The following is a 288358-nucleotide window of genomic DNA, read 5'->3' on the forward strand; positions in this document are numbered from 1 at the left end:
TATACAGTTGGAGGAGCCATTCTTGATTAACAGAGGGGCCTATGGCAAGGTACGCAGTCTTTCGTTACATAAAGTGCTCATATTCGCTCACGTGGATGTACACGGTACTCGGAGCTTGACAGAAGCTTTCCCCCACGGCACACACGGCACCCCGACGTTTGTGCAGCGGTCGCTGTAGTCCTTGCCGCATAGAAGTCGAAATAGTGAAGACGAACGGCTGTCGAAAAGCCGATCAAACCTTACCTGGACACATTTGCAATTCTCGTGTGCCGGTGGTTCGAAAGCGTGAGGAGGCTGCCAACGCGGTTTCGGTTAGGCCTGACAGGGAAGCTGCACGTCGTCCTTTCAGGTCCAGGAATGGTTGCACAGAGTCCCGTGTCGAAGAAGCCTCAACAGTGCAGCCGTATGCGCTCAGCCGCACGCACACAGAACCAGCAGGAAAGCAGCAGTCGCAGTCACCGTGCCGATCACACGGCGGCACTCGCGCGGCATTCGCTCTCCCCACGGCACGTTCCGGGCGCGGCGCGGTGTTTTGATCGAGGCATCGGGACTCCCCTGGTGCCTTTATAGGAGGCCCCTCCTCCGGGAACCTCCCCACGGCGCGCGCTCTTTCCCGCCGCTACGGCCGTGCTCTGTGCGCTTCCTCCTTCTCACCCCCATCCGCTCCGCAGCATCCCTTCGCTTCGCCCGGTGCTCCCTCTGCAGCGTTGAGTGTAGAGAGCAGCTTGTGTTTTTTTTTTTTTCTTTTTACGTAACTTTCAATTTTCTGCTGATTCTTGAGAGAAACGTGGTAAATACCGGTGTTCTACAGAGGCCATTAGAGCCCTGCCTTGCATTGGCAGATCAAGAAATTACTCATTGAGACAGCAGATGAGAGTCATTGCATTTTTACCGGAGAGTTCATGCTGAAGTCTATTTGCATTGAGGTTTTCGTTAATGCGATTAACCCACGCATCTGCATTTTTTTTTCTTCAAGAAACTCTTGGTTGACAAGCAGAGCTTGTCTTGCCTTAACTTGGAACTCATCTGCTATTTCTTTGAGCTGTTTTCTCTCCAAGATGAATTATAACCACCTCTTCCACACTAGTCTGAGAGAAACGAGCCGTAAGAATTTGATAACTCGATAACCATGATCTTATCTCCGTTGTTTTCTCGAGTCATATTTATAAAAGTCTATCAAGACGGAAGTGCAGCATATGCAACTCCGCAAGATATTACATGAGACGCGAAAGGTTCGGTTGGAGATGCCCTTACTAGAGAGCAGTTGCGGTGCCCGAAGTCGGGTGTGAGTGGGACGTTCAGACGAAAGTTGTTCAGATAGACTGTTTCCTGCAGTAATGAAAAACTAATAGCAGTTTCCTGCAGTAGTGAAAAACTAATAGCAGAAAAAGTTTCACCAGTTGGTGCCAATTCAGGATAGAAAACAGCGCACTGAAACACGTACAAAAGGGAAGAATTGAGACAGGACAAAAGCTGGCCCCGGATTGATGCTGAGTCGGCGGAGTGTATTCATATGAATGAAAATATGTGTATCGGTATGCATATGCTTAAGCGTGAGCGCTATGCAACGGTGTTGCATAGCGGTGTTGTCCTAAATGGACAGGGTCAACTCTACATTACGGGATGTAATGAGACGCGCAGTTAAAGAAAGGAAAGAAAATAATAAAGTCATCCATGAAACAAGAAATAGTGATACACTGAAAATAACTTCTTAATTTCGCCATGTACACTACAAGGGGTAAAGATACTGGTACTTAGCTATCTAGTCAGCTCAACTACAAGGTTTAAGACGGAGCATAACTAATGTTCGTATAGAGCCACTTAAGCGCCTCGGGCCGTCTCACAAATTAGAAAATCTTCCTATAATTTTGTCAGTTTAGAACATCATATATTTTGTAATATTGCTAAATATATTTCTGAAAAATTTCAAATATGATGTCTGATATACGCCAACTACTACGCATGGCTATCTTTTCAAATATTCCATGCATGCTTAGCCCTTTTCTAGTGCGCCCCTTCTCCCTAAACCGTGTATTGTCCACAGACTGTTACTGCATAGCCTTTTTCTTTTCGTACTTATAAGCACAATGTGCTGCACCGCCGTGCCCGTTTTAGCCGTGTCTACGCATGAAAAAATTAACGATCCACCCTTAAATTTACGGTATGCCGCATCCCGCTGGATCCTGATCTGACAAATAGGTGTTTTAATGCGGGAAGGCACTGAACGTGTCACCTTCGTCTAAAACCACCTTCTGATAGGATCGACTAGCTGAAGGTTGTGAAGTCTACAGAGGGTATAAAAAAAAAAGAAAAAAAAAAGCGGTCGGTGTCGTGTAGGCGGCTCATAAAAATACGCATGAACAAGACGTGTCAGTTGAGAAGATGATTTCACCCTCGATGTGACGAATCTGTTCGCCCGCAAAAAGGCTTTTTCAGCGTTCCTTCAGAGCGCGAGTTCGAGTTCCGATAAAAAAATATATATAGCATATATACGGGCGCAGTAAAAGCAACCACGAACCGCGCAAAACTGGGAAGTCGAGGATGAAACTGCTCCTGCGGCCTCCGTAGACGCGGGGAAAAGTGTGATAAACGGTGCTGCGTCGGAGGTGGCACGAGAGCTCCCAGCCTCAGAGGGAGCTGCGAGGTGGTGCAGCACGGGCGGGGTGTCTGGAGAGCGTTCAGGTGTTGGCGCTCTGCGCGTTTCGCGCGCGTGGAACCCATTTTCGGAGGACCGGGTTTTAATTTCGAGAACCCTGAAAGAGGTTTGAAAAAGACGCTTAGAACTGCCGTCAGCGGTTTTCATCCGCACGTTGGCGAGTGGTCACATCTCTCAGCAAAAGTTTAAACGAATCCACAAGCCTCGATCCTCGTCACATTCGTGGTGTTACCAGTGGCGATACTTTTCTAAGCTCTTTCTTGCTCTATTAGAGAGCTTTAGTCTATCGCGATGTGCTAAAGTGTGCTTTCATAAGTGTGCCGCTCGGGTCCAAATTCGCATGCGCGTGTTCTGCCGTGCTTTCGTATTTGTGTAATTGGCAGAAATGCGCCTTCGTAGACGGCGCCTCCCGCAAGAAGATCGTGGATCGTATTGGGTTTAAACTTTCTTTTATCGAGTTGAATTGTTCTCAGCTAGAAATACGTGCAGGCTGTTCGTGTCTGCGTTTTGTTTACACTGCAATGCAAGTGTGCAGTGACGAGAAAATGCGATACCGCGCGCTTACTTAGTTGGCCAATGAGTAAACGACATCTCTTCTGACTTGCAGCAACAGAAGATTTCATAATACTTTTTTTTTTCGAACATTATTTTGCGCTGAGTTCTTAACCTTTAGATCATATGACGATATGACTGTTCGTATTATTTTCTACAGATTCGGGCTATTGTTTTTCGAAATAGTTTTTTTTTTTATATCAGTACATATTCTTTTTCTGCTCCACATATCTTTGCTAGGCTTCACGCTAAACTGATTTGTAGCTTCGCGATGTGTTCAGTCACACAAACTCAGTCCGCGCCAATTCTCATTCAAATTATTTGCACGATAACGGAACAGTCAGGACCGCCGACTCACGTGGCGGCAGCGTGGCGACGTGACGGCAGCGATCACGTGAGACCACCTGCTTGATCGGCCCGCTGTTGGCGGGGGTCAGCTGACCTTGTAATCGTCTCTTAACCTTGTTTCGAGCGGCGCCTTTGACTCACTTGTCCGCACGCACTCTGCGTTTGCGCTTCCACGCTAATCAGACTGATTCAATTTCCGTCCCCTCGACCTCCCGCCGCTACCTCGATGCTTTCCCCCCTCTTCCTCGGCAGCGAGCTTGTCTCTTTCTCCCCCACCCTCGCTCACCCGAACGAGTGTTTTCTTCTTGGTGCCCCCAGGAGCACATGGTTGTCGCTCCTTTCTCCGCCAACATCACCTTGAGATCATCGGCAACCGTCGATGGGTTACGGATAAGGTGCTGCCCGGAAAAGCAAAAACATAAACAATAGAAACAAAAGGATGCGCGAGCGCAATTTGCGCCCATTAGGAAGGAGAAGCGAGCGATAGCGCGCCAAAAAGAGAAGGAGCCGTGGCAGCTACGAGGAGGGCAATGCTACACACCTGACTAGAGACGTTCTCGCCTCAACGCCAAGAAGGCATAGAAAGCTTCGCGCAGCACGTCGGAGGCGATAACGTTTTTATACGACCGCTGAATACGATCGCTCGCACACGCATGGCACAGATGCCGAAGAAGCGCAGCCTCTGGGCGAACAAAATTCGAAAGTGAAAAAGAATAGAAAAGGAGGCGTGCGCACAGCCGACAAAAGTTTACTATCCGAAATGGCGTGATAAACGCTCAGATTTAATTTGCATCGAAAGAAAACATTTCTCGTTTCGCGTTTCGCTATACGACCAGCATCGTCGACTGCAACCTAGAGGCAGACACTGCAGGAGCCGAACGCAAAAAGAAAGAAAGAAAGAAAAGGTAACGAAGGCAAAAGAAAGGAAGTGGACCAAGGAGAGAGGAGGCAGACGGAAGATGAGGAGGCCAGCAGGAAGGAGTTTGTCGTCATGGCAACCGATGGTCGCGCATGGGGAGAGGGTACGCCGAGCGGGGAGGGGCGGGAACGGTCGCCTGTCCAATGGCAGACTCGAATCGACCCGTGCGTATGTTAATGGCGGGGCCCCCGTAATTTGCCCAATCACGATGCGAAGGCCACTACTTACGCAGCGCTTGCCTCCTCTTCTCGTGGCCCTCTTCTCCTTTGTTTCCCCTCTCTCTGACTTCCCTTTATTCGTTTCGCCTGTTTTTTCCTCTCTTAGGTCGGTATCGCCATTATTTCCCTTTTCTTCCTGGTATATCTTCTTTTTGTTTTTCTTCTCCTTGCTTCTTCATCTAAAGCTGCCCGAGCGTCGTCCCTGTGGGATGAGGAAGAGGCTGAGAGATCAACTCCACGGGAGAAAGATGAAATTGCTTCTGGCTGTGAACAAGTAGCAGTCTTCATAACGCGAGATAAACCTTCCGCCAGATCTGGTGTTTTGTGCGGCCCGCGCAGTTTTCGACGTCCGCGCAATCCTCGTTTTTCTTTTCTTTCTCCTTCTGTCTTTCTCTCTCTCTCTCTCTTTTTTTTTATTGCCTCTTTCTGCTGCTGTCGCTCTCGCCGCTGCCAGCCTGCTGGTAATTTATATATACTTTTTTTCGTTCGGCTTTGGGCGTGAAAAGAACAGAAGGGGTGGAAAGGACATGAAGTAGCGTTGTATGCACGTATGTGCGCGCGTGTGCGTGTGAAAGGATATTGATCTTTGTTTTTCAATTCGCTGCCTACCACATTAAGTTCGCGCTGCGTTCTCCTTGTTCTTTAACCTCGGCTTCGAGCTGGTTTCTTTTTTTAACAAGATGGAGCCACTTTTGTCTCTTCTTATCTTCCTTTTATCTACCGAGACATCCGGTTATATTTTTAGGACGTATATACATAATTTTTTTCTGGTAGAACGAACATCAAACAAAAGAATGTGAAGCGTAATATAAAGTTAAGTTGCTCTGAAGCAGCAACGGTCCTCCTGACTGTGTAGTTAGGAAAACGACGCGTTTCACCTTCAAACCACTGAATGAGGCTGGAGATGCATTGGCTGCATACACAACTAAGCATCCATGCAAATGTATATAATACATTATTTTCTCGTTATTGTCCGAACTGTAAAACGATATTAATTTACTTAGACTCCGGTGCCGTTTAGTGCATACCTGGTGGTTTAATTTAAGCGACAGCCCTCTACTACAGTTAGCCTTGTTGTTCACAGTATTTGTGAGGCGTGTAAACATTCTTTATTCAATAGATCGCTTCGCTTAAAAACAAATTTTCTTTTATTTTTATTCGGAAAGCTGTGTGTACGCGAAACCCGTAGTTTGGAATTAATCCCCCTAGGCCGCTGGCCCTTTCTAAAGCTTCACATATTCGAAGGTAATTCGTCCAACTCTCACATTCGACATGTTAAAGATGCTGTCCTAATTAAAACTTTTTATGTTACATACGAATTGGCTCTGGTAGAAGCGAAATAATTCGCTTCTATTTGATTTATTTACAGACTGTCTTGGTGACTTGACTGCCCCGAGAAAATGAAAATTTTCATCGGGACAGATGCACGAAAATAATTTCTAAGTTTAACAAGAAAATGAAAATACGGTTGCACTAAAAAAAAAAATGGAAAAAGCAATTACCTCGAATTTAGCAGCCAGCGAAGCGTAGTGATTTTAAAGAAAGGAGACTCAAGATAAATGGCTCCTCAATTTGAAACTCAATTTGTGAAGTTAAGAAAAACAGAAAGGAAACCTTTACCCATGACAGTGGTCACGCATTTCCTACGATATTGAATGGCGCAAAGTCTCATGGCCGTAACTGCATGAAATTGTCGTCTGAGCCACTTGAAAAAATCTCGAAGCGTGTAGAATTCCAACTGCAGTAGCACGCTCGAAATGAGCCGGGCAAAGTGCACTGTCACTTCGGCTTTAAAAACTGCTTTCATAGAGCGAAAGATAGAAGAGAATAAAGCTCAGGCGCATGCACGCTTCGCTCTGTCTATCCTCTCCATGTATTGACTTGCTTCTTTCTTACTTTCTCGATTTTAGGTGCGCGTAATTTTTGCACTCATATGATTTCTTCAGTCTTTCAAGAGTACAAAATTTATTATGCAGACCCACGAGGCAGTGTGCATCAGATATGCGGCCCTTGGTCGAATCTGCGCTTCTGAGTCGTTAAAGTAAAGACAGACTTGGCAGTAATAAAGTGGGCAGCGTATCAAGTCGACGTCGCGCGAAACAGCGTTTCTTCCTTTTGACAGTTTTTGGATGGAAATTGCTCTAACTGCTTGAAGAATTACTCCTCTATTACTGTTGATGTAGATAACACTCCTGGTCGTCTCTTTGCGTACGCTGTTAGTGCCGTGGTAAAGAGGTAACGTTGGCACATGCAAAGCACTAAAGTAGGATTCGTGTTTGTATTAGTGGAAATGTAAACACTACTGAAGAATTCAAACTGGAGCAGGAAGAGACCACTAATTCTCAGTCATGGTTCCCTACGTCTTTAAAACATTTGGTATTAACTCTCACTGTCCTTACTTTTCTTTTTCGTGCTCCGTTAACGCAAACTCTCCGTAAGCTTAACATATACTCACAAAATTCAGTTTTCGTACAAAGACATATCGCCTTATTAGTCAATATCAGAAAGTGTAGAAGAGGGCGTCAATAACGTGCAGTGTTAAAGGCCCCGCGGCGTTGGTTTTGTGAGTGAATCACTCATGCCTCTAACAGATGCTAGTCAGGTGAGATGGCCGTGCGCTCTTTGGTCGTAGATTTCTTTGAGGTCACGAGAGCACGTGACATAGTCGAGTTGACGATGTAACGCCACGCCGAGTTGGCCATCTCAATGGCTTCGCCCAATGATCCTTCCACTCCTCCCATCTTAATGGGTGAAGCCATTGAGATGGGAAGGCAGCCTTCCGGGACCCTTGTACTCCGAGTTTTATATCAAAGCTACCTATACTACTTTGGTTCGATACGCTGCCCCTAGTCCATGCTGGTACGTTTGCACGGCTTGGTTGAAATGGGGCTTTATGCCTATGCTGGGTAGTCTGTCATACAGTATAGTAGCTTACGACCGTATACTAATTAGAATGTGTCGATTAATAGAAGCACAAACTGAATTATTACTAATTAAACTAATAGCAAAGTGCATGTACGCGAATGAGTATTCGCGATGGGAGTAGGGAACCAGGAGCCGGCATTGCGTCATACCCTTAAAGGAGTAGCTTAATTGCCCCCTCTGTTCTTTTTGTTTCGAGTAAGCTCGCAGTTATTATAAGGTATATATGTTAAACCTTGAACCATAACTTTTAGAAGGACTGGTTTGCTTGATTCGCACGACTAAGGCCAGCTATTCTAGCGTTGGTCGAGCCAGTCCAGTCTGACACCGCTAAAAGGAGTGGTGGCAGCTGTAAGCATGGGGGAAGAGAGGAAGTGATGTAGCACGTGATGCAGAGGTGTGTTTTTTTTTCCTTTTTGTGATCCAGTGCTGCAAGCAGACAGTTTCTCTCGATCCGATATATCTGTAGTCACCGAAAATTTGCTTCAGAAAATAAAATGAGTGACAACAAGTGTAGTTTACATTCTCAAGACTGTCGAAAGAAAGAAATTAAAAGGTCACACGTCACACTGTTCTCGTATCCTGTGGCTCTTAGTGTAAAAAAAAAAAAAAAGAAAAAAAGGAATAGTGCTTAGTTATTATCTTGTCTTCGGCGTCCTGTAAATTGAATGCGTTTACGTAAAGACAATGAGAAAAACAAACAAGAAAGAAAACATCCCTGCGAAACCAATAATAGTGACCATGCATGTCATGAGCAAGTCTACAAGGCATTATTAGGCTCAGCTCATGTTTCAGCATATATAGTATCTCCAAAAACTCTGAATCGGACTTTAGATTTTACTGCGCCACGCAAATGCCTCTTTTGTTCAAATATATGCGTATACTTCGTTAGATCGATGACGCTGTACTACGCTAATGAACTCGTTGAGATCCTGTGAACTGGAACCTCAGTTTGAAACCGGCCATTTTTTAAACTTGCCCCAAAGCGAATATAGCTTTTGGGCAGATTTCGCTGACATCGCGTTTTCTGCTTTGCCACGAGGGCATCCTGCACTATTTTCGCCCCCATGTGAACCAGTATAGGTAAATCTGTTTGTGTCTGAGTCAATTAAATCATCCGCTATTAGCGCTTGTCCCGACCACTTTCACATGCTCTCCCCGCCGAGATACTTCTATTTCTAAAGGATTAAATTGGGCATTGTAACTTACCGAGAGAAGCTTACTACCCATGATTGTAGCAGTGCTCTAACCTAAAAAAAAAAAAATGAAAAAAGAAGGCATACATGACAGCAATCGATAACCGGAAGCCTAGAAAAGCATTTTAATTAATTAACTCGTTTAGATAATAAAGGTATGAACATGAGGAAAAGGCAAAATTTCATTTTTGTGACGAGGCTTCTCTTTCTTCACAGCTTGCTATGGGGAGTTCCAATAAGCAAATATAAAAGATATATTTCTCACAAACACGGGTGAAAGAAAAAGTCCAGTAGGGCGCACCTGTTATAAACGCTCAGATGAACAACAGTTATCTTATATTCCCTAAAAATTACGTGTTCAAGACTCGTAAGGTCAAAAATTAATCTTCTGAACATAACTGTTTTATAAAGGCACAAAAATAATAGGAACATTATGCGAAAACTTTTCTCCAACCAAAAGAGAACGCCACTTCAAAAGAACGCACTCCCAAGAAACAAAAAAGAAAAATATGGATTGCGTAGAGCACTGTAAAGGGAATTTCTTTTGTAAAAAGTGAAAGCGAAAGGCAGTGAGAGACAAACTCAAGCAACAAACATGAAATATCATGAATCATGGAGAATAAGCTAGATGTAAACCGCGGCTCACAAATACATCCGTAACCAGTGAATGACATATTCTTCCTTATTTACACACTAAGTCTGCTTAAATTTTAAGAAATTTATAATTTGATTATTTGTTTGCCATAAACAATAATATTTTATTATCTTAGTAGCTTCAGTACAAGATTAGTAATAACACTTGTTGACTTAGCCTATAAACAATTCTTTTTTTCGGTTTTGTTTATTTAGTACACGTCGTATTTATAAAGAAACTAAAGGAAAATAGTAAAATAAGCACTACAGATGAAACATTCCTTGGCAAAACTACCGCCTTTTTGTGTGTGTGTGTGTGTGTGCCAAGAAAGATAACAGCGCTGCTGAGAAAATCGCAAAATAAAGTTTCTACGTCCTTGTCCATTCCAACCACTCGCGAATCGAGCCTCCGAATTGGAGTCCTTTGACTAATCAGAGTTGCCACTTCCAAAGAACGGAAACGCGACCTGAAACCGAAACTTGCACGCCGGTTGAGTCAGCCGTCAGAAAAGAAATGTGAAGGTGAAAGCGCCTGATGTGGTGCTGACCTATTAGTCTAGCTTGACACAGTATCTTTCTTTGATGTCCCTTTAAGTTCGGGCTGAATAAACAACGTAGTGGTCCTTAGGTATTTTATGTTTTGGGGCATGATCATTCAACCAAAATTAACTGTATGATATGAAGCCCTGATAGCTTTATCACGCCCCTCTGTCCTCATTACTATACTATTTACGACAACTGGTTTGATGTTCATGCAAGTTGAAATTATTGAAAAGACAAATGAACGCATCGTTTTAAAACAAAGAAAGGTACTTCAGAGACGTGAAATCGTCAACTTGAGCTTCAGGCACAGACTGTGAATTTCGTCCGATCTATCTTTTATTCTCTAAAAATGCTTATTTTGATTTTATTTTCGTGCACGCAATATCCTCGATATCTGCTTGTGCGCTAGGCTTACTGCTCTTTGCTTCCGAGTGCAGCAGCACCACCGCGCTGTTGCACGCGCAGAGGCTGCGAATATAGGCTGGAAGGACAACGCTCAGCTCGACCATCATGTGCCATCATTGCAGCGGGCTTTTTTTCTTTCTGTTGTATCCCGTGCGGGCACTCCAAACCAGCGCTGAGTGCAGCCAGCACTTGCGTGAGCGAGGACGGCTAGAGAGGAGGAGGGAAGAGACCGCTGGTCCTTCGGCAGCGTCGGCGTCTGCGGCCCGAACGGCGCAGCTTGCCCGGCCGATCATTTGTTACCAGCAGGGTCGCCAGAAGGCGGGACGCTGGCGGAGCCGCCCCGCTTTCTTCGCTTCCAAATGGAGTGCCACTTCGTGTAAACGGCGGTGCGCGACGCAGTAATTACGGATCCATCTCTCTCCCTCTCCCTCTGACAAACAACAAGGACTTTTCCGCCGACGCCGCTGCCTCCTTGTGCGGGGACACGCGCTTACTGGAACAAAAATAAAGCAGAAGATGGGAGAAAAACTGGGAAGACGACGGAGGTAGAGCAGCGAAGAGAGGAAAAGAAAGAGAGAGAAAGGAGGGACAAGAAAAATGAGGGAAAGGGAAGGGATATATATCAGGGATGAAAAATGCTCGTGCCTAACTTTGGAGGAACGCCGATCTCTCGGAGCCAGAGTGGGGAGCGCGAGAGCGCGTACGGCTCGGGAGAAGAGAGCGTTAGCGGCGTCGACGGGGGCATTGCAGTGAGTTGACTATGCGGAAGGAGGGCAGCGTGGAGAAGAGCGGTTGGGACAGCCGGCTACTCGCATTAGAGCGATTGGTCGCCACGGCTGGGGTGAACTGTGGGGAAGGCCATAACGCAGTACCGAGACCGTGCAAATGCAAAAATATATTTCTATATATGTAAGTGACTTCATCGTAAGAGACCAAAATAACTTCACGCTTAAACCTTTTTTTTTCTGCTTATTTTTCAACCCTGCGAGCTTCAGTTATGTTGTTGAGAGACCTTTCAAAGATTATTTTCTTTTCATGAACGCGCGGGAACAACTTCCACTGAGAAAAGACAGACTGCATGCCGCGAACAAGTCGGCGTAGTGTGACACAACTGTAGGGAGAAACCGCGTGCTAGAACGAGAAAAGGAACGGGAGAGAGAGAGAGAGAGAGATTAAAAAGAAGGAAAAAAAGTTTTTCTCTGGCCAACTCGAGAGAGAGAGAAAGAGAGATTTAAGGAAGAACAGATTTTCTCTGGCTCCCTGTCTTCTGCTGGCTGTCTTCGCGGTGTAGGCTCCGCATACCCTCTTGGTGACGTTGGCACTGACTGAGGACCGTTCTCTGATTGGTGTGGTTTGAGTCTGTTCTCTCTCCATTACGTGTTGGAACTCCCTGGTCATTGTCAGCGCCAGGGCTATGCGCGTTCTGTTGATGAATCACCTGGAGTTTATTCGCACTTTTTGGATGTATTTGGTCGTTTTACATTTGGTTTTACCTGTCAGCAGAAAATAAAAATAAAGCAGCACTGGCCCGGCATTTTGAGTAAAGTGAAAAACGTATTCGTGCTGCTAGTGGGCCATGTAACGCATTACCACACTTGGCACGCGCGAAAGGGGAACATTTTTTTTTTCTGCTGCTTCTCACTTGTTTTATATAGCGTTGTCGAGAGTGGAATGCGTGTATATTACCTAAAGACTGCGCCTTTATACAAGGACATGGATATGGGGACGCAGACAGTCAAAAATACAGAAATCACATTTGTCTCTATGGTGCAGTAGCCACGGTGTCCAGAAACTGAGCATAGATAATTCGCACGCCCGATCCAGTCTGTGGTACTAAGTTCGGCGAAGGGGAAGGGCCAGTTATACATGGTAGTATCTGGGATTCGATGCACATTCTGGAGCCCCAAGAAGTCGAAATAATTTCCGTTTCCTCTATTACGACACGCCTAACATTGCAAAGCGTCGTTTTTGAATGGTAAAAATTACGAATCAAATCAATAGCGTGCTAACGCAACTTGTTGGTAGATGCCGAAAAGCGAGTTCTTTCAGAAAATGAGGAATAAAAACAGTAAAAACTCCTAAGCACCTCGACCCAATACTAGGCATTCTACCTACCGTACTCACACGGTGACGCATACTTCAAAAATAGCACCAAGGCTCCAGTTTTATGGTCAGAACAGAGAACAGTGATTAGCGAAAAAGGTTACAAGCAGCAGAATGCACTTTCTACCTTAAGTTAATAACTGACGCAATTTATGCTTACGTAGGCGAAATAGCAAGGAAAAAAAAATTTCTCTCGCAGGAGTGGAGACAAGGTTGAACTCCAGCGGCTGTCGTGTTAAAGTACACTTTGGACTCTTTCGAGCATTGCCGAGTTGATTAATAGTCCAACTAATGCCTCCGCGTTCTCGAAGAGCGCTCTTCCCCGAACCAGCACAGTGGAGGAGTTTTCGTTCCTTAGCGGGGCGATCGATTTCGCAGGCATTATAACTGCATTTTGTCCGGACGCAAATGAACAAAACTGGGGTCACGTGTGCGAAAAACGCTCCTGCTTTACACGAGAAAGGTCCATTTCTCACCCCAGTCTGGCCTTAGCAAACAAGTAGCTGCTCTGCTGTTTAGGTGTCTTCGCGTTTGAACATTTTTTCAGCCGAATACGCGTCCTTCTTATTGAAAGTGGAAAACTGCTTTTATCAAGTTATATTTATTAAAATTACCATCACACCGCTTTCATCAGGATCGTATATTAGCAAGCAAGTGTTGTATGCCCTCAAAAAAAAAGAAAGGTTAGCATTTAGAATTTGAGATTTTATGTTGAGAATAATTCTGAAGGTACATTAGTTCTGACCTCTAGATTAAAAACCGTAAAGCGACACGTGATATATCATCAAGAGCGATGTTTTGTTCAAATTGCTCGGTAGAAAAAAAAAACGGTAGTTGGTAATACTTTTCGGTCACCCTGCCTATCATGATACTGCCGATGATACTTCAGTGTTCATATCTGGAAAATCAGAAGATGATATTGAAGAAAAAGCAAGTAGAACAATTGATGAAATAAATAGATGGGCAAAAGCAAATTGTCTGAAGAATAATCCTGAAAAGACTAAAATAGTGTTGTACATGCCGAAAGGGAAGGTAAAGTTTAGACCACTCATTGTGTGTTTAAACCATGATATTGTGGAGATAGTTGATTCTATCAAAATCCTTGGTGTCATATTTTCAAAGGACTTGACTTGGAACAATCATGTTGATTATCTCGGATCTAAAATATCATCAGCTGTTGGAGTTATATTGCCCCTGTGCGCCATTCTTCCTGTTAAAATTAGGTTGATAGATAGATAGATGGATTTATTGAAAGGCAAAGCAGAGAGGTTGACCGAAATCATTCAAATCTGGCCTGGTTGTTGGTTGTTGTTGTTGGTGTATAACTCTTTAGTTCTATCTCTCTTACAATGCTGTATTACCGTTTGTAGTATCACTGGTATCACGAACTTGACCAACTTGCATCTTCAAAAAAAAAAAAAAAAAAAAAAAAAGCTGTGAGATGCATTGCTGGTGTCTCTTATTGTTTTTCAACGCGTGACCTGTTTTTAAGACATGAAATCCTACCAGTCTTCGTTTATGTTGATAATTTGGCAGCACTTGCGAAAAACACCTGTATTCTCAAACCAGAAAAAAAAATTGTTATTCCCGACACCTAGAGCATGTTACTCAAAACAATCTATCTCTTATACGCTGCCAGTGCTATTAAATAAATTAAACAAAGAAACGTTTGCCCCTTTCCAGCATTCAAATACTGTTATTAAGAAAACATTTTTGAACAAAGTTGTGTGATCACGCCGCATGTATTTTTGCATGGGTACTTTTTGATTCTTTTTCCACCGTTTAACATCTTGTTTTGTGCTATAATGTATAGTGCAGTATTTATTGCCTCAAATGTTTGTGATGAAAAATGCCGCTTGTTCGATGCAATGCCAATGGGAAAAAAAAGGGGGCAGGACCTGTCAAGCTTGCGAACTTACTCCTGTGTCCTTCTCTAATTTATAGAAAATAAAAAGCTGATTGATTGATTAAATTATTGATTAATCATTACACAATCATCTGAAGCATTGGGCGGCAGCTATGTAAAATGACGCTTAAGTGGGACCAGACAATGTTTTTTTTTTTTTTTTTAAGAAACTGCTTTTCATATATTTTATTAGGCTTCATCCTACAGAAAATGTCGGTGTCGGCTTTGTGAGAGAGAAATCACAGGCATGATTTTAACAGGTGTAAAGGGGCTGAGTGGTGGGTGCCCTGTGTGAAGCGAGCAGATCACTGCTCTGAACTGTTCTCCCAAAATTAGATAAAGCCGAAACTGTACAGGAATACTCACCTCAAAGGAAACCTGACTGTTGACGTCGAGTGCGCCAACTGGAGTTAGTCATCGAATTGACTACTAGGCGAGCGCTTGTACGGCCATCGTCAGGGAAGTGAAGCGCGTGAAGTTGCGCTAATGGTTCTTAAAGCGCGAGTGTTGAAGAAAACCAACATTCATGGAAACAATAAATCAAGGAGTGAGTGAGTGAGTGAGTGAGTGAGTGAGTGAGTGAGTGAGTGAGTGAGTGAGTGAGTGAGTGTGTGTGTGTGTGCGTGCGTGCGTGCGTGCGTGCGTGCGTGCGTGCGTGCGTGTGTGTGTGTGTGTGTGTGTGTGTGTGTGTGTGTGTGTGTGTGTGTGTGTGTGTGTGTGTGTGTGTGTGTGTGTGTGTGTGTGTGTGTGTGTGTGTGTGTGTGTGTGTGTGTGTGTGTGTGTGTGTGTGTGTGTGTGTGTGTGTGTGTGTGTGTGTGTGTGTGTGTGTGTGTGTGTGTGTGTGTGTGTGTGTGTGTGTGTGTGTGTGTGTGTGTGTGTGTGTGTGTGTGTGTGTGTGTGTGAGAGAGAGCGAGCGTCGATGAACGGTGAAATAATAATATAAAAATTCTTGAAAACAAAACTACAACGGAGCATGTTGAAACAGAATATCACGATTGCAAAAAAAATTCTCTTTTTATTTTATTTTGCTAGTATGCCAGCTACAGATTTCACTGCAAATAATTGCGCATGAGTGCGAACAGCCGTAAGCAATAAGTTTTGAAGAATTGGTGATTTCATTTAGCGTTTTTGATGATCGATACGTGGTTTAGTCTTACACAAAGCACAGTTTTGGGATTTGTAAACTTGGATAGTCAGTAATATGTTCTATATTATTTCACTGTATTGAAAGAAATGCATTGTGTTCAAGTTTATGCGAGTACGGAGGTATATTACGCCCGAAAAAAAAAAAAACACGGCCGGGAAGTGGAATAGTTCAGAGCGTGCAATGTTTAGTACGATATTATATCCCGCTTGTCGAAACAATCGGTTTGGGCTAGAAGAGTTGCACATAGCCGAATAATGTTGCAAGGCTGACAATGGCATAGATTTATTTCATTTCAGCATTTAATATTCGCAGTAATATTTAACCACTGGGTAAATATGAATTAGACATTTCCGCCTCGCCGCGGTGATGCAGTGGTTAAGATGCCCATCTGCTGTGCCGGAGTAACCAGCTTCGATCCTGACCACCGGCGGCTGCGTTTCTATGGAGGCGAAATGGAGAGCCGTCCGTGTGCTATGCGATGTTAGCGCACGTTAAATATCCCCAGGTGGTTGAAATTACTCCGTAGCCCTGCACTACGGCTCCTCTTTTTTTCTTCCCACTTTCACTCCCACCTTTCTTCTTTTCTTTACGGCGCGGTTCAGGTGTTCACAGAAACAAGGATGGCAGATACTACGCCTTTCCTTTCCTGTGAACCCATTATTATTAATATATTTATATTTATATATCGCAAAACTTGCTATGAATAACTGGATCTTTGTTCTCAGTACAAGTAACCGCTGCGTAACCACCAAACACGCCTTGATGAAAAGCGTGTAACTTTGCTGCAGGTCATTTGTGTCTTACAGGCAAAGCACGCTTTACAGGCACATATTGGAAGCGCACGCAACCATAACACTGGATATGGTCGTTTAAGCATGGCTTGAGCCTAATGACACAAGTGACAGCTCATTTAGCACAATTTTTGCACAGTTTAGCCGGGTTGAACACATTTTAACGGTCTGAATTAGGGGTAACCTCAAGTTTAGCCTTAATAGTAGACGCTATAGCGCCTTTCACCCCGCGTTTACTTTGACACGATATGCGCTGCTGTCTCATTCTCGAAGAGGCCGCTGCTGATAGTAGACAGCAGTTATACTTTGCATGATAAGATGTTTACAGCGCTACGAAGAACAGGAGAACCATTGCCCATTTATGGTCACGCGCACTATATTAGATAAGCGTACACCTGCGGTCGCCACCACGAATTAGAGAGCTGAAATGCGCATAGGAGCACAATTATCTATTGTAGTGCGCATGATCCTTGATTGGCTTATGTTTCTTCTGCCTTTCGCAGTGCTGCAAACATCTTTTGACACGAGTATAGACAGATGCTAACCAAACCTGTGCTAAAACCTTCGCCCTGTCAGGGTAGCATTCTGTGCGTGCGCACTCGCCCCCTGCCATTCTCATAAACTCTCTCTATTCGCGCATCGCCTGGTTAACCTCACTGCCTTTCTCTCTCTCTCTCTCTCTCTCTCTCTCTCTCTCTCTCTCTCTCTCTCTCTCTCTCTCTCTCTCTCTCTCTCTCTCTCTCTCTCTCTCTCTCTCTCTCTCTCTTCGCGTGGCTCCTCAGCTAAGGTATGGCAGGAAAGCGAAGGTGACGGGCTTTTATTCCCAACCCGCGGAGAATGAGCTAACTCAATCACCTCTCCTCTTCACCCCACTGTACCCCTACTCCGAAGAATACACGCCACGGCACGGTGACAAAATCGAGTCCCCTTCCATGCGTGGTCCTCTAGGGTTGACCTCCTACTGATATGTTTCCGGGCAAATTTCGTATAGTCTTATTTTGCGCACGCGTAAGAACTAATACTCCTCTACACAGGTGGGATTTACACACCTGAAGTGGAATAGCATTTACCTCCTTCTAGGGGTGCGTACGTGCTGCCATCTGTGGACACAAAAAATTTCAAATCTGAGTTGCCTTGGAACTAGTTAGCCCTCTTCCGGTTTCTGGGGAAAGGACGACGAGTATTTGTCTGAGGTTTTAGCGGACACCTACAACTAATTATGTCAAGGTAACAGAGAACCATCGAGGAGAGATCAAGGTCATTCGGGATTAGCCAAGCGAAATCTCGAGTTGCGCCCCGAGCAGTAGAGCCTATGCTCTAAAATCGGAGTTCAAATCATTATAAAGTAATATTTTTACAGATGAAGACATCCGTATTGATAATAAAGCATCTCAATAGTACCAGTCAATGGCTAAAGAGAAGCTGACTCAGTGAAAACACAATGACATAAACTTTGATGATGCGTGTAGCAGTGTTGACGCCTCGTTCACTCTTGTGACCCTAAAACGGTTTTCTTGTGTTGACTGTGACTGCCGCTTTTTTCATCAAACGTACAGTGTCTTAACATATCCAATCATGACGGATCCCTTCATGGTGCATATGTCTAGCACTGCGAGTGACAGACGGCGCAAGACTGTTATTACATTCAGTGTACTCTGTCGCGCTTCGCAAAGGATGAAACCACGAAGGTTGTTTGGCGCCTCTGACGTGCCTTCCATTCAAAAGAGCTCGAACTTAACAAACGCGTCACGTTGGAATCCTCGACAGGCACACTTTCGCATTCGACTGAGAAGTGAAGCCGCGGAGAAAAACGCTGTTGTCTTTGTGCTCACAACTTTCTGGCCGCTCAGGCAACGCCCGAAGAGGAGATTCAACGGTGTGATGTTCCCAGTAAAAAACATCCACCCACAAGTAACAGCACCAAGAAACAAATCACGTTCCTAGCGACGCGTTCAGAATATCGCTCCAGAAGACACGGGCCGTATTTGTGAAGGCAGAAATTTGCGTTCCCTCATCAACTCTCGCACCGTGATGTGTTTCCTTACATTGCCGGTGTGCTCTGGAAGAAATGACGACTGTGATCCTTCTTTGTCTGTACAAGCACTTTTATTTTGAGAATTTTTCCTATGCTGGACAAGTAGCGAACGCCTTTTCTCTTACGGTGGACGATATGACGGGCTTTTTTGTACGCTGCTGAAGCTCGTACACTGTCTATCCTGCGGAAAATGTAGTAAGATTTGTTTGTAATAACTAAGATAATTTATTGCGCAGAGCATCTAAATTTTGTTCTAGAGGTACTGTATGCAAGACATTGAAAAGCAAAGTATGATGTAAGCATAATTTTTAAGGTCCTGTTTTTGAATAAACTAAAGGCATTATCAGGCGCATAAGCCCCTTTTTACTTCACATGCTATAATAAACTCCTGCCAGCGAGCTAGTAGCCATCTATACAGTCAAGGTCATTGAGAGCCACGACTATTATGTCTTTCTCACTTTCTTTTGTATGTCCCATGCGTTTTGTCGCTGTTACGCAACGACCAACCAGTTCAGTGAATGCCGCCAATGTAGAAATTTGCGTTTTTTTGTTTTGTTTTTCTTCAGTGCTTATGACGCGTGACAGATGGCTCAAGCGCCACCACTGGAATAAGGACATCACGATGCCCCCTATCCCCCTTTTTTTTATTCTCTCTGAATTTCAAGCACACTCCATCGTATTAACCCGGCACTACGAAGGTTAACCCTCCCGCCGTTCCACTTCATGGCCTGCGCCAGGAGCCACTCGAGCATAAAAAGCAAAGGGTTTTATATTCATCGCACAGGACACCATCAGCGCTTGAATGCCGTGTATATGTGGCACTCAGTGCCACCTATATACGAGGGATTTCATTTCAGCACATTTTGCCTAACTTGTTTTGTATTAGACTATTCAATGTTTCCACTCAACATGCCACGCTTGAAATCACACGCGTTAACGTCCGTTTGTCGACCTTAACTATTAAGCTCGAGAAAACTTCACAGTATCAAATAAAACCCATAAGGCTGATTATACCGTCTATTTTTATTGCAGGAAACGTGAGCCAGTCGGTCTGTGGACCATGTTTGTAGCCTGCCAATGCAAATGCACGAAAATAACGCGAAATGACGGAAGCGGAGATAGGCACACGATGACGACTATGTGCCCGACGTTTAGAATATTTATTTAGTAATTTATTTAGTAATACTGCGGAGTCGTTTGACTCCAAGCAATATGCTAGCTAAGAAATGCTGTGGTTGGAGAACCCACATTCATGGGCTACAACAGGCTTAGCTCAATATTAAGGTGCAGCCTGCGGTCTTTAAAGAAAAAGAAACAGCAGGTCATTTGAATGTGGTGAGATGAGCTGGCTGCATAATACCAAAACGGACGAACAGCGTTCGTTCGATTGAACGGAAAAACATTGTTGCTTATCTGACTGCTCATCGGGAAGAAGGGTGCATTTTACATGTATTTGATATGACTGTGTGAGCAAGTAAACGTAACTTAACTTGTATACGTATTGGGGACCATTGATCAATCAGTACATCGTTTGCTTGTTATAGTGTAAACATAAACATTTCATATATCAAGTTGGATGCTTGCCATATTTTTGACAGTAGATCTTGGCTGGCGCACATTATTACGTTCGAGACTGCTTAATTAGAAAGACAGCGAAGCTCAGGCAAAAATGGCACAAAGTCGGCCGCTCAACATTCATCTTCGACAATTCGACAGCATAATCTATTTTGCCTAATAATTGCACGTGCACATCAGTGATAATTAAAAAAGGGTAGTTCAAATATCTCGCTGTTTTGTGTCATTTTATGTGTCCTTACGAGGTGACGTCCCCAAGCAAATGTTTTTATCAGTAAAACGGTCAGACATTCAAATTTCAGCTTGCACGTGCAAGCACCTACGTCTCCTTGCTTTTGGACTGACAAGCGCACGGGTGGCGGTTGATGAGGACATTGATGGCCAAGGCAGAGCGCGATAAACTCGCTGTTTAAGACGCGGCTTGGTAGGCTTCCGCGATGGTCTTGTGGTCGAATGCAGGGACCAGCAAAGAGAATATGTTGGCATTTTCATGGGTTCAGATTCTCCTCACATCAACAAAGTATTTAATTTATTACATTTCCGTGCCGTACTTTGTGGCATATAACTCGCGCTAGCTCGAGGTCGAAAGGCACCCGTTTTCCGTTGCAGCGAGCTTTCTATGTTGACGCGTAGTAAAGCTAGCGCATAGAAGGCTTGGCAAGCGTTCAGCGCAAGGTACTTTCTAGCGCATCACCGATATCTCGTGACATCCTACACCTCTACTCTAATAATGAAAATATAACGCTTTTAATGTGCGTTTTTTCATCCTTCGTTAGTGGTCACACATAAAAAAAAAATATGTAAGAACGCATTTTAGCTAGCAGTATCTATTAAGACCAGGCTTTCCTCCGATTTAAAGCATTAATGCTAGGGAAAAAAACATCGTGACTTCGCAGCATGTAAATTCAAACGGTAAAATCCAAAGACCATACTAACTACAGTGCACTTAAGGACACATATTCGGCATCTCACTCGGGTCCCCTGTCCCCATTCTAGTAACTCTTCCTGCAATTTTGCCAAGTACCACTTTTTCCAGTGTGCTTGAATCTCGCCGCGCCTTTTTGGGATGGCAATTTATCCCTGCCCTCCTCACCTTTACTGAGTCTGCGGCCACCTTGTGTGCAACTTTACACGACCGTAATTACGATAAAAGGAGGCGGTATCATCGGCTGCTTTCAAAGCGGCCACGTTAGAACGTATCCGTTATCAAATGCAAATTCATTGATACTAAGAGAGTAATTACTCTTTGACATCCACCCAAGCGCAGCCATACGGCTACAAAGGAAAGCTATACAGCTTTCTTAGAAGCGTTGTAGCTACAGGAAAACTCGTCCTGGTCCGGAGACCAGGCTTCGCTTGGGTAGATGTCAATGAGTAATTACTCTCTTATTCCAAATATACTCCACCTTGGGGGTATCCTCTAAATATTCAATCAAAGTCAAAATAATTGATTTCTGCTTTGTAAAGTTACAGACAGGAGAGGCGCAGAAAAAAAGCTGTCAGAGACAGCTTGAGCAAGCCGTAGCCCCCTTTCGCGTGGCAGCGACTTGCAGCAAGGCTTATAAAACAACGCACGGCGTAATAGTCAGCAATAAAAGTGTGAACAAGTGCAAAAGAAAACAAAACAGCATTATGCAAAACTAAGACAATATCACAATGGACAAATTGAGATGCAGCAAAAATAAAAAGGTTGAAAAAATTCTACATATTAACGTACAATAGCTCTCAAAGACTTGTCTGTTGAACTGAACAGGTCAAGATTATTATATTCATACTCATTTAAAAGGGAAGGAAGAGTGAATTTCAGGCGTTCTCTACCAGAATTTGTTCGGATTTATATCCACAGCCACCGCATACACGCCTGCGCAGGCGGTTCAGTTAACTCTACATGCCAGCTCTGCGGGTTCTCCGGTCGTCCCGGCAAAGTCTGTCTTGACGAAGGTGAAGACGTCCTACTGTACTTCTTTGACTGGTCTGGACCTGGCTGCCCTTTAAACTGCCATTGAGATCATCAGGCGGAGGACTCACGGAAATGGTCTTCTTTGTTTATAGCACAGTTCTTAAATGCCCGTTCAAGTATTGCATGGGGTAGTCGTCAGCGTCGGCGAAGTTGGCGTTTTCTAAGCAATACACCACCTGCCAGCCCTTGCAATATGTAGGAGAAAAAAATGCCACCTGTTATGGCTTGCAGGTGACAGACTGGAGAGATAGAAAACTTTTTTTCCACAATTAAGGGTCGACGCTAGAGGCAGATGGGGTGAGGGGGTAAGATATAACGAGTGGCTTAGAGGCTGTGTGCTGAGAGTGAAGGAACGGGCAGGCAAAAGAGGGATGGAAAGAACACGCAAGGTAGCTAATATGAACGAAGTTCTGACAAGGAGTGAAGAATGCCCATCATGAGGGTGGGGCTACAAGGAGGCAAATGCTAACTACCGCGAAAACAAGGTTATGGCAAGAGAGCAGGAATGCACCCCGAAGAAAGGCGATAATGAAAGGCGTAGGAGGGAATAATTCCTCTGGAATATTTTGTGTGTAGAGTACGCCACAACTGAGCGTCACACGGAGCCAAGAGACTCCTGGCAGTGAGGCTAGTATGACTTCATGATTCTGCCGTCGTTTTGCTGGTGGCGCTTCGCACGTTTGACTGTTCACACTCATATGATTAGCAAATGTTAAAGGTTAGATTTACGCTACCCGGGACAACGACCTCTCATGTGCTTTGAGAGCACATGGCAACTGAAAATGCCTCTGGTCCGGCCGATGCGGTGCGTCCCTAGACAGTCATTTTGGGAGTTGTCTGGATCAGCCACGAGCCCAGACGTCAGTTCCATTCGAGTGACGTTTATATGTTAAATGCGGTTGGCGCTGTCTTGTAACGCCGCTGATTTTCGTCCATTCCAAATGACGGTCAACTACACTGCCATTGAATACACTCGTGGAACGAAGGTATAGTCAGTTCAGTCGTTCAGCCGTGTCCGACTCTTCGTGACCCTATGGACCATGTCACGCCACGCTTTCCGGTCTCTCACTATCTTCCTAACATCACATAACTTCATCTGCAGCGCCTCGAGGATGCCATCTAACCATCGCGTTCGCTGCCTACCCCTTCTCCGGCGACCCTCAACCTTTCCCCACATCAAATCTTTCTCCAGCGACTCCTCTCTTCTCATCAGATGGCCAAAGTAGCTGAGCTTTAACTTTAGAATTTGACCCTCCAATGAGCAGTCAGGGTTTATGGTCGACAATATCGACTGATTTGATCTTCTGGCAGTCCAAGGAACTCTCAAGAGTCTTCGCCAGCACCACAATTCAAACGCGTCAATTCTTCGGCGGTCAGCCTTCTTCACAGTCCAACTCTTGCATCCATACATCACAACTGGAAAGACCATAGCACGAGTTATACGGATCTTGGTTGGCAGACTAACGAAGGTATAAGCGTCCCCCACATTTCAAAACTTCGCCTGTTACATGGCACCCTGAGCTGCGCTTTCGTTTTCCGCCCAACGTACCGCTGCCTGAGGTAACATTGATGCGCCGTATATGGCTCGGAACTGTTATTACAAAACAATACTCATTACTATGTGACACATCTGGTTTTGAGGAGACAGTCCGACACCAACTGCGTGAATGCACTGTTTTTCACAAGCTCGACCACCTCAATCCTGGCCCTCTGACGGAGGGCAAAGTGTTCGGATTGAGCAGCCGACGGCCCTCATGACTTACATATAACTATTTCATTACCTGCAGGCGTATTGCTTGCGTGGCAGATTGTGATAGCGCTCCACATCCTATCCTTCTTATGCCATATCTATCCCAGCATCCCTCTTTCACAGCGCAGGTTCGCTAACCGGAACACTCTTCTGGGTAACCCCCGTCCCTCTCCCATCCTCATGTTCGAGAACTGGAAAATGTGTACACGGGCTTCAGCGACCGTAGAATATACTGCTAAACTGGTTTCAGTGACGTGCGAGACACTCTAGCAGATTTGCGTGCAGAAAGTCTTAATATGATACTTGGCGTGCCTTCAATTTAGTTACTGCAAAAAACAATATGTAAGACACCAATAAAAGTCTTGGTCGGCTTGTCTTCATTTTAACTAACGTTACTTCCTGGTGAATAACACCAGAAATAATGTAAAATGCAAAGCGCATTTTTGGCCAGATGCTGTGCACAATCCATGCAGTGGCAGACAGCAGGTTAAAGAAAAGGGGTATTCTTGAAGGTAGTTTCTAGGACTTTCGAAGGCCTCTTTATGCGCAGAAGAAAAAAAAAAAGACGCTATTAGATTTTATTTTCGCCCAGATCGTATCGCCAGAACACAGTTTAGGGCAACGAAGTACAAAGCAGGAGGCGGTGTGACCAAGGAGGGTGCACAGTATTCCCAGCAGGCCATCGACATAGTCGTATATCCCGTCAGAAGGAAGGAAAAGCTGGCTCGGGATACTTTCCCAACGAAAGACAGGGACAGGCCAGGCTGCTTTCTTTCCTTGTTGCCATCATTTGCTGCTCCTTTTCCCTCTGCCTGCTTGACGTAAATTCTTATTTTTTTCATACACAAATAAAAAAAAAAGAAAGAGAGGTAAAGGCAGAGACAATACAGAGAGCGCTGCTTGGAGCAAGACCAGCGGGAAAATAAGAACAGGAGAACAAAATGAAAAAAGAGAGACGAGCATGAGAGCGAGGGTGCCAGCTAAAGGGGGTCGCTGAGAGACCCCGCGCTGGGTCACAAGATAATCGAATTAAAGAGTGTGTGTACACAAAAGGCCGCATTCTTTTCGAAGGAGAATGGGATGAAAATTCTCGGCGGGCTAGGACGTACAGAAATGAACGCCAAAAAGATAGGGGGAAAAAAGTGTCCGACATCAGTCGTGAAAAGAGTAACGGGCGTTCGGCAGAAAAGGTTAGAAGGTGGTGGAGGAGGTAAGAGAGGAGTCGGTCGAATGACGAAGAGGTTGTCGAAGGTAGATAGGCAAATAAGCTCACAAAAACGCTGCTGTTGAGAAAGGGCTGAGGCAAGAGCGACCTCCGCTTGGTCTGGCTGCTCCATGTGCGTTAGAGCGCATACTTTACGCTTGAGGCAGACACGACGCGTCGGTTATATGATGGAGGAGAAAGACGCGTTGCCTGTTTTGAATCTTTTTCTTTCTACCTCTCAGAAAAAAGAAGGTCTCTATTCGTGAACTGTTGCAGTGCAATAAAATCCTCTGTATGTGCGTTAAGTGTAAAAGACTGTCGCCATGCAGTCTGGAGCCGTGCTTGCCGTATTGTAAAGTCACTGCTTCGACCTTCGGATAGTTTGGCTAAATGTGGATGAATTAAATCGACACGAATTCTAGCGAGCAGCAGAACATTCTCAAGTTATTTAACGTGAACACCTGAGCTGTACATCTTCTTTAGAAGGGGGGGTTATCATTTTGCTTGCGAAATGAAAAAAGAAACCCAAATAACAATTGGTGATTATTGAGAATAGTTCCATAAGATGCAAATTTAATTTCAAGTGAAAAATAAAACTGCCATCTCCTATTTATTTTACTTCTAGTCTTGTATGTGATAGTGATGTCTGTTTTTTTTTTTTTTTTTTTTAATCTCAGTTTCGACCGACTGTGGACGGTATTCGTAATAAGTGTCAAGAATTACGTCCAGCGCTTCCGGTCAATTCTTATTAAAGGTACGGCAAATATCGCTATAATATCATGGCTAATGTTACATCCAACATACCTGCCGGTCGTGCTACTCACTGCTCACATTTCTCCCGCACAGTGAGAGCAAGCTACGGTAACGACTTTTCAAGCATTTGCAAAGAGATGTTTAGCCATTCGTATGTCTCCTAACTAACACAAATGGCATAGATCGATGTCTTCAACATTAGTTGCTCTCGATCAGTGCCACTTCGTCCCTTGCATTAGGGTGCATACAAGCGACTGTGGCGGGCAACGCACGCCTTCGGAGATACGTATTAGCTCGGTGCCTTAGCTTGTAACTTGCCCAAAAGTCTTGTAATCTGTCACCTCGACCCTCTCATTGTACAGGCAAGCTATCACAAGCATTTGCGCTGTCTGCAATTCTGCGCCGCCCTATGAAGCGCATTTGAACGTATACTAAGGTGACCGAGCCATCGCTGCCTTGCACGACACGCATTGCACAACACCTCACAGAACATCAGTTCCTATTGCATAAAGATCCATGAGAAACGTTATATGCTAGCTCTTATTTAACAGCAAATAGGATGTTCATTGTTTAAATTTTTTGTTATACCTCGTAGCCATGGCAAAACGAATCGCTTGTCTGCGCGTTGTCTACGCGGTCGCAGTGGCGATGACCAGGCCGGCGAGCCTCCCGAGAAGGCGTGAACGGTTAGAAGTACTCGGAACAAAATCTTCCATGTCTGTCCAACGAACCTTTAGCGACAACCTTTGTAATAACTGTTTGTGAAACTGAAACAAGCGCTAAGGCACTTAGAAACCGCAGTGCTTCGGAGAGCAGCTGGAAAGCCGGAAGTGTGAACGATCCGTGCTTCCAGGAATACAGCTCCGTTGTTTCGGAAAGTCTAGAGAAGCAGCTAGCTAGTGGGTTTCAACTTCGCGTACAAGGAGTTTAAGCATTCGCGGATTCGAAGTTAGTACGAGCCGAACGGCTCACCACACGTACGGAGATGGGCGCGCTTTCTAGTTCGACTGCAGAACACGGCTTACCGCATGTAAATCCTTATCGTTTATGAAGTGGTCTTCGGCACAGGGCAGGAAATCACATGCGCCTCTGGTTTGTATAGAAACAGCCAGGAGAAGTTTTGCAGTCCGCATGCTGCAACTCAGCGACGTGCGCCAAACCACCGAAACACATACTGTTTGTCATCCGTGTGCAGCATAAACAGTTCGTTCTGGCTCATTCGAAGTAAGCGCCCCGAACGACAATCGCTTCATTAATTGATTTTTACCCGTTATTACCAATGGTGGAGGGAAACAGGCACGCGTACAAGCTTGATGCCAAATCTACCAGAAACTTTCGTGAGACATGGCACCAGTTTAAAAGTTGGATCACTCCGACGTTCACGGAGGAAAAATATACCAGATTCACCTGATCTTGTTTAGTCAGAGCCTCAAGAGAAAGTTATCGGAGCTGTCCGTAGTACCAGAAACAAAAGTATACCGATTCCATTCATCATACCTTAAACCACAGCCTTCGTAAACCCGCTCCCCCTCCCCTCTCTCTTTGAAATAATCGAGTGCTTACAGCGCTAAGGTGCCGAGAAGACCCATTATAAAATCGGATGTACTGATCGCCAACTTTCGTCAACAAACCCAACGCTTGTAAAAAGCGTTTTATTTTTGTAAGAAGTACATTAAACTTTGAAGTGTTTTGCTGTCATGGTGACAGAATGAAACAATTGTAAGAATTTGTAAGAATTACATAAAACTTTTAAGTGTTTTGCTGTCATGATGCCAGAATGAAACAATTTCGTGCCTCTTCTGGCATCGGAAGAGTCCAGCAAGCCTAAAACTGAAGCTCTCAGAGACGCAGCAAAAATTGTCACAGATGTCGCCGTTCTTGCCGTTACGTGGGAACCGTCGCCGAGAACGTTTCTCTCGACATTTGCAGCGGACCTGTCCCGCGCTACGCCCCAAAACGCGAAGGCGTACGCAATCGTCTCAGGGGACATCGCGGTGGCCGCGCCCGCATCCCGATCCCACCACCGACAGGAGCGCGCGCCCCCTACCGCGCCATTTGTCAACGTCACCGGGCCACGTGACCAGCGATTCCAGCGCCGCGCAGCGGCCACACACTCGAGCACCTTCTAGTACCGGGGATGGTGGCTAGATATGCTCCTATGGCGCTGGGGATGCTGCAGCCCGGCCTGGGTGTGAACCTAGTGAGTGGAGCGGAGCTACCCGTATAACATACACTACTTCGACAGAGGAGTTCACAGGAAACGGGGGGCCAGAAATACAACACCTTCCTGAATTCTAAATGAACTTTTTAGAAAATAAGTTATTAAATTTTTATTCAATTAAGTCATTCATGCCTCTGGCAAAGGGAGATACAAGCACATGTATGGTTCCTGCTCCGAGACCAAAAACGTTCGTTACATTGAACACGACGTCTGAAATACAATCATTATTTATTAACTTAAACCATGGCAAATGAGCAAAATGCACGGAAAGTCAAACGTCCGTTTCGCATATGCACTTCCGTTCACCACGTGGCACAGATGACTATTGCGATAAATAAATAAACACACACACACACACACACACACACACACACACACACACACACACACACACACACACACACACACACACACACACACACACACACACACACACACACACACACACACACACACACGCACACGCACACACACACACACACACACACACACACGCGCGCACGCACGCACGCACGCACGCACGCACACACACACACACACACACACACAGATATATATAGTTTATTAGTTCACACTAATTAGCTATTTTTTACATCATTGCCTTGGGAGAAAAGGTGTCAATGCAAACGTTGTAGATCTCGAAAAATGGCTCGCATTACTGATAGATGTATATTAATCAGAAGCTATATATTCAAAATAAATATTCGCCTAATATGCGGCCTATTTTGCTGACCGGTGGTCATTCGGTATTAGTGAGTGGTGCTCCGTCATGGAAACAAGAGCGGCGCCTCTAAAACGACAAATTATCAAAATTATTCTGAAAAACTTTTTGAATATATTTAACCCCAGCCCGAAGTCTCCACTGAACCGAAATTTTACCTCCTCTCTTTCCTTCCGCATTATCATGAGCCACCATCCACTTGTTCGCGTACATCCACTCCAGGAGTCATGTGATCGGTGGTGACCACCGAACAAGAACGGACTGGTTCGGCAGCGCCGCAACCCCTCTCGGGGCCGAAACCAGGCGACAGCGAAATTATTCGTCTCCAGGGAACGCGTGACGAAATGTTTTGGAATGCCCCGTATGGCGTGAGAACGCCGCGGAGACGAGCCGCTTTTCGCCTGTCCCAGCGTCTGCCAGCCGGGTTGTAGCCGCAGCCACCGTCGCTTGCTGCTCGCTCCGCGCAATCCTGCGACACGTGTTGTCCGCTCGCCTGCGTCACTCCACCACCACTCGAGCAGGCAGGCACTCTTTTATGGAGCTTTGCAAAAGCCATTTGCCTTGTGTAGGAAAAGGTCGTTCATTATTAACGAGGGAAGAAGAGGTAGGGAGGATTGGCGGGTAGTGGGGAAAGGAGAAAGAAGCTAGGGAAACGGCAGGAGAGAAAAAGAGGGATGGGGAAGAACACTGCATACACAGACACGTGCTCAAGGTTACACTCGAGCGCGGGTGTAATGAGCCAGTCGCGGAGATCGCTTTGGAACAAGAAGGACGTGCCATGAGTGCTGTAGAGCGACCTCTAGGACCACCCCGGCCTGCACTTTGTGCGGGACGGCTACTGCGGCGCGGCCAAACAATTTGCGACGGAGTTCCTTGTCGTCCCAAGGGGATTCCGCGGAACTAGGCTGCGCGATTCACAGCAGCAGGTTGCTTGAGTTGTGTGGGAGAGCTGGCTGGCCAGAGGAGTATCGGGGGCTGCGTAGTTCTACAGCGCGGGGAAACAAGGGTCAGTGTGGGGAAACAAGCAGCGCTCGCCGTCGATAACTTGCGTGAGAACCCGGCTACGGTCGCGACCGGCGCAACGCACATAAGTGAGAGTCACGCCTCGCGATGTTTGGCCGATGCCATCTGCGTTGCCAGAAGTGTTGGGCCGATTATTGTCTACCCACTCGTGTTACCGCGCTCTTAACTTATTTGCGGCTTTCATGATGCTGCCCGAGCATTACGAGAGACTTGAGCATTGCTTGAATGCAGTACATGATTATTTAAGATGAAAAAAAAAAAAAAAACTCTTTATTCCTGCAGCTGCTTTCAACCTTTAGCTCATGTTATTCTTGAAAAGCCAAGAAGTTGAATTTTAGCATGATTCACCACGTCGCAGTGTTCGCGCTGCAAACTAATCTAGTAATACTTTATAATGGGGACTTAAAAACGCGCAATCTAATTAAATGAGTCGTTTCTCTGATTATTCTTCATGTTATATGATGTGAAATGTTAAACGACGACTTGCAAACAGGCACGAGTTAGAAAGTTGTACAGCCGGTCACAAACACTCACGCTCATTATCTCTATCTCAGACTTTGTTAAAAATTCATTAGAATGTGCAGACCTCGAAAGCAATTGCTAAACCTAGTTATCGCTGTTCTATGGCGTAATCAAGGTAGGTCGCACTTTTTGCACTGAGCGAGCGGCTGAGGAACCACTCTAAAAAGCATATTTTGATCACTTAGCTTCTGGTTCATGTCGGCGGCTCCTTCTGCGCTCAGAAATACTGAGACAGAATATTACAGCGGGCTTGTTCAAGTGACAGCTGTAGTTAAAAAACAAAAGCAGCACTTCTTTTGAGCGTTTCGATAAAGAAAAGTCAGATAATAGAAAAAACGAGGAGTTCCTTCTAAAAAAAAAAAAAAGAAGTGTTTTGCTTAAAAAATATTTTCTGCCGCTCTCTGCGCCGGTATACAGCATGTCTGCAATCGGTCCTCGACGCCTGTCATAGTCGTAGACCGTTCGTAAGTCATAGTCGTAGACCGTTCGTAAGGTCTCACCTTGTTACTCGGCCTTGCCTGCAAGCATTTGGCTTCCCCGACTCTTTCTGTTCGGTGCTCATTTCTTGCTTCGTACTTGTCACGACGGTCATGTGATCGTGAAAACGCTGCTGCATACATGGATGCGGACACCGCGAAACCGTAGGAGTTTACCATTAAACGTTAGCGCTGTATTATTTCTGTTTTTTCGCAGAATCGAGACGTGCAGTTTTGCATAATGGCATTTATGATGGCTGAGTCTCCTTTAGTTTATATCTACTAACGTAACCCGACAGTTGCAACTAAAAGGGCTGCGCTCTGATGGGCTAGTCCTAAGCCGAAAAGTGTTTCTAATAGGCCACGCTGTAAGTCGTAAAAAGAGGTAGACATTTCAGTGGTAGGCAGGGTGGCAGGAGATGTGTAGCTGAGCAAGTTCAACTCGCCTTAGAATTTGTAGTTTTTTATACATTTTATTACTTTCGCTTGCATATTTTTCATAAAACATATGCAGCTGTCTTTGTCACTTTTTGAAGGGCGGATAAAAAGCAACCTAAATGGGTGAGTCTAAGTTGATAGATTGCTGCTCAAGAATATCAAATTAGTATTGATTAGAATCTTAGAAGGACACAGAACCGTACGCCCGGCATACTGCTTATGCGGAAGACAAATACTGAGATTATTTTCTCATTTGAGCGGTTTTTCTAAAGTTAAGTGTGAATACAGAAACCTGGACTGATGTTGGTCGACCGTCACCAGATCTCGGCCTGCTTAACTTATGGGATCCCCGCCGTCAAACTGAGCTGGCTGCTATGCGAGACCCACTTCGGCGCAGGAACGTACACTACTGATATATGAACGCGACCTCTCACCACGCCAGTAGCATGCCTGGTTTGATTAATTTTCAGCTAATCCTCGAATGCTTCACTCTGGAAAACGTTTCGTGCAATGGAGCATGGTCACCATTCCGTTGACGCAAGAGCAAACGCATTCTTTGCATTTACCTTGTCGCCGGATGATTTCGCCAAATGAGTAGCATGGCAGCTTTTCTCCTAGTCCGATGTTTTGTCACTTTTAGCTGCTAGTTTTAATTTGGCAGGTATCCCAACACATGCGCATATACTTTTCCATCTGCTGCCGGCGTCGACGGAGTTCGTTTTCTTTGCCCGAGTCGCTGGCTGAAATAGATGATGTGAAACGGAAAACATCGCCCGACCCGGACAGCATCCAGTATGATATTTACAAGAATATCGCTTCGGCAGATATTGGAAAAGCAAGAGGCTCCCTGCCTCGAGGATTCATTGTTTGATACGTGGATGCCATGTTCTTACGGAACCACCTGCATCATTATGTGCTGAACTCGTTGCAGTTTAAGAGGCACTTTGCTCCGTGGCCGCCACAACTATGCCTCCTGCGGCCCTCTACTGACGCCCTGAAAACAGTTCAGTTCTGACGTGTCAGCCGGTGCCCATAATTATGTCAGGACATCCACCAGCTCACGGAGCGTATTCCAATCTAAACATATCGAGTGGGTTCCACAGCACTTACTGCCTTCCCAAAGCTATGAAGATTTAGCGACCCGCCTCGTGACCGTACGTGGGGTCATCATTGCATAGGGTCCCTAACTTGGACAACACTACTCTCCTTTCATCAAGAAAAAAGGAACGGCCTTGGCGCCTCACACGTGCTCTTATCCCTTCGCGTGCGGTAACCCTCTCCTGCGATCTCACCCGTGCAAAGAAGATCTGGGTCGGCGTTGCCCACACGACTGCCGTCACTTGAACGTGGCCTCATTTCCCCGACATTTATATCTCCGCCCAGAGCACCCAATATATACATATATACAACTTCATCTTCGAATTCAAATACGTCCATTCTCCGATTTTATGAATGCTCCTAACGATAAAAGCCATTAAGTTGGGTATTTTGTTTTCCCTGCTTACTGCTGAACTCAGACTGCCGGCATGCCTAATGGTGTGCGAAGTTTATACGGCGGTAGAAAAGCGTTTATCGGCCATTAAACCCGATAGATGACGTGCAGCATGTTCTGACTCCGTAAAGATAAGCTCTAATTACAACATCCTCATATCAAAACCTGTAACGATACAAAAAAGTAGACTTAAAGAACATTATTTAGACTTTCTGCTACTTTTATGCACCTTGCAAGGCCACACGGCGAAAGTGCCCTGAACAAGCCGTAAATAGAGCTACAAAAAGGCAATGAAAGCTTAAAGATATAAATAAAGATAGCGTGAATCGCAGAAATGGTCTCAAACTAGTAAAAAGAAAAAAGTACGTACACCAGGAGAAATATTGTTGCTCGTCGCAGCTTTCACCCGCAGCTCTTTGCCTCCATATCCGCAGTCTTCATATCCTTCGGCCATTTTTTTTTTTTCGTGATGCGTACTTGCCGTCATGCTTTACAAAAAGCATGCTGCTATAGCGAACGCAGCACCCAGAATGTTACACCGCTACGGTCGCCTAGATGTGCTCCCGAGCTGAAAGTGAACACAAGAGCAGTGATCTGGCCAGCCTGCATGGCCTCGCATACCGATTTGTTAAACTATCTTTATTTTCGCTAAGCGCCCTGCAGAAAAAAAAAAAAAGTGCAAGTAAGCAACGGCACCAGAGCGAGCCAACAGAGCGGTCTAAATTACCGAGGCAAATTAGGGGCGGGTGGTGTAGGCGGCGAGAAGCCACCATCGGCCGTCCCGTAATTAACGAGAAACAGCGAGGCTGGGCGCATGTCGTGTTTTTAAGGTCTTCTTGGCTTCTTTCTCTGAAGATCCACGGCCTGTAATCTGCTGCCCTAGGCTCACTGGAGCATAAAGGAGTGTGTGAGGAAAACCCTGTGGGCAGCCAGAGTTCTGAGTCATGTTCAGGATACCGTTCATTCCTCCGTACGGCGTACGCTATTTCTTCTCTCTTCCTTTGGCTGAAAATGTCATGTCTCTGTGATGCTTTAATCTGAACACCTCTAATTTTAAATGTATATGATAAATAATTTCCTCTTCTGAATGCTATATCTATATGCGCCACCTATAGGCTTCCGGCAGATGAGCTGCACTGAATAACATTGAAGTGAAAAAGAGAAACTTTTTTTTCACTTCAACTTTTAATTCAATTCAGTGCCTTATCTAGTAAGCTAAGATCTACGCAGATAAGCCGTAGGAAGTGCAGAAAGCGAAGCGAATCAGGGCTCTACTAGTGGTAAGTATAATGTGAACACGAAAAAGGAAGTAGTAGTTAGGTGCACCTGAGTATAGCAACGCCTCCTTAGTCAAATAAAAACTTTGAGAGTACTGCAGAAGTCTGCATTGGAGAAATGCGAAAGCATGGGATTTGGCTGTTCTTTAGTAGCTCCTAGAGAGTCATATTGCTCAGCACTTTTGAGTGTCATGACTCAGCACTTCCGAGTATTATGACTTAGCACTTCTGAGAGTCATAGCTCAGCACATTCCAGTGTGATGATTCAGCACTTTTGAGAGTCATGACTTACACAAGTCATGGACTCCATAGTCATGCACATTAGATCTCCTGACTCACGACTAGTGACTATGGCTCAAGACTAAACTAAAGTGACTCACATGGCATGACTGGACATGACATGGCATTTATATACCGCTTGTGATTGCATACACATTTATGACTAGCTCTCTCGTCTTAATGGGACATCACATCACACATTCAAATTTGCTTCGATATTTTGCTTCCATTTTTGGCTTCTACATTTTGCGGACACGTTTTCGCGAACATAGCCAAGTAAGGCTTTTGCCTTTATAACTAAAAATTCACCAAGACTGAACAGCCTAGCAGACGACGCTCCCTCGAGCACAAGAACTATGGGCATGCGCTTGCTGTCTCGTGATTTCTTCTCTCTCTTGTTTTCCGCGCAGCAGCGTCGGGTAGTTGACGCTCGTGCGATACTTTAAAAAAAGTGGCCGACTACACCTAAATCCTGCGTACTTACTGGTCAGAGAATAGCTGACTATTGCACCACTTGTGGTGTTCTGCTCAGAATGCTCTGCACTACGCAGAATGTGCTGTTCATCACAACTACTTCGCTCTCCGAATCGTAGGGGGTGACCCCATATTACCACCTCTGTAACTGGACCGGAGTTTCCGCACGTATTATGCGAACACCGGACACTATAGTCGTTAGCAATTAATTCCCGATAGCGTACACAAAACATAACAATTAAAGCAAATCCACTTTGCTTTGCTCTTTACTTTATACCAAGAAAGAAAATTTACCTCAGCCACTGCATTTCAGTGTTAGCTGCATATGCGCAGGCGAATGAAACGTCGGTCGCTGTTGTACTGTTTTTACGGGCAGGGTTGCATTAGACTTTATGGAATAGTGTAAATTATTACCATTTTAGTCTCGATCAAACTAAGTTAAGATAGATGAGGAAGTACATTTTTGAACTGACTCCTCGTTTTGCTCCCTGATGTTGCTGTCATGTGCCTGCAGTGCTGCAGGTCAGACTAAGACCATCAGGATTCCCGAAATTGTGTGCGCGCGTTAGAAAAAAAAAAGTTTCCTAGAAAAACTAATTCTTGTTATGTGTTTCAGCGTTGAAGCGGCTCTTGTTTTAGGGAGCAATTTCTCACAATGATGAAAACAACACGACGACGCATAAATTTATGCTTTGCAATGAAACACCAATTTTTCTAGTAAATCGAACCAATAATAACCACTCATGGTCGGCTGCAGCGTAGAAAACGAGAGTGCCTGACATCAAAGCTTTCATTTCAGTTTACTGTGAAAGAACTACAGCGCTAAATGTTTAGATTGACCAACTAAGTTTCAATATTTCGGAGACTCTTTTGCAGCTATCATGCATTCTAGTCGGCGTCGACATTTTCGTTTTCGGCTCACTCACTGCTGTGCTTGGATCGGTTGCGTTCAGACCAATGTACGCATGGCTTCATGTACGGCGTACATCAGTGTCGTCGTCAGAAATACACGAATGTCAGCACCCATAGGGCAGAAAAGCTAACCTTACTATTAGACAGCTGTAGCGTCCTGCCACGTGCTACGATTGCCCAACCGAAAACAACGACGACACGTGCCAGCTCACCTGAAGTGCGCGGGCAGAGGAGATACTGCGTTCTGCAATCCTGCGTTCTAACATTTTTCCGGCCTTACAGAAAAGCTAGATGTCCCTGTCATTCTAATTACTGAAGAGCCCCCGATGGCAGCACTCTGATCGCTAGCGTATGTTTTGTTTCCTAAGCCATGTCTGAAATGACATTATGCTCGCAATTTTATGAAAACTTCACAAGCTCATTGCCAACGTCATTTGAGAAACCAGCTAACTAACGGCAGTCTTTCAAACTTTGCTAAATGACGATATTTCGCCTGTGTAAACGTGATCAGTTGCTATCTCACAAAGTCGCCTCTGCCTGCCTACTCTTATCATTCCCCTCGCAAGTAATCGGTGGCAAGTTATTATTACCCCACAAATGGATCAGATATGCACAGGTAAGAAAGTGCTCTTGCCATGTTTTTTAAACGTTTGAAGTGAGCAGGTTGGTCCTGAATTACGAATAACTATTTGAGCAAACATAAATGAAACAATGAAAGCTTAAACGTACGAATACACGCACATACACGAAACACGTGCTATCTCCGCCGTCCTCGTCTCTTTGTACGTTCGCATAGTTAATTGTGAGATTTGTTATACTGCTTTTAAGTTACATGGGTGGTTTCGTTACTTAGGCTTCCAGCTCGCAAATTTATCATGCTACGCACTCCTCTTAAGTAAACTTGTCCCCTCTCCCATCCACTCTTACGCTCTCATTTTCTTCTTTCATTGGAATGGGTTGGGGAGTAAGATGAGGCAGCTGTGAGGAGAAATTGCCTCCTGGTTTCCTAGTCACCCCTAGCGCTCACCTATTCCCGCTGCCATACACGTTTGTATCAAGAGTCGAACTATTTGTCTGATACTTTCTGTGATGATAATGTTTTTATCCACAGAGACGGGAAGCTTGCAAGCTTTCGAACACCATTTTTGTGTTGCTGTTGTTAAGGAAGAACAGAGTTCAGTGTATGTGCCCAGCTTTGTTACCAAGCTGCCCGTGACAAGATCGTGTGCTCATTACCAAGCTACCAACTTGTATATAAATTTGGGCAAATAAATACAACTGGACAAAAGTTTCGACAGAAGTTTGTCTTTGGAGTATTGTCCTCGGATGGCACGTTTCTATGATTAGGATGGCAAGTGCTTCCTCATTTCTTTTTGCAAAAGGAAGCGGTAATTATCGCAACTCATCCTTGGTTCTGGTTACGCGTCAATGTACGATGATGCGACCAATCATCCTGGTTTCGCGTTCATCGTTATCAGATTTACCAGCAATTTTGTGCTGCCCACCATTGTAATGACATGCTCATCCACCTCTCAAACATAAAAAAAAAAAACCTGCAAGTTTTAAATAAAATGACGCACTTATGCCGTTTCACATTGACTCGACACTGCGACAGCCCGTTTCTTGCACCACACCGCGCACTCCTGAAAGTCTACTTTCTGAGCCGATGCGCGGCGGCAGCAATTATGGGGAAATGTTTCGGGCTGCAAACGTATCCTTCAACTTTTTTTTCTCCTCTCTTACATTCCTTTTGAGTGCACCTTTAGGGTGACAGGACTGGATAAAATACACCCTACCGCCAAACTTGCTCATAAGTCGCCATTTTCTGTCCACTCGTACATTTAGGAGGTATGTTCCCAACCTTTCTCTTCGCTGCGCAGTGTAAAAAGCGAGTGGGGGCGACGGCGGTGCAGCAGGGCCAGGATTAATACGCCAGTCGCACGCGGGCCTCTCTCCGGGCGTTACGACAGCGCGCTGCCATGCTCCTTTTCCCTGTAGCCAGCCAGACAGCGCTCCAGCGCCGAAGCTCGCCGCCGCTGTTGTTGCTGCTGCTGCTAGTGCAGCGCCGCTGTCGCGATACCCGGGCGGTCCTGTTGCGGCAGCGAGTGCACCGGAGAGCGAACACCGTGCATTTTAAAGGAGGTCCTTTGTTTTCGTCCTCCGGTCGCGAGAGAGCTTTCTACTCTCGCGGGAGAGACCCGCGAGGCCCGGCTCCGCCGCTGCCGCAGCGGACACTTTTTAAGAAATGAAATTCTTGCCCGCTTGCTTCGGGCTCTGCTGTCGCGAAAGCCTTGCCAGCTTCTTCACTCACTCTCTCTACTCCTTTCTCTCTCCGCCCTTCTCCCTCTCTTCTTCGCCTTCCTTCTTTCTTTTCTCAGGTAAGGCTGGCGGTATGGGTGACAAGACAAAATGACTGCGGTGGGTATATATGTATCTGCGCCTTTCCAGGAGCACTCGCTTTTGCCGGTCTCCCGGCGAACTGTTGATTAAGGACGGAAGGTCTATAGAAACCACCGAGAATGTATGTAGTGTGGCTGTGAACCGTACTTGTTACTCTGTAGAAAAAAGCTCGACTGTAAGGTAGTAATACATTCGAAGAAATATGCATGATATGGAGGGGGGAGGGGGGGGGGGGGGGTCGTTTAGGTGCGGGTGAATCAGGCCTGCAGTTTTGCCCGAGGTGCTTCTAATTATAATTCCAAGGGGGCCGTCTGATCACGTACCAGAAAGGAACGTGACCTAAGTTTCCATGTGTCGCTTCGGTTCGATTAATAACAAATAGTCTTTTTGGTGTGTATTTGTTTCAAACCAAAATTTCGATTAGCAGACCGACAGATAAGCGATGCATCAAAGCTGAGAAATAAGCCTCATCACAGTAATGCAGTCATCATTACTGGGATGTAATACTTTGTTGGAATTGGTTTTTGAATTTTATTTTTTCAAGCCATTTTGGATGTAAAGATCGGATTTAATCAAATATACTTATATGACTATCATTATGCTTGCATACAAAATTTACACGAACTTGTAGCGCCACGCACTGCGCTCTCCTTACACTCTTATTGTCGCATTAAATGCCCTAATTGTAGTAAACAATAATCTTCTTCATGTGCACAACGAATAGTTTTTGTCAGCAGAAAGGGGAACTAAGGCTAAATGTGCACTAAAATGCCTTTTTACGGCAAGCAGTTTTTTTTTCTAAATTATTGGGCCTCAGGATGCTCTGTGACGGAGAGAGCTACATTGCAGAAAAAAATTTTGTTTTTTGGTGTTTTCTTCATAAAAATGCTCAATGGTGAACAAGGCCTATTCCTTGACGCAAGCATTCTGCTTGACCTACGCGAACAAGAAAATTGAATTCTCGTTATTGCACAATATTTTAGGCTCTTACATCGCTCACCGTATATAAATAACAAAATAAATGTTGTGCTCTTTCCATTCGATAGAAATTTGCGAAACCAGTTCTGGTTTGTGGGGTTTAACGTCCCAAAGCAACTCAGGCTATGAGAGACGCACGCGAAACCAGTTCTTTCGTCCACACGAAAGTAGTTAAATTTCGCATAAGCAGAGTCAAGCTCTTGAAATGGCTGGATTTTCATCAGTTATCCCGCGGTGTGCTGCGGATCCGGTGCTTATTGTTCAGATTGCACCGATTACTCAGCTGAATATAAAATCCCTCATCTGTTTATTTTATTCTAATCCTCGCGTTCTTTCTGCCTCATTAATTTGTCTTAATATGCCTCATATCTACAACATATTCTTGCGCTGTCTACGATATTGCACGAATGCCCACGGCACATAATGACTACCACCGCATTATCATACTTTCTTACCATTGGTTGAGTTTCTTTGCACGACACTTCTGCCTAACAGGCAGAGCACGCTTTTCAGGAGGAGAAGGCTGTCTAAGACCTCAAGGCTGATGGAGTAGCCAACACATACAAATCCTCTTAGAGAGAAGCCAGTCCGCCGTTCAAGCTTTTCTCGTTAATTAAAATAAAAGCTAACCTACAGACCGAATTATGAGCTCGAACATTTCGATGTCTCTGACATGTTCGGCAGTATTAAGTGCGGTATCAAAAAATTGTTTTTGTGTACTCTTCAGCGGAGTAATACACACGTCGTGTACTAACGCGGGTTGCGCAATTACATGCGCGCTTTAGGATTATTTCCTCGGCTACATCGCTGAATCCTTACAGCTGAATTTTGGCGAAAAAGTGGCACTTGGTCGTCAGTATTTTTCTTATATCAAATTTGTTCGGGGTACTGCCTGATTCAATCAAACGAAGTCGGATGTTCGCGTCGTATGCAGCGATGAAGGTGAAAAAAAAAAAAAAAAAAAAAAGCCGCTAGCGTCCCAGCGATGACACTGGTAGTGGCATTCCACAGCGCTGTGAGCAGGAAATAATTTTTTTTGGAATACGCAAACAAAAGTCTTCGAACTCAGTGCAGTTTGGCCAAATGTAGTTTCGGACGTTAATATTCATAAACCTCTTAATTCAAACATTCCGCAAAACATCTCCATCCGCCTGCCTTCCTTCGTCGCATCCTCTGGCAGTGTTACAGCTCCACCGATGCCATATCATTAGAACAGCAGTTTGTTTTGCTCTTCCGACTTTTGGTCGAATCAGGCAAGCCGCGGCTGCTGCTTTTCAATGAAGGAGAAAAGCAAGGCGCCCGTTCGCTGTGCGATGTCGCTGCACGTCGCATAGCCCCAGGCGGTCGATATTTCTGGAGCCCTCCACTATACGGCGTCGCTCATAGCCTGAGTCCCTTTGCGACGTTAAATCCCATAAACCAAACCAAACCGAATTAGGCAAGTGTCCACAAGGAATTTGGTAGAGGAAAACACTGACAACCAAATACTATTATCTATACGAAATTCGTACAGCGAGGATTCGGAGGTTTAGCTGAGAGAAGCATTCTACGGCATATATATATATATATATATATATATATATATATATATATATATATATATATATATGCAGACAATTGAAAGGGAAATGAGGGGCTCGTTATTATAGAATTTAAAGGAGCTGACAGTCTACGAGAGTCCAAGGCAAACGTTGGGGATTTTTTTATGTTTTATTGTTGATATTTGACAAGAATTAGTGTTGTTGTGATTATGCGGATAAAAAATATTAAATGCGAAGCGGAAGGAAAAACAACGCGCCGATGGTGGGAGTCGAACCCACGATATTCGGAGGTCGTGGGATCGACTCCCACCATCGGCGCGTGTCTGATGGCACTAGGTGACAAGCCAGCGAGCCTACGGCTCCTTCGATAGGCCGTTGCTCTTCCTTTTTTGTAACGATTCATGGGATGTGAAGACGATTTCTTTCACCCCTTATCCGTACCAACTGTCTCATAACATAAAGAACGTGGTCCATTGTTGTGGGATTAGAGTTGTTTTTCCTGCCCCCTTAAAAATGGCCAGATTGTGTCCCCGTGTCTAGCGGAAAATTGATTTATCACAGAATATTACCTCTTTTGTGTGTAGTATTGATCACAAATTACGGTATGTCCGCTGCGTGTGTGTGGTTGTGTATGAGTTCCCTTTATCTTGAGGTAAGATATATGTTGATGTCACAAACCCCCGCCTTTACGTTCAACAGAGGCGCGGGATACTATTTAAGGTTACCCGCCGTATCTCTATGAGGTTTGAAGATACAGTTAAAAGTTAGGCCGGTCAATCCGTGAAGTACTTGTGTCGGCGTGTGATTGAGGAATAAGTTCAGGAAAGTAACTTTTTTTTACAACAATAGGATATTTATAGCTATTAGTCCAAATTACACTGCATAATAACCGAACACAAAAATAAAACGCCACGACAAGATAGTTTATCACTATCTTGTCGTGGCATTTTATTCGACGACTCGAATAAAACGACTCGGTAAATGACAAGACGAACAACCGATAATGAATAAACACTGCGGCAAAAGAAGATTATAAAGATAACAAAAAAAGTATTACAGATATAGTAAGAAGGGGCAAGAGTTACGCAGAAAACACAGCGTAAAATACTAAGCCAGATCCAGGTTTAAACAAAGGCAAAAACAATATTTAATTAACCGACAGTCTGTGGCAAAAAGGAATTATCACGGCTTTCTTGTTCGATGAGGCTTGATAGGTAGCGGCGGGTGTACAAGATGAGGAGAAACGATGAGTTGATCGCTGGCTCGGAGAAAAAACAAGAAACTTTCCCAAAATGAGCGGTCACGAGAGTGGGCTGAGAGACTACATCCCCAGAGCGCACTGCCGTGGGCGTGCTGCGGTCTGCCTTTATATACTTTCGTCTGGTTGCGCTGCGGCCCATCGTCAAGGACGCGCGCTGGCCGTTCGCTGCCCCGGAGAGTTATGTCGAAGCATGCTCGGAGGAGCGAGGAGATCAAGTAACTTCGCTCTATATGCGAAGCAGCTTGCGGCAGTTGGTCAGACGGGCCATTGTATAAACGTGCGTCTGAGGGAACATTTGGGGGCCTTGTAATCCGAACCTTACTCGCACGTGACTGTTTATTGCAGGAAATGCAAACGAGGAAAAAATAAGAAAGGTAAAAAGGAAGATGAACAAGGCAGCTACCCGCTGTTTTCACAGATATTCTTTTCCGTCATCTAGATCAGCTAACACAGAAATTAAGGAGGCCTACTTTATCAGAAAAACAAAGGGGGGAGGGGGGGGGATATGTGCATCAACCAACCTTCTGTCTCCCTGGCAGACTGTGAATTTCTATATTGCGATAAAACATGAAATGAAATTCTTTTTTTTTTTTTTTTTTTTTTACCTTCTTGAAGTTTTTGCGCCGGTGCGTCGTTTTGTGGCTTACTGGTTATTCTGTACATATTTCTTATGTTTGTTCGAATAAACTTTGTTGTGAGTCCGAGCTTGTCCTGTTCATTACATGTTTAGCTTTCGTCTTTTGCAGCTCATTGCGTTATTTCAATCAAATCCAGCAAATAAGTTGAAGTTTTGACGCCTACGTCGTTAAGGGAGCGTATAAGCACTTCTACAGAATAAAAACATGAGTTTAGTTTTATATTTATTTTTAAATTCTTAGTGTACATAATGTAATACCTTTAGTGCCTGATATTTACAAGTACTTGGGACTTTTTTTAGGAGCTTTCGATAAAAATCGAAGTTGGAGAAGTTTTTAAATTCGAATCAAAGTGGTCCATTTTTTGTATTTTTGAATATTGGCCGATTTAAAAATAATACCATATTATTATTATTATTTGACAGCTAGGAGCTTCAAATTCTACCAGAAATAAAAACCAATGCCTGGATATTTTAGACAAAGAGTTTCAGTGGCAACATCTTATTGAGACCTGCCGTAATGGAGGGCTGAATATTGGTAAATTTCTGGACAAGCGGTCAGTTTCATATTTATTTTTATAATTTTAAACAGCACAATGACTTTATTAGTCTGTAATATCTCTGAGGTACTGAGGATTCTTGGGAGTGATTTTATTAAATATTTAAGATGTCTTTTGTTCTTTTTTTAACTGGAATCAAAGTTGCCCCTTTTTTACTGTTTTCAAATTTTGGGCGATTTTGATGCATTGTGCAGAATACACCTAGCAATCTAGAGCTCCAAATTTGACTTGAAATTAAGAATGTAGCCCGAATAATAAAGACAAAAAGTTTTAGTGCAAACAACGTAAGGCATCATGTAAATATGTAAGGTTGAAAATTGACATTTATGCAGTGTGCCGCTCCTGAAGCAGCAAGTTTTTACTAAATCAACTGCATAAACAAAACAATAATAATTTTTATAAAATTAAAATTTGCATTTATTTAGTGAGCTAGAAATAACACCTTAGTGAGGAAGCAGCAGGTCTCCAAACTTGCAACTTATCGAAACGGCAAAAACGGCGTTTTCCACCTCTAGTGATATAAGACTTTTTTCTGAGAAAACTACACCGTATTTTGAAAAGCTAAGGTTCATTCCTTTGTGTGAAGACGCTTATCTGAAACACCCGGTGTATATATATATATATATATATATATATATATATATATATATATATATATATATATATATATATATATATATATATATATATATATATATATATATATATATATATATATATATATATATACCAAGTGTTTCAGCGAAAGTGAACCAAAATGTTGGGAACAAACTGACTACAGCTAGGATGCTTCTTTTGTCACAGTTGTTCTGTGGATGTTGGCAGTCACCATAATATGGAAAAAAGCCTCAATTTTTAATTCAAATGAGAAAAAATGCTGAAATTGACTTTTAAACCATTTGATTTAAAGATTTAAAGAGGCCTATTGCATACGCAGAATTGAAGAGTGGCCTCCGTATACTCTAATGGCATTGTTCAATACGACTATAAAACATAATAGCGCCGACAGCATGGAGCTGAATTTCGCATGTCTCCGCCCCTCCAAACAAAAACTGAGTGGGCAAAGAGCACCTGTGACGCTTACGACTCCGACTTCGCTTCGTTCAGCGCGCGGCGAGTGCCAGCGTCAAAGCAAAGCGAGCGGCGTCCCTGCCTGTGTGATAAGCCAGCTTGGATCAGATTGATTGAAAAACTTTATTTTCCACCAGAAGAAGCCAATCACCCCCGCCTCCGGCACGTATGCCTGTGAGACAGGGGCCGTCGCGTTAAAGGCTGGCTGGCAAGCTTTGGCACATGGTAGCCTTATCCGCCAGGTGGACGATGTTCCGCTGGAGCTCAGGGGCACCACGTATAGCACGAGACGAGAGACCATGATAGATTATTGATTGTGGGGCGAGAGGGACCCTCGACCTCATGATATGGGAATGCCCGCACTCTCCCGGGAAATGGGACAAAATATAGTCAGTAGAGAGAACTGGGAGACCCTGCTGCAAGACTCGGCGCAGAAGAACCTAGGTATAAGTGCGTCGTCATTTGTACCTGCAGCGTAGCGAAGACCTTTCGCTTGATGCGTTTCTGATTGCTCTCATCAATTTTCAGCAACACATTGCTCGAGTTTCGTTTAAAAGAGGGTAGTAGGTTTCGAACAAAAATACCAGGTGAGGCCAAAAGTGGTATTGCGCAGTGCGCTTCAGCCATATTTTTACAGCCGGTCACGAAAACATCCTGAAGCGTCATATGGCATGCAAATAATCTAACTTAACTGTTTGTGAGTTCCTTAACATATCGCGATAAGAATAAAACATTACGCCATTATAAATTACAAAAAGCCCTGGTTTATCATAAACATCTATAAAATTTAAAGTAAACAATGATAAAGTGCTGCTTTGTGTGCTGGTGTAATGTTGAAAGCAGAAACTTAAATAAACAACAGCATCCTATTTCATGCGCTGTTTCCTCGATGTTTTTCTAGTGCTGGGTGAGTAATCTTGTTCAGCCATTAAATGTGTGTTGCGCGTAAATCTCTTGTGCATGTCATATCTTGCATAACATGGTAAACGTGAGTGAGAAATTATCAACAATTTACTTCTTCCACTTATGTGACTTCTTTCGTAGCTCTTTATGTAGCCCTCTGCCGATGGTATCTGCTTAAAGGTGTGAAACATTACGTTTTATGCTGCATTTCACTGCTTATTTGACGCCTTTGGTGCTACACCATTCGCGGAAAGTACTGACACAGTATGCGGTTTTAGTCAAGCCAATCCAAAATTTTGTAAAAGGCATAGAGTTCCTTACACCAACTAGAGGGAAAGCTGAGGGCGCTGCACTTCAGCCACTATGGGCGCGCTAAGAATCATGGGCCGGTGTGCTACTTGTTGCGGGACAGTCGGTTTTTCTCGGGTACGTGGAGTGGCGTTACTGCGATGTTTCTTTTTTCGTCATCATCATCATTTGAAGGTGCGTACATAGACCGCGAAAGCCATAATAGCGAAGGCGCAAAAGCAGACGTCGCCAATAAATGGTTTCTGTTTCCCGAAATGCCACTACAAACTTCCTTAAGTGATTGCACAACCATAAATATTTTCATAGCGTTTTTTTTTTATTTCAAAGTTTGCCTATTAAGTGCGAAATTTTGGTATTTGTGCTGCTCAAAACTAAGCCAATAAGAGAAAGAGCCATTGCTTATATTGGATAAATCTCACACTCACATGCTGTTTCTCTCTCGTTTTTCAATTTATAGTCACAATACTCAATCTTAGGACATTATTTACGGTAGAACAACGTTTATCTTTGCATTAGTTTTGGCCAAAAGTTGCAGTTCTGCACTCGGTAGCTCTCCGGCCCATGATGCTTTGAGCGCCCATGGTGGCTGAACTGGCCGTCTGAAAACTCCATGTAAACTCCCATAGACGGCAGCACAGCTTTCCCTCTAGGTAAGAGTAAGAAACTCTATGGTAAAAGGGGATTTCAATGTGTACTACCGGGAGAGAGAGAGAGAGAAAACTTTTAATGAGCATATAATCATTAAAAATTCGCAGGAGCTGGGTGGTCGGTGCCCCTAGTCCAGGGCTCCGCTGGCAGCAGCTGACTTGCGGACTAGCTGGATAATCCAGGCTTGCTCGTCCAGGTTGTCGCTGGTCAGGGCCGCCTCCCACTGCTCGTGTGTCGGGCATGGCACTATTAACGTTGGGTCAGGTTTGTCCTGGCATTCCCAAGAGATGTGATAGAGTGTGGGGCTTGCACCGCACCAAGGACAGTAACTCGTGTATTTTGTTGCGCTTATCTTATTTAAAATTTGAAGATTAGGGAATGTGTTTGTTTGTATTTTTCTCCAGTCTATAGCGTCCGAGGAAGGAAGTTGTTTGTGTGGTGGTGAGAAAATTCTTCTTTCTAACCGTAGGTGTTCCAGCCTGTCGCCGTAGGGTCCTAGGAGAGGGGTGAGGTAGGGATGGGGATCCGCCCGGTTTGTGAGAGCTCGGGCTAGATCATTCGCTACCTCATTTCCTTCTAGGCCTTCGTGTCCAGGTGTCCATGTAATTGTGTACGTCTGGGAGATGGAACGTAATATTGCACACGCTCTTTTGTGAGGTTTTCCGGCCAGGTAGTCCCTGCAGGCTGGTTAGGAGTCCGTCACTAAGTGTGATGACTTCTTATGGTTGTCTTGTGTTTTTATGGTGATGGCTATTGCCAGTGATTCCGCTTCCGCAGGATCCTTGGCATAGATCGAAGCCTGAAAAATTGGCCTCTTCTTGTGGTCAACTGCAGCTATTGTGAACTTGCCAGGTTCGCCGTAAGCCCCTATGTCCACGTAGACAACTTCCGCGTCTTTAGACAATTGTTTTTCCAAAGATTTGACTCTGGCTTTCCTTCGACCCTTCTGTAACTCATGGTGCATGTGCTTGGGTATCGGGTTCGCATAGATGTTGTTTCTTGTGGATGTCAGAATTTGTGATTTGATCTCAGAAGTTCTTAGTGCCTGCCATAGCCCTAGTTTTGACAGGATTTCCCTACCCGCCTGCGTTGTTGTTAGGCGTTGTTTCTGACTCTCTAGAACCGCCTCCTTGAGCTCCTCGAAGTTGTTGTGCACTACGAGTGCTCAAAGACGTTCCGTTCATGTTGTTGGCGGGAGGTTTAGGGCCGTTTTATAGGCTCCTCTTATGATAGTGTCAATGGCCCTTTTATCAGTCAATCTAATTTCGTGATATGGGAGCCCGTAGGTAATCCTGCTAACGACTAGGGCTTGTACAAGGCGGAGGGTGTCCTCCTCCCTCATCCCTTTCCGGTGCCAGGTCACCCTTCTAATCATTCTGGAAATTTGGTTGACTGTGGTTTTGAGTGTTTTGATTGTATAATCCACTATCAAATTGCTTTGCAACCACAGCCCCAAAACTCTGATCTTGTCCTTCTCTTGAATTATCTGGTCTCCTAGAGAGAGCTGAATTTCTCCTGGGGACTTGTAATTTCTTCTGTGTAGCCTGATAAGTTCGAATTTTTCTGGGGAGCATTGAAGACTGCTCTCCCCGGCAAATTCCTCGACTAGGTCTATAGCGGCTTGCAGAGCTTCTTCTTTTTGCGCCAAGGATCCCTGAGTAGCCCAGATGGTGATGTCGTCCGCGTATAAAGTGAAGCCAATATCAGTGCGGGTCAACAGTTTTTTTGCTAAATTTATCATTGCTATGTTAAATAGCATTGGAGAGATTATTGAACCCTGCGGTGTACCTTTGTTCGGCATGGGTACTTTTGGTGATCGGATCTCTCCAATTCCTATGGTGGCTGTGCGATCTGAGAGGAAAGCCTTCACGTATGTGAAAATTTTCTCCCCGCAGTTGATATTGTTTAATTCGTGCAATATGGTTTGGTGGCCAATGTTGTCGAATGCTCCTTTGAGATCTAGTGCCAGAATGAAATTTTCGCCTTTTCGGGGTATGGTGTTGATGACTTCTTCCCTAATCCGGAGGAAAGCATCTTGCGTGCAGAGTCCCTTGCGGAAGCCCAGCATGCAGGAAGGAAAGATGTTGTTTTCGTCGATGTAATTTTGGAGCCTTAGGTGGACTACTTTTTCATAGAGTTTTCCCAGGCAAGAAGTGAGGGAGATAGGACGGAGACTCTCCACAGCCGGTGGCTTTCCAGCCTTTGGTATGGTGATGATATCCGCGTGTCTCCAAGCTGATGGGACCTGTCCCTTCTCCCACAGTTCTTCGTTGATGTACTTCGTTAGGTCTTTCAGATGTTCGGTGCTTAAGTTCCTAATCGTAGCGTAGGTGACTTTGTCTCCTCCAGGGGCAGTGTTTCTTGTAAATGTACGGGCGGCTGAGTAGACCTCCGCCAGTGTTATGGGGGAGTCAAGGGAGGGGTTTGGTTGACCCGCATATGAAGTTTGGCAAGCCGGAGTAGGGTCTCCTATGTATTTCTTGTGCATGGCGGTGATCAACTCTGCATCTGTGCCCGGGTATTTATGGGCTATGGTGTGGAGGGTTCTTCTTGTGGCCGTTTTGGTTTTTGAGGTGTCTATCATGCTTCTTAATATTGACCATGCTTTAGCTGTGCTTAGGGTACCTTTCAGCGAATTGCAGAAATCTGCCCAGTTTTGCTTGGCGAGCTTTATAGCATACTCTTGTGCTTCAGCCGTAACCTGTGCTATCTTCATTTTAAGTTTTCTATTTAATTTTTGCACTTTCCACCGTTTTAATAGACTTTTTCGGGCTTCCCATGAATGTAGGAGATGTCTGTCTACTTCTGGGGTTTTTGTCGTTGCGTTGATGGTCTTGGTCGTTTTTGCATGAGCACCCTTCAGGCTTTGAACCCAATCTTCAATTGTTGTGATGCCGTCGTGTGGCGGTCTAATTTGTCTGAACTTATCCCAGTCTTTTATTTTAGTAGAACCAATGTTCCTTTTCATACGGGTTGTCATTAGGGATAAGCTAAGGATTTTGTGATCGCTGCCAAGTGTTTCTTCTAGATTGGTCCAGGTGCAATGTCTTATGTTTTTGGTGAAAGCTAGGTCTGGGCAGGTGTCTCTGCTTACACTGTTTCCTATTCTAGTGGGGGACATGGTGTCCGTCACAAGACAGAGATCCAGCTGCTCAGCCGCTTCCAACAACTTGGTTCCCTTCGGGGTGTCCTTGTGGTAGCCCCATGCCGTATGTACAGCGTTTAGGTCCCCCATAATAATAAGGGGGTTCGTTCCCGCTATGCGTGTGCATTCCAGTAAAAGTGGCTTGAAATCTTCCTGCGTGTTGCTTGGAGGACTGTAAAGGTTTAGGACAAACACACTCTGCTTTCTTCTTTTTTTAGAGATGATCTCGATGAGAACTTGATTAATTTCACTGAAGTGAAGGTCGTGCGGTATGACTGTTAGTGTGGGGGCCACTAGTGTAGCTATTTTAGGTGCCGTGTCATGGGTGTATGTGAGGTATCCTTTGAGGTATGTTGTGCATCCTGTTTCTTGGAGACAGATGACGTCCGGAGGTATTGGTTGATTTTGAATAAACATCTGCAGGGATCTGCGTTTCCTCTTGAAGGAGCGACAGTTCCACTGCCAGAGCTCTAGGTGGTTTGGTTGCCGGTTAGGGGAGGCAGCCATCAGCGTTACTCGCCACTGACTCGCAGTCGCTGAGATCTGTCATGCCAGCGGACCTTCGGTGGGCTTTTAGTCGAGGGTCATCGGGGATTCCCGTGCGTTTTCGCACCCCCTGAGTTATTATTTGGATTTTCGAATTGAATTCTTCTTGAACTGCCGCAAATTGAGTTTGCGTCGCAACCGGGAACAAAAGTAACTCACCCCTCCTCTTAGTTCCGAACTGTGCCGCGCTACGTGCGGGCGCCACATGTGAATGCACCCCTGTTCTCCAGACCGGTTCACTTCTGGGTTACTTTTGTCCTCCATTTTTTCCTTCTAAACGTGGTGTCCATGTTTAATTACATTACAAATTACTTAATCTGTTATCAAAAAGAAATGAGAAAGAATAAAATTTAGTAGTTGACCTAAACAAGGAAATAGCATTACGACGACATCCCACATGCGGCATTGGGCAGATTGTGCGCCTAAATTTTACTTCTGCTTCCAAGTGCCACGTCATTATGCGCGTCACAAAGCAAGAAAGTTGGCTGCAAACGCCACATCGAGGCTGAGCGCCGTCTGTTCTATTACCTTGAGTGCATGCAGCGCGTTATGCGCCATACCGTTACAGACAATTAACAAGCCGAACATCACAAGTATATTATGAGGTGGTCCAACCTTCTCTGTGATTTTACTCCAACCAATTCGGAGTGAAATGAGTCCTTTCTCACACGTAAGGTGTTTAAGAAAGGCACACTCGCACGTTTAATAAAAATATATGTTTTTCTTTTTTGCAGTTGAGACTAACAAAGAGTACAGCACTTTAAATTGTGACATAACATGCAGTTTACTTTTTGTCTGCCTGAAAAAAAGACATCAATTTCGCTCTCACTACAAGAAAGATATGTGGTACATAAAGTGTGCGAAGTGCTGCCCCTCCATACCAATACACATCATTAGGCGGTGCCGCATTGAATCGAGCACCCTGGTTATCATCTGCGGTTGTATTTCAGCGCACCCAGTGATTATCTTCTGCTTGCGGTCTTCAGGGCTCTCCGGTTCATCGCGTATATTTCATTCTTCGCATAACCCCAAAACAAAAAGAAAATCTAGGAGGCTGAGATCTGGAGACCTTAGCGGCTATATAGAACGGGGCCATTCCATCCAATCCACTGCTGCGGAAAATTTTATTTGAAGTATAATATACGGTATGTGACAATGAATGCGTAGGCGCCCTGTCATGTTGAAACCAGACTTCTTTCACCACGATCAGTGGAAGGCCAAGAAAAATATCCTCTACCACTCCTTCTAAAATTTTCTCCGTGTAAAATTTTCCAGTAAGTGGCCCTTCAAAAAAGTACGGTCCCAATATTGCTGCCAATGATGACGCACCACACATTCAGCGACTACCTTACTTGATATTGATGCTGTCGTAGCCAATCAGCGTTGACGTCTGACCAGTATAGTGCACAACGGAGTTCCGGTAGAACTGTGCTTCGTCTGTCCATATTACTTCAAGAAGTCAGGGTCTGTTTCTGTTTGAATTAGCTCTTTACGTCGCTGGAAGTCCGTGCTGGTTAACTCCCGCTGCAAACTTACATGAAAAGGATGCATGCGATGGTTTTTTGCGAAACCCGCGCATTGAGCTATTTCTCTGATGCTCGCCTCCGGCTTCTCTCTTACGAAAGCCAATACGTCGATTTCTTGTCTTTGTCAGCCCGTACTTGGCACCGCTATTGCCGCATTACTGATCCCATGGAGAGAACGTTGCGAAAAACACGCTCGAAGGACGTTTCTCCAGGAATACCGCAGCTGGAGTGCTGGACAGCATAAAGCTGAGCAGCTAAGCGCCAGTTTCTTCCCGCGCTTATATAGGTAATAACTACCATGTCCGTCTTCTCTTGAATTGACAGCTTTAGTTGACTCGACGGTGCCATTTCGAAACGCGCACTAAGTGCCGCCTTGTCAGGCCGAGACCTGCGCGCAACCAATTTAAAAACTGGACACACGGTGGACCCTCTTAGCTAGACCGGTGTTTCCCACGGACAGTTACGCTGCACGTTTGGTTTTTTGCTGGCCAGGAACAACCAACTCGGCGCTCATTGAATGAAGCGCGTGTAGCTGCTCGCGATAACCCGGCCAACTTCAGCTGCGTGCGGGCGCCGCTGCTCCCTCTTCAGACACCACAGCGGATAGATCACGTGATCCTTGCGCGATTGACGTCGCATCGCAGCGCAATGGCTCGCGCGCTTTTCGAAAAGGGTGCGCGACGGCCGGAATTTGTTCAGCCGCAGCGCCGAGGAAAGGCACGTTTCCGGAATTCTAAAAACTGATATAGATACTACACTGGTGGCGATCTACATATCTCCTATTACAATCAATCACCTAACTCTAATAGTTAAAATAAACTATTCAAAATTACACTTTCACCAGCAATGCATACACGTGCAAGGGCACACAGGGCAGCAAGAAATACGAGGGTAGTGTCCGGACCCCGCTGGCCGCAAGAAGAGCGGGAAAAAGAAGAGAATTTATTGCTACGCAATGGCTCGCGCGCTTTTCGAAAAGGGTGCGCGACGGCCGGAATTTGTTCAGCCGCAGCGCCGAGGAAAGGCACGTTTCCGGAATTCTAAAAACTGATATAGATACTACACTGGTGGCGATCTACATATCTCCTATTACAATCAATCACCTAACTCTAATAGTTAAAATAAACTATTCAAAATTAGTTAACCAGCATACTAGCTAACATAATTCACTTGTTTTCTAATGTTTGCCAACGCTATAGCATTACAACGTCGCCGTTGCTATCTTGATAGCTGAAAAAGCCTCTTTTTTTTTTTTTATTCTGGTTCACTTTTGTTGAAACACCCGGTATATACGGTTGTGTTCAGACAAGAATGGTAACCGAGGTCCCATGACCATTTTTTTTTTTTTTTTACAATTTCTTACTGAGAAAAGAGCAAAAACCATTATGCAAAGAATGTGGAGGTGAGCTCACCGTGAACCACATTTTGATCACGTGCACAGAACTTGAACAGTTAAGGAAAAAATATTTTACTCCATTCTATAATGAACGCATCCCATTCCACCCCTGTTTACTATTAGGAGACAACCCGCTTGTTGAAATTTCATCTGTTTTTAGTTTTCTTAAAGAGTTAGGGATCCTAAATCAGCTGTAATTTTCTAAACTTTTCATTTTCACTCATAAAGAAGCTCAGCAACCTAGTGTTTGGCGCATGATGGCCATAGTAGCCTATGTGCCAAAAAACCCAACCCAACCCAACCCATTTTTTTTTTTTTTTTTGTACTGTGATAGTCAGCACTTCAGCCATCGACATGCACCAGTGCGTTGTGCGACGAAGACAAAGAAGAAGTACGCTGGGCTCGCCGTTGCAAGGTCCTCTCCTCACAGCTCTCCCTCTGAGCGTCAATAAACGCCCTATTACATTTGGCGGAGGTGCCGGAAACGATCCCATCCAAACTGGAACTGCGAAGCCGTACACTGCCCTCTACGACCGCCATGCAAGACGAGTCCACTTCGACGCTGCCGGCCGTTCCACCCACGATCATGTGTTCTGGCGTCGTGCGCCAGCGTGACCCTTGCCTCTTCAGTGGCACGGCCGATCAAGATGTCGACGACTGGCTGTCATCGTATGAAAGAGTAAGCAGCTACAACAAGTGGGATGACTCATACAAGCTCAGTAACGTCATATTCTATCTGACGGACGTGGCGAACCTCTGGTTTCGCAACCATGAGGCTGACCTATTATCTTGGTCGGAATTTAAAAAGAATTTCGCGGAAGTGTTCGGCCGCCCGGCAGTGCGTAAGCTTCGTGCCGAACAACGTTTACACGATCGTGTTCAGCGCGCTGATGAGACCTTTACCAGCTACATAGAAGACATCGTTGATCTCTGCAAACGAGTCGACCCGGCCATGCCGGAAGCGAACAAAATCCGCTACATCCTCGAGGGCATTAATGAGGACGCCTTCCAGATGCTGGTAGCGAAAGATCCCACCAGCGTTAGTGAAATCGTGAAGCTTTGCCAGAGCTACGACGAGCTCCGCAAGCGGCGCGCTTCTAGGCGCCGCTCCAGTGTGTGCGACGAAGGCGTATCCGCATTAGCCCTGGGTGGTTCGCCAACTTCTGAAGGGAGCCCGCTGAATCAACAGATCAAAGATTTTATTCGTGAAGAGGTCGCACGTCAACTCTCACTCCTTCCCCATTTTCAAGACTCGGGCCGCCTCGTTCCTGAACTGGCTCCATCTTTGGCCCCTACTATACGCCGTGTCGTGCAAGAACACGTCGCTGATGTTTTGCCGTTCAACCCCGTGCTGCCGCCTGTGACGGCACCTCTCACGTATGCCCAAGTAACGGCTTGGCCACCACCTTCGCCCACGTCTGGCTCCTATGTGCAGGTCCCTGCCTACCGTTCACCGCCGTATGCTGAGCCTTCGTTCCAAGCCCCACCCTCAAGGTTCCGCCCACATCCTATGAAACCTTGGCGTACTACGGACAACCTTCCGATTTGCTATGCCTGCGGGTCGGCCGGGCCATGTTGCACGCCTTTGTCGCCAGCGCCTCCAACCTTCACAGCCTGACATTCGACTTTACCCGCACGATGCCGACTCACGCTCGCAAATGATTCCGCCCGGTTCTCAATTTGTCTCACAAGATCGCCAAACCTATGCCACTCGTCGATCACATTCTCCTCGGCGCCGATCGCTTTCTCCAATGCTGAGACGTTCTACCAGCACCGTTGAGGGAAACTAACAGTCGCAGTTCCGGGGGCAAGAACTGCGCTTGTTTCGAATTCCTCAAGTCCTCCGTGTCGTCCCGCTAATGTTATCAAAGGTTCTGTAGAAGGCGCCACAGTTCTCGCTCTCGTCGATACCGGTGCAGCCGTCTCCGTCATCAGTGAAGCGCTCTGCCGTCGAATTCGCAAAGTGACCACTCCGATTTCCGACTTTTCGCTCCGCACCGCCTCATCACAACACATTCACCCCTCCGCATCTTGCACAGCCCGTGTGCTCATTCAAGACGTCTTGTACCTCATCGAGTTTATTGTTCTGCCGAACTGCTCGCATGATATCATCCTCGGATACGATTTTCTATCGACTCATCAGGCCGTTATTGACTGTGCTTGCGCGCAAATTGGCTTCGCCCCCCTCTGTGATGCCCCCTTCTGTGATACCCCTCCCCGCACTGCAAAACTTCTCGTCGCCCATGACACCGACATTCCTCCGTTTTCTGCTGCCCTCGTACCACTGTCTTGTGAGTGTAACTCCTCTGACTGCGATTTTTACACCTTCCGAAGCCGCCTGCCGTCATCCCTGCCTCCTTTTTCCGTTCGCAGTTCTCGAAATTCAAGACGGCAAGAGTGCACTTTACGCTTCGAACCGATTTTCTTGCCCAGCAGTCCTGCTCCGTGGCGAATGCATTGGACGTCTTGAAGAGCTTGATCCCGGTCATATCACCACTCTTGCTGACTCAACCCCCTCCTTCGACGTTAGTCTGTGCTCTTGCGATGTTGCGACCGCTTCGACGCCCTCCGACGTTTTCCAACATGCTATTGATGCTGATCTTCCACTTGCGCAACGTGATAAACTTGTCGCCCTCTTGCAGAACTTCGCTTCTTCATTCGACCTTCCTCAAACTGACTTGGGCCGCACGTCTGTCGTAGAGCACACCATCGACGCCGGTAAAACCGCACCTTTGCGCCAGCGCCCCTATCGCGTGTCGGCTTCGGAGCGCCAAGTAATTGCTGATCATGTGGACGACATGCTCCGTCGTGGTGTCATTCGGCCATCCCACAGTCCCTGGGCGTCTCCAGTTGTGTTGGTACCTAAGAAAGATGGCTCCTTCCGGTTTTGTGTCGACTACCGCCGGCTCAACAAGATCACGCGCAAGGACATCTATCCTCTGCCACGCATCGATGACGCACTGGACTGCTTGCAGGGCGCCGAGTTTTTCTCCTCGTTGGATTTACGATCTGGCTACTGGCAGGTGCCAATGGATGACGCTGACCGCTCTAAAACTGCCTTCATCACACCAGATGGATTATATGAATTCAACGTCATGCCCTTTGGGCTTTGCAACGCCCCGGCCACATTTGAACGCATGGACACTGTGCTTCGTGGATTCAAGTGGCGAACCTGTCTTTGCTATCTCGGTGATATCGTAGTCTTTTCTACCGATTTTCAATCCCACCTGCTCCGACTGAAGGACGCTCTCACTTGTCTCGCTACCGCCGGCCTCCAACTGAATCTGAAGAAGTGCCGCTTTGCTGCTCGCCGACTAACTATTCTAGGTCATGTCGTTTCTAAGGATGGCATTCTTCCCGATCCCACCAAACTTCGTGCAGTTGCCGAATTCCCACGCCCAAAATCACTGAAGCAGCTACGAAGTTTCATCGGCCTGTGCTCCTACTTTCGCCGCTTCATTTTAATTTCGCCTCTATTATTGCTCCTCTCATCCAGCTCCTCTCCGGCAGCTCCGACCTCTCCGCATGGACACCTGCTTGTGATGACGCCTTCAACACTTTACGCCGTCTTTTGGTTTCGCCTCCCATTCTCCGCCACTTCGACCCGAATTCGCCTACTGAGATTCACACTGACGCTAGCGGTATTGGGATAGGCGCCGTTCTCCCCAAGCGCAAACCTGGTATCAGAGACTATGTGGTGGCGTACGCAAGCCGCACCTTGACCAAGGCAGAGTCCAATTATTCTGTTACGGAAAGAGAATGCTTGGACATTATTTGGGCCACCGGCAAATTCCGTCCGTATGTCTATGGCCGACCATTTTATGTGGTCACTGATCATCACGCTCTGTGCTGGCTGGCGTCCCTCAAGGACCCGTCCGGCCGCCTTGCTCGCTGGGCTCTTCGCCTCCAAGAGTATGACATTCGTGTCATATATCGCTCAGGCCTCAAACATACTGACGCGGACGCTCTTTCGCGCTCACCGCTGCCTCCCTCTTCGTTGTCTGATGAGATCTGCGCCTACGATTTGTCTTCGCTTGCCACTATCGACATGGCCACGGAACAGCGGCGCGACCCGTGGATATCTACACTTCTGGACTTACTTTCAAGTCACTCTCCAGGTCGTTTGTCTAGGGCGCTTGCCCGCCAAGCTCACCATTTTTCAATTCGTGACGGGCTGCTCTATCGCCGCAATTATCTTCACGACGGAAGGAAGTGGCTTTTAGTCATCCCCCGTCATCTCCGCGCCGAAATTTGTGCTGCTTTCCATACTGATCCCCAGTGCGCCCACGGCGGAGTGTTGAAAACCTACACGCGCTTGCGTCTACGCTTCTTCTGGCGTGGAATGTACCGCTTTTTCCGCCATTTTGTCCGCTCTTGCCAGTCTTGCCAACGCCGAAAAACTCCTCTCAAGTCTCCTGCTTCTTTGCAGCCGTTGCCCTGTCCTGCCCGTCCGTTTGATCGTGTCGGCATAGATCTATACGGTCCCCTTCCTACAACTTCAGCTGGCAACCGCTGGATTATCGTGGCAGTGGATCATCTGACTCGCTACACTGAGACATCAGCATTGTCCTCTGCTTCCGCACGCGACGTGGCTGCCTTTATTCTGAAAAACCTGGTTCTTCGCCATGGTGTCCCTCGCGAACTGCTCAGTGACCGCGGACGCGTTTTCTTATCAGACGCTCTTGAGGCTCTCCTGAAAGAATGCCGTATCATACACCGCACCGCTACCTCGTACCACCCTCAGACGAATGGACTGACAGAACGTTTCAACCGCACTCTCGGTGACATGCTGGCTATGTACGTGAACTGCGTGAACACCGACCATTCCAATTGGGACCAAGTTTTACCGTTTGTAACTTACGCATATAACACAGCGACACAGACCACTACTGGATTCTCTCCATTCTTTCTCCTTTACGGGCGCGAGCCACCCTGTACTATGGACACACTTTTTCCCTACCGCCCTGACGTTTCCAAATCTTCCCCGCTATCCGATGCCGTCACGTACGCAGAAGAATGCCGTCAGCTCGCCCGCTCTCCAGCAACCATCTGCAGTCAACTACGTAGTTGAGCCCGTCACGCCCTCTGTGGACTTGCGTCGCCGTGGTCGTGAAACAGTTCACGTGAACCGATTGAAGCCATTCTATGACCCCGCTGTGCTTTCCGAGCCATAAGTCGCCAGGATGGCTCCTTTTTTTTTACCCGGAGGGAAAATGTACTGTGATAGTCAGCACTTCAGCCATCGACGTGCACCAGTGCGTTGTGCGACGAAGACAAAGAAGTACGCTGGGCTCGCCGTTGCAAGGTCCTCTCCGCACAGCTCTCCCTCTGAGCGTCAATAAACGCCCTATTACAGTTTTCAATTAAATTTTTATATTTGGTGGGCAAATGTCTTGACACAAAGGAATGGACCTTCATTTTGCAAGATATGGCGTAGTTTTCTCGGGAAAAAAAAAATCATATATACCACTAGAGATGCAAAACGCTGTTTTTGCATTTAAAAAAGTTGCACGTTTGTAGACCTGCTGCTTCCCCACTAAGATCTTGTCATTTATTATTTTTAAACTCACTAAATCTATACAACTTTTACTTCTATAACGACTATTAAAAGGTTGTTTCGTTGTTCCAGTTGATTTATAAATAATCGCTAACTTTGCTTCAGGAGCGGCGCACTGCAAGAATTTTAATTTTCAACCTTACATACTGGCATGATTCCATAGGTTGTTCGCATCAAAACTTTTTCTCTTTATTATGCAGGTTACGTTTTTAACTGCATACAAAATTTCGTGCTCTAGAATAATAATAATAACAATAATAATAATAATAATAATAATAATAATAATAATAATAATAATAATAATAATAATAATAATAATAATAATAATAATAATAATAATAATAATAATTGGTTCATTGAAAGGGAAAGGCGCGGTAACTATCTCACTCGTTTTCTGTGGACACCTGAACCGCGCCGTCAGGGAAGGGAGGAAGGTGGGAGTTAAAGTGGAAAGCGAGAAATAGGAGCCGTTGGGGAGGGCTACGGAGCAATTTCGACAACCTGGGGATCTTTAACGTGCGCTTACATCGCACAGCACACGGACGCCTCTTCGTTTCGCCTCCATCGAAACGTAGCCGCCGAGGCCGGGTTCGAACCCGGGCACTCCGGACAGAGGTCGGGCTTCTTACCACTGCACCACCCCGGTGGGACCAGCTCTTTAGGCAGGGCCCCAAGTCGCCCAAAATTTGATAACAGGCCCGCCGGGGCGGTGCAATGGTAAGACGCCCGACTACTATGTCGGAGTTCCTGTGTTCGAACCCAACGACGGCGGCTGCGTTTCGATGGAGTTGAAACGAAGTGGCGTCCGTGTGTTGTGCGATGTCAGCGCAAGTTAAAGATCCCTAAGTGGTCGAAATTACTCCATAGCCCTCCACTACGGCTCCCCTTTCTCTTTCCACTTTCAATCCCGCCTTCCTCCATTCTATTACGGCGCGGTTCAGGTGTCCACAGAGCAAGTGTGACAGATACTGCGCCTTTCCCTTCCTGTGAACCAATTGTTATTGTTATTATTATTATTATTAAAAGGCAACCTTGACATCAGTACCTCAGAAGTAGTACTGACTAAAATATATTTTTTTTACAGTTATAAAAATAAATATAAAACCTAGTGCTTTTCTAGAAAATTTCCAATATTCTGCCCCATATTCTACAACAAAATAAAGTGATGCCACTGAAACTTTTTGCCTGTATTATGCAGGCCTTGGTTTTTATTTCTGGAAAAATTTGAATCTCTAGAGCTGTCCGTTTTTTCCCCATATTATTTTTAATTCGGCCAAAATTCAAAAATAAAAAATGGGCAAACTTGATTCAAATTAAGGAAACTACCCCAACTTCGATTTTCATCACGATCTCCTAAAAACTCCTATAAAATGTTTTGTATTATGTAAAATAATATATCAAAATATATATCCAATAAAAATATAAGATGATGTTTTTATTTTTTTTTTAACTGGAATCAAAGTTGCCCTCTTTTTTGTTGTTTTCAAATTTCGGGCGATTTTGATTCCTTGTGGGGAACACACCTAGTTCCAAATATTGTGTAAAATTAAGAACGTAACTCGCATAATAAAGAGAAAAAGTTGCAAACAACTTAAGTCACCATGCCAATATGTAAGGTTCTAAATGAATCTTTTTTGCAGCGCATCGTTCTTGAAGCAAAATTTGCGATTTTTCACTAAATCAGCTGCAGCAACACAAGTTTCTGGCAGTTTTTGTAAAAGCAAAAGTTACATAGATTCATTGACTAAAAAGTAATAGATGACAATATATTATTGTGGAAACAGCAGGACATCAAACCTGCAACCTTTTGAAATGGCAACAACGGTGTTTTCCATCTCTGGTGGTTATACGATTTTTCTTTTTTTCGGAGAAAACTAAACCGTACCTTACAAAGCTAAAGTCCATTCCTTTCTGTCAAGATATTTGCCCAAAACATATAAAAAATTCATTGCAAACAAAAAAATGGTCATGGGACCTCGATTACCTTCTTATCACGGCCGGATTCTGAGTTTGCGTCGTTATCGAAGTACTATATCGTTATCGAAGTGTGCAGTAGTATAGTGAACTAGAATGGTGTTGTAGTTAGTAATTGGTTCACTGGAAAGGAAAGGAGCATTATATGTCACACTTTTCTGTGGACACCAGAAAAGCTCCGTAAGGGAAGGGAGGAAGATGGGATGTGAAAGCGGAAAGAGAGAAAGGGTGCCGCCCCCCCCCCCCCCCCCCCCCCCCCCCAGTGGAGGGCTCCTAAACAATTTTGACCACCAGAGGATCTTTAACGCGGCACGGATACCACTTCGTTTCGCCTCCATCGAAACGCAGCCACCGGCGGTCGTTGTTATTGTGGTTGTAGGAAGAAGGAAAAGAAAATGCACGGGCCTGCTACTGGCTCAGTAGCTGAGCCACCTCCGCTGCCTCGAGCAGACAGAAGAGAAAATAGAAAACAAAGGAAGAGGGAAAGAAAGACGCACGCCGCAACAACAGCCGTCGTCCACCACCGAAGCGGTGGCGGGTGCAATGACGGCCTACAACAGATAAAAATTCGGTGGCAGGCTAGCCCCTTCTAGTTCACTATGGTTTGAAGAAAGGAAGGCGCCTTATACTTTTGGGGTGGATAGTACGGAATGATTGAGACCTACATCTAACCATGCCACGGTCATGTTTTTTTGGAGCGCAACTTTTTGGCGCCCGGTCCTGCGCTTTGCGCCGTCTTCTCTCGTAACCAGCTCCACAACCGGGGCAGCGCGCGCTCCTGTCGCCACCGTTGGCAGCTGCGTGGCGGCAGGCCTAATTCCCAACTTGGGATGGAAATAGCCGAGACCCTTGAAACTCAAAAAATCCTGTAGGTAATGCATTAGCACATCTTATACTGACAAAAAAAAAAAAATGTTTCTTAACAAGCAATATAACTGAAAAAAAGTAACGTGGCAATATCATAGGTATTCATGTTGCATTTCCTTTTGTGGTTGGGAAAAGCTTGTGTATTTAAGCGGGTGTTTTTTGCAATAAAAGCTGTTATAAGCGCTGTGTCCTGTCTTCAGTTTGTTGTCGCTGTTTTCCTGCACTAACCTTCCATCAAAAAAATGCTGAACTGTGCTGTGTGGCTCCTAATGCATTCCCAGTGTTGCAAATATTTGGAGGGTAAGGTTTCTTTTCCTATGCCTTTCATAAACACTAAAAGAACACTAGTGTGTGGCTTAGGAGGAGACCCTCTGCGTTTTATATACTTTTATAGCATGTACTTCACACTGATCAAGAGGAAAGGGTGGAGAGCAACGAGTGAAGCGCGATGCTATCATAGTGCTCTCATCCTTTACTGCACGAAGAAATGAGTGTAATAAATGTGTTCTGCTAAATGGCTTAACCAAAGCTATAACAGCTTTGCTGATTAATGCACTAACTTAGCCACCATTGCACATATGTTTTGAGGTTTTTCTTAGGCCCTCTGCCAATTTGTTTCCTTTCACACATGCCCAGCAGCTCAGACTTTAAAACTTCTTACTTCATAGAAAAATACTTGTTTTGGCAGCCTGAAACTAATTCTTCCCAGTGGAGTTTTATTGTTACAAAATCTATAATTTTGTCAATATCCCACCATGCTACAAAGTTGTGTACAAGATATTTCACACTTCGCAAAACAGCCTGCATGTCGTCAAATGTTTGTGCAGCTATAATTCCCGGTTTGGAAATAGACGCAACTGACGCACACACAAAACATTGCATCCAAAGCTTTAATAAGAGGCAATGCAACTGTACAATATTATACACTGTGAATGAGGCTCTTATTCTCTTCTTACACTTTTTACACGTGCTGCATAATGCTACAAACAGAAACACATTCTCGCTTTACTCTACGTCTTGTCTTTTGTACAACTTCCTTTGATGGGCACTCATGATTCGTTCCTTGCTAGACTAAGTCTGAAACTAAATTTGACATCTAACAAAGGAACGCCGTGATCAGGAAATCTACCCCAAAATGCCAAAGTCACATTTTCCTCCACGTGACACACCGTCAATCTTGAAACATTAAAAATTCTGCAAAAAAGAAGACAAAAATTATTTTCAATGTGTTTACTTCATATTGCCTATTCACCACAGGAGGTGACTTTTCTTGTTCCCAAAGCTTCAATGCTAGAACTGTCTCTCAATAAAAACCTAGCAACCATAAATTAAACTGTACACCACCCCTGAATCCCCCAAAACCTAGCACTATAATCTATAACCACTACACAACAGCAAGGCAGCTTCATTGCTCAATAAAGCTCAGGCCTGAACCAGCTGTTCACACCAGTGGTCCTGTGAGGCTGCACGGCTGATTTGTTGCTCACAAATTCCATGCTGCTGGTGCCTGATCCTAGGGAAAGACATCTGCGGGGTGCTCAAGAATCTGCCTTGCTGTTGATAGCCTCTTTCCTTTCTGTGATGCGGCCGTAAAAAACTTTATTATGTACACACCATTTGTTCAGACAAATTTCATCTACAGCCGCAGTGCTACATCCATCCCACTTTGGGCAGGATGCAGGGCACGGTTCTTGTGGTGCCTCCTCGACCTGCTACGCAGTTTCCTTCGCCAAACTCTTTACAAAATGCAAAACTGTGCCGCTGTGCTGTGCAGGTCTTCTTGTCCTGAGCCGATGAGTCTTCGTGCAGCGTGGTGACACATGTGGTGGCTGCCTCCGATCCCGATCTGCCTCCATTGCACCTTGGCCAGTGGCAACCAGGTACAGAGAAAAGAGGTGCTGCTTGGGCATAGGACAAGGCGCGCACAGGTGACTAACCCCCCACTGTGGTGGCCCCGCCCACCAGTCTCCCACGCCGGTGCCAATGTCACTCCCTTGACTGGTAAAACAAGATGTAGCCTGACTCCGATGTCTTTGGCGTGTCCGACGTGAGTCCGTAGAAGTCCTCAATCGCCGATGCATCGATTTTCTGCAATATAAGACAATGAACAAAAGTTTGAGGTGCAATGTTTCCTTGGTACACCGAAACATGGTATTTTGAAGCATGCACAGGTATTCTGTAAGACCAATCAACATGAAGCCATCCTCCAAATAACGAGACACACCAGGTGTTTCAGAGAAGCCAGCCACTAATTTTTAAATATAGTCTCTTGTGGTACTAAGACAGCATCTGCAGCACCATAATACCTGCTCTGACATAAGAAATAAGACCAATAATTAAAACTAGCAAGCTGGCTAACTAACTCCTGATCACCTTTTTTACTATTAGGCACCTGATTGACAGAGACTTGCTGCCAGTTGTTAGCACTGACCACGACAGTTTTTAGAATTTAAAAAATGTGCTTCTCCCTGGCACTCTGGCTCAATAAATTTTGGCTACCTCATGCTATCAGATGTGCTCTTAAAAAAAGAAAAGAGAGAGAAAAAAAAGCACTCAAATACACAACCAAGTGATGTCGGTCAATGGTGTTAGTGCCCAATGACATCTGTTCCACGTAGACTGAAAAAATGAGCAGCGGCAAACACCGCTGTTCAGGTAAAGAGTATCATCGCACCTAGCACCGCTTACTGATGACGCTGGAGCACGTCTTAGTGATTGAGTCTTCTGAAAGCACGCATCTTTCGGCATGAGATAGCCAAATTTGTTGTCACAGCACCAAGAGAAGGTTTGTTTTCGAAATTATAAAAACTGATAGTGGAAGTTGTGCTTTGATTAAGCTAATGTATGGGTAACCATTTACTTTCAGGAAAGCAGGACATTAATTTTAAAAATATAGTCTTTTTGAGGCATGAAGAAACAACAGGCTATAAGCTTCTAGCTGCAACCAGGTGCGTAACAGTATTAGTTAAAGTTAATTACGAGAAATTAGTTAACACCCCTGGCCATTCTTCTTATGTCTGCTAACACTGGTTTATAGTGTCACAGAAGCAGTCTTCATACCTCAAAAAGACTTTTTTAAGATTAGTGCCCTGGTTCCCTGAAACATCTAGTACATATATGTACAAGTAAGTGGCTACTCATACATTATCTTATGCCAAATACAAGTACCCCCTAGCCAGCATGCAAACAGAGCCGAGATCACAGCAGGCGAATAAATGTGTCACGAGGATGCATTCCAATTGTGAGTAAATGGTGGTGATTTGCCACCCTTAAAGCAGCTCTAGAAAAAGATGCAAAATCTGTATTCTCTGCAGCAGAATCACTACTGCTACTATGATACGTACACAATTACTTGCTAAACCCTGCCAAACAAAAACTAGGTACTAAAATTGCTAGTTCTACGGGGTTGGGCATGCGTACGGATACCAACTGGAGTACTTTCAAAAAATATCACAAAAGAAGCCTGAGATACATGCCATGCATGAAAGCTAGAAGAATTCAATTTTTTTCATGTTTTTGAAATTCGAAGGAAAGCAGTGTTGCATACAGCAGTACTCACATCAACAATGTCATCATCAAAGAGTAGCCAGAGGCCATGACTCTTAACTATAGAGATGTAATGTCCTCTGTTGGGACCACTTCCACAGTGTATGACTACTGCTACCAGATCGTACATCCGGTCAGGGTTGTAGGCATCATCCGACTGCAGGAGCACAAGAGAACAGTTTCAAAAACAACACTGCATCATGATTTGCAAGACAACCGCCTTAAAGCGATAAGTGTTCCTAAGTGCTCAAGCAGACCTGCTAGTTCCACGGGGTTAGTTATGCACATTGACAAATGCAGCTATACTTAAAGGGCCACTGTCCAGGGAAGGACCTTTTAGGCGAAGGAGCCCAGTGTTTCGATCAGGTACCGGAGATAGTCTGCGCAAAATGCTACAGTGACACGCGCACCGCAAAGCAACGAAAATGCAAATGCTCATGCTCTCCTTCGGGAAGCCAGCTTCCCCGTTTCCTGCGCTGGCCCGTCGAGCCGCAGTAATGACGTATTTCCTGAAAGCGACGTCCATTGCTCCGTCTCGCTGTCAGAGGGTGAAGGATGGATGTCTACCGCTCGCTGCGCGCTTTTCCCTCGCCACAGCCCGACTGAATCCAGAGGCAGGCGCTCCCCCCCCCCCCCCCCCCCCCCCCCCCTTTTTCGCGCAGGCGGAGTGCCACGCCCCATCTTTCGCCACATGCGGAGGAGGAAGGGGAATTTGTCTTGCGGAGGCTAGACGACCGGGTAGGAGAGTGAAAAACCTTTGCGAGGGAACGGAAGGAGAGAAACACGACAGAATCGGGTGATTGGGGTGGCTGTAACTGCGTTATTAGTTACTCTTTTCAAAAACATTTTGCGGCCTTGCGTTATGGGGGCGCAGTCTCACAGTCACCGGGGAAGAAAATATTTTCAAACGGAGGGTGGACAGTGGGCCTTTAAGCTGTGGATCCCCCAAAAAATGCATGCCAGAAGGTTTGTTGCCTCCATTAACTATGAACATTCCAGAAGACAAGGTGGACGGCCCACTATAATTAAGGGCGAAGCTTGGCATCCCTTTCAATAGAGTACAACTCAAGTGAAAATGCTAATATATTCAAAAAAATTTGCTATAGCTAGCCACATGTAACAACAGCACCTAGTCATAAACATGCATCTATAGTCAAGCAAGAAAACAAATAAAGAAGGCTGCTTGTTTTTCTCTAACCATTAAGCTGATGTGAGTCTGGTGCTCTAAATTAGCACAGGCGTCAAGAGGCAGATTTTGAATTTCACAAGCTTTTTTTAGAGCCGGCAAAAGAGTTATGAGGATGGTACCTAATTTCAAACACTTTCAGCCAGCTGTTTTTCAATATGAACAGCAAAATTCGAACTTTTACTTTTTTCCCCACAGCCAATATCTGCAAAGGCTAGAAGCCCCGCCGCAGTGGCACAGTGGTTAAAATGCCCGACCTCTTTGCCGGCGTAGCCGCATGCGGACCCGACCGCCGGCGGCTGCACTTTGATGGAGGCAAAATGGCGAGACGTCCGTGTTCTGTGCGATGTCAGTACACGTTAAAGACCCCTACAATGTCAAAATTACTACACAGCCCTCTACTATGGCTCCTCTTCCTCTCGTGCTACTTTCACTTCCACCTTCCTCCCTTCCCTTACGGCACGATTCAGGTGTCTAAAGAACAAGTGTGAAGGATACTGCACCTTTCCTTTCCTGCAAACCAATTTATTTACAAAACTAGCTAGTCTTGACAAATAAGTTAACCTCGAGAATGAAAAATACTGCAGACAATGCCACGTGAATATCAGCTGCACTGACTGACAAACTAACTTTGAAAAAAAAAAAAAAATAATAAACTACTGTAGAGTATGCCACAACTCTCAAATGCACTTAACTTCATTTGAATAAGAGTGCGTTTTTTTTTAACTTAGAGGCACATTTAGTCGGACACCTTATATATGCATACTAAGATTGAGAAATAAACTGCACGGTTCAAACATCCAGAGAAAAAAAAGTGCGACAGATACTCCACCTTTCCTTTCCTGCAAGCCAATTTAATTTATTTACACAACTAGTTTCTCGGTGGTCTTGCCTGACCACCGGCCGCGGCCCTCCTTTTATGGGGGCCAGAAAGCCGTTGGTCTTGACTGATAAATTAACCCCGAGAATGAAAAATACCGCAGACAATGCCACATGAATATCAGCTGTACTGACTGATAAACTAACTTAAAAAAAAAAAAATAATAATAATAAACTACTGTCGACTATGCCACAGCTCTCAAATGCAGTTAATTTCATTTGCATAAGAGTACATTTTTCTTTTGGAGGAACATTTAGTGGGACACCTTATATATGCATGCAAAGAAATGTTGAGAAAAAAACAAGAAAAACACTGTCAACCTGCTCTGGTGGTTCAGTGGCGATGGTGTTAGCCTGCTAAGCCCAGAGATGTGGGATTTACTCTGGCCATGGAGGCCAGATACTGATGGAGGTAGGACATTGATGCCTACGTGCTTAGGTTTCAAACCCGATCGAAGAACTAATGCTAGAGTGCTTACCGTGTTGAATAACCTTAGTTCAAGGGGAAAGACAACCCTGTAGGAGAGCTTGGTGTGCCTATTCTGTTGCTCCGTGTACTTGAAGCGCTTCAGGTGCAACGCGAGGATCATGGGCAACTTTTTTACCCTCATCCTGAGGAGAAAAAAAAGAGAAGAATCCAAACAGTTTGCAAACAGTATGACCACATATTAAAAGATTCAATGAAAAAAATAGTTCATTCAACCATTGTGACAGCTTGAAATGCAAAGTCAACCATCATGCTCAAATCAGCTGATATTTGATTCCCAGCAGAATTCCAAATCTCCCCCACTGCTCCTCTAAAAGATGTAACTTCTGCTGCAGACTATGAGATTCACTGTTAGCAACAACGGTTATTCGCCAGACTAGCAAGCTTTCTTGAACAATATCACACTGTCCCTGGCCACAGTGACGCTACAGGGTTCGGCAATGGTTAGCACACTCATCCCATCAAAATGTTTTACATATTCAAAAACAGAAAATATGTCTAATCACAGCAGTGCTGAAACATGTCATTGGCAACTTTGCACTGCATGCGCTTTGGTATCAGAGGGCAGGAAATGTAAGTGACCATGTGACGTATAACCGTAGCCCAAGCCTTACAGGAAGCTTGCCTCTTCATTATGCTGCATCTGCAAGAATTTGTAACCTCAGTATGATATGAATACAAAGTTCATCTGTGACGACAAACGCTTGCAGGTACAGCCAGCACACCCACTGTGTGCATCCAGCAAACATATTCCTCGGATGAAGAGAAAAAAAATAAAAAATTAGCTGGTGATTTAGTAACCGTGGAGGGAAACAAGAGCTTCATTACATGGCTGCGCTCATTGCCAAGCTTGGATTAAACACATTGTGCGTTCCTCACACCGCCTTTTCAGGGTCTTATTCTGACATGCCTTCTTCGCGCTCCGACGTGCTACTGTAGCAGGGTGTTCGTCCTCCTCCATCTTGCGCAGTGTTGTAACCAAGGCAGGAGCCCGGGGGCTCCTATTTACACATGTATCGTCCCTCTAGCACAGCACCTTCTACTTCCACGCCACACTGACATCACCTCACATGACCTTGACCTTGACAGTGGTCACAGGCAACTTGGTGGCCTACGTGACTATGCTCCAAAGTCACATGGCGGCCACAAAGCTTAACACAGACGTTTGAACTCTAAATCTCCCTCAAGGTGAAACCAGTGCATACCCAATGGCTCGAGATACCTGGCAATGTGATCTTGACCTTGAAAGTGGTCGCGAGCCATTTGGTGTACTACGTGACTATGCCCCAAAGTCACAGGGCGACCACCAGGCTTAACACTAAAGTTTGACCTATAAATCTCCCTCAAGGTGAAAACTGTGCATACCCGACAGCTCAAGCTATCTGGCGCAGAGAAGCTTTCACTCAAAAAAAAAAAAAATCTAATTTACTTCACATTTGCCCAGGCGGAACATTCATACCGAGTTGATGCTGCAGTTAACGCCGAGAAAATTTCAATGTCTAGTGACGCATCGGGCGCACCAAATACCTGACAGCGACATATCGGAGCAATGGAGCTCGCGCCACGTGCATGTGCAGACTGGTTCCTGCACATGTGTGGCACCATGCAAGTGCCACCAGAGTTTGGGTTCGCATCAAAGCTGCAATGGACGCTGCCTTGGGGAAAGCCCCTCAGGATCATAAGAGGCCTAAATTCATTGCTGGCACATTATAGTATCTCGATTAAAGTTAGGGTACAGTCATTTTAGGGCAGCCATATGAGAGTCGCTGCAAGCCTTTTATCAGCTTAGCTGGCATCACCACATCACCATCGACGCACCGAACGCCGCTTCCCCACATGACAGCAGTGTCGAGCTGAATGCAGGCACGCCAGATTGGAGGCCATTTTCGAGCCGACTTCATGTTCACGCCGCCATGCAGGTTTACAGTGTTAGCATTGTGAGCAGGTGCCTAAAGCTGAGCGGTTGACCCGGCTCCATGAGCAAAAAGCGATTGTAGGAGTGCCATTTTAGGAGAAGCATCTTGAAGGGACATGGCGCATAGTTTGATATATCGAATATTCCATTGAATAGAAATTTGATAAATGGGAACAACACTGCTATGCTTTTGCATGGTATTTTCAAGTGGATATTCTGTGAGTTTTATATATTCGGGACCGCTAAAAATGTGTCCTGAAATTCTGTCAAACACTAGTCATGCTTTTGAACGTTTTTGTGCCTTAGTGAGCATTGCCCTCTTCACAGAAAGAGGAAATGACACCAAAGCTAGTGGAAGCTGGTGGCCACAATGATACTATCTTCTTCTGCAAATAATTTGAAATGTTCTGTCTGGAAGCAGATTAAGGTGAATGTTAACTAGCTTACTATTCCATGAAATATTCAGACATCAGATATGTTTTCAAACTCTGAGGAATCTGATACAGTGAAACTTCACTTGAACGAACTTCAAGGAACCACAGGGAAAAGTTTGTTAGTGAAAGTTCACTCAACTGAAATAAGTGTGCGACAGCTTGTTGCCATTAGGTAAAAAATATTGGATGGTCAAATTGTATAACACCACATTTATTTGTTACTCTGCTCAAGTTCCTTGCAAAGAACGGTGTAATCTTCTACTGCACTTTTACACTTAGGACTGGAGCAGTTCTCAACTAAGTCATTGTGTCTTAGCTCTCATGGACTTTCTCTGGGACAGCGGTCTGCTGGGAAGCAAAGACTTCAAGTTTTTCCAGTGCGATAAGTGCTTCTTTGGCAGATATATTTTGTACTTCGTCATCATTGGTTGAACCTTCCTCGTGTTGGCCTTCTTCAGGTAATGCATTCGCTACAGCATCTTCAGTAGTGAGTGCAGGGCATGTCTCCACCAGGGAGTCACAGGCAGCATATTCCCCAAAAGACAAAGAGCTATCTGCTGTTTCGTTTGCCGCTCATGCTTGACCAGCACGCTTACGCTTCCTAGAGGCTAGGACGAGTAGGTCTAGTAAGGCTGAAGCTGTGGCTATGGCTGGCTGTGGGGCCAACTAAATGCACTAAACACCAAAAAACAAAACAAAAGTCAGGATTGGCTTCGGCAGCCTACGAACTTACTTAGGTAGCCAATCTAGTTCAAAGCTAAATGGCCACTTCTCTTAACATGGCAATGGAGCCCGGTCAGCGGGGAATTCAATGTAAAGACTATGGCAAAAAGGGGTGAGTGGTACTTGTTGAAGTGCTTAATATGAACTAGGAGACATGCGATGGAGCCTCGGAAACTGTTCGTAGAACTGAAATGCGCACTGCACTGAATTTCGTTAAAGTGAAGGGTGTTTGCGTTGAGTTTAATGGAGCGTAAAAGCAACGAAACAAAACAATGTGTGCATTCCCATAACGCTGTTGTAATGCTTTAGCCTGCCCCTTATTACATACCAGGCTTCACATTTACTGACTGCACTGCATTCAGAATGTTTTCGAGACATGTGTTGACACTAAGCAAACACAGATCTTATTGCTTGAAGCAACAATCACAGGCTATAATCTATTTTTCTCATAGTATTCTTTTCATAGTATACCACAGTCAGGATCGTGGATCCGCAGTTAATGCACACAATTTACATAAAACGGTGAACTAGTTAGAGCACATGACAGGATATGACAAGACTACTTTTTTCACATTCTTTCTCTGCACCATTCATCCCTGTCTGTAATTCACTGCATTTCTACAGTTTACTAGGGAACATTCACCAATGTCACAATGGCCACAATTCTGATGCAAATCAAGCACTGTGAAAGGCTGCCAGCGTGCCTCAAGAGATTGACGCCTCTTGCTTCAACCTGTGCTGCCAAAGCTGGGAGCTGGACAATTAAAATTGGACGGACACTTAAAAATGCTTCGTGCATGAATGCAAAAGCATTATAGTTCCATGGATGGAACGTTTTTGACTGATGGTTTTTGACAAGTAGTAAAACTCTTTGCACTGGTACTGCATTTGGTGTGCCTGTGACACATGCATGTACGCGCTCACGCAACTCTTCGCAAAGAGACTTCCAACTCGTATCGCATGAGCGTTGGCGCAACCGAGTCGTGTGACAGGTGGTCCTGTTCCTTCCGATGCTCTGCTCCCTTGTGATGCTTTTCCCCTTGGTGTACGCTATCCATTAACCTTCTTTCTCTGCCAGCACCCTCTAATTGATATTGGTTTCACCGCGCTAACACATTGAACGACAGAAAAGACAAACACCACGGAGCGCGAACTAACAAATGGTTTTAATGGATGAAACGGAAGTCATTTTATACACAAAACGTGGTCGTCATCAAAGAAACATAAACAACGAGGAAACATGAGGAAACAATCATCGCAGGTAACAAAGGCATACAGCAAGACACACTCATCGCGATAATCTAAGCAAATCAACTTCTTTCGCAGACGACAGTGATACGTTGCTGATACACATATCGGCCCCGACGGATTTTATTTCAAACGCTTCTGTGATCTCTCTTTCGGTTTTATTATCAGAATGCGAAATAACAGCGTTTTTTTCAAATTGAGGCTTACATTTGCAGTGCTGGCAATGAGTAGCCAGCTTCCCTGGATGCGCGATTGATTTGCAATTGTTAACATGCTCATTTAGCCTTTTGTTTATGCACCGACCCGTTTGGCCGACATACTTCAATCCGCATGAGAGGGGGATGGAATAAACCACGCCTGTATCGCATTCGACGTGTTTCCTCTCATGGTTGGTGGTGCAAAGTAGTTTGGGTGTTTCATCGAGTCTGTTTATTTTTGCGCACAACCCCGATAGCTTTTTGGGTGCCGTGAACACCACAGGAACTTCGTGCCTGCCTGCAATCTTTTTTAGACCGTGCGATACTCCGTGTACACACGGGATGACAGTCGGACGCGTGATCTTCTTGGAACCTTCAGGGTCATTTTTTTCCTTATTTTTTGCGGTCAATGTTTTTAGGATTTTTTCTGAAATCGAGGCCAGGAGAATATCAGGGTACCCGCTATCTTTTAACCTTGCAACCTGTTGGATAATTCCTTGCTCTACCTTATGCACGCATGACTTCCTGATGCTCTGAATTATACATGTATTAGCGTTTGACCGTTTGATTAATTTTGAGTGTCCGGAATCATACCTTTAAATCGCCTTCTCTCCTTTTGTCTTGTAAAGCCAACACGTGTGCTCTAGGCCCTTATGAATTTCGAGGTCCAGAAACCTAATCACCGATTGTTCCGGCAGTTCAAACGAGAATTTTAGTCCCTTGAACGCTGTTTCAAACAAATTAATAACCAAGTTGGGGTTTATAGTACTGCTTGCATCACCAGGAAAACACACCAAAAAATCATCAACATAACGGAAACATGCAAGCACTCCGAGGGATTCGAGCTGGTGCTTCAATGCCCTATTTCCTTTTGCCATGTACAGGTCAGACAAAATCGGCGCCAAGAAGGAGCCAATGCAGATCCCAGTGCACTGCTCGAAAAGGTTCCCTTCGAATTCGACAAACAGAGATCCCAAGTACAAGTGAAGCAAGTCTAAAAAAGCACGAACACTAGTACCGCATTGATTCTGGAATTTTGTGGGCCCAAAGTACTCCACAGCCTCCTCGACGGCGGTCACGGCATCGAGGACTGCAAATGTAAGCCTCAATTTGAAAAAAACGCTGTTATTTCGCATTCTGATAATAAAACCGAAAGAGAGATCACAGAAGCGTTTGAAATAAAATCCGTCGGGGCCGATATGTGTATCAGCAACGTATCACTGTCGTTGTCTGCGAAAGAAGTTGATTTGCTTAGAATATCGCGATGAGTGTGTCTTGCTGTATGCCTTTGTTACCTGCGATGATTGTTTCCTCATGTTTCCTCGTTTATGTTTCTTTGATGACGACCACGTTTTGTGTATAAAATGACTTCCGTTTCATCCATTAAAACCAGTTGTTAGTTCGCGCTCCGTGGTGTTTGTCTTTTCTGTCGTTCAATGTGTTAGCGCGGTGAAACCAATATGAATAACCAACTAGGCCCAATTCTCGCCGTTTTAGCACCCTCTAAAGTCCTGTTCCTTCCGATGCTCTGCTCCCTTGTGATGCTTTTCCCCTTGGTGTACGCTATCCATTAACCTTCTTTCTCTGCCAGCACCCTCTAAAGTCCTATTTCCCTGTACTCCTCTCACACCCTACCTACAATAGTGGGTCAGTGGTTAGGACGAGCTCAACTGCTGCCCTCGACAACTCAGGTTAGGACCTGGCTGTGGCGGCCAAGCTTTTACGGAGGCGAAACAGAAATTGTGCTTTTGTGCTGTGCGATATACGTATACATGTTCCCCAGGTTGGTAGAAATTATGCCATAGTCCTTCACCCACAGCAACTTTTTCTCTCTTTCCCTTCCACCTTCCTCCCTTTCCTCATAGAGTAGTTCAGCGTTCCACCAAGAGAAACAAGTATCATGCCTTTCATTCTCTCACAACCAATTTTCATATGCCCTCTTTGTTTCCTCACTCAAATTTTGCTCTCCAAATCTGAGAGCTGCGAAGATGGCAAGAAGTTGAGAGGGAACTACTGTGCCCCAATTCCAACTACAACTATGGGTTTTGTTGTAATGGGATATATACAGGGTTCTCCCCATGATGGGTGGCAGTGGTTTTGCTGCCCGCTTCTCAGGATTCAAATGTGTCCTGTTAATTTCTATGGCTATGATGTTGCAAGCCATCCATTTCAGATGCTGCAGTGGGCATCACTGATCTTTTTATTTTGGGATGGCGTCATGCTATTCTAACACCAATCATATTTGTATCTCTTGCATCAGAGAGCTTCCTCCACTTTTTGAGTAGACTGAACTGCTGTGGTTTGAGGATGCTTCACCGAATGTATCACAGCCCATGCAGTGAAGTAGCCCCATAATGCAAAGGGGCCATTTGCGATGAGGCATTACTGCTGCGACGTCGCACTGCAAAAAGGGCTGTAGTGGTGCTTGTGATTTTAGAGCAATTCTTCTAACTGCTAACTGACAACGAGCCCATCACTGTGCTCAGTCACATCATGTGACCAGCGCACCTGCCAACCCTCTCATGTTCTCATGACGCCACAGTACGACGATACCGGCAGAAGTCATTTTTCTGTTACAACGAGGACATAATGCCATCGCATGATACTCTCTATAGACTACAAGCATGACCAAACATATGAAAGAATCCATCTAAAACACCCCAAATAAAGAGGCGCAAGGAACTATACTCATTTTATGAGTTTTATACACTTTCACCAACAGACAATACTTGGCCAGTTGTGTGCAATCAATTCAGAGCATAAATGATGCATGAAAAAAACTCTGTGCTAAGATCTTCACTAAGTGGACACTTGCCTTTTTTGTGCTTCCTGCTTGCTACAGCAGTTTTCACAGTAGTACTTGTGCTCACTGCACAGCGTCTCGGTGTTGCTAAACCCTCTTAGGCAATGTGTTATGGATGTGTTTTGGCTCACATCCACAGAGAGGTCTAAGAAGTCCTCGTCTTTGCTGCTTACCTGAAATGCACGTTTAGGGAAAACTATTAGGACATGGCTGAGAAGTCACTGCTAGTTTTAAAAACTATCCTTAGTACTTGCTTGAAATTAATGAGAAGCCAATGAAGAAACTAGCCAAGATGTAATGGCTATGATGGTGCTATGTCACTGAGTTTTCTCCATATATTATAAACAATGTCAATGTATGTGAGCGCTCTTCCCTTAGTCTTATAAATTCACATAATTTAGAAAAGATGCCCCATCTATACGCTTTCACTGCACAAGCCACACAGACCATTTTAATCAGACTGTAGCCCCACACAAGAGCAAGACAACAAAAGGTTAGTTATGATGTTAAAACATGTTTCACACTGTGTATAGTGCATTCATCTAAAATAGGTACTGCACTAATATCGCACCCTGTGTAACAAATGATTTCGCTTACAGTGTAAAGAAATAATATAATGTAGCTGCATTATACGGCTGAGCACAGATTCGCTCGCATCTCATTAATATGAATACTATAGCTGCTGAGTGAAATTGTCCATAAAATGAGTTGTCTGCAATAATGACCTGTTCAGAAAAGGTAACTTTTTGAAGTTCAACGTACATGGGTTCGACTGAAGCTGACACCCTGACTGTTTCCTGCTAATTTGCCCAAGTCTGCACTGTCTCTGTGGTCTGCCAGAATGAAGCCATCAAATTACGACCCCTCTCCCCCTACCAGCTTTTTTTTTAAATACAATCTTGAAAACTTGCAGGCAGACAAGTTATAGGTTTTGCAGCAGAATTTGTGGTAGTATCGTTAAAGCTGCTAACTGAAGTATGAGCCCACCCTGCCCTGTTAGCAGAACACAGCAGCTGGTTAAAGAGCAACAAGAACACTGACCGTCTCGCAGTTTAGGCACCTCGTCTCGTTGGTCAGTGTCCCCTGGAAGATGTCATGCACCCAGGTTGGCTCGGGCTTTGGGGGTTGTGTGCCACCTGCCTGGTTCTGCGCACTTAGCGTTGCGCCTGCCGAGGCCATCGGACCGCCAAGCGTGTGTGCCCCGTCACTGGTGCACTTGTTGCCCTTGGCGTTGGATTGGGAGCCCTGCTGTTTCTCGGCCTGCAAGATGTCAGCGATGGTGTTCAGCAGGTAGTTGAGAAACTCGTGCGCATCCTGCTGCATGTAGTTGTCGAAGAGCTCGTTCTCCTTGCGCAGCCGCGCAATGAACTTCTTGGGTGCAATGGTGCCCGTCTTCTTCTTCTGATTGGCGATGCTATGAAACAAGTCAGCCAGGCAGGTAAGCAGCGTTTCCTTCGTGCGCTTGTTGCGCGCCTTGTATTCGAGCACTTTGTCCCGGAACGGCTTGCAGAAGTAGAGTGCTTGAAGTACGGAGTTGCAGTAGCAGGTGTTACCAAACTGTGTGAGGAGGCAGTGAGTTTCAGTCAGTGAGAGAATGGCACTTCCACAGTATACATACAGCATATCCAAAATTTCTGGGTTACCTTGTTAAGCTCAGGCCCGGATTCTGAAACGCTCCTAACTTTAGACCGCTTCCTAACCTTCCGCAAGGAGCCCTCCATGCTCCCTAAACGTAAGGCGCCCCCAGAAGGCAAATGCGTATTCCAGAAGCTCCCCATCGCCTTCCCTGCCTAAGGAGCGCCTCAGCAAAGGAGGCCGAACCGAAAAGAGTGCTGGTTTCGAGACTATACGCAAAAGATGCAAAAAATATGCACTGTATTGCTAAAGTATACTGCTAGCGTTGTTAACTTTATAGTTTCATCGATACATCTGGCCATAAATTCTATTTGTTTGGTTAAGCACCAAAAAAAGAATGACAAAAGCGCTGTATTGGACGGGAAAGCAAACTCAGTCTGGCAACCGTCGTAACATCTGACCGGCGTCGAGAGGTCACATCGCCATCGTCGCCGCGCGTCGCTGCATTTTGTTGGTTTTGTCCTCGCGTTTCGATTGCCTTCTGTGTAGTATTCGAGCGGATTCTGCCTGTCGGTGAGATGCCGGAGACGAGACACCGCCGGTGCCTTGTAAACACCGCCGTAAACAAGTTCAGTCGCGCGTCGCAGAAATCTTGCGTAACTTTCAAAGCTGTCGTCTTCCGATAGGTAACGCAGCGTCATTCTTGCTGCTCGCTAGAACAAACGGCAGAAAACAGTTTTGCTGTCCGCGAGAACTGGCAAGCACCGAACCCAAAGACAGACTCAAGCGTCAGCAGACCGCGGCCATCTTGACTGCACACGACACCTGCCCGTAGCCAAGCGTACCGCGTGCACAGTCGTGCGGAGAAGCATGCGTTCAGGTAGAGGAGCGACGTTAGGAAGCACGAAGGTAACATCCTGGCAGCCTAAGCTCAGGGAAGCACCAAGGGGGCCCTAACTTAGGGCCCCTTAGTAAGGGACGTTTCAGAATTGACGTCAGGCCGCCTTAGAGTGTGTGAGGAGCCCTTAGTAAGGCAAGGAGTGTTTCAGAATTCGGGCCTCAGTGCTGAGCGAGGCCATGAAAAGGAACTTAACTGCATTTCACATGATGTCATCGGCATTTTGCACTTAAAGTTAATAAGTAGCTGCCCTTCTCTATTACTTGTCCATCTAACACAATCCAATGTACATCATGTACACTAATCAGAAGCTTGTGCTTTCAATTTGCAGGTTTCGTAAAGAAAAAGAGTTTGAGTTCAAAGAAAAAGTTTGTTTTGGTGTCAACACGAAACACCCAGCAAAATACACAAAATACAGGAGCAGTGCATTTTGGTGCCACTGATAACATTTTGCAGTTTTATCTTGCCAAAGAGCGAGAATTGTCACAGCAGCTATGTGGTCAAACTATAAGTAAGTCTGCTTGGGCAAGCAGTACGCTAAACACCTTATTACAGGTCAACATGAGTATTTGGCATACATTTTACATTTGCTCAAAACTCTGCTTTTTATCCTGCCCCAGAAATATTGTGGTACTGCTACAACCTGAAACACATGCCCCAGACGTCAGTCCATCAACACAGTCCATCTACCTCAATGTTGATGCCCCTGACATTAGTGCAAGGTTGCTGTGCACATAGTGTAGAACATGACATTAATATGACCTAGGAAAAGGTGTGCAAATTGCAAAGACTAAACAACAGACATATTTCACAGGCAGCACAGCATTAATGAAAAAATGTCAGCAAAGTTATCAGGAAATAGACATTTAGCAAAGAAAAGCAAATTGGAGACGTATGGCTGGGATTATTTACAGTATGTAAAGCAGGCAGCAAAATAAATGTGTGACAGTCACTGACAATAACAAAAGAAATGTGCTAATCCTTACATGTACAAATTCATTTTCCTCCGTCAATTAGGCAACAATCCATGCATAAATAATTGTATGATGAAAAGCATGATAGTGATATGAAGTTTTTTTTTTTTCTTTTTTCCTAATAACACTCTTCATTCACAAATTACAGGAGTGTCACAAGTCCACATTATTACTGCATATTCAGTTTACCTTTGCCTCTATAAAACATTCATAGCTGCTTTTTATTAAAAAAAAAAAGTCAGTCTAACATACTATTGCTTTACCCATTAAAGCATGTCACTAACGAAGGGAAAATTTGGCATACACACACAACATAAATGACAAGCTTTTAAAAAACAATAATTTTTGGACGCAAACTTATCATGCATATGGTGAACAGTACGCTACAGTAATATCGGACTAGAAGAATGCATGTACTTACATTTACAAGACCAAAATAATGCTCATTTGATGGAAACTGATCGTGACCTATCTCCTTCTCCAACAATGATCCATTTGCTCCCTGAACAAAGCAAAAAAAAAAAAAAAAGGACAAGTGATTATTTCAAGCATGAGATAAACGTGTCGAAACAGCTGGTATCGACAACTGTCGCTGCCCGAAACTATGATCTGAAATAAGAGCCGTGAAAGACTAGTTGCGCACTTGGGTTGCAAGCAGGTACAGTACGCCCACCTAACTACAATTACTACATCGCAGGGACTGTAAAACGCTTGCAGAAAAAGAAGATCGCCAAAAGAGAAAGCTTAAGATGTTTTTGACGACGGACAGGAGCAAAAACTAGCAACCAACACTGCCGAAGGCCGATCAGTTGCGTGCAGGAAAAAACATAAAAAATAAAAGAAAGATGATCACCGACCATCCCCTCTCCTCCTACAATACGCTTCGAAAACGCTCGAATTATATCCGGCAGAAAATCAAGAGCGTCAGGTCCTGTAACAAGAACTAAAAGCTCACTGTCCGAAACGGCAATATTCAATTAAGCAAGAGTCGCACGCATTCTGAGACCACAGTTGATTTTGAATCTCGTGGACGTTCGCCACACCGGTCACCTGGCGAATTTATCGCTCCCAACGCATCCAAGGAGAGACGCTTTAGCAGTTGCATTCGACGGAACTGCGTCCAAGATCGACAGCCTCTTATCAGAGATGTCGATGGCTTTAGGCGCATTATCAGAGCTTATATATAACACGACTCTCACGCAACCCGGTTCGCGAATGTCGGCGACTCGCAACACGGCCCGACGCTATTCAGCCACCAGCTCCGTATTAATGAAAATTATGCGATCGTTCCTGTAAATTATAGCCTTTCGAACCGCGACAATAAGGTAGAGAGTCTGATTGAAGGGAAATTTAGATGTTTAAGGTGGCATTCCACGGCGAAATCGCCCGATTACACTTCTGAATAGTCGGCCCGTAATCACTGGTTCCCGACGTCACCGTAAAAAATATTAGAAACTTCTTAAAAGGTGGCTACAAAGGCGTCGCCTGGAAGTAAATGAAGTCCAAGATGCTCACCATTTTTCATTTTTCACGCGTCAAACCTTGAATGCCTTCCTTGCCTTCAACAGCGCCATTTTTGTTGGCTGCCGGAGTCGGCCTCATTTAACCGCACACTCGTAGTACTAGAAACATTTCGCGTGAAAAAAAAAAAAAAAAATTAGTTAAATTTTGTGTTCCACGCATTATAGATCAGACTAAATATTTTTATTCTAACACATGTTTGCGTAGTGTTACAGTTACAGCTTTATTCTGTGCATTTGCATCGGCTGCCGTTCCTGCGACGGGATCTACCTTGCTGGGACACAGTTACATGTTATCTTCTCAATTAATTAGCAACGTCTAATTCCTCTTTATGTTAAATAGTGTTTATAACATGTGAATTCTTTACGTGAAATTACTATCGCAGCTTATGAAAGTGCCGCATGCACTGACAAAATCGAGAAAACGCTGAAAAGGTGCGCAAAATGCCTGTTCGCAGCAGACGAGCGCGCACTTTCTCACTTTCTGTTTTGTGTAACGATTACGCGCAACTGCGTAAGTGGCTCAATCTAAAAATTGCGACTTTATTTAATGAAGTCTTAGCTACAGTCGCTGTGTGCTGATTACAAGTGCAATGACTACTAACTTTGTGCTTCCGTGAAGGAAAGTTCTCAGCGCCCGCTTTATTTTACTGCGCGTCTGCTACACTGCGGCGATGCATTCTCTGGGCGGTAGATGTCTCCCAACGCGGCAGCGTGGCCTAGTTCATAGATCTGTACATGCGAGTTCACGGAAATCTGTGTTTTGCTGGTGCTAAAACTAAACCTATAGTATTGTATATAACAGGAGTGCGGTAAACAATCATGGGGAAAGACAGGAAGGCCAAGAAAGACAAGTTAGAAGAGTAAGTAATCGGTGAACCTCACGCAATGTCTCTCCGCTCTGTGCAATGCATCAACCGTATGTCGGTGACAATAAGCCTAACATTTTAACGAAAAAAACATGTGCTCATACAGCGTTGGTGCTTCGTGACAGTCAGAATGTATTATAGAGCACCCAAGTATTAGTGCAATACATCTCTTAGTGCTTGTGAGCGCTTTGACATCGCATAGTGCCTTGACAGGTTCAGGGTCAATGACGGCGCTCCACTGGCCACCGGCGGTGTGGCGTAGCCGCTCGTGCAGCAGCCGGCGGTCACTGGTTTTGCGCGTTTTTATGTAAATTAATGCACGTATGGTTTACTGCTAAGAACGTTTGCTTCGGATGTTACCGAGATCTGCTGCTGTTCTCAACAATAAAGATGCTATAATGTGTCCCATATCAGGGCATCGCGAAGTGTGCAGCGTGGCATCTTGAATAATTTCACGAACAGTGAATATTTGTTCTGGTGTTAATTTGTGACATGTTTAGTTTCTGTACGCTGTGCGAATTTGATGTTTGCGGAAAGGAAATACCGTTTGGCCTTACTGTACTGAGTTCTATCTCATGATTGTGGTCACTATATGGGCCTGGAAATAAGCCAAGTATGTAGTGCAGAGTTACATGCGCAATCCTTCGCTTTAAACAGTGATGACACTTTGGCGCAAGACATGGACAGTCTTACCATTACCGACAAGGGTTCCAAGAAAAAGGTGAGCGAAGTTTGTGATTATTAGCAAAGTGACCTTTTTGCTTTTTCCCCCCTCAGGCATAATAGACCTTTAGAATTAGTTGCACACAACTCTGGTAGTAATGTTGCAGCACTTGCAGTGTTAGTATTTTATTGTACCATATGATGTCGTGGTCTTGAGTAGTGGTAGTAATAACTTCATTAAAACATTCCAAACTTATATCGACCGGAAACAGAGGTCACTGCCATAACAGTGCTAAGCGAAACATATTCCCTTTTCTCTGACTACATATTCCAAAACAGCTGCATGGAATCCAATCTTATGAGAGCACAAACAGCTATGTACGTGTTTGTGAAGAAATCAAATGATGCCATCGGCATTGGCGGCAGAGATTAAGAGTTGAAAATTGTACCTGACTTGTTTTGCTCAAATATTTAGGGGACCCAAGGTGGAGTAGATTTGTAATACGGGGGTAATTACTCATTGACATCCATCCAAGCACAGCCTTACGGCTACAAAGAAAAGCTATACAGCTTTCTCACTGCGCTTGAGTGGATGCCAATGAGTAATTACTCTTTTATTATGACTTATTTTACTTCACTAGTTCAGGGTTCAGTGCTCTTTCATACCATGTAGCCATATTCTTCCTCTCGTTCTACGTGGATTTTTTAGTTAAAATCGCAGTTAAATGAACCGGATGGCCGGAGGCGGAAGCCTGGAGAGCCGTTGTTTGCCGCTCATTTATAAGGGCGTCATAATGGTTGCCACTTAGGAGGGAAGAAACATGGTAAAGACTGCGCGTTTGGCTAATCTGTTTATCACAGTCTCCTCAGACTTGCACTCTGCATGGGTAGTAATCATCATGGCACCCATGACTTGGCATGCAAGCCTGCTCATTTTTTTTTTTGTATGCTGGAATGTTGAATCACTTAAGGAAATGTGTCTTTAAGGAAATATAAATTACATTTAACATCCACTTGAGCATAGCATAATTGAAAAGGAAAGTTTTGCAGATTTCTCACTCTTTGTCACACTGTGTAGTCATCACTACATGGAGCTTTGTTTACATATTTTGATGCAGGCATATTTATAGTAGGCAGCACTTTTCAATTAGAATTGTACTACAACTTTTGCAGAAGAAACAGGGGCCAAATTACGCTAGGGTCACATCACAAAATCTTTTACAAATCTGTTGCAAATTGATCGGCTAGCCCCACTTTTTTTTGTTGATTCTGACCGTGGGATTTGTTGACCAATAGGAGTGGAGGCTGATTGACAGGCTTGTGACAGTTTTTGTGATGTGATTGGAGCATAATTCGGTCCCAGGAAAACTATTGTTGGATAAAATATTTTCCGGTTTTCCTGGGCCTCTGAGTTAATCTTTTTCTAAGCTTGAATTAGCCACACAAAATTCAACAAATAGCCAGTGTTTTGAATTGCATGTCATATTGATAGTTTAAATTCTAGCTGTGCGAACAATTTTGAGTATTGGCTTTTCGAATGGCTATGTTAGCTAGCATAATGTGGAGCTAATGATTTTTCATTTGACTTTCACAATTTGGGCATTAAAGCGACAAAGAAATATTTGTCTAGATCCATTTTAACCTGGGTTAGGCAGTTACCGAGGTGACTTGTATAAGGGGAAGCAGGATGAAATTAATGGTTTAGTGTAATGTAGGTTTGCAGGACCTATGCAGGCTTTCTTTTCTGTTGCATCACTGAGCTCAAGAGTGTGTTAATTTCAATTGTTTACACTTTAATACCCTACTCTCTCTTTGAGGATTCTTCTGTATGGGTGGAGATTGAGTCACTGTGTTGTTTTAATGCTTTCAGATGGACCCTGTTGGTGACGGCCTCAATGATGACATGCCTGTCCGCAAGGGCAAGGCAAAAAAGGGTGCCAACAAGCTGGATGAGAGTGACGATGACGAGCCAGCCAAACCTGCCAAGGGTGTAGCCAGCAAAAAAGCAAAGGGCAAGAAGGGCCGAGGGGATGATGATAGTGACTGGGAAGGTGAGGATGCCAAGGCGGCTCCCGTCCCCAAAAAGGGTGCAAAAGGAAAGAAATTGGATGACAGTGATGAGGACGAGGAGGCTGCAAAGCCAGCCACAAAGAACAAGAAGGGCAAGAAAAAAGGAGCCGAGGAGAGTGATGATGAAGCACAGTCTGTCAAGCCTGCACCAAAAGGAAAGAAAGCTAAGGGGAAGAAGGGTGTAGATGAAAGTGACGAGGATGAGGAGTATGCCAAGCCAGCTAAGGGGAAAAAGGGGAAGAAGAAAGGAGATGACAGTGAGGATGAAGAAGAGCCTCCCAAGCCGGCAAAGGGGAAGAAAGGCAAGAAAAGGGGAGACGACAGTGATGATGATGAGGAGCCTACCAAGCCGGCAAAAGGAAAGAAAGGAAAGAAAAAAGGAGGGGACGAGAGTGACGAAGATGAAGATGATGCCAAGCCTGCAAAAGGGAAGAAGGGAAGGAGAAAGGGGGACGAGAGCGATGAGGATGAAGAGCCTGCCAAGTCAGCAAAAGGAAAGAAGGGCAAAAAAAAGGCAGGAGATGATAGTGATGATGAGGAAGGGGAGCTCAAGCTACCTGCCAAGGGAAAGAAAGGAAAGAAGGGAGCAGAAGAAAGTGACGCGGAGGAAGATGACAGGTTGCCTCTGTCAAAAAGAAAGCAGAAGAAAGGTAAAGGCCTCCCTGACGAAAGCGGCAATGATGATGATGATGATGAGATGCCCATTGCTCCTGCTATTTCCAAGAAGAAGAAAAGCAAGAAGCAGAAAGATTCTGATGATGAGGATGTTCCCAGAGCTCCAAAAAAAAAGATGGGTGGTTTCGCACTGCTTGATGTTGGCGATGACGATGATGACGATGCAAATGATGTGGACAGTGCAAAGGAGGATGTCGAGGAGCAAGAGGAGAAGGTGAGATTATTTGACATGTATTGCTGAAGTAACTCATTATTTTATACAGGAGAAAGGTTAATGAGCAAGAGGCATAGTTAAGTTTTCACGTTTGCAATGCGAGATGCAACATTAAAGTTTTAAGTTGCAGCTCCAAGATCTTATGTAGGTTGCCATATTCTAACAAAGCTACCACCAAGTATGGTAGCCATTTAAAGCTTCATGCCACCAAATATCGATTGTCAAGTTTGCCTTTTGTGTGGCATCACTTTGGATGATGGATGATTCCTGTCAGCAGCACTGCATTTTGAATGTCACAAGCATTCCTCACACGTTAATACCCGCTTCGCTATACAATTGTCTTGCAGCTTGTTCTGGTGTGTGTGTGACCACTGGTGTGCATGGAAGACATCTCCAGCATGTTGTGCGAGATGAGTGTCACCAAGTGTGTTCGCGGTCTCTATAATAATTTTACTATGCTTTGACATCCCCCTCCATTCGTCCCCTAACTCCTCTTTACTACAGTTGTCCTCCTTCTCCAGTGTGGAGTAGCAGGCCACAATTTATACTGGCGGCCGACCTCTCCACCTTTCCTTTCGTTTTTTTTTCTCTCTTAGGAAAGGACTAATTGTTTTCAGTTTCTATTTCGGCCATTCAATGCATGAATAAGTGTTGTGTTTTTCTAGTAACGTTTTGATACCATTGCTGCGTTACGCGAAGCATATTCACTGGACTTTCAGTTTTGGTTTGCTTTTTCAGTGTTATAAAATAGTTTCTCTATATTTTGGAAGACTGTTGTCTGGTGTCACTGTGATGTGACTCCCAAACTACACAAAGTTTCCTTTAAGACCTTTGATTGCATGAATAGAAAGGCAGAATCGAGGCCAGTGGCTGAAAAATTGCTGTCAGAGCTACATTAGTGGTGGTTCTGACCCTTTGTTAAGTGTCCTTTTAATTAATAAATTGGCTGCTTACCTATGTGTTCTCGAAAACGGAAACCTCATAGCATAACGCACTTGCTACCTCCCAATTTTTGCTAGGTCGTGAAAGAGGAGAAAAAAGAGAAGAAAAAGAAGGAGAAGAAGAAAAAGAAAAACCAAGATGATGATGAGTTGGAGAAAATGCTGGAAGAGCTCACGCTTGAAATTGAAGGCAAGAAACCTCCGCCCACCAAGGAGAGTGTAGCTGCTGCTGCTACTGCTGCTCAGCCTGGGGATGAGGTAAGTTTATACACACATTTCCAGAATTGCATTTGTTCTCTCCCTGCCGTTGCGGGGCAGTGGTAAGATGCCCGACTACTGTGCTGGAGTGCCCGGGCTCGATCCCGACCGCCGACGGCTGTGTTTCGATGAAGGCTTCCTCCCTTTCCTTAGGGCGCAGTTCAGGTGTCCACAGAACAAGTGGGACAGATACTGCGCTTTTCCTGTGAACCAATTATTATTATTATTAGTATTTGTTCTTTATCCATGCCATACATGTGACGTGTAGGCTCAGTGTGCTGGCAAGTATATTTTTAAAATGCTTTGAAGTGAGCAGGTTTTGTTTTGTGCTTCCCTCCTTGTATACTTATGGCCTGTTGTGGAAGGGATGGATACATCTTCTGGCTCGCAGCTGGAAAATGAAGGTCAAAGAAAAGCATGCTTGCTTTTACGGGCATTAAAAGTGGCACTGGGGACTACACTATCCAGTTATTATACCTTTCTGACACGGTTTACATTCTACTGTCAAGAAAATATTAAATTTGTGTATGTAGATTTATGACCCTGTGTTCCACAAAGATGGCATGAATGACTCATAAACTTTAGCAATTCACACATGCTGCCCACTTTCACAGTCATGGCATATCAGTCCCTTCATTCATAAAGAAACAGTTATGCCCATGAATTATTCTATCATGCAAAGCTGCTCCTGAAAAAAAACGAAAAAATCGGCTGCAGCGTACCTACTAGTACGTGAAAGAAGCAAGTTATAGCTCCGGGCAGTTATTTCTATGCTCACCATAGTACTTTGCAACTTTGGTTTTTATTTCTTGTTATTTTTTCTGGGCATAAAATGGCAGGGATTTGAAATGTAGCAGGCATCATTGGCCTCGAGCAGACCACTCTGGAGGCTTAAAAGAAAACAGTGAGTAAAGTCAAGATGCCAGGCTCTAAAAAAGCTATTGTTTCAGTAAAAACTGATTCTGTGGCTCTTTCACGGTGTGTTGATGTTTATACGGCAGGAAAATATATTTACGGGTGAGGAAATTTGATTTGAAAACCTTCCTGGCAGTTGCTTCAAACTTGACTTCTTGAATTGACCCACTATAGCGGCATTATGGAGGACCGCTCCTGGGATGTGCCTGTATTCATAGAGTTTCTCAATATTAACTAGAAGGAAAGCTGGTGGCACTGTGCTTCGTCCATCATGAAGAGGTGCAGGAGTACTGGGAAGTCCAAGCTTCTTATCTGGCTTGTTGGCTATTATTGTACATAAAATTTGAATTTTCTTCTCGAAGCAAACTGAACGAATGCCATGAAGGTTTTCATACCTACCAATGTTGAACTCGTTGACTTCACTAAAGAAGTGAAGAAATGTTTGATTGAAATATGTTATTTAATCTGTGCATTGAGGAAAGTATCATGTCATTGCTACTCATTCCAAGGCAGAATCCATGTTTTTGGCTTAACACAGGCCAAGGAAAGTGCGAAACAGCCTTTTCGGCATTCCCAAGGTGGATGAAGTGCTTTTAAAAAACTTGCTTGCATGGATATTGGCGCCACTTTTACCACTCAGTAATATTTAAAAGCTCAGTTTATACGGAATTGTGCTTGTTTATCAATGAAGGTACCTTATGTGACAGTCTTTTTTTTCTTGAGGCTTTAAAGGAATGAATGAGAAATATTTAAGAGCTGTCTAGCATTTCAAAATGATTGGTGTGAAGGTGTAGCAGCAGACAGGCAGCTCGCACTTTGGAGAGAGTTTAGAATCAGTGTCATCAATTAAGATGCTTGTGCACTGGGCAAATGACAAAATCATGAGATAAGGCAAGGAAGACCTAATGATTGTCAATTTGCCATACTGCTTTGTCCAAAATAAGCTAGAAAATTTGGCAGTCACTGTCGCTTGGGTTTAGCTAATAAACCTGCCTTTTTTTTTCTTTTTTTCATACTTTTCATTAATTTATCAACGATGATGTAACATTAAATGGCCAGATTCCTATTCCTCTGCGCATGTAGATAAAAGACCAGCATGGGTGCCTTCTTCCATGTGCTGTCTTAAATAAATCACGCGAACATACCCTGTAAAGACTGTACAAAATTTATAATGACTAAACTAAATGCTAAATGACGGGCTTCATGGGATATTGAAGCAAATAACAAGCTACACTTAATAAAGCCTATTGTTCAAGAATGAAACAAGAGCGCTTTACTGTCTTCTCGGAGCAAGTAACCATGTCTTGAGTCCTTGTTTTCTTTATGTGCAATGGATCAGAGGCATGTAATGAATGTAAGGCTGCCATAATACTAGCTAGCACCTTCATTCAGTTCTGTGCAGTTTTTTTCATCTGCTCATCTGACTTTTTCCGCTGACAGACACTTTTAGCAGGTCTGTTTTACGGCCCACTCTGGTTACGCTGACCTGCTAAGCATAATCAGCGAAGAGGTGCACCGAACATGTTTTGGTCAACTGTATCCTCTGATATGGATAGGCAGAGCTGTTTGGACTTGTGGTGCCTTGTGGCAGTGATAAAGAAACCACTTTGACAAAACAATCAAAATTGAAGTATTTCTTCAACATGTCCCATCATTTTGCTTTTCTGGTACATTATTAATTTTAAGTGAGCTCGTTTAGTTGCCAGACATCTGATAATGCAGCTGAATTAAGCAAAATGCCTGCATTAAGAACTGATTGATTGACCCAGATCTTTTTCAGCTTCCTACGTTGTGCACAAAAAGGATTCAGAGAGTCACATCCTGTCCTTTGTCTTCGTGGCAGCTGAACGCGAGATAAATTGAAGATCTCTTTAGTTGAAAATGTTTGCAGTAAGTCGACGTGTGGCCACTTTGTGCAGGACTGCACGAGAATCCTTTCATTAGCAAAATAAATTGGGACAGGCTTGAAAGAAGCCACTTATTTCCTCTAATTTGCTTTGCTTCCAGCCAAAAGTAGCTGCTAGCGAGGTCTACATGTTCCTTTGTGATATGCAGAGCCATATTGTGCTTGACTGCAACCTCTTCTGGCACCGGCATCTACATGTGCACGCAGACACTTGAGGGTATTCACTGCTCCTCAAACAGTGATTCTTGTTTGTTGTGAAGACCTTTCAAGGGCTAGTCAGGGAAGTGAGCCCTTGAAAGCGCTCTTGGTTGCCTCAGAGTTGACAGCAGCCTTCTTGGGCTGACTGTTCTGTACGATGCGACGCTCCGTTCAGCTGGCATGAAGCGGAATAGAGAGATTGCTCTGCTTATCTGCACTTCACCGGCCGCTCTACTCATCCTTGGAGCAGAGTGTAAAACCAGTCTGCTAAAACACTCTAATAAGTGCTTTGGGAAATCAGAGTGGAAAAATAATAAAAATGGTACGGAATTCTATATATCTTGGTATCATGTACCTTCATAGCTAAGAAAACGCTGTCTGACTGTACACAGAGGCCATTATAAGACCCGCAGTTACAGAGACAGTCAGGCATAGAACTGCTCAAAATGTGCTTGTTACCCATGTGTGCTGTGATGTTTTCTGAATGTGTTGCACCATATATGTATACAGGGCCCTTCTAGATCAGGCAAATCATCCTTGTAGAAATATAGGATGGGTGCATAACAAGAAATGTGCTATCATGGTTAAAGAAAGGCTGCGTACATGATATAGTTGTGTTATCGTAGTCTTTTGAGTATTTCGGTGCAGTGGGGAGACCCCATTTGCATGCTCTCTCTCTCTATAAAATTTTCTCCCTCTCTCTCTATACAGTGGGGAAACCCCATTTGCATGCTCTCTCTCTCTATACAATTTTCATGTGACGTCGCACCAGCTGCTTCCACTGGGTGTCCACCATTACCGGGTATCGACCCTACACCACAGTGGGCTAGCTGGTAGCGTTTGTGCGATTTGTGCGCATTCATTTGATACGTACCAGAGAAGCTCGATGGCAAATGCCGACCGGTGCAAGATTTGCTAATCATATTTTGACGAGCTTGTGCGTGCTATGCGGACTCTGTACAAATCCATGATGAGAATATGTGCCTACAAGGATGCGTGCCGAGACGGATACAACTCCCGATGCCGACTTGCTGCTAGGCACTACGCATGTTGACCGCACAAATTCTGTTTTGTCAACCATTTGTTTCCCTTAATTTGATGAAAGTTTGCAATTAGCTGGAGGCTCATATTTGGCCAGAGGATGAGGGAAGAGCTTGACAGCTGTGCGGGTATCGAAGTATATTGTAGTTTGGTCACAACTTGTTTCAAACAGAGTGGATCTGAGTTCAGGTATGTGGGGTGCGAGTGCAGAATATTTGCAAATTAAATGTGTGCACCTATAGGAGTTACATACAGCCTGGAATCTGCTACGAGGCACGCCACAGTAAGTAGGTGGTTGCGTCCTTGTGGATTTAAACGTGTGCCCACCATGAACGTTCCAAAGAAGTGGCTCTATGCCGTCTTCGCATAGGACACACACATTTAACACATACCTTTATTTTAACAAAACAGGATAAGCCCTTGTGCAATTCATGCGGACATGAGCTAACAAGTCATTCACATTTTACTCTCATGCAGACAGCTTGAACAACTAAGGAAAAAACATTTTCCATGGTTTTACAAATAACACATTCCACTTTATCCAGCGTTGCTTTTAAATGAAAATGCTCTCATTGATTTGTCCTGTGTTTTTAGGTTTTTAATAGAAGCAAATGTTCTAAACAGAATGTAAGTTTTAATTACATAGATGCAACACTCTTAACCTTGTGGTTGGCACATGATAGCCTAAGTTGCATATGTGCCACTAAACCTAACACAACACAACACAACACTCACCTTTAGCACAGAGCATATCGAAAAGCGTCAGCCTGTGACGTCAGTGGATATGCGGCGGCGCTGGCGACAGCAGTGACTTTTGTCGTGTAGGCAAAAGTATGGGTCGTCTGCATTGTATGTACAGTGCTTGCTGTGTTTTCGAGCATAATTCCTGATATTCTCCTGATATTCTGGTAAGCTGCGGTGTGGTAGCTGCGCTGCGAGGCAAAAAAAAATAAAACTGTACCTGTTTTAACAAGTGTTTTGCAGTCGGATAGAGATAAAAGCCAAGGGTAGCGGCGTGCAGGACAACTATACCCTAGCTTTGGCACGGATCACTTTCTCGGCTAATGGGCGTTCCGCTTCTACAATGAACCTTGAACAGCTCTATTTGCGGCTCTTGATCAATCCTCGTGGTTGCTCTTTGGTTGCACAATGAAAAGCACAAGAACAAGCGCTTGTAGCCCTTGTACGTTTTATTGTAGACATAAGTTTAGACGCAATATTCCGTAAAGTGCAGGAAGGCTGTGCTGTCGCATCCCATTTTCCTGCATATTGACCCAGCATTTGTTCACACAGAAAAAGACAAAAACTGTTGCCGGTTACCTTTAACGGTCACACCGAGCCCCTAAGCGCGATGTTCCTGAAACAGCACCATATTTGTGAATAGTACACTTTTCTACTTTCACACTGACTCATCATCGGTTCTAGGAAGCGAGTAAATGTCGCATGGATCTCGACAAAGTCACACAGTGTTATTTCCCATATTATTTGAATTCCTTTCTAAAGGGTGTTCAAAACCTGCATATAAAACTACCCGTATTTGAGTAAAAAATTGCAAAGTATACATAATTGGCTCCGCAGAGTGAGTGTAATTTTCGCTGCAACCTCAACGCTGGCATTTGCACTCGTGCATCTTCCCTTAAAGCCAAGAGAGCTAAATGAGAGCAATCTGATAGATCTCCATGTGTACATAAACCTGTGAATGGTCTTGACTAGTCCCTCAAAAAAAAAAGTTGGTAAATGAATTTTGGCTCTTTCCAGCTAGTATTTTACTATCTTTCTCTTTATGTGTGCACTATAAGAAGCTTTAATGGTATTTATTTTTATAGCGTAGCACATCAGCAACCATTATTTCATTTTGTCCTTTGTAGGCTGAAGCCAAAGAGGGTGCTGCTGGCAAGAAAAAGAAGAAGAAGGACAAGAAGGCTGCAGCTGCTGCACAAGATGAGCCTACAGAAGGAGCTGAGGAACCTAAAGATGATGGGGCTGCACCTGCTGCTCCTGCCAGTGCGGCTGCCGAAGCCAAAAAGCCCAAAAAGGTGCGCATGGATTGAGTGAAAGCCTTCAGGCGGAGCTGCTTGCTGTGGTGAGGGTTGCAGGGTTGAGGTCATCAATTGTGGTGTGCGTGTGAATGTTCAACAAAATTTTCTGTTTTTAAACTTGTTTTTTTCTTAATCCACAATCTGAGGTTGTGTATTCAAATATGCATGAGCCACATGTTTTTAAGCGGTCATTCCAGCAATATCATTTTGAGTGTTCTTAGTGGACAATGGTTAAATCTGGACATCATGAAGTGGGCAAAAAAAGTTCGTGGTTTCTCATTGTGTTTTGACTTCTGTTGCACGCATTTTTCACGTGAAGTTTCAAAAAGACAATGTAGAAGTGAAACTAAAGAATGAGAACTGAGTGTAGGTAAAATCAGCTAGCAAGCGTTCACAGTAGCCCAAAGTTACTTGAAGTCTTAAAAATGGGGGAAACTTTTCATTGTTGCATTGTGTGTTGATAACGAAACGACTCCAATAGCCAGCACCATCTCAGCCTTAGAAAACATCTTGCCCTCACCTTGCGTCCCCAATGATCTCTACTGTTGCAACTGCCTCGCTTCTTCATGCATTAGCACTGGAAAAATCGCAATGGATGCACAGTGCTTGTTGCATGGCTTCTTTGCTTCATCCTGTTGTATCGCATTGCTTTTGAACATGAATAATTGCAATGCCACTTCGTGAGATATTACAAAACCAAAAGCTGGATAGTTAGCTGCATTCATCCCTTGCGACTATTAGACATTCCTGTCATAGCCGATCATGTTTTATGGATGTAAAACATTAGTGGTTCTTTTGAGCTTCGAGTAATGCAGTACTAGCCTAGCTAATGAATATCTGGCATAGCAAGTTAGTTGTGGCAAGGTCAACCCCATGATATATATTTGCAAATACATACGCTTCACTGCGGGCAGCATTGGTGGGATACAGAAATGTCATAATATCAAGACATTCTTTATATAGTGTTTCGGTACATACAGATATGTGAACGGCAAAGCTCACGAAGTCACGCACACGCACAAAATAATAACTTGTTAACTTACTTTTTTATTATAAACTGATGCTTTGTTGTCATCAATATCATTTATCAGAAGGACTGTCCTTAGTTTTAACTCCGTGCAATTTGAATTTTTAGTATTAATCTGCCTTATCCTAGGTATACTGTGTGTTTCAACATATGGACAGCTTTGATGATGTGTGAACAGCTACTTTCTTGTTGTACAGATGAGTGTACAGATCAGGTATGCTTTCATTCATCAGGGACGCTTGTTGCTTCATTGAGGCAACAGTCATATCACATTGTCAGGTTATTTGTATGCACACTTTGCGCCAGTTATTCAGACATTACCATTGCTCTTCATTGCTGCTGTGGCTAATGCGCATTTGATTGCAGAGTTGTATATGTAGTTGAACTTTAAAACAGACTCACAAACGTGCATGCATGCACACATACGCACCTAAGAGCGGCTTTTGTCGCTGTTTAGAGGTCTCATGTAAGCAGGGTTCCATGTTATCATTTCATTATTTACAGATGTGCTCCTCCATTGATGTTGCTGCCCAATTGCAGAATTTCACAAAAGAAGGCTCCAGTCATGTTGCAGTAGTTTATTAGCTATAGAAATAGCTGTGTACTGTTTTGTTTGTCTGCTTGATGTGTGGCATCCCTGAGGCAGTTCATGACTTCACTGCGCTGTAGCTGCACTCTTTTATGTTGGTATGCTACAGAAAAGCACAGTCAGCCCTCGGTGACTAAAAGTAGCAAAGCCAGAGAAAAGTTTTGATAAATGATGTTCTAAGATAAGCAAAGTGCTCGAAATTTCAGTGCCAAGCAATAAACTGCCTCTCTAGCATTTTTTTTAGGGCAGACATCGCAAACCGGGCATTTAACTATAACACATGGAACCCCATGTAGTGGCCCGGCAGCGCTGCTTAGGACACGCTGTTGCGTTTATTAGGTGTTCCCACTTACCAAGGAGGAGACATAAAATGACAAGTTATCATAACTCCATGTCCCGATAATTAAAGTGCCCCCAGACCTTGCGTTTTCCTGCTCATCCCTTTTCTAGGTTTGCTCCAATTGCCTCGGATAATGGACTAGCCTTGAATCTCGCTAAACTCGCTGAACTGCTATACTAAGCTGGCAGCAGAAGTGATGCGCATCCCCTAGCAACGCGATGCCAAAATCGTAAACTTTAGAGTGGTGGTGAAGGTCACATATTGCAGTGAACTAGATCCTTACTTATTGACAGGCTATGCAAACTGCTGGCTGATGGCCCTTTTTTCCGAGCTTCGACCTCCTTGGCCATAGAACAACACGGGCAGGAAAACAATCAACTTGCTCTTGCTGTGTAGCATGTTATTTCTCTGTGCACTGCATCTCTGCCGCATGCCCGTACCATTGTTTGTGCAGGTGAACGCATGCTCATGCTTGTATTCCTCCTGTGTAAGTGGGTTTGAAGTCCTAATGCATACAATGCGACTACTAATCGTAGAGTTAGCGATATGCAGGCCGCACACCGTTGAGAATTGCTCCCTACATGTACAGTGCAGCTGTAAGCAGTTCGCAGGCAGTGTGTAATGCTTGAGGTTGAACTGGGGCCCTCGCTTCTATATTAATTTGTAGTGGCGTGGGAGAGTACTATTCTGAACATCCGATATCCTGCTCATGTACACATTGTACTCCGGCTGAAGAATTTATTTATTAATTTGTAGTGGCGTGGGAGAGTACTATTCTGAACATCCGATATCCTGCTCATGTACACATTGTACTCCGGCTGAAGAATTTATTTATTTATTTATTTCAAAATACTGCAGGCCAGAGTTGGCCTAAGCAGGAGGGGCATAGAAAACAATCACATTACTACGTGAAACCATTTATGGGACACACAGCAAAAATGAATCTCGAAAGATGACACAGCAAAGACAATAGAATACATGCTGAAGAAAATGAATATAGGATAGTCACTTCCTTTTCAGTGAAACAAAAATGATTTTAGCGCCTGTTCGACGTTAGGAGAGTTAAAAATAGATTCAGGGAGTGCGTTCCAATCTGCTATTGTTTGAGAAAAGAAACTGTGCTTAAATGCGTTTGTTTTACAAAAATAGGCTGTAAGGTGTGCTCCCTACTATGGCGGGTCGTTCGAGCAATGGAGTGCCTGAGGAGTAAAGGGGGAGAAATGCCAAGCTTACCTGCGATAATTTTGTGAAGAAAAGAAATACGGTTTAGTTTTCTGCGCGTACAAAGCAACGGAATGTTATTGTCTTTCATGAGCTGTGTTGGGGGAGTCAGACCTCCTATGTTTATGAAAGATGAAACATACCGCCTTCCTCTGGATGAGCTCTAGTTGAGAGATATCTTCCTTGGTGTGCGGGTCCCAAATTTCAAAAGCATATTCAAGTTTGGACCTGACAAATGTTTTGTGAGCCAAAAGCTTAATATTGCTAGGAGTATGTTTTAATTTACACCTCAAAAACAAGGCTTTGAGAAAGCGGCTGAACAGATCTCAGAAATATGAGCGCCCCAGGTTAATTGGTTGTTAAAAGTTCTTATCTGAAAATTCATGTCACCTGGGTTTGTTTTATCGAGATCATACTGATATTTTTGTGCCAATTTCAGGAATTTTGTCAGTGAAATATTTTTTTTTTCAACAAATTATACATACCTTCTTTGTTTTTTTAGCCATTAAATAATAGCTCTTTTAGCTGTACTATAATGTACTGCAAAGAAAAAATTTGTCATTTGTGGGTAGATAATTCTTTTCAACACATCACCCCAAGACTGTGCATAACGTATCATACACACATTCTGTCAAGTATCGGCCCAATTTGCTTAATTTGAATCAACTTGGTAAGCCTGCCAGGAAAGTGCACATTCCCGTTTAGTGTGTAACTTTTGATTCGACTATGCTTTTTGTCACTAATGTATGGAACATTCATTCATAGTGCATATGAATCAGGCTGATGCTTACTCTCTTCTCTAAATGGTGTTGGAAGTCAAGTATAATACATGGGAGCATTTCTAGTCAGGTGTGAACTGAAGAAGCTTTCCTGCTCTCTTGGATTACCCAGTTTCTGTTGGCAGTGAAGGTTATATTTAATAAACAGTAGCAAGTAGCGACTTGCTGCAGAATACTTGCTGCCTCAACCAGGTGCGGCCGCTTCAATTCTGTGATGCTCTTCTAAGTACTGAGCTTTAGCAGGTAATAAGCTTTAGCAGGTGTTTGTTAGCCTTTTGTACAGAGTGGGCAATCAGTCACTTGTTTGCAAAAGCCACTGCCAAGTGCTTTTGTTTTTAACTCGCACAGAAAAAGAAGGATGCCAAGAAAGAAACCGAAGCGCCTGCTGCGCCCAGCAAAGAAACCACGCCAGCACCTGCCGACAGTGAGGAACCTGCTGGTGCTCCTGCGGAAGGTGCTGAAGGTCAGTACTGCAATTGGGACACAGCATGGAGTGCTAAAAGATAAAAAGCTGTGGCTTTAAAAGTAGTTTTTAAAGAGGTCCCTAGGATCCTTTGCTTTAATGTTGAATGTACCCCTGTACCTTTTTTCTTTTTTTTTTAGGCTGGATGAATCTTGCCAGTTTGGCTAGGGTACATTTGTTTAACACTTTATTTAACAAAAGCCTGCATGTAGGAAAAATTACGAGCTGTCCTCAGTTTTTCTACCTCCAGGTTTAACTTTTTTGACATGAAGTGGCAGAATAGTGGTGCTTATTATTGCATGCAGGCCCAAGTGTAATTAACATTTTTGGTGCTCTTTAAAATCAGGTGCTGATGAAGAAGGAGGGGAAGGTAAAAAGAAGAAAAAGAAAAAAGATGAAGATGACAAGAAGAAAGTGAAAAAGCCTGGTTCCAAGCAGGTTAGTGGGTCGGTAATCTGTGACATAAACTGATCGGTCATTATGCTTTCAGCTTCTTGAGAGCAGCCATGGATGCATAAACTCTACATCTATCAATTCACTCTTGTGCTCTTATTTCTAGAAGATTTATTTGCCCATTTTTTTTATTGAAGTCTTTCAAACGTCGCTAGATGTTTAGAGTAGCAGAACAGAAGTCATTTTTACATAATTCTAATGCTTTCATCCCTCTCATTAAGCTTCAGAAAAAAGTGACATTTTTATAGGCTCAGAAGAAAATGGTGTTTTTTTTTTTTCAGGTGTTTTTTTGTTCCAGCAGTGTCGTGTCTTTTATGTCACTGTTCCTGTTCCAGTGCACTTGGTTATTGCATGTAGCATTCTGCTGTCTGCTTTGGACAACTGTGCTGCTTTGGGAAATTGTCATACCATTTTTTTTTTTTTTTTGTTTTGTTTTTCTCAGATTGCAGCAATCCAAGAACACCTCAGGAAGCTCAAGGAGGAAGAGGAACGAAGGAAGCAAGAGGAAGAGGAAAGGATAAAAGCTGAGGAAGAAGCTGAGAGGTTACGAGAGGAGAAGGTGAGGTTCCAGTTAGCTTCTGAGTTAAGTAGTGAGTATAGGCGTCATATCTTGTGGCCATTTTTCAGTTTGAAAGCATTGAAGTGCAGAACATTCATGAGCATCATTGGTTTCTTTAGACGTCTTTGGCGTATCCAGCTGCAATGTTGGTTTTGTCTGCTTCAGCATCAAAGTGCCACTGCAGTGTAAAGAATTCACAATGTTTGCTCAGCAGCTTCTTGTTTTGAATTATGTTGAAGATGATGCAGTGGCAACAAGTTGGGATAGAGCATAATTTGCTTTGTTAAGCATCATAGAGTGTACGCTTGAAATTAAATTTGACGTGAGCCCATCTTGGTGGCCATTCCATCTCTCCATCGTCATAAAAATAACTTCATACAGGAACTGAATTACCACTCTGTTTGCCTTTTCATCAGTGTTTTATCTTTTCAATGTGCATGTAAATATATCACCCAACGGTGATAAGATCTGCTGCCAAGTGAGTGAAAGTACTTCTTTATCAGCTAGAGTGGCTCTTAGGCCTGAAGAGGAAATGGGGAGGGAATTGGGGAATTTCTCACTGCGTGAAGCGCAATGAGACTCTTGCAAAAGCTAGGAGTTAAATTGGGAGTCCATCCTCCTCCAGGCAGCAGAATTTAAACCTTGTGCTACTGCATCGGAGCCCCTCTTGAGGTGGTATCTCCTTCAGCTGGCCCTTGCCCGGCACTGCCAGATCAGTCTTTGGTGTGGTGAGCCTCTCGGTGATACAACAGTCTTGGCAGTAGGGTGCCAGTGTGGGTTTACACATCGATCCAGGTACAGGTCTGGTGTGTGGGGATTGTCGGTAAAAGGGGCATGGCCATCTTTTGGGGCCTGCGCTGTTGACATTGCTCAAGCACGTCAGCGGTAAACCTGAGTGGAGGCAGTGTAGCAGCAGGTGTCCTCCCTCCTCTAGGTGTGACCGCTAGTTGTGGGACAAAAAAAAAGAAAGCAATTAAAAAGGAACAGACAGGGCACTTGGTGCAACGCGAGTTAGGTACTAGTCAGCAAGACTGTCAGGCGAATTCAGATCAACAGACATCTCTTAGAAACTTCAGGGGGATGTGTAGCTGTTAGTGCTTAGCGAAGCTTTATGCTGACATGTGTGCTGATGACGCAGCTGAAGCAAGAGCAGGAGCGCAAGGAGCGTAAGAAGCAAAAGGAGAAGGAGCGCCGTGAACGAGCCAAGGCAGAGGGTCGGCTGCTCACCAAGGCCCAGAAGACTGCGCGTGCACGCATGGAGGCCACCCTGAAAGCCCTCAAGGAGCAGGGCATTGAGGTGCCTCAGATCGGCGAGAAGAAAGAGAAGACCACGCGCGCCATGGATCGCCGCCGGAACCAGCGGAAGAAGCCCGAAGAGGAGGAGAAGAAAGGTTAGTGCACCCTGTAATTCGTGCACTTGTTCCTGCGGAACCTTTTTGGTTAAGAGTTAGTCTTTACAATAACACTTCAGCATGACAGTGCTTATATAAGACTGAAAGCCACCAAGTTTAGATGCATCAATGGTTGCTGTTTTCTTTTATTTTCTTTAGAACATGTGGTACAAAGAAACTTTCAAGAGATTATCTATTTTTATACCATAGCAGGCAGTGCAAGAGAGAAGCCAGTGAGTGAAACAGGAACTGAGGATATGTCGAATAGTGCACAACAATCTTAATTTTGAGTTTAATAATTTGTGAACCTGGATAAAATGGGCCAGTAGCATGGCCCGGGCCAATACCCGTCTGAGGCTTTGGAGTCAAACGCACATTAATTTGGATACAGCTAGGCTCGCACTGTTTATTTTGATATTTTGATTGGCTCCCGTTTGATCACCCTGTTGAAGCATGACTGGTGCAGTAAGGTATCGACCAAATAGACGTCAAAACTGATTTACTTCATGCATTGTTGCCATTGTTGCTTGTGAACCTCTGACACGCATGCGACAACAGGCATGATGATGATAGAAGGGCACTGTTGCTGAATGATAGTCTGGCTGCATAGTTTAGGCCTTGCTTCTCTATGCAAACCCACAGCGATTCCAGTTATCTGCTGATCAGTTATCTTGAGCCGAGCTTAGTTGAGCACTATTTTGAATGCTGATTGGCACACCACTGGTCATTTTTCATCTTAGGGCCTCGCTCCTTGGATACTTCCTAAGCCTGCGTGCTGTGTGCCTGCTCGCACAAGCGTACGCTGAAACCGGCCTACGCATGCGCCAGACATGACGTGAGGCCAAACGTGAGCGCGGCACAGACATATGTTCCAGATATGACAGATGTGACATGATAGATGTTGGCGTCGGTGACTGCGCTCACGCGCACGCCTCGGAAGCGAGGTGTGGTTTGTTCCTCATGTCAGGCATCGAAAATACGCATTTGCACCTTGAGTGCTGGAGCGCTGCTACTCTCATTCAGGAGTGGGTTCATTTCTTCTTGGCTCACTGTCCCAGGAGATCCCTTTAAACCTTTAAAGAAATGGTAAAGCAGTACACAGTAACTACACTGTGAAAAAAGACAGGACAGCATGAGGAGGTTGATACCACATTGGACAAGGTGTGGTGAGACTGACCAGCTTTCTATTTCTTACATCTACCTCGCTTTAGTTTCATTTTTTCACTTCACTTTTCTATTTTTTACATCATTCCTACCCTGTGCTGCAATCTTTTTCAGCTGATGAGAGCGTTCCCCAAGTGCAGCTGGAGATCCTGGGACCAGATAGCAAAGCAGCTAATGAGCCAGAGAAGGAGACATCGCCCGTGGAGGCACCAGCAGAGGAGGAGGAGGAGGATGTGAAGGATGCTTGGGATGAAACATCGTCTGAAGAGGAAGATGATGAAGAGGTGCTTGAAGCAAAGGTCAAGGGTGACTTCAAGGTCCAAGTCAAAACAGAAGCTCCCAAGAAGCCAGAACCAACAAAGAAAGCTCAGCCAGCCAAGAAAAAGCAGCAACAGTCATCGTCATCAGAGTCAGATGATGATTCCGAGTCTGACGAGTCTTCGGAGGATGAAAGCAGTGATAGTGAAGATGACAAGTCTCATTCAAAGGAAAAAGTGATAGCTAGGTTACAGGTAAGCACATCTCTAGTCGGTTCAAGTGTTACTTGTGAAGTACAATGCTACTTGGGGGTCATGATAACTGCAATAAAGGTACATTTATATTGTGACTATGAAAGGGCTTGTGTCAGTGGTGTTCTTGATGTTGATATTCATTCCAGAAATAGATATAAACATGCTGTCATGTTTTAAAAATTTAGTTATTTGACAAACACTCAGTGAAGCCTCTTTCAGGTTTAAAAATCAACATTTTAGTATAAAGATAGTAGTAGACTGCCCCCAAACGTCATAGGGGTTTGTGCAAGAAGATTATTTAGCATGCCACTAATGTAGTGTCGATTACTGTTTCACACTGTGTCAAAGATTTCATTACAGTCTTTGATGCACATTTTAAAAATGGAATGCACCAAACATATGAAAAGATTTCAGGCATTTAGTGTTGCTTCCAGTTCAGGTACAAGAGAAACTAGAAAGCAACTCTAGTCAAGTGTTTACTTGATTGATATTAATGTCAATCTTGAATACTCATTAATGTTTGCGCTCGTGGCAACATGTTTCGGTTTCTGAAATTTTAAATGAAATCCTGATTTGCATAATTTATGCAGTCTGAACGAGTTCTGTTAAAATTATGTCAAACCATGTTTTGCCTTATGGCTGCTTTCCTTAAATGTGCTTTCCCGCTGCACGCAGATGAATGGAGGTCCTGTTTGTAAACTAATAACTGCTGTAAATTAGTGCTCGAAAGGTTTTTACAGCTGAAGCTGCATTTTAGCCCTAATGGCTGAAGCTAGGGCTTAATTGGTAGATGAAGTGTAGGAGGTAACCTTCAGCATGAAAGTTGCGAATTCACATTGAGCACTATCCATCACCAATGCTGTTGAAATTGCAGCTGGCAGCTGCAACATTGATAGCTTTGGCAGTTAGAGTACATGCAAGTTTTGGCAGATGGGCCTGGAATTGTCGTGCAAACGAAATTGGTCATGGAGAAAAATTATGAGAAACTAAACAAGGAAGATATGTGAGCTGGCAACCATCTTTTTTATGAAACACTGCTTTTGTAGCTTGTTGTTGAAGTTTCTGTGAACAAGATATTAGATATCCCGTCGCAGGATGTGGACGAATGAATCGCTGTCATGTAATTCCCTTATTGTGGTCATGTTATAAGAAAAATGTTATAAGAAAAATTGATTTTCGTTTGATTTTCAGAAACAAAGGGAAGAAGCTGAGAAGAAACGTTCTGTGGACAACCTTCGGTCGCCAGTTATTTGTGTCCTGGGGCATGTCGACACTGGCAAAACAAAAATTTTGGACACGGTGGGTCATTTAGTTTGCTCTTTATGCTTTTATGTGTGCTGCAGTAGACTCGCAGTAATTTAAAACTCTGATAATTTGAACTTTTGGTTAACCAGAACATACTTCAAAATTTTGGTTGGCTGGCTGGCTATATTTTAAATTCATTTTAAATCAATTTTATTGGTAAGTTAGTTTCAATTAAATAAAAGTTAGGGTGTGCGAATATTTACATTTTCGAATACGAAACGAATGTGAATAAGGGGGAAAATGCCTTCAAATATCTGGTCAGCGGGAAAAAAAATGAAAATGAGAAAATACCTTTGTTCATCTTGTTTGTTTCAGAATTCGCATGGTATCTGGAAGTAACAATAAACTAGAGCTGCAAAAAAGTTATATTTAAAAATTCGGTGTAAATATTATACGGGATTTCGTGTATCAGTGCTTTGTACAAGAAGGACCTGCATGAAACCTGGTGGAGCTTTTGTATTGCTGCTCAATACAGTAAATTCTCGTTAATTCGGTCTTCAAGGGACCAGAAAAAACGCCCGAAATAACCGAAAGCTCAAGTTATCGAATGGTCCTGAAAATACTGCCGAAAACTATTTGCATCAGTAATTGTATCAGACGAGTACCTGCACGATACTGTAAAAACCTGCGTAAAGTGAATTTTTTTTCTTTATTTTATAATTTCTGATTTCTGCCTTGTATTATATGCGGATCCGAACAAATCTCAGTCTAAATTCACTGTTCCCGTCTGGCTATTCATCAGCGCTATAGGCATCAGGCTTCCAGCGAGAGGAAGTGCCATCTTGCGGGGGCATTGGTCGGCTGTTTCGACGGTTTTGATTTCCCCCCACGCCGACGCCACATCCCTTGTGACCATGGCATGACTACGGTGCTCATGACGCACATGCGACATGAAGCAGGCCAATCGCGCCTCGTACTATGTAGAAATGGCAAAAGCAGCACTCGGCATTTTGCGCTGCTCTTTTACGGGCCTCTCCAGCTAAGCTGGCCACACCCTACAGTCGAATCACTGACGCTTAACTAGGGTCGTGCTTTCCTGTAAGCAGCTTTGATGGTTCTCACTATATCTTCTAGGCCAAGAACAACACCTTAACAGAGGACTTTTTTTGTGGGAGGTGAAACTAATATGTAATATTAGATACCATAAGATTTCTTTGAAGATGAGAGATAGTTGTGTACAAAGCAGTAGAGTGAGTCTTACAGGCTTGTAGATTGTAAAGGTGTGCAGGTATTGAAATTTTTGACCACTGATATCAATCAATCAATCAATCAATCAATCAATCAATCAATCAATCAATCAATCAATCAATCAATGTATTTATGATATGAAGAAAAACATGCCTTCGACTATTGAATGCCTGTTAAACATGAAAAAAATGAATTCATTTAAAGATAAATGGCGAGCATGGCTGTTCCTACCTCTAAATATGGTAGAATTTCTATAAAAACCTCATATGCTCACGTGCCACTGTGGGTGCTAAAGATTCTTCAGCTGCAACTGCACCTGGTGGCACTAAGTTCTGGCCGTGCGTTGCCGACACCATGATTGCTAGTTGTGCAGTACACGTCGCCAAGCAGTGTGTGGTTCGCATGCCATGGATGCGCAGTTCACTTGTGCTATATGCACTCGGAGTATAGCGAGATGTGGCTGCACGACCTTAAATAAATCCTATTGGCCTTAAACGGGTCTACATGAATGCATGTTCGTTGCTCCTGCATACGAATTTAATTCGTATGGGATGGTACAAAAATTCTGACAATACGAATTTTTTTTTTGCTGCTCGTTGAGATTCATATCATTGAGATCCGGCTGTTCATTATGGCTTTACTGTGATTGGTGCGAAACATGACGATGCATCCTCAGATTTAATTCAAACTGAGTAACAAGTGTTTTCAATTCATTTTCAAATTTTTAGAATATTTGAACTTTCATCTATCTCAGGGTTTCACCATAGGCTTACTCATGGCTTTGTGGCTTTGGTGTGTGGCATGCTAAAAAAGGTAGCTCTTTTATTTTCTCTGTTTTTGCAGATTCGGCATACGCATGTTCAAGACAGTGAAGCTGGTGGCATCACTCAGCAGATAGGTGCCACGATGGTTCCACTTGATGCTATCAAGGAGCAGTGCAAAATGGTCAAAGAGGTATGCCTTGTAGTGTGCTGCTCTTTAATTGCATTGTGATTGGCTGATGTATTGGCAGCGGTCTTTTCCATGCTTCTTCACTGAAGCAATTTGTAGACTCTTGTGAACGGGGCTGTCTTGAAATCAAAACTAGATTCTGAGAGGATGCCATCTATCCTTAGATAAATGCATGTGTGTTTAGCTGAGTTTTGGGACTGCTTCAAGATATATTGTGAAATAGTTCATTCAAAAATATTTTTTCTTGCTTTTCAGTTCTCAAACAAGCCTTTGAATATCCCTGGTCTCCTCATTATTGACACGCCTGGTCACGAGTCATTCAGGTGATTACTATGTGTTCTATATTTACACAATTTTATTAGTACTGCTGTCCTTACCGTGCACCGTTTCGGTGCCCTCACATGGCCAGTTTGGCAAACAGGCCCACTGAAGGCCTTGTGTGTGGTGCATTTTTGATCTCCTTTGAGAATAAGCATGTTGGAGAGGTGATGGATGACAAGAAACCTGACGCAATACTCTCTGCAGGGTTCAGCATGTTGTTTAATGTAATGGTGTCAATGAATACAAGTTTTGATGTAGGCTTACGAAGCCACAGTACTTTTTCGTGGAATTTGCAAAGGAATGTTCTGGATTTCTAATGCAGAAAAGTAAATCAGAACACAACAGTCTTTGTCAAAAATTTTGAGCTCAAGAAGTTTGCTCTTGAGCCACATTGCATGGCTCGTAATTCATCCCTAGTATTGTAAACCTGAAGATAAGAACGCTTTTGGCTTTATCACCTCCAGTGGGTATGACTTGCACAAATGCTGCAGGAGTCGCACTGTTACAAGTCGGCTTCTTGGGCTCCTACCTTCGAATGAGCAGGCCCACTTAGAACTTCTGCTGTCCTCTAATGGTTCAAGCGAGAAAAGCTTTTGGACAATTGGACAAGTAGTCCTGTGTGTTCTGCTTTCGTCTTGTGTTTAGAGTGTTCTTGATTCTGAACGGAGTCAAGTTTTCAGCAGCTGCAAGCCACATGAAACTGGGCAGTGCATGTGTAACATTGTGAGTGTGGCGGCCTTTCTAGCAACCTGCGTTCCCGTGGGTCATCGCTGTGCGACATGGCCATCCTGGTGGTGGACCTCATGCACGGGCTGGAGCCGCAGACGATTGAGTCACTCAACATGCTGCGCTCCCGCAAGACACCCTTTGTTGTGGCACTGAACAAGGTGGATCGACTCTACGACTGGAAGGGAAACCGCAATAAGGACATCACGGATGTGTTGAAGGCCCAGTCGCGAAACACCCGCCTCGAGTTCGAGGAGCGTACTCGCGAGGTCATTCTCCAGTTCGCCGAGCAGGTGCGTTGTGCATAGGCTGCTGCCAGCTGGAATATATGTGGTCAACATAAGTGGCTTCTTTGCATTCACAGCCACGTATGTTGATGTGGGCATGCTAGTGCTGTTTGCTTGCTTTGTGCCATGTTTCATCTCATTTCGTGCTCCACAGTGCAGTTGCTAACAGTTTGCCATTGAGCTTAGCTTTTCCAGAGCAGAGCAACTGCTAGCATGTGTAAAGCATGCAAATGCCTCTCGTGATCATAAGTGAAAGCAAAGAAATCACTTTCACTGCGTTGCGATCATTCTCATTTTTACTATAAAGAATAAAATGCCACTCACCGTGGCTCCTGTAATTTATTTTCATAGGTGGTATATGGGCATTACTACCAGAAACATTTCTTAAAGGTCTTAGATTTATTATTCATTTTATTTTCTATGCTTTATGGTTGTAAGAGGCTGAGCAAGTGCAGGGCATAGCTAGCAGAAAATAACCTAAAAAATGGGCTAACAAACTGAGGTGTGTGGACATGCGCTTGAATTGTCACAAAGTGGCCAAGTTGCGTAGCTGCTGCCGAACTTTGTGTCGCCTTTGCTATTTCTATTCCTCCCTTTTTTCCATTTCTCAGGGCCTCAATGCTGCCCTCTTCCACGAGAACAAAGACCAGAAGACCTTCGTCTCATTGGTGCCAACCTCTGCCCTCAGTGGCGATGGCATGGGCAACCTCATCAGTCTCATTGTGGATCTGACACAGACCATGATGGCCAAACGCATTGCCTTCTCCGAGGAACTGCAGGCCACCGTGTTGGAGGTTTGTGCACCATTATGACACTTGTCATTTTTGCTTACTTTTTTTCTCCCTCTTCCCTGCTAAGCCTTTATCATCTGTAGGGTAAGCCAGGGGGGAGACAGAAGAATTCAGACAAACCGAGACAAAAGCTTTTTTCTATGGGGAATGCATTCACGCAGATCTCTTTATGGCTGACTGTATGTTCATGGTCACTCATCTGCAGCTCACTACAGACAGTGCGCACAGTGCGGTTGGTAATTGCAATGTCGACGATGTGCGTGCCTCATGATTTGGATAGTTTGGTCATGGCTCGTATGTTCATATTGTAATGCTGTTGACATCTCCACGTAACAAACACAACGTTAATTAGACCAAAGAACGGCACACACCAGCCAGACAGCACCTCAACTCACACCCGCTTCTTCTTCGTCCTCCTACCCCGAGCTGCTCCTCCTCATAATCATCCATCTGATCTGTAACAATATTATCTGTACAAAACTTTGCACATCACGCACAATGCACTCTGGTCAAAAAATTTTATGAATCATCCTGGAAATCGTATCAATCAGTGTTTGTATCCTTGAGATTCTACTGCATTCTACATACATTGTACATTGGGAATAGATTTTGGAAATGTCCTAACATTACGACAGATAATGGCATTATCTGGCAGCTTGTTTGCGAAGCTTAGTGCCGAAGTTGCTGGTGCAAAAAGCTTGGAGCAAAGGAAGTTTGTGCCATGTGCTAATGCTGGTATGCAGCATGTAAGAACATATTAGTCGTGCTGCTTATATTGTCAATGTATGTACATTGAAAGGAGAAAAAGTGCAAAATGAAGAAAAAGCAGATTAGGTAATTGGAACCTGTGCCAAAAAAGTACCTAGTTAAGCTTCTTTTTATTTTTCATACACTTGAAAGCTAATGCACAATATTTCAGCAGGTGCTTCTGGTGGAATCAAATGAGGTATCTTTGATTGTGTGAAATTAAAAAAACTGTCTGCCCCTTTTTTTTTTTTTGCATTGCAGAATAAATTGCCAACATTCATTTTCACTTTACAAAAAAAATTTGTCGAAGCAGAATGGTGCTCTGGAATGGTTTATTGACGGGAGAAATTAATTGTGTGAAATCTGCCATTTGTTGATGGAGATTAGAATGGTGTTTGTTGCAGCAACTTTACTTTTCAAGTGCATACATGTAGCCTGCATAGATATTGCTTTGAGGTACAGTACTGCTAAACTGTCTGCAGGTGAAAGCCATCCCTGGCCTGGGCACTACGATCGATGTGATTTTGGTGAATGGCACCCTTCGCGAGGGTGACACCATGGTCCTTGCTGGGCACGAGGGTCCGTTCACAACGCCCATACGATCACTGCTGATGCCACAGCCACTGAAAGAGCTGCGAGTGAAAAACCCTTACCAGGAATACAAGGAGGTGAAAGGCGCCCAGGGAGTGAAGATTGCAGCCAAGGACCTGGACAAGGCCATCGCAGGACTGCAGGTCTTGGTTGCCCACCATCCGGACGAGATCGAAGTGTTGAAGGTATGGTGTTGGTGGCTTGCTCCTGTGTGAAGTCTTCAGCGAATTCTGCCGATGCCTCCTCCGCCATTTTCATGCGTTTAGCAGCAATCACCTAGGCACGTGGGAGAGGCCTTCGCCCTGCAGTGGCAGGGTGCGCACAGGTGCTTGAAAACCTTGAATACCATTGAATTACGGAAGTCTGTTTTCAAGGCCCTTAAAAACCTTGAATTTATGACTGGTCCTTGAAGATTCTTGAATTCCTTGAATACTAAATTTGAACTGGTGTTTTTCGTCATGAAAACGTTTTTGTTGCTAAACTTTTATTCTTGACTGAGTTCTGAATGAATTGCGGGGAAGGAAACGTATCGATTTTTAGCCTATTTAGCGCATTCTCGTTAGGCGGCTGGCAACACCGCAGTGGGCGCACGGCTTTTTTTTTTTTTTGGCCAGATTATTCAGCTCAGACTGTGATGCTGTGATCGCCCGTTCCAAAGGGTGCGGCCCCATCGCCATCGCCATTGCGTCGTCCCATCGCTATCGCATCGCCATCACTCACCGAGCCCAACGCTTTTAGATAGGTTTACCGAGCCGTGCGGCCGTGTCTACGCTGGCGTTGCCCTAGTGCTTGCATTTTTGGAATGAGCGTGGCTTCTGCCTGTCAGCGCACATGATATTTTCATATGTGACACAATGCCCGGAAAGAGCAAGTTTCAGGCTACGTGGCTCCATCATGACAAATACAAGCAGTGGATTGCGCCTGATACAACGAGTCCGCATCGGGCTAAGTGCAAGCTTTGTGGTAAAACTGCGGATGTGACTGCCATGGGTGAATCCGCTTTAAAAAGTCGCATGAAAAGCGGCAAGCATATTGGCGCAATGAAGGTAGCGCAAGGGAGCGTGTTGAAAAGGTACCTGACGCCGGTCGCGGTAGAGCAGTCTACCAGCGCGTGTTCCTCGCAGTCGCCAAGCCTAAACGATGCTTGCAAAGCGCACGAGCTTGTCACTGACGCTGAAATTCTTTGGACTCTGAAAGTTGTGACATCCCACTTTTCGTACCGGTCGTCATCCCAAGCAGGGGAGCTATTTCAGCACATGTTTCCGAACAGTGAAGTGGCAAAGGCGTTTTCTTGTGGTGAGAAGAAATGCGCCTATATGACGTGTCACGGTCTCAGGCCTTTCTTTCTTTCAGCATTGCAGCGAGAAATAGAACAGTGTGAATTCTGTGTTGTACTGTTTGACGAGTCGGCAAATGACTTTCTGCAAAGTAAGCAAATGGATGTGCACGTGAGGTGTTGGGACTCTGCTCACCAAGTGACGACCAGGTATTACACCTCCGTTTTTATGGGGCATTCCACAGCCGATGACATTCAGGAAAAGTTGCAAAGCGCCCTTGAGCCTTTGCCTCCTGCCAAGATTCTTCAGATATCGATGGATGGGCCCAATGTCAATCTGAAGTTCTTCAAAGGTCTTCAAGAGCACTTGCAACAAAACCACCAAGTTCTGTGTGTGGACTTAGGCACTTGTGGGCTACACACAGTGCACAATGCTATAGGGCTGGAGTTTCAGCGACTAAATGGGGACTTGACTGCTTGTTGTCTAGTCTGAGTGCAATTTTTGAAGGTGCTCCAGCACGGAGACAGGACTTTTCGGCAGTTACAGGCCAAGATACCTTTCCTCTTAAGTTTGTCGCCCACCGGTGGGGGGAGAATGTTCCTGTAATTGAGAGAGCGTTGCTGTTGTGATGTGACATGAAAAAGTACATTGAGGCTGCTAGAAAAAAAGAAGTCAACCTGCCAAAATGTGCATCGTTCAATAACTTGTGGGAGTTCTGCTGTGATGCTTTGCTGCCAGCAAAGTTGAATTTTGCCTTATGTGTGGCGATGGCACTGAACCCTTTTCTGGTAGAGTACCAGACAGACAAACCAATGGTTTTTTTCCTTGCAAGGGATTTAGAAACTGTTCTCAGAAAGCTGCTGACGAAGTTTTTGAAATGTTCGATCCTGTCTGCCAAAGGGATAGTGGGTCTGCTGAAGATCGACATTGATAATGCCGAGAACCATGTTCCACTTGAAAAGGTGGATATAGGCTACAAAGCAGAGCAAGTTCTCAAGAATTCTAAAGTGAGCTCAAAGGACGTGTTTCAATTCCGGATGGAATGTAAACAGTTTTTGATCAGTGCCACAAAGAAAGTTCTAGACAGAAGCCCCTTGAAGTTTGCATTTGTTAGGGGCCTTTCTTCACTAGACCCATGACAGATGTGCTCGAAGCCAGAGGAATGCCTTGCAGGTTTCAGAAAAGTGTTGGAAAAGTGTTTTATGAAGCTATATTTAACTTTTTTCTGTGCAATAGAAGCAAATCTGCGTAGTGATGTTTTTTTTCTTTGTGGAATAGATATTTCAGACGTTTTGACAGCACTGTTTGAAGATCTTTGACATGGAAAAAAAATTAAGCCCTCGAAGGGGGCCTTGAAAATCCTCCTATGGGGGCTTGAAATTCCTTGAATATCCTTGAATTTTTTTCTTTGCCACCTGTACGAACCCTGAGTGGGTATAATCAGGCTGATGATGATGATGATGACCTAGGCACGTGTGGTGTGGGGGGTTTTGCCAAACCTTGCATGAGAGCATGTGCAAACTTTGGTTTTGAAACTGGGTTGTGGAGGTTGTGGAGCGATACACTGTTAGGATGCAATAAATGCTAGTAAGGTGGTTAGTAGCAAGCTGTGAGCATGCATTGGTACAGCCTGTACTATCTTTCGACATGCACGTACATGTTCTGAAGTTCATTGTGTTCTTTATCATCGCTCTTTGTTTGCACTGAAGGTAGTTAAAAAGAGTGGCTTCAATATGATTCTTGTCTGACAAAAGCTTGGTTCTCGAGACCTTTATTGGTAGCAACCATAGGCCTGCTGATCAGCTGGCTGTAGACGAGCTCAAGTACATATTGATTTGAGCTGATAATCATTAGCTCTATCAGTTGTGCTTGTATGATAAATCTTGGTTTATCTGCATTGTTCCATTTGTATGCCAACGGGGGGCATACAGTACAGCCAAGCCTCTATATAATGAAGTCGTGTATTTGGCACGAAAATTTGTTCGTTATATTCATAAGTACAGTTGAATCCCGCTATAACGAAATTCACGGTGCACGAAAAAAAATTCGTTCTCGCGGAACTTCGTTATCGCAAAAATTTGACGTGAAACGCAGAAAGAATTGCCCAAGCAGCAGCAAAGGCGTTTAATGCCAAAAATCTGTAAGCTTGGTTTGCTTACGCTTCACGGCGAGCAACGCCGTCACGCGATTTTTGCACTCGGTCAGCAAACCCATTGCAACATCGTCGTCTCGGACAGCAACGAAATTCCTGATGACATCAAAAGCGTCTATCACCTGTACGGCGGTTGCCGCAGCCGGCGCTTCCTGTACGTCGTCGTCTTCTTCATCGGAAAAGTCCTTATCATTCCGGGCAGCTTTTATGATCTGCTCATCACTCACATCTTCGTGAACAACAACACAAGCGTCAGCGCCGATGTATTCGTCGAGCTCGAGATTAGGCGGCACGGTTCCTATTTCTCCCAGCGTTTTCCAGGCGGCCGCGATCCCCGGAGCCGGTGACGCCTCTTCGTCGTCGTCTGTAACGCCTGGTGTTAGGCCAGCAGAGTGTACGGGTCGACCTTCGGCAAATCCGGCGTGCCTGAAACAGTTCACAATTACTGAGCGCCCCAGTGTGCTCCAGGCAGCAGACATAATCTGCAGTGCCACGTGCAAGTCCACCTTCGTGTCTCGGCCGGTTTCAGTGTTAAAAAGCAGCCGCTGAATTAACCTCCCGCGGTAAGCGCGCTTCAGGCTAAGAATCACGCCCTGATCGAGAGGCTGTAAGACAGACGTGCAATTGGGAGGGAAAAACCTCAGCTCCGTGTTAGTGAGCTTGACTTCGTCGGAGTGATGCGCTGAACAATTGTCCAAAAGCAAGCAAACTTTACGGCCCTGCCGCTTCATGTCGCTGTCGAATGCCATCATCCACTCGGTGAAAATAGCGCGGGTCATCCATGACTTGTTGTTCGCCTTGTACTGCACAGGTAGGCTACGAGTTCCCTTAAAACAGCGCGGCTTGGCACTTTTGCCTATGACTAACGGCGGACGCTTGTCCGAGCCATCCATGTTTGTGCAAAGCAGCACTGTGATGCGTTTTTTGCTGTGTTTGCCGCCGTGACAGCGCTGCCCCTTGAAGTCGAGCGTCCTAGCCGGCAACATCTCGTAGAATAGCCCGGTCTCGTCGGCGTTGTAAATGTCTGCAGGCGCGAAGTTGCTTAAAATTCCGGCCATGTTACTCGCCTTCCAAGCAGCTGCTCCGTCCACGTCTGCTGACATTGACTCGCCGCACAACACTTTTCCAACGATGTTATGGCGGGCCTTGAAACGGTTTAGCCAGCCAATGCTGGCTTTAAAATCATCAATGCCAAGTAGGCATGCATAGTTCAAGGCTTTCTGCTGGACGATGCTTCCGGACAGGGGGACGTTGCTGGCTCGTGCTTCCACAAACCACGCATGCACTGCTTTGTCCAACTCTTCATGGAGGGGCCGCGTCACCTTTTTGTGCTTCGAGGATGTGCCTGAAGCAAGTGCCATTCTCACGCTGTCCTTATTGCCTAGAATCGTTGACAGCGAACTTGCAGGAATTCCGAAGTCTTCAGCAATTGCCGCTTTCTTCCTTCCGCTTTCTGCTTGGGCGATTATTTGAGCTTTTTGCTCAAGGGAAAGAGTTTTGCGTTTTTTCACTTGCGTTGCCATCGTGTCCTGCGGATGAAAACTCGTCGTTGTCGAAGAGAAAGGCAGCGAGTGAACAACGCGACCACGACACAAAGCCAAAATGGCGGAACTGCAATCACGTGGTTTCATGCTTAATGTGGCTTTGGATTTGACTTGGACTTCTCGCCAATAAAACTAGTTTCGGTTTCGATTTTGAACGCGAAAATTTCGTTGAAGCGGAAACGCTCTGCAAAAATGGTTCGTTGTGCAGAGAAATTTAGGCCATTAATTCTTATAGGATACTCGCGGGGAATAAAAAATTATTCGTTGTCGCGGAAATTTCGTTGTGGCGGTATTCGTTGTGGCGGGATTCAACTTATAGGTGCACAGATTTCTGCAAACAAGTCTGCTAATATTAAAATCTGAGCAAAAGGTTATGCATTTTTATCCACGTTATAACAAAGCAAACATTTGCTTTGTTATAACGGGCTGTTAAATATAGAATTTTTTGTTTTGTTATATTGATAACTCCCATAGAAATAAAGCGTGGACCAACCGAACTTTGCTTTCATTTTGTTTTCGACAATATTTCGCTTTATCCATGTTTGTTATAACGAGGTTCGACTGTATTTTTTTTCTTTATTTCTTGTTTCTTCATACTCGCAAAAATACTTTTCCATCCAAAAGGAGTCACTTGGCACGTTTGCATGGCAGGTCAATTGCAAAAAGTCCCCTGTCATGTCAAGTTCTCTAATTAAATGCGTTTGCAGGGACTGTCATGGCATAGGTAGAGTGTCACTCACAAAAGAATGCACTCCGCTTGGAGTGCACTCACAGAGTACACTTTGATGGCCTAGTGTGTATAGCCTCACTAGCAACGACTCCATAGGCACGAAATGTATTAAGAAAGCACCCACGAATTTATTTTAGTTGTTGTGATGTTGTTTTTAAAAGCATCATTTTATTATACGAACAAGCCAACAAGAACTCTACCATACGCTGCTACATATCTTGTTTGCCATCAAAATTGTGGATAGGTTGGGGACTCGTCTTGGTTGGCTTTGGCTTTTCTTTTATTCCTAACATTTTTGTGTTGCTAAGGTATTAGGGTTCATTTTATTTGTCCTACTCTTCTAAACAATCAGTTTTGAGAAGTTACTGCTTTGACATCTTCATAAAAAATTCTCTTTTGCTATTTTTTTTACTACTGGTGACACTGCTTTCTCATTTAGCACCATGCAATTAAAAGTGTAGAAGTGTATATCCCATTTTCCATGCCACAGTTTCATGCTGCTGCGATGCTGCACTTATTAAGCAGGGGGTAAGGGTAAGTGCAATGGATGTGACGTAGGAGAGAAAATGTGAGGAGCTCACTGAAGTGTGTGGTGACATCAGTCACCCTTCATTCCCAAAGTGAGAAGTTTTACACTAGAAGAATGTGCTGAACTCCATTTTTTTTTTCTTTTACGATAAAATTTGCGAAATGCATGTTTTAAGTGGGACTGCCCCTTCTCAAAAGTACGGCCACAAATCGGTCCCTGTAGTTGTGAACTCAAAGGCTGCAAAGATGCTGCGCCAGATGCATGTCGTATGCGAGGCATTGCAAAGTAAATGTGTTTGTAGTTGTGTGAATTCTGCCTAGCATCTTTAATCTGTATCGAATACATCTTTAAGAATAGAACAAAATGCTCTTCCCGGAGATATCTTGTTAAAAAAAGTAAATAAATGCTTTACGTAAATATTTTCACAGCAACAGTATTTTTAAAGTAGTGCACTGTTCACAAAAAATGCGATAACTAAGTTGTTTATAGTATTTTTTTTTACCTGCCTTAATCATGTGTGCTGGATGCTTTCCCTGCCCATTTTGTGGATTGTAGACCACAATATGCATCTGCCTGTACTTTGCAGGAAGAAGTTGCTCGTGCTTTGAAGGAGGTGATGAGTGGCTTCAAGCTCTCTGAACGAGGCGTCTATGTCCAGGCATCAACACTAGGCTCTTTAGAGGCCCTCCTTGAGTTCCTTAGGGTTTCTAAAATTTCAGTGAGTTCATTTCACTAGTCCTTTGTTTATCTTACGTTTTGTTGCTTCTAACAGCATGCTTTCCTTCCTGCTCTTTTATTTTGCAGTATTCAGGCATCAGGATAGGCCCTGTTGTGAAGAAAGATGTCATGAAGGCTTCTATCATGTTGGAACATGATGCCCAGTAAGTTCAAGACTGCGTCATTTGCACTGTTCACAGGGGCATATTCTAGTGGTCATGTTAGAATTTCATGAAAGTAAGGTGTTCACAGCCGTGATCTGACTCCTTGTGTGAAAAAAACTTTCCACATTACTGCAAAACCTACTTAATTTGACCTCCATTAACTTGCGAATTTGAACGAATCATATTGTCACAGGACTCCCACCAAGTGCCCATGTAAGTGCGTGGTATCAGAAACTCGTTAATTCAGGCAGATGTTGGTTTAATTTGGCCGCGTTTCTGAAGTTGCAACTTGTTAAGGTACCTGCTCTACAAACTATCTTCCAAGCATTCACTTTCAGGCTTCAAGTTCTGTATCTCCATGACATTTGAAATGGCAGTAGAGTTGCCGATCAGCATGCTGCATAGTTTCGTTTTCAGGGATTTTCTGCCATCCTGTGGTGATGGCAGCTATTGGTCGCACATATCAGCCAGCCAGCTGAACCCGTAGCGATGTTGTTCAGGGCGACAATTACCCCATCAGTTCTTGAAATGGGAATTGAACCCACCCTTGGTTACCGAGGCACGCTATTTCTAGGCCATGAAGGCACATTTCTATGGCTTGGTTAAAGTGGGTCGTTATGTGCAGTCGCTGACCGTTTTTTTGGACTTCCGCATAATCGAATAGTGCAAAAAATCTATGAACTTGAAAAAAATCACTTTTCTGCAAAAAGATCAGCTTTACAAATCGTACACCTCGCTGCTGTCCATGTTTTTTTTACATGTTGATGATATGGAGTTACAGCTATAGTGCGATCTGATACTGTGATCGGCTTTCGCTCGCCGCCCACGCACACGTGCTAGTGTGACTCGATACAGCGGGCGCGGCCGCCAGTATGTGCTCGCTGACCGGTGCCGACGCACGCCTGTCGAAAACCATGCAACTTGTTCAAGACGGTCACTACATGCGCAGTGGTGCTCTGCAGAAGCGGATCGTGCTAAGCTGTAACCACTGTAACCCTTCTGTTAGAATATCTTGGCCAGTCACGTTTTTGTCGTGCCCATGCCACTTCACGACGTACTGTGACGCAACTGCTGGTCATGCTCATGCTGCAAACGAGTGCACACGCCGCGCGAAGCAATAGCACTTAGTTTCCATGGTTAAAGACGGCAGTTTCCGTGGTTAAAGACGGCAGCGAAGACAGGGAGATGGAACTAATGGAAAAAAAGCAAACGGAACGAGAACCTCCGTGAATGCATGCAACCAGCATGAATTGCATGTCTTACTCCAGTTACCACATGCCGTTATCTGCTGTCCTGTGCGACAGCACCGAGGACACGAGAGATTAAAAAGCGAGTTTCCTGTATGGCAACAGAACATGGGTCAACATGAATGCATTCCTGCAGCATAGCACGAATTAGATCACCAATCTTCTTTTTTTTTCTTAGACCAATTCACACTTTCCTCATTTTAGTCCGCCTCGCATTTCCGTTCTTCCAATGTGGCAAAACGCTGCGGTTGTCGCATGCCATTGCTGTTTGTGCAGTGAAATCTCATATGTGACGCCATATGTGACTGGAAGAACCTACAAAGGGCTTTGGCATTATAAAGCAGTCCTGTTTCCAATCCTTCCATAAGCTTGTACAAGTTAAAGCAATCGATGGAACTGCAAGAGAGCTTCACATTTGTGAGATTTCATCTCAAGAGGAGGTCACCATTGCTCAGGTTTCTGCTGAACACGTTTTTCACACAAACGGTCTTTGGCAGTGTTAAGGGGCCGTTCGAGAATTCAACATTTCGATAATTCGAATGTTTTTTGTACTCCTTCCAAATCCAAGTGCCCTTGTTTTAGTGTTATGTGAAATAAATTTTACTGACATGACACTATTTTTGGTCTCTTAAAAGCAATTCATTTCTATTATTGAGTAGGGAATTGCTGAGCACTGCTTCTTTATTAAGCATAGAAGGGAAATTTATCCTTACTTTACAATTACTTGCGCTGCAAACAGAACTACTTTGTTCCTCACTCTCTTGTCACGCCTGCAGGCACCTCTCTCTGTTGTTTTCGTCCTTTTTTGCTGAATGCACAAAATGCTTTCTGTGTGCAGGTATGCTGTGATCTTGGCCTTTGATGTGAAGATAGAACGCGACGCCCAAGAATTGGCCGACTCTCTAGGAGTGAAGATATTCCAGGCCGACATCATCTACCACTTGTTTGACAAGTTCACTGCCTACCGCGAGGAGCTGCGGCAAAAGAAGCGTGAAGAGTTCAAGTCGATAGCTGTGTTTCCCTGCAAATTGCGCATTCTGCCTCAGTTTGTGTTCAACTCCAGGGACCCTATTGTTGTTGGTGTCTCCGTGGAGGCTGGTATTGTCAAAGAAGGCACCCCATTGTGTGTTCCCTCCAAGGATGTGAGTGTTTTATTTTTCTGCCTCACTTGTCTCGAGGATATGTTTTTACACTTCTCTCCAAGAAGACTTTCTAGCGATGCACTGTTTATGATGGCATTATGTCAGTGTCAGGTGACGAAAAAGATTGTAATCACAAAACCAAAGAGATTTGGGATACAAGCATTAGTTGCATTGAGCTGCACTTCGAGCTGAGCATACGTCAAATACAGCACGCACGAAAAATTCTTTATTGCTCTCCAGAATTAGCGAGGCTCTGATGGTGATTTCATCTGAACATCTTTCTATGAAGCAGAGGTGGCAGTTAGGTGGATGGAGTTGCAGCAAATGTGTACTTGTATGCTGTTTGCTTATTAGAAAAGCTGATACTATTCGGAGATTACTGAATACATCGAAAACGTTCAAATTCACCACAGTTTCGCCGCGCTGTGCTCTTCACTGCAATGCTTGACAGGAAGGCCCTCTCCACAAAACGGTTACGTTGCGCTTTGGGGATGTTTCACTGCAATGCCTGACCGTGTGAACTGTGCAGTGAAACATTCCCAGAATGCCACAGGGCCGTTTTGTGAACAGGGCCTTCATGTCGGTGTGCGCAACGCGAAGCGCTTGATATAGCCGAGGAAAGCGTCGTTCTCACTTTGGTTTCATCATAGAGCAGGTGTGCATAAGATTATATAACTGTGATGCACGTGCCTTTTAGGAGTTCTTTAGGCTGAATTAACGAGAGTTTACTGTATTCAGCGATGATATGACAGCTCCACCCGGTTTCATGCAAGTCCTTCCTGTCTAGAAAACCAGTTTACAAAATTGTGTATAAAATGTACTATACTGGATTTTTCAGTAAAGCATGCAGTTATGTAAAGTTCTAGCTTAATTTTATTTTCAAACGCTTGAATTGTAAAATAAACAATGCGAACGACGTTTGCTATTTTTTACTTAATTCTCCATTTTTTTTTTCTTTCACTGATCACATATTCGAAGGCATTTTGTTTGGCCATATTCGTATTCGATTCGCATTTTAATATTTCAATATTCGCACCTTGCAGCTCGCTCTGCAGCGGTGACGAAACTACACCAACGGTTGTAACAAAATTGACATCTTTCATAAGCATGCATCGGCATAGGCGCTACGATAGGTACTGTATGCCATGCCAACGCTGATGTACTGAGTCCCACTATGGCGAGAGTGTCACCTTCTAGCGAGCGCGAGATGTAGGCTTTCATTATGCTGCCGCAGCCTGAATCGCTATTGCGATGCGACATTCGCAACAAAGTACTATGCAGGCACAAGAGCTCAGCAGGTGATCTGGGAGCAATTATTACTACCCATGCAGCATTACTGCAATATATGAAGGTGCAGGTTATGGCACACCCAACAGTAGCCGAAATATCTTTGCGAAATATATAAACTTGGAAATATCTAGTAAGTTCCAAGAAAACTTTGGGTGGGTGAGCAAGAGTTGAGAAGTAGTACTAATTGTTTTCAGTTTCTGGACATTGGCATCGTGACAACAATTGAGGTGAACCACAAGTCAATTGAGACTGCCCGCAAAGGCCAGGAGGTGTGCATCAAGATTGAGCCCTTGGGTGGAGAGGCACCGAAGATGTATGGCCGGCACTTTGACCACACTGACTTCCTTGTTAGCAAGGTAACCATGCACTCCTGGGTGCAGCATGCAATCGTTTTGCATTTTTGTGCTGTAAACTACAAGAATTGCAAGAATTGAGCACGGTTTTAGAGTTTACAACACCTTAATCTCTATTTTCTTTGTTCCATGAGTATTTTTATGCTTTTTTTGGGAGCATATAGAGCAATACATTACAGCAGAAATGTTGGAGTACTTGAGTCGATGTTGAATGTTGAAAGGAGCCCACATGTGTAAAAAATAAATTAGAACTGCTACATAAATGGTTCCCAAAGGGTTAGTTGTTCAAACTTGCCCTTCAAAGAGGTTCGCTGAATGTGAAAATGCAAAAGTATCTTATATGCGTTTGCTCGTACTAAACCTAATGTGCAAATAAACTGCTGTTAAAGGCAACTCCTGGGCTCTTCTTGAAACTTTTGAGGTCGTAATTGCATCACATTTCTTAGAGTCCACTTTTTATGGTTCAAAAAGAACTTCTTAATGTGCCTAGTAAATATAAAGAGCAAAAACCAGGAAACCGAATTAGGTTCGGCCAACCTATGACGTCGTGGATATGGCCACAAAACCTATCGCATGAGCATTGATTGGCTACACTAGCGATTGTGACAGCTGGGTCTCTATATTATCCGTCGAAACCTTCCCGATTTGAGGCCATAAAATGAAAATTTTTAAAAATTCATTTGTGCTGCAACAAAGCATCAGACCACTGCAAAATTTGGTACAGTGATCCGAAAACTGAGGAGAATATACCATGAAAGTTTCAGCAAAACCTGAGGAAGTTTAAAAAGCACCAGCTAGTGCACAGATTTTCGAAGTTTGTTGTCGCATTGTAGCAGCAACAGTATTGCAAATTACCTACTGCAGTGTATTTATGGACTATTCTCTTCTGTCATGAATATGGCGAGCAGAATTCATGATTGCAATCGTTTGGAGAACTTTTCTTTTACATTCCTGTGCACATTGTTCAACTGCTCATGTTACAGTGCAGAGTCAGCAGTGCTGCCTTAGTTAACTGGTTTTGGAACATATTTCGCGCGGTAATCAGAATCAAGGCACGAATATGAGGCAGACTTTTTTTTTTTTTTTTTTTTCCTCACTGGTCTGTAAATGACCTACTGCTAGCTTCACCACCAGATTCGCAAGCAATTAGTAGAAGCAAACTCTTGGAGCATAGGAGCAGAGAAGATGCCTCCAAACATGGATCCATTGAGAAAGAGACAGGAATGAAAGAGTGGAGTGGGGTCATGAAAAAACAGACACAGGATTGGACAAACACGAAGCAGAGGTGGGACGGTGCACCGGTGGTGATGGTAGCTGCTGCTGAACATGTTAACAATACTGAGAATTTGCTCCTCTCCGTGGTGTCGCATTCCTGAAGCATTTCCTCTTAAACGATATTTTATCTGTTGCTTTTGCATTTTTTCATGCTGTTTGTTGATTTTATTAGCCCCTGATTGTAGCTGCCTTGAAAAGGGAGTGATCGTGTTGCAATCTTGACACTTCCTCTTAATTTTTTTAGATCTCAATCATGCCGCATGCATTCATGGTCGCATTATTGATCTGTAATTATGGTGCACTATCTGTGAGAACGAGTAAGAGCACATTTGGGAAACCATCGGTACCATTCTCTCTGTGGCGCAGATGGTTAGTGCTCTGATTTTGAATGAGTAGGACAATAGTTCGAACTCATAAAATCTTATTTTTACTTAATGGCTTTTGTGCAATATATCTTTTATTTAAACAATCACACTGTGCCAACAAGCTGTCCTTTTCCCTTGGGAGTGTATTATCTTTTAGGTTGCATTCCGACATGCTTGTGACTGAAAATCACCATTTTCATTCAAACAAACTACCGTATTTATTCAAATGTAACGCAAGTTTTTCTTCATGATTGTTGGCTTTCAAAGTCCACCCTTGCGGTACAATCGAATACTGCGATTCGGTTGGCCCAAAGCAGCGCCTTGATGCAGCCATATTGAATCCGCCACCATTCGGTTTCCGCCATTTTACGATGTTATGTTGGCAACATGGATACCAGGGAAGCCAAATCCCAATCCATCCAAAGCGAAACAGCGCGGTTTTTGCTTGTGGACTCAGAATCACGTCCCCTTGATCACATGCTTGTCGCATCTTTCACAGTGGATTAGCGCGGTTACTTTTTCACACAATGGCAACGCGCCGTGCATGGTACGACGCTCGCCTCAAAAAAGCTATTCTAGTAGCAGAAGAAATAGGAGATCCTGCGTCAACGGCTAGACATTACTAATCTACTTTAGGTGATTTTTTTAAGTGTGAGCGTGACCGCAAAGTCTTCCGAATTGTCTGGGAGGACGAGAGTGAAAAGGAAGACTGTGTTTCCGAGAACTCAGCCTCCGACGACGATGAATGAGCGTTTTTGATTAGACTGCAGTGGCCATAATGTCTATCAAAGGTACTTTTTCAAGCACTTGTCTCGTGCTATATTCATAATTTTATTTTTTCACATTGGGCAATATGCAAAGTCGCCCCTCGCGTTACATTCGAGTAAATACAATATTGCCATTGCTCAAATAATTGACTATATTTCGTTGGGAGTCCTTTAGGCTGCATCCTGAAATGTTTTGGAGCAAGAATTACCGCTTAAAAAAGCCTTCACATGAATTGTGAGATCAAAGCAGAAGTTGATGCACTGCACTACTGACAAAATGCAAGTTCACACCAACCAGCTAAGGTCCAGCAGTCTTGAAGGATATGGCATTGTATTTTGCTAGCCGAAACCTTTCAGTGCTTGGTTCTTAGCTTTTTTTGAAATTCAAATGAAATAACTTCTTGTGCTTTAAAATAACTAAAATGGGAGAAGCACCCGTGAAACTGGCATCTTCTGCTGTAACTCAGGTTTGCACGACTGCCCATGTTTGCCATGATTTTGCTTGTAGTCATGCCTACGTGTTTTATTGAAAAACATTATGCTTCTGTGATGTTGCATCTAATTAAACAACCCATGTGAGCCTATTTACTTGTTTTGCTCTTTTTTTTGTCATTTGATAGTTTTGTTGTACTTAAGTTCACTCCATTTTCTGAAGATGGTTGGGAGACTTTGTGCAACTTTAAGGTGTAACTGTGTCAGTTCTAATCATGCTCCTAAGTGCATGTCATAGAACTTCCACAGTATGCATGAACAGAACTCAGTTAAACATGAAATTAGTCTTTAGGAGAGTGCTTATATTTTCTCATGTTTGCATATGCAGTAGAAACAACACTTCTTCATATTCTATCTGTTCATACATAATGAACAATGATTACAAGGGTAACGATGTCCGAACTGAAATTAAAAAGCAGATATGGATGTGAGGAGAGTTTGTAACATAGAGATAAATAACTAATCGCCCCTTTTTGATAAGAGTGCATCCAAAAGAAATTACTAAATGTAGCAGGCAGTGGTAGGCAGAACGTCAGTTGGGCAGAACTGGTAAGGTTTTTGCTGCGGGCACAGGGTGGCGCTACTTGGTCAATGGAAGATGCCTTTATAGGCAGCAGACTGTCACGGATAGTGCTCATGCTTACTCTGTGTCTGTTGTGTGCAGATATCACGTCAGTCGATAGATGCCTGCAAGGAACACTTCCGAGACGACCTCATCAAAACAGACTGGCAGCTCATGGTGGAGTTGAAAAAGCTGTTCCAGATCCTATGATCACTGTGGGGCAGACCAATAGGCATCCAAGGTATTAGCAGTTGCCATCCTGTTCTCGGCCGGCTGACATGCTCAAGGTGACCAGGAGATGTGAAAAAGACTCGAGACCAGAGACCGCCATCCACAGTGTGGAGATTGTGATTTATGAAGTGGCCAAAGGGACCGTTCTTCTTTGTTCAGGCCTCCACGGGCAACTGTGACTATAATTAATACAGGCAGATTCAAAAGGCATCGCTCCTGCATCTCGTGCCGCCGCGAGTGCTGCACTCTGGTGTGTGCGAGAGTGTTAGGTGTTGGCTGCAACTGTGTGGAAGACTTTTTTTTCCAGAGAGAATGGTGAGTGTAGGTCAGGCATGCATTCAGAATGCAAGGTGCAAAACTTAACAAATTGCTGTTCTTGCTGAGCATTGCACCTTTTATAACAGCTACATAGTTCATGATGTGTCCGCAATTATGAAAAATGGGCATGAGCCCCCTGGCCTATGTATTTATTAAGTGAAACCACAGTAATTCGTGGGAGAATGGTCTTTAGACGGATCTGTGGGTCATTTTTTGTTGATGGACAACTTAGGCGTCTTTTTGATGCTGGGAATGATGCGAAAGTTTAAGGTGAAGAAGATTGTATAAACTACCACTGCATGAAAGCTGAAAGCTATCAAATGTTTTATATCTTAGTGGAAAGGCATGATGTGATCAGGCGACTTGGTTTTTGTTTATTCTTTCCTTCACTTTTTTTTGTCTTTGTCCAACAAGTGACCACACAGGATAACTTAAATGTCGTTTTGATGCTGCTAATGATGCGAAAGTTTAAGAAGAAGAAGATTGTGTAAATTACCACTGCATGAAAGCTAGCATATGTTTTACATCTTTAAATTGTGGAAAGGCATGATGTGATCATGCGACTTGGTTTTGGTTTATTTTTTCCTTCACTTTTTTTTTTCTTTGTCCGACAAGTGACTTAAGTGTCTTTTTGATGCTGGTAATGATGTGAAAGTCTAAGGAGAAGAAGATTGTATGAAGTATAACTGCATGAAGGCTAGCGTTGTTTTGCATCTTGAAATAGTGAAAAGGCATGATATGATCACGTGACTTGGCTTTGGTTTAGCTTAATTTTTTTGTCTGCCAGATGGCCAAGCTTATAATCGCAGCCGTCACGCTTGAAATGTAGCGGAGCTTTACTGAGGATATTTTTTAAAATGCAAAGCCAACACTCATTTGCTGGTCCTGCGCTGTTCTTGTTTTTACGACGGCATGTAGCTGAAGGTGAGTGTGTTCGGTCAGAATGAATTTGTGAAGAACGGTACTTGTGCATGGTTCAAGTTGTTGCAGCTTGAGATCCGTTTTAGAAAAAGATGTATCTTCGGGTCTTGGAAACGACGGTTAAATGATATAGTGCTTGACAAACCATTGTGAAACTGTACAGGGAAACACGTTCATAAAAACCCCATTGTATGGTTTTTGTTGGTTTTATAAAAATCGACGTATTTTACAAAAATGTCTGAAATATGCAGGTTGTGGCTTTTGGTGCCTGTTGTTTTTAGGAAACGGTGATCCTGTGACAAAATTGATATAAAAATAGATATGGACTTCTGAGATGATAAAGTATAGTTTGAGACTGCATCACTGTGCAGGTAAGACAATGAATTGGTGGCTCATTAAAAGATCTGATCAGTTCAGTTATGAAAACATTCAGATGTACCCAGACAAGTCCAAGTGCTTGGAAACCGGGTGGTGTGTTTTTGCAGGCATGTGAATAAATTTCTTGCAAGATTCTTTGTGTGCTCACTCGTGCTCTGGGCTCCGTCCAGCTGAGCCTCATTAAGAAATGCGCTTACGGTGTTGGGTACATATGCAGCCAAAAGGCCCTGGAAGAGTGCATTAAAATACTAGCTGAACACCCAATTTGCCAAAAGTGTAGCGTCCTTGAATTTAATCTCACAAAGGCTGCACTCATTGAGACATTGCAGCTTCATATATGGCACACTGCTGGGCATTTTAGTTTTTAACATGACAGTGTTAAAGACCCCGCTCTCCAGAAAATCTGGCGTCGCCGTTGCGAACAAAATGTGCAGGAATGGCTCTGGAACTGACTCTGCAGGGTACTGACTCATTAGCAGTTGCAAGACCTGGCCAATATGGCAGAAGCTGTCAACTCTGGCTTTTCATTTCAGATCAGTTTCGGGCGCGTTTGTGTGGCTTAGTTAGGTAGGGCTTTATATCTGCCGATGGTATCGCCTAGTGTAGTTGACTGTATGCTAATGAGTACGTGTGAGGTAAGAAAGGCACAGATTAAGGGATTAGTGATTACTGAGTGAGTTGCAAAGTGCATGTATGCAAATGAGGGTTCGCCAAAAAAGCCAGTAACAGTCATGTCATTCCCTTTTTGGGCAGAGCTCGTGTGTCCCCCTTCAATTTTATTTTTTCATCATTGCACTGAAATCTGTACTGCAGCTAAGTTTCAGAGCTTTAGTGTGTTTGCTTTGATGGTCTGCTACTAACCAGGTGAAATGCAATGTGTAGCTGCTATTTATTACTACCAATCTAGGGCTTCCAGGAGTGGAGCAGCCATGTAGCAGGAAAGTGTGTTCTGGAATGGTTATGTAGCAAAAATATAGTTTTGTAGTAATACAGTTTTGGAGCCACTTAAGAGCATAAATGAGGAATTCATGTCTTTATATATCAGTGTGGTGAAAAGTTTACTGTGCTGCACAATGAACATTAATAGGTGCTGTGTTTGTCACCACTTACCACGAAAGGTTTAATGATAAAGGCCTTTTCTATAATAATCTGGTTCATACAATTGGAAAGTGCCATCTGCCAATGGCAGTTGTTATGGTCTGTAGGTTGTCATATTGTACCACCAATCAACTTCTATGCTCACGTACCACAATGCATCATGCCTTTCACTTGACAAGGTTCCGCAGACATGCACACTGAGGCAGTGAAGGTAGCCGGCGATATAGTCCGCACATTATTCTCACCTGCAACTAAATATTTTCTTCAAAGCAGTTGTGCGAAGAAAATTTCAAGCAAAATTTCACTCGTGTAAGCAAAATTTAACCCCAGTGGGAGCATAAATGTTGACATCGTCCTTTAAATGCAAGTGTGGAAATATTTACTCCCATCAATGTTGACCAAAAATGAGGCAAATGTGAGGCATTAAGGATGGATTCCATTTTTAACTCTCATTTTGAGATTGTTTCTTGACCTCAGTGTCTCCGAAATCCCAAAAAGAGAAAGATCGTAATTTTGTGTGCCACCTACACTGCCACCTAGTGTCTCATCTGCTGGTGATGTCACTTGATAAAATTCACTGACCAGTACTCCCTTCGTTGGCGGCTTGCCACTTGCTTCTGCCGTATTGCGAGAGCATGCCGCAATACAAGAGCTCAGGTTCTCACCGCTTCACACTTCAGTAAGCTACATGGAACTGTTCCTTTGGAGCCTCCAGTACTTCCACAACGCCTGGTGTTCCCTTCCACACACCACCCAGAATTCCCACTTGGGCTTCATTTTTACAGCATTTTTTTTCTTTAGCATGGTGCATTGTACTAGTATAATGTCGCGTGGAGCGTCAACATGGAGCTTCAATGGCAGAGTGCTTCAAAACTGAGCTCTTAATGCTCGTCAGGCTGCCTTGTTCGTAACTGTAACCAAGCTTTAAAGGCACAAACTGGCATGCCAGATAACCTTAGGCGGTGTACTCATTTTCAACTCGTCATGCATGGATTTTAGTTGACTATAGTGTGATGCATGGCCATGAAAACTGATGTGAAATCCTGTTTCAGCTGAAAATTTCAATGGACGTTGTAGGGTAATGTAACACTGCTTCATATGGCAGTAGCCACCCAAGCAAGCTCGGAAAGCAATAACCAATGAGTGCTATTCCACCTACGCCATTTTTGCAGATGGCACAAAGAATCGGTGACATAGGAAAAGCAGCTCCCATCGCCCAAGCTGGTTCAGTAGCTGCCTCCGCAGCTTCCCGTCCATTTCTGCCACTGGTGTGGCTGTAGAAATAAGCTTAGAATGAGACTGCATATACATGGCACCATATCTATACTTCATTTCTCTGGGGGTAAATGTTTTACCCCCATGTGCTCCTATATACACCCCCTGCTTTGAGGGGGGGTAAATAAGACATTTCATGTGCAATATGTGTGCATGCAAACTTTATTTTGCATTGCTTAACAGCAATCGCAGTCTTCTGCTAATGTGCAGGGTTGCCCTGTTAAACAGTGGCACAGCACTCGTGCAGTTTTGCTGTCTGTTTTGTAACTTCGTAAAACCTCGTTACAAGAGACACTCAAGGGGCCCGAAAAAGATGTCTCTTGTAACCAAACATTCTAAAAGCACTGTGTTGATCAGTTTATCGCACATCAGCAATATAAATGCATTCACACGCATTATCAGGGAATTGTTCAGGAAGGCTTAAAGAAGTTATTCATACTAGTACTTATTTTAACGCTTATTTTTTTCTGCAACGCTTCGTGTTGCAGAAAAGTCGGCGTCGTCCGGCGTTGGCCATGAGCGAAAAATCAAAGAAGCATTAATAAATAAAAACGAGTAGGAAACATCGCCGACCTGAGGAATTGAACGTGGGCCATCGGGGTGCGAGACGAGCACGCTAACCACTCGGCTATGCCAGCTAGATGGTTTGAAATGGACAAAGGCCCGTCTATTGATTGCGGTGTTGTCTCAGAAATGTCCCTTAGTGATGTGTATTGTGGCGTATAATAATAATTATGAGCATGTAAATTACAGAACACGCAGTTAAGCGAGTGGCAAATTACTTTTCCGCTGTATTTCCTCTTCGCTTGGCGTGCACGTAGCGCCATCATGCGTGTGGCGCACGGAATAAGATAGACAGGGGATGGGCTCCGAGATCTTCATTGCGCCGGCTCGGATTGGCAACGATGTTGCCGACGAACTACGACTGCAACTTGAGGCCCGCGTGTTTCGGCAAGGTGGCTGGCAATGCTTCTACGTCCCACGTTTCAGAACAAGTAATTACCAAACAGTCATGCTTTGGACAAGTTAACGAGTGTTGTATCATGTGAACTACGTCTTTGTGTCACTCAAAAGCGCGACAAGCAAATGAGTAGACGGTGCGAACGGGGCGTTATAACGCTATCGCGTTCTATTCTTAAAGGCGAAACTTAAGCGTCCTGTGAACCAATTTTTGTGAGCACAGTGCATACCTTCCCAAATTTTGGTAGTAAAGCACTTCACTTTGCAAGCCTTCCTGTTGCTTTAATACCTTTGAAGCACTCTTACATGCTCGTCACCCTCAGATGCTGACACTTTTCCTCTGAAATGTCCTCGCTGTCATCCTCTGTGGCACATGTGCCATTTACTTGAGCGAAAATTACACAGTCTGCAAGCTCTTCGGGAGCACACAAGATCCACATCTGCAGATACGAATTCCTAAAAAGATTCCGATACCTCAGCAGTCTCTTGGATGCTTGCCCAAGCTTCATCTTCAAGGAAGCTTTCCACAGTATCCATATGTGGGCCCTCTTACATCATGTCACCACATTTAAAGCCTGCTTGTCTGAAACTGTTTTACACAGCTTCATTTCTCGGGCCATTCCAGACTGCTGAAATCACCTGAACAGCAAACTTCGCATCAATTACTATTGCATAGTCTTGCTGCCTGTCGAGCAGCAGGCATTCTACCAACCTAGTTTTGTACAGTAACTTGACAGAGTGCATAATGGCTTTGAATATTTGGAGTTTGGAGGGAAAAAACTTCGGTGGCTTTGAGCACGAAAACTTTGGTGCTGCTAGAAGCATTGTCCACAAAGAGAAAGACATCAGGATTCTGTGCTTTTATCTTTTGATCAAATTTTAACAGCGAGGAGTTAAAAAAATGTTGGATGTCATTCATGCATTTTGATTTGCTTCATAGGTGACAGTGCTGATATGCAACAGAATTTAGCTAAAGGAATCTGAAGTGCATCATGTACGAGTTAGTACGCTTCAGCTGCATTGCATGAGCACACCTGGGTTCTGTCTCTTCTAAATAGTGAAGAATTTACTCTAGAGACCTGAAAAAGTTGTCCTTAGTAACCGAGTGTCTCTTGTATGCAATGTTGTTAACATGGCAGACTTAGGAAAACCAACCAAACCATTTTCAGATGTCTCTTATAGCCGAGTGTCTCTTGTAATGAGATTTACTTACGTTAAACAGCCTACGGTTGCATTTCTTCATATTCTTCGGTGGGATTTTCAGTGGTTCGTGGCAAAGCGCCAGTGGGCACAGGGTCATAAAGCAGCAGTGTAGATGCTATTCAATTCACTGTCAGAGTCACTCGGAGCTACAGTCTAACCCGGATATATCGAACTATTGCTTATATCAAAGTGCCTGAATATCCACTTGAAAATCCTATGCAAAAGCATAGCAGTATTATTTATCAAACTCCCGCTGTGACAGAACATCTGGTACATCGAATTATGTGCTGTGCCCCTGCAAAAGGCACTTCTCCTAACCATTCACGTGATAGCATTGCGCGCAAGGAATTAGGTTGGCTGAGCGTCCTTCGGCATCCGCTGACGCTGCAAGATCGTGTGCCGAGGTGACCGTCGAGTCACCTTGAAAATGGCCTTTGGTCTGGCGCTGCTCGTTTTGAACGTGACACTGCTGCTATGTGGAAATATAGCGTTCAGTGCACTGGTCGTCGTGCAGTGAACCCAACCTAGCGGATCGAAGGCTTGTGGTGGCTCTTGCGTGGCTTTTGCTGCTGAAGTCAGTGCAGAAATTAACAGCATGCATCCTATTTGGATTGAATCGATACATTTATAGTCTACCCGTAACAAAATTAAGCCTCTTATGACTAGTGTGGGTGCATCATTTCAGACTTCTGGGTTACATGTTTGCTGGCACGTTATATACATAGAATTGCTGATATACACTAAACTATTTTGCGATTCGCTTCGAGTCCAACATATCCAGGTTAAATCGTATTAGTAGTACAGATGCTTTTGCTACCATGCCGCCTTTGACGACAGAGGAAAGGAATTCACTGAAGTGGGAACAAATTTGCTTTTGAGGACAGACCTGTGAAGCATTTTTATTTTGCAAAAATGACAGGTCTACAACTACCATGAACAAACATGACTGGCTTACACACACTCAAGTGCTTGTATGCTCTGGTACATCCTAACAGCTAGAAAGCTTTTCTACCATGTTCAAAAGCATGCACAAGCTTCAAACAGCAGGTAAACCTCGGAGTTCCATAAAGTTGTGCGTACAAGGTTTGAACTATATCAAAAGGGACCTTAACCCAAATGCAATTAAATTGCCCAAGTGTTTTTTGTCCACAGAGCCTTGTCATGTGTGCAATGATGGCATGAAAAAATATGGAAGCAAGCCCAGGCCATAAAATTATATACATTTTTTTTTTCCATCTGAACTCTACCAGGAAACAGAGCATTATCAGTAGTGCAACTGTATTTTAGAGTATCAAAAAGATGGGCAATAACGTATTCAGTCCACCGGCATATAAACACACAAACGCTGGCATATAACAACACATTTCTATCATATTTACATGCTGCATTATGTACATACATGATTGCACCAAGCTTGGTTGCTTGTAACGACTTTCAGCGGCTGAAAGAAAATCCTTAGCTTTGTCACACAACTTAAGGTGCTGGACTTGTCGATGCTTTAAAAAGAAATGGCCAAAAGGCATTGTCTGGCTTATCCTGTGCAGTTACCGTACAAAATAAAAAATGAAATGAATTGAAAATGAAGTCTGAAGTTGCAGTCTATACATCTGCTGTGTGAACAACCACTGAAAGATCACATTTAGGCTTTACGAAACACAACTGCAAAAACTAACTTGATCTCAGAATGACGGCAACCTCGTTCCGAGATCAACTTAACCTTCAGATTTTGTAGCCCTTTTGTCAGCCACTACATCATGCAATGCAGTTGTGGCTGTAGATGAGGAAGCTTCCTCTCGCCTTTCAAGGAGTGACCGCCCATAGTACTTCAAGCTTGTCTTCTCAAGAGAGTCTGCAATTGCTTTCCTGTAAATTAAAATTACAAAAAAGACATTAAGGGCTTATGCATCTTCTTTATGAAAAATGCTACTGACTGCCCGCTACTTAGCCGCTGGTCAAATAGCTATGGATTCTAGCAACAAAACAGCTACGAATTCTAGCAAGAAACAAGGAAATGCACACCGATTCCATGTGACATGGGCACATTTGAACAGTAGTCGAGCGAACCTTGCCAGTTGTCAACCTCCACTGCAATAAACCTGGAGCATATTGGAAACGTGTTTCTGTCAAACAGTAACACATATGGCCACGTTCTATATAACATGAAAAGGTGGAAAAACAGACTTTGTATTTGAGCAAATCGCCAAACAACCCCATTGCAGTTAGACCTCGTCCAGAAGGTGGTTTTACATCATATAGTACATCACAGGACAGGCCGGCGGTGACCTGTAATGCCTAGGCGACACAAAAACAGCTACCGGCAGTGCTTCTTTAGGCACACCATCTCTTTTTCGCATGAAATAGGTTACTTTTACGCATTATTGCGTTCTGATCGCCTCCCTTCGTATCTTTCATTGTGACGTGTAGCTGGGTGTATTACTCAGGGGCGTGCGAATATTCGAAATTTCTAATATATGAATCTAATATGTCTGTTATTTGATTCGTATTCAAGAACTGATATTCAGAATTTTTGAAAATGACCATATTCACTGCAATGCTCGACTGCATAGACTGTGCAGTGAAACATCGTCAAAACGTGATGTGGCTGCTTTGTGAAGAGGGCCTTCCCGAAAGTATGCACAAAGCGAAACACCTGATGAAACTGGGTTAAAATGTCTGTCTTCTCACTTCAGTTTCAACTCAAATGCAGATCACGGTTTGCGGCAGCTCTCTCAGGCTTATTCTATAATGCGAGCTTTCAGTTAATTTGGACAGTTTTTCTGGTCCCTTGAAGGACAAATTAACGAGATGTTACTATACTCAGCAGCGATATGGCAGCTACACCCAGTTCCCTGCAGGCCCTTCCTCTACAAAAATATGGTAGTATAAGGAGTCCTGTATAATATTTATACCCGACTTTTTCAGTAGGGTACACGCTTCTATGCAATTCTAGTTTAATTTCATTTGCAAATACCATGTGAATTCTGAAATAAACAAGAAAAATTTTTGATATATATAGGTATATATTTTTTTCACTGCTCAGATAATCAATTCGATTCAAACGTTTTTTTTTTCTCCCCCCCCCCCCCCTTCCCCCTCCATATTTGTATTCGAAAATTGCAATATTCACAGACCCCTAGTTACCTCTTAGTCGTGGTTTAAGATCGTGTCAGACGGAGACTCAAAATTTCAAATTTCTGTAAAGAACGTGATTTGACAGAACACACATAAATTAAGCCATACCTGACAATTATGTAATTTCTATTGTGCCCTATTATCTGTACATAATGGCTCTAAATAATTTTCAGGACGCTGATTGCAATTCTTTTGACACATTCTGGAATCAGTAGTCACATAAACGATTCAGCACATTTTAGAGCTTTTTAAAATGCTGATGTGTGCCGAAGGAGCGAACAAATACAGACATTTTAGAGCAACACCAGCGTATACGGGAAATGCATTGACGTACATTTTAAAACTTTCCTGGAGGCCCAAAATGTAAGGTCCAGCAATCTGAGGCACACTATATCCCAGCAGTAACAGGAGTGAACACAAAACAAACTGCACACGCATTTGTGTATGGTATAACTGAAGTAGCCATAATTAAATTATCACCACTCCTAGGCCACTAAGAGTATCTACTGTTGAGAGACCTTCTGTAAGCTCATTAGACTACTGACCCATTTATTAAAGCCAGCCATGTACAGTAAAACATTGTTAATACAGCCTTCAAAATTAGGAAAATTTGAACCATTACCAAACTTCTGTCAAATGGCTGTGTAGGTATGTAACTGGCACCCCAAGCATGATTATTCGGATGCTCCGCATTTAGCTTTGGTTCCTTCAGCTGGGCTCTCAAAGTACATAGTGCCATGTCAAGGTATGATCTACTTGATCAGCCAAATATTCGTCCTTGAGCTCGAACTGCGTAATATAAAATGGTTCCCGCGCCCCTCTAACATGCGCGCAATGATAGGTATTTGATAAATGATAGTCTCCAGCTGCGTAGTTTCATTTAGTTTTGCCAGCCAGCACTGATGGCGCCTACTGGCCTCAAAGATCAGCCTGCTAACTGAGCCTATTGGCAATTTTCATGAAATCGTCACCACGCTGTAGCAGCAGCACAAGCTAATCTAAAGGATCAACAGTAAGTAGAACCAGTGCTTTGTTGGCGCATTCAAACATTGTTTCCATAATTTTTCTATCAAAATATTGGCAATTTTCATGGCACAAACACTAGATAACAGCTGCGCAGCATATCAAGCACTTGTCATGTGCTGTTTGCAGCTTGTGTTGTGAAGCCTCCTCAGATGCAATGCCGCATGCAAAGAAACTTCAGCTTTACCACATTACACATCGAAATGCGTCCTGAAGACTCGTGCCTTTATGGAACAATTACGATTTTGGCACTCCAGATACTGAGCATGAATTTAAAAATTTCGCCAAGCTGGTAAAAAAATCATCACTATCTACGAGTCTTCGCCTTAAAAGCAGATAAACGCAGGCAAGGTTTGCACTAAATGAATTTTCCATGTGAGTGGCTTTTGACAGTACTGGAGGAAGCCATTCGATGACTCAACATTCGGATAATTAGGATGTTGCTTTCACTCCCTTGAAGTTCAAATTAACGAATTAAAGAAGTTTTACTGTAATAGCAGTAGTAACATTAGTAGCGGCAGCACTGAACAGCTTCACTATTACCCACAAAGCCTCTACACGACGTGGTATTAAAAATGCTCACCTGAAGACGTGTTGACTGAAGAGAAATGCTGCCACGTGACCGCAGTCAACATAGCGTACTTCACAGCCAGGCCAGATTTCAGGCAGAGGCTTCAGTCCCTCACGAAGCACGTATGCATCCCTTGTGGCTGCCACGCAAACAGCAAGGCCCGGATCAACGGGCCGTGCAAAGTTCTCCAGGTGGGTGCATTCATCCATGATGCCCCTCATGAAGTTCAGCGCCTCTGCCGGCCGCACGTGTGGGCTGGACTGGAGTGCTAGTGAGATGTCACTGTAGTCCTTCATGCTGTGCGTCATGTTGCGGGCAAACTGTTGCCCCGCCTTGAATGCTGCATTCTGTAAAACAGAATTGATATCTTTAGCTACTATAATTGCTGGTGAATGCTTCAGAATATATCATTTTTCACTCTAATATACTGCTGCAAGGGTTTGCAATCTTTTGTTTGCTGCTGCCACACGGCTTCTTCTCCAACGCGAGAGAAGAAAAAATTATATTGAATGGTTGCAAACCACAAACAACTGCCTCTACAGTATTCCCGAATATCATGATCACTTTCCGTGCCTTATCATGAAAGTTTTTTGACAGATTTAAATTAAAGTGCAGCCCTCCATGCTTCATTGACCACAAGGCGCACTTGGTGTTATGTCACTGCCGCAGAGTTCTGTATTTCTCGAGTGCCACATATGCTGTCTGTGGCCCAGCCAAACTGCATATCTACAGAATGTGTGCATACTTGTCTGGATGACAAGCAGACACATTTGCTTTTGCAAGTCACTAAGTGTAAAGAAAGTGTGGCTCCTTTCATAGAGACAAAGATTCTTGACAAGAGTAGAGACAGGATAATGTGAAATCGTTTAGAAGCTCACCGCATAAAAAAAATTGGTAGTGAAAATGTTTGCACCCCGTATTAATCTGCGTTCGCAGCCAAGAATTTTCTAAAAATGCATCATTTTTAATATGTGTGCGTGCATACATGTCGTTCCTGTTGTTGTCTGTGCTATAATATTGAATAATCAGTACTCACAGTAAAAGCTCGTTAATTTGAACTTTATGGGACCAGAAAATGAAAAAAATTTAAATTACCTACTCAAATTATCGAATGTCCCTGAAAAAACTATGGTGAATTTATTTCCTGAAAGATTAGGCAATGATCACCTGCTGTTCAGACTAGGACAGTACAACGACGGCTATTTTTCATATTTACGTTAGTGCTACATTGCTTGCTTAATTAGAGTGGGGCTTTATACATTGGGTGGTAGCCTACGCTATCGCATCATACTCTTAAAGGCGGAGCTTAAGTGTCCGTAATTACTTTATCACTGATGCTGAGTGCATGTCAGAGGTGCATGCAGTTAAAGTTAGAGGAGCGCTAGCTTAACGATCGCTTACTGCGCTAATCGTACCTAAACGTGGCTTCTCGATGCGAGACCTGCACTGGCTTGGACTGCACCAACAATGGAATGTATCCATATTTTCAAATTAACGGGGGCCGACTTACAAGGTTCTAGTTGCAAGTCTTGGAGGTCACGTGGGATAGGGAGCAGGCAGTTGCCACCATGGCTACCACCTGCTATGCTCTGGTTGCCGTGCAGGTCATGGTGCCAGCTGGGTTTGACTCTTTCTTCCATGCATGATTTTACTTCGCTTTACCTTCTCTCCCTATTTTGAACACAACACAGCATCACGACAATGCCACCCTATCATGGGAGCATTTCTTCGGCCATGTGGCAGGTGCCGAGCTACCCAGGCACAGTGGCATGTTGTTTGAATTATCCTGGGAGGGAGAGACTCACATCTGAATTAACGGGAATTTTTATAGAGACTTTTGTGGAGCTTGGCCGAACCACGTCATCCAGTTCAATTCACCCAGAAACTAATTACTGAGGTTCCAATGAGTGAGCTTTTACTGTAGCTGCAAATATATGTGCTCCCACTTCCCAGTTTTCTCTGCACTATATTTAGCCTGCACAAGAGCATCCATTCCATTTTCACCTTTTCTGGTGTGTGAATGAGCTGTTCAATTTCTTCCCGGAAGACCTGGTCAGAGAAATACTGGCTCTGTAGGAGCTCCCAGGGAATAGCGCCACTCATGACTCCCTGCAGTGGAGGAAAATGAACACTTGAAATGTACGCTGAACCAAAATTAATGCAAGAAGAGCAGCGAGATCTCGTTAACTTGGAGCACCAAGGTGCTGCATCTGCTTCTACAGTATTCATCCGCACTTTACAATCATCTCATTCTTCACTAGATATACCAGATAAGTACGGCAGATGAATGAAACAGAAATCCTAAGTTGCGAAATTGCAGCATCCTGGTAAGAGAATTTCGCTTCACAATGATCCTAATAAGCATTCTAAACTGTCCTTTTCAGCCGACTTTCATGCACGCTAAAATGACGTTAAAAGGAGCACACTTTTAGCTGAGTATGACCATGTGAAAAATTTCAAATCTCAAGATCAACTTGCCTGGGTAAAAACACATGATGCCGTTGTCCAGCTAAGGCAGGGAATGATGCCTAGTGGTTTGGACCAGTTAGCCCCAGCCAGTGATGCCATCTGCAAAGAAGTGCAAAAACATCACAAGAGGATAAAACAGTGTATGTGACATTTCCTCGTAAGTTACCAGAATCATAGAAGAGTGCAGGTTAATGCAGGCCTCTCTGGCTGCCAACCTGTACTCTCTTGAGGCTTGCTTCTAACATCTTATTTAGTTTATTTATTAACACTCTGCAGGCTGCAAAGCCGAAGCAGGGGTAGAGCACAAATACAGAATAAACACTGATAAATATACACACCAAAACGTGAGCAAAACAACACAAGAAACATGAAATATTAAAATATGGTAATTTGTACTATCAAGAGATTGAATACAGTAAGCCAGCAAACTATTCCATTCAGTTAACAATCAGCCGAAAGAAAACGTGCTGAAGTAAACTGGTCCTAGCCAAGTGTGGAACTAAGGAAAAGAGGTGAGAAAGTCTGGACTTTTAGGCTCTCAATAATGATAGTGAACCTGACCCTGCACACAGAGGAAATGAGGATTTCACTCTTGGCTATGACCAAACAAGCGCATTCATCACATACATTTTTATGCCTCTCCTGCCAGAGTAGTATAGTGAACTGGACATGAAATATAGTTAACTTCCGTGTATTTCCTTTATCTCTCAGTTTTCAGCTGCGGTTCCGATGTTTGCAGATTCAGCCAACGTCAAACGTAGACCATTTGTGAAGCATACAAATGGTCTACGCTTCTTAGAATGCATGCTTGTTACAGTGATAGAATTTATCTTCAGGAAGCTCTGGTCAGAGCCTAGCATTTTAATCTGAGATATCAAGAAGTAACAGTAATTTTGCACAAAGTATTCAGTTCTGAAGGACTCCTGTGCTCCTGACCTGTTTGGCAGACTAGCAATGTAAATAACTTCTAGAATTATTCTTCATGCTAATGCCTAGAGCGGCACCTAGTGACATGCCTACAATGCCACTATCTCTAGAGCTTCTCTAGAGCCACCGTCTTCTTCGCACTATGCCACCACTGACAACTGAGGCACAAATAAAATGTTCTTCGTTAAAGCCAATAGCCCTGTTATTCAATCAGTTCTACGAGGACTGCCAATCGTTGCGAGTCCTCTTCAAAACTTGCATAGCAGACATGTTGCCCTATTTAACCATAGTGCCAAAACAGTACATGAGCTTTCAACTGTTTTAATATTGTGCATCAGCACTGCTTTCTCAGAGACAAAACGTAATGCAACATGTATCTGAGAGAACTTCCTGTCAAAGGTTCCAAAAAAATTGAATGCAAAACAAATAAGTTCCCCCAATGACTTGGCCATCAAGGCACCTATCTGACCTTGAAGTGTCAAAGAACACAAAGCTCCCACTCACAAGGCGCAGCAGTGAGCTGCTACAAAGAATTGCAGACATGAAAAGCTTACGTGACCACCCATAGAAATGCCCGTGATGCCTAATGGTCCAAAACCTTCACGTTCGCACCAGTGCAGGAGAGCCATAGACTCAAGCACGAGGCAGCCGCCCATCACAAAGATGTCAGACACACAGTGCAGGTTTGACCGCCTGAAATGTTGCATTTGCAATTAGTACTGCGCAGCAAAGATGAACACAGGGGTTCAGATGCTTTGCCCTTCAAGTATCATGTTGTCTACAGCGTTAGACACCATTTCATGCATGAAATCCCGCAGGCAGAGTCTGTCAGATTACAGCCATGCTCTCATAGAATGAATCATGAAGTGAAACAGGAGCTATAGTAGTGCAGACATACACAGACAGAAGAAGACAGACACGTACCTGTCCATGGCTGTTTGCGCTACTAGTACCCGTTTCAATGGTTCGTCAACTAGCCCAACAGAAGACTATTCTAATGTTCACATAGTTTTCAGGTGAACTGAACAAACAATCTTTTTTCTATTGCTGCATGAGCCACAAAACGAAACGCAAGCCTCCCTATACGAAGACTAACACGCTACTAAGTGTGCCATGAGGCCGTCAGTAGCAGCTAGCACTCACAAGAGCTGAAGTCAATAGCATCATGTGCAGTGTGCAGCAAAAAAGAAAATGCCTTTAGACTTGCCAATGAAGAGAGCTACAATGAAACACAAAAATAATTAGATAAGGATGCATATAAAATGACATACCAGTGCTAGAATTTTTGCAAATGCTTGAAAACGAATTGTTTAGTAGATTTTGTTTACTGCATTCAGATGCTGCTTTCATTCCTATTTGTCACAAATATGTCAGTGCAACAGAATTGCCATCAAATAAAAAATTACCACTGACTAGTCTGCAAATGTGACAGCCAGAGAATGCACCAAAACAGAGTAAATATGCATTATTGTTCTGACAATTAACATGTTAGTTAAACAACACAGATTATTCAATCTGGTATTCAGATATGTGGCGCAAACAAAGACAAACACAGGAGAAGATCCACAACACACGCGCACACTATCAACTGTAAGACGAACCGGAAAACACTTCCTCTTCCACACTCAGGCACGTCTCAACTTCTTCTTCTCATCTTCCTCGTCTTTGCCAAGGGGAAAATGTCACACTCTTCCTCGCAGACCATAACCTTGTCCAAACATGGCGGTGACCAATCTCTTCTTTCTTTTCTTCTATTCTTCCTCTTCTTTACCAAGGGGATATATAGACACTTTCTTCCTCTCAGCCCAAAAAACATCAACAAAACAATACAGTCACAAATTCTATACTGTCCTGTAAATCCACACCACTGCATTGCCCAGTAACTCCTACCACACTGGACAGGTAAATATCACCACATAGTCACAAATCATGCACTAAAAACACCACCACACAAATACAGCAAATACAGTAGGACATGTCCATCTACACACCATAACTTAAGTAGTCCCTATCTATTGAGAAACTATATCTTGCCAACATCTAAGAAGCCACGAGGCCCATGTACTTAAGGGGGAAAAAATTCTGCAAACTCCCATGGCCCCAAAAACGTAAGATGAGTCCAATAACAACTTTAGGTCAAGAATAACAGCTTGAGGCCCGATAATAATCTCGTTCTTTGCATAACTCAAGAGAATTGCTCAATAAAATTTAGTTCTTTTCTACGTAAACTCAACGATGCTTCACTAATGCATCTTTCATTTTTCTTCTGTATCCAATATGCCTCTAAAATTTCGCGTGCCATCTTATCCCGACTCTTGCCTAATATGTTTAACCTACTAAACAATGGCTCACACTTGCACTTTTGGCAGTGCAAGGCTAAATTTGACCCTTTGCCATTTTCTATGTTCTTCTCATGTTCCCTCATTCTATCATTAATACATCTTCCTGTTTGCCCAATATATAGATTACCGCACGTCAGAGGAACCTCATAAATCACCCCCACCCGACATCCAATAAAACTCTTAACATGCTTCTTCTCGCATTGCCCTTTGTTTTTTCTCCCTATTATTGCACATAACCCACCCAGTTTATTGGGGGCAGAATTCTTTTGAAGTGATCAATTTTTTAAAAGATCAAACCAATCTTGGGTACTTTTTTTCTATTGATGTAGAGGATTTGTTTTATTCGGTGCCACATTTAGAATTGTTTGAATCGGTGCGGGAATGCATTGAAAGTAATGGGACTATAGACTTTCAGAACTCTTCTGGTGTCAATGTGGACAATTTTCTAGCCCTTCTTGAGTTTTACCTTAAGTCCACTGTTGTATCGTTTGGGTCTGATTTGTATGTGCAGAGAAGGGGCATTTGTATAGGGTCATGTGTTGCCCCTGTTCTATGTAACATCTTTTTATCCTGTGTTGACAGAGCAATTTATACAGCCCTTAATGGATCAGGTTTTAAAATATTTAGATATGTTGACGATTTCCTAGTCATTGTGGATAAGGGCGCTGCAGTGAGTCAAAGTGTGGAAAGTGTGCTTTCTATTTTTAAGATACAAGGAAAAGGGCTCACGTTTACTCATGAGCTACCGGTGGACAACAAATTGCAGTTTCTTGATTTAAATATAAAAATTTGTAATGGCGAAGTGTGTTGGAAATATTTTCCCAGGGCTAAAAAAGAGCTACTTCCATATGGATCAGCCCATTCAAAGACTATAAAAAGAGGGATAGCTTCCCTTTGTTTGGAGTCGGCTTTGTTGAAATCATGTGTACATATGGCAGAGGAAAGCTTTAATAATCAATTACAAAGACTTGATGCGGCTGGTTTCCCGGGTATGATTATATGTGGGGTGGCAGAGTCATTGCTTCAAAAAATGAAAGGGAAAAAAAGATCGCCAGATATGTTGAGGAATAAACGACCACAAGTGATCCCTTATATACATAGAGTTTCACACGGCCTGAAAAAAGTGGCTAGTAGGTTTGAGGTGCCACTTGTGTTTTCTGCCCCCAATAAACTGGGTGGGTTATGTGCAATAATAGGGAGAAAAAACAAAGGGCAATGCGAGAAGAAGCATGTTAAGAGTTTTATTGGATGTCGGGTGGGGGTGATTTATGAGGTTCCTCTGACGTGCGGTAATCTATATATTGGGCAAACAGGAAGATGTATTAATGATAGAATGAGGGAACATGAGAAGAACATAGAAAATGGCAAAGGGTCAAATTTAGCCTTGCACTGCCAAAAGTGCAAGTGTGAGCCATTGTTTAGTAGGTTAAACATATTAGGCAAGAGTCGGGATAAGATGGCACGCGAAATTTTAGAGGCATATTGGATACAGAAGAAAAATGAAAGATGCATTAGTGAAGCATCGTTGAGTTTACGTAGAAAAGAACTAAATTTTATTGAGCAATTCTCTTGAGTTATGCAAAGAACGAGATTATTATCGGGCCTCAAGCTGTTATTCTTGACCTAAAGTTGTTATTGGACTCATCTTACGTTTTTGGGGCCATGGGAGTTTGCAGAATTTTTTCCCCCTTAAGTACATGGGCCTCGTGGCTTCTTAGATGTTGGCAAGATATAGTTTCTCAATAGATAGGGACTACTTAAGTTATGGTGTGTAGATGGACATGTCCTACTGTATTTGCTGTATTTGTGTGGTGGTGTTTTTAGTGCATGATTTGTGACTATGTGGTGATATTTACCTGTCCAGTGTGGTAGGAGTTACTGGGCAATGCAGTGGTGTGGATTTACAGGACAGTATAGAATTTGTGACTGTATTGTTTTGTTGATGTTTTTTGGGCTGAGAGGAAGAAAGTGTCTATATATCCCCTTGGTAAAGAAGAGGAAGAATAGAAGAAAAGAAAGAAGAGATTGGTCACCGCCATGTTTGGACAAGGTTATGGTCTGCGAGGAAGAGTGTGACATTTTCCCCTTGGCAAAGACGAGGAAGATGAGAAGAAGAAGTTGAGACGTGCCTGAGTGTAGAAGAGGAAGTGTTTTCCGGTTCGTCTTACAGTTGATAGTGTGCGCGTGTGTTGTGGATCTTCTCCTGTGTTTGTCTTTGTTTGCGCCACATATCTGAATATGATGATGCACCAACTAGCCTCTCAAGCCGTTATTTTGAGATTCAATCTGGCTATTCATCCCTATTTTAACAAGGCTGAAAACCGCAGACTGGAAAATATGGTGATGGAGACTTCATCCTAGCAAAGATATACATATGGGTGTGTCCAGATAAGAATGGTAATTGAGGTCCTATGACCATTTTTTGTTTTCAATGAAATTTTTATATGTGGTAGGCAAATGTCTCGACACAAAGGAATGAACCTTAGTTTTGAGAGATATAGCGTAGATTTCTCGGAAAAAAACAAAAAAACATATATCAATGCAGGTGGAAAATGCAGTTTTTGCCATTTCAAAAGCAGGTTTGGAGATCTGCTGTTTCATCACTAAATTTTTGTCATCTATTATTTTTCACTCACTAAAACTATGCAACTTTACTTTTATAAAAACTGTCAGAAACCCGTTTTGTTGTTGCAGCTGATTTAGTAAAAAATTGCAAACTTTGCTTCAGGAGCAACGCATTGCAAAAATGTTCATTTTCAACCTTACATACTGGCATGAAGCCTTAAGCTGTTCGCACTAAACTTTTTTTCTTTATTATGCAAGTTATGTTCTTAATTTCAGAAAATTTGGAGCTCTAGATTGCTAGGTGTGTTCTCTACAAGGCATTAAAGTCACCCAAAATTTGAAAACATAATAAAAAGAGGCAACTTTGATTCCAGTTTAGAAAAAGAACATCATCTTCGATTTTTATTAAGATCCCTCTTAAGAATCCTCAGTACCTCTGAAATATTACGGAATAAAGAAGTGGGTTCCATTATATTGTTTAAAATTGTAAAAATAACTATAAATCCCAGCACTTGTCTTGAAAATTGCTAATATTGAGCCCTACATTCTGGCAAGGCTCAATAAGTGTTGCCGCTAAAACATTTTGTATTATATATGGTTGCACGTTCGAAGCTCTTACGCTGTGACGCATTATCCCAAAATTCGGCCGCTTGCCTAACGTCACCACTGTCGCAAGCATGAATTCCCATGAGCCTCCAAATTTGCCCGACATGATTTGACAAATTGTTTGAATCCAGGACTCGTTCTTGATTTCTGGAAAAATTTGAAGCTCTAGAGTTTTCCCGTTATTTCTACATTTTGAAATCTGCCAAAATTCAAAAATATTAAGAAATAGACAATTTTGATTCAAATTTTAAAAGCTACTCCAACATCTATTTAAGTACTTTATAAATATTAAGCAATAGAAAGTATTGAATTATGTGAACTAAAAATATAGAAATAAATATAAAACTGAACACATCTTTTTATTCTACAGAAATGCTTTGGGGCATCTCCTTAAGGAGTAGATGTCAAAACTATGATTCCTAATTTGCTGGATTTAGCTGTATTTTATTTTATGCAATATCCAATGCCATGTCAATGCTTATAACATCATTTTCTGCTTGTTGACAGGGTTGATGATAGCTCAAAATGAAATAAGTTTGCTTTTTTCTTGCAATTTTATGGGAGAACGCAAGTGACGCTTGAGCTTTTTCGCTATCATGTATTCTCTTTTTTTGTGAGGAGCAGTGCTGTTCAATCCAGTTCTTAATAATATTATTTTATTTCTGTTATAACAAAAATTAACAATACTACTTTTGAAGACCATTCTTCTAATGTGCACAAATGTACAATTATAAGGAAAGCCTTTTAAGCATGATAGGCTTGATGGAATTTTATTTATCTTTATGGCAGCAGCACGAATGAGCCGAGATGACTAGTATGCTTGTCTACAGAGCTATCAGCCCAGAAAAGAAAAGCAAGCCACCACAGAGCGAACCCACCGTCCACCTAACCTGCAAAGCATATCCCACATGCAATTTAGGTGAAGGGCGTGTTCGCTAAGTATTGGCTCGCGTTTTCTCTGAGCTAGATAGCTCCATCAATAAGGATATTCGTCATTTCAGCTCATTCGTATTGTTGCTATAAAGATAAATAAAATTCCATCAAACCTATCATGCTGTGAAGCGCTTTTCTTAGTAGTATTGTTAATTTTTGTTATAACTGAGAAATAAAATATTGCGTCTTCTGTGTCGAGACATTTGCGCACCGCACATATAAATTTCATTGAAAACAAAAAATGGTCATGGGACCTCCATTACCGTTCTTATCTGAACACACTCATATATATATATATATATATACTTTTTTTTTTTCCGATATCAGCGACAGTCGTTACTCTGCTCACAAGTTTTGGAAAGTAATTTTCTGCTACATGTTTACTGCCCAGCTTTTAAATAGCACCTTCTGTATTACCACTACTGCTGCCTCCATTAGCTTTGTTAACAAAAGAAAGCTAAAAAGACTAGTGGTTGTCTACAGCATGGCATTGCATTATCATATGTATTTCTTTAAGTATGTACAAAAGATATACTTACACTTGGTCCTTGGGTTTTCTTAGACCATTTTTCACATGTTAAGGCCTTATACCAGATGCAATTTTCACACATGCAAAACCAAACATTGCTTGCTATAAAAATCTACATGCAGTAAGACATTCTTTTAAAGTCTGTGGAGAAAAAATCCAAATGAATGCATACGATGAAAGACTCGAAATATGGATACACCAGTAAAATATTTATCATTTAAGATTCAGTAGACGTATTTTGAGGTTTGTTATAACTGACAGTATTTCAGCAGTACAATTCATCACCACCACCACCAATCCGACTACTACCCATGCAGGGCAAAGGCCTCTCCCATATTCCTCCAATTAATCCGGTCCTGTGCCAGCTGCATACATCTGATCCTCACAGTCATCCATGCACCTAGCTCTCTCCTGCACCATGCTACACTAGCCTTTATTTGGAATACAATTGGCTATCCTTGGAGACCCCCGTTATCTTGCCTTCGTATTCTTGATTTCAACTAGAATTTCGTTACTGGTGTTTGTTCATAGACGTATTCAGAACACTAGCTATTTCTTAACAATACACCTATCATTTTGCATTTCATAGCTCTTTGCATGGTCCTCAATTTAACTAGAACACTTTTCGTTAGCACAATCAATATTTTTCAAAATACAGACAAAGCAACTAGCTTTTGCACAGGCAACACAAAACAACGAGAACACTATGCTGAACAGGTGTTACAGTACAAAAAAAGGATATAAAAAGGGTTCTCCAGAATTATGGAAGCCACTCCATTTTCTCTTAGAAGAGGCCTACACGTTAGAGTCCGTCTCCTCCAGAAATACTAGAAGAGAAGAAAGATCAAGGTTTTAGACATGTTAGCTCAAAATAACTAATTCTGCGCATAAAATAAGTGAGAGTGATGACCACTAATAGAATATAAGACTTCCTTGAAATACATATGTTCTACAGGGTCTGGACGAAATCTTGGTGTTTCCATCCCATTTTGCAGCATTGCGTAGACATATTACAGCGCCTCAGTGGCTCATTTGAGCCACTGTAATAAAGAGCACATCAGAAAAACCACAACAGTTTAACTACAGTTTTATTTCAAACAAACAGCAACATTGCTTTCTTGTTAAGGTAACCAGGAAATGCGATTTATTTTGGATGGAAAACAGTGCAAAGGGATGAGGAAAAAGAAACAAGAAACACACAGACGAGCACTGACTTGTAACTACATTTTTATTCAGAAAACAAAATATATATATCTATCTAGCATCACATGACCCTTCTTTCTACAGCACACATGCCCAGAGTACACCTCAGAACGCCACACCATAGGTCAAGGCTAAAACCCCTATAAACCGATATCAGGATAATCGCAAAACATACACAAACACACACGAATGAAAAAAATCTTTAAAGAAGACTAATGATCTGCACACTTTCTCGTTTGCTTTGGTGCAATCTTGGCAGTGCTTTTTAAATGGGAATACGCTGATTTGAAAAGTGACCTGAGGTGTTCCCTGAGCCGAACATTGATACACCGGCCGGTCTGTCCAATATACACTTTCTCGCATGACAGAGGAAGCTCATAAGCTACTGAACATGCACATAGTACACATTTTGATTTATGCGATACCGGATAATGAAAGGGGCTGTTTCTTAGGATGATAGGCCAGTAAATTTAGAAAAACATGGTTTTAAAAATGAGTAACTAATCACTAGCTCCATTGCAAGGAGTCATACTTTGGCCGAATGCTCGAAAGCATTCCTTCTATACACTAAACACATTTAACAACAACCTTCGAGCCCATTTCCTGCTCCCTAACACATTACAAAGAAAAACAACAATCGTTTAAATCTGTCACATGCAGAAAATCATACCATGTTTTTTTTTTCTGACTTTTTTTTTTAGTTAAACACTGTCACTGCTCAGGTTCTAGATCATATCCTAATCCTTCATTTATATGTAAAATATTTTGGCTCTCACTGCTATTGTTCCCCAGCAGATAGAAGATATGCATGCAGTTACCAAATAATGCAGCCAAAGGGTACAAACATTTTTTATTTTTGTGTCTTTCTGATGAAGGCATGAAAACTACCAAATTCTGGACAGCCCACTGGCTATATATGCTTAAAAGTAAGGTTTAAAAGTTTGCAGACTTACAGCATTTTCATTTACAATATCGCCCAATACAACATAAACTGTCAAATGTGGTTCTATGTACTAAATGTTGACTATGTGCTGGATGGGGACAATATAGTAACTGCAGACTGTAAAAGGAGTGTAGTCTGTACACCAAAAATAACAGCAGTGTGACCATGCTTATGGGCTACCACCTGTGCTTATCTACTAGATACAGTTTCGATTGATGGCATTTAAATACCACCAACCAAAATAATCTATTAAATCTGTAAATGAAAACTAAACTAAAAGTACCAGTTTGCAACATGCAAATGATAAAGAAAAAATTGTAGACTGTGAGAGACAATAGCTTCAGAGGAGGTAAGCTAACTCACATGGTCTCCTGTTCCAGCAAGGTGAATGCACATAGGTCGCAATGGGTCTGTTGCCCATCGTTTTGGCAAGAGAACTTGGAACCTGTTCAGAAGCAGTTCTTTCAGTTTCCACAAGTGTGTAGAAGCAACGGACATAGTAAAAAGACATTGAACCTCCTCAGCTTACCAAGCTTTGTGCGATTCCTTTGGCACACACTCAGGTAGGTACTGTACAAGGGGACTAACAAGGTGCCCTTCAAGAATGCGGTAATTTGAATGCTCTTCAATCTGCAAGGATATGTAGTATAAATAATGCTACCAGAATACAAACACAAAAGCCTCTGTGCAGGCAACATGCAGTGTAAGCACAAATGTTATTAGATGATTTTCCTATTCAACAAATTCCAATGATACCTCCACAGGTGTGTGTCACAGCTTGCATCCAAAATATAAGTTTATTCTTAGAGCAATACCCTTTTGGAGATACCTGTTGCACAGCTCAGTCACTGGCATGCTCTACGATCAGTAACGCATAAAGTTGCGTATTCTTCTAGCTACTGACTCATATTGTCCGCATCGTATGTCAGATTCCTATGCAGCAGTTACTAGCAGCTTTAAATGCCAAGTGCTAGCATAACATACGCATACGAACCTTGTCGATCATGACAGGATAGTCATTGGGTACAAGTTGTGCACATGTTTCACGAGTTGTCATTTTTTTCTTGAAGTCAAATATCCTTGAGGAGAAAAAAAAAAGTAAAATGGAATAAACGAAAGTGAAAGCACCAGTACTGTAACAATGAAATTTTCTCAACAACGCCTAGGCGGCTTTAACATTGCTGAGTTCACGTGGAGCTTCGGCAATTTAATTAGCCAGCGGTTCAAAGAAAAACCATTTTCTCGTCGCGCTTTCAACGTCTTGACTAGTTTTCAACCATCGCAAGCTTACCTTTTAATGTTGTCCGGCTTGCCCCAACCTTTGATAAAGTATTTCGACAGTAATGCTGTTCGGTAAACGGCATCAAAACGGCTCGTGCTTGCCATGGCGGGTACTGCGAATAAAAAAAGGAATTGCACACGTCATCTACAACAGTGATCAAATTATAGGCTACAGGTTGCAGTACTTTGTCTGACAAAATGTACGGATCTGCAAAACCAACGACTACACTGTGTGCGGAAGAGTGAATCTTCACAAAGTAGCGTTGGGTGAAGTGATCCGGATTCTTTCCGATAGCAAAAAATTTGCTGACGATAACTCGTCGACAGCAAAGGAACTTGCTATCGTATTTTCACTAAGATATCAATGCACAAACATATTAGGGCAGTTTTAAAGGTAAAACAGCAGCGACAAGCAAGCCAACTTACCGCTAGTAACAAACTTGCAATTTTTCACACCTCAAGCGCAAGCATGCTCCGGTGGACGTAGCAGCTGACCTTCGGATACGAGATAGAGCTCACGTAACGGCAGCAAACGAATTTGCGCACACTGCAAAGTCGTTCGGGCACTTTGTAACTGAAAACGCCCAAGAAGTGTTTGATGCTGGTGCTATTTATAAACGCTCCTCCCATGTAATCACCAGTCGCATTCTAACCAGCCACAACTGCCGAGAAAATGCGGTACCAAAAAGGCCTTACCTGTAAGTACTGGATGTAGCAAAAAAAACTTGACGCACGCTACATCAAGGCGGTAAGAAAAGGACTCTTCTCAAGGTATTATCAAAGTAAACTTTGATTCGCAAGCTGAACCTGCTATAACATCGTCGGCGACACAACCATCAACCAAACACTTAGCAAGTGACAACAAAAACATGTGAAAGTCACGCAAATACTTCAGCGTGTTCTTCAAGGCCGCTCCTTCGCACAAAAAACACATTCAATCTACAAGCTTGGAGTAGGAGCTGTATTTTTGTATAATCATTAGAAATAAATTATGGCAAAAAATAGTTATTTATTTGCATAACAATGTCATTGCAGCGTAATTTACGCTTGTTGCATTTAAGCATTACGCAACTGGGCCTGTTGTCATTACTTGTGATTGGCGTCTTCTTTTTTTTATTTTCGCGCAGCAAAGAGCAGCCGTGCAACGTCCCTCAGTCGGACACCGCTGTCATTAAAAAGAAAGGAAAGCTGCGGTTGCCGTCGAAGTCTGCCGATCAAATGCTCTGAAACGAAGAAGCTTAATGAATTGAAACAGGGCGACTGCAAATTTGGGACCTATGAATCCAAACAAGCGCCGAGACAGGGAGACAGGACGAGCATCCGGAGGCCAAGACAATTCCAAGTCAGTTAATTTAGTTCTCACTCTCTGCGTTTCAGCTTTGCTGGGCACCTCGTATTCAACGCCAACGGATCGTCCTGTAGACTATTTTGCGGACGCGGGTGCGTTTTCAGCTCAGTTCGCTCGGAGCAGTTTCGAATGGCGCATTTGCATAGAAGCGTATGTCCGACCTGTGCTCGCAAACGTGCACCACTGTCGTGCCTAGCAACGAGCACGATTATGTGCCGATAGTACACGACACCCGAGACTATTAGTGCCTCGTAACGTTTATGATTTTAATTCCTGCCTATTAGCATTGTTGCAGAAAGCCAGTTATTTTGGCAACGTACGCTGTCGCGCGCTATCAATAGTGTAACGAACATGAAACTTGCGCAAAGCTGACGAAACCAAGGTTAGGAACCTGCGTGTTTCCCGGTATTTGCGCTTTGAGGGAAAGAGACGAGGTTGAGCTGATATGCTTCTCTCCATAATTGCCGTCAGATAGGAAGTTGAGGACGTAGAGAACCTCGGAACGCTTTGTATGCACCCTTGCTCGCTGTCGTCCCAGAATTGTGCAGCGCTGAATTTATTTAGAACACTGCTTTGTTTGACTGGTGTCTTTTTATTTATTTATTTATTTATTATTATTATTATTATTATTTTGCAGGGGTTGGGAGGGGGAAAAGTGTTTTAGCGCTAAGACTCTGTGAATCCTTCCTTTTTGGTATCTTGCTGTGTCATGTTTGCTCATTCTAGTACTCGCAGGTGTTTTCGGCTTTATTCTCGAAATCTATAACGAACGAACTGAGGGTTAAAAAACACATTATTTCCACCGTTTTCTAAAGCTGCGATTTTATGCGCGTGCAGCGCTAGTGCAGGTCATGGTTAACTATACATAAATTAACTTAGAGAAATGAAGCAGAGGTCTGAGAATGAAGGGGTTACGTTGAAGCACTTGTGTCACTAACTTCCGCTTGGAATTATAGTCTTGCGAACTTTTGTAGCGTTTTGGTTAAGTATTCATTTAAAGTAAATGAATGAGCTTTTTATTTTGTTCTGTGTTAGCAAAGTACATAATCTATATGAAAAGTCTGGCTTCTGACATAAAGTTGTACACTCTCTGCCTTTTCTACTTATTTCTTAGAGCCCTCATTGCCAAACTGGCATTACAATGGGCAGGTTTATTTTCGAAAGCAATCACTATATTGTGCTCAAGTACAAAAATAAAGATCTTAAAGCATAAATGGTTTGCTCAGTGGCATATCAGTCACAAATTGTTCAAACAAAAATGAATCAAGTGGGCCATGCGTTCACTTTCCAAATGGGGCCCCATCTGTTTGAAATGCATAGTGGCAGCGGCAGATAATTTTTTCCCTGTGTCAGGTTTGTAATGGTGTGCACAAGCTTTTCCTGCGAGTCCACAGCTCTGGTCATTGCAGTTACTTGCCTTCTCTGTCCGATATACTAAATGTCTATTATAGTTACAGAGAACAAATTTGATTCCTGTTTTGTGATCTTTCTAGTTTATGGATACTTTATTGAATACTGGTGCCCTTTATTGTATGCTGGTGCTCTTGTAAATACAGATTTGTGTAAGGGATACTGTCGACAACACCAGGGGCGCAAAAAGAAAATGTTGCAAGTGTATCAATGCCTTTACTCAACGCTCTTGCCAGCAGCTACTATTGCATGTGCAACTGCCTCAGAGTGCAATATTGACTCCAGGTGGTCTGTACAAAGAGCCAACATTTAGTGGGTAGTGTGGTATGAACAACAACGAATGCTTATTTCATGGAAGGGGTTGCATTTCTGCTATTGATTGAAATGACTAACACAAAACAATAACTGAAATATAGGTGAGCCAGATCCACAGTATGCAACATAACCAAAGGTCAGTTGAAATACAACACTAAGTGTATCACATTTCTCGCCTGCAGGAAACTGGCAGTGAAGGAACTCATAGAGCGCTACTACTACCAGCTGACAGCTGGCTGTGGTCGTGAGGGCTGCTCCAATGAGAACTGTGCGTCCAGCGGCCGTTTGGGCCATCTGTCTCCAAATGAGGCTGCTGCCCGGGCCTTGCACTTGATGATGGCCAAGGCAGCGCTTTGTGACAGCACTGCCCCTAACCACACTGCAGAGCCAACGCCCCATACGTCCACATGTAAGTGTCTTTCGGAGTGTAGCCGCAGTTGTGATATTGAGTTTGATGTTCTTGCTTTGTTAATGCAGCATTGGGATGGTAAGCAGATTCTTGCCAGCTTTCAAAAATTTATAGGCACTTCATAAAAATGCAATACGGTATAGTAGTCAGGTTTCACTTCTACTCGTGCATGACTTGCAAAAACGTGTTACATATCTGATAGTAAAGTGAAAGAGTGAGCGGTTTCAAGACTTTTCTTGTCACATTGAGTTATGTGAAGTAACTAATAGCAGCGATTTGCACTTGTGCTAAAAAAAGAAAGAAGGGTTCTTACTGATTGAGCTCTTAAGATTGGCAATTCAATACCGCATATTTTTTTTATAAATGCTCAAAGAAAAGGGATAAAGGTAAAAAAAAATCTTGCGATACAGTTACCTTTGTGTAATAAAATTATCAGTGGCAACTTTTGAGGTATTTTCATTTTGTGGTATTGCATATATATGTGTGCTTGCGTGTGCGTGCATGCACGCGCGCACGTGTGTGTGTGTGTGTGTGTGTGTGTGTGTGTGTGTGTGTGTGTGTGTGTGTGTGTGTGTGTGTGTGTGTGTGTGTGTGTGTGTGTGTGTGTGGTTATCTTGTATTTTAGTATTTCGCACATTCTTCGACTATGCACCCTTTTAGCCTCTCCATGGGCAGTGTGTTTTTCATAGCAGCTGCCGCGGACAGCACCTCACATCTCCTCCCTTGCAATTGTCATGCTCTTCCTTTCACACTAACCACTCTCCATTTGGTTCCCCTGGCAACTGCATTCCTCGGTCTCGTCATACCTTCTACCCCTGGTAACCACCATCTACTTATGCATTCCATTGCTGTTGCTGAGCTCATCTACCATAGTTGGTTCCAAGGCAGCCACCTTCCTTGCACATTCCTTGCATTCACCATAGTCTCCTCATGCCCCAGTAATTGCCACATTCTGGCCGGCTCTCATGACAATCACTCTCCGGCAGCACATTCTTACTTTCTCAACATACCTTACTCCTTTCCTTTGTATGTTTCCCATGTTAACTGACCTCTGGTTACATGTTCCGATGTTTTTGCCACACCTGTGCCCCTTCCATGGTTATCACCCAGAGAATGGTTTCTGTGGCAGCAGCGCTTCACTTATGCGTTCCTCGCCCTCTTCATGCCCTGAATGTTCCACTGCAAAGCTCCTCGTTTAACTTCGATGGTAACCACCCTTCAGATGTACATTCTTGCGATTTCACCAGGCCCTTCCAAGATGGCCACACTTTTGTTGCTTACCACGGCAGCTAACCGACAGCTGGCAGTTTCTTAGCTCTTGCCGTGTTCCTTTTCTCACGGCGAATAGTGCTACCCTATGAGTGGTTCCCTTGGCAACTACCCACCAGCTACGTCGACTACTATCTCGTCACTACAGCAATAACAAACAAAACCGAGGGAACATACGCTTAAAGCTGTTGCTGTAAAATAAACCAGATGTCAAGTGTAAACTACGAGTGAGATGTTGTGTAAGGCTATATAGGAAGATTTTACCTGCAGCCAGGGAATAACAAAATCCAGGTTCTACATCAGTGGTGGGTGCACGTGGTAGCTTCGCCTCTTTGTTATCATTTCTGTTTCTAAATGTTTTCTGTTACACTGACTTTTCTGAGAGGGTAAACCCCTCTCCTTTAACCCTTTTCATTTCAAACCATTTTCGTTTTAACCCTTTTCATTTCATTACCCTTTTCAAAAAGGGTAAACCCTTTTTTCATTTGGGTCAACTGACGTGGTCATTATCTGCTGCTCCATGCCTCTGTTCACTGAAAAGGTCAAAAGTAGGCCTTCCCGCAGTTTGTGACAAGTTTTTGGCTTTGCAAAGATTGTTGTAATTTCTCCCCAGGTTTATATCGATAGTCATCAGTTATTTGATTAGCGAGAACATTCTAGCATCTCTGAGTAGCATTCTGAGGATTGGACCAACGGTGTTGCATTGCAGCACCTTCCACAGTCTACCGGCATTGTACCTGCTGTTTGAGCAAGCGCATATCAGGAATGATGTAGGGAGTGACAATTAGTGTCACATGGTTGCCGTATTGAGTAAGGTTCCTTATAGACCAACTCCGTGCTTGCTAACAAAAGGGACACTTCGTGGATGCCACAACAGGCTGAGGATGAAAGGCATGCTTAGCATGATTGGCATTGCGAATTTACAGCATTTGACTGGTGCTGAAGCCCTCATAATATTGGCTTGTGATTTCATTCTGTTTTTGCAGGCAGACTAAGTGAGCCATGTGGCAATGGAGCAGCAGCATCTGGAGGTGGTGGAACATCAGGAACCTCTGCTGGAGGTTCGCAAACAATGGAGTTGGACCCTGAGTGCAGTGCATATCAGGGTCGCATTCATGCCGGTGGCTCGGCGACAACAGCAACAGACACATTGCAACATCATGATAAGAGTCGTGAGTGGTCTCGTCTTCTCGCCTTTCTTAAGCTATTCATGGGTCATACCACAGCTGAAATGAGCCTTCCAAAGCTACCATTGCTGGATGTTTTTGTTATGCTTTAAGGCCCTTATGGAGAAAGGAGGACTTCATCAAAGGGCTTCCAGTTTGGTTGTAATGACTAGGGCACTGGGCAGCTGTTAAAGGGACAGAACACTTTACATTATGCGTCCAGTTTTAAAGTTTGCTGTCTGAAGTGAATGATTCCAAAACAGTTTTCTTGAAACACGGTAGAAAATTTTTACCAACAATTTTTTGATCAGTGCATGTACCCGTTATTATGTAGTCATATGCCAGAAACCATGATCAGCGAGCACAGTGGCAATTCTGCAGCAGCAAAAGTGCTGTTCCAAAGACTAATATAGCAGAAGCTCATTGATACGTTCCTGGTTCATAAGATTTCCCGTTTCATGCGCTCAAAATGCTCTTTCAAAGACTAATATAGCAGAAGCTCATTGATACGTTCCTGGTTCATAAAATTTCCCGTTTCATGCGCTCAAAATCGTGGGCAATAAAACAGCTTCCTTAGAGTTACGCTGTTTTTCTCCCAGTTAATAGGTTCCCTGATAACACAGCTTCCCGGCTACTATGTTAGAAATTTCAACAATTATGATTGTATAATACGTTTTGGGAACAACTGGGCATGTGGCTTCCCGGCTACTATGTTAGAAATTTCAACAATTATGATTGTATAATACGTTTTGGGAACAACCGGGCATGTGGTAATGAGTGCTCGCGACATGAAAAAATGATCAGTGGTGCTCACCTGGCACAGTTGCTTTCCTGCAGTGCCTAGGTGCAACGGGGTGAAGCATCAAAATAAGCCACCGAACCATCATATGAGGTGCCCGTTCCTGCGGAAATATGACTTTGTAAGCAGAAATGCGGGACCTTCTTTGCAATGCTTCAGGGGCATAGATGATGATAATCATTTGACAACTTCAACTATTCGCTTGCATACGAGTGGGATGGGTATGGGGAACGCATTAGAGACGACTGTAAGCAATCGCAATGGCTTCTCTACATGTCACTGGTGCAAAGGGACAAAGCCAGAAATAACTAAGAAAGCGATCCAGACTCGTCATTGCCATCTATGAACAGGGTTTGTTGCTAAATCTTTTCCGCTTTCAGGACAATGCAAATACAGACTGAATTCTGCGAGAGCTAAAAAACAAGCTGTACATACTTGATGTCTGTAGATGCTAATCCACACTTTTATGCAGTGAAAGACTCAATTCTAAATGCCTTTGTGCCTCATTCAGCAGTTAATGTTCTTTTTTAAATCAGGCAGTTCGGATCATATGTTTTCCTGGATAATACGTTTTTCCCCCAGCATCTTTTTAAAAAAGTGTCAACGAGGTTTTACTGCATAAATGTCGCTTGCCAGACAGTAAGTAGTTTTAGTTTATTTTCTTTATTTTTATATAAGGAAGGAACCACAGCTAAAAGCTGTATTGAACAGTTTGACAAAGTGGAAGGGTTCTTCAGTTCTGGCAGTTAGCTGCATCATCCTCTGCATTGTTTGCTCAACGCAGTCGGAAGGCATGAAATCTTGACCGTATGGGGCAACTGTTTTACTGCACACCGAAATTGCACCTTGTGTGAAGTGCGGCTACCCTTTCCCCAAAGTTGCTACATGACAGGCGTAAGATGTGGGCGGGATAACGCTCGTGATAGTAAATACGCTCAGTTGCACCACACGCTTGCGTTGCCACATGGGCATCATCACGTAGGCGCCGGTGATATGATAATGCTTGAACCGCACAGAACACTTCGATACTGCCATAAGCAGACGGCACAGGGGAGGAGCCAACATGCAGAAGAGCAAAATCCTTTCCCTTCGTTTTCACTGGCTCCGCATGTCAACGCCACTGTGCTTCCGGAAAGCACTGCTGGCCCCCTGCTGCTCATTGCAAGTCATATTGAACACGATACTGCTGGTACATGTTGTTGACGAAATGTTTTATGCACTTTGGTTACTGCTTCATCTTCCCAAAAAATTGAAAACAATGTGGCGCCTGTAGTGACAAAAGCTAAAGGCACATGGTCTGCGAGTCTCAGGTCGTTGGCCTCACCTTCCACAAAGAGGAGGTGTCAAGATGCCCTCAAAGCCATTCATTCAGAGCACAAATAAGCAATTACTGGAGCTGATAAGAAGAGCCTTTAACTAGCATAGGGGATGAAGGAGCAAGATATATGCCGAGTAGTACAAGCCTTCATGATCAGTCGCATCACATACTCTATACTGTACTGTGACCTCAAGGCATGAGAGGTAGACATAGTTAATGCTACCATTAGAATGGTCTAAAAGCAACTCTAGGACTTCCCAGATAGTACAGGAAAATTGAAATGCTACTCGAACTGGCCATACACAGCACACTGGAAGTGCTGATAAAGGCACATAAGGAAGCACGAATATTATGGCTCTCAGCCTCCAGTGCAAGCCTCATTGTACATACGGACTAAGGATAAAGCCTACGTATGACTCTAGCTGCAGGGAGGTGCTGTCTATCGTAGTCAGACATTACATCAAAATCCTGCACCTCCCCAAAAACATGACAGTGGAAAGGCATGCAGCTAGACAAGCGAACCGTGCTCAAAGAATCGAAGACAAGTATACAGTAGCAATCCTGCTGTGGCCTATGTCGATGCAGTCAAAACAAAGGAAGGCAAACACTTCACCCACCATGGTGCAAGCAACGAAAAAGGAGCCCATGTTTTTTGCAGTAGAGACAGTTGCCTCGGCAACAGAGGCCGAAGAAGTAGCCATTGCATTAGTTCTCAGACGCGGTAGCATGGGAACAATAATTAGCAACTCTAAGATTATGATCTTGAATTACAACAAAGGTCTGATTTGTTGTACACCTACAGTACTAATCAAAAACACAAACAGCAAAAGAGTAAGCCGAGTAGAAATTATTTGGGTTCCTGCATACGAGGGAAATGGGGGAAACAAGAAGGCAAAGTATGCCCAAGCTCTAGCAAACCGGGAGGGATCGAGGAGTCTCTAAACGAAACTTACATATGCAGGGAAATAACCAATCATCTCCATGAGGCGCAGAAACTTAACCTGCACCTTAACTGGACTTTACAAGGAAACAGGCCAGAAACCTGTGTAGAGCCCAAACTGGGAGTCATGACTCCCATTCTTGGTCGAAAATCACTAAACAACTCATCGATCTGAACTGCTTACATTGTGATCCCATAAAAATAGAGGAACACTTCCTATGGGACTGTAAGGGAAATCTACCATCCAAAGACCCTCGTACCAGCACCCTCACTAGGGGCCTGGCTTAGGTTCCTGAGGGAGACGGACGAGAGCACACAAGCCAAGATTGTGGACTAGGTGAGAGAGGTGGCCTTTTGTTAGGGTTCCATGATCCCGTCCTATTGATCTTTTCGATCGATAAAGTTTCTCCAATCCAATGTGAAGAAAGCACTGCGGTTAGAGCATAAGCTTTACTACTCGAGATGAAACTTTGGATTGGATTTTGCCTAGGTTTTGTTGCAGTGACTTTGACCTCGAACACCTTCCCTTCGCTTATGGGTTCAGATTCCCATTGAGAACTCTGACGGATACTGCACCTTTCATTTCTTATAAACCAATTGAATTTGCAAATTAAGTGTAGGTGTCCACTAAAAGGAGACGGATACTCTGCCTTCCCCAATAAGCAACTTAAAGAATATTGCCGTCAGCCCGCTGCGACGTGGCTGCTGGCCATGCTGATCAGCCCGCCAGTTGAGTTAGTAGCTTCACGCCATTTAAGACAATGAATGCCTTGTCTTTTTTGTCTTTTGAAGGTGCCACCAACAAGTGCTTTTCTCACTTTTGTCTGCGCAGCATTTCTGTTCTTCCAGCATGCTGAAAATCCACGCCCATCACGTGCTATTTGCCATTTGCATAGCGAAGCCTCCTAACATGTGATGCCACATGCAGAGAAGCTCCTTCTCTACCGCACCACACACTACACGCATGCTGAAAGAAGCCGTGGAGGCCAGGGGAGGCAGCACGTTGCCGCAAACCCCCCCCCCCCCTTCCCCTCCCAACAAAACAACAATGCAGATAACCCGCACCCACACTTCTTAAACATATTTATTAATGTGAAAGCATTACTTCGCTATGTTCACAGATTTCTGTCCGCAGACTGTGTCCGCAAAATCATGTCCCCAAAATCGTGTCCACAGCAGTTGTGAGTGAGTAATTGAGAAGTGATAGAGGTTAACGAGTGGTGTCAATCGATAGAGGGGGACGTAATGTTGTGTCCGAAAAAATAATTAGGCCAATAAGTTAATTAGGTGATTAATTATAGGCAAAAATTTAAAAGTAAAGGTGAAAATGGTCTCATTAGCCAATAGCTTGGCAGTCAAGGTGACGTCAAGGATGTGACGTCACGCAACCTGAAGTCGAGCCAAGAAATGGCATAGGAAGGGATTGGCGTGCTATTTGATAGTACTAAAGACTAAAATAGTAATTAAGTCAGTCAGTTGGGGTGACGTCAAGTATGTGATGTCACACAACCGGAAGTAGATCCGAAAAAGGGCATAGCAAAGGATTGGCACGCAATTTCGAAGTACCAAAGACTAAAATGGGTAAATGAAGTGAATTAATGTGACGTCAAGGATGTGACGCTTGATGTCACGCAACCGGAAGTAGAGCCAAAAAAGGGTATAGGAAGGGATTAGCACTCAATTTGAAAGTACTAAAGACTAAAAAAGTGAATAAATGTGACGTAGAGGATGTGATGTGATGCAACCGGAAGTAGAGCTGAAAAAGGGCATTGGTGCACAATTTGAAAGTACCAAAGACTGAAACGGGTAAACAAGAAGTGAAGTAAGCAACTAGAAGCAACCAGAAGCAACCAACAGCAGCATCCGTGCTTTCTCATTACTCCAACGCAGATTCTGCAGTGCTGTTTAATTTTTATGTATCTTTCAATTTCTGGTGAAAGTTGTATGACAAAAAATATATGTTCATTAATGAAGTGACAGACCAGAGGCAGTCCTATTGTATGTAGCTTATTTTTGTTTTCGTATGATGTCCACCATCTACCTTTGCTGGAAATATTAATTTCATTTCTTTTTAGCTGTTCACACTAATTTATGCTTACCTTTGCTAGTTCAAAACAGCAAACTAGCTGATCAGATGCTCCTTTGTGCTCATAGGCACTTTTCTGGAGAATTCAGGTAATGAGCCATCGAACTTATGTTTTGTAGTGATGTATGGGTGACATCAGTGCAGGTGCAAAATGTGCTTCACTGAAGTTTGCCAATGAAAACAGTGAACAGTTGTGCTGGTGGAAATAACTGAATGCCATATGAGAAAAAAAAGAATCGTTGAGAACTTGCATTCTATTTCTCAAGCTGTACCTTCAGCTTTTGATTCTTCACTGGCTCTTATGTGCTTACAACATACTGTGAAGAGAGACTCCATTGTTTGTGTCATCCAAAGCCAAGCATTTGCATGGGATGTTATCATACAAGGTTTTTAAAGACCTGCTTTGCATATGACTGTTTGCATAATTTTTCTTTATGTAAAATGAGCACTTTCTAATTGAGGTGCCTATTTCTGTGAGCTAGCTTAGATTGGGCCTAATTTGTGATGGTGCCACTACCAAATGCAAACCGATGTGAAAGAAATTTATACTTTTTTTTTTCCCCTTTTAGCGGCTATCTCAAGCATAAACACAACAGTGCTTGCAGCGTCAAGCTTACGAGATGACCTGCGTCCTCAGGACATGGAGATAGACTTGTACTGCACATTCAGTGACACTGGCCCACTGGCTACCCCACCAAAGAAGCCAGCTGCTGTGAAAAATGCCCTCTGTTCTCAGGAAAAGCCTGGTGAGCTGCTTTCAGTGTGGAGACATTCCATTTGCGGAGAGGAGTGGTTCTCATGTAGAAGGGTGCACCCACCGGAGCACCTGGTGACATTTTTCATGACTCCAGTGTTCTTGCAGTCCTTGTGAAAACAACAAAGAAAGAGTCCCGAGTTTTGTACTTGAAGAAGGAAGTGGAACTGCACGGGCTTATTTTAGTCCACTGTTGTATCGTTTTATCTTAGAGGCGTGTGCAATTTAAGGGCAGTTCTTGAGCTGTCCCATGTCAAAGGTAGTGGCGCAATTTGTGGATCAGCTCGTTTGGTAAACTGGTCCACTATTCCTTTAGAGCTTTCATTTTTGCATGTGTGCATCAACGAAGCAGGTTCAATTCTTTGCGGCAGTTTCTTGCGTAACCTACTACCCCACTCCAGCTCACCCCTTGCTGCCACTTTTTTGGACGCCTCAGCCATGGATTTCCTGTAGTCTTTTGTTGTGATTGCATAATTATGTACATCCTTTCCCAACTGGTCCTTGCTCAGGCCCTGTTGTGAGAACATAAGTGCAGAGGTTTTGCCAGGTGTATGCACAATCGTGTTTTTAGCTGGAGCCTGTGGTGGTCAAATCAAATGACCATCCTTCAGCAGAGCCCCTCTGTAGTAAAGTCACTTGGACCAGCAGAAATCATTAATTTTTAGTGTCTTTACTGTACTATTTGTTTGTGGTGGTGTGGCTCTGAGGATGCTGTCATCAAATAAATTGACTACTTACAGCAACAGACATATAGTGTTGGTTTATAAAAAACTTTCAGAAATACCTACCATCCTCCTCTGACCTCTTATGTGATAATTTATTTTGGCGATCAAAATTTATTTTAATCTTGTTTATAAGTAGAAAAACCTCTTCAATATGTTCCCAGCTCATGTGATTTCCCGTTTCATGTGCTCAACATCACTGGTAGTAAAAAATCTACCATAGAGTTGCACTATTCTTCTCCCGGTTAATATGTTCCTGGATAACGTTGATTTCCCTGTTACTACGTTCGTAATTTCGACAAATTGTGGTCATGATACATTTTACGATCAACCAGGCATGTGCTAACGAGCACTCGCGAAATGAAAAACTGAACAGCGGCGCTCACCCACCTCTGTTGCTTTCCTGCAGAGCCTAGGTGCAAAGGGGCGAAACATCAAAGAGAGCTAACATGCCTGGCACCCGTTCCCGCGGAAACATGAATACAGTCGAATCCAGATACAGTAAACCCTTGTTAACTCGAAGTTGTAAAATCCGGGAAAAATTTCGATATAAGCGCAGTTTCGAGTTAAGCAAAATGCCGAAAATTTCTGGCGGCAACCACTGGCGATCCGTCGCAAGTCGCCGCCGCCAGCGTCTGTCGTTGCCGCTGGTGCACATCGCACGGAGCTACGGGACTCTACGACAGAGGCACGTTCTCATCGTTGGTTTGTTATTGCCCCGTCGTCGTTCGGTCACGGAAAGTACAGTTATGCTGTATCCCATTTCAACACTACACAGCTTGAAATACAATAACACTGATGAAATCTTTTACGCATCGCGTTTAAAAAAAGTAAAAAGGTCGCAGCACAGCGGTGTGCTGCTGCAGGTGCATACTTGCATTGCAAGCAGTGGCTTTCTCTTGCTCCTTTCGAAAATTAACAATATCTAGCCACACTACCCTTTTTATTTTCCTTTACTACCCTACCAAGCTTTTACTGAATTTTCTCGATGTGCCCATATATGCACGGATCAGACGTTGCCTTCTGCTGTCACAATTTTATTTAAGATGTGATGGCTTAAGAAAGCACAGTAAAATCGAGCATAGCTAAACCGCTTATGTAATGCCGCTGCACCTCCCTTCTTGCCACTACTACGTTGTGATTCACAGCGCCCAAGGTTGCAAACGTTAGTCCTTTTCTTCCCTTCACTACATTTTTACTTTCTTTGCTTGCTCAGTTCTTTGTGTATTTACAGCCAGCTATACTTTTTTTTTCTTTGCGCATATCATGCACTTAACCTTATGGCCCTAAGGCCTTTGGCAAAGCTTGCTTTTTATTGCAATTCGAGAGCTCAGTTCTTAACCATCACAGAAAAAGCTGCAGTTGTTCTTTTTCAGTATTCATTTGCTTCCGAATGTTGGCCCTGCAAACCTAGACTGCACATGTGCTCCGATGTCCGCATGAAGTATGTCTCCACGGCCAGATGTCCTTTACTATAACTGTTTTTTGATAAACATGTCGTTGCTATAAACAGAAAAATTTATATACAGTCGTGTATGGAAGGCAAAGTGGAACCACACTTTCACTTTACTATATCCGATTTTTTACTGTACTTGACTGTATCTCATTTCTTACTCTTTCTGTATTGACTGTAGTGGTGCTCTGCTTAGTTCATTTGAAAGTTTTAACCCATGTCTAGTTTCTGGGTTGTTAAATGTTATTGTTTAACTTGATAGCTGTTTTGGCTGCCAAAAGCTTCAGGAGAGAGGGACAGAGAGTGGCTTGTGGTGGTGCTTTGTGCAGGCATTTGCGCAGAAATGTGATGCTTTTGGGCCTTTGGCACATTTGGCAAAGCATTTTTTTGTTATACAGAAAGCTTTTGTTATACAGAACTGCAGCATGTGTCTGCTGGAAGCCATTACTCCTGACTATTCTTGTTTTCTGGGTACAGTAGTTGAAAAGCTTTAAAGCAAAAAGTTCTCTTAACTTTTGTTTGCTCAGATCAAAGGGACTGAAGAATTATTTTACTCAAATTGGGCTCAGTTTGAATTTAAGGGGACCTTTTTTTTTAATACACTCAGTGCCAGTGGGATTGAAGTCAGTTTTAACCAACTGGAAGTCTGAATCATCCAACTTTTGCACATGGCTGCTTCGTGCTTGTGTACCTTTCCTGCTTAGTCCTTTGTCAAGTTTGACTGCTTAAAATAAACCACTAGCTGGTAGCGTCCATGTGCAGTTCAGGCGACAGGTGCATGTGACAGGGGCAAACTCATTGCCACTTTGCTTGTGCAATGGCCACTCCTGTGTGGCAGGGCGGCTGGTGAACGCACCTATGTGGCAGACAGACTTGTTGCGCCTCACACAGAGTGGCGCATTTTTGTGAAAAAACTGAGCATATTCTCTGCACAGGGAGTGAGTTCAGGATTGCCCTTTTCCCAGCCTCCTCAGGAGCAGCCACCACACCTGTTGAGCTGGCACCGAAGGCTCCACGTCAATACCGGATGCTGACAGAGGAGCTTCTTTTGGGACTGGTGTCAGAGTGCCGCTCCAGCGGCAACTACACACCGCTCATTCATGCGCTGGGCCAGGTGTTCTCACGAGAGAAGTTCCTGAAACGAAGCTTCCCCCGGAGACTGTCTCCTTCCCCAGAGGAAGGAGGCCTCACCAAGGAGGACCTTCGCGCAATGGAGGTGGACATGGACAAGGATCAGGACTCATTGGAGCTCGATGATCTCACAGCACATAGAATTGGCGAAGACATGTTTGGAGACAGCTTGGCCGCGCCGGAGCTGCCTGGGAGGTATGCCATGGCATCATCGTCGTCGTCGTCATCGCTGTCATCAGCCAGGTTAAGTTCAATGAAAAGCAAAGGCTTCACTCTTCCTAACAACCAATTGCGGAGTGAGCCCTCAGCAACTCTCTTAGTCTTCTCTCCCCACCTGACTCTGTGCCCCTTCCAAATGCAAAATGCCTCTTACTGTAGGCCAGAGCACAGATTAAAAAAAAATGAGTATCTACATATTAAGCTCCTTGGTGCCATCACTGAACGCGAAGGAAAGTGCTACTTGCTGACTGCCCCAGGAGGTGACAGGACGCAGGTTACATGCAGAAGAAGTGACTGGGTGATACTTTGTAACGGCTGCAAAACGCTTTATTTAATGGCATAATTTGCAACAAACAGCTTTAGTGATCTTTTAAAGGTCTGTGAAACAATGCCGCCAGCATTGGTAGAGACTGTTCATCTGCATGCCTCTCCTTTGCGCTCTCATGTGGAAGTATCAGTGCGGAGAACAGGTTTATTTTCATTTTGCAGAGGTATTGTGTGAAACCCCGCATAGTGTGACACCTGGAGAGTCCCAAATTATGACCATGTGTGGCTGCAAGGTTATGAAATGCTCTGTATGCAATAATTTTCGGGGGCCCTGATGAAACATATCTAGTCATGAGATTCGATTGCAAACTATAAATGCGAGCAAGGCAATTATGATGACCAATGTGAGACTGCCACCCCATTCAGCCATATTTCTGTCCATTTTACTACGTACCCGCAGCGCTATTTTAATGCTACTGCACGTACAGTCGAGTCAACTTATAACAATATTCAAGTGCCACAAAAATTCCATTGTTATAACCGATAATTGTTATAAACGGTTTGCACGAAAAAAGCATAACTTCAAAGAGGGGTCACGGACGGCAAGTGACATGCGAGCTCTGCCAAGACATCGTTTTGGTGGCCCTGAAAGGGGTCTTGTAAAAAATACAAGAAGGTTGCCGCGGCTGTCTCTCAACTTGAGAAATCCGTAACGCTTGGATGAAGAGAGAGAGAGACAAAACTTTTATTTAAAAGCAGAGGAGATTGGGGCACGCAGGCACCTGGGGTGAAATCGCCACAAGCATCTCGCCACGTACCTACATCTCACTGGCTTGCACGAGAAAAACCCATGTCCATTAGCCTTGCTTGCCTCACGCGACGCTTGTCGACATCCTTCTCCATGGCATCTAGGTACCTCACGTAGTGCAGTAGAAGGTCCCTCGCGAAAACAAAGCCCCAGAGGGACTGAATCAACTGCAGGGCCTTCTGCGAGAACAACATTGAGGCAGACTGCCCTACCACTTCATCGCCGCCGTCACTATCGTTGTCAGGCGCCTTGTCGAACGCGTTTGCGCCCACTGTCAAGCGAGGACATTTCTTTGTCGAACTTCTCAGCAGAGCGGATGATCGTCGATACCGACGGTTGCAATAGTGCGAACTCCTTCACGATACTACACTTTGACTCCAAATCGATAGCTGTGCACTTTCTTTTCACCGGCAACGTCGTCCAGTAATCAGCGGGCAGATCAGCCATCTTCCGTTTCGGCGGTGATTCAAACGAGACGGAGAAACCGCATGGCCAGGAACGACTTAGACGTAATCAGATTGCACAAAGAACCAAATCCGTTGGCAGAGCTGCGCAAAATGAGGGGCGAGTGAGCAGATCAGCGGATCAGCGCTGTCGGCGCGTTGGCAAAGTCCATTTGTGTTTCAGAGGGTGGCGCAGCGTACAGCTATGGGCGCAGTCCATTTGTGTTCCGAGGGGTGGAAGGGAAGCGGGAGAAAGGCGCGCGAGGTTTGCAATGCGGAGAAGGCAGAAAGCAGGTTCTATTGTATGAGCGTGCGGCGAGGAGTGTGCAGCAGCGGGATTTTCTTTTTTCTTTTTTTCTTTTTAAGGGTTTCACATTCCACTGCCTTTTGGCATGAGCACTCAGGAGCCAGAATTCATTGTTATAACCGATAATGTGGCGAGGGGGCATTGTAGTAAGCGGGTTATTTTACCATAGAAAACATACAAAAGTGGACAGTGAAGCAGGTTTTCGTTGTTGTAACCGATATAGTGTTAAACCCGGTATCGTTATGGACTTGACTGTATTAATGCCACTGGCAAGTAAACTCAGTGAAGCAATATTATAGCTGTAGGCTGCGTTTTTTTTTTTTTTTTATGTACCTGAGAGGCAAAATTGGTACAGGCCTTTTTGCTTGGTCGATATGTAATGGAGGAAGTGCTGAGAATAGGCCTACACGCCCCACAACACGGTCGCTGCACGGTAAACGTATTGCGACAGCCATGCTGTGAAGTTTACCTTTTCAAGAACGTTACTTTTGCGTTCCTATTTCATTCAAAATTTTTTCAGTGTACCAAATAGATTTCTTTTCTTTTTCTTTTTTTTTTGATGCAAGCCATAATTATTAACATTTTATGTGAAACAATGCAGCTTGAGCACTCCGCCGTGGCAGAGCTCTTGGCACACGTTGAGCATGTCGCACACAGTGCTCAATAATCCAAATGCTTCTCTTCCTGTAGTTGTTGCTATATCCATAGGCAACATACGTGTGCCCAGATTATTTCTTGCACGTACAGGAGCATGACACTGGTTTGTAGGCCGTATTTTAGAAGTCTGCGGAGGCACGCCGTGCGCGCTTCGACTACATCGCGATCGCCTGTCGCGCTGTGTGTGCCACGAGTGGCAAGCTGTGACCACGTGACCATAATAAACCTCGGACGTAAACAGATCTGCACGACTGCCTTCCCCATGCTTCTGCACATTTATTTTCTTTCTTTTTGATGATACAAATTTTCGGATGGTACGACTTTTTTCGCGACTCCATGAGATTCGTATCAACGAGGTTCCATTGTATTTAACAATTGCTATGTTTGGCGAAATCTTGTTGTGTCTGTAATGGTGATGGAGCAGCACAAGGAGAAAGTGAAATACACACAAGGGCACTGAAGAAGTGACAGTGAAAGACACATATGGGTTCTGTAGAGGTGAAACAGTGAATGACACATGGGTAATGTTTATGTAATGTTTATGCTTGCTGTGTTTCTTTCTAGTCTCGGTTGTATTAGAGTGCAGTCTACAGTAATGTCTTTGGCTTACTATGCATATTATAAACAAACAAAGAAGTGCACGTGCACACACACACACACACACTGCAGTAACAGGCAAAGCAATTACGATTTTTAGTAGCATTTAGTAAAGCCTGTAAAGTTTTTTAACAAAATCATATAGACAGCTTCACTCATATTTCTTATAGATATATAAAATACACCTGTGAATGTGTATTTTTTGTGAGTGTATAGTGAGAAAGGACTGCACTTATGATTTTAATCAAGTAGCTAGGCCCTGCGTATATTGTTTAACCCTGTTACTGTTCTCTCTGCCTCTGTTCTCTTCAGGCTCAATGGTCTTGTGAACCAGGACATTCCAGTAGATGTGGAATCAGTCAGGAGATCCTACGATATGCTGTTCTCCATACCAGACCTTCCCTTTCTTGATGCTCTTGTGAATGCCATTATGATTCTGTGTGAGAATCTGGAAATTGGTCTCAGGTAAGGAGGGCCTTTTCGTACTGTGAATTTTTGTATGTTTTGCACAAAGCTTGCGTCAGAAGAGTGGTTTGTTCTAGTTTATCAGTGCTAACTCCCCTTTGGGAATTTATTCAGCAACACCAGTGCTGAAACTGCGGAATTTACAAAATTAAAGGGCCATCATTGACTTTTTTGTGATATGCAATGACCTGTAGCTGTGCCCTAATAATTACCAGGAGATTTTTGTCCTGTGCAAGGCTCTTGGTCATTACTGCATGGTGACATACAGAGCACTATCACTTTATCATGTTTTTGGCTGTGCCATCATTATGACTCTTGCAGAAACTTCAGAACTGTATTAATGAAACAACGACCTGATGCGGCAGCTTACCTTCTTCAGCAGTACAAATGTAATGTGCTACTTGCAAGAACGTAAAGCATGCAGCAGTGCAGTTAGGCCTTGCTATACAGCACCTCACTTTAGTTTTTCTGCGCGAAAGTAACACAATGTGGAGCTGCACTGAATTTTGTTTGCTCTTTTGTTATTGATCATATTAATTATAATGAGGCATAAGTATACAGTTTATTTTCATTATTTTGAGCTCTCTGAATTTTTGTTACCCAGTCGATTCAAACTGATGCTTTGGTATTGCCGGCCCCAAGTGCATTATGTTGGGCTTCCTTTAATTCAAGATCCAAATACTGCGAAATGATCTTTTGCTCACTCTGTGTTCAAACTATCTAGAGTCGAGTGCAGTATGAAAATTTCAGTTCAGTCTGATGTCCTTGACTGGGGCATTTGCTGCAGGTACCACAAAGCCTACCAGAGGGATCCCAGCCTGCTGTCGGTGTTTGTGGTGCTTCTCGAGCTTCCACTGCTTGAGGGCCCCCTGTGTGGGAGTGCGTTGCATGCGCTGTGTCGCGCGTGTGCCCTGTTGCCCCCTGAGGCCCAGGCGAGGTTGGCCAAACAGTGGGGGGCCCAGTGCCCACCCCACCGGCTCCACAACACCCTCAACGCTCTCCACCAAGTGCTGACTGCACGCGTCATCGAGGGACACTTTGGCCGAGACTTTGGTGTTGCCGACGACGAGCTCCTCGTGGCCTCCATCAAGGTTATTGTTCGGCCAGCACTTTGTTGCTTGACGGAATAGACGCGAAACAAAATCACACGGCTTCATGTTATATGCCATAAATTTGCCTTGCGCAGCGAGACTGCAGTGCAAGCTAATTTAGCCGAAGAAAAACCCTTGTTTACTGCCTTAACTGTAATTTCGCAGGTTGGATGCCAGCCTGCAAGGATGCTGTTACCAGAGCACTGGCACTGAGCTATACCAGTTGTGGCGCAATACTTTTTGCTCATCCACATTGTGGGGTCTATTTATAGAGAAATTATATTTTACAATAGGAGGAAAGCTGCCATGGTGAACTGTGTTCTGAGGAAGAAAGCGACAATAAGAGATGTTGACAGAGGCACTTACGGCTATTACATTATTAACACTGCCTAGTAATAAAATATGTTGAGTAATTGAATTGAACCGCCCTGCTACGGTGGTGCAGTGGTTGGAGCATTTTACTGCTGCATCCAAGGATGCGGGTTCGAATCACTGCTGTGACGGCCATTTTGTGATGGAGGCGAAAGGCAAGGCGCCCTGTGTGCTGTGCGGTGTCGGTGCACGTTAAAGAACACCAGGTGGGCGAAATTTCTGGAGCCCTCCACTACAGCATCTCTCATAGCCCGAGTTGCTTTGGGATGTTAAACCTAAGCCTAAGCCTGAATAGATCAAGTCACCAGCAGGACTATGAGCAAGTGTCTTCCCATGGTATTGCAGGGGAGATGCTCAGAGGCTAGATGGAGCGATCTCACATGATAAGCTTCCACGATGCTTTGCCTCGCTGGCGCAGAACGGAGTCACACTATGAGATGCAAATGCTGCACCAACCTTCCTGAGGCCAAAGAGAGAGGCCCCTGTTCCCACTATGTATGCTGCTCATGTAGGCCAATGCATTCGCTATCCGTCAGTGGTTGGGAAACCAGGGAAAACATGCCCTCATGGGGCAGTGAAACCTAAGGCAATGGCAAATCCTCACACCGTAATCAATGCCTGGCTGGTGCAGCTAGAAAAGGGCCACTTTTTTTCATTTTTATTTTTTCCTTTCTCCCAGGGTCCATGCGGGTCCTTGAAAGCCCTTGAATTCGGAAGATGTGTTTTCAAGGGCCTTGAGAATTTGGGAACTTTCGTTGGGTTCTTAAAAACCCTTGAATTCTGATGTGGTGAGATAGATGGCCATGGAAAAATGCTAGTATCCTTTAAATTTTCTTTTTTCACAAGTCATCTTGTTGGAGATGACTTTACCGAACACCATAGTTGCGGCTTTGATCACCGTCCCCTTGGCAAGTGTACTGCAAAGCAGACGAAGTCCCAGTGTCTCCGCCCAAAGCCACACATGGCTACCGTAGCCTGGTAACCTACTCCAACAGCAACGTTCGGGGTCATGGCACTCGATGCACCGTAAGCATAGGGAGCCTACATAGTAGCGACACAAGTGGTTTAGCGGCACACAGCAAGCACGCATGCGTCGCTTTGCAAAAGCAGTAGACTTCACTTAAACCATCCCACAAAATTTTTCTATTTACCGTAGAAAAAAAGTGAAATTATAGGGGCCTCAGCATCGCGAACAACTGTGCCACCGCACAGGGAAGTTTCCTCCATGCATGCAGAAGTGATAGAGTAGGCGCATAAAGTTCGCACCAGAAAAGTTGAAACAGCTTTGTTATTAGAATGATTGCCACTGCATTTGAGCAAAGACAGCATCTGGACCCAGGTGCCAATCTTACTGAGATGATGCTGCTCGCTGGCACTTCGAGCAGCAGACTACGCTGCTGGTTAGCTGCCGAAGCCACAGCCAGCGATGCGTCTATAGCGGCCAGAGCAAAATGAAAGGTCTGCTCTTGGTGCGACTAGGTGTCAAATCTGACATCTTATAATAAAATAAAAATGTGGTCAAGTTCCACGATGCCTTCTGCAGTAAAGCTTGCAGATGCAAGACATATCTGAGGTGCAGCTGCGGGCAGATGGGGCAGAAATTTGTTGGTATCGTAGTTACTGCTCTTACTAGCAACTCTCGGTAAATGGCCCTCAAGAGAGTTTTATTTTTTTACATTTCTTTACTACTACACTTCCTTGGTCTTCTGAGAGGTCTTATGCAATCAATTTTAGATATGCGAGATGTAAGAAATGTTTTTTCATGGCTTATATACCCTCAGCTGCAGCCACTATCAGACTGGTTTGTTTAGCCAGTAGTGGTTATTATGGCCACTCAGCGCAAGCTATGGAAATGGTGTAGGGAAATGGTGTAGCTCCTTTTATGAGGGGAAGCTAGAGTTAGTATCATAAGAAAATCTGTGCAGAATTTGGCAGCATGGACCTTTTGGCAGGCTTTGGCATGTCTTAAAGGCATTGTCTGGCTTTTCTGATTCAGAGAAAATTGCATTTTCGATTTCTTCTAAAAGGCTCTCTGTATTGTTTACTGTTGTACATATACAGTAAAATTTCTTTGATATGATCCGTGCTGTTGCTGTGCGATGTCAGTGCACGTTAGAACCCCAGGTGGTCGAAATTTCTGGAGTCCTCCACTACGGCGTCTCTCATGGCCTGAGTCGCTTTAGGACGTTAAACCCCACAAACCAAACCAAACCTCTTAATCAAATATTTAGGGGAATCCCCCAAGGTGGAGTAGATTTGTAATAAGGGAGTAATTACTCATTGCATCCACCCAAGCACAGCCAAACGGCTACAAAGGAAAGCTATACAGCTTTCTCAGAAACTTCGTAGTTAAAGAAAAATTCGTCCTGATCCGGGAATCGAACCCGGCACCACCGCCTTTTCGAGGCAGTCGCTCTACCGACTGAGCTAACCAGGACGGTCAGCAGATCAGATGGTAGGGCGAGAGCGGAATGATCTATAACTCGAAGTGGGAATGGTGTTGGTCAAATATTTAGGGGAATCCCCCAAGGTGGAGTAGATTTGTAATAAGGGAGTAATTACTCATTGCATCCACCCAAGCGCAGCCAAACGGCTACAAAGGAAAGCTATACAGCTTTCTCAGAAACTTCGTAGTTAAAGAAAAATTTGTCCTGATCCGGGAATCGAACCCGGCACCACCGCCTTTCCGGGGCAGTCGCTCTACCGACTGAGCTAACCAGGACCTGGTTAGCTAAGTCGGTAGAGCGACTGCCTCGAAAAGGCGGTGGTGCCGGGTTCGATTCCCGGATCAGGACGAATTTTTCTTTAACTACGAAGTTTCTGAGAAAGCTGTATAGCTTTCCTTTGTAGCCGTTTGGCTGTGCTTGGGTGGATGCAATGAGTAATTACTCCCTTATTACAAACCTCTTAATATGTTTTTTCGACGGCATTTTTTTGCCTTTACGGCTGAAGCAATATAGAGGTATAATTCATTTTTCCATGCAATCAGATTTTAACCTTGTGTTCGGCACACCATAGCCTTAGATGGCCTTTCGGCAGAACTCTCAGTATAATTAACATTTTTGTACTGCTAATACAGTTTTATTTCCACATGGGTGCGAATAACACAATCTCTGAAATGTATGAAAAACTTGCATGATTTGGAACTTTTCTCCAAGAGGCAGCGAAAAAGTCCTTGCATGGGGAAAGGGGGAGTAAGAGCAGCCACAGTAACAGTAACACTCTGGCTGATGTTTCTGTATTTGCTTGTGTGGCAAAGGCAGCGGCATATTTTTTCTTGTCGTTTTTTTATGACTTACTATTCTAGACTGGAACCGTGGCTGTAGCAGCTGTATTTTTCAACTGAAATTGCAGAGTTCACTGTACGGTGATTGCGTGTTGAATCCTGAGGGCATTTGGAAGTGTAACCTCTCTTCAACTGCCTGACTTTTCCATGCTTATTGTACTGCTTCGGGGCATATAGTAGCATAGGTTAATAAACTGGCTGAGCATTTTTTATTATTTTTTTTTTTTAATTTGATACTGTGAATCTCATCAGGGATTGTAACAGGAAGGGCTGTGAGCATATTACACTAAAGCAAAAAAGCATACATAATAATACATGGTGTAGAGTGTTACATGCAGCTTACAACAATCGAAGAACACAGGATATATCACATATATTAATTACATGATTACGGATGATAACTAGTACAAAAGGCGTATGGCAAGAAAAAATTCAGTCGCAATGTCAGCGACGAGATCAATATTAGTTCTAATTCAAAGTCAAGGCACAATCAAGGTTTAAAATACTAAAAAAGGAGAAAATCGACTATAATGAATTCACTACTTGAATCAGGCACAAACAGGAAGGTGAAAATAGCAAGAGAAGGAAGCATAAAAATAAGGAATACAATTGTTACTGCAATGGGTATAATTCATCTGCAACAAGGGAACAAAACTCAGCTAAGGACATGCTGTTAGTAATGCGCGTGTTTAAATTGTTCCATTCTCGTGATGCCACTGTGAACATATTTGCTCTACACAGGGGTAGAAGCGCTGCTCCAATTGCTCCATTCTGCTCCAAACTGCTTTACCTGCTCCATCCTGTTTCAAGACACAATATTGCTCCAAAACTGCTCCAAACGGGTTGCCGCAATGTTTTGCTATCAAATTCAGCTGAACACAAGAACGATAGTAGTACGCAAGTGGCAGAGGTGTAAACACTTCTTGCACTCGGCTCAATGCAAACAAAAGTTTCACAAGGTAGGGAAGTATGAAACATAATTTAAAAATTTTCTACAAGAAAATTTAGTGTCTCCCACAAGTGCTCGGAGGTATATGTGAAAAATGCACTGTGAAAAAATGCACTGTGCATATGACATAGCACATCCTCCTAGGCTTTTGAATCTCCCGTGGGGAGAGAAGCGAGAGCAGCAAGTGAAGCAGGTAGCGCTAAATACCACATTAACATTGTTCCTGGCGGTTGTCTGGAAACTTGTTTGGCGGTAAAAGGTACTCAAGTTCTAATGCTCTTGCTTTAAAAACAAGCAGGTACTTGACCATTAAGCCGCTTTGCCAATAACAGCCGTGTCAGGCCTATGTCAGATAAAAGCATCTTGAAGTGTTGTAGGGTGCCAAAGGTGCCAGTCACTAGAAAACATCCCAAGGGTGTTGGAAGGCCTCACGGGTCCTGTCACCAGCTTGTTGCTTAAGAAAACCATGACTAGGTGCTGGCAGGAGGAAGCTGAAGTAGGAAAAGGCTACCCTTTAGTGCCATCTATCCTACCTGAAGGCACTACTGGCCAGTGCTTTGGAATTTATCGGAACATGCAGAGGATCAAAGAGCCATGCACAAGATAGCAGAAATGTGCCCATTGATGTGAACGCCCAGGCTAGTGGCGCTGCTTGAGCTCACCGAAATGGTAGACTCTACGTTTAAATCTATCAAGTCAAAATAGGCAGAAGCTTTAGGCCAAACTTGGTGTTCGTTTGTGAGCTGCATAAGCAAGCATTCCATTTCTGTAAGTCTGTTCTAATGGTTGCTTAGGTCAGAATGTTGTTTTAAACATCATTGCATATTTTGGCAATTTGACTTGTGTTGTCAAAGGTGTGAGTACTGTCCACAAAAGCACTGAATGTCGCATAAAATGAATAAAAAGAAGGATTTTATATGTCAAAAATAGAAAACAAATTATCAAGTACGCTTCACCCTATAAACGTGCTCCAAAGCATGATTGGAGTGCTCCGAAACCCGTGTTTGCTTGCTCCAAAGCTGCTCCAAAATGCAATTGTAACTGCTCCAAAATGTTCAAGCCTGCTTCCACCCCTGTCTACAGCTGGGTTTTGTTGCATCGTTGCAAGATGTGCCTGTGATCATGATTGCAGACCATGAAGATTCTGTTCATGGCCAACGTTCTTGGTGGTGAGCTAGAGCAGTGCAGAGAAGAGGAAGAGGAAGGGCTGGACACAGAGGACGGTCGGCCTGTTCCCAAAGATCCAGCTCAGATTTTGAAAGAAGACCCCTTATGGGACCTGCTGAGCGTCAAGGCAAGTTACTTGCTTTCAGGAGTCTGGTCATTGGTACAGGCAGAGGGAGCTGTTTTTGTAATTATATATCTCTATTTGCTCTCTCATAATAGAGTGTGTAAGACTTGACACATTGCCCTGAAGCTAGCATATGATATGTGCTTGGTGGTTGGTCATTTCAGCTAAGAGGTAGGGGTGTGCTAATATTGAAATTTAAAAAAGAAAAATCACATATGAAAAAAAAGATGTTGGCAGAGACACTTGGGGCTTCTTACGTGTGAGAATGTGAAAGTGTTGTGTTAGATTCTGAAGTTGTTGAGTCATGCTAGGTTGCATAATGACTATGGGTCGTGATTATTACTGTCACAACTTTTAAATGTCATAGTATGTTAGGTTTCATCATTCATGACTACATGTGCCGACTTATTTTTCAGACTAGGTGGGACCCTGCAGATGGTCCGAATAATCAAACAGTCTGAAAAAGCCGTGACCTTATAAAAAATCACTTTTCTGCAAGACATAGACTTTAAATATTGGCTTTAAAAATTGCAAGCTTCACCGCTCTCTACGTTTTGTTTGTGAGCCAATAATCAAGCTATGGCATAGAGCAATCCGCTACTATGATCTACTCCAGCAGGGAGCAAGCAAATCACTCAAGGCAATCTGCACATGTGAAGTGGTGCCCCACAGGAACTAATCATGCTTTCATGATCAGCTTCATCTGAGACAGTGAAACATGGCTGCAAGTCATACCATGAATGAGTGCAGGTACCATGCCAAGCAGTAAATCCGGTTTTCATGTGTAAGAACAGTTGTGACGACCACGAGATGGAAGTTATGAGAAGAAAGCGAGCAGAATGAGCGCCTCAGTATACACCACCCTCTTCCGCCACGGGCACAGTCGTCATGGGTATTGCGGAGAATGCCGCCATTTTCAATGGGGTCTTATACTTTTTGTAGGGTACCTCGATGACACCTAAAATTGCACCATTATGGCTACTACCTCAAGCGATAACTATGAACAAATAGCCAAGCTAGCCCATCCGAGTGACTCCAGTTAAATCCAAGATAGCACCTTTCGTGACCTTGAAGAACAGGTTGGTTGTGATAACGATGCACACTCGTGTCTTATTGTCTGTACCACACCAGAAAAACGAAGTTTTGGCCGAAAGCAGTCTCCATAGTATTGCGGACGCCTATTTTTATTTTATAGATTTTTATGTGTAATTTTTCGACTCCTTAGAGTTCGAAAAATCAATTGTCAATATGCACACTTTCCTTTGGGATGCATGACGGTTCCTCATTAAATCCGAAACACCGAGCAAGGCTGAATTATTGGAGTACAAAAAAAAAACGTTCAGCTACTGTATCATGACATGGACGGTCAGTGGCAGACAACAGTGCTAGCTTTTGTGCCAGTGGTACGTGCAGCGTTTTCGCATCAAAAATGCCTTCGGATATTGAATCGAATATTCAATAAATGTTAACAAAAAAAAATTGCACATAAGACATATAAGCATATTAGGGATGTACGAATAATCGAAATTTCCAATGTGAATCAAATGTTTTTCTTACTCAATTTACGTGTGCATATTAAAAAAACTGGTATTTGGAATCTTCTTTTATCGAAAATTACCGAATACATCAAAAATGTTTGAATTCATCGCAGTTTCACCGCAGTGCTTGAAAATTATTATTATTATTATTATTATTATTATTATTATTATTATTATTATTATTATTATTATTATTATTATTATTATTACTCGCAATGCCGGGAACTCCCTCTTCACAAAACGGCCCTGTCGCGGTTTGATGATGCTTCACTGCAATGCGTGCCCTCATCAATTATGCAGTGAAGCATCTCCAAAATGTGATGGGGCCGTTTTGGAAGAGAGCCTTCACATTAAGAGAAGAGAGTGATTAGAGAAGGATGGAAGGTGCTTCTGGGTATTCATTATTAATATAAACAGCGCGAACATGAAGACAAAGGACAAGATACAAGAAAGCCACAGTACAAGCGCTTCGTGTTCGCGCTGTTTATATTAATAATGAATAAGTACCAACTTGCCCAACAAAGTATCTTGGTAAGCCATATTTCTGGGTATTTGTTATAAGCCAGCAGAATGTGTTTAGTAAGTTTATAATTAATTACCAGTCAGCATCGTCACCATCAGCAACAACTGATGTAGTAAAGATCTTTGCTGGTCTGGCTGACCTGTGTAGAGCGGTTCTACTGATACAGTGAATTTGCGGATATTTTTATTTTGAACTGAATATTGATGTATATTTGACTTAGTTCCAACATAAGAGGAGCTATTGCAAGATTGGTTGGTTAGAAGTGAGCACAGCTTTATCTCTGGCTGCTGTTCACAGCCAAAACAAAAATACGGACTGTCATGAAACATACTGAGAAGAAAACATCATCAGCAATTAATAATGCTTTCTTGGAAAGCTCACTTTGCTCCAATATACTGAAGAACAAACGAAATTTCAGAAATTTTGAATATTCATGCCCCCTTTCCCCCCACCCCACCACCACCACCACCAATTCAGTCCTATGCCTCAAGTGCAAGTAGAATGTGCTCTAATTGTGAAGGAGACAGTTCCAAACTGTTAGAACCAAGGACCTTATTAAGCTGTTTAGTAAGATGTACCTTCAGAATGTCATTATGATTTAGGGTGTTGTTGGTGAATGCTCTCATGTTTTAGTTACATGGAGCATAAATAACCTTTAAAGCCAGCATCATAGCTCAGTTGGTAGAGCACAGCACCTGTGACGTGGGGATTGTGAGTTTCAATCCCAGTGATGACATTTAGTTTATTTTCCTTGCGCTTTCTGACCATTCAGCAGAGTGCTAGGGCTCTTGACTGGTAAGCTAGCAGCTACTCGCTCGGCTCCTTTGGTTGCACAAGTGTGCTGGTTTTCAGTACATGCCGCGATCGGGCCTGGTGGGCGTTGTCCACTGCCCCAAAATCATTGGAACCTGTGAAGCGAAAAATGAAGGTGTCATGATCGCGGCTGACTGCGTGCTTTCGTTGGTGACTGATAAGTGGGAGAATGGACGACTCTCGCAAAAAAAAAAAGTATTTTTTCCGCATAATGAACCCTAACCCCAAACTGACATAAATTTTTCTTGAAAAAATATGGGTTCATTACGCGAGTAAATACGGTAGATGATTGACATGGCCGCAGTTTGTTCTGCTGTATGCAAAAAAAAGGTAGTAGATTTTTAAAATATATTCTTTATTAATTGGTTTTGCATAATGCTGTTTTATGCATCATTTTTATAGATTTCTCAATTTTGAGACATAGGTTTAGCCACTGTGGTTGCACTTGCTTTGTGAGTGAATGTTGGTTCGTCCCCTGTTTGCTACTATAAATAGGAGAGGCAGTCTACCTAAATACCTCATTTTATTTTGAACTTAACCGTTGTTATTTTCTTTAATGTCAGTTTGTGCTCTTGTTTTACAAGGCTTTCTGAATTCAGGATGAAAATTTTTCAACCTGCCACCTGTCTATTTGCTCTTCCAGGTGGCCGACTGCCGCAAGCCGCTCATTCCTTGGGAGGAGTTTTACAACGAACCCCTGAGTGAACAGCTGGAGACGGACCGTGGTTTTGTGCACACGCGAGGTGGCACCACCAAGGAGGGGCACTTTTCTTTCCTGGGGCATGCCTTTGTCCTGACGCCAGCGGTGAAAGCTCTGGGCCTCTACTACGACAACCGTATCCGCATGTACAGCGAGCGTCATCTGTCAGTAATTCAAATGTTGGTGGGTGGTGCTCCGGCCAACCCTTACCTCCGGCTCAATGTGCGTCGTGACCACCTCATCGACGATGCACTCCATAGGGTAATCTCATTGTCTCCGGTCTCTTGTGCAGCCTGTCCTACCACTTTTCTGCACTTTTTCTGTCCCGCCTTACGTTTGAACGCGCTGCGGTATTCCACTTAGGTGGCTTAGCCCCTGAATTGTTCTCTTGTGAAGCATGAGCTGAAGCACGTAGAGTAAAACTCAAGGAGAGGGGGGAAGGGCACAGCTTTCAAATCGCAAAACGTTGCTAAAGATTTAGTTTGGGTTTTAAAAGTCCAAAATATCTGCTCTCGCAACTCATTTTCTATGGTGCTCTGAAGTATTCATTTTTCTTTCTTGTTTTCTTTTTTTTTTTTTTTTTTTTTTGTGAAGTGTACTGAGAACTCGTGCAAAAACAGTTGTTGTTTTATCGACTGTTTCAGTGCTGTGTTCAAGCTGTGTTCAAATTTTTCAAACTTCAATGTCATGCCACACCACAACAGTACTGTTCTACATGCGGAAGCAAACCCACAAACATTAATAGTTTCAAGGTCCCGCCTTTGTGGTTAGAATGCATAAGCATCGACCTCCTTCATGGTTGCCCCTGGCGACTGGCGAAACTTGCACGCGACCCTGTTGAGCAGTGTCTGCTCTTGCTTGTTGTCACATGGTAGGCACTCACCTTGTGCTGCTGCATTGTTTTGGGCTGTTGCTGTCGCACAAAGCCGACTACAAGTACTAACTGAAAAGGGTACTGTGAACTTCCAGAGGCAACCAGTCAAAAAACTGTGTTGACGAGCTGCCTTCTGGATAAATAGTAAGGAGGACGCTCAACTTAGGGTGTCTTTCACTCCAACATATTTTTCAGTGTATAAGACGCACTTTGTACAAGGCACACCCTTCATATTGAGAGGCTTTCAACAAAAAATAAATTGGTACATAGTTTGCACCCTTGTATGAGACGCACATCAACTTACCTAGTTGATTTGGTAGTACCCGCTATGCGACCATCGTAAGATACTCCCTGTCTACGAGGATACTCCTTACGTGGCGCAAAATGATAGAAAAGAAAAAAGAGGGAACACTCAATCCCCGAAAAAATTCTCGCGCAGGCAAAGCAGCAACATTTTATTTTTACTCAAAGCCTTTAAAGGCCTCATCTTCGGCTGCGCTATCTAAAAGACAGCCGATTCCTGACGGAAGTGCTGCTGAGACATCATCTTCACACTCAGAATCACTGTTCTGATTGTCGTCGTACTCAGACGCCTTAAACTAGTCTGCTAGCCTTGCAGAAGCCTGCAGTAATCATTGCCACTGTAACTGCACTTCTGGCTTCATGTACCCATTTCGCAACTTAGCTAAATGAAGCATGCCTCATGCTGTAATCACTTTCGGGTCATCTACGCCTCCACAAATGCAGTGTAGAGCAGCTTTAAAGGGTTGGTTTATGGGAATGGCCAGAGGCCGCAGAATCTCGGTTTTGCTTGTGTAGAACGTAGTGGAAAAATTTTGCAATTTGAACATCATCTTATGCACTGAAAAATGCGGTATTTGTTTTTTTTTCTTGTCGCCCACTTTCTGAAACAGATTGTGAATGTTCCCCCATCTTCTGGAGCCAGGGTGCTTGCATTCTTGAATTAGGATTCCTGGTTTGAAAGTTTCTTTTTGTCTGAGTGTAGGGATGACTGCAGAAAATATACCACATAAATAAAATTCAAATTGTTGTTCTTGAAAAAACAAAGGTCTAAGCATGTCGAGCCCTTAGCATGTCTGCAAATGCAGTGAACGTTAATCCAATCTCTTTACCTCATTTTGTGTTGCCTTTATATTTTCCACGGGGTTCAGAATCAAAAAAATATTGGAAGTATTGGCAGGAAAGAAATGTTCATTATTGGCACAGAATTCCTTTTGCAAATAGTGATAAATTTATTATGAATGTGCTTGATAATTTTTTTATATAACAAGAAGTAAGTAAAAATTTATGTGAGCTTCATTCTACCTTAAAATAAGCAGCAGTCATATTGCACCTCTAGCGAATCATGGCAGTAAATGAAATCGGCATCCCATTCTGCCTCAAACTAGCCGGAGGTATCACAATTGTCATAATTTCGTTTTATCGTTAGTTTTTTTTTTTTATTTGACAAGGAATCTTTTGAGTTCAAACTGTTTTCTTGTTGTGGAGAAATAGTGTGTGCTGGTATGGATGCAGGTAGTATATTTTACTGCAGGATTAAACTTTACCTGATCATTGTGGCAACTTTGTCAGTGGTGGCGAAATGCTAAAGTGCCCTTTGAGGCAAAGGAGAACTGGGAGAAGGCAAGAAGTTTAACGAGATGACTCCTAGGTTCCGGTATTTTGGTCTATCAGGTAGTCAGTTTAATCTGGAGTCCTTTTGTATTGCAAATTATTTCTGTTGTAAGGGTGCGTTGAAGCTCAGGTCGGTGTTCAGGTCGACCGTTTAACTAGTGCCTCAGTCTCTTGCGTCTTCGTCTTTTGTCTGCCGTCTTCTTTTTTAGCACGTGCCTTTCCACATACGCTCGTCGTCTTTGTCACCGTCGAAAATCACCGAGCGTTGGTGTGACACTATAATTATCCCCGGGAGAAAAAAGGAGGCATCCTGCCGACTCATGGTGTGGACACAACAGGCGGGTCGTAACAGGGCTTGAGACGGTCAACGTGCACTGTTTCACGCCCGCGGCGACGCATATCCGGTGTCGGTACAAGCGGTTCTATAACATAGTTCACCGGAGAGGTCTGGCAAATAACCCGATATGGGCCATGGTATTTGGAGGCAAGTTTGGTAGAGAGGCCGGAAGGGGTGGCAGGAACCCAAAGCCACACGAGGGAGTGTGTGCTGTATGAAGGAGCTGGACAAGACGGTGCTCGAAGGAACTGCTGGTGACCTTGGTTCTGGGTTGTAAATGAGCGGGCCAACTGGCGACATTCTTCTGCATATGCTGCTGCTTGAGAGACGGTGGTCGCTTCGGAGGTGTCAGGGCGATAAGGAAGTATCGTGTCCATAGTTGAGGTGGGTTCACGGCCGTATAGAAGGAAAAAGGGGGAGAAGCCGGTCGTGCTTTGTATGGCAGTATTATAAGCGTACGTGACGAATGGGAGAAGCCGGTTCCAGTTTGAGTGGTCGGACGCGACATACATGGCCAGCATGTCACTTTAGGTGCGGTTAAAACGTTCCGTCATGCCATTTGTCTGCGGATGGTAGGCCGAGGTAGAACGGTGGACAATGCGGCACTGCTGAAGAAGGGCTTCAATGGTCTCGGAAAGAAAAACACGGCCACGGTCACTGAGCAATTCTTTAGGTGAACCGTGGCGCAGAACGAGATGGTGCAGGACGAAAGACGCAATGTCTGGTTCCGACGCAGAAGGTAAGGGAGATGTTTCTGCGTAGCGGGTAAGGTGGTCAACAGCCATGATGACCCAACGGTTACCAGCTGGAGTGACTGGCAGTGGCCCGTAAAGATCAATACGAACACGATCGAATGGTCGGCTGGGGCAGGGTAAGGGCTGCATCGGAACGGTGGAGTGGTGTGGAGGGTTTTTGCGGCGTTGGCATTCCTGGCATGCGCGAACGTAATGGCGCACGAAGCGGTACATACCCTGCCAGTAATAGCGGAGGCGAAGACGGGTGTAAGTTTTCAACACTCCGGCATGGGCACACTGAGGATCGGCGTGAAAAGCGGCGCATATTTCCGAACGGAGATGCCGAGGAATGACAAGGAGCCACTTGCGTCCGTCGGAAAGGTAATTGCGGCGGTAAAGCATGCCGTCGCGGATGGAAAAATGACAAGCTTGGCGGTGAAGCGTTCGTGAAGCTGGGCGCAGAGAAGGTGTAGATAAAAGCGTGAGAAGAGAAGCGATCCAAGGGTCTTGCCTTTGTTCATTGGGCATGTCGGCAATTTCTAGCGAAAATGAGTCACTTATGGTGATCGCTGTCGAGTCAGAGCCACATTGAAGAGGTGACCTAGACAGGGCGTCGGCATCAGAATGCTTACGGCCAGACCGGTAGGTGACCTGAATGTCGTACTCTTGTAAGCGGAGGGCCCAATGAGCAAGACGGCCGGATGGGTCTTTAAGGGTGGACAACCAGCAGAGTGCGTGATGGCCCTTAACAACAGAAAAGGGACGACCGTAGAGATATGGGCGGAACTTCCCAATGGCCCAAATGATGGCCAAGCACTCCTTTTCGGTTACAGAATAATTCTTTTCGGCCTTTGTTAAGGTACGGCTGGCATAAGCAACAACATACTCTGGGTTGCTGGGCTTTCGTTGTGCAAGGACAGCGCCGAGACCTACACCGCTGGCATCAGTGGGAATTTTGGTAGGCGCCGTAGGGTCAAAATGGCGGAGAATCGGAGGCGACACTAGAAGGCGCCGAAGTGTCGAAAAGGCCTCATCACAGTCGGATCTCCAAGACGAAAGAATGGCGTCACCGGCAAGGAGATCTGTCAGCGGCTAGATGATCGAAGCGAAATTGCGGACGAAGCGACGAAAATACGAGCACAGCCCGATAAAACTACGCAGCTCCTTTAGAGAATTTGGGCGTGGAAACTCAGCTACTGCACGAAGTTTCGCAGGATCTGGACGAACACCGTCTTTCGAAACAACGTGTCCCAATATAGGAAGCTGGCGAGCCCCGAAGCAGCACTTTTTCAAATTTAGTTGCAGGCCGGCATCAGTCAAACACTTTAGCACACGCTCGAGACGGTCCAAATGTGACGTAAAATCTTTTGAAAACACGACAACATCGTCCAAGTAACAAAGACAGTCATGCCACTTGAGTCCGCACAGAATTGTGTCCATCATGCGCTCGAAGGTGGCCGGCGCGTTGCATAATCCAAACGGCATGACGTTAAATTCATAGAGACCATCAGGTGTCACAAAGGCGGTTTTTGGTCGATCGTCAGCTGCCATGGGTACCTGCCAGTAGCCCGAGCGAAGATCCAGAGATGAAAAGAATTCGGCGCCTTGAAGGCAATCGAGAGCGTCATCAATACGTGGAAGGGGGTATACGTCTTTTCGCGTTATCTTGTTCAAACGCCTGTAATCAACACAGAACCGTATAGAGCCATCCTTTTTCCTCACGAGAACAACTGGAGAGGCCCAAGGGCTGTGCGAAGGCTGGATGACGCCACGCTGAACATGTCATTAACGTGCTCGGTGATAACTTGACGTTCAGCAGCCGACACCCGATAAGGGCGCTGGCGTACCGGGGCGTGCGTACCGGTGTCGATGCAGTGAGTGACTACGGATGTACGCCCCAAAGATGTCCGAGGAAGGTCGAATGAGGAACGGAAGCGCTGCAGCAAGCTGACGAGCTGGTCGCGTTGATCTGTCGACCGTTTAACTAGTGCCTCAGTCTCTTGCGTCTTCGTCTTTTGTCTGCCGTCTTCTTTTTTAGCACGCGCCTTTCCACATACGCTCGTCGTCTTTGTCACCGTCGAAAATCACCGAGCGTTGGTGTGACACTATACTGTATATTGTTCTCTGTCTCTGCTTCCTCTAGTGACATGCAAGAAAAGGCCCGTATAACACACACATCCGTTATTTTTTTAAAGCATGAGTCATGCTTTATTCTCATGCAAACTATTCACATTGCTATAAATCCTTTTTTTTTTTCTTTTTGTATGCTATTATCTTCCTATTTTTCTTAGTGCACACTTGTCTGCTTTTACATTTCTTTAAACAGTTAGAACTGGTGGCCATGGAAAGTCCATCAAGCCTGAAGAAGCAGCTTGTAGTGGAATTCGAAGGGGAACAGGGCATTGACGAAGGTGGCGTTTCCAAGGAGTTCTTTCAGCTTGTCGTCGAGGAAATCTTCAATCCTGATATAGGTCAGCCAGCTTCCTGTGTACCTTGAAGAAATCATGCCAATACTTCGAAGTCAAACTGTTCAGCATTAGAAATAGCTATTCACTGCCACTGTTTGTTGTGTAACATGTTTTCTCATTCATTTTATGCTTTTCTGAACATTTTAATCAAATCATCAGAAGTAATAGTTGTACCTAAGAACTGTCCTATAAATAGCTATGGTTGGCATTACTGATTGGTAAGAGTGCCTGCTGTTTGTACTTTTCTTATTCCTACACCCTGTAGGCTGTTATGGCACACTCCTGTTGAAGCAGCAGGGAATGAAAACAATCATTAAGCAAGGTGCAATTGTTAGGTAGCTAATAGCATCTTCTAGTGAAAAATCTGTTGTGCAAGATTTGCTGGGCAGTTTATTCACAGATGTTAGTGCCAGCTTTGAAGGTCAGTAATAAAAATACAAATGGATGGGGCAATAATTTTGGGAGAATAAAGAGCTTTGGTCTGAAAATAAGGAGAGGTCTTGAAAATTGTCATATGTCAGAAAGAAGCACTTTTTGTGTAGGCGAAATTATTACCACATTTGTCCTTTTTGCATAATTCAAGTGAACTTCTTTGTTTAGTCATTCGTTCAGCTCTTTGGTATCAAGTGTCTTGCTTAGGAGTGTGTGCATTCATCTTCGCTTAATCGGTCTGCTTTCAGCCATGTTCACGCTGAATGGAGAAACTCAGACATACTGGTTCAATCCAACATCATTCGAGAGTGATGCTCAGTTCAAGCTGATTGGGATCATTTTGGGCCTGGCCATCTACAACAACGTCATCTTGGATGTGCACTTCCCCATGGTTGTCTACAGGAAACTGTTGGGGAGGAAAGGCACATTCCACGATCTTCTGGATTGGAATCCCGTGAGTTACAGATGCCCCATATTACCCGTTTCCAAAGTTCTTTGGGCATAATCAATTCTGATTTTTTCAGGCTCCCTTGAGTAATGAGTCAATGCCTTATGCATTTTGCCCTGTTGCAAGCGCTGACTCTCTTATTTGAAAGTGATCTTTTGATGGGCCCATAATTCAGATTTTATTGGAGATGGCTTACCGTTATAACCCATCTTTTGGGGAACATTCTTACTGAGCAATGTCTCAAACAGGTGAAGTAGTAGTCATGTTACTAGCTTTTGAAGCAACTGAATGTGGCTCTTTTCTTGAAGGTTACCTTTAAGTTACAGGAATAGCTCCTGCAAGCATTTGGGAGGGGGAGGAACGTGAGCTTGCATAATTGTTGATGTGGAGATGCTTCCGTCGCCAACGTGCTTGCCCCATCTTTCATTTGTGAGTTTTTGGCTAGCTGCATTAATGTGTGCTCGCTCAGCGCAACACATTTGTTCATTCATGAATACTTCTTTAGTGCTCCTTAATGCAACTGTTCAGGCTCTCTTTAGATTCTAGGAGCCCTTTTGAAGCCTTTTTGGAGCTGTATAGAGCAGAATACAAACCTATATATTTTGTAAAAATCAGGACTGTACGTGCAATCATTATTTCCCTGAGAAGTCTGACCTCAAAAATTTCTTCATATAAAGTGTAAATTGGAGGCAGTCCTAAAACTGGCACCTCTGCAGTTGCTAGGTTTGGCATTAACAATTCGCTTGAAGTGCCCTTTTTTTTCTTACTTTTTCTAACAAAAGAATGCTGCTTCCTTTTCTCAATGACCCGCTCATGTAGAGCTTGGCAAAGGGCTTGCAGCACTTGCTGGATTACAAAGGGGACGACATGGAAGAAGTGTTTGTGCAAAGCTTTCGGATCACCCACAAGAATGTCTTTGGCACTGTGCTCACCCATGACCTCAAGGAGAACGGGGACACAATTCTAGTCAACCAGGATAACAAATGGGTTAGTAGGGCCATGATGATTTCTTGCTGAGTTGTTAGCTTCGTCACCTAAAGCTCGCTTTTTAACTTTCATGTTTGTTTTTTTTCTTATTTTTTTTTTTGGAACGCAGGAATTTGTGGACATGTACACAGACTTTTTGCTCAACAAGAGCATAGAGAAGCAATTTCGCGCCTTTCGTCGTGGTTTCTTGCTCGTGACCGACGATTCCCCTCTGGATATGCTCTTCCGGCCTGAGGAAGTGGAACTGCTTGTTTGCGGTAGTAAGGTGAGGTTTGTTTTTAGCTTTTGCGGTCTCTGCAATACCTGCACAGCAGAAAGGCTGTTATGCCCTCAGCCTGATGCAGCTCCTCGAGACACTTTTCGAAGGTTTTTAACCCCTTGCATCCTAGGATCCGCATATGTTGTCACCAAATACTATGACCAGATTATTAGTCGTACAGAAGAGCTGAAGCTGTAAAATAACATGTTAAGCTATCGCTTCTCTGCCTACAGTGTCGTGACCACGATATTTGATGCTGTTTTAGCCCTGTGTTTTACTTCTGATCAATAATCTACCCAGGGCTAGGAAACAAGGTATTAAAAGAACTTGCAAGTAAGTGTAATGCAGAGTGGATTAAGAGAGCATATCTATGCTGAGCCTTCAGTATGTTGTGGACTTGTCTGATCAGTTTTCGAAAACACGTTTAAAGGCTCCTTTTAACTATTTCAGAACTTTGACTTTAATGCACTTGAAGAGTCAACTGAGTATGATGGCTACACAGCCAGCAGCCCCATCATAAGGTAAGGCCATTGCTTTTGCACTTGATTTGTTTAGTGTCAGTTTCCACATCTCCTGAAAGGGCTTTGAAGGAACAGTTCACGTATCTTGGCAAATGCTGCAGATACTTCAGGCAACATTGATGAATATTTAGACATATAAAAAAAAAAAAAACATGAATATTATGAAATAGTAGCTGGGGTCAAACTATCTTTAAAATTTTTTAGCTTTTTTAATAATATATGTATGCCACATTTAGTCTATATACCGAACGCAGTTCGGCCCTAAAATGGGGACTTCAAGCTCCCCAGTTGCAGCCTGCTTGAGTAACAGGTGGCAGGCTTTGCTGCACTGCAGAAATGACTGGTGGTGGTGCAACAAGTCGTACAGACTTTTATCTCGCACAAGAGTGTTTTTTTTTTTTTCAACCTTGCATTTGCCAATTGTGCCATGGAAAGCATAGTGGCATGGAAGGTTGATAGTCAGATGGTCTCTGGCTCCTTGCTTGCACATGTCAACTGTGCCTTCAGAACCGTGGTGTGAGTGCTTGTAGCACCGTCCTACGTTCGTGTGAGCTGGCACGGACCTATCACGGAGGTAATGGTAATGGTGGTAACTTTAGGGCTAGTGCACATTTTCTTTTTTTTTTTTTACATGACACGTCTGTAACGTAAGGAAGCCACCCTAGCCGGTTCTTGGCCTCCCATCATACCGTGCTGACAGTGCTATGCGAAGAAGCGACCTAACTGGCTGTTTGGTTTTTCGTGGTCTCCGGAATCGCTACGAGCACCTTTGAAACAGCACTAAAGCTTCAGAAGAGCTACCTGCCTCTGTTTCTCAAATAGGGGATCACATAAATTGGCATTCCTTCACCGACTAAATTGTGTAGTCTTGCATGCTTTTCTGACGAAATTTTGTTACGAATTTTGACTCTATATCCGATTGTTCGTGTTTTTTTTGTTTTTTTTCACCTGCACACTATAATGAGGCTTTGACTGCTGCCTAACAGAGCAAAGCTTGTTTTATGTTCCGCACATCAACCATAGGATTCAGAAAACTGCTTACACTACCCAGTCTCATATTTCAGGTCTTATACTTCTGTGTGACGTCTAATCATATTCTCCCTCTCTCTCTCCGCTTGCTGCTGCTGCTTTTTTTTTCTTTAATTTTTAATTATTTGGAGCATTTACCGGATTCTGCAGGCATTTCTGGGAGCTGGTTCACGAGTTCAGCAAGGAGCAGAAGCGGAAGCTGCTTCAGTTTGCGACTGGCAGCGATCGAGTGCCAGTTGGAGGCCTGTCCAAGCTCAAGCTAGTGATTGCGCGTCATGGCACGGACTCTGAAAGGTGCGTGGCGCCACAACCAAATTGCCCGTTGTTGTGGGTGGCGGCACTTCCTTTCTGGTTGCTTCCTTGAGTGTTCTGCTTTTGCCTTGGAATCCTTTGTGCATTGAAATCCTTATAGTTAAAACAACTTGGTTTATTTGAACTGACACTGCTCCCATCATTGCCAAGCATGTGATAAAAGTCTGCGTTTAATTTGAATGGCACGCAATTGAAAGTTCTTTGCTTCCTTTTGAATTTGAATTATCATTATTCAGTGACATTTATCGTGCATTAAAGTAATTCGCAAATGTTTTCTAGACATTGTGTGGTAATGCTCGTGGGGATTGAAACTGTGCCTTTTACTTAGCTCTCCTCACTGTATTGCAGCTTTTGTCATTGTAATATGCTCCGTGCCATTATGTCAGAGGTGAAAAAGTACGAGACCTTGGTACTCGTGTCCCCTGCAGTGGACAAAGGGTCACATACACACATGGCGCTGCTGCTTGTGTGGTCAGTAACGGCCACCCTGGCTGTGCGTGCAACGTGTTCACATGCTGGCGTGCCGTGTTCAGCCACGTTTGTGCCAGGCTGACCTCATGTCATCCACGAAGAAAAGGAATAGAATGCATGAGAGTGTATATTTAAGGCTTCCAGGTTTTCTGACTGTATGTGCAGCAAATATAAAATGCAGCTCCATGAGTGAAACAGCTTGTGATGAGGTCTGCTTTTGCATGTGATTTTTGCAGGTTGCCAACAGCGCACACCTGCTTCAATGTGCTTCTCTTACCAGAGTACTCTTCCAAGGAAAAGCTGGCAGACCGCCTGCTCAAAGCCATCAACTACTCCAAGGGATTCGGCATGTTTTAGCAGCCGAACCTGAGCCTAACTGCATCTTGTACCATTCATGGATTATTTTTTTCCCTACTTCTCTGGGCTTATCCACTGCTGCTGCTACATGGCTGGAGGCAGTTTTTTTTTGTGACTGCACTGCTTTCACTTATCGTCCAAGATCCCACAGTCAGACAACCGTGATGCCAGGCACGCAGGGTGCTTGGCTTTGTAAGGAGACGCCTTTGCCCAAGAAGGAGCATACGTTTACTTTCTGTCTTTCCCGTTCTTTTTGTTCTTCTTTTGGACATTGTCCCTAAGCTGTGTGACATAGTGGAGTGGAAACTTTGCTTCTCTGCTCATTACTGCTGGCATATAATTAAAGTGACCTCTCTGCATGCGTGCTCATTTTTTTCAATAGCTCGTGGCAGTTCATGTTGTCCAGAATGGCTGGTTAGAAAAGAAGACACCCCTGTGAGTTTGGTATGATTGAACTAAGCATTCGGGTTTAGGAAATGCTGTCTTAAAGAAAAGCATAGATAGCACAGGGCTTAGAAGGAAATTTTATACTGTGAACCCAGCTTGGCAAAAGTTCACCGTGGTTGCAACTTTTGTATTACCTTTCACAGTTTCCATTTTTCTATAAGGGCAATATAATGAACTTTCTTGTTTTTTCTGCAGCAGTTCTTTGATTGTATCTTATGGTAGGCTGCAATGCGAGTGAATTCAGTGACTGATAATGCATGGAAGATATTGCAAGCTATGGAAAGTTGTTGCCTTTTGTCGCATTTTTCGTTTTTGTATTAAGACTGCCGTGCAAGATAGAGGTCAATATCTGACCAAGATGCTGGTGACGTAACGGTGAAAAACTATGCGTTCTGAATGTAGCATAAAATTTGGCAGCTTCTGTTGTCTTAGCATGTCTTGTGTGTTTTCTTGCAAGATATGTGTTGATGCTGATGCAAAGGAGAAGCCTGCAGGTGGTTAAGAGAGGCTGGCGATAGGAACAAGCATGGATTGTAATCTACATGCGCTACACTTTTGTCACTTGTAAATTTCTTTTTGTACATACACAAAGCATTGACACAGCTGATGGCAAAGCCTACCCTTTGAAATGACAGCGAAGATGTGTTCTCCAAAGGTCCTTCCTTTGCACATGATTTTGACATTTTGGACCTAGGGGGAGCTAGTTCGAGCAACCTTGTAGGCAGTAGTAGGAGCATTTTATATGTGGTATGCACTGGTATATAAATACACTCAGATGACTTTTGAATGAGTCTTTCGTTCAGTTAAACTGTCCACTCTCTTTTCAGTGAAATTTGGGAGAAGTGAAACTGGTGTAAATTATGTTGAAGTGTTTTTTTTTTCTTCTTTGTATATGAAAGAAGGGAAGGTTGGTGGGAAAATTGTGTTGAGTAATGCCGTTTAATTTTGCAGTTCAAGAACAAAGTGTCATGGCCAGGGAAAAAAAGCAACAGGCTCTCTCTTTGGTACCTTCCAAAGGTGTTGTGAGAAAGTGCTTAGCATTTATGTGGCTTTCTAGGGGGTGGAAACCTTAACATCCCAAATGCAGGTTATTGCATCGAGCAGGTGGGTTGCGACTAAAGTTTGGTATGGTGCGATGGTTACCTAAAATATGTGCGATGAAGTCCATTGCTGGTATCTGTGCGTAAAGCGAAAATAGAGCATTGACAAGAAAGATATTTTATGCCAGTCCTGCCCTGTTGTATGCTGAATGCACACTGGAGTCGTGTCTCGGCCCTGGTAAACTTGCAAAAACAAAATGCTTATTTAGGCAAATGCGACAAACCACCAGCACATACTCCAATACTCTTGTTCCGACAGCACTGTTGCAACTAAATATGATTTCTTTAGCAGGTCGCTTAGTAACCCGCATATCATTTGCAAAAACTAGACATGGGAGCAGCTGCGACGCTTACATTGCAAAGTGCATTCACGGTGCGTTGCATCCCGAGAGTCAGACATGCAACAGGAGTGATATGCATGAAAGCATCCACTTGTACCGTGACTATGTGAGCATCGTCACTGAGGTTTTGGGGATGCCAGACATTTACAGCGAAAGTAATAAGAGTTGGCCTTATAAATGCTGAGCATTTACTAGTTCAATTGTTGCCTACTCTCTGCATCGCTGGCAGTTTGCCAGTAGGCTGGAACAACTGTCGATTGACTGAGTGCAGTCATGGTTGTGTCGGATTGACTCTGAATGAAATAAATGTTCAATTCTTTTTGTTTCTTAATTGGCTCTTTTTTGAAAAAAGGGTTTTACTGTTTCCGTAGCTTTCATGCTTCTTGCTGCAGGTATGTTGTGTGCTGTTTATGCATGTATTGTTTATGTTCATGTGCCTGCCATATGCATCACAAACAGGTGAAGTTGTGCATTCAGATATAAAATGACATTAATTATTTCTTATGAGTATGAGACCATTGTTAACCACACAAGTAACAAATATCAAAACGCATGTATGAACCCCATCAAAAGCAGTCCAGCTTCCGGACTTTATTGGGGCTCCCTAGTAGGGGGCTCCCCTGGGGCCCCCTGGGGCTTCATAGTTTGTCCAGAGCTTGGAAGGATTCAGAACACGAGGTTCTTCCACTTCCTAAAGATTACGGATGCAAAACGAGGCACTGTGCCGAACTTCAAAGCAAACCCCTTGGTGTATGCTTTTGAAGGACGGCTGTACATTTGACAACTGTAGTAGATCTTGGTCTTGGATGGAAAAATGTTATACAATGAACTATAAAGTGTTGCAAAGGTATTAAGATTTTCTTTCAGCTATATAATTAAGGAAACTTTTCCTTATATGTTTAATGAAAAGTGGTGTGCAAATATTCAAGAACTTTGAATAGCCAATCTAATAGCTTCATATTTTGCTATTCAGACAAATCAAACAGCTCAAAAATGATCATGTTCCCAACTTTTCTGTTGCAGTTTCAGCAATTAGCTTAATATTCAAATAAGATGACCTAATATATACTTTGATTCCTATTTCCCAAAATGCTTCAAATCTCTATTGCATTCTATCCTTCCACAATCATTATACACAGGATGAAGGGTTAATGCTGCGACATGATCCAGTCACTTCATGGTGTTCACGATGTTCATGACTGAGTGGGGCAGTAGTGCTCAAGAAAGTTTCGCAAGCCCTGCTTTGATGCCCGATTTAAAAGCCATGGCTCATAAAAAGGCTTTCACTGGTGCTATGTACCAAGATAATCTAGTTTTGTCTTTCATCATCTCTAGCAAACTGTGATTTTATGATATATAACTTGATGTTTGCAGATTTATTATGCTGAATTCAGATTGCAACCCATTGATGGAGACTAATGCTGTGTCTTCAACAGCTACATCAAACTGTGGAGTCCCCATTATTGGTGCTTCATAGTTTCACATTATCGCTTGTTTCGTGCGAATATGTGAATCAGTTCTATCACTGTACATATGTAATTCAAGTTCTAGCTACGCTATTCATATTTGACTCAATTTTCAAGAAAGTAGCACTACTGCTAAACCAGTAGCGTAGCCAGAAATTTTGTTCGGGGGGGGGGGGGGGGGGGGGGGGGCTCACGTTGCAGCGCGTCCTCCTCCATATAGAATTTGGGCGCCTCATCAGGAGACAAACGGTCACTCCGCCGCCATCGGCGCCGCTTCGATGCCTTTTGGTCGCGGTCGCTCACCGGCGTCCGCAAGATGCGTAGGGCGGCGTAAAGCGGTGTAGGAAAAAAAATGAGGTGCAATAAAAAAACCAAAACTCTCCTGGGCCAATTTTCAGCTCCTTCTCTTCGGCGCGTAGGAAGAAGCGTGAAAACGAAAAAAAAAAAAAACAACCACAAACAAAAAGCGCAACTACGGAGAGAGCATAGTGTACGGGGAGAAGGGCGAGGGAGTACCACTAAGAGCTGCTACAGCACGGTGAGGATTCGCAGAAGGCACGAGAAAAAAGAAAACCCCAAAAGAGAGACACAGGGATTTTGAGGAAGCGGGGAGTCGAAGGCGAGGGAAATACCGCCTTTGAAACACTGAGCGGGAATGGAAACCTGTCTTGTTTCGTCGTCCACCCCCACCTCCGCGGCCGGCGCGAGTTGACGCGACGAGCCCGCTCGCTACCTAAACGCCCTTGAAACTTAGTGCTCGGAAATGGTTCCTGGCTTTACGTGACTCCGTCTGCATGGGCCTTGCTACGAAATGTAGCCCCCAAGTTCTGTTCGTGCCGAAATGTATTTTCGAACGAACCGGAAAAAGGTATTGTAGACAAAACCCAGAATGCTTTCGAGCGCCGGTGGTTGTTTTGGTCGGCGGTGCTTGACAGCACGAAAACATTTCGGGTGGGGGGGGGGGGGGGGCTGAAGCCCCATAAGCCCCCCCCCCCCCCCCCCCCCCCCCCCCACCCCCCCCCTTCCCTGGCTACGCGCCTGTGCTAAACCTCTGTGTAACCAACCTCCACGTTGCTAATTCCTCGATATTACGAAGTTTTTCTATTCCACAACGCCGCCCATTGAAGCGCGTACGTGTATTTGAAAACTCCATGTAAAGAACTTGTTGCAGCTGTTGACCTTGATAGGAAGAACTATCTCTTAACTGATGCTGTATTACTGGAAATTGGGCCAAACCGCTCAGGTATCGCCACGAAAAAACACAAATTGACATGAGAGGAACGTGTCGCAGTTTATGCAACGCGTCGTGTTTCAGCGCCGACTGCGCATCCGTGTGGCAGACGTAGCAGTCTTGCTCCTTTCGCTTTTGGCAATATGGCGTCGTGCGGGAGGTGCAGCTGGGCAGTGAGAGGGAGGAAGGGGCGGGGAGCGAAAAGCTGCGCATTGATGCCGCTGAGGCACTGACTGGCAAGTGTGATCTTCCCGTAGAACGAATTATTCCGTTGTAAGGAGTGCTTGAAAACACATGCCTTAGTTATGCCAGAGACTCCACGCCATTTTAACGTTGGATCATGCCTGTGTACGTGCTTGTATCCTGAAAACGCCAGCATTAATCTACGCGGGAGCGTGTCCGCGCCGCCGCACAGCCTCTCTGTGTATGTGCAGTTCACTCTCCTTTTCCAAGCGAGGACCGCTGGCAGTATCTCTCCCGCACTCAATTGTTTTGTTCATTAATCTCGAGATTCCTGCTCGCTTTTCGGCCAAGTCACACATCCACCTCACACTTCAAAACGCCGAAAGGCACGAAATGCCTGTTGCTCAATGGCTAGCCCGATCACTATAGGTGGTACAAAGAAAGTTGCGATCCGGTGCTTAAAACGCTGGGACGGCGGGGGGGGGGGGGAGGGGGGGGTTGCGACGTCGCGCCTCCGCACCGGGTGCAGGTGACCCTAGTGACGTCACTGGCTTTTGGAACGTTGCATTGCAAAAGTTCATGCTCAAAACCAGCGAAAAATGGTATGACAAAGAAAATTAAGGGCGAGCTGTGTGTTCCAGCGATGGCACCTGCATCGCCGCCGCCGCATACAATGGGAACATCCGACTTCTGATCAAATCAGCAAGCACCCCAAGCAAATTTGGTATTAAAAAATAATATCGACATAATGCCATTTCTGTGCGAAATTTCAGCTGCGAGGATGCCGCGGTTTAGTTGGGAGAAGCATTCTACAGGCGCCGGTAATTGAGCAACACGCTATACATAGCGTAGTGGTCTGTTTTCCGCTGGTTGCAGCCATATCCTCCACTTTCCCTAAGTTCCCCAGTGGCCCAGATGGTGATGTCGGCGTAAAACGCGTGCTTAATGCCGCCGACACTCGCCGGGAAAGGCATCATGGCAAGAGAGAGAGTAATTAAACTTTAATTGTCTAACGGAATAGCGTGGGTGGTTTCCTCAGTCGAGGATACCATTGGCCTGGGCTGTCTCCCGGGCCCTGGTGAGCAGGCTGCGCTGCTCAGAGAGACCCGTGTGGGCCAGCTCTTTGTCAAGTTGGAGAAATAACTGTCAAGTTGGAGAAATATCATCCCATTAATGAAAACTGCCGTATCATCTGTATTTGCAGAAACATGCACCAATTCAATTTTTTTTCAGGTACTTTATAATGGAAGGACGTATCTACAAATTCTCCGTTTTGTACTTGTTTAATAGTACATTTTTGTTTTTGTTTTGCACGTATACTATCATATGATGCATTCTTTTTGTCGTATTAAACTTATTTTACCGACCTCTCCTGCTTGGTCATGTAATATATCCTGAATGAAACTCAAGTTGGAGAAATATCATGGGGGTGGGGGGAGGTGGTGAAGGGTGGAAGGGTAGGTCAAAGCCGCTTGCAGCGGGGGCTGGCCTGCCATCGAATTTTAACGCGGTAGCGTTAAGGAGCTCGTGTCGCAGAAAAGCCGGTGTCGTCGGCGTCGGCGGCGTTGGCCGTGAGCGATAAATCCCGGCATGCACTTCATAAATAAAAAGCAACTTCCAAGATGGGCTGGGTGGGAATCGAACCAGGGTCTTCGAGGTGTGAGACGGAGACGCTACCACTCGGCCACGAGTTCGATGCTTGAAAGCGGTACAAAAGCGCTTCTAGTGAATGCGGTGTAGCCTTAGAAACGTGCCGTAGAACGTTATACTGCGGTGTATATCGGTAATTATGAGCATGTTACTTACAGAAGTCGCAGTTACACGAGTAGCGAAGTACGTTTCCGCTACATTTCTTCTGCGCTCTGCGCACATGCAGAGCCATCTTGCGGCAAACACAGAAGAACCCCTCCTCGCAATGTGCGGCGCTGCCCCGACACGTGGCGCGCCACTCGCCCCTGACGTTTCGCCGTGCACCCTCACGGGTTGTAGAATCAAGCGTCTTTCCTTTCTTTAGATCACTATCTTCGCTCACCCGCTTCTCTCCTTTGGGCCGCGCGGGTACCGGTGCGAGGATGCCCCAATACCCTTGCGTTTAATAAGTTTTCTCGCTCTCTCCCCTTCCAACATCCAGCGTGCGTCACTCGAACAGTGGTGTTTAGGCGACGCGGCTCCTCTTTCCGCTCACAGCGCGATTGCTAGGTGCAGCGTCTGATGCCGGCCGCCTCTGACGTGATCGCTGCGCCGTAGCGCTTCTGCTGGGAAAGCGTCCCCTGCGATGTGTGACTGACCCACATACTCAGTGCGTGTGAACGCTAAAGGAACACGGGAACAAGAAACGTTGTAGTGTGCACAACAGAGTGCGATAATGTAGATTGTGAGAAGCACTTGTTTGAACAAATAATTAGAAAAATGTTGTACAGTGCACTTAGAAGTGTTGAGTATGAAAACTATGTCTTTGTGTGACTCAAGAGCATACCGAGCGAATGAGTGGGCGGTGCGAACGAGGTGCAATAACGCTATCGCGTTCCACTCTTGAAGGCGAAGCTTAAGCGTCCTCCAAATTTTTAGATTCGTCACAACAATAGCTAAGCTTGAGTTTCCCGATTGTTTTCCCCTCCCAGCCTGCTTATGGTATAATGCCTGAAATATACTTATGGTAACCAGGATACAGCTGCGTGCGGTGGGAAAATCTAAATGCGAAAAATTTAGTTATACAAGCAGAAGAGCATATCTGTGCATGTCATAAGCAAGCATTACCAACTACTTTTTGTGCATATACCTCCGCTTTCTATCGTGACTTCAAACCATGCGGAGGTAACGGGGCGAAATTTATTAGCAGTTTTCCTTCGCCATGATCCGTAAACCGTCACGCGCAGGTTCTTAGTGCGCTCGTACTCTCGACACCAGGCGCCGTCTGTCGGGTGCGCGCGACCCGCAGTTCCCTGCCCGCGCGCACCGACCGACAGACGGCGCCTGGTGTCGAGAGTAGGAGCGCACAAAGAATCTGCGCGTGATGGTATACGGATCAACTATTTTTTGTACATATAACTCGGCTTTCTATCGTGACTTCAAACCATGCGGACGTAACGTGGCGGAATTTAATGGCAGCTTTCCTTCGCCATGATCCGTATACCATCACGCGCAGATTCTCAGTGTGCTCCTACTCTCGACATCAAGCGCCGTCTGTCGGGTGGGCGCGGCCAGGGGACTGCGGGTCGCGCGGGCAGCTCGCGTTGAATACGTGTTTGTGAGCGATCTTCAGTTCGGTCGTTAACGTGCTCTACCACCTATGCATGTAGGTGCGTGCTGTGCCCCGCAACTCCCATCTGTTCCTGTTCTAGAGAGTACTACAGCATTTTGAAGCGCACTGTTCTCTCGTTGACGCAATAAACGAAGGTATTCTACCATGAAGGTTGCGAACTGTAAATCGCCGTTTATGCGCAGCGGTGCCGTTTTGTTGCGAACTCCGACAGCCAAAGCAAGACCTGGGGTGGCCGCAGCTCCGCTATGAAGAGGAGCCACGGTCTCCTCATAAAAAAAATTGTCACCCCGCAAGGTTCTGTTGTATCGCCCCTATTGTTTAATATTGCTACGTTGAAACTCCCGAAGGATCTAGGTAAAATCAACGGCATACGACGTGCTCTATATGCCGATGATATAACAATATGAATTCGAGGCGGCTGCCCAGGACAGGACGCCCTTCAGGAAGCCGTCGACGGCACCAGCAATTACCCCCAAAAATTGAGGACTCATCTGTGCACCAGAGAAATCTGCACTTCTGGTTCTTAAAGCCAGAACTCGAGAAAGACCGCCAAAAGATGAAATTCCTGATCCGGAATTTCCAGCTTGCGTCACTCGAACAGTGGTGTTTAGGCGACGCGGCTCCTCTTTCCGCTCACAGCGCGATTGCTAGGTGCGGCGTCTGATGCCGGACGCCTCTGACGTGATCGCTGCGCCGTAGCGCTTCTGCTGGGAAAGCGTCCCCTGCGATGTGTGCCGAGCTGCTTCCGAGGAATCATGCTTCTGCGTGGTGCTCCCAAGCGAGATAGAGGACGATCCCATCAAGGCGTCAGCCCCATGATCGCGTCCGCCTTCATGGCGCGTCGCTGCACGGCTTTCTCCCTCCGGGACACCGAGTTCTTTTGTGGGCGGTGCGAACGAGGTGCAATAACGCTATCGCGTTCCACTCTTGAAGACGAAGCTTAAGCGTCCTCCAAATTTTTATCTATTTCCGGCCGTCATTGCACCCTCCACCGCTTAGGTGGTGGATGACAGTTGTTGCGGCGCGCGTCTTTCTCTCCCTGTTCTTTTTTTCTTTCTTTATTTTCTCTTCTGTCCGCACGAGGCAGCGGAGGTGGCTCAGCTACAGAGCCAGTAGCAGGCCCGTGCATTTTCTTTTCCTTCATCCTACAGCCACAACAACAACAACGAGAAATATCATCGAAGAAGGCTAGTCTGACCACTTCCTCTTTTCGTCACGCCTTGATGGGAGGTGATGAGCTGAGTTAAACCAATTGAATGTGAGGCTCGTGTTAAGAAAATAGCTTTCGATTTTCTGTTTACTAATGGTGTCTCCGCAAGGTTATTCCATGATATAGAAGGAAAGTTGGTCATCGAATAGAAGTAAGGTGTGTACATATATAGAAGTATCTTGGTACTCCGCTACGAATGAAGCTGAAAGCGTAAGGGGGCCGGGAAAAAAGACCCGAGAATAATGGCTGGTTAAATTTTTTAGGGTGAATGTGAATCAGTTCGGGCGAAACGTCGAGTTTCTCGGAGTAATAAAAAAAGATCACGAGAGACTTTGGCGACTAAAGTAGTGAAAGGCGAAAGCCTGAGGGCCGCATTCTGCTACGCAACTGACACTATAGTAATAAATAATGAACTTAATAATGACACTAGTAAAATAATTAACTTATTATTAATGAAGAAGGTAATTAATACCTAAATAAATTAGCCAATTACGTAATTAGTTATCACTTGATAATTAATTATTAATTGATCATTAACTGACATATGGCCATATAAGGTACGCATTCGTGCATACTGTGGTGGTGCTCTGAGATTGTTTGAGACATCTATGACTTCATCCCGCCTCGGCTAATCAGAACGCCGCAAAAGCGGGACACATTTTGTCCACGAAAGCATGAGAGGAGGGTGGCTGCTCCTGGCCCTGATGGGGCTGGGACAGGTAGGTCACCGCCGCTTGCGACGGGGGCTAGCCTAGCCACCGAATTTTTATCTGTTGTAGACCGTCAGTGCACCCGCCACCGCTTCAGTGGTGCTGCTGCAGCGCGCGTCTTTCTCTCCCTCTTCTTTTTAGAGCGCAGCTCTTTGGCATCCGTTCCTGGGTTTCGCGTCGGCGTCGGCGTCGGCCTCGTAACCAGCTCCGCCCCCCTTTCATCTCCCCAGCGCTAGCAGCGACCGACTGATACCGCTGGATGCCGCTGACGCCGCTAGAGAGTCAAGATAACGGGACTGCATAGAACACCGTCGCCGCCATGCAGAAAGAGGAGGGGAGGGTCCCCCCCCCCCCCCCCCCCTGTTCCCGTGTGGCGGATAGGGTGCCCTTCAGTTGCCGACGCGCCGGTTATTTCACGTAGGCCCCGGCACGTCGACGAATACGTGACCACCTTCCCACGGCTAGACCTGGTTCTTGGCGCTGCGGAAGCGAGGGTATCATATTGTTTGCGTCGGCATCGGCGGCGTTGTCCCTGAAACCAACTCCGCAGCTGGGGTTGACTCACTATCGACGTCAGCAGCATCAGTCAGTCGCTGCTATCTCTTCCCTCCTCCCTTTATCGCGTTGTCCGCTTGCTGCGCGCGCTTCTGCCCCCATCGTTTGCCGCTGGGTGTACACGCCGCCCCCCTCCCCCCTCCCCCCTCTTCCTGCGAGTCTCCGGTTGTCAAAGCGCCGGCTCGAACTTAATTCCTTTCTTCGCTCCTCCTCCAATGCAACCCCTGTGCGGTGGCAATCAGAGAGCCAGATCGGTGGCGGCGGATCTGTATATGTGCACCGCCCGAGCCGAAATTGCCGCTGCCGTTCGCCACTGCGAAATTATCTGCCAGTTCTTTCTGAGCCATGAGCGAGACGACCGGTGGAAGTCCTCCGTCTGCTGCTGCTGCTGCTGCTGCTGCTGCTAAACGAGCTGCCAGAGCAGAGGCCCAGCGCCGTCGCCGCCAGAATCCAGAGCAGTAAGCGAGGCTGAAGCAGAAGCTCATCGCCGCCGTCGAGAAGACCCTGCCGTTCGCACCGCCGAAGCTAAGGCTCATCGCCACCGTCGAGAGCAACCAGGTGTAAGCGAGGCTGAAGCAGAAGCTCATCGCCGCCGCCGAGAAGGGAGTCTTTGTTAAAGGAATACGTGTGAAAAATAAAAAAAAAATTCTGTGATAGCGCATACATGTGTTGCTCGATTTCTTTGCCTCAATCTATCGAAAAGGTGAAACAGCTTATTTGCTGCGCTCAAATTTCGCATTAGGAAGTAACGTAATCGTCGGTATTTTTTTTTTTCTTCTCTAGTTTCTCTACTATCCGCACGGGGCAGCGGAGTTGGCTCAGCTACAGAGCCAGTAGCAGGCCCGTGTATTTCCTTTTCCTTCTTCTTACAGTCACAACAATTAAAATTGGCGGTGGTTTTGCTTCGGGTAAACCTACTGTGAAGCGATAGCTGAAACATGGGGACGCAGAGGCGGCGGCGGCCACCTGTGCTTCTCGCTCATCACGCCTTGCAGCATCGTCGTGGCGGCGTTTTTCAAGACGCTTCTCAAGTTGTTCCGACGTTTCCCCGCCCCTTCTCTTCGCCTCCGCAGATCTCAGTTCGCAACGCTGTGTGTTCCGGATTGTCAGATGCTGCCAAACAACGATCGCAACAAGCACGGATGCTCAGTTGCTCTTCCTCCGAGTCCATGGGGGTGTGGTCGTGGCGCGCAGCGCGTCTTTATATTGATGTCAGCGATCATGTGCTTCCCCACGCAGGTGCTCATGCGTTGAGCTGCTTCTAACGCCAGTTGGCCTTTGACCTTGACCTTTGGTGGGAACCGGGAGCATAGCTACCCAAAGGGGTTGTGGCTTTGTCCGTGCCGGAGTACCCGCGGGTTCGATCCTGACCGCCGGCGGCTGCGTTTCGATGGAGGCGAAACGAAGAGGCGTCCGTTTGCTGTACGATGTCAGTGCCCGGTGCTCGAAATTACTCCGGAGCCTTTCACTGCGACAACCCTTTCTCTTTTTCCGCTTTCACTCCCACCTTTCATCCTTACCTTACGGTTCGGTTCAGGTGACAAGTGTGACAGATACTGCGCGTTTGAATTAGCCTTGCAGCCCTGGGAAATAAATGTGCCTATGGCAGGTAGTAGGTGGCATGTGTCATCGCGGAGCCATTATATCCTTCTATATTATCTATGCTCTGTCATAGGCGCCGAGATCAAAGGATGCCGACCGTCGCCTTCAAGGTCATGACGAAAGAAAGAAATGTGCCCTGCCGTCGTGCCCTCGCTGCGGCGAGATATAGCGCCTACTAGTGCGCTCCGCTAGTCGCAGCTCGTTGTTTAGAGGCTTTACTTTCCGCCGATCCTGAGGAAGCGGCACGTGCACTGAAATTTCGCGGCCGGTACCAGCAGTAAAAATTGTAGGCGTTCAACGCTGCTGAACCGGATGTGGAGCCAAAGATTTCGAAAGGTTCGTCTCTACTAAAGTGGCAACTACCAAGTTGTTGTTATCACCAGCGGTTTTTTCTTCTACTTGGCTCAGTCATTCATGGAGTCGGCGCCACGGCGGAGGTGCGACCACGCTGGAGAGTCGAAGTGGCTGGCGCAGTGTTGCTTTCGCAACAAAACACTGCAATATTCAAATACTCCTAAAGTGCAGTCATGAGTGAGCGCGCTGACCAATGGTTTCAACACTCACAAATTAAAACAGTGAGGTACAGTGACGGCGTGGGATGTGTGGCCTCCAGCCTCAGTTGTTTACAAGAACTTGTTGGGCTAGTTGGGTCATAGAGCTCTGTTCTTAATGATCAGTCGCACGCATAAAAAGCGCGAATTGCGCGCTCTGTAGTCTGTACTAGAACATTCCGGTACACTCTACTCTTCTTGTCTTCCTCGTTTTCTTCCTCTTATATGCGCGCAACTCGTCACTAAGCCCAGTCGTTTGTTCCCAATGGGACCTTATATGTACTGACGCAAGGCGCCACCACCGCCGCTCCAGTCCAGCCATGATTGATACTGTAGTCGGTACAACTCAAGCATATAGTAACCGCCACACAGTTTCTCCGTCCGTTGTGTACAAAGTATTTACTAAGGTACTAACTAATAGAACCAGGGCAGCGACATAGGCCAACCCGAGATGATCGATTTTAGCTCAACCAAAGGATCAAGCAGGGTTTAACAACATATCATATTCACACTACCGGCCAGAAAGATGTCCGGAATACCAGATCCACGAGGTATTTGAGAACGCGGGGTCGACTTCTGACAGAGAAGAATATCTGCAGCAAAAATAGATATATTTTCACGAAACCTTAGGAACTGCATCCCTTGCTCTTTGTTTCCACTACTGCTCAATGAATCTGCCATTCACAGCAATAACGTATACAATTCGTCTTTTGAAGCGGCTGCATACTCGGATCAGGTTTTCCTTAGAGATGCTGGTCAGTGAGAGAGAGTAGAACTTTTTATTTATACCAGCAGATGGAGCTCCGGCCCTCCGTTGCTTGGGACGGATGGCGGGATTCAAGCAGCGCACACTGTTTCCCAGAGTTGCGTCAGATTTACGCCCCTTCCGGTAGAAAAAGGGCTCTCCCATATGATGTGTTCGAGGGTCCCTCTTGAGTTACAATTTATACAAAATTCGGATCTTTCTCCTGGGATCATAAGGCTCACCAGAAGCCCGGCAATGGCGGCCTTTAGCGAGTGTTCCGTTCTTTGTGGCTTTTTAAGAGCGTTAGCTCTTATAACGTTTTCGATTTCTTGGGATCTGCTACCACCTCCCTTCGGCGTGAAATTTTCAAGACCGAAGAATTCAAGATGGCGGCCCCCATAGTAAATCGATATAGCAATCCAAATGGTGATTGATTAGTGAAGTTGTTAGTATAACCAATCGCCGATTGATTGGTGACGTCATTAGTATATCCAATTGGTGATTGGTTGGTGACGTCACTGATAGGTCCAAGACAGGCGCCAATTGATGACGTCACAGATAAATCCAAGATGGCGGAGCCCATAGTAAATCAATAGCAACCCAATTGGTGATTGATTGGTTACGTGAGTTATAAATTCAATATTTCGGCAAATAACAGTAATTAAATGATGGCGTCATTAATTAATCCAAGATGACGTCAACTTAGGACTCCACATGACTATGACGTCATAATCCACGATGGCGGCTAAATTCGGGTGCCAGTGATAATGTCATAATTCAATATGTCAGAAGAGAAACCACGTGATTAGGACGTCATTATCAAAGATGGAGGAATCTCAAATATTGGAATCTCAGAATCTCAAATCGAAGATGGCGGCCAAATTTGGGTGCCAATCATGGAGGAAAGAATACTGAGGAGAGGCCCTGCCCATGCAAGGCCGTGCGAGACGAGTGTGGCTGAAATGACGCAGTATCTTCAGTCGGGCGGCCATCTTGCCCGGACCTAGCAACGGCGTTTGGTCGGCAGGCTGCAGCAGATAAACGTTGACAGCGGATAGTGGCCGGCGTAGACATGGAGGAAGAAAAAAGGTCCAATTGCGAAAATTGCTTAGTGCCTTGAGCGTTTTTTTTTTTTTTTTCGTTGTGCTTTTTGTGGCGTGGTGGCAAACTGAGGATCGTGAGGTAGCGTGTAACGGCGTGGTTTCAAGCGGTGGACGGCGAGAAATCGTTTTTTCTTTTGGACGTTTCGTCGCGCGATGGCAACATGGACCTAGACTTTTGCGTTTTAGTATCCATGCCCCGAGTGCCTTATAGGCCGGTATGCAGTGCTTTGCCGCGTTGTTCAGCCGTTGATACGTGAAACTACAGTCCTTCGTATATATAGGTTGCAATAAGCCCCACAAATGAAAGTATATACCATTTTAAACTTAATGGAGTCGTAGAGCAATGCAAGAAAATTGTGTTGTATTTTTCGCAGTACTGTCAGGCAGTGCAGTTGAGGTTTCATTGCACCACTGCCCTTCACCTCGTCTGGTGAAGGTTATTTTCTAGCTTTGCGGTAAACACCTGCACGTGTTTACGACAACAGAACACAAACTTGCTAGTTTCATCGGATGCGGCCTTGAAATTAAAGGAGTCCCATATGTGTCTCCACCGGGAGGAAACGACGCGAATGCGATGTCTGACACTGCGTGTCCAGATATGGGCTGCATCAGTAAGGAAAATGCATCAGTAAGAAATAGCTGAGGTAATAATCCCCTCCGCCGGTGGTCCGGCTGTTTTGTTCGAGCATGAGAGCGGGATCAAAATGGAGGCGAAATATGAAACAGTGACTAAAAGTTGTCATGTGTCTCCTACTAAAATAAATTTAGTAGTCACAATGCAGAAACGCAACGGCCACAAAGCAATTTCAGCATCAAAAACAAGCGAGAAACTTGTCCGTCAACGCGCGGTTTGGCCTGTTCGCCACTCGGGCGAATTTTCTGACAAGTCACATCAGCCAGAGCACTCAGTTTGCGGTGACTGACTTCTTCGCATTGCTCGCAAATGTGGTTTTCAACACCTTGCAAAAACATTTTCCCCAATGCGGCGAGCAGAGCTGTCACCAGCGGTTTGGCCTCGCGCACGTATCTGCAAGTCCGCTAATTGTGTCTACCTTCTTTAAAGCGTCACATAAATTATTATAAATTGCTTCACCCAGATAGCCGCATTGTTATTGTTTGTATTTCTTCTCCCCAAGTAGCGCAGCCGACGACTGTTGCCGGCTGCTTGCAAAATTGTTCGGTTCATACCGACGCTCCTTGGCGATTGCACGCGCGTCATGCGATGAAAGCAATCGTCAATTTGAATTCACTGTAGCCTAAGCTATACTCCGTGGTTATTTTCATTCTATAGAACTTGTGTTTTTTTCACCAGAGTAACCAGACTCGCACACACCAAAGCGGGGCTCAAAGGGGTGCACGAAAGTGGAGCCTCAGTGCGATGCAGATCAAAGCGTTCTTCATCGTCAGAGCAAGTTGACACTAAATGAAAACCCATTTCGCCATTCACTTTGTCACAGCGCCATGTATAGCTTAGGAATTTTGTCGAAATTGAAGCAAAGCCAGCGGCTTCTGACATCGGCACCGCAACGATCGAACAACAAGTTATAGGCGTTGCCATACTGCCGAAAAGCGAGTTACCGACAAACTGCTGGCGGGTGACATCGATGGGCATGTTTGTTTGACGCGGTGTGACAAGATTGCCAACACGGCGCCAGCCCAATGTTTTCGCAGTGTAAATGAACAGCCTTAAACACGTATACAAGCGCTTTCCTCATATTTGAAGCGCGCGCAATTAGCGACGGAAAAATGTAAACATTTAATTTAAACAAAAATTCCCCGGACAAGATGGCGTCGAGCTCTTTTCTGGTTTCAAAAATTGTAACGTCACAACCTCTCCACTAATTTTTCCTTCCTCCATGGTGCCAATGATAACGTCACCGTCCAATAAGGTAGATAGAAGTTAAACCACATGATTGACGTCAAGGGACGAAATGGCGCCATAATTTCGGTTTCCCTAGTCCAAGATGGCGGCTCTGGGTGTGGAGTCACAGCCAAAATGGCGGCCACTAAAATAAGTTGGGCCCATGCATCCCCCATAGATAGATCGTATAACAGGGCAGTAAAACCATCCCTTTACGGGACCGCTATTCATATATACATTCGTTCCGCTATATATAGAGCTTATTATCGTGACGAGTTTACAGCTTCACTGGTAACCATGGAATGCACAACGCAACATCGGAGAGGGAGAAAGAAAAAGAGAGAGAGCGGCGATTCATGACACCGCGTCGCTGAAATCCGAGATCTGGTAAGACGGTGTTGCAAAACGTCTCAAATGTCCTACAAATGAGCGGAGCGCAGCAAGGAGGAGTCCGGTAAATTGGCACCGACGCGTCGGAAACATTTTTTGTGTGTTTTAAGCTTTGAACCTCCCAACGTTATTGTACACCTATCTTGGGATAGTTGTGTACAGAACATGATATGTAACCAAAAACAACAATTGAATAACAGGTAAACATTGTACACATCGAGTTACGAATTGAAATGGAAACATTAGAAATTTGTAGAAAATCAGTAATTTTTTGCTTAAAAATAAAATAAAAACCCCGTGTAAACTAATTCAGTTTATAAAACGGTGTGTAGCAACATATTATGGACAATAAAATATAGAGGTTGATTATCAGCTTGAATGAAGCAAGTATAATTGCACTAACCGATGGACCAAGTTCACACAACGGACGAATAGAGCAAATGATTCGCCGCGTGAAGCATGTGCCTCCATTCTGTTGTATTTTCTTAAGGCATGACAGCCATGATGACACCGAGTTTGACACATTTGTTAATATTTTTTTTTGCAGCAATTTTGATTTCCACGCTGGCAGTGACGAGTGATTCATTTCTTCTGATAATTTGCGGCAGTTTCTGCTCACCTTCGATGTTGACAACATTGTTCGCCCTGCTGCGATGACAGAAGTGAGATAGAGGGATACCTTATTTAAGTCGAAGTCGAGGCTCTAGATATATTTTTACATCAGAACCGTTAATGTCAAAGCGCAGAAATTGCACACGAAGCGCGAGGAATGAAATTCAATGCAGACAAGCGAATCCATGGCTTACTGAATGGGTGTGCGAATAAGAGAACTGCTGGCTATAGCTAGCTCAGAAATGTTTATGTGTGTGTGTGTGTGTGCACGCGCGCGCGCGCGCGCGCGCACACACACACACACACACACACACACACACACACACACACACACACACACACACACACACACACACACACACACACACACACACACACACACACACACACACACACACACACACACACACACACACACACACACACACACACACACACACACACACACACACACACACACACACACACACACACACACACACACACACACACACACACACACACACACACACACACACACACACACACACACACACGCGCGCGCACGCGCGCACACACGCACGCACACACGCACACACACACACACACTCACAGAGAGAGAGAGAGAGAGAGAGAAAGAGCGAGAAACGGTTCGGTCGCGAAAATTTTACACAAAACGTAACTGCAGCTTCAAGGTAGGCCGCTTAAATATGTTCAGAATGGCCCACGGTTAAACATACATAGGGTGTTGCTTTAAAAGCCAAATTCGTTCCTCCCGTTTGGGTCACCATGAGCTGCTTGAGATGGAGAGTTGTTACCAGCCTCGTTGCGCAAGTTACCTCGTCGGGAGCCCCTTTTCATTCATGACAGAGTTAAGTATCCTCTTATCTCTGAGTTTTGTTTTCTGGTTGTTCTGGAACAACCGAAGCTCAAGCCGTCCCCATTAAAATACAGCTGCTTCACATAAGGACCTCCTTGTAGCCATTGTGGCATAGAGCACGCTTTGTTCTCATTCTAAAGCGTCTTCCGCGGGTACTCTGTCGCGACGTGGACCTTGTCGCGAGAGGTGTACGCCGACTTGAATGAGACGAAGGAGTAGGTGTCTTCTCGGGTCGTCCCAACGGTGAGGAGGTCAGTGAGAAAAAACTGCGAAGCGATAAGCTACGGGCCGTCCGCGAAACAGCTTTGTGTCGTCAAGCGAAGAAGGGTGTGGAGCGCAGAAACTTGTCGCCCCACGTGACCTCCCACCGAAGAGGGGGTAGCGGGAGGGGTGTCTTCTCGGCTTGCGCTCGCGGGGAGTGCAAGATGACAATTGCTTCTCCATTCAGCCTCTTGAGTCGCGTTGTTACCATTGCTGCAAGGGCGCAGATGTTTTCACGGGTAAGCACAATCAATCTCACAGCTATTATGCTAAGAGCATCATTTCTGCGCACGTTGTATTTCTCAGCAAAACGAAGTGCGCGGTATCCTCGAACTAGAGCTGTCTTCGTTTACTGCGGAATTGGATAAATGTAGCCATTCGAATATTCTGTTTTTCATTCCATTTTTTTGTTATTGTTGTTTTTGCTTCTTCCTACCAATGATTGTGTTACACACTTATCGCTATCATCTGAATAAACCTTGCGGGAAGCTGCTTAAGACCCTTTTAGAATAGAAAAGAAGTGACTATTGTATTGTGTCTGGGAAATTGCCAGGTTCACAAATGGGTCCAGAATGTGAGAAACAGTCCATAGCTGACTTGCGCTTTAATTCTGGTATAAAAGCTGTCGGTATAGATAGTTAACTTTGCTGGTGATTAGCGTAATCCAGCTCTTGTTGACATATCGCTGTAGAGAGTCAGGAAAAAATTTCATTTTATGTCAGTTGCTTTCAGCTTACATTCTTTTCTTCGTTGAGTTCAAACAATGACGTTGCCGGTATCACCCCGATATATTTCAATCTGGGAGGTTTTTCGAATGGAGTGTAACTTTTTTTTTCCGCTCGAGCGAAAAAAAAAAAAGTATTATAGCGACCGCAGGTGACTCAGTCCCTAAACGTATAAAGCCTACATCTAGGAATTAACTACATTTCAGCTTAACTAACACACGGATGTGCTTCTTTAGAATTGCTGGCCAACATCGGAATTGCTTTCATTTATGCGTACAAAAAAGCCATAGTGCAGTTTGCGTCTATATGTGACAGTTTTATTGCACTGGTTTGGGCTTCTATCTCTCTCCTTCACGAAAAAAGAAAGAAAAAGAAAATGCAGTAAACAGCTGTGCGTCTAAATACTACACATGTCCGCATACTTGTTAGGTAAGAGGGCACCAAACTAGCAGTTTCTCCCTTTATCTGGAGCAAGTTGCCTTATGCCGATTTTACAGTGGTTTGAAGACATAAAGAGAATTAATATTTTCAGTTTCTGATAATGCAGTTCTGATTTGTAGATGACACTGTACAGTGGCTTGCTTTGTTTCGTCGCACACGAAATGTTCCGCACCCATTGCTTTTACTCGATTCGCTTGGCATTTCGTGTGAGCTGCTTCGCAGTGATTTTAGGGGTACCTATCGCATGCTACCAGGGCGCATAATGAAAAGTGGCGGCGCCAAATGCCTATTGAAGATCGAATTGGTGGTACGGAAGTCCGTTCTGAAAGCAGCTACCTGGTGGTAATAGAGTCATGAGCGAGAAATTCCCGGTTGGATGGGCCCACTGCATGCCAGCCATGGGTTTCGGAACATGGAAATGAGACATTCCTCACTATATAGCGACAGCATGTATGGATATCACGGCCGAAATGACTGGCATGCCGATGCTGCAGCGAATTCATTCCATTCCCACATCTTCACTCGCTATATACCAATGATTTCCCTGACTGAACCATGCGCGACATAACTCTTTTCACCACTGTTGACTCGGGGTTCAGTGATGAGTTAGACATATCTGTCTATAGATATTCGATAGTAATGAGGGTAGGTGTACTAAATGGCAACTAAACTTTAAAGCACATTTCAAAATTTCAGATACTTGAATTTTCTACTTTGTCCTTTTATTCTGTAAAAATAACGAAATACAGTTTCTTTCGTTTCTTGCTGTAATCGCCCCTCAAGAAAACATGCAGTAATGCGCATTGTGTTGTCGCTAAGAAACGACAGATTGTGGATACTAGTGTTCTGTTGATGCGGCTATTAAAAGTCTTTTAATCTATAAATTTTCCGCTGTTTTGGTGTTAATGTTTAATAGAGGTGATATGCGGCTATCAACTACTGCTCATCCTCTCTTCACCTATCCGCCCCCCGTACCCAGAACGAGAAAAGGGTGGAGGGGGGTTATCAGGGCAACGAAAGGAGTAGTTTCCGAGTTATAAGATTACTGAATTCGAAGTTCACCTTTTCAAGTAAATAAGAAAGATGGGCACCGAGCATCACACTGCGAACAAAGGGCGTTTTAACTGGTAGTCGTAAGACGGGTCTTCCTTTCGTGTTTATTGCGATATTTGGGCTCTGATTTCCCTGAAACTGGGAAGCTGATATTCCACAGTGTTCCGCACCTGTTCATCGTAATATTGAAACTCGAAACGGCCGAAAACTATGTAATTAGTTCGGACTGTTGAGTAAAAGGCAGCGCAATACGAACTTCGTAATATGCAGCGAAAACAGCTTCAGCATCCATCACAGTTGCCTTGCGAGGTTCTACCCCCCCCCCCCCCCCCCCCCCCCCCCAGAGTTGAGCTAAAGCGAAAAAAAAAAAAAAAGCGAACAACATAGAAAATAAGTAAACAAAAGAAGTACGTAAATACGAGGCACCACGCAGGGAAACCTTAGGTCAACAGCTGCAACCAAAATACATGTACATTCTCGCATATCAGTCAAGAACGGCCGTTTCATGTTACCGCCGGTTAAATCGCATTGTTTCTTTTCGCTCTCCGATCTCCTACAGAAGCGAAGCTTCAGTGAAACTGCCGTGCACAGCAGCACTGCATCGCTGCCTCTCTTGAGAATTGACCAATGCTTAAACCCAGAGCGTCGACCTTGTAGCCTGTAAACACCCCAGACCAGCGTAGCTTGACGCCGATATTTTCCCCTTTTGTCGGTTCGTGCAGGCGGCTCTTGTAACGCAGCACCCTCGAAAATCCCGAAGGTTGCAATTTCGGACACGCTGTTGGTCGCCGTCAAAACCATGGGTTCGCCGGCCGGTTTGATTTTATGTACCTTTACTTGGAAATGACTGATGTAGTCTTGGTCGACGTAGCGGCCGCTAGCGAGGTCCTCTTGTTTTTTTTTTTTTCCTTTTTTTTTTTTTTTTAAAGCGCAATTTCTCTTTGGACACAAAAACGCCGGAAAGGCAAGTCTCCCGTTTCTTATTAAAATCGGTCTTCCCCAAACATCAAAGGTCGGACACAATGTAAGCCGATCTGTAGTTTAAAGCCTGCCAAAGAGACCGGCTTGTATCTGATGCCGCTTTCTATTCAGTGTATTTATTTGGAGTTGTTCTTCACGTCTCGAGGATTATGTCTCGACAAAAAATATAGAAAACAAATGGGCCGTCACTAAAGCCGCTGTGACAGCAGTGGGCAGCTTAGGTGCTGTGACAGGGGGTCCATTCAGCTTCCTGCTTTCCAATGCTCTGCGTTCAAAGCAAACAGACGCATAAGTTTTGAATTCTGACACTGAAGTCCTAATCGACTTTGATTTTTTACTCTTTCCTGGTTTTATTTGCCTGCTGTTGCTACAGTCCGGCTAGTATTCTAATTGTCTTGCTGCACTTTTCTGGCTCCCCTGAACCAAGAATTTCAAAATGAAATAGACGACAGAAATTTCTATTGTGTCCGCTTTGGACCTTGTGATTTTCCACTCGAAGAAAAAACAAACAAAACGAATTTCAGCCTATAACGTACGGGCTACGCAAGCTTTCACAGTACATCAATGACAACCATTTACTATCCGGAGAGCGTTGCGACAGGAAAGTGTATCCACCCTTCAAACCTTTTGGCGAGCTATATAGCTTTCTGTACATTCTACATTTGCCAGTTCTTATACTGGGGTAATCTATTTTCCCTTTCTTTTTGCTTTCTGGTCTTCTTTCTCTCATAAATTAGCATTAGCAAAATTTTCGTGTAACAAATAGGTTTCTTTGATCATCCGTATAGCGCTTATTTAATTCACGTCTTAAGTTTAGCGGCTTCACATACAGCATTATTCTCAAGTTGGGTAGCATTGTTTTGCATGCTGGACGGTAACGCAGGCTTGTAGTTTTAACATTGCTCAATTGGAAAGACGGGCCCGAGAGCGCAGGAATCAAATAAATAGCGCTATAAGTGAACACGTAGGAAAAACGAAAAGAGGATATATTGCCGGAGACTGCATATGTCATAGGTTTTAAGGCGATAGCGTTAAATATACCCGGTCCCCAAATAACCTGGCTTTGGCGTTGTGAGCCAAAACTTATGGGCATGGCAGCAAGTGATAGTTAATAGGAGACATGGTCGCGTGCTGACTGGTCATCGTGTTCTGCGACGTCATTATACCACGTGACATGGCCGAGTTGGCAAGCGCTTCCAACTCGTGCTACGCCTTTGAGATGGCAAGGTTAGATTGGACATCAGTCTTCCAGGACCCTGATATTCCAAGTCAGAAACGCCGCCACAAGGCCCACGCAGGGACGTTCGTATGCGGTTGGTTAAATTGGTATTTCATATATGTGTCTGCGGTCTTTTATATAATGTCGCATCTTACCATTTAATGAGTATGTGTGGAATAAGTCACAAATGTAAATTAAAATGTCATCCTGTCATCCAGTTTTTTTTTTTTTTTTGTCTGCCCGTTCACTCGACCATTTTGTTTCTCTTTAAATATCGAGTGTGTTTCGTTCTTCATGAGACACTCGGGGAAACAGCAGCGGACGTGGAGGGAACGAAGGGAAATGGCACGGTGTAAGGAATTTAACATCCCAAAATGCTATCGCCTTTGAGGGGCAGCATGATGGAGGGCTCCCGATTCATTTCGACAATCCGTTTCTTTATTTCTTTTTTCTTCTTTTTTTAATTCGCACTGACATCACATAGTGCGCGGGCGACTGCGTTTCGCCCCCATCGAAATGCAACCACCACAGCCAGCATTTGAACTCGCTTCCTCGGGCTCAGCTGTTCAGTGCTCTAACCACTCAGTCACCTCCGATGCTGTGCTGCAACACACGGAAAGCTGTTGATGTCCTGAACGTCCTAGAAGAAGTATATGTGTTGGCTCATGCGGCAGCTTGCTTGCACTGCACTATTTGGCGGAATTCTGAAAAATATCTACTGACATGCAAAGTTGTCGCAAGACGAAATCAGTGGTTGCCGTTTCTTTTTTTTTTTTTTTTTTTGTGTGTGTTTCGAGAAATAGACGCACACAGTGGCTTGGAATACTCTCAGGGTTTTTTGGTCTCGTTGTCAAAAATTCGACTCTCACTTAAAAGTTTTCTCCGGTACAGTGATGAAAATTTCATTAACGGAGTTTCACTGCAATAATCGGCATAATTATTGCATAAATCAGTACCATTATGCTTTAAAATAGATGTGTATTATACTTCGTAGCTCCTGCCAAGCTGATGGCACTTGATGGGGTGTGTATGCTTAGCGCACCAGCTGTAGTAGGCTGCCATGCATGGCGCTGAACTGGAGCGTGAGCTAGACTCCAACAGCCATCTGTCAGTGCATGATGAAAGCCTGCGTGTTTTTATAATTGCTAAACTAACTTGCTTTAAAGTTCGATTTATTTTCCTTCATCCACCATCCCCTGAACGCAATTATTTCGCAAAAGGTAGGCAGAAATCGATGCACAGTTCAGGGATTTGTATAATCTTTATTTTTCCTATGCCATATAATTCATGATCTTAATTTTTTTTTCAAAGAAACGCTCTCATCAGTCAGAGCAGCTGGAATGAATAGTTAAAAGATTATGTGATTATAATTACATTGATGAAAATGATAGCGGGGACAGTGTCTTTTAGCAGGTGATCAAAGGGTATTTCTCGACGTCCTAATGTGTTGCCCAACTGCTTTGAACCAATTATTTTCATCGTCCCTGTAAAACTAAGCAAAAAAAAAAAAAAAAAAAAGCTTTCATCTCATCGTTCTATAACTTCTAAAACCATAAGGAAACAAAAATAATGCCTGAAAGAATGACATTGCGCTCATGAGCCATAAATGCCATAAATACTGCTTCAGTATAATGCTAATGGCACATGCACACGTTGTTAGATATTATAAGGAAAGCCGAAAGAGTTGCGTCGATTCTAGGATCCGCATCGAGTGGTTTCGCAATAGGACTATTTTCGCGTTTCGCCCACTATAGGAACATGCGGATCTCGCAGCCGTTTCAAACGCTGACTATGCTTTGAACGTCAGCGCATAATCTCTCATCCAGACATGCTCAGTTTCCTTTTATTCCAGCGCTTAACCAACGTTAAGGCCATTTAAAAGAAACGGTATCCTCCCTGTTTCCTACCACCCTTGTCGCAGACTCCGAGTGCGTTGTTTTTGCTGGAATCTAAAGGTTTGTGGACACGCGTGCATTTAACTTCTTCAGCTCAGTACATATTTTTGTTTTCTCGAGCAAAAGCGGCCGTCAGAAACCAGCTAACCGGCTCCAGTACGTTTCCTTAAAGACACACGTCACCGCTACGGTTTGCTTCTTGGGTCGAGTTGGCTGTCAAAGCTCACGGCTTTTTTTCTTCTTTTTTCGTTGCCTGTCTCGCCACCGGAAGGCAGTGCAACAATGCATAGGAAGCTAAGTACGTTTGGCATCGTCCTTGAGCTCTCTGGCCGTAATGCGTTTTCTTTTCTTCTCTTCTTGTTCTGCCAACTATGGACTTCACGCTTCTTGCATCACCAACATCCATTCCCTTTCTGTTTATTTCACAGGAGAAATCCTTGCGCACTTGAATCTTTCTCCTTCCCAGCCGCATTCTCACGACCTGACTGGAAGAGATAAAGTGTTCCTGGCAGGGCCTTGGGAGAATTTTTTCTTCTTTCTTTTGTAAATCGATTAGAAAAGTAAAATACTTTACAGAGTAAAAATAAAGACACCGAATTCGAAGAAGGAGATATGCCGGAGGGCTTAAGGACGGCCGCGGCAGAGACAAAATGTACTGGAAAGAAAATCCAAATACGATTGTGCTCTGTCCCCTTTCAAGTCTCAAGACGGGTCGATACTAAGCCTAAGCCCCGAACAAAGGCGAGCCAAAGGAAAGGCAGAACGAAAAGACAAGCTCCACGAAATAAGGCATTCAGTGCATTTCAATAAAGAACCTCCGAAATTGCGATGGACCTCTTTGGGCACAGAGGGTATTGTGTGAGGCTGTTTGTTGTTCTTCAGGGCTTACTTTAGCGCTTATATTTTTCTTCGGTGTGATGACCTGCAGCGCTTGGACTCGTGCTTAAGGTGACAACATCTGAACATGACACCTTTATGGATCACCATTGTGCGTGTGTTTTTAATCCCCTCATCACGATAATCCGTTGTTTACCTCAATCACTTTCTACGTTTTCCTTTTTTATCTCCAAGGAGGTTTCTAGTAGCAACGCCGGATAAATCATTTCATAAGTTTGAAGAAACCACTTCTGCCGACAAAACAAAGCAACTACAACATCACAGTTGCGACATATAAAATAGTACGAGTCAGTCAGGAAAAGCAACATTATTGAGCGAGTATAATCACTGTAAATGCAAAGTAACAGTTCCCAATAGCTGAACATAACTACAATAGCAATGAGTAAGCCTATGACAGCAAGCGTCGAAAAAAAGCAATGACAGGTGAGTATAAAAGCAAGCGAGGACATACAGACAGACCCGTGAATGTGAACGGCTCAAATATTTGTCCAGCTGTAGCTGTAATCATCTGCTAATAACGTCAGCAAATTGGAGGGTCAAATTCTAAAGTTAAAGCTCAGCTACTTTGGTCATCTGATGAGAAGAGAGGAGTCGCTGGAGAAAGATTTGATGTTGGGAAAGGTTGAGGGTCGGCGGAGAAGGGGTAGGCAGCGAACGCGATGGTTGGATGGCATCCTCGAGGCAGTGCAGATGAAGTTATGTGATGTTAGGAAGATAGTGAGAGACCGGAAAGCGTGGCGTGACATGGTCCATAGGGTCACGAAGAGTCGGACACGACTGAACGACTGAACTGAACTGAATAACGTCAGCACACGAAATATACTGGATACGCGCGAGAGTGATTGAGTTCAAGTAACAACCAGTAATTCTCAAGTATGCCGCTGTTCTCGCGGAACCTCTTCAGTGGGCACAGTCGCCACCAAACAGCGAAGTCCCCGACAAGCCGCTTATAGTGACATTTTGACTGTGTTCTGCGGTATCTATGGTGACGTTGAATAATTATTTTAACGTTGCAGCGGTAAATGCACAATTCTGCTGAAAATTTCGACGTTGCCGGCTTTGTGAGCGAAAAATTCGCTGGAGGCACTTAGATCTCTTTTAAGTGCTGCGGCTCTTGACATTCATTTGTTTCCTTCATCATAATCATCATCGCCATCATCATCATCATCAGCATCATCATCAGCATCATCATCATCATCATCATCATCATCATCATCATCATCTTCTTCTTCTTCTTCTTCTTCTTCTTCTTCTTCTTCTTCTTCTTCTTACTATTCTTCTGAAGCGGATTAGCTTCATTGGCCGCGATGCAGAGATTTCGCCGTGGCACCAATTTCCGCCTTGGTAATGCACCGCTCTTTCTACTTTCACCCCCACCTTCCTCCCTCTCCTTACGGTGCAGTTCAGGTGTTCACACAACAAGTGTGACAGATACTGCGCCTCTCCTTTCCTATGAACCTATTAAACAAACTGAGAGGCAGCCTGGGTTGTGCGATGTCATCTTGAACAACGTTGAAGGTCGAAGACATATTCTGCGCCTTTCCTTTCTTATAAAACAATGTACAATATATAAGAAAAAAAAAAAAAGAAGAAAAATCTGATAAGGTGTAAGAATGCACAATTCCGTGGCGTCGACTCCTTCCTATCCCCATAACCTAGTTTACTAGCCGTCAGCGTCACTAAGGTCTTCACCTTGGGCAACCTTGAAAGTCAGACAGATGCTGCGCTTTTCCTTTCTGATAAACCAATGTACAAAATACAAGAAAAAATATGAATCTTGACCTGGTTATGTGTACACGTCCACAATTTCGTGGAGTCCATTCAAAAGCATAAGGCTCCTTCCTTTCCCGAAAACCTAATTTAAGTATGATTAATAAAAAACCTCGAATTGAAAAGCTGGTGTCAAACCGGCTATCGCTGCGACACTCAGTTTTCGATCTATCACTAGATTCACTTTTTTACTACTCTTTCTATTTTTCTCTTTTGGCTGCTCTTTGTTTTTTTTTTTCTATATTACTTTTTACAGTTTTTACTGTTTTTATGTTCTTTATTCTTGGCTGTATCCGATGTTGTAATGCAGTGACGAGGCCTGACGTTGAAGCTTATCAACGTTTTTGCATAATTTACATTTTGTTTGACGTCTGCACACTATATCAATGTTCATGCCTATTTTGACGTCGAATTGACTTTTTTGATTCTAATGCATTTATTAATTACTCCTTGTCAACTAAATTCTACACACAGACATTTTTCACCCTCTACCTCATACAACCATTCTTTTACTCACAAATCTCTTTATTATTCGACAGAGTCGGTTTGACAAATTTGCGGACGGACACTTTGCGCACACCCATGAGCCTATAAAGGCTTTCTCCTTGAAAACGACGGGCATGGCTCGTGCAGGTGGTGGTTGGCGGGTGACATGGCTAAGTACTGATTGGTCGGCGGGTTATGTGACGTCACAAGACCACGTGACATGGCAGGCGTTGCTAACTCCCGTTTCTCCTTTGAGATGGGAGGGTGAGATGGGAATCGAACCTTCCAGGACTGATGGGCGAGGGGTAAGACACGCTGCTCCTATGCCACTCAGGCACGTGCGCACGGCTTGGTTAAAGGGGGGCTTTATACAGGCAAGTATATATGTCGAGTGGTCTTTCACATAAATAAGCAGCTTACAACTGTATGTTAATGCGTATGTGCGAGATAGAGGTGTGAATTAAGGGATGAGTAATTTAGCGAGTATCAAAGTGATTATGCGAGAGCTAGGGTCAAGAAGCGGACCTACGGACGGCAGCCATTAACACTATCACTTCGTATACTTATAGGCAGAACCTTAGTGTTCCTGAATTTTTCTTTCATTTGATTTGATATAATTGCCATGAGTGCTCGTTTTTATAGCGTACCCCTCGTCCACGGTCCTGTTAGCTTTCGAGGACTGGACGGTTATTTGAAAGGAGTGCTAAGGTTCCTCTTCAATTGTGTCCTCTTGTAATTGTGATGCTCTGGGCAATGCAGTAATAGATGAGCTATTTATTTATTTATTTATTTATTCCTCAAAGGTCAGGGGACATTACATGAGGGGTGGTCTGTGAAATTTAATATGAATACAAAATATCTTCGATGGCGGTTTTGTATTGGCTGAAGTTGGTGATGGTTGCCACTTTGGATGGAATGCCATTCCAGTCTCGAGCTGTTTTCGAGAAAAAAGAAAGCAAAAAGCTATACGCTCATATTCACAGCGACACGCACACAATGTTGGCTTTCTGCGCGGTCAACTTCATAAAGAAAATGTTTCGTTTAGGTTGTTTCCAAATTAATGTGAGATTTCAAACTTGTACTGAGAGATACTAGCGTATGAAACTAAGATAATCGATCGATGAAATAATAGCCATCTATAGTTTGGCTCAAGCCATACTTTTCGCTCATTTCAGTTCGACAGAACTTCAAAAACGGCGCAATGCATATATCTAGAAATGAAGGCGAGAAGTGAGAGTAATAGCGTGCATACTTGTCCACTGACTGCATTCATCTCGGCGTCTCCACGAATAAGGCAATATTTGGCTATTCATTGTAACACTGTAACACTGTAGTACGCAAAATTTCGGTAGCCTTGGGAAATTACTTAAGTGCTTCGTATGACAAAGAAGTGAAGTATTGCGGACCAGTCTGTTTACTGCTTGTTGCCTGCAAGTAGGATGGACAGTTGGGCGAGTTGGTACAATTGCACAGTAGGTGGAACAGCGCAAAGACACGAAACACACAAGAAGAGAAGCACGTCTGTTGTGCTTCTCTTCTTGTGTGTTTCGTGCCTTAGCGCTGTTCCACCCACTGTGCAATTGTTGCCTGCCAAGTATTTATTAAAGTAACCGCCAATGTATCAGATCGACTTCGCATTCAGCCCCAACTCAGCAACCTTAGCAACCTCAGCAACCTCAACCTCAGCAGTCACGCGGGCATAGCCCAACAAAAGTGTGGTAGAGCCATATGCCAAAGTAAGGAAGATATTTACAGCGCTGCATGACCGCCATAATCCTCTATAAAGACCCATATGCAGATATTGCAACGATGAAATGAATCAGAGGGCCAGATAAAAGCGTATATCTCTGCATTCTTTGATATCATTGCTTGTGTCAGCTTAAATATTCGTAGCGGACGGTCTCATTTTTAGGACTGGCGCCATCATTATACAGTTGAAAGTAACCAGGATACCGCATGTATGTATGCTAAAGGGGTAAATGTGCAGCAGAAAATATTATGTGCTAATTAACGCGGCGGCGTTAAAGTCCCTGTTCTCCAGAAGATCTGGCGTTAGTTGGGTGGTAGTTGGCAGGAGACATAGCCAGTCACTGATTGGTCGGCGAGTTGCGTGACGTCACAAGACCACATGACATGGCCGAGCTGGCAGGGGCTGTCAACTTCGCCACCGGAGGAACTGTCAGACACGCTACACCTAGGCCGAAGCGGGGTTTCATACATATATGTCCGGTGGGCTTTCACGTAATTAGGTTTGGTCTGGTTTATGATATCCTCCGACTGTGTGCCAATTGGTATGTGTGAGAAAATAAGGTTGCAAGGTAAGGACTTAGTGATTAAATGAGCAGTGATGTGTATGAAGGTGTACGAGGATCCTGAGACCGATTAGCGGCAGCCATTAATGCTGTCTCATCACACCCTTAAAGGCGGAGCTTAAATGTCTCCCGATTTTTTTTCTCTTTTCCTTTAGAATAAAAGTTTCCTAAATACATTACCCAGGAAAGAACTTCGTTTTTGTCGCTTTAGTATTCGGTTAAACGGATGCTGGCTGTACAGATTTATGTTTGCCACTGAAACTTGAGGGTCGTTATTGTATCAAGTGAACGTATTTTGTAAAATCCAAAGGACCACCAAAGGAAAATCCAAAGGAAAAAAAAAAAAAAAAAAGGTCTGAGGCACCCGAAGTTGGCGCTTGATCAGTCCCTATTATTAAGCGGTTCGTGGTACAAGCGACCTGCGTGCAAGCTTTATCACTTTAACAGACTACTTTTAATTTCAGTGTAATTGCGTTACCTTGAAAAGTGCGGAGCTGCGAAAAGAGAGGCGTGGAAAAACCATTTTTAACAGTCATGCTAATTAGTTGCCGTTCCTAACGCACTCTGTCGAATGTTGCTCGCCTTCCAGCGCAGGTACATAGAGTGATATGTGACCAGCGGACACCATGACGCAGTCCCCGTCTTCGATGGCATCACTCGGTGCTGCACAGAATATCGCCATCAGTGGCCGAAGGCTACGTCTCCTTTTGGGCACCCTACTCTGTTGGGTCTTGCTGCTTGCGTTCACCTACGTCTGGGGTCCAGCCATCGTCAGGTCAGTAGAGGGACAATGCCGCAGTGCTCTGAACTGATTCGAAAGCTGTACGCTAAGCACGTGAACTTGTCCTGTGTATTCTTTTCTCGGTCCTCGTATTTCCCGCTGTTACCTTCAGGAACGTATCAGGTATAGTCAGTTTAGCAATACGTTGGGTACAGGGTTGCTGAATGTATAGGCAGGTTATACTGAGGAAACATCGGATACAGGGAGACTGCGGTTGAGGGCAAGGGGAAAAAGGGCAAACCAACGTGGCCTTTGAAGGTACCTTTCACAGACAGATATAGCTCGCTCTCTATATAAGCTGATCTTATACGAGCAGTTTATTTTGCATGCATACGTGAAGTTAGAAAAAATGGATAGCCTGTTATTGTCTGCCCACATAAAACCCGGAAATAATTAGTTGGTGCCCATGAAGCGCAGACATATAGAAAAACTTACACGTGGATGCTAGTAGCAATAAATGGTGAAACATGTGTACGCTTATCCATTTATAAAGAAAAGTGAATGCATCAGGAATAGCGCATAAAATGGAATAAAAATATCTTATGCGTATAATTTAAGTGACAAAACGTTGACTGTCTGCATTCTCAGCTGGTTAAATGTTTGTTCTGAAAGGTACACAAATATTGCTGCTACACTAAGACAACCTATTGCCTATCAAGGATAGAGAAACATAGTACATTGCTTACTTTAATATGCAATTTTATCAAGAAACTAAGCTCTATTTGTTTACTACGAGTTAACTACATAAAGCCACCACATCTCAGCTCCCAGGCAAAGTGGACAGTAAAGATACCAAAAAAGACAAAAGTGTAAAGAACTTGGACATGCATGCATTTACAGCATTGGAAAAAAAAAAAAAGCACCACTCGATGCAGTACCCCCGACCTCACTCGGTAGCTTATTCCATTTCCTAATGGTTTTAGGAGGTTTTATGAAAGAAAGACGTTCAACAATTCATTTTTAGCTGCAATTTCACGGGCCTTAAAACCGTGGTCAACACGGTTGGATTTATATAAAGGCAGTTGCAGAATTTTTTCCGCGTTCAACACGAGCATTCGAATAATGAAAAGCATGAAAAAACTTCAAGTGCAATTTTATTCAGAATTTGTCAAGCGATTCCTAGTGGAGTACATCTTTTGTACCGGATGCACTGTACCTAAACCCTCGTGTGTCCGATACAAAACGAGAGGTAATGTTTCGTACCCTCTCCAACGTATCTTTATCTCGATTAGTAGGCGAATATCAAACTGTGTACGCGTATCAGATCTCGCATAAATCTTGTATAAAATGGTTCGGCATGACATTGGAAAAGTAGTTGAAATTCGGGGAAGGAAACCTAAGGTTTCACATGCTTTATCAAACACATACTTTACATGATGGGGCCAGTTCAGATCAGAAGTTAAATACACACCTAAATATTTATATCCAAATACTTGTATCAACGGCCTCTTGTTAATAACATATGAGTGCACGTCCGGGCTCTCCTTTCTTCTAAACCTGATACGAACTTTTTTGGACAAATTGAAATTCATATTCCATTTAACGCACCAGTCAGAGATTTATATTCTGGTCTTCCTGATAGCTTTCTGCAACGCGATCACAAGTGACTATATTATAAAGAACGCAGTCATCCGCATATAACCGTATTTAAGACCCTAATGCGTCACCAATATCATTCGCATGGAGCAGGGACAATAATGGTCCCGACACGAGGCCTTGCAGGGAACACCGGAGACAATTTGCACCATTTGAGACTGAGCGCCATTCACAACTACAAACTATTGCCGTAAACGATGCAATCATTTGAGGGCTAATATTGCAAAATGACATTTTTAGATGAACAATGTGTCACAATGTCAAAGCCCTTTCTAAAATCCAAAAACACAGTCCACACTCAGCCGGCTTCCTAGCGCCTCCGCCAGGTCATGCGGAAATTCAGTCAACTGCGTAGTATATGACAGGCCCCTTCGAAAACTATGCTAATGAGCATTAAGCAATGAATTTGTGTCCATGTGTGATACAATACTGGCATACAAAATATGTTCTAGTGCCTTGTACGTAACAGCATTTGATGATACTGGCCTATAATTTGACACAATGTCCCGAAGACTACAGTTGTAAATTGGCACAATGCTTGCAGTCTTCTAGTCATCAAGAAGGTCAGATCCATAGAGCGATTTTTAAAAGTAATCATTAAGTACGGTGCTACCGACTGAGCACAAATTTTATAGAATTTATTGGTCAACTACAGGACATCCAGCCTTCGCAACCTTCAGGTACCGCAAGAAAGTCTACATCATTCAAAGTCATTATAACACTTGTCACATCCTGGAAATTCGAAGTACTCATATTACCATGATAGACTTCAGAGCTTAACTGCAAGTCTATGATTTTGTTAGTGAAGCAGAGCTTGGGTATTAACGTCCTGGCAATATTTATGACGTCGAAAACGTAGCGTCGCCCGTAGAAATCATCTGAACCGAGGTCGCGGAGATGGCTAAATTTGAAAATCAATTCGGACCAGAATGATATTAGTCGCTCAGCTGCCTGACTTGGTAGAGGTGATCAGAAATGGGAAATAAAAGAACATATCAAAACAGGTTCAATAAAATAGGGTATATCTAAAAGACGCCGAGCTGCTCCTTAATGGGGACCTGATCGGGCGGGGCTCTTAATCGAGTGCCGGAAAAGCAGCACGCTTTAGCGCACTACTCACGACTGGCTCAGTGGTGCTCGACGGATCCAGCGTCAGAAATATTTTTCAGTTTTGATAAGCGGTAGGAAGAATAAAACCGAGGAGGGGCGATGCACGTGAGCCGGCCAGGGCGGGCCGCGTTCTGGTATTCGATCCGACACAGTTATCGTATGTCACAACCGAGGAGAGGCTAGAATTCATGTAGTACACCACCTTACATACATTTCTCTAACTGGACGTAGGACGCGTCTCAGACGTGCCCACGATGTCAGGGTCAGAACTGATATTATGTCATCTGGGGTTGACCGGTGGCACGAGCCTACTTGTGAAAAATGTGAGGCCATGAGATCGAGGGATGTCGGGCTTTAATAGCGCCATCCGATTTGGTGCGTGAGTAGACTTTAAAAACAAAAGCTTGTTTTTTTTTTATCTTTTATTTTTTGTTTACATGCAGCGGTTGGAATAAGGTGCAGGCTTGACGACATGGGATCTCACTTTGTACAGGGTTTGGAGAATCCTTTTAGTTGCGTTCTATCTGTAATTTCTGAGCCCAAACTAAAACAAACAAACAAACAAACAAACAAACAAACAAACAAACAAACAAACAAACAAACAAACAAACAAACAAACAAACAAACAAACAAACAAACAAACAAACAAACAAACAAACAAACAAACAAACAAACAAACAAACAAACAAACAAACAAACAAACAAACAAACAAACAAACAAACAAACAAAATAAAATTCACATAGAGAGACAACAGCTTGCTCTCCAAAGAGATATTTGTATTTATGATGTCTGGCATGGTAAAAAAAAAAACACTAACCAATAGGCAAAAACTAAAGAAAAAAATGGCCAGGCGATTTAGCTTGCGGCTAATCGCAATTTATCGTGTGCTAGCACGGTTAGGCCTAGTTTACTTTTGTGATATTTACTTTTGTGTTCGGCCCGAAACCGCGTTCGTTGGTAAATAAGAATAGTCATGATGAAGTATAGTTAAAGTACCGGACAAGCATGGATCAGTCCTATATGCACACGCAGTTCATTCGATCAGCCATGTGAGTGCGACCCTGGATCGTAACGCCCTAATTAATTGGAAGGCAAGTAAATAGCCGCGGGACCTAACGCTTAGGTTACAATGCATTTACTGGCGCAGATTAGAAAAGGAGATGTTCAAAAACCACTTCTGAAAGCACGCAGCATTTAAATAGTCTCAGCGTGGACACTTTTCTTCATTTTAGAAGTTTTCTCGACTACTTCCAACTACTCGAATCACATTATTAGCATCTATGTTTGTTTTATTTACTTATTTCTCAGGTCTCCTCTTTCCGTAATTGGATTGTCAACGCACAGCACTCCATTTTTTTTTTTACTCGCTCGTTTGCCAGCTAAGCAAGACGCAGGCTCGCGCATCTAATTCGCTCGCAGATCAGCTGCAAAGCGTGCGGTTCGAGAGTGCACTCGCTTTCGGAATGAAATGCGCGCCACGCACGCTTTCGAGTGAGCGTCACAGCGTTTAGCGCTTGGAAGCGCACCAACTTCGAGTGCTTAGAATGCTTTCTGCCCAGGCCCGACCCCGCGCTTTTGCCAAGCGGGCTCGGTAGACTGGCGTAATTGCGTTCACCGGCGACGGGTCTGGAGGTTCCGACGTGCATGCCTGAAGAATGGCGCAGTGCACCGACGGATCTTCAGAGCCCGTCCTCGTACAACTGCTGGCCAATCTCTCTCAAACATCCGCGTTTTCTGCATACTACGAGCCTATTACAGAGGCGACTAATTATAGAACGTGCACCGTGGGACACAACGCGTGTTGTAGCCGCTCCGAACGGACCAACTTGGACAACTATACGGCTGTTATGGTGGTAACCAGCGTGTCGAGCAGCGAGTCCAATTACAGTCGCTCAAATTGGATCACTCGAGGTTGAAAGTACAAGGGAGATGTCTTAACTGTTTTGGACATCCATCCGTTCATTGTAAAGTTGTGGCTAATCAAACAGTTGTGAGCGAAGTGAGGCCAAGAAAGATGCGGTGTGCTTGCCGTAGTATAACGTTTCATCTTCGTGCCGCCGATGCGTTGTGGTATAGTTTCTGAACGTATGCGCAGAAGAACTATGCCAACATTAAGGTTAAGTGCCATATAAAGCCTCGATCATTTGTACATCTTTGCACGCCGTTTATACATATGTACCTTTGTTATGCATCATAATTTACTTTCACAGTTCATTCTCTCTTTCTTTTTCTTCGAGGCTTTGTTATGGCGTGGATGCAGGCGCTGGTTTGTTTTTAATCGAATTTGATAAAAAAAAAAAAAAGATGGTTGTTAACGATGTGGAAGAAGTTCAGAGGAGAGGGAGCAGGCTTCTAGGCTACGGACTCTGGAGTAGCAAGTAAGCGTTCTATTTGCGCCTTGTACTATTTGCATACAAAGCCGCGATTGCACGGCGTATTCAATCTCTCGATAAAATTGTGCATAACGGTACAAGATATATATTTGAGTTCGGCCAACAAACTGCTGTATTCGCGAAACAGTTTGTGTGCTCCGATGGCCCCTGAGCGACCACCGGCCACTTTTCCCGCCAAGTCGTTTATTGCCGCTATCGGCCGGCGCGCTAAGTTTGTCCAGTAGAAAATACTATTTGTGTATACCCGAGGAAAAAAGAAAGCGAATTGCGCTTCTTCGGGGACTAGCGGCACCTCCCTACAGCTTTGGCCAGGCTGCACGGTTTTCTCGACTCATGGTATCGCTATCACTCCCGCGCAGAGTCTTCGGTCATGCAAGACGGCGTTTGGTTTAAATCGGATTGCGGTGGACCGGTCGTCGTGTCGCCAAATCTGTCGATGCGGGAGGCCAAATTGGCGGCTACTCCAAAGTTTTCCGGTCGGCGGCGCGAATAATGTGAGCGGACCCTCGAGTAAAAGCTGTTAGCGAACGTGTTACCCTTCGGGATAACTTCTTGCCCCTTCAAACGAATTTCTTCCACGAGGAAGGAACTAAGCGACAAGACAGAACAAAAGGTGCATTTAAAAATGCGCCTAGATCCTTGCTGATGCTTGGCTTTGGAGTTTCTTGGAAAAAGTTTTGAACGATCAGTGCATTACAAACCCGCCTATTGACGTTAAAGATATTTCTGGGTTAAAACTGATACTTAATTTATCGCAATAGCGTTAAAGGCCGTGTTCTCTTAAAAATACTATGCCGGCGTCGGCGGTGTGAGCGAAAAGTTACGGGTACAGCTCTGGAAAGAGACAGTTTCCAGGTTACGTGGCCGTGCACTGTCTGGTCGTCGAGTTGTGTGACGTCACACGACCACGTGACATTGCCGAATTGGCAGGCGCTGCCAGCTCGCACTTCGTCTTTGAGATGGTTAGGTGGGACCAGAATCCAGTCTTCCAGGACCCTTGGATCCAGAGGTAAGCAGGTGCCCTTGGGCCACGCAGGCACTTAAGTACGGCTAGATTAAACCGGGCATTGAGGTTTTGTGTTGTGTGATGTTTTAAACAATATGGTTTACCTTATGTATGCTAATAGGTGTGTGTGTGTGGGGGGGGGGAGGGGTAAGTAAGCGCAAAGTAAAAGTTACCGATTAAGCGAGTACAGCAGCGAATGGACGCGAACAAGGAACTTCTAGGGGGACAGGCAAACAGCAGGTATTACCCAGGCAGGCATTACTAGGGGGACAGGCATTACCCAGCCAGCACCAAACATCGGCCCCAAATATTGGTGGTAGCGCGCTGGCCTCTTGTATGGCCAGGAACTGTCGATGTAGTTCCAATATAGGGCCCATAATTTGTGCTGCCTGGGTAACGCTTTCGCGTAGTACCCTTAATGCCTTAAGTTAAAGTCCACAAACCGAAGGCGGCTGCCGCGGGAAGAACCTGGAGGAAAGATGATGGGGACCGAAGAACGAGCAACTCGAGTGGGATGCTACGAGGAGTCGAAGGGTGGCTGCCGGGAAAACAGAAGGTTATGGAGAGAGCAGAGGAATGTGCAACAGGAGGGCGATAATGCAAGGCGAAAAAAGGGGATGTCCCTAAAATGAAGGCAAAGGTGGAACAGGGAGGCTTTGACCTTTCCCTTGTCGACAAAATGTTATAAGCGGCGTTTACATGAATCCGACAGGATAAGGCTGAGTTGAGTTGTCGAGTCGAAAACCGATTACAGGGTTCATGTAAACGCTGTAGCCTGTAGGGTCGGGTCGAGAAGTCGAGAGGTCGAGTCGAGTTAAGTCGAGAGCGTGGGGTGGGTTGTCTCGACCCGACCTTGCTGCAGGAAGTATGTAAACGCAGTCGAGTTGAGTCAGGGCACAGTGGGAGAGGAGAACAGTACGCAAAACGCTAGAGATGCGTGGGGGAAAAACGAAATCGCGTGGAGTCTGTTAGTTCTTCGCCTCGACGCGGGGCGCCGCTATAATCGCCGCTTGTCGGGTCGGGTCATGTGAACCCTGTCGGGTCGTGTCCAGTCAACTTGATTCTTTAACCGCTCGACCTCCGCAGTCGGGTCCATGCAAGGAGTTTGTAATTATAACCTCCTTGGGTCCACTATGACAACAATATTTGGGTGCATGTAAACAGGGCTATAGTTAATCTCGCCGTGTGCCCGCGCTTTCAGAGCGCAGCTTTCAGTTCTCGCTCTTGGACTGTGTGTCGGTGGCACCTATTGTCGACATAGACGGCATAGTAGTTCACCTTTCTTTCTTACCCTGATAGTATTTCTAACAGTTCTTTAATCTCTTTAGGACCGGGAGTAGCCTCAATACAATCGCAGCCAATAAATCTCTTTTAGGACCGGGAGTATCCTCAGTACAATCGCCAACCAACAGATTGAATTTCAAAGAAACATCAATTTTATGACACTCTTCACAAAGTGTTGTCATGACAGCATAACTAAGAAACGGTCATCATTTCCGCAGTATGTAGGGTTACACACTAGCTTGTAAGACAGAGGAAAAGGTTGGTGAGGTTATCTCTTCTAAACCTAGATGTACAGAGCAAAAAGTTTTGTTGGGTGATCGGACGCGGCCTGACACCGCCAAAGAGTTGACGCACACTCACCGGGGCGTGACTCATCCAAGCCTCGTCTGAAGCATAAATCGCCGGCAAAGTAACTGTTATCATAATCTAGCTTGAGCCGGCTAGCGTGCGCAGCTGCCCCTTGCGGTAGCGAGTTTGGCAGGTGTGCGAAGAAGCGAACGCCAGGTCAAGCGCTCGTCAAAATTGACCGCGGCAGACGTCGGGTAGCACTTTTCGCTTAAAAAAATGGTTATTGCTCACGCTGCTGTGCCCACTCTCTGTTACCGCGCCTTTCTTAACCTAGCCTAGTCCAACCTTCGTTATCCCAAGATAATCTAATCTATTTTTTTTATAGGACAACCAAGGTATTTTAGTTTTGAGGGTTTGTTTGTTAGAAATACTTTGATCATTAAATTTTTGTTCCGTATCACCCGAGAACTGTCAAAGGCGGTCTTTGTCTTTACCGTAGGTGCGAGGGAAAAGTATGCGGCATTATTACAGCAACAAATTATTTCTTTTTGTATTTTCTTGTATTCGAACCGCAGCACTGCAAGCGAAGGCTGGCTCTTCGTTTGATGACTGATCCGAAGCGGCATATAGAATATTTCTCGAGCGTAACGGGGGAGACACGCTCAGTAATTGCATTATCCAAATGAGTGAGCCAGGCCAGTATGTTCCTCCAGCTTTCGTGTTTGGTTTTTCTGTACTACTACGCACTTCCAAAATCGTCTCAGGTCTGGGCACTCATGATTCCACTGAAGAAAAAAAAAAAAAAAGCTAGGGCGAGCATATGCCTGAGAGCCTAGGTGGAAAATTTTGGTGCTTGAATAGCGCAGTATACGCGGTCCGCGGATTCAAAGCGACTCTGGCCAGGTGTGCTTTCAATTTTGCGAGATAAGTGGATCCGAAAGCCTTCCTTGCTTTGTTTCGCACTTGCGCATGAACGCGTGCCCGGAGGATAAGATAGTCTCCCCGAGTAGTACTACGAAGCGCGAAAGAGGATTTCGTATTTGCATAGGCTGGCCAACCATCGATCACTTTCAGGAGCTGCGGGGCTATTACACTGTAAGAAGGTCGAGACCATGAACCACTGGCGGCAATTTTCTGCTACTCGTGCCTCTTCGCTTATTCAGCGGGTGCGGCCGACCTTGTTTCAGGCTTGGGTCACGTCGTGAAAGTACCTTACCTTGTTTTTTTTTTCTCGCTTTTCTTTTTATTCCCACGAAGAGAGGGGATATTCGTGCATTTTACATTTTCATGCTCAAGAGGAGGTAAGATATACACGGCCTGTAAATGGGAATCCATGCACTTCCACGCTGTATAATAAAATCGAGATGCAGGGTGTGTGTTTATGTTAGTGCCATGATTACGTGATTCGTCTTCTCACGGATGCAAATTAAGTTCGCAAGGAGGGGATTGACGTTTTCCTTTCCTACATATTAATTCATCTTGAAACAGGTGGAGTCTGGAAGATACACTCACCACAATGTGGTCTTAGTCACTAGTTCGGCTTTGTGCATCTTGACATTAGCGTGTCACTAGTGTTTGAAGATATGGTGTAAAGAGAGACGGGAAAAACGTTCCAAAGAAGTACGCTTTGGCTTGTAACATTGCAACGGCGCTAGGAGCGCACGACAAAAATGACTAACCTTAGATAGGCGTTATCTTCACCGTTTTCCTACTCCATGTAATACACACGTTGACAAACGTTGGAATGAGTGAACGTATGTAGAAAAACACGTTACGAACATTGCACTGAGCGATTGCATACAGAGTGTGAACTAAGAAGAACATTGATGTCGGCGTGCATCCAGCGTGCATCCAGCGTGCATCGTGCATCCAGGGTGCCAGCGTGCATCCAGGGTATGCTTAGAATGTTGCTCAGCCTGCCGCCTTTTCCACCGCACCGAACTTCCAACTAAACCACTTTTATCATCTTGTTTCTCCTTAACGTTTTCTGTTATACCGAATTCTTTCTCGTCTCGATTTCTACCTTGTATCTCTTGTATTAACTGACGCCTTTCTATGGACATAGCTCCGTTATATCTCTGGTGAAAGGAAATTCTCTCACGCTCCACCCAAGAAATCTACACTGTACAGGCTGTAACGAAATAGCTTTTGTGCCAAAGCTTGATTCGGCTGCTTTTGTCCGCAGAAGATAAAAAGAAACTTTGCAGCAGTTTTACTTTCTTGAACGCTTAACTTTTGAGACCTTGGCAGAAATTCTCTTCCAGTGCAGTCTATGAAAAAAACTTACATGCAGTTCCAGCTGCACTTTAACTGTGTTGTGACGGTGCTATAGCCTCCGTGCACTTTCGTTGTGCCGCCGATCAACAGACTCCCGGCAGCGGGGACTGCCAATATGCGGCCGCACCGTGGGAGACGAGCACTTTGCGGCGCAACATCCTCGCTGACACGTATATTTATACTCTGTCTGGCTAGAACCGTACAGTAGTGCCGAAGCTGCTGCGGACATCGGCTAACCGCAGCGAGAATTCGCAGTGGTAAAGCATGTGATTAACATTCGTTATTTCGTCGGTGACTTTTGTCTGGCTGGTCACGATTGAACGCGATCCGATAGCCATGGCACTAGCATATCGCAAGTAGTGCAGACAAATCGATAACCAAAACATGGGCTAACCACGAGACGTATGAGCAAATGGTCAGAATCGCAGACGATCCAAATGACATCGGCCTATCACAAGTGTTGCACCAGCGGAAGACACAGAAACACAAGAAAAGAAGTACTCGGGACAGCGCTGGACTAACAACTGAAACGGCCGGCCAAGGAACCAAATGACAGCTGCCTATCAAACGCTACTTTCTTTTTTTGTTTTTCTGTGTCTTTCGCTAGTTCATTATGTTAGATTCGCAGCAACTAGCCTTAATGGTCACCATGTTAAGGTATTGCAGACGATACGGTAGTCACTGTAAAGACCCACGGTGGGGCGTCTGCGCTTAGAGGTTGCCAAAATCGACCGACGATTGGCTAAGAGCGGCTGTAGCTTGTTCAATGCTGCACGGTTTTATCGATACGGGGCGCAGGCTGCTGGCAGCGACGCTACAGCGCCCCGTCGTCTGCGGAGACGCTTCTCAGTGGTGCTACGGGGGGAATGAGGGAGTGGGGCCGTGCACGGGCGACGGCTTGCGACGTTCCGCTGCCTCCCGCTGGGAGGCGACCCAGAGTGTATAAATACGTACATTTGCCAGCGCAGTGTATTGTTGTTGTTGACCTCCGCGAAGATGACGCAAAGTGAAGACGGAGACATGACGCGGAATTGTCGCGCCCGCGCATCCTATTCGCGGGCGTTGTCTCGGCGAAGAAGCCCGTCGGGAACTGTGAGGGCCAGAAGAGGGCACTGCCGTGTTTCTGACAGTGACAGATGGTTGGTTGCAAGCCGTCTTGTAGGGCGTCCATCTGCGCCACAGCCCATAGCGTGGGACGCACTTGGTGGCGGTGGAATGCACGTCTAAGTCGAACTGAGTTGCAGGCAGCCTCAACTTCTCAGGGCGTTTCCTGCCGAGCCACGATCGCTTCGGCTACTCGAGCGTTGGGGATCGTCGAATATGGTCGCGATGTGCGTGCCGGTTATGGCATGATCCCGTTATAAATCAAGCGCTCGTTTCGAAAGAGATCTCGAGAGAAACGTTCGCTTAAGGCTGGCTTGGACGATATATAAATTGCGAGGTATTTATTGTCCGTCTGTGCCTGTGAAAGAAGAGCGAATGGTGTGACTGGCTAGGGCACAGAAGAGGGGAGCGAATAATGGAGGTTAAGAGGGGTCGCCCCTCGGAAGAGGGCCGCAATCGTTTACTATGAACCTAGTATATACTTCATGCGAGCTCGAACATTGCGCTCGCATATAGGGACCCTCTACGTAGACTTGCTATAGATGACCTCTGGAGTAGATGCTGGACGTGAGGGCAGACGGCTAGAAGGCGAGTGACAACGTGTGAAGGGTTAATGCTTTCCAGCGCTTTGACAAAGACGGGATTCTGTGTTGGCAACGTCGGCTGGGCTGTGAACGCGATGGATGAATCAATCTTTCGATAAAATAATACGTAATGCTGTGCAGGGGGATTAAATAATTTTACGAATATAGTTATTTTCATAACAGCAGATGCCATTGACCTTGCCGAATAAACTTTTGTAAATACGGGCAGCTACAACGTGAGACAAAAATTAATTGAAACCGATGGTGCAAACACTTGCTCAAAAGAACCGGAGAGAATAAAATTGGGGAGGTTTAATCTTTTAGACATAGATACATTGAACGTTTTTTGAAAAGCTCTGCTGAATGATCGGACGCGGCCTGACGACGTCGCCGAAAAGTTGACGTGCTTTGCCCGGCGCGCGTCTCATACAATGTGAACCTGGAGAAGAATCCGGCGGCAAAGCAGCTGTTGTTATACCCTCTCCTTAATTATTATAATCATGCTTACTTGCAGTATGGAGTCCGTAGTAAGGCTGCATAAACGATACCGTAATTTAGCCAAGCAGAAGCAAGAACTAACATCGCAATAGTTTCCAATAAAACGCTGTAAAGGGGCTAGTACGAGTGAAATGTCGCCAACATTGTGTAGAACACACAAATAGGTATAGCTGCATAGTTTTATCGAGACATGCTATTTGCGCTTGCTCGGCTTAACTTCTGCATCCATTGTTGATGGAAAAATAATGGGCCGTTTAAGCGCGACTGAACATCGATGCATAACAGTTGCCAGAGAGCGATGTTTTTCGACGCTGTTCATTAAGTGCGGCCTGAATACCTTATCGTTCGGTTTCGCTTTCAATTATAGGGACCATGTTCACTTTTTTCTTACCGTATGCTATATGAACGAGGCGAAATTTTATCTCGGAAAGACGGTGCATGCGGTCCCGAACGCCATTAATGATTCTTTTCCTTTTCCCTTATTTTCTCTCTTTTTTTTTTTTTTCATTGATTCTTGTGACAATTCCTATCTGCAGGCTTCTCTTTCTCTGCTTCTTTACACAGTTTCTCTGCCAGCTTTGTTACTTCTCCCAGAACTGAAGCGACAACGGCAGAAAAGAACAAAAAAAAAAAGCATAAGAAAAGAGAGAAGGGTTCGTAACGATCGCACTCGAATAATAAAGAAAGAAGGTGCTAATAAAGGACACATGGCCGTTTAAGCGTAACGCGCTTTGCAAGCACGCTATTAGGAAGGCTGGAAATTAGGGCAGCAGTTTGTCTCGCATATGGACAGAAAGAACTGCAATAAGTCGTTTTTCGAACCGTGACCACCGATAGATGAATGGGCCGCTTATAGATAGCCCCATCAGTTGGCAACGTGCCAGCTGTCCTTCCTCCGCTGTAAAGTGGGTTCTAAATCTTCTCAAGAGCCTAAATATCAGGACATCGAATGGCTGCAAATAAGGAAAGAAACAACGAAATAGCTTCGCTTCTTGTCTACTTTTGAGGTTACGAGGAGGAAAGAAATACTCTTTTAATTTAACATACGGAATGCCTGAAACAAGTCATCTATTGTTGCTTTGCATTTTCTTTTCAAGTCCAACATTTTTCTGTTGTGCGTGCTGGTGGCATTGAAACGCACCGATAGTTCACATCTCTTTTTTAAAGTACTGATGTCTGCCGTGTAGAATTATGTCACAGAGGAGAGGTACTTCTGAACCCTACAACATTCTTTTGAGGTTTTCGCTTTGACAGCATTCGTGTGCGCTGGTAGAGAAACGAACATAAAGGAAAAAAAAATATTACAAGGGTTCAACGCTGCTGAACCAAATATTGAGCGAAATCATTAGCTGCGGTTGACCGAGCGTTCTTCTCTTTTTCTTCTTCCTCAGCCCACATATAAAGCCCCGCTTTAACCAACCCATATGAACGTGCCTTAGTGGCCTATAGGGGTAACGTGAAGGCCAGGGTCCTAGCAGGTTGATACGGACATAACCGTCCCATGTGAAACGGGAGACCCAAGTTGGCAGCTCCTGCCAGCCTACACCCCAGTGTCACGTGTTGTGTGACGTCACAGCGTCACGTGGGTAAGACGTGACTACCGGCAGCGCTACGCTGAAGGCTCGAAACCTAGAGTAGCATTTCTTTCGCAATAATAAGTCATGTGATTACGCATGTGGGGATGTCACTGATCAGTACTACATCCTGGCAACTTGGTTGTTTTTGAAGCTGTTACGTTTGCTTTAAAAGCTGCTAGCGCCTGTGGGCGAATATTGTGCTCCTGTTTGATGAGGCTACAAAGCGTATTCTATGGGGTGAGAAATGTGTTCGCACGGACTTGAGCACATACCTTGCAGTACAGCGCTTACTCGCACGTTTTTGAGGGTGTGGTGTCCGTCCGCTTTTTCTTAGCTGCAACACGTTTTTAAACCTAACCTGCCGCATACGTGCAGCGTTTGGAACCGTATGCGCCCCTTCAGCTTCTTTCATATGCCTCCAGCAACGCTAATGATATTTCCAGTCGCCGCTGGCGGCGTCGTCACAATCGCTATGACTGCTACTACGCAGGAGCGCAGTATGTCGCGCCATTCAGTCATTCCACTGTACACCGGCCTCGGCGGCCGCTTTTCGATGGAGGCGAAAAGCAAGGTGCCCGTGTGCTATGCGATGTCAGTGCACGTTAAAGAACCCCAGGTGGTCGAAATTTCCGGAGTCCTTCACTACTGCGTCTCTCATAGCCTGAGGTGCTTTGGGACGTTAAACCCCACAAACCAAACCAAACCAAACCAAACCAAACCAGTCCACTGTGCTATCTTGATCGACGTTTCGAGTTATTTCCGCCATTTTGTTGGTACTGTATCCTGGCCTCATAACGATGAAGTTAGCACGACGCACGATGTTAATGCCTTTTTATCATAACTGTTTTCGTTTTCATCCAATATTTATATATTATTCCCAGCTTTCCGAGTCATCTATCCAGTGTGGTTAGCTAGTTCTAAGTGAGAATTGGTTTCACACCTCTTATTTGGGTCTGTATATTATATAGACCCAACTATATGCGCAGTTTCAAAAGAGGCCGACATCAGCTACTGCTAGAACTTTGGAACCATGACAAAGAGCTGTAAAAAGCTAGACAACCCGTTTCTTTCTTCACAATCTCGTCTTCAAAAATAGGTGACAAATCGAGGCGCAGAAGGAAGGAGCAAACTGCGCAGCTCAACATTGGATTCCCTTGCCACCGCGCGTTTGAGCGCAAACCGGCACACAAAGGACGAAATCTGCGCGATGAAGGCGGCTGAAGCGGATGCGATGAAGCGTAAAACCAACATCGTGCCCGCTTTACGCCGAAGGCGAACAAACGGATTGGATTCTTGGCTGCTTTTGCGAATTACTTTATTATTATTTTTTTCACATCTGAACAAAAGCCGCGACACAATGAACACGGCTCGCTCCAAGACAAGGAAGTAAGAAAAACAAAACGGATTGCGTGCCACTTACGGGCCCTCTGGACTAGAACTGTGCAGCACCCGTTGGCGTATGCCAGTGGTGACGGGCCCAGTGTTGACACAATTCGCGCTCCGAATCAGGATCCGAATCAGTTGCCACCCAGCTGACAGTTTCTGACAGTTTGATATTTGCCAATTCTGATACTTGGGCTGCCAGCTGTTTTTTACTGCAGCAACTGTCATGACCTCTGACTTTCACAGTTATTTGCTTCGCAACTGTTTTTAAGAACACACCCCGTTGTCTTTCAATGGCAGCTTTTATTCGGTTGCGAGCGCAGGGAAAACATTAAAAGCGAATTACTGCCATGCGTATCAGGTGCTTAGACCACTCCCATGAACACGTGCATGCATGACAGTATCCTAGAATATCCCGCAGTTGCCTTATCCTTATAATGTAGTATCCTGGATTTAAGGATTACTAAAATATTACCAGGCACAGAGCACAAGCCTAACCCACTTCCTCTATGACATGTCCTCTAAGCTGTTTGCGATCTTTGGCATACTTCCATAAACACCGCAGGTACACCTTACAATAGAATACCTTGCACTTGAAAGAAATATTAAAATACACTAATTTTCTAAAAGACGGACCTAAACAACCCTTTGTGTTGGAAGCGCATTTATACAAAAAAAAAAAAAAAGGAGAAAAACATAATGGGTGAAAATAGCGCGCTTACTGCAGAGCTTATCAATTTTCAGAGTGGACTGTCACGCTATTTACAGTCTGTCATAAGTAATTACAAGATGACATTAAGGACAGCATACTATTTACTGTCTCAGTTAGTGTTCCAAGAGCCGTCCGATTCAAAAACGCAATAAGACAGCAGAAAGCTGAGAAAGCTGTGTAGCTTTCCTTTGTAGCTGTATGGCTGCGCTTGGGTGTATGCCAATAAGTAATTACTCCCTTACTACAAATCTACTCCACCTTGGGAGATTCCCCTATATATTCGATCAACACCATTCCCACTTCGAGTTATTGATCGATTCGCTCTCACCATGCCATCTGATCTGCTGGCCGTCCTGGTTAGATCAGTTCGTAGAGCGACTGCCCCGGAAATGCAGTGGTCCCTGGTTCGATCCCTGGACCAGGATTAATTTTTCTTTAACTGCGAAGTTTCTGAGAACGCTGTTTAGCTTTCCTTTGTAGCCGTTTGGCTGTGCTTGGGTGGATGTCAATGAGTAATTACTCCCTTATTACTAATCTATTCCATCTTGGGGGATTCCCCTAAATATTCGACCAATAAGACAGCAACATCTGAATAGTATGTACAAAGAATAATATTGTGCTTCGTCCAGAGGCATGTCGTTACAGCTGATAGCGAAAAACCCGACATGCGGACACCACAAGCTGAACAAGTCAAACTAGAGGAAGTAAACATCCCACAAAAAGATTGCTTATACCTATTACACAAGAAATTAACTGAAAATTGCCAGCATACTTGGGATAATAAAGTGAACAACAAACTATACTCGATGAAGTCAATCCTCACGAATGGAAGTCGATTCAATACAATTGAAGTCATCCTGTGTCGACTTCACATTGGACATACTCATCTCATGCATGATTTAGTGTTCATGGAATAAGAAAATCGATTGGATGGCGGGATTGACACGCGAGCTAGGCATTTGTCCTATTGCGATATATGTATAACCCATGCTACAGCTGTTTTACTAACCGTTGTCACGCGTGGTCAGCCCGTTGAATCCTACGCTGAACCAACTGAACTTGCTGTAAGCCTTCCACCGCGCTGCACTCTTTTTAGTCGCGAATGAATGCCGGAATCCTTCATTTTTTTGGGGATCTCCGTGTATATCGTCGCACTGACAAGCTGCTACAGCGATTGCCACTAGCGCTGACAATACGCGAGCGCGCGTGTCTTCAAGGGCCCCTTTCGCAACAGCGACAGAAAATTGGTTTCCTTCGTTTATTTAGCCATTGAAGAAAATCAGAAACGTACAGCCTTTCATTTTTCTCCTGAGGTTCTGCCGAGGGGAGTGGGGTGTTCTTTTTTTTTTTTTTCAGTTATATATATATAACAGGGATTTGACATTTCTCGCAATGTGAGCGCACATGTGAATGCTCGCAGGCGAAACGAGACAAGTTCTCTGCACACGTTGGAATATCAGCGTTGGGTTCACCAGTGCAAGCGAGCATGCTCTGATGAAAAATGACGTAGAAGGTTTAAGGCAGGCTCCCCCCTCCCGCCCGCTCCCACCCCCAGCGCAGCTTCGCACTCCGTTTCAGTACGCCGAACATAATGCGCTGCATAGCGTGTGGAGCGAACTGCTTTTCAGATTTCGGCGCGCATTCGTATTACTTTCAGCGGTGCGCACCAATTAAACAATATAAATGGTCCCCTTTGCTCACCCCTCAGCAGAAGGCGGTTTAAAGTTCGCAAACTTTTATCGTTGGAGAGAATACGAAAACATCCCGCTTGCTCGGCCGTACAGCGTAACGGCTACACGTTTCATCCAAAGAGTTTGCTCGCTACGCTTACCATAGCTTGCGCAAAAGTTGTAGCTCTTCGTTGTAACGCGTACTTGTTAGGTCTTTATATTTTACTGTGGGATGTATAATAACGCCTCGTTCCTGGATTGCCGCTGTAGAAAGGAATCGCAAACTTTGATTTTTAACGTGCGACCATGTTTGCTGCTCGCGCCTTCATTGCTTCATTGACAAAAAGAGCATGCATGAGTGCTAATCCCTTGTTCTGCTCACATCGCTCAGGCTGGCTATGCGATACGATTTGTATCGTTGCTTTACTAAACGTCGAAATTAATGAATGTTCGCTGCTCTAGAAATGTAAGGTTGACACCGACAGTTTGCCTAACTTTATCAAGATGAGAAAGATAACGGTAATTTCACCTTTTATTTTATGTTTTGTATTTGAAGAGCCTACGAATGCAGAAGCACGAGTTCGTGTATGCATAACCAAAGGCACGTGTACGCGCACACCAAAATACAAAAAAGCAAGGTGTCAAACTTCGCATTCACGGCACTCCTCTTTAACTGGCTGGAAGCCTTTTCTGGCGAATGCTGTGTTGAACAAATAATCTCATTGCTTTGAAATTATGGGTATAATGAGTCAGTTGTGAATTTGTTACCAAGCTCTCTCGCCATATATGTTCTATCGCTTGAAGTGTTAGTTTCTTCCGGCGAGATCCATTGATGTATTTTTATCTTTATAGATTGGAAATAAATATGGATTTTTCCGGGCCCATTTATCACTAAATACGGCTCCAGTGCAAACTTGTGGCAAACGATGTGGATATTTGCCGTTTGAGAAAGAAAGTCATGTTATTTTGTTCAAACGCACAAAAATAACCGAACACTATCCCACGCATTCTTCGCAGCCGTCGACAGTAAGCTTCGGCATTCATGTTTATTTGACAAAGGAATTCAAGAACACCGCTAATTTTGCTGTCAGTAAAAAATTTATTCCTAATATTCCTAATGCATACCATTATACACGCTATATCCCCATCAGACTACCTCAGCGTTTAGGGCACTCGACTGCTGATTCAGAGGACCTCAGTTTGAACTCAGTCGCGGAGGAGGCATTTCGATGGAAGATAAGCATAAGGTGCTTGTATACTGTGTGACGTCAGTGCACGCTATGGAACTCCAGGTGGTCAAAACCAACCGGAGTCGTCCACTACAGCATCTATTACAGAATGAGTAAGAATTGGATGTTAAACCCCATGAATAAAAGTAAACCAAACCAAAACCAACCAGCTCGAAACATCTATACGCTATGTGTAATATTCTCAAAAAATGTTTTCAGCAAATCAGCGGTCCAAACTGACTGATTAACGAGCGAGCTTCGAGGCGAGTGTAAAGCGACACTGCATCCAATGCCAAAAGTGGTCACAGTTGTAAAAACGGATTTTTTTTTTTTTGCTTTCTGTGTTCGCTGCACAGAAGGAACTTTTCAATGCGATAGTTTTTAACGGTCGCCACACCAAAGCTTCGCCGCCGTGAGAAACGAAATTTCATGGTCTAGGACAGTGACCTCGTGATAGATGTTACTTGACCACGAATGAACGTTCAGACACCACCCACATGAAGTAAAATTCAAAAAATGGCCCCTAATTCCCCATTGTTTGAGATAGTGGTGACTTCATACAAGTCATGCGAGCGCGAATGAACAGTCATGAGGCGCAGATACAGGAGTCCGGTTCAAAAGTGGCCGCCTGGACCACCCAAAAATTTGGGCTTCTACCTTTCAGTGGCAGCAAACCCTTGTGCTGTGAGAGACGAAATCACCTCACTGGTGGAGACAGTGTTGTTGATGATGATGATGATGATGCCATTGAGGTCACGTGACCACGAATGACAAATCACTGACAACCACCCAGAGAAACCTGATTCAAAAATGGTTCTTTGGCTCACTTGAAAACTTTGGGGTCCGACTTCAACCACGGATGGGCTTCGGGTGATTTGCTGAAGAATACAGCAATAAAATTAAAGCAAACGTAAGTAAATGCAGTCGAGAGTTTGAATGCTGTCGCACCCTTCTTATACATTTTTAAGTGGCCTTATTATTTTCGACGAACTGACTGTTTTGATGGGCGACTTCTGCTTCATCTCTTTGTCAGTGACTTTTCTTTTTATTTTCAGATTAGTCGGAAGAGGTGGCGAGGCTACTCGAGCAACACTAGACGCCAACTACAGGAAGATAGTGTACGCATTTCGTGGCGACTACCTCGTCCTGACAGTCGCCGGTACGTGATCGCACTCCGTGATTCCCATTCTGCTCTTGCCTTCTTTCATAAGCTTAATGTGAGTTCCTTCACGATTCTCTGCTTCTTGGTTGCTGCTTTCTTACTCCAGGAATTGAGCGATAAGAAAAAAAAAAAAAACGACTGCAGACATATTTGGCCTTGTTCGCGTCTTTTCCTTCACAGGCTGTGGAGGACTTTTCCGTATATTCAACGAGTGTTTTTTTCTCCTTTGCCATCCCGAAAGCGTATCTGTTTTCCCGGTCTCAGAAAGCGTTACGAAAATTTAATAGCACAGGTAGGAGAGACGACTTAATAGGCCAACTTTAGGAATGCGCTTAAATTATGAGCGTCACCGCGAGTACGGATCGTCGCAAAAGAAAGAGTTTCTCATTCCTTCCCGTTTCTTTACTCGCATCTTCGACCTGAATGAAGCCCAGCGTGTTTTCTTTGAGAAACTACTGACAAAGAAGGCGGGATTCTATCGGCGCCAGCCGACAACTAACTGCAGGTCTAGTTCACTTCGTTTACTGACCATTGGGGCCTACATAGTCGCCGAATCCCTTTACAAAGCAAAGGAAAAAAAAAAACATCCCCATATGAGGCAGGGCTTCTCCTTTTGAAGTTCACGAGATCCCAGAGAGCGAATTTATATTTGTCTATCCACGCGGGCTTGCATATAAGGCAAAGTAAACCTTTTAAAGGAGGTACTGCATATGAGCTGTTCTTATTCGGAGCTCCCTCACTGGCCACTTGTGAAGCGCTACCCTCGGGGAATGTCTGGCTAGCAGCCGCAGGCAACTAAGAAACAAAGAGGAAAGCGTGTGTGGTCAAACAATGTTGAAAAGGGCTTTAGAAAAGTGTCCTGGACTGACTCGTCCACGTGGCTTCGAGGTTTGCTTTAGTTTTTATCGTCGTCCTGACATATACGGAGAGCACACACGTGCTCTTTACAAGGGGTGTTTGTACGTTGCGCCTTCACCAGGCGTATACGGATGAGTGGCGCCACTGAAGTGTGCGCTGGGCAGCGCGACACGTGGCGCAATATCGGAGCTACGGAGAATGCAAGTGCTGGAGCACTGTTCCACGTGACGAGAGCAAGTGGAAAGAAAAACGACTGCTGGTTACAGACAAAGCACTGGTAGTTTATCGCGCATTTATTGCCCGACCCTTATTTGTGTTCTCTTGAAGGCCTCATTAGGCATCACCTTCAGTAACGGCGTGGATTTTGCCCTATACAGGCAGTTACTAAAGGCAAAAATGCGCGATACGTTTTACGTTGGGTGAAATTGCTGCTTCCGAAGAACATCCAGCTGCGGGAACGTAATTTTTAGAAAGTGCATCCAGGTTTCTCCACTGTCGGCATTTTGTCTCCACACGTGCGAGTGCCTGCGACCGTTGAGCACGAGAATAAGCTGGAGGCACTCAATCGTCCTGTTAGTGGAACTCGTCATTACGTTGGGTGAAATCAGGCCTGTGTTATGGCGATCTCTCGAGGAGCTTTTGAGCTGGCAATGAAGCAGTCTCGCTGAATGCAAAGCAGGGCGCAGTATTTTTCCAGCCGGAAGTGGATATTTTTATTTTTGTAGCACTCCGTGCTTTACCTCGTCGCATGCTGTAAAGACTGAGCTTTCTTTCGCTCACTCGCTCGCTCGCTCGCTCGCTCACTCACTCACTCATTCACTCGCTCGCTCGCTCGCTCGCTCGCTCACTCACTCACTCACTCACTCACTCACTCACTCACTCACTCACTCGCCACTCACTCATTCACTCTCTCGCCGCTCAATCACTCACTCCTTCATTCTCTCGCCGTTCACTCACTAACTCACTCACTCAATCGCTTAGTCCCTAACTAATTTACTCTATCGCCACTCACTCACTCACTCACTCACTCACTCACTCACTCACTCACTCTCTAGCCACTCACTCACTCATTCACTCTCTCGCCGCTCACTCACTCACTCGCTTAGTCACTCATTCATTAATTTACTCTCTCGCCACTTACTCATTCATTCTCTCGCCGCTCACTCACTCACTAACTCACTCACTCACTCCCTTAGTCACCAACTAATTTACTCTATCGTCACTCACTCACTCACTCACTCACTCACTCACTCACTCACTCACTCACTCACTCACTCACTCACTCACTCACTCACTCACTCACTCACTCACTCACGAGCCCGGCCCGGCCCGGCCCGGCCCGGCGCGTTGTCCTAGTGTTAGGGCGGTCGACTACTGTGCCTGAGCACCCGGGATAGATATCGGCGGCGGCGGCTTCGGTCGCGTTTTGGTGGAGGTGGTATGCAGGGCTACAGTGTACCATTGATGCTAGTTTCGATGGAGGTGATACGCAGGGCACCCGTGTAGTGCCCTACGCCAGTGTACCTGAAACAACTGCCGTTCTTTATCTGGAGTCCTCCACTATAGAGACCTACTATGCAGAGTCCTCCACGCGGCGCTCTGATAGTCTGAGTTGCTTCAAACGTGAAACGTCATAAAAAGAAACCAAAGAAACAAGTGCTCGGACGCACGCATATACGCATCCGTGCATTAGCTAAACTTAGGATGATGGAAACGTCTCATTATTATTATTATTATTATTATTATTATTATTATTATTATTATTATTATTATTATTATTATTATTATTATTATTATTATTATTATTATTATTATTATTATTATTAATTATATTATTAAAACAACCCCAAAAGGCCGTAAACTCTCACGCCGCTTTGTTGTTTGCTACTATATTACGCGTTATAAGTTGTGTTTGCAGTCGTTCACTACATTTGTCCGCCAGCATTTATGTTGGCTTCGCATTTAGCTGTAGTTTATGGAGTGAATGTTCATTTTTACCACCCAAAACCTTGTAGCCTGAATACGCTTTGGGGCGAGACGCAATTTAAATTACTGATTTCGAATCACTGATGATTAAACTTTCTTCCAAGCATGGTGGCTAAGTTTTCCTGCTAAGCATGCTTACTCGAAGCAGGAAAGTTTTTTTTTTTTTTGTTGTTGCTGTTGTTCACAGCCATATGCATGCAGTTCGCAGAGCGTTTTGAAATATATAGTTAACGCGGCACGTATATTCGACGCATGATTCAGAGGGCACTCTCCATTAAAAAGTTTTCTGCCTTAATAAACTCGTCTCTTGGGGACGCTAGTTTAAGTTTTGTGTGTTGTTTTGGGAGCTCAAGCACGTGGAATATAATTAAGTTGCTCAGCGAACCTTTTCATCGCCGACTACTAATGCAAGGTTGGTTTCCGCTGATTTACGAAGGAGGAAGAGGAGCAATCGCCATTTACTTTGCCATTTTTCTTCTGTATTTGAAAGAGGCTTTGGAAATACAAAATGAAATAGCCTAGCCTAGTCGTTTAATGTTACCTTCTGCTAGACTTTCCAATTAGCGTTCGAGAATGAACATATAAGCTCCATTTAATGACTAAACCAAATACGTAAGCTCGTCTTGCCGGGTTTCACGTAATTATAAGTTTACCTCACTCTTTACGCATTTACTAATGCGATATCAGCTTTAATTTCGTAAAAAGGAATTAAGAAAATCTCTATACGAGGCAATCAACTCATTACTACGCTCTCTCAAGCCTAACACATGCGGTATGTCAATTGTTTTTGAGCATGAGCTGAGTTTATTTAGCCCTTTTTTTTTTTTAATCCGTTACTGCTTGTGTATTGAGGTGAACCTTTTTGACGGCGTGCGAGGACATAAGTGCGTTACTGATGTGCGCACCATTCCCAGGAATAAATGATTGCCCTCAGCCACAACAGCAAGTGTACATAGTCCTCGGGTTTTGCTGTTAAATGAGTCTGTCAAGGGGTTTAAACTTTCATGCTTGTAACGCAGGCGTAGGATTTACGTCACGAAGCAGGGTAATTCAGACAGCACATGTTCCGCCCGAAAAGTTTCGCGTCTGGCGCGCATGTGGTTAGTGGAGAGCGGTTAGATGAGCTACTCGCTTAGTACCGTCGAGAAAGCCTAAATGAGGAAGAAGGGGACTTCTTCTCTCTAGAGAACAGCATTTCTGCTTCAGTTTTGATATTTATTTCAAATACCAGTGGGCTCACGATAATATGGCATCTTGGTTTTAATGCGTGGCAGGTTACCGATGACGCAGCCACAATATGCCGAGGGTGGTTCAAGAAGGTAACCTGGGCACGAGCGCCTGTTGATATCATAACTTACGCAGTAGAGAGTAATAAGTCAACTGGAGTAAAGAATGTGTTGTCTGCGTTTACTAACACCTTTGCCCCACAAATCTTGACAGTGGAATCTTGACTTTGAGTGGAAAATGTTGTAAAATTTTTATGTTTTAAAATTCTATTTTCCCTGGGGGTACCAACCGAGAGCGCGCTAACCTATCTTGCCGCACGATTCATCCTGCACCAAAGGGGTCAAAAGATCCATTGTTCAATCCTGTCTAACCAAATGCACCTAATAAGCCATGAAAGCATCTGCTGCAGAAAAGTATCCTTTACCAGGATGGTTGCCTCAGAGAGGCAAGTTTTTTTCTCAAAGTCGTCTTATCTTTCGCCTAAACCGTGCTCAAAATGTATAAAAAACCAAAAATCCGAATAAAAAAGTGCCCATAGAACAAGGTAAGTTGCGATTCCCCATAGTTATGCTGTCTCTACAAGCTAAAAACGGTGGCTATGAGGATTGGCTTTGAAGTCTTCTTTTTTTTAAACTGCTCCGAAGAGCCTTGGAATGAAGCGTGTCAAGGTAAACTCGGATTGTCGAAATATGACCATTAGAAACACGACCGGAGACCCGTCAGTTGCAATAAGAGGATCGTGTGTTCCATTACGCTGGATTATAGTTCCACATAAGTAGGACAGATGCAAAGATGGGTGAATGATATACTGTACAAATAAGACAATCAGCTATCCGGTTACATAAGTGTCCACAGCAAAAAACAAAGAACAAAAACCATGGATGCGAATTGAATTTTAAGGACATTTGTGAACTGAAAACAGCTGAAAATCAAATAACCAGAGAAATATTTTAAGCTCTAGAAATGATCAAGCATGACAAATTCTGCATTATTAATAGCCCTTCAGTGTTGTTACCGGCCAAATATTTAGCGTTTCTAGTTTCCAGCCCATGAACCGTGTGTGTCTTTACGAGAAGTTAATGACCTGAACTTTTCTTTATGATTATCAATTGATACCTAGTATTTAGTCTGTATTATGAGAATTGAACTGCCAGTTGTCAATGCGCCTTACGAGAGTGGTGTCCACTCGTTCCCTGTCTCGGCGCCTGTTGCATATGCCTGTTGCTTGAATAACGAGTGTAGGAACGAGAGGGAGCTTCTCGGGAGCTTTTTAAGGTAACAGAGATAAGGCTTCCGTTCAGCGCGTGGAGAAATCCACGTGACGTGTGATGTCACTGATTGGAATGAAGCAATGAATGAGGACTTGTAATATGAATTAAGTGCCGGCGCACGTCCCAAAAGACTCAACTTTGTAAAGCACCTTATTCTACGTAGAGAACAAAAAAATTCACGTATTTTCGCAATTCCATTCCACGATCTTTAAGTCGACCGTCAAACACGTTACTAGCCACGTAGGCACGTTTACTTGGGTGTGGAGCGAGACGCTTAATGTAATCTGTTAATGTGGGCCAAGGATGCTGCTAGTGAAGAAAAAGTGGTTAAGGGAGCCATTAAAGTTATCGCGTGATGTCTTTAAGACTGAATTAAATGTTCTAGTGTTTCTTCTGTTGTGTTAATAGGCATGAAGGTAGCTCTTCTTCACAGACACGAGCGATATGATAGTCCTTTTTTTCTTCTTTTCATTAGCATTGCTTTTTGGCTCATCTGGTATTGTTCCGTATCTTTCTTCTCTGCTTCTTTCATGAAATTTATAAGCCTGTATACTCTTATTTGTTGTTACGTTTTTTTTTTTTTTTTTTTTTTTTTTTCACTGGCCTTCTCTACGTGCATATGTACGAAAACAATGTTCCGTGTAAATGCCCGTCTCTTTCGAAATTAAGTTGCCGTTGATGACTAGTGTATGTTGCGACGTTTTTTTTTTTTCTATTGTCCTTCTTTAGCACTAGAGAAAACTCACTTCGAGACATCCTTCGCCAATGAGAAGTAGCCTAGCACATGTACATGTAATACGCTTCATCCATCTGGCATCCTTCTCGAGCATACCTCGTTAATAATCTAGAGGCCATCCAAAACTGTGCCGCGCGATTTATCATGTCACTGTACTCACGTGAAATCAGCATCATAGCACTAAAACAAACTCTTTCCCTCCCAAGCCTTCAATCACACCGCATAATATCACGTCTCTGTCTCCTTCATTTTTTTTTTTTTTTTATCATCCTCATAACCGGCACACTCTCCTGCAACCTCCCTCAAGAATGCCCCGTCGAATTAATCGCAGTCACCCGATAAATGTATTTTTGGCCACACTGCAGAAATGAATTGCTCTTTTTTTCCAGATGCAATAGCCCGATGGAATACTTTACCGGACGTTATTGCTTCATGCAAAGATCGCGAAATGTTCCGAGCAAAACTAACGAGTCACCTTCAGTGTTCTATTTGACAATGCCCACTAGTCTGCTCTTGTATATTTTATTACTGTTTGTTTCGTTTTCTTTCTTTGTTTCGTTTTTCAAATGGTGTTCATAAGCCAATGTACAATGTTATTGCCTCCGCCTTATGTAATGCCCTCGGACCTTCAAGGCTTCAATAAATGAAATGAAATGAAACGCGACGTCATTGAGGGCATTGCGAAAGAACACACACCTGGCGGACTGTGCACAGGTGTGGGCACTCGCACGCTTTCCTTTGCGCGTGAATATAGGTGTCGTGACCACTAGAATTTTAAATCGAGCTGCATGGAGCTGCATGTAAGAAGACCTTCCCAAACTTCCTTCCTCTAGTTTTCTTCCGTATTTCATTTTATAGGGTCAGCGTAATGATGATAAAATGAGGAGGTCATCATCACGTGACTATGATCAATGACATCATTGCGGATCTCGCGATCTTTAAATTCCTTATACATGGCTCGTCATACAGCTGATGCTGAAGCTTGTGCCACGTTACGCTAAAGTTCCTTCAATTTTTTTAGCGCGCTGTCGTGAACAATGTATTCTCTAAAAGGACTTCAAAGTAGATGTTCACATCGGGAAGGCTGCAAACTGGAGCCATCCTGCTGAAACAAAAGAAAGATACAAGTCGAAACACTTGCACGGCGAAAAATTGTACTTGCTTTGTCTTTTTTGCGCCTCATCAAGCGTCTTCCCAGAATAACCGTTCTAACACGGTCCTACTTTTTACCACGCTTGTATAAACAGAGTGTCCAATTGAAGGCGCGTTGACGCCTGCAATTTGCTCTTGCGCAGCGTCGCAGGAACGGGGACAGGGTCAGAGTCCAGTACTTAATGGCAGAGTTTTCTGATGAGCATTCGTGGCGATCGTAGCCAGATTAGGATGTTGTCGTTGCCAATACAACTTTCTATTTTCGATCTCCATTTCGACGTCCTTCTGGTGAACCTTTCCCGATAGCCAGAACGGACATTGCTTAACGGGAGCTTCTTTCACTTGTCTCCACCAATATGCTGAGCCCCAGAGTGGCATTGAACACCGGGTTGTCAAGGAGACCACCGATCCACTCTGTCTACACTGTCAGTAGCGTTCGCTAATTCGGAGCCTGCACAACAATCGCGTGATGTCAGACCGTCATTTTCTGTATCATTTTATACCATTCGCTTGCCTTCTCTACAAACAGGACCGCTTCAGAGAAGCTTATCAGCGATTGGACGCAGCTGAACAAATTGCACCGAATAGAGGCTTCTCCTGCGATCTCTAATGTGTACGGAGTGAGCGCGTAATTTCGCTCTTAATGAACGCCTAATGAGAGGCAGTTTCGGGAAAAGGAAATAGGAGCTTATCGTGTGCAGAAGAAGGAGTCCTGTTGGCTGTTTTCAGAGGCCAGTGTAGTAGGGTGACATTTGGAGAGCTGCGAAATGCAGAAGTAGCAAATAAACTTATCTTGGATTGAACTCATGAAGCTTTGCTCGTTTTCTCCACAAGAGTGGTAGTTCTACTCAATGTAAAAGTCGGGCACAGCTCAGCCTCAATGTTAAACCTTCAAGTCAAGCCGGGCAAGATAACTGCTTATTGTTGTGTAACTTATGTCAAGTGTTATAGCAGCGAAAGTGGTATATCCTCGGGTAACCTATCTCGAATATGATATATCTTTACTAATTATGCATAATAATTATGGAAGGTAATAAATTTTGAATAAAATTTACGCTAGAGCATCGTCATATATCTCTCGATAACTCATGTTGAGTGTAATAGCACTGGGTTAACTGCAGGTCATACATTACTGTAGTTAATTAGTTAACTGCGATTTAAAATTGAATATTACGCTATAACGCCAAGTCATATATAGTTGAAAAGGACGCGACGAGTAGAATGAAACGAAAACGCTAAGCAACTCAAATTTATGGAAACTAACTCCTCTAACAGGGTTCAAGCGCCTTAAACCGCTGCCAGTTTTTCGTGTATCATTGTGAATGTTACCACACATATGCGTAATGCAGTCTTCATGAGGGCTTCTACAAACACCGATGCATGGGGGCTGTGGGACCTGCGCCACCTGATGTGAAGCCGTTCCTTTTAGCATTACAGCTCGGAGTAACCCGGCTCACAACTGTATGGCAGTCACCGGACGAAAGTTTGCTACCATGGTCTGCCGTGAAGTAATTTGCGGCGGCAGGTTGACTTCGCTAAGCTATAACCACATTAGAAATAAATGATAAAACAATGTGTGAGTATTTGTGCTACTCTTTAAAAGTAGCACGTGATTTTTTAACCCGGTGAAAAAGGTTGGTAACTTGGATAACCACGCGACTTTGGAAGTATTAGGCGACAAAACGCCGCAGCTTGGCGACAGAATCCGAATAAAAAACAAAATGCATACACCCAGTTGCAGCCAAAAAGCTGGAAAGGCACGGCAAAAAAAGAAAAAAGAAATAGAGATGCCGAGGCATGTCGGTAAAAGCAGACATGGTGTGCTGTGCGTGTTTACCCATGATAGGCGCGGAGAAAAGAGAACTCCATAAAATCTTGTCTCTAAACGTAATGCATGCGCGAAAAGAGCGATATTGCAGAACTTCTGGGTACAAGACGCAAACACATAAAAAGGAACAAAAAAGATGACATGAGCGGCCAGGACAAGAAGCGTGCTCAAATACGGTCGTGCTTGCTTTTCCCGCGTGTCTCGTCAGTGCACATCATTTTGCTCATGAACACGCGCGAGGAGGCCGAAGCTGGTCAAAAGGCGGCTTTCACCGTGGTAACGAAATGGCGAGAGCATTTTTACCGCTCCGTCTTCACCGTTACGATAGGGCTGCCCGCGCTAAGCACGCTGTTCTGAGCCGAACGTGACGGGCATAATCGCTTCGCTCGGCTGCCTCCCGTTAGCCGTCATGACAGAGTGCATTCAACGTCAAGTCCGATGTGCGAGCTTGGCCGCGCGTTTGTCTTGGTGATGCTCGGTAAACACGGGTCGCACCACCGATATTTGTAGGCGGAAAATAGGGTTGCGTTTTAACCGTGTAGTATATGACGACGTTGGTTGCGTAAATGCCTGCGTCAGCGGTTGAGCGTTGAAAAGTGGATAAGCGCTGGCACACCGCTTAGCTGCCAACGAATATATATATATATATATATATATATATATATATATATATATATATATATATATATATATATATATATATATATTGAACGTGTAAATATTGCTTTTATTTCTTCCGGAGCATGGAAGATATGCGCTAGTTTCTGCCATAGCGAAAGTGCGGAAGATGCAATAAGATCATGAGCTCAGCCCGAGAGTATAGGAAATAAAGACAAAAAGGCTACAACAGCCGAAGGGCCTCACACACTGTCAAACGTATTCCGAGCGTTACCGTGTAAGAAGTTTCCCGATTCTTTCTTCTGGTCTCTTGTTTATTCAATGAAGAAACGCGTCTACCTCAATGGCTCAGGGAATGCGCGTCAAGGTGACTTGTGCGTATTTTGCTGAGTTCCATCCTCCCTCTTCGCACGCATCTTCAGAGAAAGGAGGCGGGAAAGGGGGGCTTCCGCCTGGAAGAGGACAACGCCTCTCAAGACTGACGTCGTGCATGACTTCGTCTTCAACTCCTATCCCAGTCTCGCTTTCCCTCCATGCGGGTTTTCCATTTGCTCCGATCGACACAAGAACTCGGCCGACAAGAAAAAACTGATGAAAATAAGATGCCGTTCGATTCGGCCAGCAAGGGGCACTCACGAGGCTCCGCGATGCGTGCTGACATTTCGGACTGCGTTCCTTTTGTTATGGATGCCACGTCAGCCTCGTTTTCCGCCCGTCAACTCTGCGCGACAGGCAACGCCTCCGCCCACTGCCTATCTAAGCGAAGCTCCGCTACCACCCCGCGCCTTTTAATAGCGAAGACGTTTGTTTATCCCGCTGGTGTTTCCTGTCACCCCGGTCGAGTCGAAGAAAACCTTTTTCTTTTCCGCTTCAACGAAGTCGGGCTTTGCGTATTTTTCTTCTTCTTGAAATCCTCTTTTCCCAGACGAGATATAGAATTTACTGACGTTCGGCTCGATCAGCGGCGCATGGTCGGCGGGCGCGGTCGTTGAGGCAATAACAAGCAAGCGGGCGTCAGTCTCAGCTTTTGGGCGGAACCTTGCGAGCCGTATTGCTGTATCTAGCGGCTCCATCGAACGCTAGGCGTCCCGACCGCAAACGCGACAAGAGACGCAGCGCGGAAAGCAGCCCTTTCAATCCCCTCCTTCCTCTTTGCTTTTATCCAAGCTTCCGATGTTGGGAAGAGCGAAGGTCGCTTTCGACGGGGCTTTCAAGGCAACCGCTGCTTTCCAGAAACGAGTCACGCGGGATGGGTGCCTTCTGCCGCGGAAGAAGGGAATCACATTAACTACGCCCGACGAAAAGGTTCGGTCGATGACCAGCTTTTGGTGAATGCATACGTAATCTGAAGTACCGAGACGGTGACATCTTGCGATTTCCGCGGTGGATTTATTTGGATGGCGGCATTCGATCGATCCCAAGCTTTAGGAGCTGGCGTCGAAGAATTCAAGCATTGAAAACAAAGAGAGATAAAAAAGTGTCATATACTTTCACAATATATCCTTTGTTGCCTGTAAACTAAAACTACAAGACGCAGCTGCCAAGGGCAGTTGGGTGAAAACTTAAAATGGCAGAGCATCCTCTGCTCCTCCTCCTATGAAGCAGACGACGAGGTTTAAAACTAGATGCGAAGAGCAGAAGAGAGAAAGGCGACGACGTCACGATTATGAACAGAAAAAGTGCATAAGGACTTTCAAGACAGCGTATTGTTTCTTGGATCTTTGCAAGAAGGAAACACAACCCACGGCATGTTTTTTTTTTTGTTTTCTTGGTATCGCCATTCGGCGCACTCTGGCTGTAAATGAAGCTGTGGGGGATTCAAGCGTAGCCATATTTTACTAAGAATTCTTGTGGCTGTATGACTGGCTCATCAGCGTGCAATCTAAACAGCGTTATCTGATGGCAAGAAACCATAAAATAATTATCTTGGGCATTGAATGTTTTCTTATCATTAGAGAAGTTGATATGATGTCCCGCAAGACAAAATTTAATGTGGAGTTGAAAAACATTACGCCACGCCAATGTTTTTGCTAGCATTCACCCTGTAATTTAAGCTCAGCAAGCTTTGCAATGATAAAAGGTTTTCGCAAACTGAAAATACATCGTGGACGCTCCCCAAAAACTGTTGAATAGTTCGTAACCAAGTGAGCGTTTAGAACAGGTAAACAGCGTTACCTGTTTAAAACAAGGTAAACAGCACAAAAGCAAATTGAAGAGCAGTTAGCAAGAATCAAAATGGCTTTCATCACATTGCCTGGACCCTTTAATAATACTCGCCAATGCCTAGGCAGCGTACTACATGCACGTGACAGCTCCGCTTTCCCCGGCTACATGCATCGCAGTCTTTAGCCTGAGCTATTTTTGATTCATACAGTGAGTGAGTAGAGGGAGCAAAATGAAAATACATTTTATTCCAGCGAACCGTTATAGTAACGAATAGTGGTGTAGTTAGAGGCCGGGTCTTGCCTTCTTCAAGATATCATCAAGCCGAAGGCATGATCAATTATTACTGGTCTAAACTAAACGACTCCCCAGTTGCACTATAGGATTCGAACCCAGTCCCTTTTGCATACTAGGCGCATATACTCAGGCTCTAAGCTATCGCTCTTAACTAATACTTAAGTTTTCGACGAGCGTCAACTACGCCTCCGAAACGTTACTATAATCAGGACGCAATTCTACTAACATGCCAGCGGGTAAGAGACTCATTATTGTGTGAGGACAAGAATTACAAGCTAAGGGTTGTGGCGACAGGCTGCAGGCGCACGGCGCCTCAGTGTCGTCGAGTTTTCACAACACTTTCAAAAGGATCGGCGAAGAACGTATAAACTTTATGGAAGATCACAGCGCTTCGCCATTCATTTTCATACGTGCCGATGAGAGGCACCCACAACTCTCTTCGCGCGAGAAAGCCGGCTAGCCGTCATAACATGCAAAGCATCTGCTTACCGAAAGACTAGTCATTTGGTACGAAAGGCTAATAAATTTCATGCGAATTTCCTTTCATTTCAGGCCAGTGGCTGCTGACCGTGGGTAGCTACTGGGTTCTTGGACTGGCATTCTTGGTCGCCGATACTAGCGAATCCTTATCGTGGATGAAGAGGTACAAAGTTCAAGTTGTAGAAACTAAGGTATATGCCTGTTTGTTTAATTTGCGATTTTGTACGGCATTTATTCAGCGTGTGGTGGTCCCTTTCAAAGCACATTTGGTTTGGGAACATAACTAGCTTTCGACGTCATTTGTCGGCGTATGTTGAGCTCACCTCCCGTTTAACGGGAGTACTTTTGAGGTTTCGCGCGAGGGTGGAAAAGGAGCTTTCTCGACTATATGCCGTGTAGATTGTTTTTGTAACCGCAGAAAATGTATGGGGGGCTTTGTCATTTGGCGGTTTGGAAGGAAATGCGCGAGCTGGCGTCTTCGCGGTCTTATTAAGTTCTTAGTGGCTCACACAGAGACATTTTGGATGCTCACATTTTTTTTGTAGGGTTCTTCAGATGATCCGAATAGTTATCATGCTAGTCTACTTTGTTTCAGCTTGTAAAGCTGACAGACTACTTTTTGTTAATGGCAGATTGAACAAACAGTCGGAATTAAGACACTGCCATTCGAAATGACCCACGGTTCCGTCCCTGTATTTCTGTTCAGTTCTGAGCCCATTCCGCTGCAGACTACACAGAATGTTGCGACTCTGGATATTTTTCACACATCCAGCCATAAAGATATTCACACACATTCAGACATAATTTTTAGACATAAGGACATAAAGCCAAGTTATTACGGTGGCTCGGTTGCCATATCACCCACCGATCTCAATGTATCTGTCCCAGTGTAGAGCATCTGTAATGTCAAAGGCCACTCAATCCGATGACCTATTAGTATGCGGCCATGCTACCTGCCAGTTACCACCTGCCAAAGACCTGGTCATGCTTGCGCATACGTGATTCGAAAAGCACTAGAATAATAAGAAGCTGGGAAGGACTACAGTCTATTTTCAAAGAAGAAATGTATACTCTACGGGGTTGATATAATTTTTTATACCGCCTAGCTTTGGTCTGGCCCAGGATAGTTCGTGCTAGATACTTAACGCGGGACCAGAATGAAGTGATTCGACTTCTGCCATATAGTGTGCTTGCTTCTTTGCCTTTCAATGACATTTTAGCTGGCTGTGACTGTAAAGCTGTTCCTCATGTATACATCCATTGTTATGTAGAATGCCTTCCGGGGCACTTAGGCCATTACAAGTAAGTTAGTGGTATTTTTTCTGAAACTCTCCATCATCGCGTAATGTACTAGACAGTGATGTATTGTACTATACTGCATCGTAGTCTACTCTATTCCATTGTATGCTATGGTACCGCTCTTTAGGCAGGGATCTTTTTAGTAATATTTTTTTTTTTTTTGCTGAGGACTGAGGGCGGCATACGGTCACGCGGCTCAAGTCATGATGTAGGTGCTCCTGGAAGTGGATGCTCTCATGAAGGTACGGGGGTTAGACTGACATTTGGAGCTAGTTGGTGAAGGATCATGAAGAAGTCAGCGCACATTAAACAAGGACAAGAAAGAAAAGACACGTGACCACAGCGCCTCTGGTGCCTATAAGGTACGAGGGTTGGAGTGTAAGACGTCTTAGAATTTGTGTTCTGCCCAATTTTTGTTTCCGCACAGCAGGATGCTCACCATCCGGGTTACGTTCCCATGAAAAGTTTGCTAGGTAATTGCGTTTTCGAATAAATTATTATAAGTAGGAGGAAATGCGCGAACTGTCGCTCAGATAGTGAAAGTGCATAGCAAGTAAATCTTCACAGTCGACTTGATTTATTCGATTAGAATTTGTTTAAATTTCGTTGATCAGTTAGGAAAGACATTTCAAGAGGACTGAATACAAGAGAAGACAGCGTAGGGCGAAGTAGAGGAATGATAACTTCGTAAAGAATGAAAGGGCGCGCGTGCTAGCTGGCTTTGGCCGTACGCCTGAGCTACGCAACGAGGGAGGAACTGAAGGTTGAAGATAGGAGAGAGCGACAAACGGTGCGAGTGGGAGAGAAAAGTGCGGGTATGCACTATGTTGCATACATATTCTAAAACCCAGGACGTGTGCGGCCAAGTGTAGTCGTGGTGTCGCATTGCACCTACGCATGAAACGGACACTCATCTGCAGACTGAGGCGAAAAAGGAAAAAAAAAAAAAAACATGGAAAAAGCAATGTTTCCTTTAAAAATACATCGGGCATGTCCTTCGAACTGCTTTCTCGCAGTCAGCTCCACCATACGTATACTGCCTACCACTCGTACATTACCGGATAGGAAGTTCTATTTTCTCACCTTGTGCATGTGCTGCGTCCCCCAAATTACTTCCGCCGAGAAAGCCACGTGGGTGCGCAGATGGACGCCTGGGAACAGGAGGATTTGGACTGGCAGGAAATGAAGAGGAGGTGGCCGGGGAGGCAGGCTTCGACCACTGTGATCACGAAATCCAAGAACCCGTGGTACTCGTACGCTCTGCGCTACTACCATATATTAAGGGACCATGGCCCCGCTATTCGTGGACAGCTTTGCCAGCGCTGTCAACCTGATCTTTCTTTTTTGGTGGAAAGTAATTGCTTAGACGGTGCGATTAGACTGTCCTGATTACAGGGTGTGCGAGATTCGTCCAATTTAGCATTACCGTTGGAAGATAATAAAAAAAAGAGTAACCAACAGCATACCTCGTTCGTTTTTTATAGGTGCAAAGTCGCTGACTTCTCGCGGTATTCGACTTCTGCCACGCTCTGCTGGCATCGTTCCTTCCTTCCTTCCTGTCCTGTCTTTCTCATCCGAGATTAAACTGAGGTCTGTCTGGGACATTTCGGAGTGCCATTTTATTCTCGCAGATTGGTGCGTAGTTAAGGAAACTTGTTGCAGGAGGAGAAGCAGATATATACCGTATTTACTCGATTCTGAGCACCTACTTCTTTTCACGACCGCGGTGATAAATGTTATGGGGGGGGGGGGGGGGGGCGAGTAGATTCTCATGTAAATGTTTTTCAAAATTCTTTCCTTCTTTTTTTCAGCGGAAAAGGGGGGGTTGATTCAGAATCAGCAGGTCCGAAATTGCCGAATATACGGTATTAGCAGAAGGCAGCTTTAATTTAATGCACATTTATTAATGCGTCCATATGCTTGAACTTTATTGCACCGAATGATTCCTTCCCCGAGGAATTTCATCTGAGAGCAAGTCTTGACCTTGTAAATTTTGGATGAAACGATTTTTTATAACGAGGATCTGCCTAACTATTTTGATTTACCGTAGTTAATAAAATTGGAAACATGATGATAAGAATGCGGAGGAAGACGCTTATATATCGGCAGTCTTAATTTAAACGCCTAAGATATCGATCTTCAGACCTACGGTAAGTCATCGTTGGGGTTCACTGAGTTCGTAGACAAGATGGGAGAGATAAATTCGACCGACCGACCGACCGACCGACCGACCGACCGACCGACCGACCGACCGACCGACCGACAGACAGACAGACAGACAGACAGACAGACAGACAGACAGACAGACAGACAGACAGACAGACAGACAGACAGACAGACAGACAGACAGACAGACAGACAGGCAGGCAGGCAGGCAGGCAGGCAGGCAGACAGACAGACAGACAGACAGACAGGCAAGGCAGGCAAGGCAGGCAGGCAGGCAGGCAGGGCAAGGCAGGCAAGGCAAGGCAGGCAAGGCAGGCAAGGCAGGCAAGGCAGGCAGGCAGGCCAAGGCAGGCAGGCAGGGCAAGGCAGGCAAGGCAGGCAGGCAGGCAGGGCAAGGCGAGCAAGGCAGGGCAAGGCAGGCAAGGCAGGCAAGGCAGGCAGGCAGGCAGGCAGGCAGGGCAAGGCAGGCAAGGCAGGCAGGCAGGCAGAGAGTATGCGCACTAACTTAAAAAGAAAATCTGCGTTAAGTTGTGTTCTCAGATAAGACGCTGTGGGAGTCCGTAACTATGCATTTATTCATTATTCTGCTGTAAGCACTATCAGCATGGACATCAAATGAGGTGATCGCACCCAAAGACCTCCGAGTGTTTTCATCCGCAGTTCACAACCTTATTTATAACCGACTTTGGCATCTCTGGAAGCAGACATGTAGAAACTGAGGAATTTATTTTTAACGTTTTTTTTTGCTTTCATTTTGTTTTAGCCGACGAGCCGAGATTTGGTTCCAGTGGTGAAACAAGTTCTGTGCAACCAGGTCTTCGTTCAACTGCCGATGAACGTCATCTTCTACTGGCTGAAGGCAATGCGTGGATTTGACCAGAGCTTGAGCTTGCCGTCATGGAATCGAGTCGCGGCGCATTTCGCTTGCTTTGTTGTGATCGAAGAGGTCTTGTTCTACTATTCACACAGGTAAAAAGCTCTACTAATTCAAATCTTTAGGTATTCGTCATACACGTACGAAAGCCATTCGATATGGGGCTAAAGGACATACTTTACTTGGGCAAAAAAACTACAACAACTTAAACAAGCAGATTAACTGCCGCTGACGTTCACGATTGGTCTGCGGGTGCCAATGCAATGTAGTTTTTTAAGATGTCGCGAATATTTCTCGTTTTGAAATCTTTTTCTGCCGATAAAGTAACAATTCTAAAGGAGTCCTATTTTCATTTACTAGTCGAAAAAGTGAGCAGAGCTGAGTTTTTGACATGTGTAGAAATTGTAGTCGATGCTGAAGTTAATCTCTACTGTTGGGTCTGATATCTTATTATACTCTGCTTGACTGACGTTCTGCTAATACAATGCTTGGAAAAAGTATAATATTAGTAAAGTAGATTTTTTAAACTCATATTTTGGGTCGTCTTTATTTTTTCTTTGAAAGTAATGGTTTCAATTATTATAGATTGGCAGAGACTGATCATAAAATTGAAGGGCATTTATGTAAAAGAAAAGCAGCAGAAATGTCGGACTGTGTGTCCTTGCAGAGCCGCCAGCAGGATAACAAAAAAGATAGACAACTCAGGCCGGTAATCTCCAAGGGGCGTATCCAGCATGAGGCGTACTGCGGGTATCTTGACTGTCCGGTCACCCTGTCTCGAGGCCTGAGCTCGCCGCAAAGTAGGCGCGGTAAAATAGAGACGACAAGCTCTCAATAGCTGAACAAACTTTTTGGGCGTATCTCAATCTAGACTTAAGCCGCCTAGATTCTCAGGAGGGCCTCAGGCAGGATCAAGGTGAATTGGGAGTCTTGTCTCATCTGCAGAGAGTTTCGGAAACCATTACGTTCCTGATCCAATCTGCTGGTTTGGGATTAGCGCGGCTGGAGGAGAAGACGCCTTCGGAACAAGACTAGAATGGACGGTCGTGGTAACTTGACAAAATAATGACGATGCATCTCTCGGAGACAACCTAGGGCAAGGTGCGAACATGACTAAAGAAGAGAATCGAACCAGTGGTGTAAAAACACTCGGAGCTGGTTTTCCGGCGCTTCTGCTTGCCGAAGTGATTGTATCAGGAAGACCCTGCCTACCAGCGAACGCTGCAATGATTCGCAAGGGCTTGCTGGTAACGGCTTCAATACATGAGTTCTAATCTCACGATAAAAAGAAACTCGAGTATCATTAAGCATAGCACAAGTGCGCGATGTTTCAAAAGTGCCCGGCTCTAAGGGGCTGAGGAACACTTATGCTCCGCCTATAAGTGTATGACGAGAAAGCGTCAATGGCTCCCACCTGCGGCTCCCTTTGCAGATTTTTGTTCGCGTTCATGCAGTTAGCCACTCACTTGATCGACCGATTAATAGATAAATCAATCAATCAATCAATCAATCAATCAATCAATCAATCAATCAATCAATCAATCAATCAATCAATCAATCAATCAATCAATCAATCAATCAATCAATCAGTCAATCAATCAATCAATCAATCAATCATCCCATGCATGCTCATCAGCATACGGTCGTAAGCCACCATATAGTATGAAAGGCCAATCGTCATAGATATAAAGCCCCGCTTAACTGAACTTGCCTGCGTGGTGCATGGATGGCATGTCTGACTAGAAATGCAACGGTCCTGGAAGTCAGGATTCTGAGTTCACCCTCTCACCAGCGCATCAGCAACTCCCAGGAAATTGTGCTAAAGGAACAACCTCACGTCAGGCCTCCACGTAAATGCGAATGGTTTCTGCTAGTAACTACTGCTGCAACAAGTGCATGACGCTTAAGAAATGTTAATGGGATGAAACGTGAAGATCTGGGTACAAACGCTTCGCTTATTAAAATGAGAGCGAGCTCGCATCATGACTAAGTTGGGCGTGCGAATGCCGCATGCAGTTAGGTCGAGATGAAATGGTGCACCGGTAATTGACTTTCAGAAGTCACGTCACGAAGTACTCCGGAGCTACGACGCAGGATACGAGTTGAAGACCTAGATTAAAGAAAGTGCTCCCGACGTGTCAAGTCGTGAGGTATCGTCCTTTGTTAGGCGTTCAGAGATGGATTGTGTTCAGCGTATCTTGAAACGTCTCAAACCGCGCAAAAACATGTGTATTTCTCAATGCATGTTGCAGTAGACATTCCAGGCATTAGTCTTTCTTGCAGACTAGAAAAGAAACTCGGGGAAGCGTATTTTCTTCCTATTTTAACATTCACAATTGCTTTAGAAGAATGGGAGCTTTATAATACAGAGAGAAAGTGTTTTCTAAACGGTGTCAATACTTAGCGCAGCGCATCGCCATAACATAGGAACAGCATATCTACCATAGGAGTTTTGGTTGGAGATTTCAGCTTTTATTTTATTTATTTTTAGGGGGGGGGGGGGAGGGGGGTTGCTCGACCTTTTGCAGTGCTTATTTCAGGATTAATTGTTTGTGGTTTCTTTTGGCAGAAATATTCTGCTAAGCGTAGATTACAAGTCGTTTTCTCAATGACACAAGACATCCCCGTGCGAACAAACCGTCCTCGATATCTTTCTTGATCTTTTTTTAACACGAATAGCTGATGTACACGTAATTAGCGTTGAAATGACCACACTTAGCGCTCTGCCTGTAGAAGCGGGTGTTATCACGAAAAAACGTTACGCAAATTCGATGACGGACCAGTCAGATAATAATCCAAGTGGACACTTACTTGTAAAGATAGGGATATCTTGTTATCGTTAGGTCGTTGTGCTGTGTTCAGGGAGGTGTCACTAATCACATGGGATACGTAATAGCAACAGCGATGAAACTGCCGCAGGATCACCGCAACAGTTAGAACATGAAACTATTTTTAACTCTTATCCATGATTTAGCGTCTGCGATCTTGCATGCGTTATAGAATCCTACTCAGACTGGCTACAGGAATCAACCAGAAAAGACAAGGACGAACACAAAAGATGACAGAAAAGACGTGGAACTGCGAAAATTTTATTGACAGCAACAAACAGATTTTTAAATTCCAGCCAGGACCCGCCGGACACTGGAAGAAAGTAAAACCAAACGGAGCAAAGAAATCTTCATATCAAAATTCCACCCATCAACAGGGTTATCAAACTTTCTGCACGTGCACAGTAAGGATTCAACACGCAGCAGTGGCGTGGAGCCAAACCCAAGAGCAGTAGATAACTACAGAAAAGTGAGAACGCAGAAGTATAAAAATGGACACAAAAAAATTACAAAAAATAGAAGATAACAGGAACAAAAATGTATAATAAAATCAAAGGTAACAGATAACAGAAACATTTCTAACAAAAATAACAAACACAGCGAACGCTTAGTCAGAACTGCGCAACCAAAGTAACGAACACGGGAAAGCATCAACCGAAACGAGCAAAAAAGACTACCGCACTGGCAAAGCCATTAGATAAACCCGAAAGCTGTGTCAATATTAACATGATTCCAGAAACCACATTCCTTTAGAGTCAGTAAATTTGAAGTAACGCGGACAAAGTCATCCCCGGCTTTCGCAATCAGCAGCGTCTGAATCATTACTCTTTATAACAGCACTGGCGACTAATGACAGTAAGGAAACATCGCTCGCTAGCAGTTGAGCTTCCCGGGCTGCAGCGGCATTTTAGGATAACGGAGCATCGCCACCAGATTACGCTAATCCAAATGTGGCAACGGATAACGACGCCCCTAGCTCCGCGCCAATTTAATTTTTTGAACTGGCGTTCTGGAACGTCGGACGGACACGCACACGCACGCACGCACGCACGCACGCACGCACGCACGCACGCACGCACGCACGCACGCACGCACGCACACACACACACACACACACACACACACACACACACACACACACACACACACACACACACACACACACACACACACACACACACACACACACACACACACACACACACACACACACACACACACACACACACACACACACACACGCGCACGCACGCACGCACGCACGCACACGCACACACACACACACGCACACACACACACACACACACACACACACACACACACACACACACACACACACACACACACACACACACACACACACACACACACACACACACACACACACACACACACACACACACACACACACACACACACACACACACACACACACACACACACACACACACACACACATGCACGCGCACGTGGATGTTTTATTATGGATTTCCAGTAGACATTTCAATTTGGCCAGTTCACTGGAAGTGGAACGTCGCTACAGTTTTCGGAATGATATTCTCTTCGATGGGGAGCTTTACAATAGGCCCTATATATATAAAACGCTATATGCAAACGTTATATATACTGCGGACGAGGAAGTAGTGGGCAGTGGCGCAGGCAGGAGGGCTCGCGCTAGGCCTCCGCGATTTATTAAAATCATCTCACAGTCATCGGCCATCTCTCTCTTTCTCTCTCTCTCTCTCCGCTCTCTGTGTGCATTGGCTTGCCGCCCCGTAGCATTTGGTTGGAGGTGCCAGGTAAATCATTTTATCTTTGCCAGGAGCTTCGGCGCCCTGTACGTCTTCTTGCGCCGTTGGCAGAAGGTTTAGGCAGTGTTACGACCAAGCATCCGCAATTGCGCGCTCTATTGTTCGCCTGTGGGCATGGATAAGTTTTGTGAATATGTGGTGATGGTCCAATGGCTCTAAGTGAGCCTGTTTCCAGGAATCCTGTTTTGTAAGCATGTTTTGCTTTGTGGACAACCTGCAAATGCCAAATTGACCCTGTCAAGAGAACGTCTGGAAAAACACAAAGAAACGTCCCCCTGCGGGAAATAGCAGGAAGTGCTTTCTTTCTTTTGTTCACCCTTCCAGTCGAGAAGTGCTATCCTCCAGTGATGAATGCCTCCTATCCAAAGGAGATGACAGAGTGACATGTCCGCTGACGTGCAGGACAAGAAAGGAGCATGACTCATACGGCCATTAAGTGATTTCCCTGGGAATGCAGGAAAGATTTGCAATTGTCGAAAAGGGACAATGTTGGGAGCCCTATGCGGCGCCACGTGCACTCGGGTTTCTGAGAAGTAAAACCCCTTGTCAGAACCAGCCTGTGGTTTCTTTGCTGAAGAATAGAAATGTACCTCCTCTCCTCGCCGTTCCCAAGCTTTTCCCGCCAACAAGTGATCACGCCCAACGAATGAATGCCGGACCAGTCAGTGCTTCAGACCATCAGTGCAGTGATGTGTTCGATTGGATGCCGATACCTGAGGGGCGTGCCCTGGATTTGGTTGGTCAACATCTTCAGAGAGGGGCTGGACATAGGGGGGTTTTTAAGGACGCTGCAGAGCACGAAATGTCGCTCTGAGCCCTGGGTAAACGGCTCATCCAGTCGCTTCTCGCTATGAACTCTTAACGCTTGCCATTTTGCTGATGTACCCTTCTTTTTCGTGTAAATATTGTAAATAAGTTTTCTCAAAGTGCCATTAAACCTGCTTGTACATATTTCACCAACTTCGAAGATTCATTCCTACTTCAACCCCCAGTCTCTGCACGCTACCAAGTGAAGGCCGGGTCGACGTAGCCCCAGCGTCACGACAACTGGTGTCCAGCGGTGGGATCTGAATCTACAAGCACGACAACTGGGGGCAGCGGTGGGATAAAGCCCCAACACTGGTGACCAGCGTTGGGATCTGAATCTACAAGCCACAACAACTGGTGACCAGCGTTGGGATCTGAATCTACAAGCCACAACATCTGATGACTGGAGGTGGGATCTGGATCTACAAGCTACAACATCTGGTGATTCGAGGTGGATCAGAATCTACAAGCCACATCTTGTGATCGGAGGTGGCATCTCAAGTAACAAGCAGGCGCAACAATCGGCCAACAAGAGAGCAGCTCGGAACATCGATCGCATGTGTGGGTGAGTGCTTGGCTTTTCTTCTGATGTGGACCAGGTTCTAGAACAGGGTTAGATTTTAGAACTGGTAAAAAGTGTTGAAACGCCTTTAGGTTTGGTAGTTTGCACTGTTGTTTTGGAGGTAGCCGACACTCGGAGCGATCATGGACCTACAAAAGCTGCAGAAACCGGACCTGTTGCTATTGTGTGAGGAATTGGGAATTGATACAAGTGGTTTGGCACGAAAACCCTTGATTATAAAGGCAATCACTGATCTGGGAACCGATGATGAGGAGCTCAGTGAAGCATGGAACCTCATCGGTCAAAAAAAGGAACAGCTCAGACAGCAGAAAGAGCGTGAAATTGAAAGAGAAGCAAAAAAGCTGGAGCTAGAAATTGAGCTCAGGAAATTAGAACTAGAGTTGAGCAAGAGGTCGGGCGATTGTCCCCAGCTAGCGGTACCTCGTCTCAACAAGGAGGCAGATTTCAAGATGTCAAAGTACATGCAGCCATATGTGATATCAGGGGATATCGGTCTGTATCTGGCTAACTTTGAGCGAACTTGCGAAAAACTGTCCTTCCAGCGAGACACGTGGTCTCAGAGATTATTGACGGTTCTGCCCTGCGAGGCAGCGGAGGTTGTCGCGCGGCTAAGCAAGGAGGACGCGGACAACTACGAGAAGGTCAAAGCTTGCCTTCTGAGAAAGTATAGGCTTAGCGCCGAGGCGTTCAGACAACGTTTTCGGAACGCTACTAAGTCCAGGGACGAGAGTTACCCTGAATTCCTGTACAATTTAAGAGTAAATTTGGGCGAGTGGCTAAAGAGCACAGATTCCTACAGTGATAGGGACGCTGTAGTCGAGCGAATTCTTTTGGAGCAGTTTTATAACTGCCTCCCAGAAAAAGAAAGAAATTGGTTACAGGACCGAGGCGAAATTAAGTCGGCAACTGAAGCTGCCGAACTTATTGAGGAGTATGCTTCGCGCCGACAATTCAGCAACCCAGCAGTGGATAGGCCCCGCAATCCCAAGTTCAGTGTGAAAAACCGTCAGGAAAGGCACTTTGCTAGAGTGGGAAACGAAGAAATGAAGGTTTCTTCAGGCAAATTCCCTAGAAAGGACGGCAGTGAGAAAAGTGGGGAAGTGACCAACGGGCAGAACACAAAGAATAAGCTTGAGGCTAGGAAGCCGCTCACATGCTTTAGGTGTAATGAGCAGGGTCACATTGCCGTCAACTGCCGGAAAGAAAAGATTGCTTTCTCGTATGTCAGGGACTGCGATGAAAATATGCAGCTTTTAGAACCCTACCTGCATGACCTAGTAGTCAACGGGAAGCCTTGCAAGATACTGCGCGATTCGGCCGCAACGATGGATGTTGTCCATCCGGCGTATGTATCGCCTTCCGACTATACAGGACAGTGTGCATGGATCCGACAGGTAGTTGAGGAACAGAGTGTGTGCTTGCCGATCGCGAACGTGGTCATCGAGGGCCCTTTCGGCGAATTAACAACCGAGGCTGCCGTTTCAGGAAAGCTTCCTAAGTGCTATCCGTATTTGTTCTCCAACAAATCGGACATGCTACTGCGAAAGAGGGGCATCCTTTTCGGAGACAGAGTTGTGCCAGCCTTAACACGTTCAAAGGCGCGAGAACTAGCTACACTGCTCATTCCAGAAAAATCCGCAGCGGAAGAAACGGCAGTTAAAATAGTGGTCGATGCGGAAGATAGCGGGTCAGAAAACTTTGAGAGCGAGGCATCTCAGATAAGTCAACTAGAAAGTGAGCTTGATAAGACACGGAATGAGGAGGTTCTAGAGAGTAACCTCTTGCCGCCGGTGTCTAGTAATCTCACGATACTTCTAAGTGGAACCCGAGAGGACTTAGCTATGGAGCAAGCCAATGATCCCAAGAATAAGCTCGAAGTACAGTGGGAAGGACCTGTTAAAGTCGTTGCAGAGCTTTCTGACACTAACTACGCAGTGAAAATCCCCGATAGGCGTAAAGCAGTGCGCATTTATCATTGCAATCTTATGAAGCCTTATGAGCAGAGGGAAACCATGGTAAATCTAACGTTAAACCTTCCTGAGGAGATTGGGGATAACTTAATTTGCCTCAGCGGAAAAGGAAGCAACGCTCAGGAGCTTCTCAAAAAGACGGAGCAGAGAGGAGAACTAAAGAAATCCCAGCTGTCCGATCTGGGCGAAATAATAACAGAGTTTGAGGCCTGCTTCGTGGACAGGCCAGGCAGGACTGATTTGACTGAGCACGATATTGAGCTGACTTCAGACGTGCCAGTGCGATCAAGGTGCTACCGATTTTCTCCAAGGCAAAGAGAAATTCTGGATAGGGAAGTAACTCGCATGCTGGAATTGGGAGTAATAAAACCCTCGGAAAGCGATTATGCTTCGCCTATGATCTTAGTAGAAGCTCCAGGTAAAGACCCTAGGCCTGTGGTAGACTACCGAAAGCTAAATTCTCTCACCAGGGATCAAGTGTATCCTATTCCGAATATTGAGGAGAGAGTAGAACAGGTCAGTAGAGCGGCATATGTGACTACGCTGGACCTTACTCGAGGATACTGGCAAGTACCGCTCACTGAACGCGCCAGCAGATACGCGGCTTTCGTCACTCCGACGGGCAGCTACCAGCCAACAATGATGAGTTTCGGGCTCAAAAATGCTCCATTTTGTTTTTCCCGACTCATGGATAGGGTTTTAAAGGGGTGTGAAACATTCGCGGTGCCTTATTTAGACGACATTGCGGTTTTTTCCGACTCATGGGCGGACCATATGGTACATCTAAGAGCTGTACTGAGCCTTTTGCGTCAAGCTGGACTAACCGTAAAGGCCGAGAAATGTTGCCTGGCAAGGGCGACCGTGGACTACTTGGGTCACAATGTAGGTCAAGGTTTCAGGAAACCCAGCGAGATTAAGATTTCTGCGGTAGCAGACTACCCGCGGCCGAGCACGAAGACGGAAATTCGAGCATTCCTGGGTCTGACTGGGTACTACAATCACTACATCCCTAACTATTCAGCTTTGGCTAGCCCTCTGACCGACGCTCTCCGCAGGACAGAACCGACAAATGTAGTCTGGGACGAACAAAAGGAAGCCTCCTTCGTAAACCTGAAGGCTGTGCTGATTAGCCGTCCGGTATTGCGAGCTCCAGACTATGACCGAGAATTCACGGTCCAGTGTGATGCCAGTGATCGAGGGTTAGGTGCTGTTCTCTGCCAGAGAGATGACGACGGTAATGAGCACCCCGTGCTCTACTTGAGCAGAAAACTGAGTTCTAGAGAGAGGGCTTATTGCGCGTCAGAGAAAGAGTGCGCTTGCATTGTATGGGCCATTCAAAAATTGCAGTGTTATCTTGGAGGGGCCAAATTCACCGTAGAGACGGACCATTGTCCCCTGGCTTGGCTGCAAACTGCGACATCGAAGAACAGTCGCCTTCTTAGGTGGAGCTTGATTTTACAGCAGTACAATTTTGAAATAAGATACAAAAAGGGGAAATTAAATGGGAATGCGGACGCGCTTAGCCGCTCTTTCTAAGCGGTCCGAGATGTTCCTCACCATGTATCGAAATTGATAATCAGGTTTTTTTTTTCCGTGCGCTTGTATATGTGTGACTATGTAAAGCAGCACGTTTGGTTTTCTAGGCATACGTGGGTCCTGAACGTCTTGAGAGTGGGCTTTTCTCGAACAACAATGGCAGTTTTCTTTTAACCTGGTCTCTTCAGACGGGAGCCGAGTGCTTGTTTCGACATGTGGTTGAGTTTCAGACAGCTCGAGCAATTTGGCCTACAACAATCAAGACAACGCGACAAGCAACAGCGAGCTTCAAGCGTTCACGTGCAGGCCATTAAGTCGTCTCTTCATGCAGCAGCTGGGACTGCTGCCCTCCGAGACTCTTCTGGCGGGGGAGGAGGCTGTTACGACCAAGCATCCGCAATTGCGCGCTCTATTGTTCGCCTGTGGGCATGGATAAGTTTTGTGAATATGTGGTGATGGTCCAATGGCTCTAAGTGAGCCTGTTTCCAGGAATCCTGTTTTGTAAGCATGTTTTGCTTTGTGGACAACCTGCAAATGCCAAATTGACCCTGTCAAGAGAACGTCTGGAAAAACACAAAGAAACGTCCCCCTGCGGGAAATAGCAGGAAGTGCTTTCTTTCTTTTGTTCACCCTTCCAGTCGAGAAGTGCTATCCTCCAGTGATGAATGCCTCCTATCCAAAGGAGATGACAGAGTGACATGTCCGCTGACGTGCAGGACAAGAAAGGAGCATGACTCATACGGCCATTAAGTGATTTCCCTGGGAATGCAGGAAAGATTTGCAATTGTCGAAAAGGGACAATGTTGGGAGCCCTATGCGGCGCCACGTGCACTCGGGTTTCTGAGAAGTAAAACCCCTTGTCAGAACCAGCCTGTGGTTTCTTTGCTGAAGAATAGAAATGTACCTCCTCTCCTCGCCGTTCCCAAGCTTTTCCCGCCAACAAGTGATCACGCCCAACGAATGAATGCCGGACCAGTCAGTGCTTCAGACCATCAGTGCAGTGATGTGTTCGATTGGATGCCGATACCTGAGGGGCGTGCCCTGGATTTGGTTGGTCAACATCTTCAGAGAGGGGCTGGACATAGGGGGGTTTTTAAGGACGCTGCAGAGCACGAAATGTCGCTCTGAGCCCTGGGTAAACGGCTCATCCAGTCGCTTCTCGCTATGAACTCTTAACGCTTGCCATTTTGCTGATGTACCCTTCTTTTTCGTGTAAATATTGTAAATAAGTTTTCTCAAAGTGCCATTAAACCTGCTTGTACATATTTCACCAACTTCGAAGATTCATTCCTACTTCAACCCCCAGTCTCTGCACGCTACCAAGTGAAGGCCGGGTCGACGTAGCCCCAGCGTCACGACAGCAGCATCGCTTGGCTGGTCCCCAGCCTGCCGGACCCGAAGCGACCGCGCTGCACCCTAATTGTATCTGTGCATTTTCTCCTTGTCCATTGTCCAGACAGCAAGTTTCCATATTAATGAGACATAAATGTAGAACAAGTAGAAAAAATTTGATCCCCAGAAAAACTGTCCATGATTCGAGTCGTCCATATTAGCGGGGTCGTATTAACGAGGCACGACTATATATATATATATATATAGCCTTGACCAACATCTTTTGTTGAAATTGTTCCTTCGTAGTGATGAATGTAATTTTTTTTTTTATTTTACATCCTAAAGAGCGTGTGAAAATTTAGTAATGTAATATTTGGATGTGCCAACTGCACATGTTAAATCACTTTGCACACATATGTCATACCCTGTGCTTCTGCACCAACTGAGTTGGAGAGAGATAGAGAGAGAGAGAAGGCTCTGTAATGAAAAGAGAGATGCCTCTGCCCCCCCCCCCCCCCCCCCCAGGTGTTTATTCATGCCTGAAATAGATCACTTCACTAGTAGATCACTTCACTTAACTTGATTATAGATATAACCTATCGTATGCTTGCGACAGCGGCATGGTGCTATCGAGACATGCATGTGAAAATATCGCTTTCACCATTCGCTGTTTTCAGAGAACTGCTCTTCACGGTTGCATGCTTATGTTTAGTATCTTTTGTACCATCTCCAGTTTGCTCTTTATTGAGAGCCGTGCATAAGCAATTGGTAAACAAAAAAAAACATTTTTTTTTGTATAGGTATAATAGTGGGAGCATTAAGGAGTTATTTTTGTTACCTCCAAAAACGTCCGTCGAAGATGAACATTTGTATTCTAGGGTGGTGCGAATATCTCTGTAAGTAGGGACTAGGGAATAAAGGGATGAATGTGTGGCCGCGTGCAGTCTTTGGTGGTTGTGGCGTTCTTATTCGAGGCACGTAGAGTGGTCTTCTAGTCTGTGCCCAATCCTCGTTTCTTACGTGTCTGGGCCATCCATAATGAATCGCTATCGCTCCAGTGCAGCGGACTCCCATCTAGACTAAATTATTGCTAGGAAAAAGGGAGGGATTGGGACGCCAACATAAATAATACCTCAACGTCTACACTTGCGATATCCTATGTCGAAGAGGGCTGTAATAATCGTCTTCGGCAGGCTTGCTGCTATTTTATTTGGCGAAGTACCACATATCTTGTACTTGGTTAGAACGAGCAAATAAGAGCTGTAACAAACGAAAGCTTTTGCAATCGCTACATTAGAGGTATAGTTCATTTATCGCTTAACGAGCCTTGGAGCGCGGCGGCAGAGTCGCGGAATTTCATTTCTTTCTTTCAGCTTATTGGAGAGACAGAGAAATCTTGTTTTGGCGTTTCCGACTCAAAAGGCTTTCTGTCAAGGGATGCACATGTTGCTATTCCTGGCGGGTGCTGCTCAGGGCGTGCGAATTGTATCCATGCCCAGTCTTTATGAACAATAATACTGTTATCGACTACTAAAGGGGACACTAACTCTTAACTGCAAAATTGCTGTCTTTCGAAAGACAGACAGGAAGAGCGTTATCACAACGCCGTCTATTGAGTATGTCAGCGATGCTGTTGGGGTAATCGCAGCAAATGCGCAGAAGAACCGAGACTAAGTTTCTTCAGCGCCACTTTCGCCTTTGCGGCATCGTGGCTGTTGCCACAGACATAAAACAGGGACAGTTCGGAGGAACAGGATAAGAGGCAACGACAAGGGTAATGACAGTACTCAAAGCGGTTGTTGTAGATATGTCACTTAGGAAGGTGAAGTTCTGGAAGTGCAATTCTGGCGCAAATTTGAAGAAACGTTTTTTTTACAATGCTATTTACGCTCTCCGATGATTCGCACGCCTGGTGGAAAGGAGGAGGAGGAGTGTGCAGTTGTACGGCCGGTTCTCAAAATAAGTCGTTAAATGCGCATTTCTACTTTTTAAATGTATGGACTCAGGATTCATATTTGCAACCACGAACTATTGCCATTTTGCCCATCCCTAATATCAATTTCTTTTTGGGAGAGCCGTCAAGTCTTCTGTGAGAGGATCGATACTTGCAAAAAGATAAATTCATGCCCCTAGCAGACATCTGCCGACATCCTTGGCGCCAAAATACATGTAAGTATCATGTATTGAGCAACGTATGCCTGCGCAGCTGGGACATGCATTCATATGCATTAGAGCCATATCGAAAACGGAGGGAACACTGATAGCCCGTCTGCGCAATGCGAAGCCTTTCTGTACAGCAACCCTTACTGTTCCTGTCATCCGCATGCATCGTGCGTACTCATTTCTCGGCATCTCTGGCTGAACACGCCGCAGGCTGCTGCATCACCGGCTCATTTACCGGCGTTTCCACAAGAAGCACCACGAGTGGACGGCGCCGGTGGCTATCTCGGCAGTGTACTGCACGCCCCTAGAGCACGTGCTGTCCAACGTGCTCCCCGTGGTGGTGGGTCCCGCGCTTCTGGGCTCCCATCTCAGCGTGCACTGGTTATGGGCGGTGCTGACGGCGCCCTACGGAGTCATCGTGCACTCGGGCTACCACCTGCCGCTGTTGCCGTCGCCGCAGATGCACGACTTCCATCACCTCACGTGAGTCACTTGCATATGTCGGACGAGATAGCAGCCGTCCTCGCGATAAAGCAAAGTTTTTGATTGTCTGAAGAAACTAAACCGATCATTTTGAAACAGAAATCACCAGATAGGTGTCTAGAATAATTTCCTCCGCTTGTAGCTCCAGTTCATCATCATCATCATCATAAACTCTTCGTAGTAATAATAATCATCATCATTATTGTCTGTGGTATCATTAGGCTGACTCTACTAAAAGGGCGTTTTTATTACGGTTGTCATGTTCTGACTAGTCCCACATTATAGCGCAAGTCCAAATGTCTTAATCTTAACGTTCTATCTGACAGTTTGCTCAAATTAATCAAATAAGAGTTAATTGTTTAGCTGCATGTTTATGGGGTATAAACAGGCTGCTTACAGAAGTTCTCTAAGGTTGCTTTTCTATTGCAGTGTACGAGGTGAAAACGGATGACACGTGCTTGACCTCAGAAGCGTTGTGACTGCTTTGCCGATGACCGTTCTGTTTTATTTTCCCGCTTGTCCGAACCCAACGACGAAACCTTGAGGCCCGTTTGCCTCTGTCCATCTAACTAATGAAATTTAGCGAAATTGCGCTTGCAACTAAGCAGCGCTGCCCAAATCTATTTTTCATGCTGCGAGACACTGCTCCAAAATGTTAGTGACGTTCCTTTATCGGAACGCGAACAAACGTGTACCGTTCAGAGAACTAAGCATCGCGATTGAATGAATAAAACTCTTATCGACAACAGCCAAATGCGGTCTGTCCGCATTCGTGCATAGCAGCATTCATCGAAACAGCCGGAGGTTCTGAGCTTCGTAACGCAAAACGTGAGGAGAGCCCCACTCTTTGTAGGCTGCACGAAGAGTAAAGGGCTTTACTCCGCGGACAACACTATCGTCTCCCCGCATAGCGAACGAGTTCTTCGAGTGAGGTAATCTCTCTCCCGGGAAACTAGCCGGGTCCAAGTCGGAACCTAGGCGAGGAGCAGCGAGACGATATTGACGTTCTGCGCGCCGGTACGGTCGATACGACAGAACGCGCGATGTTTTTCTCCGTGCTTTTCTTTATTCTGGTTCGATCTTTCTTTGTCTGCCTACGAGCGAGTGCGCTATACTTGCCCTTCGCTGCACTCCGCGTTTTACATATTCTCAAAAGAGTGCGTGCGTAAGTGTCCTTCAGTTTGCACGGAATTCTTTTGCAGGATTACTTTGCATAGGACTGTGCGCTCTTTCGTGTGTGCCGACCCTGAAGAAGCGTTGGAGACTGAATCGAAGCCACAGGATTCGAGTATTTGCATGTTTCAAGCCGATCCCAATGATTCAGATACCTTCGTGACGCTTGCTGTGCTCCGATGCAGTGGCCTACTTGTTCTTCTGAATTTTGCTCATGCTTGTGCTATCCACATGTAACAATATTAGCAAGCTGATTCGTCAGTTCATGCAAAGTTGCCGCATTTGTCCTATTGCTTAGAGCACCGTCACTGACAAACTTCCACAATAAGTTTTCGCTTTCATCATCATCATTATTATTATCATCATCAGCATCATCATCATCACCACCACCACCGTCATCATCATCATCATCACCGTCATCACCACCACCACCACCACCACCACCACCACCATAATAATAATAATAATAATAATAATAATAATAATAATAATAATAATAATAATAATAATAATAATAATAATAATAATAATAATAATAATAATAATAATAATAATCATCATCATCATAATCATCATCATCATCAGCCTGACTATACCCACTGCAGGGCAAAGGCCTCTCCCATATTTCTCCAATTAATCCGGTCCTGCGCTAGCTGCGTCAACATGACCCCTGCGAACTTCTTAACCTTATCCACCCACCTAACTTTCTGCCGCCCCCTGCTACGCTTTCCTTCCCTTGGAATCCAGTTTGTTATCCTATGCGACCATCGGTTATCCTTTCTTCGCACTACATGTTCTGTCCATGCCCATTTCTTCTTCTTCTTCATGCATTGTACGAGCACTTTATTCAGACATTAAAATGAGATCAAGGTATTTGTTGGCAATTGTGTAACGAGTTTCATTTTCATCTTTCTAGAACCGAGACAAAAACAAAACAAAAACAAAAACAAAAATGCGCAGCGACATCAGTATAGCTCACCTCGCACAAACAGTGCTTTTCGTTCGAACAAATCCTTTCCTGCCGATATTATTAGCCGCTGCTTTTGAAATCTTTTTTTTTTTACTCAAAATTGAAAAAAAAACCTTTTTTCCCTTCCAATGATGGCACGGATTGGTTAAGCAGCATGGCACATTAAGCGCGTGAATACACGTAAAACAATCTGGGTTCCACAGTTGCAGAAAACGCATGTGGCGTACAAATGACAACCGGACGAAATAAAAATACAAGGAAAATGTTTGACCTGTCCTTGTCATGTGGCGAACAGGCGTTCCCTCGCCTTGCAGCCAATGACAGCACGCGAGAAGGTCTCTCTTTTCTTTTAGACGCCGGGAGGGGCAAGCAGCGGCGAAGTTACGACGTTTTTATTACTTTTCAAAGATAGAGAAACTTTACATAAGGAGGATGGCAACTATACATATCTCTGGGCCGTGGCGTCCGAGATCGGAGAATTGCGGCAGTGTTCGCAGCACTTGCCTACGTTACCTGAGTCCTGCTACACATTCCAGTCTCAGAGGCCGTGCGTCAGAAATATGAATGCCACCACGCGAATGCACTGCGTCTCGGGGTTGAATCTTTCGTCCAGCGCATACTGATCGCAGCAGTATCTTACGAGCCGTCGCTGTAGGCCCTGTTTTTTTAATAATCGTTGAAAGAAACAGCAACTGACAATTTTTTTGAAAGTCATGGAAGTATGGAAGTATTTTAAATGGCTTGAAAATATGCGATTTGTTTCATATGATTTCGAAAGTACATATTACTCCGTTTCACAAGCTACTTGCAACGTCACAAAAGGTAAAGGCGATCTGAATCAATCGTGATGGCGTGCACAACATGATTGTGCGCGCAGTATGCTTCCCGAGTAGAAGAAGTCACCAACCTTTTGTAGTGCTGCAAAAGCTTTTGAAACGTGGTATAGTACCTGATTCGTTCAAAGATTTGAATGGAAAAGTATTTATCCCAATTGCAGACATAAGGCTACAAAGTAAAGAGCTTTCTCAGCAACTTCGTAGTTAAATAAAAATTCGTCCTGCTCTGGGGTTTGAACCTGGGACCACTGCCTTTCCGGCGCAGTTGCTATACCAACTGAGCTAACCAGGCCGGTCAGCTGAACAGATGGTAGGTCGAGATCGAATTGATCTATAACTCGAAGTGGGAATGGTGTTGATCAAATATCTAGGGGAAACCCCCAAGGTGGAGTAGATTTGTAAAAAGGGAGTAATTACTCATTGGAATCCACCCAAGCGCAGCCATACGGCTACAAAGGAAAGTTATACAGCTATCTCAGAAACTTCGTAGTTAAAGGAAAATTCATCCTGGTCCGGAGATCAAACCTGCGACCACCGCCTTTCCGGGGCAGTCGGTCTACCAACTGAGCTAACCACAATGGTCAGCAGAACAGATGGTAGGGTGAGTAATTACTCCCTTATTACAAATATACTCCGCCTTGGGGGTTTCCTCTAAATATTCGATCAACATTTAACCCCATGTTCATTTCTTTTTTTTTTGTATATTCGCATATACCCCGAGTCGCACCCAGTCGAAAAAAACTACAGAGAATCTTCTAATGCTACGACAGAATTTCTGTGCGGTTTTTGACGGGAAACCAGTTGTGACAACAGAACATTCTGCAGTAACAACAGAAAAATGCTACAGAACAACAGACAACAGAAATATATTACAGAAAAACTAGAGAAGTACAGAAAAATCTGATGGTTACGACAGAACTACAGGATATTTTGTCGTATTTTTGACACAGTTCTGTAGTTTTTTTCGACTGGGATAGCTGACTCCTGTTCCGTATAAGCGTGCTTTATATTACGTCTTCTGATCATAGGTAGCAGCCCCCCATGCCTTTAGACGGGTGCGTCATCGCATTTGTTGGCTTCCAAGGCAGCATTCTGATTGACAAGCTAATGAACGCATGTCAGATTTTTGTTAGAACGTGTACAGAGTAAACTGCAACTGCACCACCGAGAGTTATCGGCAATCACATATTTACAGAATTTAAAAAAAAAAAAAAAACTTTTGGGGCCGAATTAGTAAAACTGCTGATATGACAGTCTACACGTAGGTCGATTTTCGATTGGCCACGTCCCCCTTAGTTTTGATCTTTTTTTTTAGCGCTTGGATTGCCGGGCACACATATTAATCTCTGCGCTCTATTAACGTGATTGGGAACAGTGCTTAAGGATGTCCAGTCAAGAGCTAGAGCATTACGTGATAACAATAACACCCGCAAACCGTATCGTTACTGTGGATACGTACCTTGGAAAAATTCCGCTGTGAGCTGGTCACTCCACTCTTTCACTGGCAGCTGCTTGATGATGCAAAAGGGCTGACGCTTAGCAAATAATGCCCGTCGCTGGTTTTTGCATCAAAAGCAAGATTGGCAAATGGCATGAAAAGAGAATTACAATTTTCAGACTGGAGCGGCTGCATAATCATGGTCATTGGGACCGTGCACGTAGTGTCCGTTTTTAATGATTATCTAACCTTGTCTACTACCTCAACGCGTGCTCGATGGAGGAGGGGGGAGACAAAGGCCGAAACGAGCGAAAATAGGATACAGTGATAGAAAAGAATAATGACAACAGCCTTATTTATCGCAGTCCTGGTGCCTGTTTTTCAACGGTTGTCCCTGCTTAGGTGGGGCGGCGTGCTTGATAAAAGCCCGTCGAGCCCCGGCAAAACAGTCCTGTATGGCAGTCAAAAGGCTCGCCTGTGTCTGTTTTTCTTTTCCCTTCTTCGGTTCACGACACAGCCGATAATGCAGACTGCACCCTTACGCCGATCTCTGGGCACTTCCCACGAAATGCTCGCCTAATCGTTAGGTTGGGCAGTCAATGGGGCGGCCAAAAGACACGCGCTCAGATTAGCCGCAGTCCGAGGAGAACAACAAAGCTGTTGCCGGCCTTCCGGCCTCTTCGCGGGGCTCGCAGGTTCCGAGGAAACTACGGCATTCTGGGAATCCTGGACTGGCTGCACGGCACGGACGAGGCCTTCCGAAAGAGCGAAGCCTTCCAGCGGCATCGCGTGCTGCTATCGCTCCGGCCCGTCCACGAGTTGTATCCAGACGGCGGCAGTCGGCCACTGGGATGCTGCACCGACCCAACAGCGGGAACTGCGCAAGCAAGAGGCTGAGGGAGAAGCGGAGGCCTGACAGCGGCTCTCAGAGAATACAGTTTATACGTGGCATGTAGCTGCGTTTAGTCTGATAACTGCATTGCGATAAGGCGCATGAGAAATGTTTTGTGATATGGGAAGGGGCGTAGGGGGTTTCGATGTGTGCGATAATAATCTAGGGCGTCGGTGTAGTGTGTAAGCATTGTTCTCATGCCAGGTGACCTGTTCGCTACTTATGGCTTGCGGCACTTCAAGGCTTTGATGCAAAGTTTGTTATCCCAAACAAGCCTTTTAGATGACAAAATTATTGAAGTATCAATCAATCAATCAATCAATCAATCAATCAATCAATCAATCAATCAATCAATCAATCAATCAATCAATCAATCAATCAATCAATCATTTTTCAATAGATCAAATGATATTGCTATTACCGTTCCCGTTGAGGGCTAAAAAGAGGCGTTGCCTGTATATAAATGAATAAATTATGAAACAAACAACTATTTCGATCACTCTCTCTGTATTGTGTATCACAAGGCACACGTCATTATACCACATGGTTTTGGTGCCCACTTCATTGCAAGCGAAAAACATCCGCGCTTTGTGCATAATGAAATAAAAAGTGAGAAATGAAACTTTTCCTGGAGATTACCATAAGTTTTCGGCGTGCGTTTTCAAATTACCTTGCATTCTTCAGATGCTCGAAGCTTCAAGCTTATACTTCACTACTCGGGTTACTGAGCTGAATAATAACGCGACGGAAGCATCGTGCTATCCGCAAACTTCTCGAAAGAAGTCAACAAGGGAGTGGAAACCACGGCTTCAGAAGGCCCGGTACGCCATAAGCGCTCGAATAACTATTTAAGTACTCTTTCGAGACGCCCTGATAACGTTGAAAGGTTCTAGCAGTAGCCGTGGAGGTCGGCGCACAACGAGGAATTCGTCAAGAGGCATGCTGGATATCCTTACAGGGGTTCCAGCTCCAGCGGAACGAGGCGGCGCAGTCCGTTAGAGCGGTGCCGTCCCAGCGAATGGCTCCTCGGCTCTTTTCCACAAGCGTGGCCCGAATGGTGATGCTTGGGCTACTGTGGGAAAGTGCACTCTGTGCTAGCCAGCCGTCTATGCTGGCGGTCACGTAGCGAGCGAACATGGGGGGGGGGGGGGGGGGGGAGCGAACGAAGCCCTCCTGTCGGCATCTTTAATCAAAATAAAACTTCGATGCGCCGGCACGTCGTCTCCGTGATCGCTCCCAATTCTGAAGCAAAGCTAAGCAAGGGATTCTGATGGCGCATTTCGAGCGGCCGTCGATTAAGGTAATTGTACTTTTCGTACGGAGGAAGCGAGTATTCCTTTGCCATATTGAGCAGCTTTGATCCTAGCCGCAACGAAGATGGGCTTCGTTGCATAGCAAGCATGACATGGGACGTTAAGATGATGATGATGTTTCATTTTTGTGTATCGTCAGATGCTGGCCGGCTTGTTTACATTGGAGCAATGGCGGAACTCGTCTTTGTAAAAAAAAAATGTATATATATATATATATATATATATATATAACTGGCAAGCAGAACCAGAGCACGGATCTCATTACTGTTGGATATAATACTAGCAGCTTCTCAAATTTTTTTTTTCGTTTTCGCCATGACATTCTAGTGTCGCATGATCACGATATGTACGCACTTACGAACATGGATTTTGTATGATAAGTACTGTTCAGGTAGAGTGTGCTAGAACGTTCTAGTACACTCTAGTTCAGGAGCCACTGGAGCCGTCTACGCCGTCTGAAAATATTTACTTTTTCATGAAAAATAGGGGTGGGGGGGAGGGGTAAGCATGACTTGAACTTAGTTATACGAGCCAAAGCTGTGTTAAACCTGGCTTTGCATGGTTTAGCAAGGTTGTACACGGTGCCACTGCTTGAATTATGGGTACACTCAAGCTTTGTCTTGAGAGTAAACCCAATAGCGCCTTTAAAACCAAATTTGAATTGCAGGATTTGCAATTTATTTCGTTGTAAATGTAAACTCGTTTATACGAGACATCTACTGCGGCTTCCTGTAACAAAAAAATTTAAAGTGGCGCTTAACCCTTCTCACGTGCGGCAATGTGATAGCGTTTCTCTCCTGGGTATGCAGTGGCGTCAGCGCTGTTACTATGACAACGTCTGGCAAGTTCAGATATGTCTGGGCATGGAGTGGTGCTATCTACATTGAGTTGTTATGACGTCAAAGACTAACTATGACTATGACTAACAATAACTACGACAAACTGTGAATAACCATAGCTATATTCATTGTTATTAATATTGTTAGTCATTACCATAATTCGTAATTGTCTTGGTTAGTCATAGCACGGTGATAGCTGGTAGCTGGTCAGAGTCATGGCCATAGCATAGTCAGAGTCGGTCAGAGTAACGCGCGAATGCTCGGGTGCCTCTATGTGCTCTAACTCCCCCCCGCCCGCCCTCGCTTCATTTTCCTTGCACTAGAGGCAGCCTGTACAGTGCTTTGTGCCCTCAATTTGTCCACAAGTAGCGGACAGCAATCATGCAATGAATGAAAGGCAGATTTTCGTCTAACTTTTATTCAAATCTTGTCATCCGCTGGTCTGATTACCAATTCCAGCTGTAGCACGGGCAATCAAGAATTAATAGGCAGAAAGGACCCGAAATAAATAAAATTACAATGAATTAATAGGCATATCGTCTTCCTGCGACCTCAGTGCTCCTCGAAGCCCCATATCATTGCGCAGCTCAATGTTACGAGGCCTACAATTGCAGAAACAATCAACGGGTAAAAACTTCATGCTTAAAACATGGCCGTTATTCGTGTGCTCAGTGATGCTTCATAATAAAGAGCGCCACCTACATGCACACGTGTTTCTAGTATAGGCGCGTCATCTTTTTTAAATATCTAGGCTTAGTGCATAATAAGCACTGCACTGTCATGGTCCTGCAAGTACCCCACTGCGACGTGCAAACGTCCTGTTAACCCACAAATCACGGGCAGAGGCGTTGAGTGGCTCCTTTATGCTGTCCTCCGGCAAACATCCATCTAGCAGTGACCTTAATTTATATAATTAGAAGCAGTGAATTCATCGTCTAACCTCTCAGGCAAAGGAGTAAACGACACTTCCCGCTTGCCGATCCGGCTTGGGTAAGTTCGCAGCGCCACCCCAGCGCAGCCGTTCATTTCACCGCAAAAAGTCTTCCGATCGTCGTTAGAGTGCCGCTTCTTCATTTTTTTTTGCAACTGCGACAAACATTTTTACGAATATGTGGCGCTTTTGTCTGAGGCCGATGGTAGTAAAATGTGATCCTGCTGACTGTGCCAAATACAAAGTTACAGGCAGCTGTTGGCTTCAGGCTCATTTATTCCGCCCTTACATTCTTAACTGACATGGGTCTTTCGAATTTGAAATAGTTTATTTGCCATTTTCGGGGGTCGCTACGGGGAACTCCTTACTGAAGGGCTCCGATAAATATCAAGCCACCCGGCGTTCTTTAATATGAATTGACATTACCCAGCACTCCTACGTCTCTATAATTCGCCCCCATAGAATATCCCCTTCAGCATTGAACCGGTGGCCTTGGGATGAGCAGCGGAATGGTAAATGAACTGAAAAAACGAGGCGGGAAAACTTGATGAATATTATTTGGGAATGAAAAATGTTAGTGTCACGTGCGTAAGTAGAGCAAATATTCAATGTTGAAAAGTAGAGGCCCTCAGAATGCTCCCTTTAGGCCTTTTCATCGTTTTGAGATCAATCATTAAAAGTAATCGTCCTCATTTTAGAGAACTGTGCTCTGTTAAACGGGGATTATGTAATAATAGGTAATGTTGTACTTGAAAAACAAATGCCATAGAGTCATAACCTCCCTTGGATCTATCAGGAGACGGATAGGACTCTCAGCTGCAGTTTGGCCACCCCTATTGTAGACCATTCCTTGTTTTTATTTCAGTAGTACTATTCAGGAGTAATCCAGGAATTAAGAGTTTTCTGTTGTAACGGGGTTTCTTGCAATGAAGAGGAGCGGAGAGAGACTTCGCAGAATTAGCAACCGTCCTATACTTTTGCGCCAACAGCTCGATCTCGTGCCGTGCGCTCGCGGTGCGGCTGCTCCCAAAGCTCATCTTCCTCTTTACACTGCTTTTAGTTTTTTTTTTTACGTGTTCTGCAAGGGTACCACTTGTAGTACAGGGAAGTCAACGTATCAGCAAACGTATTGGAAGCAGGATTAGCGCTCGCAAAGTTAACTATATATCCTTATCTATTGTACTCACGTAGGACGTCACAAAAAGATTTCGTAATTATTCTTCTAAAATACGAGCAACAGCGGCGATGGGGACTTGTCCTATCTTCACCATATGGTTTTGGTACACACAAGCATCGACAAATGAAACTAAAAGAACACAACACTCTGAATTCAAGGTTTGGCTGCTAGGAATAGTGATAAACAAATCAAGAGCTGACTGGCCTTTAGATGAATTATTATTTATGGGACAGTGAGGCAAGGCATGAGATATTACTTAGAGCACTATAATTATCCTCTGTGTGTGGAACAATTTTGCCTCTATAATTTTCTTGTATGACTCGCCACATTTCCGCTGGAATTAAAGTTAGGGCTTACAAGGCTGGTCGCTTATGAGCAGAGGAAATAGTAGTGAGCGTTGGCGAACAAGGAAAAGTCGAAAAGGTGCGAAATCCTGTCCGCATCCTTTTTAAAATCTGCATGCCATGGCATTCTAATTTACATGTCTTTTTTTTTATTCACAACGAATACACACGTTTTCGTATAAAAAGTGTAATTGTGTTTTCCGTTTTCTTCAGTGAGCATTTGCCTACCAGGATATTACAGGGCGAATTCAAATGCGACATTGCGATGTTCTGCTTTATCTCTAATCGTGTTTTCTAGTTTTTCTTCCAAGGAAACTCAAATATAAAAAAAAAACACACAACAAAAGTAAATGTTTTTTTTTCTACGCATCGCAACAACACACAGTTTTCATCAATGTTGCAATAGGCAAACAATGCCTTACATTGTATCGCGCTTGCCTCGTAATCGCCTAAAACGTACCTCTTTCGTACGGATAGGCGGGCACCGGCGAAACTGGTGAATTGGAATTCTATAGCTACTTCCCCAAAAAAGAGACAGGACAGACGGGCTAGAAGCGATAGATGGTTTGCGGTAATGATCATGACATGTCGCGTAGAAGGGACAATGCCGAAGGCATCAAATGAAGAGACAATAGTGCTACCCGCGAACCTGCTAGGAGGCAAACGAAACCGGTGAACTGAGCTGAGAAGTAATGGACGGAAAATCTGCTTCAGTAGGAAATGTTTCTGCTTTCGGTTTGAGCATTTGCTAAGCGTCCTGCAGCAGGTGTGCGTAAAGCGCCCAATATTTATAATTCACACCAGTTTGACATTTTTGACAGCTTGCCGGCGAGTAATTCCATTCGACCACGCTGCCTCATTCGAAGGTGGTATTCTCTAGGAGTTGGTGCCTAGCGTGAAAATATTGATCTGTCCTCAGGTTTTGCTAAATTCGTGGTGAGTCGATTTGGAGTCGGCAAGTGTGGCGGGTATGCTTAGTGAGCCTACCGTGAAGAGGCGCCACCTTCGTTTGAAGCCCGAGAGCAGCAACCGAGTTTCGACGTGGAAAGTGTTATCGACTGCCATTTACGTTTCCTCCGGGCCGCTTAATCTTCTCTAAATTCATTTTCTTTTTACACTTCACTGTTAACGCCGGTTGAGAAGAAATGTGCTTTCAGAACCAGGCGCACACTTTTTTGCTGCAAGCCTTTTATCATTCACTCCTGCCCTCTTTCTCATGCGCATACTTTTGTTGCGAATATACTGCGTGCCACATGCAATAAATCAATAAGCGTGGGGGATCGAAGGCGTTGCGTCGAGCTGGGCTAAATAATTCTCTTTAGCGCGGTGAACTTTGAAGATTTCCAAGTAAGAAGCTCGAATAACTATAAGCGGATCTGTGCTGCGGCTTTGTTTTCGAAACAATTCCAATGGGAACCTTGAAGCCTTCTAGTTACGAAAGCAGAGGGCTGTAGTTTGCCGCATGACTGGTGGTTGGTAAATCCGCCTTTTCACAAAGCCCCCCTGTGCATACTGCTCATCTCCTTCTTTGTCTTCACGGTCAGTTTCTGTGGCGCAAGCGCAGTTAATGTCATTGACTGGCGCAAACGACAGATGGCGGCAGCAGTTTGTACACGTTTTACATATTGCAGGCGCAATTGATGTCTTATAGAGCTGGATGGCGCTCGCGTCCCGTAAATGCGACTGTTTTGTCTTGATGCGCAATCACAGAATCACCGTTGGAGCAGAAATCAGGTGTTCACCAATTTGGCAAGCTAAGGCGCCATAACCAAGTGTCATACCAGAGCGTTGATTAGTTAAGGGGTGTGTGACGTCATAAACCATGTGACAGGGCGAATTTGGTAGGTGCGCCATCTGCAAGCGCTGGTTACCTGACATGGCTTTTCACAAGCATGGAATCGGACGCACTTGCGTCGAGTACGTCGGAATGCGTCGACATTGATGAAGATATTCAAGCTGTGCCCCATAGAGAGAAGACGTCGTTCACGTCGGAAGCCAGGAGTATTCGCCAAGGAAGTCAAATGGTTATTGACAGGCCAGCACCGAGATGACAGTGAAGAAGAAAGAATTAAAACTGATGAAATGGAAAGCCTAGATCGAAACGAGAGCCGTAATGACATGGCAGTCCAACGTATTTCACCCAAAGGCTGCGCGGCAGCTATCACGTTGCTTAAACCTACGCAGCGGGAAAATGTCTCCAGGTTTTTGTTTTCAACTAGAGTGTCTGTAACACGGAACGAGGGCGCGTTACTGGACTTCTAGTTGAAATCAAGAAGAAATGGACACGAGTAGGACGTGTAATGTGAAGACAAGATCGTTAAACGTTGCATAACATTGTGTGGGCGGATGAGATGGTGAAGTTAGCAGAGATTTTGATAGTGAGGCTGACAATGATGGTCATACTTTTTGTTTAGTGCGAGGACAATATGCCTGATTGGAGAAAATCCAGGGGGCGCCTGGCGTCACCTGTCTTAAAATATGATGATTGGTAGATGGGTCTGTGACGTCATGAGACCATGTGACATGACCGATTTGAAAGGCGTACTTGTTACGGGACATGGGCTCAGCGCAGTGGCCGGCTCGCCATCGCTTGGCAGGTGCGATTTGCCGAGCGAAAACGTTTCTAGACGAGTGAGCCGGTTTCAAAGCCACGTGAGTCTGCCGCAGTGAACATTTTCCGCATGAGAACAGGGCGACCACGGACGTGCAGCCTTGGTGAAAAATCCCGAAGTGAAATGATTTTATTCTCAGCCGCAAAATGTAACCGCCACGCCATCATTAAATGCCAAATGGCATTTAAAATGCTTCCAAATGATTTCTTATCAAAGCAAGAAACTGTCTCATAGTCTTTCACGGGCCTTTAGTCGCTAATGGCGCCGTGACGACTTAATTTTATGACTGAGACGAAAATAGTTTGGCTTTAGGACTTTTGACCAAGATTGTACGTCGATGAAGACGAAGTATGGGCGGCTAGGCAGGCTCAACGAAGGCCGAGCTAACCTCAGACTTTAATGCTATCGTATTCTCAGCACAGAACTAATTAAGTATTCCTTAGATTTGATTTTTTTTTCTTGGTATCTTTGCGAAATCCTCTGTGGGCGAAAATTTACTCAAAAATGCGGATTCGTAAGCTATGTTTCAAAAGCTGCAAAAAAGCGGTGGAAAGCTCTGAGCTATACCTACATAGTAAGAACGGTGCGCTTCTCTTCTCGTGCCTTACCTATATATCAGTTCTCGCAAGAAATATTTTTCCTTATTTCGACGACATTCTGCACATGCATTTATTTAGTTCTTTTAATTACAAAAATCAGAACCTAAGGCTAAGGACTGCAGTGGGCCTGACGAAGGCAATATTTTTGAACGACACGTTTAGTACAAGACTGTTGTTGTGGATACGATGCAATTAAAGTTAGTTAATTTTTATACTATACAACATAAAGCAGGCCTAGCAGCATAAAACTGCAATACCGGGCCCTGAGGCCTGAACACAGGCGGCTACTGACCATGACAAAAAACAAACAATCAAAGAAACATAACTATTCTTTACGGAAGCATTGTGTGACGCATCAGCCGCGTGCGCATTTAAGCGTCAAATATATTCACAGCTATCGCTTTAAACGATGAACTGGTTTAATTAGAAACAGCCAATGCAACATGAAGTCGCGGATCCGCACAGCTTACGCGAGTCCCCCTAGTCTTAGCGAGAGTCGGTGCGAATGCATCATGCAAGCGCATATCAGTGTGCGTTCCATGTCCGAGCTCCCGTACGTGGGTGGGTAACTTTTCACCAGGATGTTCGTGAAAGCGATGAGCTTAGGTAAGGTGTATGAAAAGTTGCAAGATAAGGTGATTTACGGGGCACGTGGAGATTGTCGCGGAGGCATTGTGCCATGGAGAAAGAAAACAAAACTGGGTCGTTTACGTAATCCCAGCGCACTAAAAAATAAATGTTCTCAGGAGTCCCCCGAGAATGGCTAATACGTGCCGACGTGCTCCGCGCTGCACGTCTCCTGAACTTCGGTATCAGGCAAGGTCTGTGCTGCGTATGAAGCTGAATGGGAAGCCTTCGCCTCGAGCTTCACGGTTTATTAAAGAAGAAGCCTGGAAATCGCCTGCACGCTATTTGAATACTTTAAACGGAAGGTACGAAGAGGCGGAGCTCTAGGTTTTGTCCTGTGTAGTACCACCTTGTAGGGGGCTAGAATTTTCCTTAGGACCCGTAATATGGCCAGCGAGGGATTTCGCGGGTCGTTTTTATTCGACATTGCCTGCATCGGTATCAACAGCGCCGGAAGTTACAGTAGTGAAAACACTTTCGCTTCGCTTCATCCGTAGGGCCATTCTCTGAGATGCGAAGAATTCGGATAAGAATTTTGGAAGCGAAGCTTATTCGGCATTCGCTTTTTGATCTTTTTTTTTATCACCTCGAGCATTTCCTTTTTCAAAACCTGGGATACGTAAACCCAATCCGCCGCATATACTCGGACCAGGCTTCACTCGCGGAGTTTTCTCTATAAATGCAATTCTTTGTTAATGGTCTCCCAGATAGAGTTTCTGGTATCGTATAACACTTTTATGGGTTCCATCTAAACCCCGTTGATTGGCTTCATTCACCAGTCGGTGGATTAAGTTAAGGTTAAGGTGCGCTGAAATTATACAGACTAGGCAGAGAAAAGCAGGCTCACTGGTTCGCGATACGAGAATCGAATAATAGGCCTTCCTCACTCACTCACCTCACTCACTCACTAATTAGTGAACATTACCATGTGTAGTGTTTTCACGCACAAAATAGAAATCGCAGCGGATTCGTGCAGGTCGGATTCGAACCCGGACATTCGGTTTTAGTAGCCGAGCGTCTTAGTCGCTCAACCACTGCGGCGTGTGATTTCCTTCGTTACAACCAGGTTTTAGTAGTAATAAATATCCATTTGACGCGAAGGTTTCCAGATGGCTCCACAAGTATACGGTTAATCCATATCCTCCGCGACCAAGTGCTCCGGTGAGCCGGAGCTGATCGCAGATGTTACGGTTAAACTATAGTTAAACCTTCACCATCTGAAGCGGCAGCTTGCAGACGGCGCTGCGTGTACAGCTGAAACTGCAGCGCAACAGACCCATAGCCACATGAAGATGGTATCAGCAGGCATCATGTAAAAAGAGCACTTTCACCGAACTATAAACAAGCAAGACGAAAACAAGTCCGCGCTTTCTCACTATAACCGCTTTAACAAAGATAACCCCTGCCAATCCTTCGTCCGAGCTCAACATGTGCAAGCCACAACATTCTTGGTTGTATTTCACTTTGTGAAGTAGTGTTCTCGCACTAAAAGGTCCAGGGTTTAACCTCACTAGACCGGTGATGCCATGCGAAAGCCATATTTGAATTATCCGCGCCGGGACCCATAGACTGCGACCTCACGATTTGACGGGCCAATCAGCAGTCAGGCACAACGACCGTTTACAAGATTCTTGCCTGGTTCTGGTGTCTGTGTGAATGCTTTCGCATTAAAAGGCTTCCAGATGACAGCGCCAAGCGATGAGCGGCGCCACTGGGCAAACCATTTTGACTATGTCGTTTGCTGTTTCGCTCGGTTCTGCAGCTATAGCAAATTTATGTCACTGCGCTGAAGTCTCCTCGTGATTAGCAAACAGACCTCTGGCTCGTTTGCGATTTGCTATATTGTTGGTTCTCACTGAAGATCTATTTTTGCCTCAGTAAACGCGTCGGCCTGGTCACCTCCACTGCTTGTCTGCACCGCCGCCGTAGAGAAAATATTTCTTTTGTAGTTGTGAGGCAGAATTGCCACATTTAAATGAAGAAACAATCTCCTTGCTGGCCACAGAGGACTTCCAACATTTATAACAGGCTGCGAGAAGGTGCATTGCAGCTGGAGATGAGTGTCAATCCGGAGCAGGAGATGATTTCCCCCAGGCCCACTGTGGTCCATGTAGCAGAGTCACTTTTCTTTTCTTTTTTTTTTTTTTTTTTTTTTTTGGCGGAGCACACTTTTACCATGGCCGGTCTCGAGTGGAGTACGCGCTCGCCTAAGAGACCGGCTGTACTCTCACTTACATAGTTTGCTAACTTATGATAAAAAAGAGGTGGCAGTTTACGGAAGTGTTTACTAAGCCGAAGTTCACCGACATATAAAAGGATTGGCTGTGGCTTAGCTCGGCTATGCCAGGATGTACGTAGCGCAAGCTAAGGCATAACTTCGTTAATCTTGATTGCACGTCCAGATTAGTGTGGTTGCCTGGCAAAGTCTCTTCGGCTATATAGAACACTATACTTCGGCTCGTCGTCTTGCCTGTTTTCATTCCAGCGCATAAGCCTGGCTTGTTTAAGCCTTTCCGACTCGCTTTCCATGGCTCCAAAAATGGCGGCGCCGACGAAACAACTGATTTTTATACAGCACCGCTACGCGCGCTAGTTGCTGTCTCCTCTCCTACCTCCCCAGCTGCACGTCAAACGGTGCGGCACACGCCTTCTCCTCTCGAGCGTCATGCGCAGCATACCTGTTGCTCCTCTCCGGTTTCCGCGCATGAGCATTAGTGGCCTGTCTTATACACGGCGAAATGCTCTGGTCGTATACACGCTAGATGGTGAGGAGGTGGTTGCTAGGCAGCGGCAGTGAGAGCGATGCGACCACGGTGGACATTGGTACCACGGCGAAATCATTGCATCGCGGCCAATGTAGCTTTCGCTACAACAGCACACCATCCTGAATCCATGATCTGTCATTGCCTCTACAGGCGGACTGGCCTGGTAATCGCCGCTGCCGCCAGTTGTATAAGAATATTAATTTTGCCCTATCACTCTAAGAATCACTCACACAGAATCACGAAGAATGAATCACTCTGAATTGCTCGCAGAATCAGTCGCGGTGGTACTGAGCTGTTCACTTGGATAGATGTTTGAAGATGTTTCCGGGAATTGTGCGAAGTCATGATTAGCACCAGCGGAACAAATATAGACAAAACGGTGATGAGACACGACGGGCGCTGACTTCAACTTCCTTATTCCAGGAAGGGAAGAAATTAAACATCACAAAAACAAAATTACTAATAAAAAGGCAAATGAAACTAAAAACTCGCGAATTCTCCCTCACGCATCCAACACAATAAGAACTCTGCACAGCGGACGAAACCTCGCGTCAGTCAGTCGTCAGTTGTGATTTCACAGAATGAGTGAGATTTTGTTAAATGCTCTTATCTTCATGTATAGAGCGACGAGAAGCGTTGAAGGTTTCGTCGGCAGTGCAGAGAGATTTTGTTCTGTTGGACACGTGAGTGCAGCTCTCGCCGTGTGTGCCTGGTTTTGTTTTGTTTATGATTTTACTTCTAGTTATTATTTTCATTTTTATTCATAATTTTTGTTTTTGTGATGTTTAAGTTCGGATAAAGAAAGAGTTGAAGTCAGCATCCGCCGTGTCTAATCTCCGTCTTGTCCGTGCTTGTTGCGCTGTTGTGAAACAAATTTATCTACAGCTCACTCACAATCAAATCGAAGTGAATTGTTACGGGCGTGTTTGCTGACCCTGAGAGTGCAGGCGTCAAACGAAAACACATCTCGGCTGGCCCAGTTCGCGTATATCGCTGTCGCTAGCACGGAAAGAACTGAACGACAGAACGCACACTTTTTCGCGCACTTGGAGACATTGGCGCGTAGCCGTTTGCCCCAAGAGACTGCCCCATCCGTTCTGAACGGATGCTTCTGGCAGCCGGTTTACTTTGTATCTGCGGACATATGTAGGTACTAGGCTTGATCGTGAAGGCGGGAGCAGAATTTTGACAGAGGTTAAAAGCAAAAACGAGCACATACCGAGTACGCTGCAAGGCGTCAAGCTTTGACCCTGTGCGAGCGCAGTTAGTAGACGACGTACAAAGCGATTACTTGAGTGTGTGCAAAATACACCATGCAAAAGCTTTCTTTATAAATTTGCGCATACCTTGGATCATGAACGAGCCTCCGAACATTGTCTTTTTTTTTTGTTCAGAACGTTCCCCACACCAAATGCGTATACAACAATAACTATCATAAAAACGCTGGAGCTGATATTTATGTCAGCATGGCTTGTTCCACGCGTTATAATGACTGCCCCATGACGGAACAGACACCATACCGGACTTATAGGCGATGCTGGACGCAGGGAACTAACTGCTTGTGCATTAACATTTCCTTACCATCCAGGTTCGAACCAGAATACCATTGTCACCGAAGACCCAAACCAGGCTCTCAGATACTGCTTTCAGATGCGCTGTCTGTGAATAGGTTTTCAGCCACCGCAGGGGGTGCAGTAATTGAAAGAAGGGTCACAACAACTCGTAAATGTGAACATCGTGCCTGGAGCTGAGTTTACTCTCACGATCACAGAGAAAACTGGTATGTTTGTTATCACACAACTACCACTGTTTCGACCCCTTCCTTTTCCGGGACCTTGTTCCTGTTACAAGCACTTATTGCAGGTATGAAAACAAAGGATCACGGCGAGCCTGAACAAAGCTGCAATCAAGCCTGCCTTTGTCGCCTATGGCGCCAGGATAAACAGAGCAACAGCACGTGCCCCAATTCTGAAGGGGAATAGGCCGCTATACATCGCATGTTTCCTCCGGGATTACGAACCTCTGAAGGCTGGCGGGACGGAGACGATCCTTTCGTGCAAGGAATCCATCATAGCGCCTCGCAAAGTGAAGACGAGCGGCGGCACCTTTCAATGCATCGAAAGCAGGCCCAGGGTGTTTTTCTTGGTGTCTGCAGCGAGGAAGGATCTGAAGGCGATGCATGAGTGCATGCATGCTCTGGAACTGCTAGATTTTTTTCTTTAACGGTCTCAGGTGGTATGATGTTTCTTCTGCAATCCGAGCTTGAACAAGAAGGTTTCTATTTCGTTTTGTTGTTTACTAGCTCTTCGTCTGAAGAGCTATAACGGCGAGCATCACCACATCGAACTAACTCAAGGTTATTGCTGTTGAAGGCGTAAACGGTCTTGAACATAAGTGCTTGAATCCTGCCGGAACCGACGTGCAATCGCACGTGAGAAATATTTTGGCACAACCTTCGAATCGAGGTAGTGGTTGTGATTCTGTTATTTATTTGACACTTTTGATCCTCTTCGTGTTGTTTGCACTTTAAGCTATATGTATGTTACAAGCTAATTAATTTTTATTTCTGCGGAGGTAAGTGATATTGTGAGCACTTTTCGCGAACTTCATCCACATCTGTGATTATTCATCACCATCCTTCATTTCACGTGAACTTCATCCTCGTTTTGAATGATCATCGTCAATGTTCATTCGGGGTGATACATCTTTGACGCCATTGTTGGCAGTGCTAATAAAGTTCGGTCGCCCAGCTTACAACATTTCACACTCTGCCCTTTCTCTACTGTGCCATAGTCTTCTCTTGCTCATTTTTACTTGGAAGTTGTAATTTTCCTTCTGTGTCCCTGAAAACCAGAGATTCAGCTATGGTAACTATGTCCTCTTTCATACCTAAATGTCTTGATTTAAAGCTCACCACAACAGTTTAACGTTCTAACACGACTCCCCGTTCTTGAGAAAATGTGGTGTTCTCGGCGTTGTCTGGGTAGGCGTTGAAAGCGAAAAATCCCGGGTGTCGCTTCAGAAGGTGGCAGCTGTAGCAGACATAGCCGTGTGTAATGACTGGTCGCAGGGTTGTGCGACGTTATGCGACCGCGTGACATGGGGACAGGAGCTGCCGACCCGGGCTTCTCAATTGAGATGTGAGGCTTAGCTAGGGGAAACAAACTCTACAGAATGCTTGAATTCCGAGTCAAACATTCTGCCGCTAAACACGCAAGCACGTTCGTACGGCTTGTTACCCTTAATTGCGGAGCTGACTTGTCCCCAAACACCGGGTCCTATTTTTCTGCATGTCCCTTTGCGCGTGGCGAGGCACGGAGCGTCATGTAGTGACAGACAGATGAATGATTTTGGTAATGCTACTCGCGTGCCCTGTTGATGCCCAGTAGGGGCGGACATCCGCATGCGCGGGATCTATGTTGCGCGGCATAGGAAGCCTCAGTAACGCTCCACTGTGTGACGATCGAAAGGCCCCGCAGTTAGATCGCGGAGTTTCACTCTCTGCCACCATGAAAGATAAAGCGGGCCAGAAATCTTCATGATATTGCAGGCGTTCAGCCTGGCCGTGAGGCTCGCAGACTTTGCAGAAATATAATGCCAGACTGGTACATCAATGGTGGTGGAAGGCGTCCGACAACCCTTAAGTTTTACGAGCACTTAGACATCATCGTATTTGGGAACAAACAAAGGAAAATATCTTTAAGCACGCAAGCGAGCAACAAGAGTCGTAAAAGTTATACATTCGTGGGTGTTGTAAAAAAAAGGGCAGAGTATTTTGTACTTACAGTCATCATTATGCATTAGTTAATCGAAAACACTAAAAAAGAAATCAACGCGACAGACAAATTTAAGGTAGTATATCAATGATTGCTTTCATAAATGTGCCTGAGTAGGGAATATTAGTATAACATGATCAGAAAGATCATTTTGAAATGGTGTTCACGAGCAAAACGAACTAGAGAAAGCGCTAAAAAATCTGATAACATTGGGCAACATGGGACCACCATAAGGGGCTTAATGTGTTCAGTTCAGTTCAGTCGTTCAGTCATGTCCGACTCTTCGTGACCCTATGGACCATGTCACGCCACGCTTTCCGATCTCTCACTATCTTCCTAACATCACGTAACTTCATCTGCAGGATGCCATCTAACCATCGCGTTCGCTGCCTACCCCTTCTCCGGCGACCCTCAACCTTTCCCAACATCAAATCTTTCTCCAGCGACTCCTCTCTTCTCATCAGATGACCAAAGTAGCTGAGCTTTAACTTTAGAATTTGACCC

General features: G+C 44.5%; 5 protein-coding genes and 2 non-coding genes across 10 annotated transcripts; 3 read left to right on the top strand and 4 right to left on the bottom strand.

Annotated features, from left to right (window-relative positions):
• Positions 1 to 61643: 61643 nt before the first annotated feature.
• On the bottom strand, positions 61644 to 79246 carry Usp12-46 (Ubiquitin-specific protease 12/46). Its single transcript, XM_084601191.1, has 7 exons — positions 79148 to 79246; positions 78054 to 78134; positions 75227 to 75742; positions 74198 to 74358; positions 66858 to 66990; positions 64327 to 64470; positions 61644 to 62855 (listed from the first exon to the last, which is right to left on the bottom strand). Exons 1-7 carry the CDS (start codon positions 79148 to 79150, stop codon positions 62754 to 62756), a joined length of 1140 nt encoding a protein of 379 aa, XP_084457317.1. The 5' UTR covers positions 79151 to 79246; the 3' UTR covers positions 61644 to 62753.
• A 578-nt stretch (positions 79247 to 79824) lies between these two features.
• eIF5B (eukaryotic translation initiation factor 5B) lies at positions 79825 to 122935 on the top strand. Its single transcript, XM_084601188.1, has 21 exons — positions 79825 to 80015; positions 80679 to 80742; positions 82555 to 83643; positions 84663 to 84842; positions 90771 to 90938; positions 95246 to 95360; positions 95707 to 95798; positions 96256 to 96372; positions 97511 to 97763; positions 99042 to 99439; positions 100631 to 100738; positions 102776 to 102886; positions 103139 to 103206; positions 103950 to 104223; positions 104829 to 105011; positions 106238 to 106531; positions 113165 to 113296; positions 113383 to 113459; positions 115545 to 115848; positions 117333 to 117494; positions 121055 to 122935. The coding sequence occupies exons 1-21, from the start codon at positions 79975 to 79977 to the stop codon at positions 121160 to 121162; spliced, it is 4338 nt and encodes a 1445-aa protein (XP_084457314.1). The 5' UTR covers positions 79825 to 79974; the 3' UTR covers positions 121163 to 122935.
• Positions 122936 to 128203: 5268 nt separating this feature from the next.
• On the bottom strand, positions 128204 to 146763 carry LOC146190808 (protein ABHD18). 2 transcript variants are annotated; one of them, XM_084601189.1, is made up of 12 exons: positions 146557 to 146763; positions 145871 to 145973; positions 145574 to 145658; positions 145109 to 145209; positions 144943 to 145024; positions 143174 to 143260; positions 142444 to 142469; positions 136013 to 136151; positions 134541 to 134630; positions 134067 to 134171; positions 132075 to 132409; positions 128204 to 129199 (listed from the first exon to the last, which is right to left on the bottom strand). In XM_084601189.1, exons 2-12 carry the CDS (start codon positions 145963 to 145965, stop codon positions 129049 to 129051), a joined length of 1296 nt encoding a protein of 431 aa, XP_084457315.1. In that variant the 5' UTR covers positions 145966 to 145973; positions 146557 to 146763; the 3' UTR covers positions 128204 to 129048. The 2 variants fall into 2 exon arrangements, with proteins under 2 accessions (XP_084457315.1, XP_084457316.1); XM_084601190.1 differs by lacking the exon at positions 146557 to 146763 and adding an exon at positions 146287 to 146428.
• On the bottom strand, positions 146057 to 146205 carry LOC146190809 (small nucleolar RNA SNORA79). Its single transcript, XR_014707107.1, has one exon. It is a non-coding gene; the product is annotated as a small nucleolar RNA SNORA79 (small nucleolar RNA).
• Positions 146764 to 146959: 196 nt separating the features above from the next.
• On the top strand, positions 146960 to 188384 carry Ube3a (ubiquitin protein ligase E3A). 3 transcript variants are annotated; one of them, XM_084601192.1, is made up of 16 exons: positions 146960 to 147202; positions 149116 to 149342; positions 151598 to 151783; positions 157490 to 157666; positions 160815 to 161223; positions 164591 to 164743; positions 165531 to 165834; positions 171574 to 171735; positions 175250 to 175567; positions 181213 to 181357; positions 182035 to 182240; positions 183054 to 183221; positions 183331 to 183486; positions 183931 to 184001; positions 185181 to 185324; positions 186050 to 188384. In XM_084601192.1, exons 1-16 carry the CDS (start codon positions 147138 to 147140, stop codon positions 186168 to 186170), a joined length of 3012 nt encoding a protein of 1003 aa, XP_084457318.1. In that variant the 5' UTR covers positions 146960 to 147137; the 3' UTR covers positions 186171 to 188384. The 3 variants fall into 3 exon arrangements, with proteins under 3 accessions (XP_084457318.1, XP_084457319.1, XP_084457320.1); XM_084601193.1 differs by having other exon boundaries at positions 160815 to 161175; XM_084601194.1 differs by having other exon boundaries at positions 147173 to 147300.
• TRNAF-GAA (transfer RNA phenylalanine (anticodon GAA)) lies at positions 168570 to 168643 on the bottom strand. Its single transcript has one exon. It is a non-coding gene; the product is annotated as a tRNA-Phe (tRNA).
• Positions 188385 to 204787: 16403 nt separating the features above from the next.
• Positions 204788 to 273260, top strand: LOC146190812 (fatty acid hydroxylase domain-containing protein 2-like). The gene is made up of 7 exons (XM_084599844.1): positions 204788 to 204898; positions 217028 to 217213; positions 236988 to 237091; positions 249783 to 249901; positions 253939 to 254144; positions 267290 to 267562; positions 272675 to 273260. Exons 2-7 carry the CDS (start codon positions 217065 to 217067, stop codon positions 272874 to 272876), a joined length of 1053 nt encoding a protein of 350 aa, XP_084455970.1. The 5' UTR covers positions 204788 to 204898; positions 217028 to 217064; the 3' UTR covers positions 272877 to 273260.
• The last annotated feature ends 15098 nt before the right edge of the window (positions 273261 to 288358 follow it).

This window comes from Amblyomma maculatum, chromosome 4 (assembly GCF_055883805.1).
Source record: "Amblyomma maculatum isolate TAMU_Amacu chromosome 4, ASM5588380v1, whole genome shotgun sequence".
Classification (NCBI taxonomy): Eukaryota; Metazoa; Arthropoda; class Arachnida; order Ixodida; family Ixodidae; genus Amblyomma; species Amblyomma maculatum.

What these genes read in the sequence shown, in the direction of transcription:
- LOC146190808 (XM_084601189.1), bottom strand. Translation starts at nt 145,965, where the DNA reads ATGGCAAGCACGAGCCGTTTTGATGCCGTTTACCGAACAGCATTACTG. An exon ending in TTGCTGGAACAGGAGACCAT is followed by an intron (nt 143,261 to 144,942) that starts GTGAGTTAGCTT and finishes CTTCTCTTCTAG; the next exon opens with TATTTCTGGAGGAGACGGAC. An exon ending in CATCATGTGTTTTTACCCAG is followed by an intron (nt 134,172 to 134,540) that starts GCAAGTTGATCT and finishes CCTCCACTGCAG; the next exon opens with GGAGTCATGAGTGGCGCTAT.
- Usp12-46 (XM_084601191.1), bottom strand. An exon ending in ATTATTTTGGTCTTGTAAAT is followed by an intron (nt 75,743 to 78,053) that starts GTAAGTACATGC and finishes CTCCTCACACAG; the next exon opens with TTTGGTAACACCTGCTACTG. An exon ending in GGTGCCTAAACTGCGAGACG is followed by an intron (nt 74,359 to 75,226) that starts GTCAGTGTTCTT and finishes CGTGCATTTCAG; the next exon opens with GTAAGCAGCAAAGACGAGGA.
- eIF5B (XM_084601188.1), top strand. Translation starts at nt 79,975, where the DNA reads ATGGGGAAAGACAGGAAGGCCAAGAAAGACAAGTTAGAAGA. An exon ending in CTGCTCAGCCTGGGGATGAG is followed by an intron (nt 84,843 to 90,770) that starts GTAAGTTTATAC and finishes TGTCCTTTGTAG; the next exon opens with GCTGAAGCCAAAGAGGGTGC. An exon ending in TTAGGGTTTCTAAAATTTCA is followed by an intron (nt 113,297 to 113,382) that starts GTGAGTTCATTT and finishes TTTATTTTGCAG; the next exon opens with TATTCAGGCATCAGGATAGG.
- Ube3a (XM_084601192.1), top strand. Translation starts at nt 147,138, where the DNA reads ATGAATCCAAACAAGCGCCGAGACAGGGAGACAGGACGAGCATCCGGA. An exon ending in TCATCGCTGTCATCAGCCAG is followed by an intron (nt 161,224 to 164,590) that starts GTTAAGTTCAAT and finishes TGTTCTCTTCAG; the next exon opens with GCTCAATGGTCTTGTGAACC. An exon ending in TCGACGATGCACTCCATAGG is followed by an intron (nt 175,568 to 181,212) that starts GTAATCTCATTG and finishes TTCTTTAAACAG; the next exon opens with TTAGAACTGGTGGCCATGGA.
- LOC146190812 (XM_084599844.1), top strand. Translation starts at nt 217,065, where the DNA reads ATGACGCAGTCCCCGTCTTCGATGGCATCACTCGGTGCTGCACAGAAT. An exon ending in TGGGGTCCAGCCATCGTCAG is followed by an intron (nt 217,214 to 236,987) that starts GTCAGTAGAGGG and finishes TTTTATTTTCAG; the next exon opens with ATTAGTCGGAAGAGGTGGCG. An exon ending in TTCAAGTTGTAGAAACTAAG is followed by an intron (nt 249,902 to 253,938) that starts GTATATGCCTGT and finishes ATTTTGTTTTAG; the next exon opens with CCGACGAGCCGAGATTTGGT.